The sequence below is a fragment of the Emys orbicularis genome, chromosome 3 (assembly GCF_028017835.1).
Source record: "Emys orbicularis isolate rEmyOrb1 chromosome 3, rEmyOrb1.hap1, whole genome shotgun sequence".
Lineage (NCBI taxonomy): Eukaryota > Metazoa > Chordata > Testudines > Emydidae > Emys > Emys orbicularis.
Window position 1 is genome coordinate 191,074,909 of NC_088685.1, and position 288,358 is coordinate 191,363,266.

At 45.5% G+C, this 288,358-nt stretch overlaps 2 protein-coding genes across 3 annotated transcripts; one reads left to right on the forward strand and one right to left on the reverse strand.

The window, feature by feature from the left end:
• The first annotated feature begins 1,834 nt into the window (after positions 1–1,834).
• CFAP36 (cilia and flagella associated protein 36) lies at positions 1,835–132,081 on the forward strand. The gene is made up of 10 exons (XM_065400889.1): positions 1,835–1,949; positions 42,390–42,454; positions 48,912–49,013; positions 62,030–62,144; positions 65,412–65,499; positions 76,373–76,424; positions 98,377–98,509; positions 122,827–122,999; positions 123,482–123,634; positions 131,954–132,081. Exons 1-10 carry the CDS (start codon positions 1,835–1,837, stop codon positions 132,041–132,043), a joined length of 1,086 nt encoding a protein of 361 aa, XP_065256961.1. The 3' UTR covers positions 132,044–132,081.
• Positions 132,082–135,692: 3,611 nt separating this feature from the next.
• Positions 135,693–225,960, reverse strand: PPP4R3B (protein phosphatase 4 regulatory subunit 3B). Of its 2 annotated transcripts, XM_065402234.1 has the most exons (16): positions 225,819–225,960; positions 224,447–224,502; positions 215,710–215,808; positions 198,493–199,116; positions 190,066–190,143; positions 189,034–189,150; positions 187,695–187,811; positions 186,757–186,888; positions 185,375–185,477; positions 177,594–177,635; positions 169,225–169,383; positions 168,060–168,229; positions 160,118–160,257; positions 159,009–159,193; positions 137,126–137,328; positions 135,693–135,878 (listed from the first exon to the last, which is right to left on the reverse strand). In XM_065402234.1, the coding sequence occupies exons 1-16, from the start codon at positions 225,958–225,960 to the stop codon at positions 135,783–135,785; spliced, it is 2,463 nt and encodes an 820-aa protein (XP_065258306.1). In that variant the 3' UTR covers positions 135,693–135,782. The 2 variants fall into 2 exon arrangements, with proteins under 2 accessions (XP_065258306.1, XP_065258307.1); XM_065402235.1 differs by lacking the exon at positions 169,225–169,383.
• Between the last annotated feature and the right edge of the window lie 62,398 nt (positions 225,961–288,358).

Below are 288,358 nucleotides of genomic sequence, written 5' to 3' on the forward strand. Positions count from 1 at the left end.
TTGGTCTGTTTTGAAACACGGCCGACAAATAAGATAAAAAGTATGAAGGCACAGAACTCTGTGTGTGTGTGTTTTGGTAAACCCAACCCACATCCCCTGAACCAAAGGGACGTGCACTTCTCGACAGTCTGTACCTGGCCAGTGCGGAAAATGGCCGACTGAAGGGTAACGTATTTTCGGACAAATGCAGGATAAGGTTTTGGAGTAAAGAAGTCTGGTTGCTCAAGCTAATTTAATCTCAGGTTGTGTTAACACTATGGTATTAAAAATGGTAGTATCAAAATAATTTAATTTCAAATTGTATCAATACTGCAGTATTAAAAGTAGTAGTATAAGCTTAGTATTAAGTTGTTTAAAAATAGTAATAAATTGTTAATCAATATATAATATCTTTACTTGTACTTACTAAAAACAAAAACAGTACATGTAAAAAGTAATAATAACTTTGCATGTGCTTGTGCCTGTCATCAGTATAAACTGCCATTTATATTCAATACTAATGCATAATATTATATTCCCTTAAAACAATAAGTAACTAATGCATAATATTACCTGTTCTTGTGCTTGTCTTCAGTATAACTTGCCATTTATATTAATCCTTATTCAATGCTGGTCTTCAATTTTTCTTTTCCTATTCTGTCTGTGCTGCATTTATAGCCGTAAATTATCAAAAACCTTTCTTGAGGAATAATCAGTCATTTTAATTTTTCTTATACGGGCACTACTCAATCTCATTACATCTGTGTTGGGTGGTGGGAAGTAGTGATCACCCGGGGCCCAATTAGGATCCTGACCCGTGCTTCCTTCCTCCTTTATCTCCACAATGATCTCCATCTCTGCTTTTGTAATTTCTCCCAAATGCATAAAAATGGGTATATCCAAAATCCAGGAAGTTATATTGGTTAAACTAATAAGCAATATAAGAAAACTCTTTAAAAAAAATCACTCTCATGGGTAAGCTGGGGACAGCTGACTTCTGCTACAGCATTTTTGAAATCAAGATGCAAACAGGTCTCAGAGCTCTGGGAGGAGGTAAACAGGGCATCAGAGTATTTGGAGCCCAGGCCTGTTTCTATAATTCTGGGAATGTTTGCACTAGCCTCTACCTAGCACGTAGAGACATCTCTCCCCACAGAAATGCCGACCGCTGCGGCTCACCTCTTCCTTGTGTACAGTGCACGGGTGCATGCCGTACTATACCAGCGTGCTGCGGGTTGCCTGGGGTAATTACCATGCTGCAGCTCCCTCGGCCAGGCGCTCAGGGATCGTTCAAGCCAGCCGCAGAAGAGCCTGGGAGGACAGGGGGAAACACCTCCCCCGGGCCCGGGAAGCGACGGCCGCTGCAGAGCTCCAGGGGCAGAACCTTCGGATAAAGCAGGGCGGCCTACCCTCGCATGGCTGTTCTTGCAATCCAGGAGCAGCACCAGGACCAGGGTGGCCCACGGGTTCAACGCTCCTCCGCTCCTCGGGCCCTGCGCTCCCGCGCGCCCCCAGCGCCAGCGCGTAGCCTCGCAACCGGAGACCGGCCTGGCTGCTTCCCGTGCGCTCCCGGCCCTGAGGCGCGGCCCCGCCGAACGTTCTGTCCGCTCAGTCCCTCTCTCCCACCTGGACCGTGCCACAGTGACGCTGCTGACGCGCGCTTCACACCCGTTTAACACAAGGAAGAAAGCGCGCGACGGGGTCGAATGCTCCGCGGAGCGCGCGCTCCCTGTGTGACGACCGCTGCGATAGTGACCTAACGAAGCCCCAACCGCCGCCGCAACTCTACCCGGGCCTTCCTGTGTTCCTCCGGAGCTTGTGCGCGGGCAGTCGGCCGCGGCCCGGACCCGCCCCGATGGCGGCGGAGGGGGAGGCGGACGTGGAGTGGGTGGTAGACAGCATCGCCGGCTTCCTGCGCGGGCCCGCCTGGTCCATCCCCATCCTGGAGTTCCTGGAGCAGAAGTGCGCGGGTGAGAGGCCGGGGGCGGGGACCCTGCCGGGGCTGGAGCGGCAGAGCCTCCCCCCCCCCAAAAGCGCTGTGGCAGGGGCTCCCTGGGGAGAAGGGCGTTGCTAGGCCCGTTGAGAGACATTCGGGCCCCGGCTCATCGTGCGCGCTGCCCCCTTTCTCTTTATTGACAGAGAAGCTAGAGCAGTCTCGGGGCCCTGAGATGAGGGTACCGTTGTGCCCCTCCCCTGGCTCCTTCTCACCCCAGAGAGCGAGGGCAGGTGCATCTACCGCCTCCTGCTCCAGGCCTGGACTCTCCTTCTGTATTCAGCGCCGTCCAACCTTTCTCGGCCTGCAGCAGTGCCAACTCCCCCAAGCGCTGTCACCATGGCTACTCGGGGCGTGGCCTCTCTGCCGAGGCTGGCTACAAGGCCGCCGGCCAGTGGCCGCTGGGGACGCGAAGGCTAGTGCCCTGGGATCTGGCCTGCAAATGTCCCGGACTCGTTCCCTGGGGGCGACATCTGCTTGCTTGTCAGGCATCATCCTTCTCCCAGGGGCTTCTCAGAAAGCACTAAACTGGTTCTTAGGTCTGCTTCCAGGTAGAAACACTTCACTGAAGTGTGCTCTGCTAGTCTTACTTCCTAGTGACTCAGTGCTGTGCTTCCAATAGGGGATAGTATCAAATAAAGATGGAAATTTTAAGTGTTCCATGGAAACATACTTAGCAAAGTTCTTCATTGTAAACTTAGAACTGTCTTGACATTTATGAAAGGTCAATGGAGTTGCTTTAATAATTGATAATTAGCAGGACTTTTAATTATTGCATGTTAGAGTCAAGAGTTCATGAAAGTAGTTTGGCAGGAGTTAAGATTTTCAGGACTGCTACAGACACTAAAAAAAGTTTTTACTACTCTTTGCAGGTTTTACATTACTAACAAATCCATTAAAACATTTTATATCTATTGTTTTGCTCTTGGAAAATTTAATTTCCAGTAATTGACAGATAATTTACTGATTCAGTACAAGGAATGAACTGGTCATTTACTGTCATTTACCATCTAGTAAATGACTTCTAGAAATGCTAATTATTATTATTCAAATTTTTCTTTAATCTAAAGTTTATATAAATAAGTGATTGTGTGGTATAAAGATTTTAGTGGTATGGTATTGCTTTGAGGGTGAACACTTCTCACAAAGCAGTCACTTCTCTGTCAGTCCTCATCCTTAAAGAAAATCTGCACAACAGTTTCAGAAGATGAGCCTGGGAGCTTAAATTCATTCCTTTGCTAGACACTAAGGCTATGTCTACACTAGAGACCTTACAACGGCACAGCTGTACCGATGCAGCTGCACCAATGTTAGATCTCTCGTGTAGCTGCTCTATGCCAAAGGGAGAGAACTGTCCTGCCGCCGTAATTAAACCACCCCCAATGAGAGGCGGTAGCTGTGCGTACTACTACTTATGCCAGTGAAATTTACATTGCTCGGGGTGTTGTTGTTTTTTTTCCTCACACCACTGAGTGACATAAGTTTTGCCGACATAAGTGGTAGTGTAGACATGGCTTAAAAATCAAGAACTGAACAGAGATACTGGATTTGTGGCTTATTACAACAATCTGTAATCCGCTAACTCCCTCTTTTTGTCCTATGACTGCAGAGGTGTTAATGGGCCACTCTGCCTTGAATGTATGTGCTAACTACGTATGCTGAACAATCTGTTCCACCTTGCATGTTGTTGTGACGCAGGGAGTACCTTTCCCATACCTGAAGAAGAGCTCTGTGTGGCGTGAAAGCTTGTAACTCCCCCCTGAATTTCTCCATCACTCCCCCAGTGGTCAACTAGTTACATGAAGTGTTGCCAATTTAGTCGGTGGTTGGAAATTTGAATTGAAATTGAAACATTAAAACACACTTTAAAAGCATATACAGTATATGATAAAATACTTGTACCTGAAAAAGCATAATAGGTTTGAAAATATGAACAAAGACTAGATTCCTCACACAGCTGTTGTTTTTTATGACAATGTCAGTGCATGCTTTTTGGCGATGTTGGCCAACCTAATAATTTCAAATTGTGATTTGTAAGCAAGGTCTGAATGAGCTCTCCCCTGATAGCCAACCTAATAATTTCAAATTGTGATTTGTAAGCAAGGTCTGAATGAGCTCTCCCCTGATAGCTAGTGATGAGCCAAGGGGTGGAGAGGAAAGGCTTCAGGACTAGACTGTACTTAAGAATGGCCATACTGGTGTGACAGGTTTGGTCACAGAGACCCCCTTGGGACTGTCACCTGACGTGCTGAGATTACCTCTGAGCCCGTTTTCCCTGCCAGCTTGGGACTACAGAATCCTGCCTTGTTGAGCCAGACATGCTAGCCTGCTGCAACACAGACCCAGGTCTGGTCCACGCCCCCAAAGCGGCAGACTTTAACCAAAAACTGCTCAGCAGGTCACCTATCTCCAGCACCCAGACCCCCAGTTCCCAATGGAATCCAAACCCCAAATAAATCCATTTTACTCTGTATAAAGCTTATATACGGTAAACTCATAAATTGTCCATCCTCTATAACACTGATAGAGAGATATGCACAGCTGTTCCCCCCCCCCCCCAGGTATCACTTTCTCTGGGTTTACTAATAAACAAAAGTGATTTTATTAAGTATAAAAAGTAGGATTTAAGTGGTTTCAAGTAATAACAGACAGAACAAAGTTAGTTACCAAGCAAAAACACGCAAGTCTAAGCCTAATACATTAAGAAACTGATTACAGGTAAAATCTCACCCTCAGATGTTCCAATAAGCTTCTTTCACAGACTAGACTCCTTCCTAGTCTGGGCCCAATCCTTTCCCCTGGTACAGTCCTTGTTAGTTCTAGCAGACATCTTAGGTGGAAAACAGGGATGTTCGCATGACTGGCAGCCCCTTTGTTCTGTTGCACCCCCTTTAAAAGTTTTGTCACAAGGTGGGACTCTTTTGTCTCTTTGGGTCCCTACCCCTCCTAAATGGAAAAGTACCAGATTTAAGATGGATTCCAGTATTAGGTGACATGGTCACATGTCACTGTAAGACCTCATTTTTCATTACCCACGGATTGGCCCGCATGCAGCCAGGACAATTTGCAAGTAAACAGACCATTTAAAACCAACTGTCCTAGTCAATGGGAGCCATCAAGCTTCTAAACCACCATTAATGGCCCACACTTTCATAGATTCATAGACTCTAGGACTGGAAGGGACCTCGAGAGGTCATCGAGTCCAGTCCCCTGCCCTCATGGCAGGACCAAATACTGTCTAGACCATCCCTGATAGACATTTATCTAACCTACTCTTAAATATCTCCAGAGATGGAGATTCCACAACCTCCCTAGGCAATTTATTCCAGTGTATAACCACTCTGACAGTTAGGAACTTTTTCCTAATGTCCAACCTAAACCTCCCTTGCTGCAGTTTAAGCTCATTACTTCTTGTTCTATCCTTAGAGGCTAAGATGAACAAGTTTTCTCCCACCTCCTTATGACACCCTTTTAGATACCTGAAGACTGCTATCATGTCCCCTCTCAGTCTTCTCTTTTCCAAACTAAACAAACCCAATTCTTTCAGCCTTCCTTCATAGGTCATGTTCTCTAGACCTTTAATCATTCTTGTTGCTCTTCTCTGGACCCTCTCCAATTTCTCCACATCTTTCTTGAAATGCGATGCCCAGAACTGGACACAATACTCCAGTTGAGGCCTAACCAGCGCAGAGTAGAGCGGAAGAATGACTTCTCATGTCTTGTTCACAACACACCTGTTAATGCATCCCAGAATCATGTTTGCTTTTTTTGCAACAGCATCACACTGTTGACTCATATTTAGCTTGTGGTCCACTATAACCCCTAGATCCCTTTCTGCCATACTCCTTCCTAGACAGTCTCTTCCCATTCTGTATGTATGAAACTGATTGTTCCTTCCTAAGTGAAGGACTTTGCATTTGTCTTTATTAAACTTCATCCTGTTTACCTCAGACCATAGTTACAATAGGACCACAGATTTATACTTCCTATTTCTACCTTCAGATACAAGAATGATACATACATACAAATAGGAGGAATATATTCAGTAGATTATAAGCTTTGTAATGATACCTTACAAGAGACCTTTTGCATAAAGCATATTCCAGTTACATTATATTCACACTCATAAGCATATTTCTATAAAACATTATGGAGTGCAGCGTCACAACTGGGTCAGACTAAAGGTCCATCTAGCCCAGTATCCTGTCTTCCGACAGTGGCCAATGCCAGGTGCTCCAGAGGGAATGAACAAAACAGGCAGTCATCAAGTGATCCATCCCCTGTCTCACATTCCCAGCTTCTGGCAAACAGAGGGTAGGGACACCATCCCTGCCCATCCTGGCTAATAGCCATTGATGGACCTATCCTCCATGAATTTATCTAGGTCTTTTTTGAACCCTATTATATTCTTGGCCTTCACAACATCCTCTGGCAAGGAGTTCCACGGGTTGACTGTGCATTGTGTGAAGAAATATTTCCTTTTGTTTGTTTTAAACCCACTGCCTATTAATTTCATTTGGTGACCCTTAGTTCTTATGAGTTATGAGAAGGGGTAAATAACACTTCCTTATTTACTTTCTCCACACCAGTCATGATGTTATAGACCTCTATCATACCCCCCCCCTTAGTCGTCTCTTTTCCAAGCTGAAAGTCTCAGTCTTATTAATCTCTCCTCATACGGAAGACATTCCATATCCCTAGTCATTTTTGTTGCCCTTTTCTGTACTGTTTCCAATTCCAATATATCATTTTTGAGATGGGGCGACCAAATCTGCATGCAGTTTTCAAGATGTCGGCATACCATGGATTTATATAGAAGCAGTATGATATTTTCTGTCTTGTTATCTATCCCTTTCTTAATGATTCCCAACATTTTGTTTGCTTTTTTGACTGCCGCTGCACATTGAGTGGATGTTTTCACAGAACTATCCACAATGTCACCAAGATTTCTTTCTTGAGTAGTAACAGCTAATTTAGACCCCATCATTTTATACGTATAGTTGGGATTATGTTTCCCAATGTGCATTTGTGTATTTACATGAACACACCTACTGTGCCTAGGTATCCATCAGACAGAGTTGTGTGTTGCTCAAGTGATCAATTTTGGCTGATGTTGAGTTACAAATCACTTTAGTATTGAATGCAGTAGTAATGAAATGTTGTTATCCTTATTGTATGACTGTACTGAGCCTGTCTTGATTGAGGGGGGTCACCCTCAGTGCTTAATTTGTGCCAGGGCTGAGCCCCGACACATCTAGGCTTGGCACTTGATAGCCCTGGGACCTCTGGGCTTGCCAGTTATGAAAGTAGAAAAATGTGCCTGAGCCCCGGCAAATAAGTGCTTGAGCCCCGGCATCTCTTTCATTGCAAATTAAGCATGGGTCAACCTCAACTGAACTGCAGTCGCTAAGGAGCGGGTTTGGATGCCAGATCCCAGTGGAGAGAAAGATGGAGCATGGGGGACATGTGTTTTGCTTGGTGATGTGGGCTCTGCCTAAGAGTCACAGGCACTATTTGATCTGCCCCCATCTCTGTTTAAAGATAGAGCTGATTAGGCTCTGTAGTGAGTCGGTGTGGCTCCCCACCTGTCCTGAAGAGGGAGCACCGGCGCCAACACCCAAGTGGGCGGAGCCCCCGCCGCCTGTCCCCGCCCCCCGGAAGTCACGGGGCGGGACCGGAAGTATAAAGGCCGGCAGCCAGAGCTCAGTCAGGCGCCGGCCACCGCAGGGAGCAGACGTGCGGTCGGGAGCTCCCCGCCAGGATACCTCGGAGGCACGAGGTGGATGCCCTAGCTGGCCAGAGCTGCCCAGAGCTCATTACGAGGAGGAGCCGCCGGAGCCCGTCCGCTCCCGTCGCTGGGAGACGCCCGTGGAACTCCCCCACAGCAACCCCGAAGGGGAGGCCCCGCCAGAACCCTTGCAGCCCTGCTGTTATCCGGAGGAGCCGCCCGAGGGCCAGTGGCCGGATTTCCCTACAGAGCTACCGGATCTGCCACCAAGCCCCGGCCGAGAGGAGGCTCCACTGATGGACTGGACCGCACTCGGTGCCACAGACGAGGTAGGTCCCGAGGGGGATAATGGAAGCAGCCCGGGGGTAGCCGACCCCAGTCAGGCTACAGAGGCCTGTGAGCCCATGGCAGTGTGTTTCGGTCAGGATACCCCACTGACCGGCAGCGACACTAATCGCTGCTAGGGCCCCGGGCTGGGACACAGTGGAGTGGGTGGGCCTGTGTCCCCCCCTGCCACCCCTACCCACGGGTGGCAGGCTTCCCCCTCACCCAACGCTCAGGTAGGAACCTGAGCCCCTTACCTGCCGGAGCTAATTGCTTGTTTGTGCTCCGCCCTGAACCAGGGCCGGAGCTACCACACCGCTTGCCTGCTCAGCCCCTGCTCCAGAGGGCCTGAGCTAAATTGACTGTTTGTGCCCCGCCCTGACCCAGGGCCAGAGCTAATAGACTACTTGTGTGCTCAGCCCCTGCCTCCAAGGGCCTGAGCTTATAGACTGTGTGTGCTCCGCCCCTGCTGCAAAGGGCCTGAGCTTATTGACTGCTTGTGCTCAGCCCCTGCTCCAGAGGGCCTGAGCTAAATTGACTATTTGTGCTCCGCCCTGCCTCCAAGGGCCAGAGCTTATAGACTGTGTGTGCTCAGCCCCTGCTACAAAGGGCCTGAGCTTATTAACTCTTTGTGCTCAGCCCCTGCTACAGGAGGGCCTGAGCTAATTAACTGGCTGTGTTCAGCCCCTGCATCAGAGGGCCTGAGCTAAATGACTGTTTGCCAGCCCAGCCCTGCGCCAGAGGGCCTGGGTTCTTTGACTGTGGTTTACTCAGCCCCCTGGACCAGAGGGCCTGAGATCTGAGCTAACTGACTGTTTAAATTGTGCAGTAGGGAGTCGGTGTGGCTCCCCTCCTGTCCTGAAGGGTCAAGCCCCGGCGCAAACCCTTTTACAGGCTCCTTAGAGTCTTTTGTTTTTTTAAGTGACGACTAGAGCTGAAATCACTGATGATCAGGTCTAAGTGCTTAGACCTGCTGCAGGACAGTGTTTCTGTGGAAGAGGCTGCCCAGCCTGCACTGGCAGTGAGGTTCTCCCACTGAGAGCTGAAATCACTGAGAGCTTGGTTGAACCTCAAGAGACCAACTCAGAGAGGTCACAGTGGCAGGTGGCAGCAGAAGATGATGGCGCAGAGCCATTGATGATGGAGCAGTGGAGCGAATGGTGGCACGACAAATAGCAGTGGCCAGAGCGAGTGGCTGGAGGAACGAGCAAGGTGCCTTCTCCCCAGGGTGGGAGATGCACTCATATGAAAGCATCTCTGAATTTTGGGTCTACACTGACCAAGGACAACAACTATGAGTGGCGTGTGTTGGAGGGAAAGGGGAGGGGCACGTGAAAGGGACATTTGTTTATTGGACTATGTTTTAGTGACTTTGCTCTAGAATGCTAGATTTGTGACTGGGAAAGGTATATAAATATACATTTCCTAGTAGGCCAAGATTTTTAAAATGCATTATTTGCCAAGCTCATTATCTCACATCATCGCTATCTTAAGAGGTTGTTATCTTGGGGAGTTTCTGTACTAAACATTTTTATTATTATATTATAATAAATTTTTTCATAAGAACGACCATATTGGGTCAGACCAATGCTCCACCTAGTCCAATATCCTGTCTTCCAACAGTGGCCAATGCCAGGTGCTTAAAAGGGAATGAACTGAACAGGCAATCATTGAGTGATCCATCCCCTGTTGTCCACTCCCAGCTCCTGGTGAACAGAGGCTAGGACTCTCAGACTGTGGTGTTGGATCCCTGCCCATCCTGGCTAATAGCCATTGATGGACTTATCCTCCATGAACTTATCTAGTTCTTTTTTTGAACCCAGTTATAGTTCTGGCCTTCACACCATCCCCTGGCAAAAAGTTCCATAGGTTGACTGTGCATTCTGTGAAGAATTACTTCCTTTTGTTTGTTTTAAACTTGCTGCCTATTAATTTCTTTGGGTGACCCCTAATTCTTGTGTTAAGTGAAGGGGTAAATGACATTTCCTTATTCACTTTCTCCATACCAGTCAAGATTTTATAGACCGCTATTGTATCCCCTCTTAGTCGTTTCTTTTCCAAGCTGAAAATCCCAGTCTTTTTAATCTCTCCTCATATGGAATCTGTTCCATACCACTAATCATTTTAGTTGCCGTTCTTTGTATCTTTTCAAATTCCAATATATATTTTTTGAGATGGACTGACCAAAACTGCATACAGTTCTGACGTTGTACTATAGCTATATGATTTTATGAAAATATGCTAATGAGTGTGAATATAATGTAACTGGAATATGCAAAATGTCTCTTGTAAGGTATCGTTGCAAAGGTAATGATCTACTGAGTGTGTTCATCCTATTTTGTAAAAATGTACCACTCTTGTATCTGAAACTAGAAATCTGAAATATAACCCTGAGGTCCTATTGTAATTATGCAAAGTGTGGGCCATTAATGGTGGTTTGGAATCTTGATGGCTTCCATTAACCAGGACAATTGACTGTAGATGGCTCTGTTTACTTGTAAGTCTTCCTGTATACCTTTGTGCTGGCAAGTGGGTAATGAAGTCTTACAGTGACATGTGCTCATGTCACCTGAACTGGAATCCATCTTTAACCTTGTGCTTTTCCATTGAGAAGGAGGGGGTGGGAACCCAGAGAGGGACAAAGGATTCCCGCCTTGTGCAAAGATATATAAAGGGGTGGAACAGAACAAAGTGGGCTTCAGTCATGAGAAATCCCCTAGTTACCACCTGAGCTGGAACAAGGACTGTACCAGGGGAAAGGATTGGGCCCAGACTAGGAAGGCATCCAGTCTGTGATAGAAGCTTATTGAAACATCTCTGAGGGTGAGATTTTATCTGTATTCAGGTTTCAGAGTGGTAGCCATGTTAGTCTGTATCAGCAAAAACAATGAGAAGTCCTTGTGGCACCTTAGAGACTAACACATTTATTTGGGCATAAGCTTTTGTGGCCTAGAGCCCACTTCATCAGATGCATGAAGTGAAAAATACAGGAGCAGGTATAAATACATGAAAGGATGGGGGTTGCTTTACCAAGTGTGAGGTCAGGCTAATGAGATAAATCAATTAACAGCAGGATACCAAGGGAGAAAAAATAACTTTTGAAGTGGTAAGAGAGTGGCCCATTACAGACAGTTGACAAGAAGGTGTGAGTAACAGTAGGGAGAAATTAGTAACGGGGAAATTAAGTTTAGGTTTTGTAATGACCCAACCACTCCCAGTCTTTATTCAGGCCTAATCTGATGGTATCCAGTTTGCAAATTAATTCCAGTTCTGCAGTTTCACGTTGGAGTCTGTTTTTGAAGTTTTTGTTGTTGAAGAATTGCCACTTTTAGGTCTGTTATGAGTGACCAGAGAGATTGAAGTGTTCTCCTACTGGTTTTTGAATGTTATGATTCCTGATGTCAGATTCGTGTCCATTTATTCTTTTGCGTAGAGACTGTCCGGTTTTGCCAATGTACATGGCAGAGGGGCATTGCTGGCACATTTCACACTGGTAGAAGTGCAGGTGACTGAGCCCCGGATGGTGTGGGTGATGTGGTTAGGTCCTATGATGGTGTCCCTTGAATAGATATGTGAACAGAGTAGGCACTGGGGTTTGTAGCAGGGTTTGGTTCCTGGGTTGGTATTTTTGTTGTGTGGTGTAGTTGCTGGTGAGTAGTTGTTTCAGGTTGGGGGGCTGTCTGAAGATGAGGACTGGCCTGAATCTCAAGGTCTGTGAGAATCAGGGATCGTCCTTCAGGATAGGTTGTAGATCCTTGATGATGCGCTGGAGAGGTTTTAGTTGGAGGCTGTAGGTGACGGCTAGTGGCGTTCTGTTACTTTTTTTGTTGGGCCTGTCTTGTAGTAGGTGACTTCTCTGTACCCTTCTGGCTCTGTCTGTTTCTTCACTTCACCAGGTGGGTATTGCAGTTTTAAGAACGCTTGATAGAGATTCTGTAGGTATTTGTCTCTGTCTGAGGGATCGGAGCAAATGCGGTTGTATCTTAGAGCTTGGCTGTAGACAATGGATCGTGTGATGTGGTTTGGATGAAAGCTGGAGGCATGTAGGTAAGTATAGCAGTCAGTAGGTTTCCGGTATAGGGTGGTGTTTATGTGACCATTGCTTATTAGCACTGTATTGTCTAGGAAGTGGACCTTTTGTGTGGACTGGTCCAGGCTGAGGTTGATGGCAGGGTGGAAATCATTGATATCTTGGTGGAATTCCTCAAGGGCCTCCTTCCCATTGGTCCAGATGATGAAGATGTCATCAATGTAGTGCAAGTAGAGTAGGAGTGTAAGGGGACGAGAGCTGAGGAAGCGTTGTTCTAAGCCAGCCATAAAAATGTTGGCATACTGAGGGGCCATGCGGGTACGCATAGCAGTCCCGCTGACTTGAAGGTATAAATTGTCCCCAAATCTGAAATAGTTGTGGGTGAGGACAAAGTCACAAAGTTCAGCCACCAGGTTTGCCGTGATGGTATCGGGGATGCTATTCCTGATGGCTTGTAATCCATCTTTGTGTGCTTCTACATCCATAGTGGCTAGGATGGTGTTTTCTGGAAGATCACCAAAGGATTGTAGTTTCCTCAGGAAGTCAGTGGTGTCTCAAAGATAGCTGGGAATGCTGGTAGCTATCTTTGAGACACCACTGACTTCCTGAGGAAACTACATAGCCAGATAATCCTGCTGTCAGGGTGCCAATGCCTGAGATGATGGGGCATCCAGGATTCCCAGGTTTATGGATTTTGGGTAGCAGGTAGAATGTCCCTGGTCGGGGCTCTAGGGATGTGTCAGTATAGATTTGTTCCTGTGCTGCTTTAGGGAGTTTCTTGAGCAGATGATGTAGTTTCTTTTGGTAATCCTCAGTGGGGTCAGAGGGTAATGGCCTGTAGAATGTGGTGTCAGAGAGTTGTCTAGCAGCCTCTTATTCATATTCCGATCTATTCATGATGACTACAACACCTCCTTTGTCAGCCTTTTTTATTATGATGTCAGTTGTTTCTGAGGCTGTGGATGGTGTTGTGTTCTGCACGGCTGAGGTTATGGGGCAAGTGATGCTGCTTTTCCACAATTTCAGCTCGTGCACATCGACGGAAGCACTCAATATAGAAGTCCAGTCTGTTGTTTCGACCTTCAGGAGGAGTCCACGCTGAATCCTTTTGTAGTATTGGTAGGAAGCTTCCTGTGTGTTAGTGTGCTGTTCAGTGGTGTGTTGGAAATATTCCTTGAGTTGGAGACGTCGAAAGTAGGATTCTAGGTCACCGCAGAACTGTATCATGTTTATAGGGGCGGTGGGGCAGAAGGAGAGACCCCGAGATAGGACAGATTCTTCTGGCGGGCTAAGAGTATAGCTGGATAGATTAACAATAGTGTTAGGTGAGTTAAGGGAACCGCTGTTGTGGCCCCTTGTGGCATGTAGGAGTTTAGATAGTTTAGTGTCCTGTAGAGATGCAAAGTGTGTGTTCTGAATGGCTTGTCAACTGTCTGTAATGGGCCACTCTCTTACCACTTCAAAAGTTATTTTTCCTCCCTTGGTATCCTGCTGTTAATTGATTTATCTCGTTAGACTGACCTCACACTTGGTAAAGCGACCCCTGTCCTTTCATGTATTTATACCTGCTCCTGTATTTTTCACTTCATGCATCTAATGAGGTGGGCTTTAGCCCACGAAAGCTTATGCCCAAATCAATTTGTTAGTCTCTAGGGTGCCACAAGGACTCCTTGTTTTTTTTATCTGTATTCAGTTTTCTTACTGTATTAGGCTTAGACTTGCATGTTTTATTTTATTTTGCTTGGTAATTCACTTTGTTCTGTTTGTTATTACTTGGAACCACTTAAATTCTATTTTTTGTATTTAATAAAATCACTTTTTACTTATTAATTAACCCAGAGTGTGTATTAATACCTGGGCAGGGGGGAGGTAAGCAGCTGTGTATACCTCTCTATCAGTGTTATAGAGGGTGAGAAATTTATGAGTTTATCGATTTATTTGGGGTTTGGACCCCATTGGGAGCTGGTTTTCAGTTAAGCCTGCAGCTTTTGGGGGACGTGGTTCAGACCTGGGTCTGTGTTTGTAGCAGGCTAGTGTGTCTGGCTCAAATGAGGCAAGGCACTGAAGTCCCAAGCTGGCAGGGAAAGCAGGTGCAGAGTAGTCTCAGCTCATCAGGTGGCAGTCCCAAAGTGGATTGCTGTGATCCAACCCGTCACAGTGGTATAGTCGAGCAGGATCTGTGCACAGCTGATTGCTTTGAGATACTGATAGTGATTTTAAGTGAGTTTGGGTGTGGTGGCTGAAGAACAGACAAAGTGGTTACTGGTTTGTTATTTTCTGTTTGCTTATTTCGGGTAAGGGAAATAGGGACAGAAAAGTAAGCAAAATAAGTAGGAGTGAAGATCAGAGGAAGCTAGAACTGCACAAGTTGCAAACTGCCCAGAAAGGCTGAACACTGGGCGCTGTGAAAGTCTGTTAGCTAAGAAGCCCCTGAGCTGAGTGCATCTCAGTTTCAGTGAACTGCAGAGGGGTGTGGTCCAACCTCTGTGTCTGTGCTAAAGCTGACGGGAATGTCTAGCTCAGCAAGACAGGAGTGGAGGGGCGCCTGTTCTGGCAGGAGAGGGTTCTCTGTGGTATCTCAGCTCATCAAGTGATGATCTCAAGGGAAGACAAATGGAAATTGATGTGCAATTTGCCTGGGAAAAGGCTGCCCTGGAAAAAGAAAAGGCTGCCTACCAGCAAACCCTGGACTTAAAAGACAAAGCAAATTGAGACCCAGAAGCATGAACTGGCTGTAATGGAGTGGAAGAAATGCACAGAGACATGTATCCTGGAGCTGGAAGTTGGGGTCCTGGTGACTGCTGCGGTGGGAACAGACCCCAAGGACTCTGTAGTTGGAAGCAAGCCCAACCTGAGTGAAAGGGGGATGGGGGAATTTGCTGGCCAGTGAAGGGTCTGTCATAGCTGGTAGCTGTGAGCTCATAGCTGGTAGCTGTGAGCCCACAGCTGGATCAGGGTCTCCTTTCTTTTTGGGGGACACAGGAGTGTCTGCCCCAGAGGGGAGCCCAAAAAGGAATTTTAGTTATACTGCTTCTGCCATGAACAGTGTTCAAGTCTCTGACAGTAAGTTCAGGAGGAGGGTGTGACGTTGCACTCTATATGATTTTATGAAAATATGCTAATGAGTGTGAATATAATGTAACTGGAATATGCTTCATGCAAAATGTCTCTTGTAAGGTATCATTGCAAATGTTATGATCTACTGAGTGTGTTCATCCTATTTGTATAAATGTATCATTCTTGTATCCGAAACTAGAAATATGAAATATAACTCTGAGGTCCTATTGTAATTATGCAAAGTGTGGGCCATTAATGGTGGTTTGGAATCTTGATGGCTCCCAGGACAATTGACTGTAGATGGCTCTGTTTACTTGTAAGTCTTCCTGTATACCTTTGTGCTGGCAAGTGGGTAATGAAGTTTTACAGTGACGTGCTTATGTCACCTGAACTGGAATCCATCTTTAACCTTGTGCTTTTCCATTGAGAAGGAGGGGGTGGGAACCCAGAGAGGGACAAAGGATTCCTGCCTTGTGCAAAAGATATATAAAGGGGTGGAACAGAACAAAGTGGGCTTCAGTCATGAGAAATCCCCTAGTTACCACCTGAGCTGGAACAAGGACTGTACCAGGGGAAAGGATTGGGCCCAGACTAGGAAGGCATCCAGTCTGTGATAGAAGCTTATTGAAACATCTCTGAGGGTGAGATTTTATCTGTATTCAGTTTTCTTACTGTATTAGGCTTAGACGTGCGTGTTTTATTTTATTTTGCTTGGTAATTCACCTTGTTCTGTCTGTTATTACTTGGAACCACTTAAATCCTACTTTTTGTATTTAATAAAATCACTTTTTACTTATTAATTAGCCCAGAGCATGTATTAATATCTGGGGGTGCAAATAGCTGTGCATACCTCTCTATCAGTGTTATAGAGGGCGAACAATTTATGAGTTTACCCTGTTTAAGCTTTATACAGGGTAAAATGGATTTATTTGGGGTTTGGACCCCATTGGAAGTTGGGCATCTGAGTGCTGGAGACAGGAGCACTTCTTAAGCTGTTTTCAGTTAAGCCTGCAGCTTTTGGGGGATGTGGTTCAGATCTGGGTCTGTGTTTTTAGTGAGCCGGCGAGTCTGGCACAACCAGGCAGGGCACTGAAGTCCCAAGCTGCCAGGGGAAACGGGCTCAGAGGTAGTCTCAGCACATCTTGGGAACTGCCACCTGGGGGTTTCTGTGATCCAGCCCGTCACAACAGTATTCAAGATGTGGGAGTATGATGGATTTATGTAGTAAAAGTGGAGGAGCTGGTTTGCCAGACCAATCAGCAACGCCAATACTGACAACCTACGTGAAAAGTCTGGAAAACATCATGCCTCTGGATTTAATGGTCATGGAGAATGGTTTATAAGGCTGTCTATTTAAGCAAGAGATACCACATTATACAAACTGGAGGCCAATGTTAAGTGCATTGTCGCTTGTTAATCCTTAAATTGAACACTGGTTCCGAGCAAGACCAGCAAATGGTCACTATCTTTCTGCAAGAAACTTAACTGATTGGTTAGAAGTACGTGGTGCAACAGTGAAAGACAGCATTTGAAAAATTGAAGAACTCGTTCACCACATCCAAAATATGTGCATACATGGCTGATGAATGCACCAATGCAAATGGGCGTCAAGTATTAAGTCACTGTGTATGTTATCTTGATGTCAGTGGTAGGCCAATAGATGCACTTCTAGATGTTTAGGTTACAGGAGACACATTGGCTGCATCTGTGACAACCCACATCTTAGAAGAGTTAAATGCTTGTAAATTGAACCCCAAACAGATGGCTGCTTGTGTATTTGATGGAGCTGCAGACTTCTCCGGAAGACATAGTGGAGTGCAAATTTGCTCAGAGAAAAGTGTAACCTTAATCTCTCCTATGATGATGTTCGTCCATAGTTATCGATGAAGACCTCAACAACTCATTCTTTCGATGACCGGGCTCTGTGCGTCCGAAGATGACTGATCAGTCCAATTCGGGCGTGGAACGTCCTATCACACGTCGGGCAGACATGTAATGGCACTGTCGATGATGTACGAGCAGCTCTGGACTTGCGCAGCTCACGCTTTTTTTCAGCCTCAGCAATACGCCTCGCCTCAGAGGTATTACTGCCTGTGTGAATGAGGCTGCGCCATGCTGGACGGTTCAGTGCGAAGGTTTCCCATGTGGCGGTGTTGATCTCGAAGGACTTCAAAGAGGTCTTCAGCGTGTCCTTGAACCGCTTCTTTTGTCCTCCATGGGAGCGCTTTCCCTGAGTGAGTTCTCCGTAGAAGAGCTGTTTAGGAATGCGTTCGTCTGACATTCTCACGACATGTCCGGCCCACCTGGTCTGGGCTCTCATCAGCAATGTGTGAACTGACGGCAGACTGGCTCTAGTAAGGACATTAGTATCGGGCACTTTGTCCTGCCATCTGATTTTTAGAAGCTTTCACAGACAGGAAATGTGGAAGTGATTGAGCCTTTGTGCATGACTCCTATATACAGTCCACGTCTCGCAGGCGTACAGCAGAGTTGGAAGCACCACTGCTCGGTAGACCTTCAGCTTCGTTGGTAGGCTGATCCCTCGACGTTCCCAAATGTTGGAGCACAATTGGCCAAATGCAGAGCTGGCTTTAGCAATTCTGCAGTTTACTTCATCATCGATTGACACTGCTCGGGAAAGGGTACTGCCCAGGTACGTGAAGTGGTCCACTGTCTGAAGTCTCTGTCCATTTACAGTGATGGACCGTTCTGAGTACGGAGCGTGGGGAGCTGGCTGGTGCATGACCTCAGTCTTCTTGATGTTAATAGTGAGACGGAAGTTGTTGCATGCAGTTGAAAACTTGTCCATACTGGCTTGTATGGACAGTGTTGCGGAATCACTCCCAGTCTTTCTCAGCGTCATCCTCAATACGAAGATCAGCAAGCTCATTCTCTAGGTCTTCCGCTAGATTTTCAGTGATGCGGCTGTTCTTCAGCTTCGACACGTTGATCCTTTTGAGAGCCTTACAGCCTTGTGGTCGTCTCTTTGGCATGATACAGAGCTTCATTTTGGATACTTTGAGCCTATGATCCGTCCAACAGTCAGCGCCACACATAGCTTTTGTAACCCTGACATCTTGTCTATCCCTTCTCCTGATGATGACATAATCGATCAAATGCCAGTGCTTGGAACGGGGATGCATCCACGAAGTCCTGTTACGGGTAGGAAGGCGGAAGACCGTATTGCTAATCAGGAGGTCATGTGCTGCACAGGTTTTCAGCAGTAGCAGGCCATTGCTGTTACACTTTCCCACTCCATTTTTCCCGATGACTCCTTCCCAGGCTGTGGCATCGCATCCGACTCTTGCGTTAAAATCGCCAAGCAGAATCAGCTTGTCTGTGCGGTGCACTGACGATAGCAGAGTATCTAGTTCTTCGTAGAATTTATCCTTCACATCCTCTGGGTTGGTCATTGTAGGAGCATATGCGCTGATCAAAGTAGCTTGTTTTCCTTTTTGAAGCGGAAGCTGCATTGTCATGAGCCGGTCATTCATACCCTTGGGGGAACTGGCAAGTTTCCGAACAAGATGATTCTTGATGGCGAAGCCAACTCCAGATTCGCGATGCTCATCACTGCTGCGGCCACTCCAGAAGAATGTATAGCCACCGCCTGACTCGGACAGCTGTCCTTCATTAGCCATGCGAGTTTCGCTAAGGGCTGCAATGTCAATGTTGTAGCGTGCGAGCTCTCTAGCGACAAGTGCTGTTCTTTTCTCTGGTCTGTCTGCCGTGATGTCCAGTAACGTGCGCACATTCCATGTGCCAATAGTGATCGGTGTCACTCTAAATTTTGTTTTTGTTTTACCGCTTTTGTGGGATCCCCGCCAGCCATGGTATGCTGGCCAGGGTAAGGTGAAGCAGGCAATGTTTAGGGCACCTTTTCTAGCCCCCTCCTCATTCTACGGAGGTGAGCAGTGCAATCCTGAGTAGGGCTGCTCAGTCACTCAAGAAGATGCCGAGCTCCACTGCTGCTTCGGTCAGTGAGGAACGACCATTATGCCCTATGTGCAGGTCCACGGCTACAGCTCCCAGTGTATCCACACCTGCTGCTTTGTCACTCGCCCATCGCCACAGGACTTGATATGATGTAATGTGATATGATATGATGTTGACTTGCGCGTGAATTGGATTAAAGTGAGGGAGAGTTGCACAACGTCAGCCTCACTCTCTCTTCCCAGTTCCTATCTGTATCCAGTGGCAGGACAGAAGTCGAGACGGCTGGAGATAGGGCAGGGCGCAGTGGATGATCAGGACGCCTACGTGTCTTGTCATGCTCTTAAGCGTTCCACAACGCTTGCTGTCACCGCCTTCCTGACCGTTGAACCAGGTTGCCTCAGTCAGCCGGATCCAGCCTTCGCATGCGATGGGTAGACAGGCCCTAACTCACCGAGAGTCTCATACTCATCGGCTACCCTCACCTGGTTTAGCCCGCCAGTCGAGACAGTCTCCGGGGTGTGGCCGCTGTCGCATGCTGACAGCTACTTGGAGCCACAGGTGAGAGCTGGGTGTCAAGTGGGGACCAAAGTGGATGAGCTACTCCAAAGAGTACGACTGCTCCCCCATCAGAGGTACTACCCCTTCCTGACAGCCCCATACAGCCCCTCTCCTATACTACAGAGGCCACCTACTCCAACTAGCACTAGTCCAAGCTGCAGAATCTTCAAAAGACATTTAAAAAGCCATATATTTACTTTGTTATACTCTTTTTTTCAGCAAATGTTCAAAAGAAGTGAACATCTTGGAAAAAATAGAAGATATACTGGGACTGAAGTTGAAACTAGTCCAACCTGGGAAAACCCAGTGGCTTTCTCATGAGCGACCTTGGCTGTTGTCTTAAAGTTACTGCAACTGTTGTTATTGGCTTTGGAAAGTATCTACTGAGATGGGACCGATCTAAGTAGTGAGACTGGTGGACTACTTTTGCTACTAAGTTCAGAGAAGACTATAGCCATTCTCTCTCTTGTAAGTCTACTTGGGTCATTAAACAGTGTCATCCAGGCATCTGCTACAATACTAGTAGATCTCTGTCCAGTAATAGAAGCTACACTTGGATCAATCAGAGAGCTATCCATTGAAAACATTCTAGAAGAAGCAAAGAGTTCAGTCCTGAAGTTGACTAATGAAGGCACTTATATTGAATCCTTAAGTGAAGAGGACAAGTGTTTAAGCCAGCTGAAAAAGTAAACAGACTTGATTCTTAAAAATCTCCAACAGTGACTTCTGGATTCTACTCAACCTCTACCCAGCTTTACGGATGCCTGTCTTATAAAATATCGACAGTTGAGTGGAGTGAGGCACTACCAGCAGTGGGGCTGCTGTGTGATCAGGACAGAGTAGAGAATTTGAACACAGAGAAATATCATACGACGAATGTATGAAGATTTGACATCGACCTTTTATCATCACTAGTGGTTCGACCCAATATTTGTGCTATGTTTCCCGGAATGAAAGAATTAGGAATTCATCTCTTGCTACTCCCAGTCACAACATCTGCAGTTGAGCATTCTTTTTCCTCATTGAATATAATTTTGTGTTCTGAAAGAAGTTGCCTTCTGCCTGATCATGAGTATATCATTAAGGACTGGAAGTACCGGACGCACAAGAAGCCACCAAAGATTAATGCACTGCATTTGAGAAGTTCATTAACAGTGTTGTGTGAAATTACAAGAAGAAACCAAGAAGAATGTAGATGTAGCACTTCATAGTAGGCTTCGGTAGCCAGCTTTAATTTCTGTGATGATTTTAAAACATGAGTTAAATTTAATAAAATGGTTGTGAAACAATTTTCAGTTTTTACTATGGTGCCATACAGCCCACATTCACCCTTATTGGTCCTTCTCCTCCTGTATATTCGAACACTTCCCCCCCCCCCATTTCAATTCCTGGGGAAAACACTGCTGGTCTCTCTCTCACCAAGAGAAGTTGTTCCAATAAAAGATATTATCTCACCCACCTTCAATTTAGAGCCCAGCATTGGATACCTAAATCCATGTTTAGGCACATATATAAAAGTCATTAGATTTTTCAGATGTGCTCAACCACCTGGGGGAAAAAAAATTCACTTTTATTTGTGAGTAAATATAGATTTGGGTGCCTAACTTAAGATACCTAAGTTTGAAAATTTTAGCCAATGTCCAACTATACAAGGGTCCAAGGGAGGGAAATTTATCATTGCTAACAAACTGACTTAAGATAATTCTTCTATATTTAAGCATCATGGGTGATGTCTGATGTTCTGGTTCTGTCAATAAGGCACAGAAATCTGTGAAACTTTTGAATAACAGACCTTCATGTCATATGTCTGAGACATTACAAACAGGATTGAAGCACTGACTGCTTCTGTATATTTTGTCACTGTGATCTGCACTCTGACCTAGTGCTGACAATTCTACATCTTGTTGTGATGTTGCACTCTATATGATTTTATGAAAATATGTTAATGAGTTTAAATATAATGTAACTGGAATATGCTTCATGCAAAAGGTCTCTTGTAAGGTTTCATTATAAAGCTTATAATCTACTGAGTGTGATCATCCTATTTGTATAAATGTAGCACTCTTGTATCTGAAACTAGAAATCTGAAATATAACCCTGAGGGCCTATTGTAATTATGCAAAGTGTGGGCCATTAATGGTGGTTTGGAATCTTGATGACTCCCATTAACCAGGTCAATTGTCTGGAGATGGCTCTGTTTTACTTGTAAGTCTCCCTGTATACCTTTGTGCTGGCAAGTGGGTAATGAAATCTTACAGTGACAAGTGCTCATGTCACCTGAACTGGAATCCATCTTTAACCTTGTGCTTTTCCATTGAGAAGGAGGGGGTGGGAACCCAGAGAGGGACAAAGGATTCCCGCCTTGTGCAAAAGATATGTAAAGGGGTGGAACAGAACAAAGTGGGCTGCAGTCATGAGAAATTCTCTAGTTACCGTCTGAGCTGGAACAAGGACTGTACCAGGGGAAAGGATTGGGCCCAGACTAGGAAGGCATCCAGTCTGTGATAGAAGCTTATTGAAACATCTCTGAGGGTGAGCTTTTATGTGTATTCAGTTTACTTACTGTGTTAGGCTTAGACTTGTGTGTTTTATTTTATTTTGCTTGGTAATTCACCTTGTTCTGTCTGTTATTACTTGGAACCACTTTTTGTATTTAATAAAATCACTTTTTACTTATTAATTAACCCAGAATGTGTATTAATGCCTGGGGGGGCAAACAGCTATGCAGATCTCTCTATCAGTGTGATAGAGGGTGAACAATTTATGGGTTTACCCTGTATAAGCTTTATACAGGGTAAAAGGGATTTATTTGGGGTTTAGACCCCATTGGAAGTTGGGCATCTGAGTGTTAAAGACAGGAACACTTCTGTAAGCTGCTTTCAGGTTAAGCCTGCAGCTTTGGGGCACATGGTTCAGACCCTGGGTCTGTGTTGGAGCAGACTGGCATGTCTGGCTCAGCAAGACAAGGTGCTGGAGTCCCAAGCTGGCAGGGAAGGCAGGAGCAGAAGTAGTCTTGGCACATCACTTGCCAAGGGGGTTTCTGTGACCCAACCCATCACTTGTTATACAAGATCTTGCACAGCTCAGGTCCTTGGAGGTTCTAGCTGCAGCTCCCTCTTGTCTCTTGTAATATCTGATATATTAGCATCTGACAGTGATATGCACTTATTTTTAATTGTGTGTGGTAGACAGAGACTTTAAGCCATTCACTTGTCCAAAGAGGCTATGGTTTGCCTTGGGATCCAGGCCAGTGTAAATTGGGAAGAGAGGGAGGGAGGAGATAACATTTTTCTAGCTGTTTGAGGCTGATTATTAGTTTGGAAAGTCGGTTGTAGTTACAGCAGAGGTTAATTAGTGGACAGAGTAAAGTGATGGTGGGGTAGTCACAGATCCATTAGAAGTATAATTTGTCACTTATGTATAGCTCTGTGTTGTGTGCATCTATATGTATTACAGGCTTGTCTGAGATTTCTAAAGCTTTCAGAAGTACTTCTAGGCAACTTCCCTTTGTTTATAGCTGTACAGTACTAATGAAATGTCAGGTTCATCTGATTTTTTTAATTCTGTAATTTAGTGACGCAACCATAGTTTTGATGAAACCTGCCTTTTTAACTCCAGGATTTTTCTGAACACATCTTAGCTTGTGAGACGTATGATAGACTCCAAAGGGGTGGAGGTGGGGAGTTTTATAAGAAGCCTTAATATTAGTTTAATTATTAACAGCTCTTAGTAGTTTCTATAACTTCACAATTCAGTATTTAAATCTTCCATTGTTGTTTAGCAGCCTTCCTTCTCTTCTAAAAACAGGAGCAGGGAGCAAGTCTTTCATTAACTCTTGAGGGGTTTACTGGCTTCAAGTACAAGCAAGTGATGTCCCAAGCTATATCCCTAAGCCCCATTACCCAGTGTTGCTGAACAATATGGATCCTGTTTTATTTAAGGAAGTGTGTGTGAACTATTGTAAACTGCAACTATTATAAATAAGTGTAAGACTCATGGTACTCCCTCTGTTGCTGGGCACATATTTCCATCTTACTGTCCAGGGTGCAACAGAGTAATGGCACCTTGACTGAGGTTATAGCTTCCAAGAGGTACTTTCTTCTGAGGTTCTATTCAGTTTTCTTGAAATGCTTACTTACTACTATGATTTTTTTCTGAATTATCAAAATAAAAGGAAAATAATCCATCTGATCTGAGAGTCCCTAGTGAAGAGTTCCATCTTCTAGCAGGGATAAAGCAATTTGTCTCCCAGGTTCTCCAGGTCCCCAAGTTAATCTTTGTCTGGGAAGTCTCCTGGCTCTGTTTCTTCCTGGTATTGGGAGGAGCATAAACAGTTGTCTGCACCAGAAAAAATGGCAAGACACCATCTCTGGCATGAATAAAGTAGTCCTCATTTCAGGATCTTCAGGCCATCTATTCAGGGAAAAGCCTGAGAGCTGCCTGGCTCTGGTAGTTTCCCCAGAAACAGGATACTTCCCTCTGAGAAGCTCAGACCCACCCCACCCCACACAGTTATTCCCTTTCCTGGTTAAATACCTGCCCTCATGAGCCAAGATGGAAACCTTCTTTCTGTAATTGGTAGGCTGCCTAAGTTCTATAGGGTGGAACAAGCCCCCTTCCTGGCTCCCTTTGCAGGTAGTTATCCCCATCCCAACTTGATCTAGTGTGGAATATGTGCACCCCATCACAGGGTTGTTGACCTTATTTCCATGGAGTGTTGATATTCCTTCACTGTTCAGTGCATCTATAGCCTCTAAGGGACATTTGACTACATTGATTTCTAGCTTCAGCTCCTTCTCTTGGCTCATGGAGACTGTATTTATTTTTGTCTCTTGCTTTCTCTTTTAGATTAAATTTGAAATGACATTCAAAGGTGAAGAGTGCTTTAGGGTTGCATTGGGGCATCTCTTGTCCTAAAGGCATTTCCCCAAGCTGGAGTCTAGAGAGAGTGGAGTGCTTCACATCTTCTGAGGCCTCAAAATGAGACTCTTTTAAGTACAAACTGTTCTCCGCCTTGATTGCTTCAAAAGCATCTTCCGTGAAGTGGAATGCCTGATCCAACATCTGAAGTGCAGTCTTGTATCTCTAACTGGTAGGAAGACTTTGATGCAGGAAAGCACTGAGGTTCAACTTTTCTGTGTAGAACAGTCTTCTAAATCTGAAGTATTCTTGTTAACATAGAGTAGCCTTTTCACGCAGAACACATTTAAACCATGGAAATTAAGGCGAGTGGTGTCTCCTAAAAACTCCAAATAAGACTTGTAAATCCAAACCGTATGTCCGCCTGGATTGCTTCAGAGACCTTGAAGTGGATTCCTGCTCTAACATCTGAAGTATGGTTTTGCATCTTTGCCTGTTAAATGAGGCTTTTACTTGAGATTTAAGACATTGGCACAATACTGTCTTCAAATATGAAATCTACATGTTGACATGGAACCACCTTTGAAGTGTAGGACACATTGTGATCATAGAGTTTAAGGTAGGAGATACTGACACAAAACTGCATCATCAGTCTGAAGCACCAATGAGCTCCAGTCTCTTCGTTAAAGCATCAGTACACTTCATCACCTTGGCGCAAATAGCTTTAATTCTTCAGGGCTTGAGACTGGTGAACTGCACCACAAAACTGAAGCTCTGTGTTTGGGTCACTGTGCAACCAGGCCTCTACTCAGTCAAAGCTGATAAGGTTGAGTATACTAGAATCATAGAAGATTAGGGTTGGAAGAGACCTCAGGAGGTCATCTAGTCCAACCTCCTGCTCAAAGCAGGACCAACTCCAACTTAATCATCCCAGCCAGGGCTTTGTCAAGCCAGGCCTTAAAAACCTCTAAGGATGGAGATTCCACCACCTCCCTAGGTCAACCATTCCAGTGCTTCACCACCCTCCTGGTGAAATAGTGTTTCCTAATATCTAATCTAGACCTTCCCCACTGCAACTTGAGACCATTGCTTCTAGTTCTGTCATCTGCCACTACTGAGAACAGCCGAGCTCCATCCTCTTTGGAACCCCACTTCAGGTAGTTGAAGGCTGCTATCACTCTTCTCTTCTACAGACTAAATAAGCCCAATTCCCTCAGCCTCTCCTCGTAAGTCATGTGCCTCAGCCCCCTAATCATTTTCGTTGCCCTCCGCTGGACTCTCTCCAATTTGTCCACATCCCTTCTGTAGTAGGGGGACCAAAACTGGATGCAATACTCCAGATGTGGCCTCACCAGTGCTGAATAGAGGGGAATAATCACTTCCCTCGATCTACTGGCAATGCTCCTACTAATGCAGCCCAATATGCCGTTAGCCTTCTTGGCAACAAGGGCACACTGCTGACTCATATCCAGCTTTTCATCCACTGTAATCCCCAGGTCCTTTTCTGCAGAACTGCTGCTTAGCCCAGGGATCGGCAACCTTTGGCACGCGGCTCACCAGGGTAAGCACCCTGGTGGGCCGGGCTGGTTTGTTTACCTGCTGCGTCCGCAGGTTCATCCGACTGCGGCTCCCACTGGCCGCGGTTCGCCGTTCCAGGCCAATGGGGGCAGCGGGAAGCGGCGGCCAGCACATCCCTCGGCCTGCGCTGCTTCCCGTAGCCCCCATTGGTCTGGGACGGCGAACCGCGGCCAGTGGGAGCCGCGATCGTCCGAACCTGCGGACGCGGCAGGTAAACAAACCGGCCCGGCCCGCCAGGGTGCTTACCCTGGCGAGCTGCGTGGCAAAGGTTGTCAATCCCTGGCTTAGCCAGTCAGTCCCCAGCCTGTAGCGGTGCATGGGATTCTTCCTTCCTAAGTGCAGGACTCTGCACTTATCCTTGTTGAACCTCATCAGATTTCTTTTGGCCCAATCCTCCAATGTACTGACCCGATGTACTGACCCATTATCTTTGATACCTAATCACTGGTGCTATTAACACTGATTACTTGAAGTTTGATGGTTAGGCATTGAATTGTTACTCTGTTTCTTCAATGCGGAGCAAATTCACAGAGCAGCCCCCTTGATGCATAGAATCCTTGAAGTAAGGTCGTGACTCGTATCCTGTTTTTTTCGGTGTAGATACAGAGTTATCTCATGGAACTAAGCCATAAATTCTTTACAGCTCAAAGTAAGTCTCTTTGATGGATGGCTGCTTCAAGTAGCAATTAGTAGTTGAGGCAGTGTATTATTCCCATGTGGGTTTGATAAGTTGTACTATGCAAACAAGGACTATTTCTGTTTGGAAGAATTTGAACCTAATAGTTTTACCCTTCTATTATCTTTGGCATTCCCCAAGGTACAATCTGGACTGTTCAACAACTGTATCCCCTTACTACTCTAGCCTGGGATGCCTTTTACACTGCTTTGCTGTCAGAACATCCACTCCTGGCCTGTTCACACAGCCTTCAACATTTAAAATCACTCCCAGCTATGTTACATGAACGTTCTGGCCAGCCACTCATGAATTACATATAGGGTGACACCTGCAAATTCCTAGTCCCAGCCTTGTCCCTTAGAAATGTGTGTCTTGTATTGCTCAGTAGCACCCTTTTGAGCCATACAGGCTCATAGAAAGTCCATCATTTCATCAAAGGAAAATTATAATGCCCCAGCCTTGTTATCCCAAATGGAGTTTCACACACACTTTAATCCAAACACAAGGGTTAAGATAAAAGAATAAAATAAGTTTATTAACTACAGAAAGATAGTTTTTAAGTGATTACAAGATGATGCATAAAAGTCAGGATTGGTTACAAAAGAGTAAAACGTGAGCTAGGGGCTAACTTAACAAACTAACAGAATTCAAAAGCAAAGGTTTTCCGCACCATATGCTGCAGGGCCGGTGCAACCACTAGGCAAACTAGGCGGCCACCTAGGGCGCCTAGTGGTTGAGGGCGCCTAACAGCGCACTCAGGCAAGGAGGTGGAGTGGTGGTGAGCTGGTGTGGGGAGGGCCGCCCGCAGTAACGGGGGGGGGGGCGCACAGGGGAACCGCTCCCTGCCCCAGATCACCTCCACTCTGCCTCCTCCGCTGAGCACACAGCCCCCGCTCTAATTCTCCTCCAGTCGGCGCCTCAAGCTTGGGAGGGGAGGAGAATTAGAGCGGCGCCGGCGTGCTCAGCGGAGGAGGCGGAGCGGAGGTGAACTGGGGTGGGCTCCCTGGGTGGGGTTAGCTGCCGCAGAGGGGGCAGCGGGCAGGGTTAGCTGCCGTGGAGGGGGGCTCTTCGGGTGGGGGGGTGGAGGGCTGGGTTAGCTGCCGCGGCGGGCGGGGCTCCTCGGGTGGGGGGGCATGGTTAGCTGCTGCAGGGGGGTTGGGGTTAGCTGGGTTGGGGGTGGCGCAAGGTGGAAGTTTCGCCTAGGGCGCGAAACTTCCTTGCACCGGCCCTGATATGCTGCAGTAAATTTTACAGACTGGGTCTCCCTTCAGCCTAGGACCCCTCCCCCTTAGTTCAGTGTCCTTCAGGTATTCATTGATGTCATGAGCAGAGAGATGGGAGGAGGAGTGAAGTCAAGTATTTTCCTCCCCTCTTCATAATTCAATTTATTGTGCTAGAAACATCCTTGCTGAGTCATGGACATACAGTCTGTTGTGGACATGAAGTTTGTACTGTCTCTGTGATGAAATGTAAATTTCTTGTTTACACTGTCTTGTTGCTGGAGAATGGCTGCTTAAGCAGGTGAGAGCCAGCTGAGGTGTCCGCATGTCTTTGTCTCTGAAAAACTGGTTTGGGCCTGCTTTTCTTCACTTTGGGAATGTTATAACAATGTTATACAGTAGAATCTTGTAACTTTACATACAATATTGCCACACATATTTTACCGGGACATTATTATTTAGCAGATTGACTTTTCCAATGAAATCTTGTATGGTATACTTTGTACAAAATTTGTCAGAGTCTTGTAAAAGTGGTGAACATAATAGTATAGACCGTCACATTGTTCCATAGTGTTTCATATTCAGATTAATGCTCCATCAGATAGGGGATGTCATTTTGTCAGATAAGATCCAGAGCCTTTTAGATAAGGTTCAAAAGCATGGGTGCGAATGTGTGGTGACAACACAGATACAGCTTCATGATGCAAGAGAAGTGAATCATTGTTAAGTTTGATGAAAAGGATACCTCATTCAGTGTTATCAATGCAGAGTCTTCACAATAAATTTTCATCTTAGATTTGGAGGTATTGATGGATGAAACTTCAAAACATGCATTATGTGAGAAGGGTTTTTCTACAGTGCAACTTGTTAAATTCAAGACTGGCTCAAACTGAGCTTCATCAAAACACATCTACACCTACTCTCAAACATGACATTCATGTAAAGCCTCTCCTGGTTACCACAAATCCAAGGCACTAGGTTTCTGTCTGGATTAATATGTATTCCCCTATACTTGTCCTCCAACTGTGTCTCGGGTTGCTTGAAATACTGTATTTATGGATGAGTCTAGTCTTCATTTAAAGCAATGGGTATTACAAATCATGGGACCAGGACATCCCATACTTCTAATGAATCTGCACTTAATGTACTGCCTAGTACACAAGAATGTGTGGTGAATTTTACACCTAAAGGATCATGGCTTGTAAGCTCCACCTGCATGGGGTAACTGCATGTGTCAGGTCTAAAGGGTCCATGTGCAAATTTGCTCTGGTCTCCTGTGTTTGAATCCCTGCACTTTCATATCATCACTGTATAATACATTGGAAGATTTGTGCTCCACACACACCTGGGGGGTGGGGGGGGATAGCTTAGTGGTTTGAGCATTGGCCTGCTAAACCCAGGGTTGTGAGTTCAGTCCTTGAGGGGGCCACTTAGGGATCTGGGGCAAAAATTAGTACTTGGTCCTGCTAGTGAAGGCAGGGGGCTGGACTCGATGACCTTTCAAGGTCCCTTCCAGTTCTAGGAGATAGGATATCTCCATTTATTTATTTATTTATTTATTTATTTGCTGGGTAGTCATTCTGCATTGAAGGATAGTGCACCCTTTGGAACACTTGTTGCATAAAGGAGCAATGGACCTGCCTATGTAGCTCCTTTAGCAGAAGTGCTTTCTTATAGTCCCTTTGATACTCAGTTCTTTGCATTGGCAGTGTTTGAATAGTCAGGGTTTCTCTACCATGACCTGTTGTAGGAATGGAGTGAGGTGTGTATTCTTAAAAGCTGATATACACAGCTGATTTTGTTTTTAGTGTTGTACACCTCAGTATTAAAAGGTGAAATCACACCCAACTCTGAAGTCACAGTACTTCGATCTCAGTATCCTGTTTCACTAAACCCCCTTTTCAAAACAGGTGCTGGTTCATCATAGTCTACAAAGTTTAAGCCTTCCTGTGTATTTTCTTGTAATGGTAAATCATTAATATGGCTTTCCGTGTCTTAGTTACACCAGTATAGAGGCCCACCTATGTTGCTTTCTCCCAAAACTGTGTGTGGAAGGAAGCCTCCTAGGATTTTAAATGAGGAACACAGAATAGGTTTGTCTTGTATCAATACATATTTACTATACTCTTTGCCATTTGCCTATTTTTACGTGCAAATTATGAAGTACTGTAATTTCATTAGGTTTTGGGATGTTGGCTTCAGTCTTCTTGAGGTGAATGGTCACATTTGCTCCACAAGATTTATTTTCTTCTGCCTGAACATCATCCTTAAGATAAAGTTGATTACATGTTTCTGCTTCTGCACTTGGTTCAGGACAATGTCTCCTCGTGTCTGGGGGGGAAAAAGAAGTCTACACGTAGTTTTAAAAAAAAGACGTAAGTTAGAAATGTTGTAAGTTATTTTATGTTTTAAGATCTGGACTTAAAATTCACTGGGCAAGTATGGGTTTTAAACTACTTTTTAGAAGTTTCTACAATTTCCATTCTCACTGAATTGGAGCATCTTCCTCAGGGAATATAGGCCATAGCTAAAAGCCAGGCCTATTACTTCTTAGCTCCTTGGCCAACAATTGTTGGATAAGAAGACGGCAACAATTTAAAAAAAAATCCCTTGGTGCTACTGAGGGGTGTTCATAAGAGGTGTAGATCTAGACTTGCTGACTTGGGCCTCAGCTATGTTCCCACTGAGTTCAGTCAGTGAAAATCAAGAGAGGAGAAGGAAGAGGCTTCTAAATCTGCTTCCTACACTGTTTGCAGCAGTGGAAGAGGAGAAGATAGCTTGCTAAACATGGCCTTAGCTCTACCCTCTTCAGCTCTTCAACCAATGAGTCCAGCTACTCAGATGTGGATGAACCCAAGAGCTCTACTCTTCTCTCATTGCTCCTGTAACTGCGTGGGACAGGAACAGTACAAAATAAACATCTCTCCAGGAGGGAATTGGGAAACAGACACCAAGAGGAAAGGGGGGCAGTAAGGGAGTAGGTAGCAGAGTGGATGCAGAAGATATTGGAGGAAGATATTGGAGTGCCCCAAGGGTCAGTCCTGGGACCGGTTTTGTTCAATATCTTCATTAATGATCTGGAGGATGGCGTGGACTGCACCCTCAGCAAGTGTCCAGATGACACTAAACTGGGAGGAGTGGTAGATACGCTGGAGGGTAGGGATAGGATACAGAGGGACCTAGACAAATTAGAGGATTGGGCCAAAAGAAACCTGATAAGGTTCAACAAGGACAAGTGCAGAGTCCTGCACTTAGGATGGAAGAATCCCATGCACTGCTACAGACTAAGGACTGAACGGCTAGGCAGCAGTTCTGCAGAAAAGGACCTAGGTGTTACAGTGGATGAGACGCTTGATATGAGTCAACAGTGTGCCCTTGTTGCCAAGAAGGCTAATGACATTTTGGGCTGTATAAGTAGGAGCATTGCCAGCAGATCGAGGGACATGATCATTCCCCTCTATTCGGTATTAGTGAGGCCTCATCTGGAGTACTGTGTCCAGTTTTGGGCCCAACACTACAAGAAGGATGTGGAAAAATTGGAAAGAGGCCAGCGGAGGGCAACAAAAATGATTAGGGGGCTGGAGCACATGACTTATGAGGAGAGGCTGAGGGAACTGGAATTGTTTAGTCCGCAGAAGAGAAGAATGAGGGGGGATTTGATAGCTGTTTTCAACTACATGAAAGGGGGTTCCAAAGAGGATGGATCTAGACTATTCTCAGTGGTAGCAGATGACAGAACAAGGAGTAATGGTCTCAAGTTGCAGTGGGGGAGATTTAGGTTGGATATTAGGAAAAACTTTTTCACTAGGAGGGTGGTGAAGCACTGGAATGAGTTACCTAGGGAGGTGGTGGAATCTCCTTCCTTAGAGGTTTTTAAGGACAGGCTTGACGAAGCCGTGGCTGGGATGATTTAGTTGGGGATTGGTCCTGCTTTGAGCAGGGGGTTGGACTAGATGACCTCCTGAGGTCCCTTCCAACCCTGATATTCTATGATTCTATGATAAGCTAGGTACCTCAAAAATTCTTAGAATGGGGTGGAGTAATATGGTGGAGAGTGTAGACGCTGATTTTGTTAGAATGGGGTTTATATTAGTTTCTTTTGGTTGTCAAACCCCCATCATTCAGATGGAATGGTTACTTAACTTACAATAACTGTGATTCTTTGAGTTGGTTTGTGCATGTGAATCCCACTCATGGCACCCCTGCACAAGAGGTTGGATTTTTTTCTATAGCAGTGTGCTCTGGGGTTCATGCATAAGTTCCTCATATTCTCAAGCTCCACCTACTGAGAGCACTAGCAGTGGAGCGACCCCAACCGCAAACCAGCTCCTTCACTGCCCAGAGCCTCAGTAAGACGCCAAGTGCGGGAGTGGAGGGGGGGTTGTTGGCTCCACATGCACAGACCATCTTGAAGAATCACATTTACTGAAAAATAAATAACCGTTTCTTCTTCGAGTTCCTGTGCATGTGGATCCCAATAACAATGACTAACAAGCAGTTTGACTCCTTAGAAGTGTGAGTAAGGAATTTATTAGAACAAAGGTTGTAGGACTGCCTTTCCAACTTGAGCATCCACTCTGGATGAAGCCTGTAAAGAGTAGTGCTTAGACAGCGTATGAACCAAAGACCATGTAGCTGCTCTACGTATTTGTATCAGAGGGACTTGCTGAAATATGCTGCTGAAGAGGCCAGTTCTCTGGTAGAACAAGCTGAAATGTTCAAAGGAGGGTTCCGTTTATTAATCTCATAGGCTGTTCTAAAACAGATGACAATCCAATTAGACAGTCTGAGATTAGATTGATTGATTGATTGATTACAGAGTGGCAGAGATAAGGCAAATCTGAGTTTTCCTAAAAAGTCTTGTTCTGTTTATGTAATATAAAAGGGCTCTTTTAACATGCAAGGTATGAAGTTTTGACTCTGACGGAGAACAATGGGGTCTAGGGACAAAAACTAGGAAGTGAATATACTGTTTAATATGAAAATCCAAAACCACTTTTGGGTTGAATTTAGGATGTGACCTTAATGTGACTCTATCAGCATGAAAATACTGTGTATGGAGGGTTAGACATGAGAGCTTGGATCTCCCTAGCTCCATGGGCAGAAGTAATAGCCATTAAAAATACAGCCTTTGCTGGTAAGTGGTGAATAGAACAGGCTGATAATGGCTCAAAGAGTGGCTCCATCAAAGCTGAAAGCACTAAATTCAAACCCATGGAGTAGGAATTGTTTTAACTGAAGGAAACATGAGATGACTGATAGGAAAAACCTGAAGAATCTGATACCAGTTGTTAGGGGGCTTATTCCTTCACCCTCTCACTTCCCTGGTCCTTCTCGCATGAACAGAGAGCAACAATACCCGAAGTCCAAAGGCGCAAACAATTCGATGTTTATTGGGGTGAACTTTCAGCAAGCATGATTCCAGTTTCCTTCCTTAGTGTCCCCCTTCCCAGCTCTGACACCACAGAGCCTTGCCTATGTCCCTGTTCCTGTTCCCATTCCCTGTTCCCATTCCCCCCCCTTAACAAAACATGATCCCAATTCCCCCAACCCCAGTCCCTGTTCCCATTCCCCCCCACTTCCTGATTGACTGCAGACTATATAGTAAAACTTGAGTTCTGCTTAGCTATACCTTAACCAATCATTTTACTGAAATTTAACTAACCAATCCTAACATACTGTAACATGGTTATTTAACCAATTATAGTCCACCACCTTAATTGGTTTACACCTAACAAAATTAATTATACAGCAGACAAAAACAATTACAGAACCAGACAGAGACCATGCAAATAAACATACAAAACAATACAGAAGCGAGGATTTCACATCCCAGCTATTGATAAGTAAGTTCTTGCCAGACAGGATGCTATCACACTAAGTTTCCTTTTACATCTTCTAGGCTCTTCCCTTTCTCTGGAGGTAATAAAAATATCAGGACAGAATTGTATTCCTAACAGCCCAATAGCACCTTATTTTAATGTGACTAGTTTGGAATGTAAGAATGTGACCGTTCACTTCTTAGCTTATGGCTGCCTCTGCTGCTTAGCCAAAGGCCTTACTTAGCCTAAGAACAGAGCCTCAAACTGTCACAGTACGAGAAGGCCCTTACACAAACAGACAGTGATTTTAATTCTTTCTTTTATACCTCTATAACTAGCTAAGTAATAAAAATACATGTAAATTCTTAAAGTATAGGCCTTTACAGACAGGCCTGAATATCTATATCCTAACACCAGTGAGCGATAAGCTGAAATTGCTGCCAAATGAACCATACTAGAACTTAAACATAAAACCCAGGTGCTTTAAAAATAAAAGATAATCTTATAAAATAAGTAGAAAAGTAGAGGAAGTAGGAATACATCCTTTTGTTTTTGTCCAAATAGAAAATTTCTTCCATTTTGCCATGTATCTTTTCCTAGTGGAGGGTTTTCTACTCTGTAACAACACTGATTGTACTTCTAGAGCACATTCCTTGTCCATTGGCGTTAGCCAAACATCTTCCATGTCATCAAATACAGAGATGCTGCATCCGGATGAAGCACTACACCTGAGTTTTGAGAAATAATGTCTTTTTGGAGAAGAAGGTTATAAATTGGTTCCTTGAAAGGTTGAGGAGATCTGAAAACCAGAACTGACAAGGTAATGCCAGAGCTATGAGGATGACAGGAGCTCTGTCTTGCCTTACTTGTCTTAATACTTTTGAGATTAGTGGAAATGAGAGAGAGACATACTTTAGACATGATGTCCAAGGTATTAGAAAGACATCTCCCAGAGAACCTCGACTCATCCCTCCTCAAGTGCAATTTACTGACTCCGTACAACTTAACCTAGTACTTAAGCTCTTCTCTCCTTCCCTGGGCCAAAAAGAAATAAAATTCCGAAAACCTAAACTATCTACCTTAATCTAAAACTAAATAAAGGAGGAGGAGGAACATTGAGAAGTTCACTCTTTGACAGGGTGGTCAGAAGGAACTGGTTGGTATTTGGGGTCTCTCTGCCTCTTATGCTTTTGGGAAAGGGTGCTTCAGAGCATGAGAAATGCATGCACAAACCCCCTCCTCCCAGAGGATACTGTTAGAGAAAAAAATTCTGAACTCCTCTGAAGGGGTACCAGTACATCATGAGTGGGATCGACATGCACATGAGCTTGAAGTACTGTACTAGTATTGGTATCTGAAAATACTCAAAACCTCCTCTGGAATTTTTTTCAATCCTTTCATTGGAAGAACGTTAGATGGGTGTTCAGAAGCATGGGCAAAAGTGAAACTGAAACAACGTTAATCCTCCTGTTCTGAAAGGGTTGCTTAGTCAGAGTGACTAAACTGTTTGACTAGATTCTCGTCATTGCATCGCTGGGGGTTGTTAAGGGATGATGTGAGTAATCTCTCCTATAGGGACAGCCATCTCACATAATATTTTATAAGGGTGCAGTGTGACATTGGCTTAGGGCCATCACAACTGGAGACATGATTATTTCTTAAGCTACTATAAATTTGGATGAAATTAATACTAATTCTAAGCACTTCTGTAGCACCATTCATCTGTGTATGTCAAAGCACATTACATAAATCATTAATAAAACTTCACATCCCATCAGTGATGTAGGGTAAATAGAATTCCCATTTTTCAAAGGGGGAAATGGAGACACAAATGAGAAGTGACTTGCCCAACATGTAACAGTGAATCATTGGCAGATATGGGAGAGAAACTGAATTCCTGACTTGTATGCCCATATTTTAACCACTAGATACCCTTCCTCTAAACTTTAGAGGAAGGCCAGACTTAGACTTTAAGGCCAGAAGGGACTATCCTGATCCTCTAGTCTGACCTGCACATTGCAGGCCACAGATCCTCACCCACCTACTCCTGTAATAGACCCATAACCTCTGGCTGAGTTACTGAAGTGCTCAAATCATTATTTAAAAACTTAAAGTTACACAGAATCCACCACTTACAGTAATTTAAACCTGCAAGTGACCTGCGCCCCATGGTGCAGATGAAGCCCCCCCCCCCGGGTCTCTGCCAATCTGACCCAGGGGAAAATTTCTTCCAGACCCCAAATATGGCCATCAGTTAGACCCTGAGCATATGGGCAAGACCCACCAGCCAGACACCTGGGAAAGAATTTGCTGTAATAATTCAGAGCCCTCCCTATCTACTACCCCATCACCAGCTGTTGGAGATATTTGCTGCTACCAGTTGCAGACTGACTACATGCCATTGTAGGCAGTCTCCTAGTACCATTCCCTCCATAAACTTATCAAGCTCAGTCTTGAAACAAGTTAGTTATTTTGCCCCCACTGCTCCCCATGGAAGGCTGTTCCAGAACTTCACTCCTCTGATGGTTAGAAACCGTCATCTAATTTCAAGCCTAAACTTGTTGATGGCTAGTTTATATCCATTTGTTTTTTGTGTCCACATTGGTGCTTAACTTAAATAATTCCTCTCCCTTCCTGGCATTTATCTCTCTGATGTATTTATAGAGAGCAATCATATCTCCCCTCAGACTTCTTTTGGTTAGGCTAAACAAGCCAAGCTCTTTGAGTCTTCACTCATAAGGTAGGTTTTCTATTCCTTGAATCATCCTAGTAGCCCTTCTCTGCACCTGTTCCTGTTTGAATTAAGCTTTCATAAATATGAGAGACCAGAATTGCACATAGTATTCCAGATGAGGTCTCACCAGTGTCTTGTGTAATGATACTAACACTTCCCTCTCTCTACTGTAAATACTTTGCCTGATGCATCCTAGGACTGATTTGGCCTTTTCCACAGCTGCATCTCATTGGCAACTCACAGTCTTCCTGTGATCAACCAGTACACCTTTCTCCTCCTCTGTCACTTCCAGCTGATAAGTCCCCAGCTTGTATCAGAAATTCTTGTTGTTAGTCCCTACGTGCATGACCTTACACTTTCCACTATTAAATTTCATCCCATTTCTAATATTCCTGTTTTCAAGATCATCTAGAGCTTCTTGTATGATATTCCAGTCCTTCTGTGTATTGGCAATACCTCCTAACTTTGTATCATCTGCAAATTTAATTAACACACTCCCACTTTTTGTGCCAAGGTCATTAATAAAAATGTTAAATAAAATTGGTCCCAAGACCAATCCCTAAGGAACTCCACCAGTAACGTCCCTCCAACCTGATAGTTCACCTTTCAGTATGACCTGTTGTAGTCTCCTCTTTAACTAGTTCCTTATACACCTTTTAATTCTCATATTAATCCCCATCTGCTCCAATTTAACAAATAATTTCCCATGTGGAACTGCAATCAGATGCCTTACTGAAATTCAGATAGATAAGATCTACTGCATATCCTTTGTCTAAAAAATCACTTATCTTCTCAAAGAAGGAGGTCAGGTTGGTCTGGCACAATCTACCTTTTGTAAAACCATTTTGTATTTTATCTCAATTACTGTTAACCTCTGTCCTTAACTACTTTCAAAATTTGTTCCAAGACCTTGCATACAATGGAGGTCAAACTAATAGGCCTGTAGTTTTCCAGTTCAATTTTGTTTCCCCTTTCTTAAAAATAGGAACTATATTAGCAATTCTTCAGTCATAGGGTACAACCCCCGAGTTTACAGATTCAGTAAAAATCCTTGCTCTTGGGCTTGCAATTTCATGTGTCAGTTCCTTTAATATTCTAGGATGGAGATTATCTGAGCCCCCGATTTAGTCCCATTAAGATGTTTGAGTTTGACTTCGACCTCGGAAGTGGTAATTTCTACTTCCATATCCTCGTTGCCATTAGCCACCCTGTCAGTACTTATGAAAAAGTGAAGCAAAGTATTTGTTTAGGTATTAGACCAGGGGTCGGCAATCTTCAGCATGCGGCCCATCAGGGTAATCCACTGGCAGGCCACGAGACATTTTGTTTACTTTGACCGTCCGCAGGCATGGCCCCCTGCAGCTCCCAGTTGCTGTGGTTCACCGTTCCCAGCCAATGGGAGCTGCGGGAAGCGGTATGGCCTGCGGGCCACTGGGAGCTGCAGGGGGCTGTGCCTGCGGACAGTCAACGTAAACAAAATGTCTCGTGGCCCGCCAGCGGATTACCCTGATAGGCTGCGTGCTGAAGGTTGCCTACCCCTGTGTTAGACCATGCTTAGATTATCTTTAGTCTCCACCCCATCCTCAGTACTTAGTGGTCCCACTTCTTTTTCCCTTGTTTTCTTTTTATTTATATGACTTTAGAACCTTTTACTATTGGTTGTACTTTCCTTTGCAAAGTCCAACTCTGCTTGACTTTTGGCAGTTCTCACTTTATCCCTATACTTTCTGACCTCCAAGAAGTAATTTTCCTTGCTGATCCATCCCATTTTCCATTCCTTGTAGTCCTTCTGCTTTCTCTTAATCACCTGTTTGAGATGCTTGCTCATCTAGCTTGTCTGCAACTCTTCCCTACAATTTCCCCCTCCCGCCCCCGTGCTTGGGATGCAGGCTTCAGTTTGTGCAACTTTGAGTTAAAAGTAATTCCAAGCCTCTTCCACGTTCAGATCCTTGAGTTCTTCAGTCCAGACCACTTCCCTAACAAGTACCCCCAATTTTTTTAAGTTTTCCCTTTTGAAATCAATGACCCTAATTGCAGATCTTTTTTTGCTTATCCTTCTATTTAGATTAAACTGAATTAGCTCATGATCACTGGAACCAAGGCTGTCCACTACAACCAGTTCTTCTATGAGGTCCTCACGACTCATCAATACCAAATCTAAAATGGCATCACCTCTTGTTGGTTCAGTGACTGTTTGGTGAAGAAATCTGTCAGCTATAACATGCTAAAAGATTCTTGAGTGACCCTAATATCCTTGGGGATATACACGTTGGCTTACAAAAGAAAATACTCCTGAGGGGAATTCTGCACCAAAAAAAATAAAAATTATGCACACAATATTTTAAAATTCTGTAAATTTTATTTGTCAATAAATAAATGTGTCTCTGGCAGGGCAGTGGGGAGCACAGGCCACTGGCTGCATTGAGGTGGGAGATCACCCTGAAGGCCCCACCTCCTCCAGTACAGAGACTCGACACAGTGCCAGGGCTGGCCTGCCCCAGAAACACCCCGGGCCCTGCCCCTCTGCGCCAGGTGTGGGTGGGCAGGCTGGCTCAGCAGAATCCAGTGTGTAGGGGCTTAGTGTGGGAGTATCCAGGTGTGGGGTGAGAGGTTTCTGTGTGGGGCAATCTGGGTGCGGGCGGCTCAGTGGGAGATCTGGATGCATAGATCGTTGCATAGATCATTGAGGGGTTCCGGGTGCAGGGGCAATGGGACTTTGCAGGGGATCCAGGTGAAGGTGGTTGGGATTCATGGGTCTGGGTGTGGGGAGATGGGGCTCGGCAAGGGGGTCTGGGTGCGGAAGGGTCCAGGTACTAGGGGAGTGGGGCTTGATGGGGTGGGGGTTCAGGTGCAGCTGGTTGGGGATCAGTGAGATGGGGGTCTGGGTGTGTGGGGCTCATCAGAGGGGTCCAGGTGTAGGGGGGGTAGAGCTTTTCAGGGTGAGAGTTCGATGGGCCTGCTTAACAGGACAGACCCAGTTGCTGCCGAAGCGATGCCACAGGCCGGGCTCCCGCTTCCCCCAGCTATTCCCCTATCCCCTTTTTTTCTCCATCTCCCTTCCCTCACTCCCACATTCCCCCTTCCCCTGCCCTATTCCACCCTCCTTCCTTCCCTATTCCACCCTCCTTCCTTCCCCCCTTCCCTCATTTCCCCCACCCCCACTTACCCAGCCCCACAGTAGGCACTCATTGTTGCACAGAATAGAAAACAGGAAGGCTTACAGCACACAGAAGGGGAAAACGACTGGCACTAGGACCCAGAAGGCAGTGTTCAGCTGCAGAATCAGTGGAGCCGAGACACACACCGCCTCCTTCAGTTGGGCAGCTCTGCACTTGGAGAATGAGGGGGGCAGTGGCATGTAACCCTCTGTACCCCCCATTTCTTGCCTCTGCTTGGAGGGGGACAATCCCCCACCAAAAACTGCACCCATGGTCGCCCCCTACGTGGCTTCCCTTTGCTTCCCTGATGTTTTCTGCAGGGAAACACAGAAAATTGGGGGGGGGGCATTTTCTGTGTGTGCGCAGTCCCGCAGAATTCCCCCAGGAGTAATACAGCCCTCAACCACAGTTCAAGCCAAAATCGTTGCAGTATATGCTCCAATACCCATTGCAGAGATCATATGAGCTACAGAGAAAGAAATCTAAATTCTCTACGCAAAAACAATCAGGGCCACAATCACCCTCGTCTCAGCTTCAAAGTGCCAGTTTGATGGGTTGGGCGAGGTGCCAATCGAACACTCTCCTTACAAGCTCATGCTGGGAAACCCCATTCCTTCTTTTGGAGACTGCCTTTCCCTGTTCCGCAGCACCTGGGAACAGATAACCTCCAACAATTGGGTGCTGGAAATTGTCCAGAGTGGATATGCCATCCACTTCTCCCTTCCTCCTCCAAAACACCTCCTCATCCCTCTTCAGGGACCCTTCCCATGAGAATCTACTATGCTAAGAGGTGGATCATCTCCTCAGCATAGGAGCCATAGAGCCGGTACCCACACATCTTGGGGGCAAAGGCTTTACTCACGTTACTTCCTTATACCAAAGAAAAAGGGAAGTTGGAGACCCATACTGGACCTTAAAGTGCTCAACAGATATGTAAAAGCACAAAAATTCAAGATGGTTACACTGTCAACGATTATCTTAGTCCCCGTTGGAAAAAGGGGACAGGTTCTCGGCCCTCGTCCTTCAAGATGTGTATTTTCAAATCTCTATCATACCAAGACACAGGCGTTACCTCAGGTTCATGCTAGGCCAGGAACACTACCAGTACAGAGTACTTCCTTTTGGCCTTGTATTGGCCCTGAGGGTGTTCTCCAAAGTCCTTCTATGCTCTCAGGGGATCATGGATTTTTCCCTACCTGGACAATTGCCTTCTCAGGGCGTGGTCTTTTGCAGAGGCCCAACAAGTCGCTCAGACCATGCAAGACTTATTTCTAAAACTGGGCCTACAAATCAACAAACAAGTCATCCTTAACACCAGTTCAAAAAGTAGAGTTTATAGGAGCTGACCTCAACTCAGTTCAGGCAAAGGCGCTCCTACCACATCACAGATTTCTCAGTCTCTCCTTGTTGGTAGAGACAATACAATCCAGCTCTCAAATCTTGGCCAGGCACTGCCTTCAGCTTCTGGGGCACTTGGCTGTGGGCACAACAGTCATTGCTCGTGCCAGACTACACATGAGATGTCTTCAAGCATGGGTGGGCTCGGTATACATACCAAAGAGAGACAATATAAACAAGCTCCTGTCTATGCCCAGCGTAGCAAACAGTCCTTGAACTGGTGGAAGGACCCAGCGAATGTCTGCATGGGGATTCCATTTGCCTAATCTCCCCCATCCCTTCATCTGGCCACTGACACATCCCTCATAGGAAGGGGAGCGCTCAATGGTTGCACTGTTCACGGCAAATGGTCTCTGTCAGAGATGCATCTCAACACCAACTTACTTGAGCTCAGAGCGGTTTGAAATGTGTGTGCTCAGTTCCTCCCGCTGATCATGAACACGCACATGAAAGTCATTATGGACAACATGGCCAGTATGTACAACATAAACTGGCAAGGAGCTCCCAGGTCTCATTCCTTATGTACAGAAAGCTAGGGAATTGGTGCATCTCACACAATGTCCTAATATCAGTGGCGTACCTACCGGGAATATACAACACGACAGCCGACAGCCTCAGCTGCAAGTTCCTGCTTGATCACGAATGGGAAGTAGAGTCAACTATTCTACATGATATATTCAGGCAATGGGGGTAGCCAGAGAGAGACTTGTTTGCTACCTACCAGAGAAAGAAATGTCCGCAGTACAGCTCCAGACCGGGGATGAGACGACACTCCAGGGAAGACGTTCTCCTCCTCCCTTGGAACAAGGGCCTTCTTTACACCTTTCCTCCATTCCCTCTATTACTAAAGGTGCTGTTGGAGACAAAAAAGGAAAAAGCAAATATTCTGATTGCTCCCACATGTCCCAGACAGATATGGTACTCTTACCTGTCCCAGCTGGCGTTGTGTCCACCGGTGATTCTACCATCACTCCCTACCTTCTGTCACAGAATAAGAGTCTCACCCTTCACCCCAATTTATGGATCCTACATCTCAAAGTGTGGCTCCTTCTTGTTTCCAGCACATAGAGACATCCTGCTTGGAGGAAATACAGGAGGTACTATTGCACAGTAGAAAGGGTTCTCCTCATCACACCTACCTGCAGAAATGGAAGAGATTCCAGATATGTGACTTGAGGTTAAATATATATTACCTTTTGTAATAGGTAGATCTTACTTTTTAATTAAGGCTGCATTTAATTGAAGGTCACTAACTTTAATATTTCAATACTTGAAATACTCTTTGTACTATTGACATGTACATTTTTAAGAAAAGTCAAGTTTTTTTTTTAATTTCAGTTTTTGATGATGAAGAAGAAAGCAAGTTGTCCTATACAGAGATTCATCAGGAGTACAAAGCTCTGGTGAGTATTATTCAACAATGACTAGGGTGTAGGAATCTGGAGCATAGGTATGGGCATATTGGATCAGTAGTAGTTCATTTAGTCCAGTCTCTTGTCTCTGACAGTGGCCAGTACCAGATGTGTTAGGGGAATATGTGAGAACCTCATGGTTATTCCATTTTTGTCCACTAACTCATAGGTGACATTTCTTCCTAAACCTAAGCCTTAGTAGTTGACTTATACCCTGAAGTGTGAAGGTTCATATACCGTCTAAAAACAGTTTTATTCTACTTAATGTAACTGTGTATGTCTTCACTATTTCTATAAATAAAGAATTCTTTTATGAATCCTGCTAAATTTTTGGCCTTAGTGATCTCTTGTGACAGCGAGTTCTACAAGTTAATTATGCATTATGAAGTATGTATTTCCTTTATCAATTTTAAATTTGTTGCCTTTCAACTTAATTAAATATTTCCTTGTTCTTGTATTATGGGAGGATAAGTAGGAGGAGCTGATTTACCCTTTTAAAACTTTATTATTTTGTTTACCTCTCATGAATCATCTTATTTGTGTAGACTAAAAAATACCAAACTTTTCAATCTTTTTGTTTTTGGAAGTCTTTCCATAACTCATTATTTTCAGTGCCTGTCTCTGAATTCCTTATTTTTTGAGCTAGGGTGACTAGAACTGAACACAGCATTTCAGGTGAGGGTGATTTATATAATTTCCAACCCTCTGGTTTCACTTTGGTTATGGTAGAGTCCATCTCATCCATATAGGCTCTCTCCAAAAAAGTTTCTCAGTGCCTAATAGATGTAATACTCTACTCTGTAAACCATGCATTGGGATTCTGAAATTCCTCCTGTTTAGCTGGACATAAACCGTTTTCATAATACTCTAAATTGACTTTGTGGGATCTATTTGTGACACCTACTTTTTGTCAATGGCATAAAATGTAACATAACCAGAGGTTCCTTCCCCACACGCACTGGAAATGTAAGAACATGAGAATGGCCATACTGGGTCAGACCAAAGGTCCATCCAGCCCAGTATCCTGTCTACCGACAGTGGCCAATACCAGGTGCCCCAGAGGGAGTGAACCTAACAGGTAATGATCAAGTGAACTCTCTCCTGCCATCCATCTCCACCCTTTGACAAACAGAGGCTAGGGACACCATTCCTTACCCATCCTGGCTAATAGCCATTAATGGACTTAACCTCCATGAATTTATCTAGTTCTCTTTTAAACCCTGTTATAGTCCTAGCCTTCACAACCTCCTCAGGCAAGGAGTTCCACAGGTTGAATGTGCGCTGTGTTAAGAAGAACTTCCCTTTATTTGTTTTAAACCTGCTGCCCATTAATTTCATTTGGTGGCCCCTAGTTCTTGTATTATGGGAACAAGTAAATAACTTTTCCTTATTCACTTTCTCCACACCACTCATGATTTTATATACCTCTATCATTTCCCCCCTTAGTCTCCTCTTTTCCAAGCTGAAAAGTCCTACCCTCTTTAATCGCTCCTCATATGGGAACCGTTCCAAACCCCTAATCATTTTAGTTGCCCTTTTCTGAACTTTTTCTAATGCCAGTATATCTTTTTTGAGATGAGGAGACCACATCTGTACACAATATTCAAGATGTGGGCATACCATGGATTTATATAAGGGCAATAAGATATTCTCCGTCTTATTCTCTATCCCCTTTTGAATGATTCCTAACATCATGTTTGCTTTTTTGACTGCTGCTGCACACTGCGTGGACGTCTTCAGAGAACTATCCATGATGACTCCAAGATCTCTTTCCTGATTAGTTGTAGTTAAATTAGCCCCCATCATATTGTATGTATAGTTGGGGTTATTTTTTCCAATGTGCATTACTTTACATTTATCCACATTAAATTTTCATTTTGTTGCCTAATCACTTAGTTTTGTGAGATCTTTTTGAAGTTCTTCACAGTCTGCTTTGGTCTTAACTATCTTGAGCAGTTTAGTATCTAGATGTACCTAGATGTTTAAAGAGATCTAGCACTTTCAATCATAGTAAGAAAGACACAAAATGCCTCTCCCAAGCATCACATATAGCTATTGAAGTTGTGATTGCATCTAAGGAATTGGACATTTAAATAAGTAAGGAAATAGTGTTTTCTTTACTCAGTTGTGCACTTGCAAGACTGTTACTGCTGGCAGTTATAGTGGTGCAAAAGTCTATTTATCAGACAAAGGAAATTTACATCAGAATGTGTGCAAGTTTTAGTTGTTTGTAATTTTGTTTTACTGGCTCTCTGTTCTCCAATCTTAGTAAAGTGATGATTCTTCCCTGATAACTAACCACATGCAAAATTTGAATTTTTAAAGTTATTTTAATTTTTGAATATTTAAAAAATATCAGAACACTCTCTTAAAGCAGAAAATAAGTATTTCTCCAAAATACTCATCTCTGCATATTCCCATATTGCCCATACCCTTTCACACAGTCATGGCATAAACTTGTCATACTTTATGGCCTGGGAGTGGATTCCATTCTTCCCACCTCAGCAGAAATTTCATGCTCAAATCCCATTGTCTTGAAACAGGGACCAGGATTTGGCAAGGTCCTAGCAGTTGGCCTATATTTTACTGCCTTCTTGGACCCTGTTCAGGTTACTATTCTTCAAGTACACAGTGTGGTAGTGTCATGTTGATGTCCATTTTTAAGATCCATTAAATTTTATACAAGATCTTTTTCTTGAATTTGGCCATTGTAGGGCATGCTCCAAACACACATACATAGAAATCATGGGGTAAACTGTGTATTCAAATGGTATCAATTCAGATTGGATTCCTTAAGTCCCAGACTTTGAAGTTTCTCCAGAATCCAAACAAAGCATAATGAATAAACGTAAAATATATTAGTTTTAGGCATTCATTTAAATTATCGTCTTGTAATTTGTGTGGACATTTATTTTCTTCCAATTCAGAAAAAAAAAATTGTCCATACACAGACTCTGAATGTCCTGTCCGTTGTTTAAAATTAGAAAACCCTAATGCAATACAGTCAGTCCACCCCTTTTAACAATCAACAACACGATCAAATACTAATATCCCCATACACTGGTCTGTACCTTAATCCCTCTATATTTCTTCAGAGGTGAGCTAAAACAAACGGGCCCTACAACATGCCTTGAAAGTTCATAAACCTGTGCTATTTTGTACAAAGTGTAGGGGGCTTTCTTGAGTCATGAGCCCTTATGCAAAACACCAAGTTAAATCCCTGTCTTATTATATGCGGGTGAGAGGCTAGCATCAGTGCCTCCACTAACTGCAAATGAGGCAGTGTCAAAAGTAGGTTGATACCAGGCCATTTAGGTCTAAGTACCAAAACCTTAAAATCTAATCTGATATTTCATTTATACTTCTCAATATCCATGTTCTGTATCACATTTTAGATTAAAATATTGTTCTTATCAAGAAACTTTGATACACAACTGTATCTTTTTTAGTGTTACCACATTTTCTTCAATTACACTGACCTAGTCTCTAGCTAAAATACTACTTGCATTCATAGACTTGAGAGTTTGGTATCCACTATTTAGTCAAGCTGACAATCAGAGTCCTGGCTGGAATCTGTGATGTATGCCTTCTATTTTGTTCAACAGCTCTGGTAAAGTTTTCTAATTAACTCACTAATATGAGCATTGAAAACCACTGTGGATTTCTGGAGGATACTACATACCAGCAAGTTTCTGAGATTTTCACTATAACTAATTTTCTTAATAATATTGCAGTGACTTTCAAATGAATCAAGATACTGTAAAAAAATAAAAATCACAATAGCAAAATAATGTATTGACAATTAGTATGGTTTGACAGGTGAGTTTAAAAGTTTGGTGACTTATATGTCTATGTGTTGGGGTAAAAATTACACTGCTCTATAGCCAAAATGCTTCTGAAATAAATGTAGTCAAACTTTACTAATTCTGGGTCACTGAGAATGAAAATGATGCTTAAAATTGTTGATTGGCTCTAGTTTTCAAGATATGCTATTGGGTCAGTATATACGACCCTTGACTTGGGAATGGCGGAGGATAAGTGAGTTATAAAGGGAAGGGATCTCAATTTAAACCAGAAATGACTAAAATACATCTTTGACTGGATCTATGAATAAATCTATGACTGGGTTTGGACAGTACTTGCTTTTTAGGCAAAACAATGAATGATGCAATCTGAAGCTGGTATTGCGTCATACATGATATGAATTGCATCATGTTATTCCTAGAAGTCATGGATGATGCAATCATAACAAAGCTTACATCACTCTGCTGAACAAATTGCCCTAGATCAGCTCTAGAAATCATACAGTGTCGTGCTCTCTTATTTGTCAGTGTTTGATTTTGCAAAGGGACACATTTCTGTTTAGCCAAAGTGAGCAGAGATGCCTCGAACTTGTGTGAACAGTGCAGATAACTTCTGCTATGTTTGTGGTGAAGTGACTTTTGCATCACAAAAGCGCAGTATAACCACTATGGTTAAGAAAGCCTATCGCCTTTATTTTGGCTGCAAAATTGGAGATCAGGACAAGAGGTGGGCCCCACACATATGCTGCAACACTTGTGCAACAAATCTTCGCCAGTGGTTGAACAGGAAAAGGAAATCTATGCCTTTTGCAGTGCCAATGATTTGGAGAGAGCCAACAGATCGTACCAGCAATTGTTACTTCTGCATGGTGCCTCCAGTTGGGAAAGGTGTGTCAAAGAAGAAAAAGTGGACTGTGCATTATCCAACATTCCATCAGCTATACGCCCAGTACCCCACGGAGAAGGACTGCCGGTTCCTGATGCACCAGAATTATTCTCACTTGAGTCAGACGAGGAAGAGGATGAAACTTCTGGTCCTGAACCATCAATGTCACAGGACCCACATTTTCTCCCATCCTCCTCCTCTGAACCACACCTCATAACACAAGGTGAACTGAATGACCTTGTCAGGGATTTGGAACTACCCAAGAGTAAGGCAGAGCTGTTGGGCTCCAGACTACAGCAGTGGAATCTCCTGGCAGGTGATGTTAGGGTTTCCATGTTCCGTGACCGTCAAAAGGATCTTGTCCCATTCTTCTTCATGGAAGGTGATCTTGTAGCCTGCAACAACATCGATGGTGTGATGGCAGCCCTCAACATCGTTCACGATCCAGATGAGTGGAGACTGTTCATTGATTCATCGAAGACGAGTCTTAAAGCTGTTTTACTGCATAATGGCAATGTTTTGCCATCAATTCCAGTTGGTCATGCAGTCCATATGAAGGAAACCTATGACAACATGAAACAACTTTTGAGGTGCATAAACTATGACCAACATCAGTGGCAGCTTTGTGGCGATTTGAAGGTTGTTGCTCTCTTGCTTGGTCTGCAGACTGGATACACAAAGTACTGCTGTTTTCTCTGCGAATGGGATAGTCGTGCAAGAGATTCCCACTACATCAAGAAAGATTGGCCACTCCAACAGTCATTGGAGCCTGGGAGGAAAAGTGTTCAGCATCCACCACTTGTTGAATCAAGGAAGATTTTGTTACCACCCTTACACATCAAGCTGGGTCTGATGAAGAACTTTGTCAAGCCCATTGACAAAACACAAGCAGCTTTCAAGTACCTCCGTGGAAAATTTCCAAGGTTAAGTGAAGCTAAGATAAAGGAAGGTGTCTTTGTTGGTCCTCAGATTCGTGAACTTCTTCGAGATGATGCATTTGACCATGCACTGCGTGGCAAGGAAAAGACGGCATGGAAAGCCTTCCAGTTAGTGGCAATAAATTTTCTCTGAAACAACAAGGCAGACAACTACAGTTTGTTGGTGGAAAACCTCCTCAAGGCATACAAAAGCCTTGGTTGCAACATGTCACTAAAGATACATTTTTTGCACTCTCATCTAGATTTTTTTTCCACCGAACTGCGGAGCAGTGAGCGACGAGCACGGCGAGCGATTTCACCAGGACATTGCAATAATGGAGAAACGCTATCAGGGCAAATGGAGCCCATCAATGCTTGCAGACTATTGCTGGACAGTGACAAGAGATGCTCCATTTAATGAATACAAGAGACAAGCCAAGAAGCGCCGAGTAGACACTGAATAGGACTAAACTATGTACATAATAGTTTTTTGCCTTTTGTTTCATAATACATTTTATTTATATAACCCTTTTGCTGATTTTTAAAGTGTTACCTAAACAGGACAGGTGAAATATTATCATGTAAAGCAACCATAAACACATGAAAAGACCTAGGTTTACAATTTATGATTAAAACTCTACTATCTACACAATATACATAGACATAAAATGTAAAAACTTAAATATCTTAGAAACAGTAGCCAATCAGTTGTTTTAATTGTCATATTTGAATTCAGCACATCAAAATACATAATAAATAGCACATTTTATCTCTGAAGCAGACGACTTCTCAAAAATTGTAGACCAGTGTTATTAGAAGGTAAGACTCATAATTTTTTGTAGGTTGAAAAACTGCTAGAAGGTTATCTTAAGGAAATTGGAATTAATGAAGAGACATTTCAAGAAGCGTGTTCATCTCCTCTTGCGAAGTCACATACGTCACAGGTATATTTTTCTTTGTTATGCTGTTATAGTCCACAGTAATGGCTGGATTTTAATTGATAATCTGTTAATTTTCTATTTCCACTAATATAGCATTACAGGTCCTTTTTTGCAGAAAATTTTTCATTTTCTAAAATTCTATAATAAATTAGACTCATAGACTCATAGACTTTAAGGTCAGAAGGGACCAATATGGTCATCTAGTCTGACCTCCCGCATGATGCAGGCCACAAAAGCTGACCCACCCACAACAGAATCTTCCAGCCTGTGACCCCTGCCCTATGCTGCGGAGGAAGGCGAAAAACCTCCAGGGCCTCTGCCAATCTACCCTGGAGGAAAATTCCTTCCCGACCCCAAATATGGCGATCAGCAGTACCCCGAGCATACAGGCAAGATTCTACAGCCGGACCCTCATTTTACCCGCGATTGCACGTTAATGCCTAATTGACTGTAATCACGTTATCCCTTCAAACCATTCCCTCCATAAACTTATCAAGCCTAATCTTGAAGCCAGAAAGGTCTTTCGCCCCCACCGTTTCCCTCGGAAGGCTGTTCCAAAATTTCACCCCTCTGACGGTTAGAAACCTTCTTCTAATTTCAAGCCTAAACTTCCCCACGGCCAGTTTATATCCATTCATTCTCGTGTCCACATTACTACTGAGCTGAAATAATTCCTCTCCCTCCTTGGTATTAATCCCTTTGATATATTTAAAGATAGCAATCATATCCCCCCTCAGCCTTCTTTTGGTTAGGCTAAACAAACCGAGCTCCTCGAGTCTCCTTTCATAGGAAAGGTTTTCCATTCCTCGGATCATCCTAGTGGCCCTTCTCTGTACCCGTTCCAGTTTGAGTTCATCCTTTTTAAACATAGGAGACCAGAACTGCACACAGTATTCCATATGAGGTCTCACCAGCGCCTTGTATAACGGAAGGAGCACCTCCCTGTCCCTACTAGAAATACCTCGCCTAACGCATCCCAAAATCGCATTAGCTTTTTTCACAGCCACGTCACATTGCCGACTCATAGTCATCCTGCGATCAACCAGGACTCCGAGGTCCTTCTCCTCCTCCGTCACTTCCAACCTATGCGTCCCTAACTTATAACTAAAATTCTTATTAGTCATCCCTAAATGCATCACCTTACACTTCTCACTATTAAATCTCATCCTATTATTTTTACTCCAATTTACAAGGTCATCCAAGTCTCTCTGCAGAATATCCCGATCCTTCTCCGAATTGGCAATACCTCCCAACTTTGTGTCATCCGCAAACTTTATCAGCCCACTCCTACATTCGGTTCCGAGGTCAGTAACGAATAGATTAAATAAAATCGGACCCAAAACCGAACCTTGAGGAACCCCACTGGTAACCTCCGTCCAACCCGACAGTTCACCTTTCAGTACTACCCGCTGCAGTCTCCCCTTTAACCAGTTTTTTATCCACCTCTGGAATTTCATATTGATCCCCATCTTTTCCAATTTAACCAATAATTCCTCGTGCGGCACAGTATCAAACGCTTTACTAAAATCGAGGTAAATTAGATCCACCGCATTTCCTTTATCTAGAAGGTCTGTTACTTTCTCAAAGAAGGAGATCAAGTTGGTTTGGCACGATCTGCCTTTCGTAAACCCATGTTGTAATTTGTCCCAATTGCCATTCACCTCAAGGTCCTTAACTACTTTTTCCTTCAAAATTTTTTCCAAGACCTTGCATACTACAGAAGTTAAACTAACAGGTCTGTAGTTACCCGGGTCACTTTTTTTCCCCTTCTTAAAAATAGGAACCACATTAGCTATTTTCCAGTCCATCGGTACCACCCCCGAGTTTACAGATTTATTAAAAATTATCGCCAAGGGACTTGCAATTTCTCGCGCCAGCTCCTTCAATATTCTAGGATGGAGATCATCCGGTCCGCCCGATTTAGTCCCATTTAGCTGGTCAAGTTTGGCTTCCACCTCTGATACTGTAATGTCAATCGCCCCTCCTTTATTCCCCTGTGTCCCGCTCCCTCTATTCCTAAGCCCTTCATTAGCCTTATTAAACACCGACGCAAAATATTCATTTAGATATTGTGCCATGCCTAGATTATCCTTAATCTCCACTCCATTTACATGCTTCAGCGGTCCCACTTCCTCTTTCTTTGTTTTCTTCCTATTTATATGGCTATAAAACCTCTTACTATTGGATTTAATTCCCCTCGCGAGGTCCAACTCTACACGGCTTTTGGCCTTTCTCACCGCATCCCTACATGCTCTGACCTCAATAAGGTAGGTTTCCTTGCCGATCTGCCCCCTCTTCCATTCTTTGTACGCTTTCTGTTTTTTCTTAATCGCCCCTTTGAGACGCCCGCTCATCCAGCTAGGTCTAATTCTCCTGCCCACTAACCGTTTCCCCTTTCTCGGGATCCAGGCCTCGGACAGCTCGTGCAACTTCAGCTTGAAATAATCCCAGGCCTCATCTGCCTTTAGCTCTCTAAGTATGTTAGCCCAATCCATTTCCCTAAGTAGTTGCCTTAATTTATTAAAGTTGGCCTTTTTGAAATCGTAAACCTTAGTCACAGTTTTATTTCTGTTAATCCTTCCATTTAGTTTAAACCGAATCAGCTCATGGTCACTCGAGCCAAGGTTGTCCCCTACTATCATTTCCTCAACTAGGTCCTCACTACTCACCAGCACCAAATCTAAAATGGCATCCCCCCTCGTCGGTTCAGCTACTACTTGCTGAAGGAATTCATCTGCTAACACGTCTAGGAACATCTGAGCCCTATTATTGTTACTAGCATTTGTTCCCCAATCTATGTCCGGGAAGTTAAAGTCCCCCATGATCACACAGCTCTTATTAGTTTTTACTTCCTTAAAAACATTAAATAGTTCTTTGTCCGCATCCAGGCTAGATCCCGGCGGTCTATAACACACCCCAAGCAGTATCTCAGGGGAGGCTCTAGTAGTTCTTTTACCCAGTGTAATCATTGCCCAGACAGTCTCTGTCTTATCCATTCCATCACTTATTATTTCTTTACATTTTAGTTCATTATTCACATACAGTGCCACACCCCCACCTTTACCTTTTTTCCGGTCATTCCTAAACAGCACATACCCTTCCATACCTGTACTCCAGTCATGACTACCGTTCCACCATGTTTCGGTTATTCCTACGATATCAGGTTTCATTTCTTGGACCAGGAGCTCCAGTTCCTCCATTTTGTTACCTAGGCTTCTCGCATTGGTGTATAAACATCTTACCGTATGCTGTCTATCCTTTCTCCCATTAGTTATGCACTTTGGTACGGACCCCCTAGTGTCCATCCGCCCCCTCCTTCTAATGTCCAATTCCCTACCCCTATCTATATCTGTGCTTATCTCTTTTCCCTCATTTTCAGTGTTGGAATCTGGCGTGGAGATTAACTGGACATCTCCCAACCTTCTCCCCCAAGTTCCTAGTTTAAAGCCCTTTTGATGAGATGAGCCAGCCTCCCTCCCAGAAGTCTATTTCCTTCCCTACTCAGGTGAAGTCCATCCCGCGAGAACAGCTGTCTGTCCCCGAACGCCTCCCAGTGGCCATACATCCCAAAGCCCTCCTTATAGCACCACTCCCTCAGCCAGCTATTTATCCTCACAATTCTGTCTGCCCTTTGCTGTCCTTCTCTAGGAACAGGCAGAATCCCACTGAAGATAATCTGAGCCTCAACTTCCTTAAGCATCTTCCCCAGCCTGGCATAATCTCCCTTGATTCTCTCTAGCGAGAACCTAGCCGTGTCATTCGTTCCTACATGAAGGATGATCAAGGGGTTCTTACCTGCTCCCTTTAGGATCCTTTTCAACCGCAGGTCCACATCCCGTATCTTAGCGCCCGGCAGACAGCACACCCTTCTGTTTTCTGGGTCCGCCCTGGTCACTGGCCTGTCTAACCTCCTCAGTAAAGAGTCCCCAATCACATACACCTGCCTTTGCCTAGGGGCAGCGCAATCTACCAGTCTATCCCCTGTTCCCTGCGGCCGTAACTCCTGTCTGTCTCCATTTACCCTTATAGTCCCCCTATTGCCATCCTGTATCCTCCCGGGGCCGAGTATTGATGCCGTCTCCATCAACTCCTCCCCCCTTTCTATTGGACTAGCCGCCCTTCTTTTCTTCCTTTGCCTCCCACCATCAGTTACCACCTGCTGTGTCCCCTCCTCGTTAGCCAAACACCCAAACCTGTTCCTGAGTTCTATTTCCCCCTCACTAGCTCTCCTTTTCCTTGGCCTGCTTCTCACGGTCACATGTTTCCACTGCTCTTGTTCTCCCCCCGACATTTCCCCCTCACAGACCCTAGCCCCCGCTTCCACCTGCACCCCTGAGCATTCCCCCTCAATTACCCCTTGCCTTTGCTCCATTAGCTGTTCAAACCCCCTTCTAAACTCTACCAGGGTCTCTACCTGCATCTCCAACCCCCGAACCTTTTCCTCTAACAGAGCAAGTAGGCGGCATTTCATACAAACATACCTCTGATCTGTTCCACCTCCTAGTACTATATACATACCGCAGCTGCTACATGCTTTCATCTGCATTGTGTCCCCTGCTGCCTGGCTCATGGCTGCTATGGTCTCTGCCTGCAGTCTCTGAGGGAACAAAGCACACCGACCGCCGCGCCCTCCTGCCTCCCACTTAAACTCCCCTGTTAGCCGACCGCTGCTCGCTGCTAGCTGCTCGCTGCTTGGCTGGGAGGCCTCTTTTATAGGTCCCCTAATCAGCCAAGCTCCGCCCCCTAATCAGGGCTCGGGGCTCAGCACACTGCCCCTACAGGCCTCTACACATACAAGCACCACAAAGACAGACGCAAGTACAGATACCTTCTCCTCCAATGAGACTCACTCCCACTTAAACTCCCCTGTTAGCCGCCCTGTTTGCCGACCGCTGCTCGCTGTCGGCAAACACCCATCAGCTATGAATTGTGGCTAGCAAATTACTTCTGCAGTTTTAATTTAGATCAGTGGTGTCACTTGAAGGCCATATATTTGTATGTGGCATCAAAAACTTCTTATCAAAATTTGTTTCCTGTGTTTTGTATTTTTTTAATTAATTTTTAAGTTGTATTAACTACACAATACAAATGAATTAAAGTTAACTATGAAAGCCATACAACTATGGCTGTATTTTAAAGAAGACTTATTGAGGGCGCAGGAACAAACCATCCCGATGTGCAGAAAGAATAGCAAATATGGCAGGCAACCAGCTTGGCTCATCAGTGAAATCTTCAGGGAGCTTAAACACAAAAAGGAAGCTTACAAGAAATGGAAACTTGGACAGATGACCAGGGAGGAGTATAAAAATATTGCTTGAGCATGCAAGGCTGTAATCAGGAAGGCCAAAACACAACTGGAGGTGCAGCTAGCAAGGGATGTGAAGGGTAACAAGAAGGGTTTCTACAGGTATGTTAGCAACAAGAAAAAGGTCAGGGAAAGTGTGGGACCCATAATGAATGGGGGAGGTAACCTAGTGACAGATGATGTGGAAAAAGCTGAAGTACTCAATGCTTTTTTTTGCCTCGGTTTTCATAGACAGGGTCAGCTCCCACACTGCTGTCCTGGGCAACACAGTATGGGGAGGAGGTGAGCAACCCTCAGTGGTGAAAGAACAGGTTAAGGACAATTTAGAAAAGCTGGACATGCACAAGTCTATGGGTCCAGATCTAATGCATCCTAGGGTGCTGAGGGAATTAGCTGATGTGATTGCAGAGCCATTGGCCATTATCTTTGAAAACTCGTGGCGATTGGGGGAGGTCCCTGACAATTGGAAAAAGGCAAATATAGTGCCCATCTTTAAAAAAGGGAAGAAGGAGAACCCGGGGAACTACAGACCGGCCAGCCTCACCTCAGTCCCTGAAAAAATCATGGAGCAGATCCTCAAGGAAACCATTCTGAAGCACTCAGATGAGAGGAAGGTGATCAGGAACAGTCAACATGGATTCACCAAGGGCAAGTCATGCTTGAACAACCTGATTGCCTCCTATGATGAGATAACTGGCGCTGTGGATATGGGGAAAGCAGTGGATATGATATATCTTGACTTTAGCAAAGCTTTTGATATGGTCTCCCACAGTATTCTTGCCAACAAGTTAAAAAAGTATGGATTGGATGAATAGTCTATAAGGCAGATAGAAAGCTGGCTAGATTTTTGGGCTCAACGGGTAGTGATCAACGGCTTGATGTCTAGTAGTTGGCCTCCGGTATCAAGCAGAGTACCCCAAGGGTTGGTCCTGGGGCCGGTTTTGTTCAACATCTTTTTTAATGATCTGGATGATGGGATGGATTGCACCCTCAGCAAGTTCGCAGATGACACTAAACTGGGGGGAGAGGTAGATATGCTGGAGGGTAGGGATAGGGTCCAGAGTGACCTAGACAAATTGGAGGATTGGGCCAAAAGAAATCTGATGAGGTTCAACAAGGACAAGTGCAGAGTCCTGCACTTAGGATGGAAGAATCCCATGCACCGTTACAGGCTGGGGACTGACTGGCTAAGCAGCAGTTCTGCAGAAAAGGACCTGGGGATTAGAGTAGATGAGAAACTGGATATGAGTCAGCAGTGTGCCCTTGTTGCCAAGAAGGTTAACAGCATATTGGGCTGCATTAGGAGCATTGCCAGCAGATTAAGGGAAGTTATTATACCCCTCTATTCGGCACTGGTGGGCCACATCTGGGGTATTGCGTCCAGTTTTGTGCCCCCCACTATGGAAAGGATGTGAACAAATTGGAGAGAGTCCAGCGGAGGGCAACGAAAATGATCAGGGGGCTACGGCACATGACTTACGAGGAGAGGCTGAGGGAACTGGGCTTGTTTAGTCTATAGAAGAGAAGAGTGAGGGGAGATTTGATAGCAGCCTTCAACTACCTGAAGTGGGGTTCCAAAGAGGATGGAGCTCGGCTTTTCTAAGTGTTGGCAGATGACAGAACAAGGAACAATGGTTTCAAGTTGCAGTGGGGGAGGTCTAGGTTGGATATTAGGAAACACTATTTCACTAGGAGTGTGGTGAAGCACTGGAATGGGTTATGTAGGGAGGTGGTGGAATCTCTCCATCCTTAGAGGTTTTTAAGGCCTGGCTTGACAAAGCTCTGGCTGGGATGATTTAGTTGGTGTTGGTCCTGCTTTGAGCAGGGGGTTGGACTAGATGACCTCCTGAGGTCTTTTCCAACCCTAATCTTCTATGATTCTATACGAATGGTTGGTTGATCTCAACACCTCAAAATGATGAAGAGGTAGACAAATTGGAGGGAGTTCAGACAAGAGCCAAAAAAAATGATCAAAGGGCAATAGTGGGATTGATTTTTTTGAGTAAAGTTTAAAAGAACCCAAAATATCACTTGGTGAAGTAATGACTAAGAGGACTAGAAGGAGAGACAGAGTAAGTTTATAAGTAATTTAAAGGCTGTGAATTCTTAAGAAAGGAGAGAGATTGTTTAGGATGGTGTCAAGTATCAGGGGGTAGCCGTGTTAGTCTGTATATACAAAAACAACAAGGAGTCTGGTGGCACCTTAAAGACTAACAGATTTATTTGGGCATAAGCTTTCGTGGGTAAAAACCTCACTTCTTCGGATGCATAGAGTGAAAGTTACAGATGCAGGCATTATATACTGAAACATGGAGAGCAGGGAGTCACTTCGCAAGTGGAGAACCAGTGTTGACAGGGCCAATTCAATCAGGGTGGATGTAGTCCACTCCCAATAATGGATGAGGAGGTGTCAATTCCAGGAGAAGAAAAGCTGCTTCTGTAATGAGCCAGCCACTCCCAGTCCCTATTCAAGCCCAGATTAATGGTGTTAAATTTGCAAATGAATTTTAGTTCTGCTGTTTCTCTTTGAAGTCTGTTTCTGAAGTTTTTTTGTTCAATGATAGTGACTTTTAAATCTGTAATAGAATGACCAGGGAGATTGAAGTGTTCACTTACTGGCTTATGTATGTTACCATTCCTGATGTCCGATTTGTGTCCATTTATTCTTTTGCGGAGGGACTGTCCGGTTTGGCCAATGTACATGGCAGAGGGGCATTGCTGGCACATGATGGCATATATAACATTAGTGGATGTGCAGGTGAATGAGCCCTTGATGGTGTGGCTGATGTGGTTGGGTCCTCTGATAGTGTCGCCAGAGTAGATATGGGGACAGAGTAGGCAACGAGGTTTGCTACAGGGATTGGTTCCTGGGTTGGTGTTTCTGTGGTGTGGTGTGTAGTTGCTGGTGAGTATTTGCTTCAGGTTGGGGGGTTGTCTGTAAGCGAGGACTGGCCTGCCTCCCAAGGTCTGTGAGAGTGAAGGATCGTTTTCCAGGATAGGTTGTAGATCATGGATAATGCGCTGGAGAGGTTTTAGCTGGGGGCTGTATGTGGTGGCCAGTGGTGTTCTGTTATTGTCCTTGTTGGGCCTGTCCTGTAGTAGGTGATTTCTGGGTACCCGTCTTGCTCTGTCATTCTGTTTCCTCACTTCCCCAGGTGGGTATTGTAGTTTTATGAATGCTTGATAAAGATCTTGTAGGTGTTTGTCTCTGTCTGAGGGGTTGGAGCAAATTCGGTTGTATCTTAGGGCTTGGCTGTAGACAATGGATCGTGTGATGTGTCTTGGATGGAAGCTGGAGGCATGTAGGTACGTATAGCGGTCAGTAGGTTTCCGGTATAGGGTGGTGTTTATGTGACCATCACTTATTTGCACTGTAGTTTCCAGGAAGTGGATCTCTTGTGTGGACTGGTCCAGGCTGAGGTTGATGGTGGGGTGGAAATTGTTGAAGTCCAGGTGGAATTCTTCAAGGGCCTCCTTTCCGTGGGTCCATATGATGATGATGTCATCAATGTAGCGCAAGTAGAGGAGGGGCACGAGGGGACGGGAGCTGAGGAAGCGTTGTTCTAAGTCAGCCATAAAAATGTTGGCATACTGTGGGGCCATGCGGGTACTCATAGCAGTGCCACTGACTTGAAGGTATAAGTTGTCCCCAAATCTGAAGTGGTTGTGGGTGAGGACAAAGTCACAAAGCTCAGCCACCAGGCGTGCTGTGGCCTCATCAGGGATACTGTTCCTGACAGCTTGTAGTCCATCCTCATGTGGAATATTGGTGTAAAGTGCTTCTACATCCATGGTGGCCAGGATGGTGTTTTCAGGAAGAACACCAATGCATTGTAGTTTCCTCAGGAAGTCGGTGGTGTCTCGAAGATAGCTGGGAGTGCTGGTAGCGTAGGGTCTGAGGAGAGAATCTAAATAGCCAGATAATCCTGCTGTAAGAGTGCCAATGCCTGAGATGATGGGGCGTCCAGGGTTTCCGGGTTTATGGATCTTGGGTAGCAGATAGAATACCCCTGGTCGGGGTTCTGGGGGTGTGTCCATGTAGATTTGTTCCCGTATTGTAGCTGGGAATTTCTTGAGCAGATGGTGTAGTTTCTTTTGGTATTCCTCAGTGGGATCAGAGGATAGTGGCCTGTAGAATGTGGTCTTGGAGAGTTGCCTGGCAGCCTCCTGTTCATAATCCGACCTGTTCATTATGACTATGCTGGCACATGATGGCATATATAACAAATACTCACCAGCAACTACACACCACACCACAGAAACACCAACCCAGGAACCAATCCCTGTAGGAAACCTCGTTGCCTACTCTGTCCCCATATCTACTCTGGCGACACCATCAGAGGACCCAACCACATCAGCCACACCATCAAGGGCTCATTCACCTGCACATCCACTAATGTTATATATGCCATCATGTGCCAGCAATGCCCCTCTGCCATGTACATTGGCCAAACCAGACAGTCCCTCCGCAAAAGAATAAATGGACACAAATCGGACATCAGGAATGGTAACATACATAAGCCAGTAAGTGAACACTTCAATCTCCCTGGTCATTCTATTACAGATTTAAAAGTCACTATTATTGAACAAAAAAACTTCAGAAACAGACTTCAAAGAGAAACAGCAGAACTAAAATTCATTTGCAAATTTAACACCATTAATCTGGGCTTGAATAGGGACTGGGCGTGGCTGGCTCATTACAGAAGCAGCTTTTCCTCTCCTGGAATTGACACCTCCTTATCTATTATTGGGAGTGGACTACATCCACCCTGATTGAATTGGCCCTGTCAACACTGGTTCTCCACTTGCGAAGTAACTCCCTGCTCTCCATGTGTCAGTATATAATGCCTGCATCTGTAACTTTCACTCTATGCATCCGAAGAAGTGAGGTTTTTACCCACGAAAGCTTATGCCCAAATAAATGTTAGTCTTTAAGGTGCCACCAGACTCCTTGTTGTTATTGTTTAGGATGGCATGGGATATTGAGACTTAAAACCCTTACTACAAAGGGAAAATAACAAGGACAGTGTGATTCTTATCAATCAGTTTCCTTAAATTTGTTTACAAAATAAGCTGCAAAGAAAGATTGACTTGAGCCACAATTCTTCAAATCACTTAAACTTCAATACAAATATAAAAATATCCAGGTTTTAGAAAAGTTTTGGAATGGATAGCCGGCCAGTTTCTGCCCACATGATTTTTCAGTTGGAGAAACATTAGCAATCACTCTTGTTGGTTTCTAATTATCTTGGACACAGCATAGTCCTTCAGCATTATTTTACAGAGCTGCAAAATCAGATTCTGGGAAAGCTCACCAAATTGTAGCACTTAAGTTGAACTGTAGTGTGGAGGAGCAAATGTTAGACATCTTATTCCTTTTAGCAACCATACCATAATGTGTTGGCTGTCGTTAGAAAGAGGGCAGGGGATATATTCCAGGTATTTTCCCTTAACCACTAGCTTTCTTCTTCTTCTTCTTTTTTTTTTAATTTATGGCCTATCCAGAATCTGGAGTCTAGTCTACATTAGAGAAATTTAAGTGTTAGCTCTGTTGCAAGCACCTTCAGTGCTTGTAGTATACCTTTTAACCACACACAAAAGTTGCTACCGAGTAAGTCACACCAAAACTGCATCATGCATCAAGTCTCTCTCCACCATTACAGTAATGGCGTGGCACTTAGCCAAGTGTAATCTGTCTTTCCAGTGTAATTCTACAATCCTCCTACCTACCTTTCAGTCCAACAGCGCTAATGACTCAAAGTTCTGTCACCAGCCAAGAAGGAATGGGCATATGGGCTGCGTGTGTTGCCTTCATACCACTCTCCTGTGAGCTTGAGGAGGAAAAAAATACTGAAGATAAAATCTTGGCCCCACTAAAGTCACTAGGAGTTTTGCCATTGACTTCAATGGGGCCAGGATTTCACCATGAGAATAGAATCCAATTCACATAAAATGCAGAGCACTATTATATGCCACTAGACCAACCAGCTTTTAATTTTTATTATTCCTTTTGACATCCTTAAATATTTTTGTCCTGTCTAGGAGAGTTGGGTATAACTATTAAAATATTGATAAGTTTGACAGAATTACAGTCTCACTAGGTTCACAAAACATATAATAATGTTCAATTAAAAATAATTAAATATATTAGGCTCTGATATTGCAATGAACTATACATGGGTTACCTTAACATTCATACAGAGTCCCATTGACTTCACTGTGATTCTGTGCTGGTGTAGAGGTCCACCTGCAATGGAATTCATTGAAGGACTGGGGCCTCAATGTTGAATTAAGTCATTTAATATATTTTATACTCCTGGGGGAATTCTGCACTTCTGCACATGCACATAATTAACGAGCCCCACAGATTTCTAATTTTTTGCACAGAAAAAGCTTCTGCCAAAATGTTGCTGCAGTTCCGCCTTTTGCCCACCAGAGGGCATTGTGGCGATAGAACAAAGCTGAAAGCAAACAGCCAGCTAAGGAAGAGAGAGCCTGCCTTCTTCACAGCGCCTGTCGGGCCAGGTCAGGAGACGGGGGTTATGGAGAGACAGACAGCGCGGGGTACTGGGGGGGTCAGACGGGCTCATAAGGGCTAGTGGGGGAGGACAGACTGGGGCAGGGGCTGAATGGGAGTGGAGGCATAGGGCCACCGAGGGGAGGGAGGTGCGGAGACACATGGGGACGCGGGGGGGGGGGCGTGCAGAGCTACATAGAGGCTGGGTGAGGGCACAGAGACACTTGGGGATGCGGGAGAGGGTGCAGAGCTACATAGGGACGGGAGTGGCTGGGTAAGGGCACAGACACACACAGGGACAGAGGCAGATGTGCCTGACTGAATGGGAGAGGCTAGGGGTCAGCCAGGGTCTGCATGGGGGAAGCTCCCTAACAATCCCTCCCCACCCCCCAAATAAAACTGTTTCATACTTTCCCCACCCATGCCAAACAACCCTCCAAGTTCACACCCAGGCTCCTTCCTAGCAATTTACTTCCCACTCCCTCAACAATTCTGTCACCCCTGACTCTCCCAAGCCTTTGCATTGCTTCTGAGGGGTGCAGGAAAAACGGTTCTGTATTGTAGTTTAAATGAATTATTACTTGGAATTCTGTATTAATATGCCTAGTAAGGAATCTATTTGTCAAAAAAACGTTTCCTGAATCTTTTTTTGTTGTCGGTATTGTTACAGACCTACTTGCTGACAGGTATTTTGAAATAAATGACCAAAAATAATTGAAACTGGTGTGATTATATTGTTTTATTTTGAAAAATAAAATATGCAGAATTTTGCAGAATTTTAAAATATTGTGCATAGAATTTTTAATTTTTTCCTGCAGAATTTTTAATTTTTTGGCGCAGAATTCCACCAGCAGTAATTTTACTACATCATACAGTTTATAAACTGCATTTAGAAAACAGAAAATCAGATATGGCAGTGATGGATTTTAAAGAGCATAAGACAAGAAAAGCTCTTTGTTTTCCATGCTCATGAATCCTTGGATAGTTGCCTGTTGTTTCCAGCGTTCTTGGCATTGTGTCGGCAATAGCTGTTTATTTCAGGGCATAAAACAAAAAAGATTCTAAGTAGACACAACATACAAATGTTGTCTTGCTGTAATAATACAGAGCTTTTCATGTTTGGGCTATTTTGAAATGATCAGTTTTTGCTTTCTATAAAGTTTTTAATTAATTTGTAGATTTTTTTCCCCCCCAAAGGCCATTTTGCAACCAGTGTTGGCAGCAGAAGATTTTAGATTATTTAAAGAAATGATGGTACAGAAAAATATTGAAATGCAGTTGCAAGCCATTAGAATCATTCAAGAAAGAAATGGTAAGAAATAGTAAATGAGAAATTTTAGTTTTCAGTGCATCTTTTTAGCTGTTTTGTGGATAACTCTATGGTCTACCCATCCATAAATACTTAAGGGCACATCCTGGCCCAAATGAATTCAATGGCAAAACTTCCATTGATTTCAGTGGGGCTAGGATTTCACCCTGAGTCTACAACTGGTTCTGTCAGCCACAGCTAATTGTATTCCTTTTAAAATGTATCTAAAACTTTATCTGAAAGCCTATTAGATTATTTCTATGAAACTTGGATTCAAATTTCAGTTTAAGGATTGTCTGATTTAAATGGTGGTATTACAAAAGTAACTATAATTTGGCACAATGTAGTTGTGATCAAAAGTGCAGCAGCTCTCAAGTTGCCTGTTCCCCAGCTCAGTGGAGGACAGGGACAGATGGATTTTCATAGCATCTGATCCATTTGACACCTAACCTTACCGTTGCTCCAAATCTCTATGTATAGCTGCACAAGGAGCTGTATTCTACTCTGTGTAGGGAATGCACATTCAAATCTTCTCACCAGCCCCACTCTCTACCCAGAGGAATCGTACCAATTTATTTGTGTCCTAGACCCTCAGTATGGGGGAATATTTACCTCATTCTGTATAGCAGTTTTGAACATAATGGCTGTACAGTAAATTTGATGTGTACTTCCATTACTACTCTCTCATTTTCAGGTGCTGCATCTCAAACTGTAGGAGTTAAATACATGAGAGTTATTATTTAGTCACTCTATTAATATCTATTGACTTGTAACAACTCCATACATATATATGTGCAGTAATTTCAGCATGCTATTGTCTGGAGACTTCGACTCTTGTATTTCACACTGTAAGCTTGAAACTAAATCTAGAGGTTTTGTAATTTTCCTCTGCCTTTTTGGTCTGTACAACAAAAGTGTGTGTGTGTAAGTAAAGTATATAGTTGTTACAAGTAATAGTCTAGTGGACATGACTGGGACATGGGCAATCGGGTCTAATGGTTGGAGCCAAGGGGGTAGCCAAGCTTGGAGGTTAGAGTGGAGTCAAGGATGAGGACCACGGGACGCCAGGGGTGTAGTCAAGAGCAGAGCTAAGGGTCAGAGCCAGGGACTAGAAGCTGAATGCCCAAGCCAATGGGTAGGCTGGACACATGCTCAGTTTGAACACACTGACTGTTTTTGTAAGCTGTTTCCTTTTAAAAAACAGCATAAAGGGGCCATCGTGGAACCCAGAATTGGGGCCACAAAAAAGGAAAAATACCTACAATTTTCTGTTTGAATAACAACAGACTCAAACACATGCACACATATAATATACAAGAAATTCCATTAAAACAACATTAAGGTTGCAAAGTCAAGCACTTAAAAGCTAGGAAATGCCAGAATTAAGGTTGTCTGTGCAACCTTAATTTGGCCCCCTTCTGAGTATGCGTTATAATAGTCTTTACATGATCACATACTATTTTTTCCACTGGACCCTTGTCTCATTCAGTGCACAGGGTGGATGATGCTCACTTAATAGGTAGCTATTAAATATTTATTTTTATTGTCATTCATTGTGTGGTCCCATGCCATATTTACTGCACATCATCCAAACTATGTACTGAATACGGAATTACTAATTTCCTCATGGACTGTTTTATTCCACTCATCAACATAATATCTGAGTACCTTTTAGATGAGGGGAAATTATTTACAGTAACTCCTCACTTAACGTCGTCCCAGTGAACGTTGTTTTGTTGTTACATTGCTGATCAGTTAGAGAACATGCTTGTTTAAAGTTGCGCAATGCTCCCTGGTAACGTTGTTTCACAGCTGCCTGCTTTGTCCACTGCTTGCAGAAAGAGCAGACCGTTGGAGCTAGCTGGTGGGGGCTTGGAACCAGGGTGGACCGGCAGCCCCCATATCAGCTCCCCTAAGTTTCCTGTGCGGCAGCCGCCCAGCAGGCTATCAATTGCCGGGCAGTTCAGCTGTGCCTCCCCCCACTGCCATGTGCTGCTCCTGCCCTCTGCCTTGGAGCTGCTCCCGGGAGCCTCCTGCTTGCTGTGCAGGGGGGGCAGGGGGAAGAAGGGTGCTAATGTCAGGGTGTCCCCCTCCCCCACTCCTGCACCTCATCTCCACAGAGCAGGCGGGGGACATGATAGGGCTCAGGATGGAGGGAGCTTGCTGGCAGCAGCTGCTGTCTCAACTTGCTGATCTACTTAAAAAGACAGTGTACTTAGAGTGGGGTCAGCGTACTTAAAGGGGCAATGCACATCTCTCTCTCACACGGTGTGTGTGTGTGTGTCTCTCTCTCTCTCACACACACACACACACACACACACACACACACACACACACACACACACACGGTGTGTGTCTCTGTCTCTCACTGTCACACAGACACACACGGTACGTGTCTGTCTCTCTCTGCCATGCTGTCTCCTCCTCCTTCCATTCGTGCTGCCTTGTAGAGTGTGAGGCTACATTAACAACAATGCGTTAACCCATGAGGGCTCAGCCGTGTGCTAGTTCATCATTTAGCAGCAAGGCATTCACTGGGAAATATCCCACCCTCTTCCACCCTCTGACTCCACCACCTCACCCAAGCTTCACAATCATCATTGCTGTGTACAGTATTAAATTGTTTGTTTAAAACTTATACTGTGTGTGTGTGTGTGTAGTCTTTTGTCTAGTGAAAAAAAATTCCCTGGAACCTAACCCCCCCAATTTACATTAATTCTTATGGGGAAATTGGATTAATTTAACATCATTTTGCTTAAAGTAGCATTTTTCAGGAACATTACTACAACGTTAAGCGAGGAGTTACTGTACCTGTAATTGTGCTTCTCTCAAGATCTTTCTGATATGATTCCCATTCATCCACCCATCTTCCTCCTTCAGAGTTTGGGGTTTTGTCTTTTTGTGCTGTTTTTTCCTACTGTAATAGTTCTTAGTCTGCGAGATAATTTTTCACTTTGGCTTGTCACTTGGGAGCTTCAGAAATGTGGGAAATGGCACAGAATAATGGAGAGCCTGGCTCATGCTCTACCAGCTACAGCTGCCCTTGGGGACCAGTCCTTTAGAGCTTTGAAAGTTTTGCCAGTCTCATATTGAGAAGTTGAGACCCAAAAGTTTAGAATCTTTTTGGAAACATATCTTCTGGGACACAGAATTACAGTTTAGTAATTTCTCCCTACTATTCTCTCTCTGGTTGAAGAATGCATGCAAAATGGAGTAAGAATCCATTTTCTTTAGAGCAATACATGCATTTTTGCTATGTTTTTTTTATAGGTGTGCTACCTGACTGTTTGACAGATGGTTCTGATGTGTTCACTGAAATTGAACAACAAGAAATGAAAATACTCAGAGAGGTTCTTAGGTAACAAGAAGTGGTCTCCTACTTAATATTTATGGTAGTAGACATAGATGGATATTCTGCTGCATTTTACTTGGGTGTTTTTCTCATTTTCTAGGTGGCATAAATATTCTTCTTCAACATGTGTCAGTGTGGATCCTAGTATAAGTGTACATGTGTGCAAGCTTGGACTCTTTTGTACAACCATGTCCAGCCGGGCCGTGCCTCCTTGTGCTCCCATGAGAAGGCATATAGGGCAAAGTGTCCCCAACCCTCCCTTATTTCCCGCTTAACACCCCTGGCAGTGAGAGACAACCTGGACTGTATCTGACCTGCTTCTGAATTTCAGAACTCTTCTCCAGTGAAGAAACTCTTCTTCTCTTTGTTTTATTAATTTCTTCATTTGATTTTTGTTGTGTGTTTCCATTCCAAAACAGAAAGAAGAAAGCAGTTAGGAAAGACAGAAGAGAGATTTCCCCCTCTAAACACCTGGGTGAGGTGCTTTGCGCCTGCCACTGGCTAAGGTGAAATCAAAACCCACCGGATTTAAGCTTTGCCCTTCCTGCTGTTAGTTTATACTCATCATAGACGAACACAGCAGATGCCTGTTTTGTCTTGGGGAAGCACACATCCCCAACAAGTGTGACTCCTGCTCCTTTTCGTCCTGTACCCTGAAATCTTGAGATGTGAAGTTCAAACTGCACCTCTTGGAGCAATTCATGAAGGTAGCTTTAGATCCAGGAGTGGAAGACATCCTTCATACAGGAACCGAGGAGATTGTCTTTGGTGAGTATCCTGGCTACTGGGCTCCACATCCATAGTTCTAGCAAGGAAGGGAAAATAAAAAGGTGTCCAAACCATCAGCATTGGCACCCCCAAACTGACCACATCTAGCTTGGCACCAAAGGCCTTGGTGTGGACTGTGTCAGCATGGACAGTTTCAGCGCCAACTCCAAGATAGAGAAACCCGGCTTCACCCTCTGAAGTGAAAAGGTTCCTCCATGTCAAATGCAAATGCAGCTTGGAGCAGATAACATATCTGTCCCTCAGAGAGGACTCTAGACCAGGAGAGAAGCCCTCAAAATACACCGTTCCCCTTCTAAGAAGCAAGGGAAGACTCAGCGGCGCCGGGAGAAAGATTGGGGTGAGGCTAGACCCGCGTTGGGCAGCCCACGATCCCCATCGGGACCGAGACCTCTGACTCGGGTAGAGCAGAGTAGTCCGGTGCCGTCCACGCGCGCCTCGCTAGAGGTGAGAATGCCTTCGACGCCGGAGGCAGCTCAGGCTGCGTGCAACATCATGACGCTTCCGGTACCGGGAGCGCCGCTCCAGTCGGGCCCCCGATCCCGTGGGAAGCCTTCGCTCAGTGCCCATCGACCCTTTCCGGATGTCTCCGAGGTCGAGATACTGTCCCGAGTTGAAGGGCTGAGCCGCGGACCTCGGCGTGCCTCCACGCCCCGAGCAGGATCGTCTGCGAGCGAGCTTTCCACCTCCACTCCGGGAGACCGTAGGGGAGGCACTAAGAGACGGCGCCGCTCCTCTTCGAGCCTTCACCGCAGGGACAGGTCTCGTCGTCGGCGGCACCGCCGTTCCCGCTCCGGCACCCGCCGTGGAAGGCGCTACGCCCGGAGCTCGTCACGGGAATCCTAGGCACCGAGGAGTCGTAGTCTTGGGCGCCGGAGGCACTACGGGGACAGCACCCCCGACTCCTACCTGTCCTCCCCCAGGGGCCGGAGACGTCATGTACGGGACCGCTCCAGCCATTCGTACGGCACCGTCCGCTCATCCTGGACTTCGGCTTCGGCACGCAGCCGACCCTTGTCGAACCGCTCGGTGCCGCAGGACCAGCCGGCCCTTCCGGGCCACCTCGCGTCCCAGGGCCAGGCCGTTCCCTGGCAGGGACAGTGGTGCCAGTGAGCACTGTGGCCCCAGGCACCGGCACCGCCGGGACCCCGCTCCGTGGCAGGAGCGTCCCAGGCCCAGCAGACGTCGCCGCCTCAGCACCGCCATGAGGCAGTGGGCACCGACCCTCCGGCACTGACTCGGGCCCCGGGTCAGGACGTCGAGCTTGAGGTACAGCTGGGTGCAGCCGACACTGCGGCACTGACCTTCTTGGCGCCGGACGACTCCGTGGCGCCACCACCTCCGGTCTCTCAGGAGGATTTCACGGCCCACCAGGAGCTACTCAGGAGGATGGCATCAAACCTCCAGCTCCAGATGGAGCCATCGGACACATTGTTTAATGTCCTGACCTCCTCGACGCCGGGGCGTGTGGCCCTCCCGCTCCATCAGGGGGTGGCCAATATTACTACTGGCCTCTGGCAAACCCCGGCATCTCTCTGTCCGATCTCCAAAAGGCCGAATGGAAGTACTTTGTGTCCACAAAGGGGCACGAGTACTTATACTCCCACCCAACTCCGAACTCTCTAGTGGTGGAGTCGGTGAACTACCGAGAGAGGCACGGCCAACCCGCTCCTACCCCTAAGGACAAAGACGCTCGCAGGCTGGATTCCTTTGGGAGAAAAGTTTATTCGTCTGCGAGCTTTCAACTCAGAGTGGCCAACCACCAGGCACTCTTGAGCAGATATGATTTTAACCTGTGGGGGTCCCTTGCCAAGTTTGAGCCCTCCCTCCTCGAGAAGGACAGGAAGGAGTTCCGGGCCCTTGTGGATGAGGGTGCGGCGGCGGCTAAAGCGGCGCTCCAGGCGGCCTCCGATGCGGCGGACACGGCTGCTCGTTCGATGGCCGCGGTGATCTCCATGAGAAGGGCATCCTGGCTTTCGCTCTCTGGCCTATCGGCTGAGTCCCAGTCGATCATGCAGGACCTGCCGTTCGATGGTCGGGCCCTGTTTGCAGATCAAACAGATATGCGTCTGCATGGGATGAAAGACTCCCGTACTACCCTGCAGACGCTGGGCCTGTACATCCCGCCAGCCAAGGACAAGCCCAGGCCTCACACCTCCACTCCACAGGCTCGGGGTAGATACGAGCCCCCGCCTAAGAAGCAGCGGGAGCAGAGGCGTCGGTCACAACACCAATCCCGCTCAGGCCCTCGTCCGGGGCCCTTTAAGGCCAAGAGGCCAGGGAAGCGGCGTTTTTGACAGCTTGCGGGGGGTCACCGGGCCTGTTGCCAGGTTAACCCCGCCCCCTCCCCCCCAGTTAATAAAGTTCAGGTTTGCAAATCGTTTACCTGCCTTCCGTTTGCAATGGTCCCGTATTACTACGGACCGCTGGGTCTTCAACACTGTATCCTTGGGGTACAGGTTGCAGTTTGTTTCGCCCCCTCCCAATTGCCCTCCAGCCAGGGAGTCAGCGGAGGACCCGGAACATGCGCTCCTTCTAGGTCAGGAGGTACAGCGCCTCCTCTCCCTGGGAGCCGTAGAGAGGGTTCCTTGGGAATTCCGGGGCAAGGGATTCTATTCCAGGTATTTCCTCATCCCGAAGGCGAAGGGCAGGCTTCGGCCCATCCTCGATCTGCGGAAGCTCAACCAGTTTTTGGTACGCTGCAAATTCCGCATGGTGTCCCTAGCCTCTGTTATTCCCTCCCTAGACCCGGGGGATTGGTTTGCAGTGCTGGACCTTCAGGATTCCTACTTCCACATCCACATTTTCGAAGGTCACTGGCGCTTTCTCTGTTTCCTGGTGGGTCAGGACCACTACCAGTTTACGGTCCTCCCCTTTGGCCTCTCGACGGCCCCCAGGGTTTTCACCAAATGTATGGCAGTGGTAGCGGCCCACCTCAGGAGGAGAGGGCTGCAGGTCTTTCCCTACCTGGACGATTAGCTGCTCAAGGGCAAGTCCCGGTCCCAGGTGCAGCAGCAAGTATCCCTCTTGCTACGCACCTGCTCCACTCTGGGCCTAGTGGTAAACGAGGAGAAATCCACGTTAGTTCCAGTCCAGCACATAGAATTCATAGGAGCGCTGCTGGACTCCCAGGTGGCCACGGCCTCCCTTCCAAGGGACAGGTTCGAGGCACTCAGAGGTCTCGTCGCCTCGGTCACAGCCTTCCCGGTAACCACGGCTCGGATATGCCTTCAAATCCTCGGCCACATGGCAACATGCACCACAGTGGTGCGACATGCCAGGCTCCGGATGAGGCCCCTCCAACTCTGGTTGGCCTCCCGCTATTCCCAGGCCAGGGACGGCCTGGACAAGGTTGTCACAGTACCGCCGACGGTGGTTGCAGACCTCCAATGGTGGTCCCTCCCGAGCAACATGCTCCGGGGTATCCCCTTCCGAGACCCCTCTCCCTCACTAGATCTAGTGTCGGATGCCTCGGACCTGGGCTGGGGAGCCCACGTGGGGGATGTCAGAACCCAGGGTATGTGGTCACCCGAGGAACTGACCCTGCACATAAATGTCAGGGAACTCAGGGCTGTGTGCCTGGCATGCCTGGCCTTTCGCCAGCACTTGCAAGGGAAGGTGGTCAGAGTCCTCATGGACAACACCACCGCAATGTATTACATCAACAGGCAAGGGGGCACGCACTCCAGGGCCTTATGCCAGGAAGCCCAACTCCTGTGGAAGTTCTGTATAGCACACAACATCCTCCTCTGAGCGTTCCACCTACCCGGCGAGAGCAACATGCTCGCAGATTGCCTGAGCAGGGTGTTCTCACCTCAACACTAGTGGTCCCTGTACAGGGAGGTGGCAGAATGCATTTTCCTTCAGTGGGGCACTCCCCAGGTGGACCTATTCGCCACCGCCCAGAACCGCCTGTGTCCCAGGTTCTGCTCCAGGGTGATAGAAGGCGATGGGGCCATGACGGACGCGTTCCTGCTCGATTGGTCGGGGCCCCTGATGTACGCCTTCCCGCCCTTCCCCCTCATAGGCAGGGTCCTACAGAAGGTGAAGTCAGATGGGGCGAGAATTATCCTGATAGCCCCGGATTGGGCCCGTCAACATTGGTACGGGACCCTACTGCAACTCTTGGCGGCCCCCCCTCGCAGGCTGCCGCTCCGCCCGGACCTCCTCTCCCAGGAGGGAGGTCGTCTCCTCCATCCCAACCTGGCCCCGCTCCACCTGACGGCGTGGCTGCTCCGTGGCTAGATGCGGAGGAGGGGAGGTGTACCGAGGCTGTTAGACGGGTCCTGCTTGAAAGCAGGAAGCCGTCCACACGGAGGACCTACCTGGCTAAGTGGTATCGGTTCTCCTCATGGGCAAGAGAGAGAGGTTCCTCCCCCGCGTCCGCTCTGCTCCAGCTGGTCCTGGACTACCTCCTGTCCCTTAGGACCCAAGGGCTAGCCCCCTCCTCGATCAGGATGCACCTGGCGGCCATTTCGGCCTTCCTCCCTCCGGTGGCGGGACAGTCAGTGTTCTCCCACCACATGACTTCCAGGTTTTTAAAGGGTTTGGACAGAGCGTTCCCTTATGCTAGACCCCCGGTTCCCCCTTGGGACCTGAACCTGGTTCTGTCACGCCTCACGGGACCTCCCTTTGAGCCCTTGGCCACTTGTTCCTGGTCCCACTTATCTGAGAAAGTGGCGTTTTTGGTGGCTATCACCTCAGCCCGCAGGGTTTCGGAGCTTAGGGCGCTGACCTCGGAACCCCCGTACACTGTCTTCCATAAGGGGAAGGTACAGATTCACCCGCACCCGGCCTTCCTGCCGAAGGTGGTCTCGGCGTTTCATATGGACCAGGACATTTTCCTGCCAGTCCTGTGTCCTAAGCCCCATTCCTCCAATGAGGAACGCCGCCTACACATGCTAGATGTGCGTAGGGCGCTGGCCTTTTACTTAGATCGAAGAAGGCCATTTCAGGCATCCCCATAGCTTTTCATTGCTATGGCCGAGCGCATGAGAGGACAACCGGTTTCCACCCAGCGGATTTCCCGCTGGATCACCTTGTGCATACGCATGTGTTATGACCTGGCTGGGGTTCCCCCGCCTCCTATTGTTAAGGCGCATTCGACAAGAGCCCAGGCCTCATCTGCGGCCTATGTGGCTCATGTCCCTATTCAGGACATCTGCAGGGCTGCTACATGGTCCTCTGTACATACTTTTGCATCGCACTATGCGATCGTCTCCCAAGCAAGGGATGACACCAGGTTTGGTAGGGCGGTGCTCCGCCCGGGTAACCTTTAACCTTTATCATTTAGAACTCCTACCCACCTCCAACAGATATTGCTTGGAATCACCTACTGTGGAATACACAGGAGCAATCACTCGAAGAAGAAAGGACAGTTACCTGTTCCGTAATTGGCATTCTTCGAGATGTGTTGCTCCTGTCTATTCCACATCCCACCCTCCTTCCCCTCTGTCGGAGTTGTCTGGCAAGAAGGAACTGAGGGTGGGGGGAGCACGCAGCCCCCTTTATAGCGTGATATGTCGGCGCCACTCCAGGGGTCGCAGCGGTGCTCCCCCACTATGGATGCTGCTAAGGGAAAAACTTCCGGCACCGGTGCACGTGGCGACCACGCACACCTACTGTGGAATAGACAGGAGCAACACATCTCGAAGAATGTCAGTTACGGAACAGGTAACTGTCCTATACAAGGGACATCGAAACAAAGGTGATTCAATTTGTTTGACATCCTCAGTGCCTGCAAGAATTGCTCTCCTGATCAATGAGAGAACCCAAAATACAGCACAGTGTCTGTGGCACACCCTGGCCTTGCTTCCCTTGACTTCAGAGCAAGTGAAAAAACAGTAACAGGGTCCACCCAAAGGCTTTGAGTGATTCTACACACATTCGTTACCAGGATCACTCATTGTCTCCATCATTAAGGAGAAAAGCAGATCAAACAAAGAAACTCCTAAAGACAAAGACCCCAAGAAGCTGGACATTTTCAGCCTAAAGGCCTACTCCTCAGCACATCCCACCAGTTTCACATCATGATCTATCATGTACTGTTCACGAAATACTACTTCCTGATGTGGGAGAGGGTGATCCCCTTCCTATCTTGACTCCCACAAGATGGCAGGGAGGAGCTGAGAGACATAATCAAAGAGGACCAAATGGTAGCTAGAACTGCGCTACCAGGGGCAGTACATGAATCTGATACAGACACTCACTTGATGGCCACAGCAGTCACCATGTATTGGGCCTTCTGGCTTTAGGTGTCCGGGATACCAAGAGAAGTCCAAGCCACAACTGAGGACTTACGCTTTGAGGGTATGGATCTATTTAGTACAAGAACAGATGAAGTGTGACAGACATTCCCTCAGAGATTCCAAGGCAACATTCAGATTCCTCGGCATTTATGCTCTGGGACTGTACCATGAACCTTTCTGCAACCACCCCCGAGGCAGAGAATGCTATTGTTCTGTCACAGTCGCCAGCCCAAGTATTCACCTAGAAAGCAACACTGATACTTGTGGAGTTGCCTGTTGTTTTCCTCCTCCATCTTGCACCAGCCTGCCTTCCAGAGACAGCAGGTTTGATGAAATGGTCGAGAGCGATACCAAGACCACTCCAGAGCTTATACTTGAAAACTGCTTCACTGCTTACTCCAGGCATGGCTGGACATTACAGCTGATAAATGGGTTTTGGACATCATTACTCACAGCTGCACCATTCAGTTGACTTCCTCACTCCCTACCTGCCTCCCTTCCCTATCCCTTTTCAGGAGCCCTTCTCGTGAAAGCCTTTTACAAACAGAAGTGGCTTTGTTGCTAGAGCTCGTTGAAATTCAGAATTTCTGGTTTACAGGAAATTTTGACATTTTGAAATTTGGTTTCAGTCTAAATAGGACTGAAACCAAATTTTGTAAAAATTTCTCATGAACTGGGGGTTTTGAAATTTTTCATTTTGGAAACACGGAAAGATAGTGTTTGCAAAAGGAAGTTTGCTCTCTGATCCACAGCAGCTGCTCAGTGAAATTGACATTTATGCTGGATTGTCATTCATTCATGACCTTGTCACCATCCAGAACATTTGTCACAGATGCGTCTGATACAGGGTAGCCCACTTGAACCACCTGCAAATTCAAGGGACCTTCCCTTGAAAGATAGGAAACTATATATAAACATTTTAGAGTTCATCAAACTGGCATGCATGGTATTCATCCTGATCCTGCAAACCTTTGTGCAGATACTGACAGACAATATGTCCACTATCCACCAAATAAACAAGCAAAGGGGGAGCATGCTCTTCTGCCCTATGCAAAGAAGCGATCATTTTATGAAACTGTCATTCCTGTCAGGAGCAGCAGGAATCCTGGACCACAGGAGCCAGAGGTGCCGAGCCTCAGACTGACATCCAAGTGTCGGTGGATGCCCCAGGGAGGTTGCAGTTGCTGGGAGCAGTGCAGCCTGTGGAAACCAGAGACACTGACACCCAGACCACGGATGACAGGAATCATGATAGAAAGTAGCCAGGGGCGGGGGGGACTAGCCATTGTCTCCACAGCAGTCGGTGTGTTTCGGTCAGACCCCGCCACTGACTCAGTGGTGAACCCACTTGCCACGATCAGGGCTGTGGGTTTGGATGCAGTGGAGTCAGGTGGGCCCGCGTCCCTCTACCCCGTCACCCCACCCTTGGGTGGCAGTTCCCCCATCTGAGGCCAAGACGACTGCATTTGTTGGCCATCCGCCAGAGCTGGGATGATAGACTGTTTGCTGTCTGCTCTGCCAGAGAGCTGATCTTCCTAGACCGATTATTGCTCTGTCCAGACTGCAGGCCAGGAGCCCCACCCAAGTCATATTGACTCAGGTCACTAGGCCACGCAGCCCTGAGGCCAAGGGCAGCCATGTTGACTCCAGCCGCCAGGCCACACAGCCCTGAGGCCAAGGGCAGCCACGTTGACTCCGGCTGCTAGGTCATGCAGCCCTGAGGTTAAGGGCAGTCATATTGACTCTGGCCTTTAGGCCTCACAGCCCTGAGTCTAAGGGCAGCCATATTAACTCTGGCCACTAGGCCATGCAGCTGAGAGGCTAAAGGTAGTGAAATGAGACATGGGGCACGAGTGCCCATTTCCCCATCCCAAAGGGTGACAGGGTATACAGGCCACGTGACACTGCTAGATGGAGCAGTTTGATCATGTTTGTCAAGCATTACGCACTGGGTTTGGCTGCCAGAGCAGATGCAAAGTTCAGGAGAACTGAACTTCCATCTCTATTCAACTGATGCTGCTGACTCTTCTGCCCACCTCCTGAGGAGGATACTGCTTGCCAGTCATCTACAGTGAAATCCACACTGACACATACTCAATGAAAGAACAGTTATTTACCTACAATAACTATGGTTCTTCAAGATGTTTACTCAGTATGGATCCCACGACCTGCCCTCCTTTCCTGTTTTTGAAGTCCTCTGCTATGATGGGCTTTGAGTTGCAAGGGAACTGAGGCAGGGCTGGGACCATGCTGCCCTTTATGCATTCATCCAGGGGCATGAGGGGAGGCACAAGACACACGTGCGGCCCCACTAGACACTGCTGTGCAAAAGATTTCAATTTCGGGTGCATGTGCACCTACAGCAGGATCCACACTCACTACATCTTGAAAAACCACAGTTACTGAAGAGTAAGTAACTGTTCTTTCTTGTTAAAGGCCTAATCATGAGAGGATGTAAATACTAGTTGCTAGTGGGGGGAAAAAACCCACAGATGTTTCTAGAGGCTAAGGGTTGAATCCTTAGCTCTGGCTAATCTACTTTAGTGGTACCAAATGGTGTGCCACTTTAATATTCCTCCCCCTTCCCATCCCATTCCATCCCAGCCTCCTGAGCCACGTGTCTTTAGCTTGCACTAGCTAGTTAGTCATCTTCCATCATCAAGGGATTGCCAGAATATAGGAGCACTCTTGCTATGCCCTCTTCTTCTGGGCACTTGCTTAACAGTTAACTCCCTTAACTCCCAATTGTTAGGACAATTCTGAGCTGCCTTGTTAGAGCGGCATTATGGCTCCTTTGCATCGAGAGAATACCATGCTCCTCTCTGTGTCCATGTTTGGATGGGATACTGATCCCTTAGATGATCTGAGTTCTGTTTTTGCACCATGCTTTCCTCTTTCCCACAACTTATTGTAGCTCCTGTGCAGGGGCTCTTGCAGAGCTCCAGCTCAGTTGAGTTGGCATGGGAGAGCTGGTATGGCTCCTCTAGATCATGCTCCCTCCAAAAAAAAAAAAAAAAAGTGGCAAGCAACTGGATCAACAAAAACCAGCACAACTAGTCTGAGACTGTATTACTATATGATGTTTCTCCTCTGTGTTGAGGAAACTCCCTACCTTCTGTCCTTCAGAGAGTGGTGAAGGGCATCCATGATTGTAAAAGAGAGCAGGTAGTGCCCGTAAGCAGATGGAGGCAAGAGGCAATGTATATTTTTTGAGAGGCCCCTTGTCTTTTGTGTGGATCTCAGGTTATCTGTGACTAAAAGGAGTGGAACCCCCATCTTCTTGCATGGGTAGTATGCTGGGGGAATCTACCACCCAAAGGAGGAATTCCCAGGAAACTCTCCTATGCAGATTAGTTCTGCACAGAGGAGAATGGGGCCTATACTTTATCAGGATGTCTATCTGTCTGTCATAGCTCTATTTCTATTGAGAGTACCCTTTTAATCAGGGTTCGGCAACCTTTGGCACGCGGCCCATCAGGGTAATCCACTGGCGGGCCATGGGACGTTTTGTTTACATTGACCGTCCACAGGCATGGCCCCCCCGCAGCTCCCAGTGGCCGCGGTTCGCCGTTCCCGGCCATTGGGAGCTGCGGGGGGCCGTGCCTGCGGACGGTCAACGTGAACAAAACGTCTCATGATCCGCCAGTGGATTACCCTGATGGGCTGCATGCTGAAGGTTGCCGACCCCTGCTTTTAATTGAAGTCATCAAAGATTTTGGAGGCTTTGGTGGTTTATCACTGTTATCCTTAGATTGTCCCTAGAGTGTTTAAGCAGTGCTAAATCAATATGAATCACTTTTATATGCAGGACTCTTGCATATTTACTCAATTGTTTTATTTTACAGGAAGTCTAAGGAAGAGTATGAAATGGAGCAAGAAAGGAAAAGGTCTAAAGAGGTGAGTGCATTTTTTATATATATAATCAGTTGTGATGATTAAGTAATAAGGTCCTCAATATTTTCTTCAATATTTTTGTCCTTGATAGCAACTTTCAGTCCATGGCAAAGTCTCCTTGTTGCCATTATAAATTAAACTATCTTTCCTTTTGAAGTTTCTATTTCTCTCACTTTTACTTGAGTGCATTTTCATGACATTATTAACATCAGTGATATGCATGATGGTCACGGGGGAAGCAGCCCAATGACATCTCCCTTCAGTGTGTGACAAAGTTCCTCCTCTATCTTGGTGGGTCCTGCGCTTATTGGCGGATTTTCTTGCCTCAGAGATTCACCATGTGGGTTGGGGAACAGCCCAGAGACCTTCCCCTCTGGAAGAACCCACAGTCCAGGTCAATTGGGAGGTTTGGGGGGAATCCGGGCCCGCCCTCTACTCCAGGTTCCAGCCCAGGGCCCTGTGGACTGCAGCTGTCTATAGTGCCTCCTGTAGCAGCTGCATGACAGCTACAACTCCCTGGGCTACTTCCCCATGGCCTCCTCCAAACACCTTCCTTATTCTCACCACAGGACCTTCCTCCTGGTGTCTGATAACGCTTGTGCTCCTCAGTCCTCCAGCAGCACACCCTCTCACTCTCAGCTCCTTGCGCCTCTTGCTCCCAGCTCCTCACACTCGCTCCACAAACTGAAGTGAGCTCCTTTTAAAACCCAGGTGCCCTGATTAGCCTGCCTTAATTGATTCTAGCAGCTTCTTCTTAATTGGCTCCAGGTGTCCTAATTAGCATGCCTGCCTTAACTGGTTCTAGCAGGTTCCTGATTACTCTAGTGCAGCCCCTTCTCTGGTCACTCAGGGAACAGAAAACTACTCATCCAGTGACCAGTGTATTTGCCCTCTACCAGACTCCTGTACCCCACTGGTCTGGGTCTGTCACATATCCCTCCCCCCTGCTGAACGCCAAGGGGTTGGGCAGCTTGGGACGCCAGACAGTGCACACGTGACGAGCCATCGGCGTTGCCATGACGGCTCCCTGCTCTGTGTTGCACACGGAACTGGAAAGGTTGGAGGGATAAGAACCATCTGGTCACCCTTGTGTTCTTCTCCTTGTTCCGCTGCATCCATTGAAGAGGGGCATGGTCAGTCATGAGGACAAATCTGCGCCCGAGCAGGTAGTAGCGCAATGTTTCCATGGCCCATTTTACAGCGAGGCATTCTCTCTCTACCACTGCATATTTTTGTTCCCTTGGAAGGAGTTTCCGACTGAGGTATAGAATTGGGTGTTCCTCCTCCCCGACCATCTGTGATAGAATGGCCCCCAACCCTACTTCTGATGCATCCGTCTGCAGGATAAACTCCTTGGTGAAATCGGGCTATCAGTACGGGGTTACTGCAGAGGACAGTCCGTAGATCTGTGAATGCTTCCTCTGCTGCGTCAGACCATCTCACCAGATCAGGTCCACGGGCTTTCACTAGGTCTGTCAGGGGGCTTGCCCTTGTGGCAAAGTGGGGGATAAATCGTCGGTAATACCCCACCACACCTAGGAATGCCCGGACTTGTTTCTTGCGACTTGGTCGGGGCCAATTTTGGATGGCCTCTAACTTGTTCACTTGGGGTTTTACCAGACCTTTTCCCACAATGTAGCCAAGATATTTGGCCTCTGTAAACCCTACAGTGCACTTGGCAGGGTTTGCTGTAAGGCCAGCTCACCTGAAGGTATCGAGGACTGCCTCCACCGTCTCCAGGTGGGTTTCCCAATCTGGGGTATGAATGACCACATCATCCAAGTAGGCAGCAGCATAACTGTTATGCGGGCGTAATAGCTTGTCCATGAGGTGCTGGAAGGTAGCTGGGGCCCCATGTAGTCCAAAAGGGAGGACAGTATATTGAAAAAGACCCTCTGGTGTAGAGAACGCAGTCTTTTCCTTTGCGTCTTCCGCAAGGGGAATCTGCCAGTACCCCTTTGTCAAGTCTAGGGTAGTCAAGTACCGGGCATTACCCAGACGGTCCACTAACTCATTTTTGTGAGGTATGGGGTACGCGTCGAACTGGGATACTTCGTTTAGTCGCCGGAAGTCATTGCAAAATCTTGTGGTGCCATCAGGTTTGGGCACCAGCACGATTGGACTGGACCACTGACTGTGGGATTCTTCAATGATCCCCAACTCCAGCATTTTTTTTACTTCTGCTTTTATTTCCTCCCTTTTTGCCGCTGGCACCCGATAGGGCCTCATTGTTACTCTGGCCCCAGGGTTCATGACGATGTGGTGATATGTCTCGGTTGTTCGACCCGGTTTTGTCGAGAACACATCTTGGTTCCAGAAGATTATCTCAGACACCTCATTCTTCTGGTCTGGTGTTAAATTGGGAGACACTCTCACCTGTTTGGAAGGCTTGTTTTCCTGGGTTAGGTCTTTTTGGACCATTGTGCATGCCTCTTGTGCATGCCAGGGTTTCAGAAGGTTAACGTGATAAATCTGTTCTTGTTTTCTGCGTCCTGGCTGCCGCACCTTGTAGGTTACTTCCCCCACGGGTTCAACCACCTCATAGGGCCCCTGCCATTGGGCCAGAAGCTTGCTTTCTGCCGTGGGTACCAACACCATAACCCGATCCCCTGGTTGGAACTGTCACACTTTTGCCTGGCGATTGTAATAGGTTCGCTGGGCCTCCTGTGCCTTCTCCAAATGTTCCCGTACAATAGGGGTAACCCGGGCTATCCAGTCTCGCATCTGCATTACATGCTCTATTATATTTCTCCCCTCATTGGGTTCCTCTTCCCAGATCTCTCTGGCGATATCTAGTATGCCACGGGGGTGACTCCCGTATAGTAACTCAAAGGGGAAAAACCCAGTTGAGGCCTGAGGTACCTCCCGGATAGCAAACATAAGGTAGGGTAATAGGGTGTCCCAATCCTTCCCGTCCCGACTTACCACCTTCCTTATCATAGCCTTCAGGGTTCGGTTAAACCTTTCTACCAACCCATCAGTCTGCGGATGGTAGACCGAAGTTCTCAGGGTATGTATATGGAGCAGCGTACAGAGGTCCTTCATTAGCTTCGACATAAATGGGGTTCCTTGGTCGGTTAATATCTCCTTCGGTAGCCCTATTCGGGCAAAGATCCCCACCAGCTCTTTGGCTATAGTTTTAGAGGCCGTGTTCTGCAGGGGGACAGCTTCTGGGTAGCGAGTAGCATATTCCAAAACAACCAGTATGTATTGGTGGCCCCGAGCCGTCTTCTCCAGGGGTCCCACTAGGTCCATGGCTATTTGCTCGAAGGGGACCTCTATGATGGGAAGGGGTACTAAAGGTGCCCTCAAGTGGGGATGGGGACTGTGCAGCTGACACTCCGGGCAGGAGGCACAGTACCTCCGCACTTCTTCATGTACTCCGGGCCAGAAGAACCGTCGTAGGACTCGTGCCAGGGTCTTCTCTACCCCCAAACGCCCCCCAAAAAGATGACTATGAGCAAGACTTAATACAGCGTTCTGGTGTTTTTGAGGTACTAGGATCTGCTGTACCTTCTGCCCCTGTACTGGTGCAACCCGGTATAAGAGATCCTTCTTCATTATGAAGTAGGGTCCTGGTCCCTGGGTTTTCCCTTCTACGGGGACCCCATCTATTTCAGTCACCTCCTTCCTAATGTTGTCATACCTTGGGTCTTCTGCCTGGTCCCGTCCAAAATTTCCTCTCCTGGGGCTAATCTGCCCAAGATCTAGGGGCCCAGTCTCTGTTGCCTCTACTGGTTCAGAAGCATTAGGGTGGGGGTCAGACTCAGGTGCTTCTCTCTCCTGCGTGGCCTCCTTTTCAGCTGCGCGGGTCCACCTACCTACAAGAGCGACCCTCTGGCTTTGGGTCAGTATTCGGGTTCCCAAGGCCTTAGCTGCCCTTCTTTCCCTTTTTGTCTTTCTACCCTGTCTGGGAGTGGAGAACAAATCTGGGGATATTTCAGAGAAGATTGGGGGTTGACAGTCTGCTGTGGATGCCTCACCAATTTTAGGGTCCCCATCTTTCTCCAATCCCCCTACTGGGAGTAAGTTTCCAAACCCTGGGAAGTCCCTCCCTATGAGCACCGGGTATAGGAGTTTAGGGACTACACCTGCTGCTACCTCAGTAGTGTTCCCTTGGATCTCGATTTTTACTGGGATGGTGGGGTAGTAACTAACTGTCCCATGGACACATGTTATCCCCGTACGTTTAGCCTGCAGCAGCTGACTACGCTTCACGAGCTTCCCTGAGATAAGTGTGATAGCACTCCCCGAATCAACCAGTGCCGTGGTCCCTACCCCATTTAGTTTCACTGGTCTGGTATACATATGTGGGGTTAGTGAGACCCCCACAAGATGGATTAGGGAGCATGGATCTGCCCAGTTCCCCAGGTTACACTGCATAGGCTCCTCAGCATTGGGACACTGTGCAGCTATGTGGCGCCACTCCCCGCAGGCGTAACATCTGTATGGAGCCCTAGGCGTTCCCCGGTCTCTTGGTTTGGGCAGTCTAACATCACGATCCTCTTCTCCCTCAGTGCTCCGACTCTTTGTGGCCTCTGATGGGCCTTCAGCCTCTCTTTTTCCACCTGGGCCCTCCTGGTGGCCCAGTCACCCGAACTTTAGGGCTTGGTGCTGCTAGTTTAACCCGGGGTGCCTCTTCCTTAACTGGTCGGGTCAGCTCCCTCGCTGTCCTTCGCCTCTCTACCAGGGCGACAACCTCGTCATAGGTGGAGGGTTCATTCTGGATTACCCAGGCACGAAGGTCTGGTGGTAGTCCCCTCATGTATCGGTCGATGACCAGAACCGCTAGTATCTCTTCCGGACTCCGGGACTCTGTTTGCAACCACTTCCATGTGAGATGGATGAGGTCATACACTTGGGACCGCGGGGTTTTGTCTTCCTGGTACCTCCAACCGTGATACTGCTGGGCCCGCACTGCTGTCGTTACCCCAGATCTGGCCAGGATCTCTGCTTTCAGCTGGGGGTAGTCTGCTGCAGCCTCTTCAGGCAGATCATGGTAGGCCTTCTGGGCCTCCCCACACAGGAATGGGGCAAGGATGCCAGACCACTGATCTCGAGGCCAGGCCTCCCGTAGGGCTGTCCTCTCAAAGGCCAGAAGGTATGCCTCTACATATCCTCCCGTGTCATTTTCTGCAGCCAATGGCTGGCCCGTATGAGCTGCGTCCCATCATGGCCGCAATTCAGCTCTGTGAGGGACTTTACCTGGTTTACCAGTTCCCGCATCATAGACTCATAGACTCATAGACTTTAAGGTCAGAAGGGACCAATATGGTCATCTAGTCTGACCTCCCGCATGATGCAGGCCACAAAAGCTGACTCACCCACAACAGAATCTTCCAGCCTGCGACCCCTGCCCTATGCTGCGGAGGAAGGCGAAAAACCTCCAGGGCCTCTGCCAATCTACCCTGGAGGAAAATTCCTTCCCGACCCCAAATATGGCGATCAGCAGAACCCCGAGCATACAGGCAAGATTCTACAGCCGGACCCTCATTTTACCCGCGATGGCCCGTTAATGCCTGTTTGACTAAAATCACATTATCCCATCAAACCATTCCCTCCATAAACTTATCAAGCCTACTCTTGAAGCCAGAGAGGTCCTTCGCCCCCACCGTTTCCGTCGGAAGGCTGTTCCAAAATTTTACCCCTCTGACGGTTAGAAACCTTCGTCTAATTTCAAGCCTAAACTTCCCCACGGCCAGTTTATATCCATTCGTTCTCGTATCAACATTACTACTAAGCTGAAATAATTCCTCTCCCTCCTTGGTATTAATCCCTTTGATATATTTAAAGAGAGCAATCATATCCCCCCTCCGCCTTCTTTTGGTTATAGCTCGGTCTTGAGCAGCCTGGTCCATCAGCAGGCGATTAGTCTCTTGCTGCAGCCGCACTGCCTCCAGTTGGGCGGCTGCCTGGACACGGGTAGCCTCCTGGTGGGCCGCCGTAGCTTGTATCAGTGCCCGCACTACATCATCCATTGTGGTGAAAAAAAATAAACCCTCTCCTTTTTTTTTTTTTTTTTTTTTTTTAAATCACCCTCTTCTTCCGCCGCGCTGTGCACCCCAAGATCCCACCCCTGACACCAGTGTGACAAAGTTCCTCCTCTATCTTGGTGGGTCCTGCGCTTATTGGCGGATTTTCTTGCCTCAGAGATTCACCATGTGGGTTGGGGAACAGCCCAGAGACCTTCCCCTCTGGAAGAACCCACAGTCCAGGTCAATTGGGAGGTTTGGGGGGAACCCGGGCCCGCCCTCTACTCCGGGTTCCAGCCCAGGGCCCTGTGGACTGCAGCTGTCTATAGTGCCTCCTGTAGCAGCTGCATGACAGCTACAACTCCCTGGGCTACTTCCCCATGGCCTCCTCCAAACACCTTCCTTATTCTCACCACAGGACCTTCCTCCTGGTGTCTGATAACGCTTGTGCTCCTCAGTCCTCCAGCAGCACACTCTCTCACTCTCAGCTCCTTGCGCCTCTTGCTCCCAGCTCCTCACACTCGCTCCACAAACTGAAGTGAGCTCCTTTTAAAACCCAGGTGCCCTGATTAGCCTGCCTTAATTGATTCTAGCAGCTTCTTCTTAATTGGCTTCAGGTGTCCTAATTAGCCTGCCTGCCTTAACTGGTTCTAGCAGGTTCCTGATTACGCTAGTGCAGCCCCTTCTCTGGTCACTCAGGGAACAGAAAACTACTCATCCAGTGACCAGTGTATTTGCCCTCTACCAGACTCCTGTACCCCACTGGTCTGGGTCTGTCACAAGTGTTAAAGAAGAAGTGCAAATGAAGCATGTGTTTCTATCAAATGGCCAACTGAGACATGTGGTGTTTGGAGAAAACGAACAAATAGCTCGCCCTGTCTACCCACCACAGGAAGAGGAGGGGGCACTGGTGATGCCATTTTTTGTACTCAGTTGCAGTTATCCAGTTTGAAAAATGGTTTTGATGTCCGTTATGTAATATTTATATTGTAATTGTGCCCAGAGATTCTAATCAGAATCAAGGCCCCATTGTGCAAGATGCTGTACGAACATAGACAAAAACATAGTCACTGTTCTGAAATGTTTACAATCTAACTGTGTGCCAAAATGTTTATACCTATGGTTCTTCGATACTTTATTTCAGTACAGGTAAGCTTTAGCAGTTGTATCGTATTCATCTTACTGTCTGGTAGGTGTGTGCATAACCAGAGTTGGTGTACTTAGTTTGGCACAAAAAACAGTTACCTACCTTTCGTAACTGTTGTTCTTTGGGATGTGTTGCTCATGTCCATTCCATTCTAGATGTGTGCGCGCCCACGTGCATGGTTGTCGGAATGTTTTGCCTTAGCGGTATCCGTAGGACCAGCTGTGGCATCCTCTGGAGCTCCACACTCATGCGCTGGTATATGAGGCGCCACTGGCCCTATGCCTTCTCAGTTCCTTCTTGCTGGCAACTCCGACAGAGGGGTAGAAGGATGGGTAAAGGAATGGACATGAACAACACCTCTTAAAGAACAACAGTTACGAAAGGTAGGTAACCGTTTTTTCTTCTTTGAGTGCTTGCTCATGTTGATTCCATTCTAGGTGACTCACAAGCAGTATCCCTGGAGGTGGGCTCGGAGTTTATGGTCGTGCGATTGCAACACTGCTCTACTGAAGCCAGCATTGTCCCGGACTTGCTGGGTGATTGCATAATGGGACATGAATGTATGGATGGATGACCAGGTAGCGGCCCTGCAGGTGTCCAGAATCGGCACCTGGGCCAGGAAGGCTGCCGACGAGCTTGCGCTCTGGTTGAATCGGCTGCTACAGTCGCCGGTGGTGGCACTTTCGCCTGTTCATAGCAAAAATGGATGCAGGCGGTGATCCATAATGAAATTCTCTGGGCAGATACAGGAAGACCCTTCATTCTGTCTGCCGCCACAACGAATAGCTGCGTCGATTTACGGAATGGCTTAGTCCTTTTGAGGTAAAAGGCTAGTGCTCTCTTGGTGTCCAGAGAGTGTAATCTCCACTCCTCATATGACTTATGAGGTTTTGGAAAGAAAACCAGGAAGTTTTCCAAGTATATCCTGGTTGGTATGAAACTGCGAAACTACATTGGGCAGGAAATCTGGGTGTGGCCGCAGCTGAACCTTGTCCTTGTAGAACACCGTGTAGGGCAGCTCTGAGGTAAGTGCTCTAATCTCAGAGACCCTATGGGCTGATGTTATTGCCACCAGGAATGAGACCTTCCCAGAGAGCAGAAGAAGGGAACAAGCAGCTCAAAGTGGGGCTCCGTGAGCCTTGACAGCACGAGGTTCAGGTCTCAATGAGGGATGGAGTCATGGACCTGCGGGTAGAGCCGCTTCAGACCTTTTAGAAACCGGACCATCATGTCATGAGCAAAGACTGACTTGCCCTGAAACGGAGGGTGGAAGGCCGAAATGGCTGCCAAGTGGACCTTGATCGACGAAAGAGACAGGCCCTGGAGCTTGAGATGCAGAAGGTAATCTAGGATCAACTTCAGTGAAGACCGTGGTTCAAGGCCCAACACATAAACCGTTTCCATTTGCCAGGTAGGTTGCCCTGGTGGAGGTGCTTCCTGCTGCCCAACAGAACCAGTTGGACATGGGCCAAACATTCCTGTTCCTCTGCATTCAGCCATGCAGCAACCAAGCCGTCAGGTGCAGCACGACTAGATTCAGGTGCAGAAGCCTGCTGTGGTTCTGGGATAGCAGGTAGAGCCAGAGTGGCAGCTGCCAAAAAGGTCCAGTCTCTTGGCATCCTTATTCTTAGGCACGTCCCTTTTGTTGATACAATGAGCGACCCAGGGGGCGGGTGGGTATACAGGTACTCAAACCCCTTTGCAGGGACATAATACTACTTTTCCGCCCATTTGGAAGTGGGTGGAATGGATGAGGGGGTTTGTCATAGCCCTTTAGCAATCTTGAGAATCCCTTGATGGACCGGCAGCGCAACCCATGCTGGGATAACAGCCGATAGCACATCAAAGAGAGCGTCCAACTGCTCTGCCAGCTCCTTGACTTCCAGGTTTAGGATGGAAGCCATCTTTTTGAGGAGAGCCTGGTGCTCCTTAGTCATTGGGAGGGCTAGCATGGGACAGGCTCGCCACCATCTCATCCGGTGACGAAGATGATGAAGGCATCGTGGGGGGGAGGAGGCGGGGCACCTTCCCCTTCTGGGGATGGCAACCTAGGAATCCACACCTGCTCTCTTAACTCTGTGCTGGAGTCTGCACTGTGCTCTGAGCCCGGCACTGGCATGAGGTGGCTTATCTGCAGCAGCCAGGGAGGAGTGGTGAGAGTATGGCACCGATATCATTGGTATGCCCCAAGAGTTTCATTGGACTGGCATTGGCATGCCGCTTCCATGGTGAAGGGCGCAGAATCAGATTGGAAGGCTCCAATGCTGGGCGAAGTGCAGCCTCCATGAGGAGGGCCTTTAGGCAGATATCCCACTCTTTGAGTCCTGGAATTAATGTTTTTACAAATTCTGCACTTCTCGTTTATGTGTGACTCTCCCAAGCACTTCAAGCAGCTGCTGTGGGTGTCACACACATTGGCCTGTTTCATGATGAACACGGTTTGAAGTCTGGGGAACGGGGTATGCCCTGCCCCGGGGCAAAGTCCCTGTCGGGACTCTAACTAAATTATCTGACAACTATATGTAACAAAGAAGACGGTCAACAGTCTGTAAGAACTGCTATCGCACTTGCAAAGCAAGATGAAGGCGCTCCATCCAACTGTCACCGGTGGTAAGAAAGAACTGAGAGGGTGTAGGGCCGGTGGTGCCTCATATACCAGTGCATGAGTGCAGCACTCCAGAGGGCGCCACAGCCGGCTCTACAGATACCGCTAAAGGCAAAAAATTCCGACAACTGTGCCCATGGGTGCGCACGCACCTAGAATGGAATCAACATCAGCAAGCACTTGAACTAGCAGTTTGTGCTCAGGAGGGTCCCCAGAATAACATTGATCTGATTAGAGAGAGTGCATACATCTTTGCAGGACAGAAACTTTATCCCCTGTGACCTGAAAATTTGGTAAAGTTTCCCTGTGTTTGCAAGCACAGTGTTTGTGTTGACATCATTAATCTTTTAATAGCTTTTATGAAAACTTATTTTAAACCTGGCTCGTACAGGAAAACAGCAGCTTTGGGTAGGAGAATTTCAGATATCTTAGTACTCCAAGCAAGATTCATGTAGTTGTGCTTCATTTTATGCTAGTTAAATGCTCTTACTCTAGCTATGAGAAGATGAAATATCAGATGACTTTTTTAGTTTTTGCTAAATTACATATCAGTGGTTTACCACTTTAATCATTCCCATAGCAAACATTGTTGAATTCAGCAATGGCCTGACCACTGAGGGAAGCTATCTAAAGAAAAAAACTAGGAGAGGTACCACTAGAAAAATAAAAACTAAAAATAGCATATATAATATTTCAGGAATATTTAGCCACAAAACACCAATTGAAATTCATAATGAATGTTGGAAAACTGGTACTAACTGGTAACTGCAGGAAGGTTTTTGTAAGATTAAAAGGAATGCCGGCAACAATTCTATAAAAGGACATAGGAGAGTGGATAAATAACACAAAGATCTTATTCCTTTTTTGGGAGGGGGGAGGGGGGGAATCTTTCTTAGCCAGGGAATGTTTTAGTTACCTCTGATGAAGTGAGTTAAATGATTTAATAATGGTCCTAAATATGCTGTATTTGTCCTTTTAATTAAAATCAATTATAGTAGAACCTCAGAGTTATGAACACTTGAGTTACAAACTGACTGGTCAACCAGACACATCATTTGGAACAGGATGTACACAATCAGGCAGCAGCAGAGACAAAAAAAAAAAAAAAGGCAAATACAGTACAGTATTGTGTTAACTGTAAACTACTAAAAAAAATAAAGGGAAAGTTTAAAAAAAAGATTTGACAAGGTAAGGAAATTGTTTCTGGGCTTGTTTCTTTTAAATTAAGATGGTTAAAAGCAGCATTTTTCTTCTGCATATTAAAGTTTCAAAGCACATTAAGTCAATGTTCAGTTGTAAACTTGTGAAAGAACAACCACAACGTTTTGTTCAGAGTTACAAAATATAAAAATATAATTAGGAAGGCCAAAAAAGAATTTGAAGAACAGCTAGCCAAAGACTAAAAAAGTAATAGCAAAATTTTTTTTAAGTACATCAGAAGCAGGAAGCCTGCCAAACAACCAGTGGAGCCACTGGATGATGCTAACGGAGCACTCAAGGATGATAAGGCCATTGTGGAGAAGCTAAATTACTTCTTTGCTTCGGTATTCACAGCTGAGGATGTGAGGGAGATTCCCAAACCCGAGCCATTCTTTTTAGGTGACAAATCTGAGGAACTGTCCCAGATTGAGGTGTCAATAGAGGAGGTTTGGGAACAAATTGATAAACTAAACAGTAATATGTCACCAGGACCAGATGGTATTCACCCAAGAGTTCTGAAGGAACTCAAATGTGAAATTGCAGAACTACTAACTGTAGTCTGTAACCTATCATTTAAATCAGCTTCTGTACCAAATGATTGGAGGATAGCTAAAGTGATGCCAATTTTTAAAAAGGGCTCCAGAGGTGATCTTCAGTACTGGGAAAACTGGTAGAAACTATAGTAAAGAACAAAATTGTCAGAGACATAGATGAACATAGTTTGTTGAGGAAGCTTCAACATGGTTTTTGTAAAGGAAAATCATGCCTCACCAATCTACTAGAATTCTTTGAGGGGATCAGCAAGCATGTGGACAAGGGGGATCCAGTGGATATAGTGTATTTAGATTTTCAGAAAGCCTTTGACAAAGTCCCTCACCAAAGGCTCTTAAGCAAAGTAATCTGTCATGGGATAAGAGGGAAGGTCCTCTCATGGATCAGTAACTGGTTAAAAGGTAGGAAACAGAGGGTAGGAATAAATGGTCAGTTTTCAGAATGGAGAGAGTAAATAGTGGTGTCACCCAGGGTCTGTACTGGGCCCAGTCCTATTCAACATATTCATAAATGATCTGGAAAAAGGGGTAAACAGTGAGGTGGCAAAATTTGCCAATGATACAAAACTACTGAAGATAGTTAAATCCCAGACGGATTGCGAAGAGCTATAAAAGAATCTCTCAAAACTGGGTAACAAAATGGCAGATGAAATTCAGTGTTGATAAATGCAAAGTAATGCACATTGGAAAACATAATATCAACTATACATATAAAATTATGTGGTCTAAATTAGCTGTTACTACTCAAGAAAGAGATCTTGGAGTCATTGTGGATAGTTCTCTGTAAACATCCATTCAATGTGCAGCAGCAGTCAAAAAAGCGAACAGAATGTTTGCAATCGTTAAGAAAGGGATAGCTAATAAGACAGAAAATATCATATAGATATTCTATACCATTCTATATAAATTCCCAGATCCTCAATACTGTGTGCAGCTGTCGTCGCCCCATCTCAAAAAAGATATATTGGAATTGGAAAAGGTTCAGTAAAGGGCAACAAAAATGATTAGGGGTATGGAATGGCTGCCATATAAGGAGAGATTAATAAGACTGGGACTTTTCAGCTTGGAAAGAGACGACTAAGGGGGCTATGATAGAGGTCTATAAAAGCATGACTGGTGTGGAGAAAGTAAATAAGGAAGTGTTATTTACTCCTTCTCAAAATACAAGAGCTAGGGGAATGAAATTAGTATGCAGCAGATTTAAAACAAACAAAAGGAAATATTTCTTCACACAATGCAGTCAACCTGTGGAACTCCTTGTCAGAGGATGTTGTGAAGGCCAAGACTATAACAGGGTTCAAAAAAGAACTAGATAAGTTCATGGAGGATAGGTCCATCAATGGCTATTAGCCAGGGTGGACAGGGATGGTGTCCCTACCCTCTGTTTACCAGACGCTGGGAATGGGCGACAGAGGATGGATCACTTGATGATTACCTGTTCTGTTCATTTCCTCTGGGGCACCTGGCATTGGCCACTGTCGGAAGACAGGATACTGGGCTAGATGGATCTTTGGTGTGACCCAGTATAGCCTTTCTTATGTTATGTTCTTACGAACATTTCAGAGTTACAAACCTACATTCCCAACGTGTTTGTAACTGAGGTTCTACTGTAAAATAAAGTTGTAAAATGGAATTTAAATTGTATAAATTCATTCTGAAAATGTTTCATGTCCATTAAATATCTTATTTTTTAATATTTAAATTTTCAGTGTCAAAAGTGGAATAAGTACACTTCAGGCTGGATGCGTCTTGTTATATATTGGCACACTTTTGGTGCTGGAGGCACTGAAATCTTATCCTCATTACTCACTTTGCACCAAACTTTTTCCTACCTGCACAAATAGTGTCATTGAAATCAATGGGACTGTTATATTAGGAGTAAAATATTACTCAGTGTGAGTAAAGATGGCAGACTTTGGTTTATCTATCTATCTATCCATCTATCTATCTATCTTGTGTGTGTGTGTGTGTTTGTGTGTGTGTGTGTTATGCTGCTATCTCACAAAAGTAGGACTCAATAGAAGGAAACCCTTATTACCAGGCAAAGTGCCACTGACATCATGGGCAAGATTGGGTTCTTATTCCTTACTGTATTCTTCATTCTTAACAGGTTATCCCTGTTGCACAAAGTCTTTATTATGGAAGTCTTAAAAATCTGGTACTCTGACTTGATTTTTCACTGTGTGGAATTTTTTCTGGATACTGCCTCATAAATCTTAGGAAGTTAACATTTAATTTTTAAGCACATAGTCATATGTGGTGGGATTTTCAAAAGGGACTTGGTGACTTAGGAGGACGTCCTATTGACTTTCAATTGGGCATGTGCTTCCAAATCACTGTGGTGCTTTTGAAAATCTCAACCCTTGTGCACTTGTGCTGACCTTGTCCTATGTCTTATTACTGTGTTTTTTGATATCCCTTGTTTTTATACTTTTAATTTTTTGAGGGTGCCGGTCTTTTTAATTCTAAGGCTGAGTAATTCCTGAATCAGCTAATGAATACTGTGACTACACAAATAAGTTTCCCACCTGTCAAACTTTTCACATATTTTCAAATCCTACAAAAGACACACTCTCCTTCAAAGGAGAACTTTCCTTGGAAACATAAGGCTATCTTTTACCTGAAGGAACTGTCTGGCTTTTCCTAAGCTTTTAGACACTTTGCTGACTTTTATATTTACTTTCCTACGTCAGTGGGTTCTTGTTTTTTCAAAGTTATATGCCTGACTTCTTGGAAATTAGAGCCTAGGGGTGAGATTCTGTGCTGCCCCTTTAAGCTGCTAAACTCTATGTTGCCTTTGCACATTTCCTATCCTGGGCTGCTCTGGGCATGACAGTGGCCCCCAGAATAATTTAGATGTTCTTGGGGTCTAAGTTACAGCAGCCTCTGTGGGCTGTCCTAATGGCTGCAGTGCTACTCAGCTTCATCACTGTGCTGTGCTCCAACCACATTCTGGCATGCATTTCCTGCCTCCAGTCTTGCCTCCACTATGACAGGGTTTGTGGGGGGGTCTTTGGAAAGCTGTCTTACAGCTGTCTTCTGCTATTCTTGTGCCAGGGTTTTTTTTCATGGATAGATCCCCAGCGTATTTATAGCCCCTTTATAGTGCTTTAGCCATTTTACCCAGTGTAAAGGGGCCGGAGTGAGACTCTTACCCCATATGTCTGACTCTTCAGAATGGTATATGTTGTTCATAATTAACATCTTCGGCATTGTAGCCTATAGGTCATTCTGAGAGGCTACAAAACAGCCAACTCAGTAGCAGTGATTTATGTTGATTAAAAGAAGGAGAGGCTTTCCATTGCAGAAATTTTATAGGCTAACATTTTTCTGGGGAAAGGACTCTCAAGCTCAGCTTTCTCTGCATGTAGTAGAGGCAGTGAGGAGACAGTGTCAAATATAGAAAAGCACCTAAGTCCTATTTTCAAATGTGAATCATTAAAAGTCAATGATACTTAGGTCACTTTTGAAAATGGGACTTTGATGCCTAAGTCACTTAGGTGCTTTTGAAAATGTTAGCCAAAATATTTATTGGGTCATAGATTAGAGTGATTCAGTGTGTCACTTGGTGGAAATTGAAAGCCCATATGGTGGCTGAATCCTCTCTTTGCTATCTGGACCCCAAAATCTTGGCAACGGATTCCAGCCTCTCAGTATGGGGAGCACATCTGAGACAAAACAATACCTACGGATTTGGTCATACTCAAACAGGCTTCAGAGCACAAGCTTCCTAGAAATTAGAGCAGTCACAACCCTTCAGGACTTTCAGGATCACTTGAGGAATGAGCATATCCTGATTCAGTAAACCAGCAACAGGATACTGTTAGAGGAGAGGAAAGTGATCAGGAACAGTCAGCATGGATTCACCAAGGGCAAGTCATGCCTGACTAACCTAATTGCCTTCTATGATGAGATAACTGGCTCTGTGGATGAGGGGAAAGCAGTGGATGTGTTATTCCGTGACTTTAGCAAAGCTTTTGATACGGTCTCCCACAGTATTCTTGCCAGAAAGTTAAAGAAGTATGGGCTGGATGAATGGACTATAAGGTGGATAGAAAGCTGGCTAGATCATCGGGCTCAACGGGTAGTGATCAATGGCTCCATGTCTAGTTGGCAGCCGGTATCAAGCGGAGTGCCCCAAGGGTTGGTCCTGGGGCCGGTTTTGTTCAATATCTTCATTAATGATCTGGAGGATGGCGTGGATTGCACCCTCAGCAAGTTTGCAGATGACACTCAATTGTGAGGAGTGGTAGATACACTGGAGGGTAGGGATAGGATACAGAGGGTCCTAGACAAATTAGAGGATTGGGCCAAAAGAAATCTGATGAGGTTCAACAAGGACAAGTGTAGAGTCCTGCACTTAGGACGAAAGAATCCCATGTACTGCTACAGACTAGGGACTGAATGGCTAGGCAGCAGTTCTGCAGAAAAGGACCTAGTGGTTACAGTGGACGAGAAGCTGGATATGAGTCAACAGTGTGCCCTTGTTGCCAAGAAGGCTGATGGCATTTTGGGCTGTATAAGTAGGGGCATTGCCAGCAGCTCGAGGGACGTGATCATTCCCCTCTATTCAACATTGGTCAGGTCTCATCTGGAGTACTGTGTCCAGTTTTGGGCCCCACACTACAAGAAGGATGTGGAAAAATTGGAAAGAGTCCAGCGGAGGGCAACCAAAAATGATTAGGGGGCTGGAGCACATGACTTATGAGGAGAGGCTGAGAGAACTGGGATTATTTAGTCTGCAGAAGAGAAGAATGAAGGGGGATTTGATAGCTGCTTTCAACTACCTGAAAGGGGGTTCCAAAGAGGATGGATCTAGACTGTTCTCAGTTGTAGCAGATGACAGAACAAGGAGTAATGGTCTGAAGTTGCAGTGGGGGAGGTTTAGGTTGGATATTAGGAAAAACTTTTTCACTAGGAGGGTGGTAAAGCACTGGAATGCGTTACTTAGGGAGGTGGTGGAATCTCCTTCCTTAGAGGATTTTAAGGTCAGGCTTGACAAAGCCCTGGCTGGGATGATTTTGTTGGGAATTGGTCCTGCTTTGAGCAGGGGGTTGGACTAGATGACCTCCTGAGGTCCCTTCCAACCCTGATATTCTATGATTCTGTGATACCAGAAGCTAAACACCAGAGCACTTCAGATCCTCTCCCAGGCAGAATGTCACTTAGGCCTGGTCTACACTAACCCCCAAATTCGAACTAAGGTACGCAACTTCAGCTACGTGAATAACGTAGCTGAAGTCGACATACCTTAGTTCGAACTTACCGCGGTTCAGACGCGGTCCACACGTGGCAGGCAGGCTCCCCGTCGACTCCGCGGTACTCCTCTCGCCGAGCTGGAGTACCGCAGTCGACGGCGAGCGCTTCCGGGATCGATTTAGCGCGTCCAGACCAGACGCGATAAATCGAACACGGAAGTTCGATTGCCAGCTGTCGAACTACCGCGGTAGTGTAGACCTGGCCTTAGTCTCCATCAGGGCAAACCATATAAAAGGGACACGGGACACAAAAGTGGACTGGCTAAACTGTGAGCTATTAGCCAGTTGAAATGTGACAAAGTTCTTCACCAAGTAAGCAGATCGTAGATATCTGGGAACAAAGGCTTTGGCACAGAGATGGCTGAATTTGCTTTTGTATGCTTTATCTCTTCTAATGCTATGAAGAGTGAGCTCAGTAAACTGGAAAAGGGGAAATGTGGTTATTTTCATCACCCCACACTGGCAAAGGAAACTGATTCACATACCAAGTGGAAGTGTCATAGAAGTCCCCAGTCTGTCTGTTCAGCAGAGAGGATCTTCTATTGCAGGGCTTGCTCCTGCATTCCAACCCAGAGTAACTGAATGTGACAGTTGGCTGTTGAATGGCAAGTCCTGAATGAGATCCCTCCAAAGTATGAGACTTTCCTAGTCTCTTGCAAGCCTTCCACCGTTTTGGCTTCCACAAAAGGGGGACAAAATTCTGTTCCTGTTGTCACTATTAGTAAGATCAACCCCCAGAAACCAGTCATCCAAATTCTGCTGGATTTCTTACAAGACGGCCTTGATTTCGACCTAAGACCTCACACACTATCGCAATTCACATCTCAGTTCTAAGAACAATCTCAAATGCAGGCTCATCCAAGTCTCTGGTAGATCATTCAGTGACGTGAGGGTTCCAATACATCTGTCTAAACCAAGTCATCATCATTATTTGTATAACAATAGCACCTCGCGGCCCTACAGAGATCATGGGTCCATTGTGCTAGGTACAGTACAAACAGTTGAGCCTCCAAAGGACTTAAAATCTAAGTATACAAGACAGACTACATACAAGCAAATCTTGAAAAGTATACAACTTGTTTGTTTTTGTTTACTGTTTCCCCCAAACTATTTCCCAACTCCTGCCCTGTACAGGTGCCCCAAGCATTCTGTTTCCCACTGTTGACCCAAAGTGCTCTACCCTCCAGCTGCACACCCCACAAAAAGTCCCCTTCCCTAGTTAAAATGAGCAAGAACATGCTGCCATCACAATGTATTTTCCACCTCCCCAACCTGGAACCTGTTCGCAGTGCTTGGACATCCCATCCATTCAAACTTATGGTATCTAATTTCCTTTATTGCCTCTTCTTAAAGACGTGCTTTCTGTTCACAGTCACATTGGTGACTAGAGTTACAAATCCTCTACTGTTAGAAGACATATACCATACTGCATGTTTCATAAAGGTGTATTCTTTGTACTCCAGAGTAATTTGTTACAAAATAATTTCTCTTTCCTATATCACAGGAGATCATTCTTCCTAGAGTCCAAAGAAATAGCGTGACACATGCTAGATTTGAAAAGAGCTATTTAAATTTATCTTAGTGCAACTGATCATTTCGGGAAATCATCCTTATTTGTTTTTGCAGCCTAAATGTGTGGCCTAAAAGCATCTAAATCCTTCATATTTTGGTGGATTAAGTGCTACATCATCAACCAGTGTGCAGCTGCAGATAAACTGGACCCAGGAGGAATAGGAATCCACTCAATACATTCCTTTGCTGCTGCCTGGACAGAAAAGACAACAGCCACATCTGAGTAAATCTGAAATTGGACACCTGATTGTCCATCAATACCTTTATAAAACATTACAGGGTTGGTCTTCCATTCCCAGTAGCAGTAGCATTTGTCAGGAAAGTGTTCCACCCAGTGGTCCCAAAAGATTAAAGCTGCTAATTTTAGGAAAGGGAGAACCGCATTCTTATCCCTTCATTCCAGCCATCTGAGACTGGGGTTGAGGTCAGGATCCAGAATGGAAAATTTACCTGAACATTTTTCTTTTGGGGCTCCATTTCTACCTCACTCTGCCCCACTCAGTCTGGAAAAATCATGGAGCAGGTCCTCAAGAAATCAATTATGAAACACTTAGAGGAGAGGAAAGTGATCAGGAACAGTCAGCATGGATTCACCAAGGGGAAGTCGTGCCTGACTAACCTAATTGCCTTCTATGATGAGATAACTGGCTCTGTGGATGAGGGGAAAGCAGTGGATGTGTTATTCCTTGACTTTAGCAAAGCTTTTGATACGGTCTCCCACAGTATTCTTGCCGCCAAGTTAAAGAAGTATGGGCTGGATGAATGGACTTGAATGGTGGATAGAAAGCTGGAATGGAATGAATGGTGGATAGAAAGCTGGCTAGATCGTCGGGCTCAACGGGTAGTGATCAATGGCTCCATGTCTAGTTGGCAGCCAGTTTCAAGCGGAGTGCCCCAAGGGTCGGTCCTGGGGCCGGTTTTGTTTAATATCTTTATTAATGATCTGGAGGATGGTGTGGACTGCACTCTCAGCAAGTTTGCAGATGACACTAAACTGGGAGGCGTGGTAGATACACTGGAGGGTAGGGATCGGATACAGAGGGACCTAGACAAATTAGAGGATTGGGCCAAAAAAAACCTGATAAGGTTCAACAAGGACAAGTGCAGAGTCCTGCACTTAGGACGGAAGAATCCTATGCACTGCTACAGACTAGGGACCGAATGGCTAGGTAGCAGTTCTGCAGAAAAGGACCTAGGGGTCACAGTGGACGAGAAGCTGGATATGAGTCAACAGTGTGCTCTTGTTGCCAAGAAGGCTAACAGCATTTTGGGCTGTATAAGTAGGGGCATTGCCAGCAGATCAAGGAACGTGATTGTTCCCCTTTATTCGACATTGGTGAGGCCTCATCTGGAGTACTGTGTCCAGTTTTGGGCCCCACAGTACAAGAAGGATGTGGAAAAATTGGAAAGAGTCCAGTGGAGGGCAACCAAAATGATTAGGGGTCTGGAGCACATGACTTATGAGGAGAGGCTGAGGGAACTGGGATTGTTTAGTCTGCAGAAGAGAAGAATGAGGGGGGATTTGATAGCTGCTTTCAACTACCTGAAGGGAGGTTCCAAAGAGGATGGAGCTTGGCTGTTCTCAGTGGTGGCAGATGACAGAACAAGGAGCAATGGTCTCAAGTTGCAGTGGGGGAGGTCTAGGTTGGATATTAGGAAACACTATTTCACTAGGAAGGTGGTGAAGCACTGGAATGCGTTACCTAGGAAGGTGGTGGAATCTCCTTCCTTGGAGGTTTTTAAGGCCCGGCTTGACAAAGCCCTGGCTGGGCTGATTTAGTTGGGAATTGGTCCTGCTTTGAGCAGGGGGTTGGACTAGATGACCTCCTGAGGTCCCTTCCAACCCTGATATTCTATGATTCTATGATTCTACTTGAGATATGTTTTTCAGGTATCTGTACAGCAGTCTTTTTCCAGATCCATATATATACAGTATGATTCCAGTTACTTGAACTTACCTTTTTTCAAAAATCTAATTATAGAATCCACAGTGTGTTGCCCATGTAGCTTTATGTTTATCACCTGCCAGTCACTTCTCAATTAGCTAATCAACAACTTTGTATTTGTATAGTGATTCTGAATGATTACTTGCAGATACTGTGACCTACTCCTATTTCAGCAGCAGCTTGGCAGGACAATTTTGAAAAGAAAAAGTGCTCCAAATAGCTTTTCTATTTAACTGAACACTGGTTATCCGAAAGTTTTGGATGTCCTAGGCCATTGGGATAAATGGGCTGTATATAGTTTCATAGTTGAAGAAAGCATTTCTGTTTAGAGTTATCTACTAAAAAGAATTTAGTGTTTCTGTACAGCTTTTCTGGCCTGATGGTGGTACGGATGGGATAAGCCTTGCCGTTCTGTGGACAAATCTGAACTGCCTCTAGCAGATGTGATGTGTAGGGGGGACATATGGGGTGAAATGTCCCCCCAGATTGGCCTGGTGGAGGGAGAAGGGGCTCTGTCCTTCTCCTTCTGTGTCTGCCTCCTGTCATGCTTGGTCCCTGTCCTTGGAACCTGGGCCCAGGCAGGGAGCAGAGAGGGCGGGACCAGCTGCTTCTCCACTGTTGGTTGCTACTCTGCGCAGCGCAGCTGCTGTCTGAGAAAGAATCTGGCAGTGGCGGGCCACGCACCCTGCCCCCTTTCCCTCCCACCCGCCCCCACCCAGGCCCGGCTGCGGGGACAGTGGCTGAGCAAGCCGGAGTCCCCTCTTCTCCCCGGCACATTTCTGGTTCGCTTGGCCCATCTCCAGAAGCTGGCCCAGGTTGCTGCCACCGCCAGGCTCTTTCTCAGGCAGCTGCTGTGCTGCACAGATCAGTGACCTTGAGCCATGTGAGCAGCGTCTCCCTCCCGCTCCCTGCCCAGGCCCAGCTGCCAGGGACAGCAGTCAAACAAGCTGGGGGGTGGCGCAGTGGGAGAAGGACAGAGTCTCCCTCCCCACACAGATAACTCTGGTGGGGCAGAGAGTGAGCGATGGTCCCAGCCTGGGCGCAGGGTGGGGGAGGGGTCGCTGGGCACACGAGACAGTTGGTCACATGCTCCCCCTTTAGATTGTGCCCCCCAGTATGGAGAATTTGCAACAAGGGAGAGCGTGAGAGGCAAGCCCAAATGTGTCAGAATGGAGGAGACATTATTCCCAAAAAGGATATCATTGGGTAACAGTGTTTCCATTCCATTAACTAAAGTTCTGCTATTGTGGTATCTTTTCTACAGACACACACACATGCCCCTCTCTCCTGATTCAGGTTCATATTTCTCTGATATACTGATGGTAGAACAGCAGAAATCTGCCCCCACAGTCACACATGAAGTATGGCATCAAATCTCTTTATGTGGCATGGAGGCAAATACCAACCTACCTGAAATTCTAAATTTCAGTGGTTCTGGGTTAGGAGGCACGTCTTGAATTAAACTCAAGTCTTTTAATTTATGGTAGTGAGTCAGTAGGAGACTTCCTGTTAGTAGTGAGTAAAGCGTTTTCTCTTTTTTACCTCCATAGTATAGCAGATGGGCGTGGCAGCATTAATAACTCATCAAAAAGTTAATAACCATCTCTGACAATCCAACAGTTCATATTTTATTCTTGTTTGATATTTTTAATGCCTAAGGTACATTATTAGAAAATGTAACAAACTCTTTTTTTTAATTCTAAGACACATGATAAATTGAAGTCATCAGACGTTACATACAGCTGTCCCGGATATTCAAGAGAAGCAAAAGTTAAGGAATCCACTGAAGATATTGAGAGAGTTGATGATTTTGAAGAAATTGCAAAATTATCATTAGGTAATGTTACTTGAAAGTATTTTATGTATTACATTATAATTAGCCTGCTCATCTCTACTCATTATAGAGAAATAGGAGTCTTAATTTTTCAGCAAAGAAGTTTGCCTTTCACATACCTGGAAAAAAAAGAAATAAAATGAGAAAGAGAGGTTATAAAACAAATTTATAATTTGTATAATTAATATAATAATTTAATTAACCAGTTACCTCTACTAGGTTTCTTACTGTTCTTTGGATCTGTGCTCTTTGGCTAATGAACAGACTATAAAATTATTATAATTTTATGAGTTGTCTTAGCCAAAATAGCTTTTAAAGTAAATAAGAAATTGCAGAAAGCAAAAGATGATTAGATGTTCACAATGTCAAAAATTGACCTCAACGTGGAATGTTACAATTTTGAAGAGATAATAAATCAGTTGAGTTAATTCAAAGTCATATCACAATCTTGTTACAAAGGCAAACTTTTAACCTAATTCTGTGCTAGTCTTGGTGGGTGACTTTGCTATCAACATGGAACTATGGATCCTTAGACATAGATTCTTATTTTCAATCAAGTTTATGTGCCAATGGAATTATGGAACTGCTCGTGTCTGTTCATCCAAACAATTCTGCAGTAGAATTTAGAAATTTAGATAAGTTACCTAATTGTCAAAGAATGTTAATTCAGTTCAAAATTACCTTGTCTAGGTAATATTCATACCCAAGCTTTGCCACTTACACCACACAAAATTATCACATTAAATCCAAAACATAATATGCAGATTCTAACTTCACTGGAATTTCACCAGTGATGGTGGGCTCTTATACCACTTTAACCAAAGGTTCAAATAGTGGTAAATTCTCTAGTTTACAAGCCAATTCAAAGCTGCTGCTGCTTTTTGTCTAAGAAGTTGTCAGTTGTCTAGACCACATCTGTGAGACTTCTAGGCTGAACACTAGGGGTTTCTCACAGTAACTTTTGCTATAGGGAAGCAAAGTTACCTATTACAAGTAGTAGTAGGCTTAGTTGGGCAAGAACCCCTACAACGTGTTGAGTTACCATCCAATATCCTTGCTGTCAGTGTATTTCAAGGTGTTTGAGCATTTGATCCTCCAACAAATTGCTCCGGATTTGGACGATGTCTTGCAAGTTGAGCAGGCAGGGGTTAGAAAAGGATGCAACATCTGTGATCAAATCCACCACCACGTTTATCGAAAATGGTTTTCTACAAAATCTAAAGACGGAAGCAGTCTTCTTGGATTTGACTGCCGCTTATAATACAGTTTGGCACAGAGGCCTTTTGTTTAAACGCTCTCGAGTTGCCCCGCATTGGTTGAAGTAGTAGAGCTCTTTCTCCAAACAGGCAGTTTAGAGTACACATGGGCAATTGCTGTAGCTTCTGGAAGTGTCAGATCAACAGCCTTTCTCAAGGCTTAGTTCTTTCACTGATACTGTTCAACCTGTACTTCAACAACCTGCCAGCTACACTCTCGTGCAAGTTTATCTATCCAGCTAAAATTGTCATGGTCTTGAATGAAGTTATGAAGCTCATGGCAGACTATTGTAGTCAATGGTGCCTGCAACTGAGCATTTCTAAGACTGTTTCTAGTGTATTCTATCTGCAAAATGCAAGTGCAAGCCATGAGTTAAACGTTTTCCTCAATGGCCAACACCTGCATGTGATGGGGTGCCTGCCCTCACACTAGGCTCTAAGGGGTTAATAGAGCCCTTGGGAGGCTGCGCAGGAGGCAGCCAATCAGAGAGGAAATCAGGGCTGGGCTGCAGAGCAGAGCAGCTTCAGTTACTCCCTGGAGCTTGAGGTAGGAGAACTGGCTGTCTTGCAGGCTGAAAGCAGCAAGCACCCTGGACAGAGCAGTGCTGCAGGCAGAAACCCAGGGAACCAAAGGCAGCTCCTCGCAGGCTGCAGGGATCTGCTGGCTGAGGCCTGGAGGCAAGGGCAAAGAGGGTGCCGGGGCTGTGGGGAACTGGCCCAGGGAGGTCTACTGAGGAGTCAGAGGGGATGCAGCAAGTGGCGGCCATCTACAGTAGTGGGTGGGACCCAGAGTAGTGATCTGGCCCAGGTCCCCCCACCCCTCACTACTGAGGAAGTTGCCAGACATTGGGCTGTAGTTGCCACTGAGGGAAGTGGCAGCACAGCTGACTGCAGATCCCCTGGAACTGGGGACCATGGAGTGTGGCACAGGCGGATGGCTGTGTCATCAAGAGGATGCCGCAGTCCTGGGAGTGACGTGGGTCCTTGGAGCAGAAATGACGGCGGTGAGATGCCACCAGAAGAGGGTGCACTGATTAGCAGAGTTGGTCCCTAGGACATCCAGCAGGGGGTGCTGCAGTAGTCATTCACATCCCGTCACACTGCATCATAATCCAAACCCATTTTACCTTGGTGTGAAATTAACATACCGCAACCACTTGAGGAAGACAGCAGCAAAAGTCAGCACTTGGAACAACCTGCTCAGAAAATTGGCCAGTTGAACCTGGGGTGCGAGCGTCCGGACGCTTAGATCATTAGCCCTTGCCCTCTGCTATTCAACAGGAGAGTACTGAACTCCTGTCTGGTGTCGCTCTTCTAACACGAGGCTGGTTGACGTAGAGCTTAACAAAGCTATTCGTATTGTTATTGGGACTTTACGGGCAACTCGCTTGCCATGGCTACTGATACTTAGCAACATAGTACCGCCCCATAGTTGCCGTGAAAACACCTCTGTCATGCTGCTGGCTAAGATCTGTGAGAGTAGCGACATGCCATTGTACACAGACCTCTTCAATCACCCACCAGCTCACCTGTCTTTTAGATGCCCTTTATGGTCATTTATGCCACCAAAGGACATGATGGTGGAATCTGCTTAGCACAACGAGTGGTCAGCGATGACCGTCATTAATCACTCTCTCATCACTGACCCAACTATCTGTCCACCAGGTTTTGATCTGCCAAGGCACCTGTGGTCATCTCTGAACTGGTTTCGAACAGGACAGGGCAACTGTGTGGCCAATCTCTTTAAATGGGGTTTTTCTAATGACTTGTGGTCAACTTCAGACTGTCACATATCATTGTCGAGTGCCTGCTATTTATTTCAATGGCAGGCTGCTGGCTCTCCACTTGGGTGATGATGATGCCATTAAATGGCTGGGCATATTGCGCATATGCCAATGATGAGTAGGCTTAGTTTAAGTATAATTAGTCTTTCCCACCTCAGTGTTCTTAATTACTTATTGATTTAGCATACCTTCTAGATAACTAAGACTAAACTTGTTAGTGAAACACAAATACGCATCATACATTTTAGTCATTCAGAGGATTTTAACTTAGGTTTGTACTTTCTGAGAAGCATTTAGCTAAACATAACCAAGTCACCACTTGGAAAAACAATACATGTATAAAAGTTATTTTTCTACTTATCAATTGGTCTGGCATGAAGGTGGGTTCTCCAGCTCAGCATCACAGTTGCAGTGACTGGTTTCTCAGGATTGATGGAGTGCATTCAGGTTATTCACTCAAGTTGTTATGTCAGCAGTATTCTTATTCTCTTTCCAGATTTCTCAGCAGTCTTCTTAGACAGGACTCTCAAAGACAGAATTAATAGGGTGCTTGTTAGTGACAAGACTTTAGTTGTTGCCAAGCTGGGGATGCTCTTGCTGGTCAGTCCAGTTCAGTGTCTCTCGTCCAAGTGTTTCTGCTTCATGAAACAATGTGTTGAACAACTCAGGACATTTTATACATTTTTCTGCTGGATGGCATGGTCTTGTTCCTCTTCTTGATATAGCTGATGGGGGCCAATGAGAAAGTGACCCAAGCTTCTGGTGAAGATTTGAAATGTCCAACCAGGATACAAGTTCTGTCCCTAACCATCGTCCATTGAGAAAACAAGGCATCTCCTTTATGACTACTTGCAATTTTGTCTGGGAAACTCCAGTATCTTCATACAAAACATCTGCTCTACCAGTTTGTGAGATATACATGGGATCATATGTTGAACGTCTACTCTCTTAGCGCCAGTCATTGATCTACTTCCACAAGTTACTTTTCTTGGCCCTTTGTGGTGGTGTCCTTTGGCCAACTTTGCACAACTCCATGCTCTTTCATCAGCATTTTTAGCTGTCTGCAGAAGTGTCCATTTTGACCTTAGAACAGAGGCTTTATGTAAAGTCTCTTCACACTGTTCAATGATTCTGTCTTGTTTAGTAGTTAATCATGCAGCAGTATAAAGTTATTTGACTCATTTGCGTGGTCAGTCACCAGTTAGAGATAACATTTAATGAAATAGTACAAAACAGCTGTACACACCTCTGTACCAGTACTTGATTATCCCCTACACTTCACTTATGAGGTTAATACAATTGCTTCATGTATAAAACTCTCTCTATGAAACTGCCAAACACACATTTGACCATACCTCATTATCTTATACACTTCGGTTGGTTCACTTTAAAGATTTATACTTCACATTGGCTTTTCAAGATGCCATTTAAATGTATTAGCTTTTTAAATTCAAAACAAACACCTGGCAATTATACCTTGTTAAAGATTAGTTATATTATTGCTCACATTTCTATTTAAAATAGGCAGCATGGTCTGAACTATTTTTCAGTACTTTCTGGTCAAGTTGCCTAGGCATTGAAACTTCCTTCAAATGACGGGGTCTGTTATAGAATGCATTTAGATCTCTTAAATTATCTGTATAGTTTCTTAAATCTTAATTAACACCTTTTCAGATTTATTTTATCTAATAATAAAATTTTACCTTGTGATACAATATCAAATACTATAGCTTGATCTACTAGATTTCTATAATGTATAGGGATAAAGCATATAAAATAGATGAAAAAAGTTAGTTTATAATTTAGCAAAAGGTTGTAGTTACTCAAGGTTGTAGTTACACTACAGCATCTCTGAGTGAAACACAAAACAGCATCTTCTGTTTAACATGTTTTAAAGGCTTCAGCCTAAATTATGCCAAGATTCTGGCCTCTGGGTGTGTATTTATATAACATGTTTGTTATTAATAAACTCCATATTTTCTATATTTTCACTACAGAATCAGTTTTTATAAAACTGCATTGATTCTGTCTCCCTGGTGTTACCAGATTTGCCTCTTACTTTGGGGTATGCTCATTTATTAGAGTTACTCTTCTGTGTGTGTGTGTGGGGGGGTGTTCTGTAATTCTACCAATGTACTGCTTGTCACGTGTGTTTTCATGTGGAGCTCTACTTCTCCCTTCTGCAAGTCTCCTCCCAATGGAGCTATCCTGCAGGGGACACACTCACACACTCACTCACACTCTCACACACACACACACACACACACACACTCTCTCTCTCTCTCTCTCTCTCTCTCTCTCTCTCTCTCTCTCTCAGAGCAGACCGGGTCAAGCAGCACTTTCAAGCTGCCACCCTTGTATGTCACAGGTTCAGCACGTCCCTATCCCCACTTTCACTTCACAATTATACTCGTAGTAACCCACTTGATGAGCAAACCCCACAGTATTTTGGGGCACTACTTAGCTTAGGTAAAAGCTTAGGTAAAAGAAGCGTTGCTGCAGAGTAAATGGGGAAGCTAAAAACACCAAAGAGTAAAGTTCAGAGAGAGAGAGAGAAAGAAGCAACCAGCTTAACCATAAAAGTTATTTATTGAATAATAATAACTACACAAGGAGAGCCTAAACCAACATAACAGTTACCTTATTAAAGGTTAATACCTGAGGTAGAAAGGAAAACACAGAGAGAGAGAGAGAGAGAGAGAGAGAAGCATCTCACCGCTCCACGAAGCTTGAACTGGTTGGGGTTTCCAGGTGATGGTGGTAGTTCAGGGTCCTGAGTGCTGGAGACAGGCAGAGTCCCCAGCACTATCAGTCTGTAGAAGATGAAATCCCAGTGGAACTGATGCAGAGTTTGGGTCCATGCATCAGAACACTTACTGGAGTGTGAGTAGGGTTTTTTTGTAGGGAAAAGACAATGGTTCAAGGGAGAACACTAGATTTGTTTATGGGTAAACTGATGATGCAAGGGTTTTCTTTAGGCTAGACAATAGGAGCTGTAAAAAGCAACAGAGGGTCCTGTTAGGAGCTGATCACTCTTGGCTATGGGTGGTGTTTCTTGCAGGGAGCTCACAATGCAATTAGGCAACTTTAGTATTTTGGATATCAATCAAGGATTTATTACTAGAATTGGTCTGATAATTGCTGAGCTGGGTGTGTGCAGGCGTAGGTTCATTAACATCTGGAGCAGAGATCCCCCCATGATGCAGTGCTTCCCTGCTTTTCTGGTCCCAGAGTGCAGTGCGGTTCTTGCCTTAGAATCTCCATTCTGTATGCTAATGGAGATGCCTCCCTGTCCCATCTTTGATGCAGATGAGGCATGGGGACTTGCCTTAATCTTGTCTCCCTTGTCAGAAGGGGTCTAGGTGTATCTCTCACCACCCTTCACTGCTCTCTGCAAGTCTTTTCTCTGATCGGGTTTGGTTTTGGGGGTGGGTGTCTTTCATGAGTCAGACAGGCTGGATACTGTGCCCTGGTTCCCCAAGAACACAGAACTGACTGGTATCACTGATGCATGTCTGCATTACACCTTTCATTGTTAATTATACAGCATTTCTATATAGTAGGAAAATATCCCTTTTAAAGAACCAGGCATAACTGTTGATGACTTGTTCAGAGTTCACTCAGGTATAGCTGTGTTTTCTCCAAAGAGAATCATTCTGCGTTTGGTTCAAGATCAGTTGGTTTGCTATCTCTTTCTTTATCTCTTAATTTTACTTTTTGAGCAGGTTTATGATTTTTGGCAGCATAATATATTTACCTCCTTGAGTGCTCCTCTAGGTAGACTTGAAGTGTGCACAAGTTGCACAGTGAAAAATGACTGGATCATTAAAAAAAAAAGGACTATGTTTATTAAAGGTCATGATGTATGTGTTGTTTGATCAAGTCAGTGCTATTTGCTATATAGAATGTTAACAATTGTGATGTGAATCTTTGATGGGGTGTTTGTATTGCAACCAAAGCAAGAGGATGAAGAAACCAGTGACCTTTCACATTGGGGAGGAAAATTACCTGCCATACCCTAAAAAGAGTTTCAGCTGTCAATATTGGAGGAAGGATCTGAGATCTGGGTCTCAGAAAGGAAGCTGGTATTTGGGTTTTGGAACAGGTTTTTGGTTCCAGTGAGGAACATATTCTGTCTACCCCCTGGGCTGAGAAGGTGTAGAGCTGAACAACACGGATCATGATGGAGAAACACACTGGGGAGACTTTGTATACTTTGAACTCTGGGATTGTTGTAGCATTCCCTAGAGAATGAGCACATTTGTTGTGAATTAACCCCTCCAAGAGTCTGAGATATACTCGCTTAGTCCCTGCAACTCTGCTGTCTTGTAGTATTGATTCTGAAATTGGATGAACATTAGTGACTCTGCTAGGGATGCCGTAAGCTCTTTGCTAACAATGATTGGGGTGGACCAAAATACTAATTTATTTTAACTGTACTTACAATACTGCTTTGATAGCTTGAGGTGTAAACATAATATGTATTTTCCAAAGATAGATTTTGTAAGAAATCCCTACTGTTGGGATCCATACTCTTGTATGAGACCTGGTAGGGAATTCTACTAGCTTAAAGTTTCAAGGCCATTTACTCCAAAGACAGTTCCAACAGGGAACAACCTCTACTGCCTTCAACTATCTGTTTCTTTTTCTTAATCATGTTGACTGTAGAGGAACTCCTTGGCTTTTATTGTGCGTCTCTCATCTGTTGCTAGGATATCTTTGTCTTTCCTTTGTCTATTCAGCAACTTTTTCTTGAGCTAAAAGAACAGGAGTACTTGTGGCACCTTAGAGACTAACAAATTTATTAGAGCATACGCTTTCGTGGGCTACAGCCCACTTCTTCGGATGCATATAGAGTGAAACATATATTGAGGAGATATATATACACACATACAGAGAGCATGAACAGGTGGGAGTTGTCTTACCAACTCTGAGAGGCCAATTAAGTAAGAGAAAAAAACTTTTGAAGTGATAATCAAGATAGCTCAGTACAGTTTGATAAGAAGTGTGAGAGTACTTACAAGGGGAGATAGATTCAATGTTTCTAATGGCTCAGCCATTCCCAGTCCTTATTCAATCCTGAGTTGATTGTGTCTAGTTTGCATATCAATTCCAGCTCAGCAGTCTCTCGTTGGAGTCTGTTTTTGAAGTTTTTCTGTTGTAAGATAGCCACCCACAGGTCTGTCATTGAATGGCCAGACAGGTTAAAGTGTTCTCCCACTGGTTTTTGAGTATTATGATTCCTGATGTCAGATTTGTGTCCATTAATTCTTTTGCGTAGAGACTGTCCGGTTTGGCCAATGTACATGGCAGAGGGGCATTGCCGGCACATGATGGCATATATCACATTGGTAGATGTGCAGGTGAACGAGCCCCTGATGGTATGGCTGATGTGATTAGGCCCTATGATGATGTCACTTGAATAGATATGTGGACAGAGTTGGCATCGGGCTTTGTTACAAGGATAGGTTCCTGGGTTGGCCAACCCGGACAGTCTCTATGCAAAAGAATTAATGGACACAAATCTCTGGGTAAGAATCTGGAACCAGAGTTTGGGGAAGTGCTGAGCTAGCTTTGAACACCAGTAGCCTCTTCTGTAGGTGCAGAAAGAATTAATTTTTTTCATTTCAGTTTATTCAACTAGATCGGTTCAATTACTATTTAATTAAAAGTTAAGAAACAATTGGGAGCTGAAAAGGCAGGAAATCTTGTTTTCCTTTTCCAATCTATGAATAAAAAGTTGTAGGTGTGAGAGGGGTGAGATCTACTAGAGCTAAAGTCTACTAGAGCTAAAGTCTGGCACCATGAAGGACATGGTGCCAGAAACAAATGAGTTCAGTTCACTAACTACAGATAATACTGCCTTTGTATAAAAAATAATCATTTTAAATGCAAAACATGTTTTGATAAACTTTCTGATGAACTTTTTTTTTTTTTTTTTTTTTTTTAGGTATCCAGCACTTTTAAGGTAGCTTTATCTCATTAAAAAAATAAAATGCTGTTTTTGTGCATTTTTTCATTCAATCTGAATTTCCATCCAAATACAGCTTGACACAAATAACAAATAAAATTACTTATCTAGTAAATAAGAAATGCATCATCCTTCTTCGAGTGATTGCTCATATCGATTCCAATTCGGTGTGCGTGCGCAGTCATCAGAAAGTTTTTCCCCTAGCAGCTCCCGTTGGGTTGGCTGTGGAGCCCCCTGGAGTGGCGCCTTCATAGTGCTCAATATATGACCCTGCCGACCCGGCGCCTCCTCAGTTCCTTCTTACTGCCAGTGACGGTCATTGGAACTGTGGTGTCTTGCTTTGCAAGCTATCCAAGTTTCCCTAGCATTGGTCGTTTGTTCTTTGTATTTCTTAGTTAGTTCTTAGTTGTTACAGTTAAGTTAGTTAGCTGTTGGGCTGGCAGGTTTACCCTCCACTCCGACTGCATTTCCTTGGGGGGCTTACATGCCCAAGTCCCAGGAGTTCAAGCCCTGAAAGTCCTGCAACAAACCCATGCCAATGGGTGACCCCCACAATGCTTGTTTAAAGTGTCTGGAGGAGGCTCCCCAGGCAGACAAGTGCAGGATTTGTAAAGGGTTTCGCCCCAGAACAAAAAAGGAGTGAGACTTTTGCCTCAAGCAGCTCCTTATGGAGGCAGCACTCAGACCACAACCTCCAGCAGTGCGGCAAGACCCGGTACCAAGCTCATTGGTGCGCAGCGTCCCGGCGACAGTGGTGGAAGCAGCACTGCAGAAAGACTCTGGCAGAGACCCGCGGCACCGCTGCTCCCCAGTGCCGAAACCGGCAGGATTGAGCCGGCACCGCTCCCACTCCCCGGTGCAGAAGCGGCACTGGAAGCAAGAGAGGAGCGGATCTCCGTCCCAGAGACCCACCCCTCTGGAGCCAGCCAATGGGGCGCGTCCCAGAGAGGAGCACCCAGTGCCGAAGTCTGTGGAGATGGCACCGTCGACTTTGGCCCCACAAGTTGGACTCCCCTGCCCAGGTCATCGAGGAGGTGGAATTGCCATCCACCCTGGATGCCTTTGAGGCCGCGAGGGACCTCATCGCCATGACAGCACCGAGGACACCCATCCTTCGCGCCAAGCCTCTGGTACCGCATTGTGTGGCACCGTCTCAAGGCAAACCAGCGATGCTCTGTCCCTTGGCACTGCTGATGGAATCATGGCGCCGCTCGCAGTCCCGGTGCTGGTCGTACTCACGGCACTGCTCCAGGTCACACCAGCACTCCCGCTTGCGACACTGATCCTCACGTTGATCCCTGTCGCGTAGCAGGTCCTGCTCCCGACACCGGTCCAGGTCCCGACACCGGTCCCGATTGCCGGGCTTGGGCCGCTGCAGTAGCTCGGCAGGGAGGAGCCGCCTTCCGGAGGCACCTGAGAGCCAGAGCGTCCTACTTGAATCCATGCTGACTGTTCCTGATCACTTTCCTCTCTAAGTGCTTCATAATTGATTCCTTGAGGACCTGCTCCATGATTTTTCCAGGGACTGAGGTGAGGCTGACTGGTCTGTAGTTCCCCGGATCCTCCTTCTTCCCTTTTTTAAAGATGGGCACTACATTAGCCTTTTTCCAGTCATCCGGGACCTCCCCCGATCGCCATGAGTTTTCAAAGATAATGGCCAATGGCTCCGCAATCACATCCACCAACTCCTTTAGCACCCTCGGATGCAGCGCATCCGGCCCCATGGACTTGTGCTCGTCCAGTTTTTCTAAATAGTCCCGAACCACTTCTTTCTCCACAGAGGACTGGTCACCTTCTCCCCATACTGTGCTGCCCAGTGCAGCAGTCTGGGAGCTGACCTTGTTTGTGAAGACAGAGGCAAAAAAACCATTGAGTACGTTAGCTTTTTCCACATCCTCTGTCACTAGGTTGCTTCCCTCATTCAGTAAGGGGCCCACACTTCCCTTGACTTTCTTCTTGTTGCTAACATACCTGAAGAAACCCTTCTTGTTACTCTTAACATCTCTTGCTAGCTGCAACTCCAAATGTGATTTGGCCTTCCTGATTTCACTCTTGCATGCCTCAGCAATATATTTATACTCCTCCCTGGTCATTTGTCCAATGTTCCACTTCTTGTAAGCTTCTTTTTTGCGTTTAAGATCAGCAAGGATTTTACCGTTAAGCCAAGCTGGTCGCCTGCCATATTTACTATTCTTTCTACACATCGGGATGTTTTTTTCCTGCAACCTCAATAAAGATTCTTTAAAATACAGCCAGCTCTCCTGAACTCCTTTCCCCCTCATGTTATTCTCCCAAGGGATCCTGCCCATCAGTTCCCTGAGGGAGTCAAAGTCTGCTTTTCTGAAGTCCAGGGTCTGTATTCTGCTGCTCTCCTTTCTTCCTTGTGTCAGGATCCTGAACTCGACCATCTCATGGTCACTGCCTCCCAGGTTCCCATCCATTTCTGCTTCCCCTACTAATTCTTCCCGGTTTGTGAGCAGCAGGTCTAGAAGACCTCTGCCCCTAGTTGGTTCCTCCAGAACTTGCACCAGGAAATTGTCCCCTACACTTTCCAAAAACTTCCTGGATTGTCTATGCACTGCTGTATTGCCCTCCCAGCAGATATCAGGGTGATTAAAGTCTCCCATGAGAACCAGAGCCTGTGATCTAGTAACTTCTGCTAGTTGCCGGAAGAAAGCCTCGTCCACTTCATCCCCCTGGTCTGGTGGTCTATAGCAGACTCCCACCACGACATCACCCTTGTTGCTCACACTTCTAAACTTAATCCAGAGACTCTCCGTTTTTTCTGCAGTTTCATATCGGAGCTCTGAGCAGTCATACTCCTCTCCCACATACAATGCAACTCCCCCACCTTTTCTGTCCTGCCTGTCCTTCCTGAACAGTTTATATCCATCCATGACAGTACTCCAGTCATGTGAGTTATCCCACCAAGTCTCTGTTATTCCAATCACATCATAGTTCCTTGACTGTGCCAAGACTTCCAGTTCTCCTTGCTTGTTTCCCAGGCTTCTTGCATTTGTGTATAGGCACTTAAGATAACTCGCCGATCGTCCTGCTTTCTCAGTATGAGACAGGAGTCCTCCCCTCTTGCGGTCTCCTGCTCGTGCTTCCTGCCAGTATCCCATTTCCCCACTTACCTCAGGGCTTTGGTCTCCTTCCCCCGGTGAACCTAGTTTAAAACCCTCCTCACTAGGTTAGCCAGCCTGCTTCCGAAGATGCTCTTCCCTCTCTTCGTTAGGTGGAGCCCGTCTCTGCCTAGCACTCCTCCTTCTTGGAACACCATCCCACGGTCGAAGAATCCAAAGCCTTCTCTCCGACACCACCTGCATAGCCATTTGTTGACTTCCACAATTCGACGGTCTCTACCCAGGCCTTTTCCCTGCACAGGGAAGATGGACGAGAACACCACTTGCGCCTCAAATTCCTTTATCCTTCTTCCCAGAGCCACGTAGTCTGCAGTGATCCGCTCAAGGTCATTCTTGGCAGTATCATTGGTGCCCACGTGGAGAAGCAGGAAGGGATAGCGATCCGAGGGCTTGATGAGTCTCGACAGTCTTTCCGTCACATCGTGAATCCTAGCTCCTGGCAAGCAGCAGACCTCTCGGTTGTCTCGGTCGGGGCGGCAGATAGATGACTCAGTCCCCTTGAGGAGGGAGTCCCCGACCACCACCACCCACCTCCAATGTGTGCGTGCTAAGGATTTATATAGAGGCAATATGATATTTTCTCTTTTCTAATGATTCCCAACATTCTGTTAGCTTTTTTGACTGCCGCTGCACATTGAATGGATGTTTTCAGAGAACTATCCATAATGACTCCAAGATCTCTTTCTTGAGTAGTAACAGCTAATTTAGACCCCATCATTTTATGTATATAGTTGGGATTATGTTTTCCAATATGCATTAATTGCATTTATCAACACTGAATTTCATCTGCCAATTTGTTGCCCAGTCATCAGTTATGTGAGACTCCTTTGTAACTTTCTGCAGTCTGCTTTGGACTTAACTATCTTGAGTAATTTTGTATCATCTGCAAATTTTGCCATCTTACTGTTTACCCCTTTTTCCAGATCATTTATGAATATATTGAATAGTACTGGTTCCAATACAGACCCCTGGTGGCCACTACGATTTACCTCTCTTACCTGAAAACTGACCATTTATTCCTAACCTTAGTTTCCTATCTTTTAACCAGTTACTGATCCATGAGAGGACTTTCCCTCTTATCCCCGTGACAGATTGCTTTGCTTAAGAGCCTTTGGTGAGGGACCTTGACAAAGGCTTTCTGAAAATCTCTGTACACTATATCCACTGGATCCCCCTTGTCCACATGCTTGTTGACCCCCCTCAAAGAATTCTAGTAGATTGGTTAGGCATGATTTTTCTTTACAAAAACCATGTTGACTCTTCCCAAACAAATCATGTTCATCTATCAGTCTGCAATTTCTGTTCTTTACTACAGTTGCAACCAGTTTGCCTAGTACTGAAGTTAGGCTTACTGGCCTGTAATTGCTGGGATCGCCTCTGGAGCCTTTTAAAAAAATTGGCATCACATTAGCTATTCTCCAGTCATCTGGTACAGAAACTGATTTAAATGATAGATTACGTACCACAGTTAGTAGTTCTACAATTTCACATTTGAGTTCCTTCAGAACTCTTGGGTGAATACCATCTGGACCTGGTGACTTCTTACTGTTTTATCAGTTTGTTCCAAAAACCTCCTCTAATGACACCTCAATCCAGGGCCGGTGCAAGGATATTTTGCGCCCTAGGCGAAACTTCCACCTTCCGCCCCCCTCCCCCCCACACACATCGGTTCATTGAGGGGCATTCCCAACGAGCCTTTATAGACCCCAGGGGCCAGCCTGCCCAGGGGCCAGCCGTGCCCAGGGGCTGCTCCCCAGACCAGGTTCCCCACTTCCTGCGCCCTGAACTCCCCTGGAGCGTGCACAGCCCCCCCGTGAGCCCTCCCCACACTACCCCACCCCGGCGGCCCCCGCCCCAAGTCCACTCACTGGCTTTGCCGGGCTTGGGCCGCTGCAGTAGCTCGGCAGGGAGGAGCCGCCTTCCGGAGGCACCTGAGAGCCAGAGCGTCCTACTTGCAACGGCGACGAGCCCCAGCCATGGAGGAGGCGGCGTGGCGCAGGGGGGCAGCAGCCCTGCAAAGGCGGCGGCGCCATTAGCGGGGAGCAGCCACGCCTCCTGCCCAAGCTGCGGCCAGGCCCCCCCCCCCCCCGCACTGCCAGGGTGCAGGGCCCTGAGCCTGCTCCGGGAGGGGCAGCGGCGGCTCAAACGCCCAGGAGCCGCAGAACCCGAGCGCGGTTAGGGGGAATCCAGGGGATGCACCTGCCCGGGCTGCGACCCACCCGGCGCTCCCCCGGGGACGCCTGCAGTGGATGCATGCGAGCGGCGGCCCCTGTGCCCCCCCCCATCTCTCCCCTGCTGTGCTCGGGCTCTGCAGCTCCCGGGAGTGTGAGCCGCCACTGCCACTGCCACTGCCCCTCCCGGAGCAGGCTCAGGGCCCCACGCCCCAGTGGTGGCTCACATGCCCGGGAGCTGCAGAGCCCGAGGGGGGAGCCAGGGGGCGCACGGGGGCCGCCAACCACATGCATCTGCTGCAGCCTGCAAGAGCCCCCGGGGGGGGGCGCTGGGCAGGAGGGGCAGGGGGCACAGCTGCTCCCCGCTAGCGGTCCTGCCGCCTTTGCAGGGCTGCTGCCCCGCTGCGCCCCGCCGGCTCCTCCATGGCTGGGGCTCGCAGCGACGCTCTGGCTCTCTGGTGCCTCCGGAAGGTGGCTCCTCCCTGTCGAGCCAGGGCACTGCTTTTTTAGGGTTACCATATTTCAACAATCAAAAAAGAGGATGGGGGGGGAGAGCCCCACCTGAGCCCTGCCCCCATCCACTCCCTCCCACTTCCCACCCCCCTCAGAACTCCCAAAAAACCCCTGCTCCTTGTCCCCTGACTGCCCCCTCCTGAGACCCCCCCCACCGTAACTGCCCCCCTAGGACCCTTCCTGTTCCCTGGTTGCCCCAACCCTTATCCACACTGCCATCCCCATACAGACCCCCAGGACTCCCATGCCCCAATCAACCACTCCCTGCCCCCTGACAGACCCCCCCCCCGAACTCCCGACCCATCCAACCCTCCCCCTGCTCCCTGTCCCCTGACAGCTCCAATCCCTCTCCACACCCCCGCCCCCTGACAGTCCCCCCCAGAACTCCCAACCCATCCAACCACCCGCTCCCACCACTGCCCCCCAGGACTCCCCTTGCCGATGCCTCTCGAGCCGCTGGCTCCACGTGGAGCCAAACCAAACAGGCTGCCGAGCGCACAGCCCCTCCCCCACAGAGTGCTGGCAACGCGATACTGAGGTAGGGGGAGCAGGGGAGGGACTCTGGCTGCTGGAGGCCAATGGGAGCGGCTAAATCAGGCCCAGGCACCCAATCAGCCGCGCTGCCCTCTGCGTGAGGGGAAGGGAGGGGAGGGAGGAAAAATCCCGGACGCCCCCAACCACTTGGTGCCCTAGGCGACTGCCTGGTTCACCTAGTGGTTGCACAGGCCCTGCTTCACATTTGAGTTCCTTCAGAACTCTTGGGTGAATACCATCTGGTCCTGGTGACTTCTTACTGTTTTATCAATTTGTTCCAAAAACCTCCTCTAATGACACCTCAATCTGTGACAGTTCCTCAGATTTGAAATCTAAAAAGAATGGCTCAGGTTTGGGAATCTCCCTCACATCCTCAGCCATGAAGACCGATGCAAAGAATTCATGTAGTTTCTCTGCAGTGGCCTTGTCTTCCTTGAGTGCTCCTATAGCATCTCGATCGTCCAGTGGCCCCACTGGTTGTATAGCAGACTTCCTGCTTCTGATGTACTTAAAACATTTTTTTGCTATTACTTTTTGAGTCTTTGGCTAGCTGTTCTTCAAATTCTTTTTTGGCCTTCCTAATTGTAATTTTATGCTTCACTTGCCAGGGTTTATACTCCTTTCTATTTTCCTCAATAGGATTTAACTTCCACTTTTTAAAGGATGCCTTTTTGCCTCTCACTGCTTCTTTTACTTTGTTGTTTAGTAATGGTGGCACTTTTTTGGTCTTCTTACTGTGTTTTTAAATTTAGGGTATACATTTAAGCTGAGCCTCAATTATGGTGTCTTTAAAGTTTTCATACAGCTTGCAGGGATTTCACTTTTGGCACTGTACCTTTTAATTTCTGTTTAACTAACTTCCTCATTTTTGTGTAGTTCCCCTTTCAGAAATTAAATGCTACTGTAGTGGGCTGCTGGGGTGTTCTCTCCCTCCCCCCCCCCCCCCCCGCCAGGGATATTAAATTTTATTTTATTATGATCACTGTTACCAAGCGGTTCAGCTATATTCACCTCTTGGACCAGATCTTGTGCTCCACTTAGGACTAAATCAAAAATTGCCTCTCCTCTTGTGCGTTCCAGGACTAGCTGCTCCAAGAAGCAGTCATTTAAGGTGTCAAGAAACTTTATCTCTGCATCCCGTCCTGAGGTAATATGTACCCAGTCAATATGGGGATAGTTGAAATCCCAATTATTATTGAGTTTTTTTAATCTTTATAGCCTCTCTTATCTCCCTGAGCATTGCAGTCACTATCACCATCTTGGTCAACAGTATATTCCTGCTGCTATATTGTTATTATTCAAGCATGGAATTACTATCCATACAAATTGTATGGTACTTCATTTGACTCTACTTTCTTTCACAGATGGTGCCACCCCCCAACCCCCCACCAACATGACCTGTTCTGTCCTTCCAATATATTTTGTACTCTTGTATTATTGTGTCCCATTCATTATCCTCATTCCACCAAGTTTCTGTGATACCTATTATGTCAATATCCTCATTTAATATGAGGCACTCAAGTTCACCCATCTTATTATTTAGATTTCTAGCATTTGTATATAGGCACTTAAAAACTGTCATTTTTTAGCCGTCTGCCATTATGTGATATAATTGAATGGGAATCTTTTTCATTTGACTGTTTCTCATCAGACCCTACTTGTATTTTATCATCTTCCATCCTCTCCTCTTTACTAGGACATAGAGAATCTCCATTAATAAATTTTCCCCTAAGGGATGTCTCTGTCCGAACCACATGTTCTTCCGCACCTATCGGCTTTCCCCCAACCCTTAGTTTAAAAACTGCTCTATAATCTTCTTCATTTTAAGTTCCAGTAATCTGGTTCCATTTTGGTTTAGGTGGAGCCCATCCTTCTTGTATAGGCTCCCCCTTTCCCAAAAGTTTCCCCAGTTCCTAATAAATCGAAACCCCTCCTTCCTACACCATCATCTCATCCACACACTGAGACCCTGCAGTTCTGCCTAACTGGCCCTGTGCGTGGAACTGGAAGCATTTCATATAATGCTACCATGGAGGTCCTGGACTTCTCTCTTACCTAGCAGCCTAAATTTGGCCTGCAGGACCTCTTTCCTATCCTTCCCTATGTCATTGGTACCTACATGTGCCACGACTACCAGCTCTTCCCCAGCTCTACATAAGTCTGTCTAGATGTCTTGAGAGATCTGCAACCTTAGCACCTGCCAGGCAAGTCACCATGCAGTTTTCCCCATCATCGCAAACCCAGCTGTTTCTAATGATCTAATCACCCATTACTATTGCCTGTCTCTTCCTAATAACAGGAGTTCCCTTCTGCAGAGAGGTATCCTCAGTGTGAGAGGATACCATGGCATCATCTGGAAGGAGGGTCCAAACTATGGGATTGTTTCCCTCTGCTCCAATTTGATGTTCTCCTTCCCTGAGACTTTCATCTGCCTCAACAGCACAGAAGCTGTATCCTCCAAGTTAGCAAAAAGAACCACCAAATTTAGCATAAAGGCTGTATTTAGTTGCAAATCACCATGTTTCAATGGGCATCAGCTAATGAGAATAAACCTTTCCTTAGAAAAATAATAAAAAGTACAAATGGAAAACATTTTAAAATCAATTATTTAAATCAAGGTTTCTGGCTTATTTAAATAATAATTAAGATCAGTGATTTAAATTGCTTTGATTTAAATCAGTCTACCCAGCTTGAAATTGACTTACGTTACATATTTCTTGTGCATTTTCTTTACTTTGCAGGCCGCTCCCCCTTTACCACTTTTTTAGATATCTATAGTACAGAAGCAGCACAGCAACTTCAAAAAGTGTTCTAAATGATTTAACTATTGATACAACTGACTGGTGTCTGGTCTGAATTAGATTGGACCGTAGCTATGATGTTTGTGCCACATATTATTACGGACTGATGGGTTCCAGGGTGAGCACCTGAAGGAACTCCTGCCATAATCCTTGTAAAACTATTCTGAAATCAACATAGCATAAAGACTACAAAAGGCAAAAATCTTAAACAAGCCAGAGGCTGGCATCACAGCTGAGGGTTGTGATTACATTGACACTATATGTCTCAACATAGATCTTATGTGGTTAGTGTAAAAACTGTGATTGAACACCTTGAAACTCCAGTTACATTTGATACTCTCATGTTGACAAACTGCTTCAAAACAACAAGGAGTCTGGTGGCACCTTAAAGACTAACAGATTTATTTGGGCATAAGCTTTCGTGCCCAAATAAATCTGATAGTCTTTAAGGTGCCACCAGACTCCTTGTTGTTTTTGTAGATACAGACTAACACGGCTACCCCCTGATACTTGCTTCAAAACATCACTTTCTTTGTGGCCTCAGTACACCACCCTATTCAAGTTTGACACCAGCTCAGGAGACAGGGACTCACCTCTCCCCAAGCACAGGTTTATCTCATGAGGAGCCTATTTCACTCTGAAGACATCCCACTCTGTCCTCAGTGACTGGAAAACCTATGGAGACTCCAGTCACAGTAGAATTGATACTGCCTCAGTCACCTTAGAGCATACTCTATAGATTCTTGTTTTCTTTCCACCACATTATGTTGGCTTATCAGATGCATGCACCCAGAATCAAACTAGTTGAAGTTTAGTTGATGCTAGACTTGTAGGAGCTCTTGGAATTATGAGTTTACAAAGCGTATTGGAATTGAGAGTTGTGACTTGATCAATCCATGACACACTTGGCTCTGGGGCCTACACAGACATATGCTAGCATTGCAACTGGAATCAATTCTTGCTCCAGTGGCACTATTCTCTTTTCAGCATGGGCAGCTGTACAACATTCTGCATCTCCTGTCCAAGAAGAAAGAAAAAGGTGAACATGCAAGACTGCTATCTTGACACAGATACCAAATATCTATCACTTGGCCAAAGGAGGAAGAAAACCAAATGTTCAGCTTTTTCAGCATATATTTATGAAGAATTTTTTTTACCAAACTTTTCATTGCTTTTCCTAAAAAAACCCCCCAGAATCTCAAAATTAGTGCACAAGTGTAAGGTATCAGAGGGGTAGCCGTGTTCGTCTGAATCTGTAAAAAGCAACAGAGGGTCCTGTGGCACCTTTAAGACTAACAGAAGTATTGGGAGCATAAGCTTTCGTGGGTAAGAACCTCACTTCTTCAGATGCAACTAACAGAAGTATTGGGAGCATAAGCTTTCGTGGGTAAGAACCTCACTTCTTCAGATGCAAGAGTCTTGCATCTGAAGAAGTGAGGTTCTTACCCACGAAAGCTTATGCTCCCAATACTTCTGTTAGTCTTAAAGGTGCCACAAGTGTAAGGTAGTAGAAGAAATATTTGGACTTAGTAAAGCATTTGACACTGTCTTACATACATCACTTCAAAATTAATTCACATTGGCTTTGAGTGGAACACTGCCTTGTGTACTGAAAACAGGCTGAAGGGCCATAAACAAAGGCTAATGATAACAATGTATCAAGTAGCAAAAAGTTGAGATAGGATGGTACACAACTAGGATTAATGAGATGAAATTGAAAAGGAGAAGAATGAGGCTGAATATCGGAAAAATCTAAATGACAACAAAATAGCCCTGAAATGGTAGAAACTCTCTCACTTGGAATATTTAGAACAGTAGAAAATACTAGAAAATATTCTGTAAAAGAGCATTCTGCATTTGTGGAGAGATGGACTGTAAGATCTAATAAGTCTTTAATAAGTTCCTTCTACGATTGTATGAAAATGGCTAGGGTTATTCCATTTTATTTGGAAACCGTCCATAACTCTGGTATATCTAAAGTAAGTGGACACTGTTCTTCCTCTAGAAAGGTTGGCGCCTCTTGTTTTGATGGATCCTTATTAACTAGGTGAGAGGGACATCTGGCAACATGAAGCTACCATCCAAGCAATCTGCAAAAGGGCAGAAGTAGTTGGAACACAGGGACACTGCTGACTTTCTGCTGCACTCACCATGAAAACCTGGTAGAGGCTACAATGGCCAGAGAAGAGTGATAGGACATGTGTTTTGGCACCCCTTCTCTTTGATTGTAACATTAAAATGACTGTTTACCAGTCTTCAAAGCTTACACTGTACATTGGGGACTACTAATCATTATTGCCAAGTATTAGTTGATACACAAAATGATTTGTGAGGTGGAAGAAGGCTCCCTTCCAAAAAAATACAAACAAAAAAAACCAAAACAATATTTTTTTAAATCAGTCCATCAGTGAGCTAGTTAGTATGGTCTTTAATGTCCATGTTGCAACAATAAGAGCAGCGGTCACTGGGATAGATGTCCGCTGCCAATATCTAGGAATCAATGGGAACGATAACAGAAGCACAAGGGCCTGCTGTGTGATGGCAAAGTTAAGAAAACTAAAGCCACTCTTGTTCCCTAGCATGTGTCATGGGAGGGGGTCCGGTGGGGAAAAACAGGATGCGATCATTTAATTACAGGCTGTATCATAATGCATATGCATAGTGGTCTGGATTAAGATTGGATGATCAACCTTAATTCTAGCATTTCAAAACATTTGAGTGCTTGACTTTGCACTTTTACTATGCTCTTATTGTAATTTGTGTGTGTAATGTTTTATTTAGGTGGTGATAAAGGAAACGGAGAAACACATACGGGAAGAAAATTATGCTCTTACCTGGGAAATATCACTATTAATTCAGACTGCTTCCTTTTTGGGCCAGTGTAGGCACAGTGTGTATCTACAGAATTCTTGATGGCTGTAGTAGCTGTTTATATATGATGGGATTGCATGTTTTCCCTAAAATGGAGGATTAGCTGATCATGGACATAATTTTAGAAAAAAGCAAGAGAGAGTCCTGTGGCACCTTTAAGACTAACAGATGTATTTGAGCATAAGCTTTCGTGGGTGAATACCCACTTCGTCAGACGCATGTAATGGAAATTTCCAGAGGCAGGTATAAATATGCAGGCAAGAATCAGTCTGGAGATAACGAGGTTAGTTCAATCAGGGAGGGTGAGGTCCTCTGCTAGCAGTTGAGGTGTGAACACCAAGGGAGGAGAAACTGCTTTTGTAGTTGGCTAGCCATTCACAGTCTTTGTTTAATCCTGATCTGATGGTGTCAAATTTGCAAATGAACTGAAGCTCAGCAGTTTCTCTTTGGAGTCTGGTCCTGAAGTTTTTTTGCTGCAAGATGGCTACCTTTACATCTGATATTGTGTGGCCAGGGAGGTTGAAGTGTTCTCCTACAGGTTTTTGTATAATTTTAGAAGGGATTCAGTGGAGACACAAGTGGATCCTTGAGATTCTGAAGTCAACAGAATTCATGAGAAAAACTACCTGGAGCCCCCACCTTGTTCCTTATTACAATTGGAGTACGTAATAGTGTCTTCTAGACACAGCTCATTTTAAAGTCTTCGTGTCCCAAACTAAGGTCTGGAACAATGGATGTATCAGAGAGAATTTGTCAGGTGGCTACTGTCAACAAGTTGAGAACATTGAGCCTGATGTCTTTAGCACTGTTCATTACTCATGGCATGCCTTTTTATGATGCAGCCTCAGTGGATCCCCAAAAGGCTCAACATATGGCTCCATGTCTAGTTAGCAGCTGGTATAAAGTGGAGTGCCCCAAGGGTCGGTCCTGGGGCCGGCTTTGTTCAATATCTTCATTAATGATCTGGAGGATGGCATGGATTGCACCCTCAGCAAGTTTGCAGATAACACTAAACTAAAGCGTAGATACGCTGGAAGGTAGGGATAGGATACAGAGGGACCTAGACAAATTAGAGGATTGGGCCAAAAGAAACCTGATGAGGTTCAACAAGGACAAGTGCAGAGTCCTGCATTTAGGACGGAAGAATCCCATGCACTGCTACAGACTAGGGACCGAATGGCTAGGAAGCAGTTCTGCAGAAAAGGACCTGGGGGTTACAGTGGACGAGAAGCTGGATATGAGTCAACAGTGTGCCCTTGTTGCCAAGAAGGCTAACGGCATATTGGGCTGCATTCGTAGGAGCATTGCCAGCAGATAGAGGGACATGATCATTCCCCTCTATTCGACATTGGTGAGGCCTCATCTGGAGTACTGTGTCCAGTTTTGGGCCCCACACTACAAGAAGGATGTGGAAAAATTGGAAAGAGTCCAGTGGAGGGCAACAAAAATGATTAGGGGGCTGGAGCACATGACTTGTGAGGAGAGGCTGAGGGAACTGGGATTATTTAGTCTGCAGAAGAGAAGAATGAGGGGGGATTTGATAGCTGCTTTCAACTACCTGAAAGGGGGTTCCAAAGACGATGGATCTAGACTGTTCTCAGGGGTGTACCAGATGGCAGAACAAGGTGCAATGGTCTCAAGTTGCAGTGGAGGAGGTTTAGGTTGGATATTAGGAAAAACTTTTTCACTAGGAGGGTGGTGAAGCACTGGAATGGGTTACCTAGGGAGGTGGTGGAATCTTGTTCCTTAGAGGTTTTTAAGGTCAGGCTTGACAAAGCCCTGGCTGGGATGATTTTGTTGGGGATTGGTCCTGCTTTGAGCAGGGGGTTGGACTAGATGGCCTCCTGAGGTCCCTTCCAACCCTGATATTCTATGATTCTATGTGATTTAAAGACAACAGTGATGCTATGGCTTTAGTAGCTGTGTATTCGAAAACGGACTAAACAAGTAATTATGGAAATAACTGCATGTTACCCAGAGTTTTGGAGCATTCATTCCTGCTATCTAGGAGGATCTATGGGATTTAACAGGGGAGACTTTGTGAGGAGGATAGTAAATGTGACTACGTTCACAATTTAGAATATTTTGGCTCTCTCTGTAGCTTCTACTGTGGAAGGTTGGCTGTTTAAAAAAAAAAAATCGGACAGGTCTGGTCAGGACCATAAGACCTTTTGGCTGCAGAATACCTAACTACCTCCATCTTTCCAATACTGAAGTAATTACTGGGGCTTAAGGGTGGACAAGTCCTGTGAGGCAAGCTGTGTCTCCAATGATTTTCTTCTGGTCTGAAGCTTCCTCTGAATCCTCCTTGAAAGCCCACCTCTACAAAATAAATAAATAAAAGAGGCAAAAGACAGTAAAGACTGCAGCCATATCATTTCTGTGTGTTTTGTTCAGTATGGCCACTAACTGAGGATTGAAGGAGCCGACCAGTAGACTGAGGGGAATCAAAGCTGACACTCTTACCTGGTTTGAAATATGCTACCCACACTTCCCCTAAGGCTCATCAAGCCAGCTCTGTGACTGGGAGGCCTGGGTGCTTCCTAAGTCAGAAATCTGGCAGACCTGCCTTCTGTTCTAATGCATGGGCAAGATTAGCCCTGAAGAGCCCTCTCTGGTCAGATTGTTCACAATGAATGATCAGACTCCACACTGAACAAATTGATCTCCCAGTCTTTAGGGTCAGCCTGTGCATATGAAACCTTTTTTTTTTATCCTTTCAAGAATCTTTTTCTCTCCTATCAAAACACAGATTTAAAAAGAGCATACTGCTGTTTCCAGGCTCTTTGAAGCAGGGAAAAACTGCACAGTACAAGTGCGTTTGGAGCTGGCCAGAAAGTGCCTTATCTCTCAGCAGTGTTTGGCTCTGCTGACTGTAATACTAACAACTGAAAGGAGAGCCCAGATGGCATGAACTGGTCTTTTGGAAGTGAAGAATTTGAAATAGTATTCCTTATCATTTGAGTAATTGTTAGTCATTTATAGAATAGCATACAAACCAATGATGTTGCTCCCCATACTTATTTCCTGTTCTTGTGTGTAACAGAAATATAGTGTTTAGCTGATATTAGTGTGAAAAGTATGCTTCATCAAAATACATTTTTGAAGGAAGCTGTTTTTTAATTAAGCCATAAAGAGGAAATCTCATTTCAAAAAAGTTGTTTTAACTGACAACGTTTTTATGCATTGGTGCAATATTATTTTTTAATCTTACATTTGTTAGTTTGTATATATAATGTTTCTAATTTGTTTCTGTGCAAAATTGCTGTCTAGAAGAAACAAACAAATCTACTAAGGAAGATTTAAGGCCCGTGCATCCTCTACTAAGAGTGATAGAACCTCCTCCGCAGCCTTCTGAACCTACCAAAGTGAAAGAAGAAATTAAGAAAAAGAGAACTGGAAATTGTTCAGAGAATGCAACAAGAGAAGCTGGGCCTGAGGGATTTGTAAGTAACAGGTTTATTCCACTTAATTTGAATAAGATATCATACAGCTAAGGTATTTGAATAATTATTATACAACCAATACATATTTTCATGTTGTTATAACATTTTACTGGCTAGAATTCTCTTATGTTAAGTATCAGTATGCAAGTAATTTTTCAGTGTATCCAATGATCTAATTTGCAGAAAGCTACAATTCAGTATAAACTGGACCCTGAGATCCCAACCTTGGAATAGAATTCATTTTCCAGGAGTTTATTGCCATTCTTCTAACAATTTCTTAGTAGCATCTGTGTGTATGATGTAATATGGACAACTGAGTTAAGCACCTTAACTCAAATTCATTAGTTTTGTTAGACCGGTAATTCTAGAGCCAAATATCTAGGTATGAATTAGGTGAACTCCATATCCCTTCATTTATAAATACATAAGTGGTACACTCTGAAATGAGTTTTCTAGTAAATTTGCCTTTTAAACAATTCCAGAATTTATCAGAGCTTGAACCGCACCACCTCAGACAACGAGAAGACTATTTAAAACAGAAGCGAGATACATTGATGGCTATGAAGGAGGAGTCAAGAAATAATCTACCAACACCAAATATAGATCAGAAAGAAGAGGCATTATCTTCTAAAGAGGTGAAGGATTAACACTTTAATCAGCATGACTAATCTTGTTTAGAAAAATCACAGACTACTTCAATGAAGATATGGATATTGCAACTGAATATTAAAACAGGACAAAAGAACAAGGAAAAAGTGGTAGAATTTAATGGCAGAACAAACTCAGTTACAAGTTATTCATTGTGCAGAAATTAATTCTGCAATCTAAAATCAGTATAGCTAAGAAGCAGAAAGCTTAGTGATTGTGAGCATTAAATGCTTTTTCTACAGTGGTAAATCTTCATAATAAACCCATGCTCTGTGTTCTTGCACATATTGTTAAACTGCTTCGTTGCATGACAGTTTGCTCCTATCTGCTAGTGAGATGTGATTTTGCATACTGGTTCCCTGAAATGTTAGCTCCTTTTTTGCTAACACACGCAGAAAAACAACGTTCATGGTCAACACCGCTAGCTTGAATTTTCTGAGAAGTGTTATTTTACAGAAGGGTTAAGTTTGATAACTTCCTTTCTTTTGAGACTTTGTAAAGTGTTTTTCTTGTATTTCAAGTGAGGAAATGCCCTATAGCCTCAGCTACTGGTGGAGGAGGCAGCAGTATTAAGGCAAGGAGGCCTGAAGTTTGGGTGCTACTACCATCTTTTTGCCTTGCACAAAATCTAGGCTTTTGTGCTGAAAGCAATCTTCCTGTGAGAGAGTTAGGACGATGGAAAAGCAAAAGGATCTCTTCATAACTGGCATATTCTTGATGGCTCTAATCTCTCCTGTCAATAGACAGTTGTAGTGGTGACCTGGAAAATTCACTACTGTAGCCTATCATTCTCTTGAAGAGGCAGGAATAGGTGTGCATTGCCCATTTAGCACAATACAAAGTAGACCAAACTGCCTATGAATAGCAACATCACCATCCAAGAGAACGAATGTTTCCTTTGTGATTTTTTTTAAAATTTAAAATACAGACAAGACCAGTTGGTCCCTTATAAAGGGGGAATGAGTACTGTGAGTTTGTAGGGGAACTGAAGAGATTAAGATGCCAGAACACTTGTTTTTGCTGTTTGCTGCTGTGTCCAAGCAGAGAAGGATTGAAACCTTCATTTCTGGATTAGGGATTTTAAATTTACATAAATTAAACCTCAGGCTTCCTTCCTAGGGCATCTGATCCATAAGTATTCAGCAATGAGTTCCATGAGATTTTTAAAAATTACTTAGTTCTGTAAGTAAGAACAGCATCAGATGTACACTACCTCTGATAAAATAAATTATCAGTTATTATTAGCTGGGGTCAGTCCCTGCTGTGTGGTAAAAGTAGCACACTTAGAGTATATCTACACTGCAATTAGACACCCCTTAGCCCAAACCCTGAGAGCCTGAGTCAAGTGGCATGGGCCAACCAGGGCTTTTTATTCGCAGTGTAGGTGCTAATATATTGCATTAGCTTTTGTCTTCTTCTGCAGCAACTGTTAATGGCCATTTTCAGTCAGGAAACTGGCCTAAAAGGACCACATGTCCGTTCTGGTACAGCAATTCCTATATTTCTAAGCCATTTACTTCATCCTGTCATAATCAGATACTAGAAGTTGCCTTGCAAAAAGAGATCTGTGTCCCACTTGAATGCACACAACCTGAGTTATTTAGTGGTGTAAGGATGGTTGAAAGAAGGAAATCACTGCAGTGTGATTCAGCAGAGACTTAAGGATAAGAACATAAGAACATAAGAAAGGCCGTACCAGGTCAGACCAAAGGTCCATCTAGCCCAGTATCCTGTCTTCCAACAGTGGCCAATGCCAGGTGCCCCAGAGGGAGTGAACCTAACAGGCAATGATCAAGTGATCTCTCTCCTGCCATCCATCTCCACCCTCTGACAGACAGAGGCTAGGGACACCATTCCTTACCCGTCCTGGCTAATAGCCATTAATGGACTTAACCACCATGAATTTATCCAGTTCTCTTTTAAACTCTGTTATAGTCCTAGCCTTCACAACCTCCTCAGGTAAGGAGTTCCACAAGTTGACTGTGCGCTGCGTGAAGAAGAACTTCCTTTTATTTGTTTTAAATCTGCTGCCTATTAATTTCATTTGATGACCCCTAGTTCTTGTATTATGGGAATAAGAAAATAACTTTTCCTTATCCACTTTCTCCACATCACTCATGATTTTATATACCTCTATCATATCCTCCCTTAGTCTCCTCTTTTCCAAGCTGAAGAGTCCTAGCCTCTTTAATCTCTCCTCATATGGGACCCGTTCCAAACCCTTAATCATTTTAGTTGCCCTTTTCTGAACCTTTTCTAGTGCCAGTATATCTTTTTTGAGATGAGGAGACCACATCTGTACGCAGTATTCGAGATGAGGGCGTACCATCGATTTATATAAGGGCAATAATATATTCTCAGTCTTATTCTCTATCCCCTTTTTAATGATTCCTAACATCCTGTTTGCTTTTTTGACCGCCTCTGCACACTGCGTGGACATTTTCAGAGAACTATCCACGATGACTCCAAGATCTTTTTCCTGACTTGTTGTAGCTAAATTAGCCCCATCATATTGTATGTATAGTTGGGGTTATTTTTTCCAATGTGCATTACTTTACATTTATCCACATTAAATTTCATTTGCCATTTTGTTGCCCAATCACTTAGTTTTGTGAGATCTTTTTGAAGTTCTTCACAGTCTGCTTTGGACTTAACTATCTTTAGCAGTTTAGTATCATCTGCAAACTTTGCTACCTCACTGTTTACCCCTTTCTCCAGATCATTTATGAATAAGTTGAATAGGATCGGTCCGAGGACTGACCCTTGGGGAACACCACTAGTTACCCCTCTCCATTCTGAGAATTTACCATTAATTCCTACCCTTTGTTCCCTGTCTTTTAACCAGTTCTCAATCCATGAAAGGACCTTCCCTTTTATCCCATGGCAGCTTAATTTACATAAGAGCCTTTGGTGAGGGACCTTGTCAAAGGCTTTCTGGAAATCTAAGTACACTATGTCCACTGGATCCCCCTTGTCCACGTTTGTTGACCCCTTCAAAGAATTCTAATAGATTTCCCTTTACAGAAACCATGTTGACTATTGCTCAACAGTTTATGTTTTTCTATGTGTCGGACAATTTTATTCTTAACTATTGTTTCGACTAATTTGCCCGGTACAGACGTTAGACTTACCGGTCTGATTGCCGGGATCACCTCTAGAGCCCTTTTTAAATATTGGCGTTACATTAGCTAACTTCCAGTCATTGGGTACAGAAGCTGATTTAAAGGACAGGTTACAAACCTTAGTTAACAGTTCCGCAACTTCACATTTGAGTTCTTTCAGAACTCTTGGGTGAATGCCATCTGGTCCCGGTGACTTGTTAATGTTAAGTTTATCAATTAATTCCAAAACCTCCTCTCGTGACACTTCAATCCGTGACAGTTCTTCAGATTTGTCACCTACAAAAGCCAGCTCAGGTTTGGGATTCTCCCTAACATCCTCAGCCGTGAAGACTGAAGCAAAGAACCCATTTAGTTTCTCCGCAATGACTTTATCGTCTTTAAGCACTCCTTTTGTATCTCGATCATCAAGGGGCCCCACTGGTTGTTTAGCAGGCTTCCTGCTTCTGATGTAATAACAAAATGTTTTTTAAGTACCTTTGGAGTTTTTGGCTAGCTGTTCTTCAAACTCCTCTTTGGCTTTTCTTATTACATTCTTGCACTTAATTTGGCAGCGTTTATGCTCCTTTCTATTTGCCTCACTAGGATCTGACTTCCACTTTTTAAAGGAAGTCTTTTTATCTCTCACTGCTTCTTTTACATGGTTGTTAAGCCACAGTGGCTCTTTTTTAGTTCTTTTACTGTGTTTCTTAATTGGGGGTATACATTGAAGTTGGGCCTCTATTATGGTGTCTTTAAAAAGCACCCATGCAGCTTGCAGGGATTTCACTTTAGTCACTGTACCTTTTAACTTCTGTTTAACTAACCCCCTCATTTTTGCATAGTTCCCCTTTTTGAAATTAAATGCCACAGTGTTGGGCTGTTGAGATGTTCTTCCCACCACAGGGATATTGATAAAGTTTAGAAAACTCCTAAAAGTAGGATAGAGAAGTTAATCTGATGAGACCAATGATGCCTGACATCAAAACAGCATGCCTCCCCCCTTACATGTAAGCATTGAAGCTCACAGTTCAATAAACAAGATGGAATTCAGTACTCTCTGTACAGCTGCTTGATTAGACATATTGGTGGGAGTTAAAGAATCCATAACCATGTTTATTCCTAAGCTAGGACCATAGTATTGGTCAGTGTGTGCTGTGTTTCTAAGTTTGTCGACAGAAGACCATTTGAAAGCAATCTGCCCCATTTGTTTCTGTAACTTTTTGGAAACACAACCCCTGAAGAGCAGAAAGCAGGAAAACTTTTTTCCTCTAATTGGAACTGGTGACAGGATCTAGTGAACCTGGTGTGGACCCCATCCTCCAAGACAAGAGCAAGCACTGTAAGTCTGTGTAGTTCTTTGAGAAAACTCAAAGACAATATCCTTGCAGTGTTACAATTGAATCTAATTTAGGATTATACAATACTCCAGGCAATGACTCAGGTGCAGGGAGGTGGAGATGAGCTCAGCGTGGGAAGGTTTCAAGAAGTAAGCTAAGGAATTTATAGGTAGACCCAGAATAAAATGGAAGCATTTCCCCTATATAAGTGATTACTGAACAAGGGGCCTGATGCCTTGCTTTCCCTCCCTCTTGCTAGACATACCCTACCGGAACAAGAAACTGGAATAAAAAAAGGGTATTGGAGCCAGGTGCCAGGATCAGGCCCAAAATATATAGAGGAAATTTGGTCAAAAAGTAAAGTCAGAAAAAACATTTCCAACCTACTTTTCTGTTTAGTATATGGGCATTTGTCATACAAATGGAAGATTTGATCTGCAATGACGTGATAAACACGAAAAAATATTTTGACTGTCTTCCCTGTCAGAGGAGGTCAGGGAAATTCTAATTCTTATCAAAGGGCACTTTTGAAAAAAATGTGTGTGACATTAATGGAAATTACATCTTGATGGGGGAAACTGTAAATATATATGTGTAGCTAAGCTCCAGTATGCAGCCTACAGCTCTGAAAGGTGACCTTCAAAACTGAGTTTGTCATTTTTCCCCAACTTATGAGACTTGTGGTCCATGAAGATCCACTTTTGCTGTATTTATTATTGGCAGTGCTTATTTATTTTTAAATTTAAGCTATTGGCTGACTTCTCATGGGAAAACCTCTCTGAGAGGGACTTAAGCTTCGCTTCATGCTGATATCACTACTATTTACATATGAAGCACATACAAACTACAGTGCCTGCTCTGCTAACTCATTAACTGACTAAAAGTAAAGCTGTTATATTTTCGTACATGGGAGGGAAACATGCCCCCCACCCAGACCCCCACTCCAAGAGCAGTTTAGAGTAATGTGTGGTACTAGGTCACAGAAAATGAATTTATATGGGCTTTTGAGATCAAAGATGTGTTTCCAAAAGACAAACTTCAGGGGAAAATAAGACATAAAAGTTGTTAAACATATTGAGAAGACTTAAACATATACTAACGTGGTCTAGTAGAAACATAAGATTTGCAAGGCCACATAAAGGGAAAATATGGGAAACAATGCAGATCTAAATAAAGCAGAACTGTATGACCTTATACAGCAACTGTGCCAGAGATTGACGAATCAATACTATGGGGCTCGTGCAGAATTGAGCCCAATGAGATATTCTTGGAGTGGTACATAACCAACTTTGGAGAGTGTCTGTGAAAGAAAACAGTACCTCCCCCCACTCACCCACCCTCCACTAGACTTCTTTGCCAAAGATAATACCATAGTCACTAAAAGATTTTGGGACGTTCTCTCCTAGCAAGATTTAAATGCTAGTGTAGTCATAAAAGCATCATGGTGTTCTCTGAATCACTTCCATGTTAAACTTAATGTTAGAAAAATTTTCTAAAAAAGGCAAGTACTGCAAACACCACCTCTAATTGTAAACTCAGGACAGGTTTTGCTACTAGTCTCTTGTATCACACCAGTAATATAGACTCTGCAATAAGAATTTCAATGACAATTGCACTGATTTCTGAGAGTACAATTCACCTAACACTTCTGTAGCAGTATTGGCTCTGTAGTGCTAAGCACAGAGATAACTTGTGTCAGAAAGTAAGCAGACATGGTAAGGTACCATTACTACACAATGACTTGTCAGGATTAAAAGCTGATTTAACTGATAGTAAAGGAAGTCATCATAACAACTTGCTGCAGATCAAAGTAAATAGGGGGTATAAGTCAGCTTTCTTATAAAGACCTTTCTAAATTCTTTTAATTTAAAAAAAATTAATGAGTTTTATTATACTTGGAAGATTGGATTGCCTTGTCTCTCAGCTCTGCCCCTCTAAAGAGTTAAGGAGCAGCGCTGACTGACTTCAAAGGAAATCTAGGCCTCCTCTGGGAGGATTATTACATTACAGTAGGGGGAGGGCAGAGCCATACTTGCTCAGGGAAACAGAATGCTTCTCCCCAAACCGTTAAAATACTTTTATATATTTGATAGAGAATAATGGGTTTGAGGGATCAGGTACCACAGCATGGCAAGGTCAGAATCACTAATATTCAGGGTCCAGCTCGTCTGATGCTAAGCCTCCAATGGTGATCAACACCAAATACTTCAGAAGAAGGAAGAGAGTACGCTGAATGTTTACACTATTAATGATTATTGTGATTTATGGGGAAGAGGGAGTTACTTTCTTCAGAGCTTAATCTGGAATGTTATCAATATCATTGTTTTAAAAGAGTAAATATTGAGTTAAGCACACAGCTCTGTGCCAGAAAGCCCCATTAAATAGCTGCTTGAGCTACTACAAACATTTGTTAGCCTTCAAGTCCCTCCCCACCCCGGACTCCTCCTGTTTGAAGATATCACACAATGCATCATGTTGACATCAACACTGGTTACAGTGAATTAGCATTTAATGCTGTACAATGGGATAGCTTCAGCAAAGCTGGAGTTTCCAAGTTGACTTGAGGGAGGTGCAAAATAGCTTACAAATTATTAAATTATTTCAGTACCATAAGATCCCATATTCTGGTAATGTAAGAAGATATCTGCAGATGTGTACTAAAGACAATTATTATTATTGCTTTGTAATTCACTTTTACATACCACTATGCTATACAAATTATGTTGGTCACAAAACTAACGTGTTAGGATCTGGCTGAGGAACATGGGGTGCATCATGCTCTCCTTTGTGCTTGGACAGTGTGTTGTCCCCAGGTGTAAATTACAGCAAGTATCATAGAAAATTAGAGTTGGAAGAGCCCTCAGGAGGTCATCTAGTCTAACCCCCTGCTCAAAGCAGACCAACCCCAACTAAATCATCCCAGCCAGGGCATTGTCAAGCTAGGCCTTAAAAACCTCTAAGAATGGAGATTCACCACCTCCCTAGGTAACCCATTCCAGTGCTTCACCATTCCATTAGTGAAATAGTTTTTCCTGATATCCAACCTAGACCTCCTCCATTGCAACTTGAGACCATTGCTCCTTGTTCTGTCATCTGTCACCACTGAGAACAGCTGAGCTCCATCCTCTTTAGAACCTCCCTTCAGGTAGTTGAAGGCTACTAGCAACTCCGTCCTCACTCTTCTCTAAACAAGCCCAGTTCCCTCAGCCACTCTTTGTAAGGCATGTGCCCCAGCCCCTTTATTTTCATTGCCCTCTGCTAGACTCTCTCCAACTTCTCCGCATCCTTTCTGTAGTGGGGGCCCCAAAACTGGGCCCAATACCCCAGATGTGGCCTCACCAGTGTCAAATAGAGGGGAATAATCACTTTCCTCAATCTGCTAGCAATGCTCCTACTAATGCAGCCCAATATGCCGTTAGTCTTCTTGGCAACAAGGGCACACTGCTGACTCACATTCAGCTTCTCATCCACTGTAATCCCCAGGTCCTTTTCTGCAGAACTGCTGCTTAGCCAGTCGGTCCTCAGCCTGTAGCAGTGCATGGGATTCTTCTGTCCTAAGTGCACTTGTACTTGTTGAACCTCATCCGATTTCTTTTGGCCCAACCCTCCAATTTGTCTAGGTCTACCGAACCTATACCATTGTTATCAGCCATCCTGAGCTTTAGGAAGCTGCCAAGATTGCAATTTTTGCAAGTAATTTCCCTTTCAATATTATTTAATTCTGAGTTCTAGAGAAAAATCTCTATTCATTGTTTATGGTCTGAATTGACTTATAAAGTTTCAGTAGATTTTTATTATTGGAAGTCAGAATTTTCTATGCAGTCAGAGAGGTTATACTGTAATGTAATAATTTTAATTTTGTTTTTAGGAAATGTCAGAAGAGGAGAAGCAAAGACTACTGCTAAAGAGGAGAATGCTTGCAGCAAAACTTAAAGAGGAAGTTATTAACAAGCGCTAAGTTTTAAGAATCTCATTGTAAAAATACTTGTGGACAAGAATTGAATTTCTTTTAGAATAAATTATTTAACCATAAACTGCTTGCTTTCAAACACAGTATACTGTTGATTTTCCATAAGACATGAGCAACTCATTTATTCATATACATAATATTTAAAACTAAATTGCATCCACAGTAGTAAAAACTTGATTTCACACACTAACGCAGTGGGCCAAGATTTTCTAAAGTGCTGACTTCTCTGGCATCTGCTAGATGTGTAGCACTTTAGAAAATCAGGCTACCTATTTAGGTAGCACCTAATAATTATGATGTATTTTATTACCATAACACCTACGAACCCTAGCCATGAACCACATTGCCCTTGTGCAGTAAGACTTAGGATCCTACCTTTAGGCACCTGTTTTTTTAAAAGCTTTGCCATAGCCACTTATTTAAAATTACACCTTTGTTCTATTTAATATATAAAAAATTCAAACACCTCTACATGTCGATGGATACTTCCTTTTTTCAAAACACCTACTAGAAATGTTCATAGCATGGAAAACACCATCTAAAGAATTCTTACACCAGTTCTCTAACAGAGATAAAAATACAGAACTTGGTTCTTTCCCTTTTATTAGTCTGTCAAAGAAACATTACCCCTTTCAAGTGTCAAATATGATAAAGTCTAAACAGGGAAACACCATCTTGAGAGTTTTGTTTGAGACACAGGAAATGAAGATGAAGCTTCTGAAGTCATGAGAAACAAACTTCATACTAACTGTAGATTCCATTGTTTTTATAAATCTTTTGGGCCAATTTAACAGTAACTAAGCCTGTGTTTTGTGGCAAAGTACAACTTTTAAAAGTAAACATTTGTTGTCTTGGTTAAATAAAATGTGAAAGCACTTATGAGCTAGTCCCATAATTCAAAATTTTGAAAACAATTTTTTGCCATTTTGTTCACTACAATTCACTACTGTCTGGTCATAAATCCTGCTTAGAACATTTATCTCAGCAAAGAGGCTGTAATCTGTAAGGTTTCATCACTAACAATGCTTGATTGGCGCAGTAACTGAGGAAAAAACCACCCAACCAATCAAAATTTCATGTAACTTTTTATTAAAATAGTATTTATAACTGATACATGTTGGCAGATGTAATTTTTTTTTTTTTTTTTTTAAACTGTAGTGGAGGGGCCCCAGGCATTAGAATGTGTCTGTCCCCTAGCAGAATGCAGACAGCATATAATAAATCCTAGATAAAAGAATCTTTGCCTGAGGCAGGTGACCCTGGATGTTAGCCAGTTTGAGTGGGAGCTCCATATGTCACACTCCAAAGGGGGTTTAAAAAGTTTGATAAAAATGTTCAGACCTTAAGATGACATCAAATGTCTCTTCATATAGTTTTATTCTTCTAGAGTAACTATAAAAATTCACAACATTCACATATTTGCTATAGAATAAAGGCTCATGAGCTGGTCTGAATGTATCCTTAAAGCTCTTGGCAGTTCTTCAGAAAGGAAAAGTTACAGGGGAAAAAATGAAAAACCAACACTTTTTAAATCAAAGAACTTTGTTTAGGGTAATTTTTATTAGAAAAAAATTGGATTGCGGTCAGGTGATGTTTTCAGCCTCTGAAGGGGAAAGGCACACTCTGCATCACTTTGGAGCCTTCTTAGTGGTAACTATAACTTTGTAGGAAATTATCATCTTTAAGCATGGAGAGACACGACTTGTCAGGAAAAAAGAAAATTGAGATCTGGAGAGCAAGCATATGATGATGATATTCCAATCACACTTGAACCAGCTTCCCTAGTCACTGCTTTTGAGTTGGAAGCTATCTTACCAAATGGGTAAGAGGAGAGGCCACATTCTTGATTGCCTGGAGCCCATAAGGGGCAACAATAATTCCCTCAGGTCCACCCGCATTAACTGTCATCAATCAGAATGCTTTGTATCTAGCTTACTGGTTGGTAAGAACTCCTGCATTCTGGTTGGTATTTGATCTAGTGGTATATAATATTTTTTTTAAACTGCATGAATAGTTTGTCTTATTAAAGAATACTTTAAAATGGCCACATTCCAAAATTATGAGTTAACTTACCATGTACAACAAACCAAACAAAAGCAATAATTATGGAATTACAGGGTCACATTTTAATTCCTGAATGTTACAGTTCAGCATTTATATCACCACATGTATACAAATGGTGTAAAACAAGTACAGTGGTATTTTAATACAAAATAAACTTCTGTTTTATGGAAAAAACTATACTTCATATCTACACAGACAGTCCATATTTTCCAAACAATAGCTAAAATTAAAATTAACTACAAAATCTCCAAAACAGGTAAACCTGTTTCAGTTTAAACTATTCCAGGAGAAATGGACCCATAACACATATTACAAGAGTGATCTATGTGGTGGTTTGCAGCTGGTTTCATAGTTTAACATCTCTGACACATTAATTGTAGTTTGGTGGGTTTTTTTCCCTCACTTCAGCATGATCTCAGATCATATAGGGGCAACTAACATTAAAATATTTACAGTTCACTTGCTGCTCTTTGAAAATAAAACCTCTTAAACTGTTTACCTCCATCAATTTACCTGTTTTTTTTTTTTTGGTTGCAATTAGTTTACGTACATGGAATGTGCTTTTACTCTTTAAAAAGCAGCTTTCATATTACACCCGGGTTCAGATGCTGCATGTTGATTCTGCCTCAAACATAGACTGGTATATTGTTAGTAATAATTCCATCTTGGTCCAAAATGGCTTCTGGGTGTTAAATGTCACTTTTCAAAACCTTTGTTAGTGTTTCTTATAACCACCTCAATTACACAATTTAAACCTACAAATGCAAAAATGCACCTGCTGCTCAAGGAAGAGAGCTTCACTAATAAAGCAGAAAGTGACTCAATTCAGTATCTTCTATCACCTGAAAAACTGCTAGCTGTACTTAGTGTGTAGTTTAAAGTACTAGTTTATTGATGCTAGCAGTTTCTGGAAATCTTTTTGGAACCTACCAATCCTTGGCATAGATATTGCTGGATATCCAGTTTAAAAAACAATCAAATTAACTGAACTGTCCATTATCCAGCTTGCTTTTTTTCTCTCCTCTTCAAAATGTGAGTTGTGAGTTGAAAAGTTCATGTTTTTTACAACTCAACATGCACTGTTATTCCAGAAGCTCCCCACTCCATTTGTCAGACATTTTATTAAATTTGCATCTAAATGGTCCCAAAATATGAATTTATTTTTATGGAAATAGAATTATTTTCCCTTCATTTTTTAAAAAAAGAGGCAATTGCTAAAAGAACAAAATGGACAGCACCATTACCAAATTAAGATTACTGGGTTTACAACTGAAGCTTTACATTTTTTTTCTAGGTCTGTTACACACTGGAGAAACCCTGCAATATTAAAAATTGTTAACCACACCTTCCTCCCCCCAGTACCCTCCCCAAACCTGAGACTTTCCTTACTGAGAAGCTGTCATCCAGGTTCTGATTACTAATCCTCCCCCCACCCCTCCCAACTGAATGGCAGACTCCTTATTTTACTAGAAAGAGATTAAGTTCCTTGGAAGCCTGATGTTTGCAGAACTAAACCTTTCTCACTGATATACTGAGTTTCTTTTGCTACTCCTTGTATTATCTTATATATTCAAGGGAGAAAGCTTTCTGATTCAGACTCTCTTTAGCTCTTCGATCAGTTGCAGCATTTAAGACCTCACAATATAAATTTATCCCAATGTTTTTATGAACCAAGACGAGGTCTTTTCCTTGGGGATGTCTCCTCTTCTTCCTCTTCCTCTTCATCATCTGGATAATCCACTAGGCCAACTAGACTTCCCTGCTGATTTTAAAGAAAGAAAACCTCACATTTGAAAAAATTCATCTCCCAGAAATGCACAGCTGTAATGAAAATACCAGATCCCCCTTGATCAGCTGTCTAGGACAAAGCTTCAGAAGATTAGTGTATTAGGATGGCATGCAGTAGGTTTACAGACTTCCAACTACAATAAAAAAAAGCTTACAGAGTGTCTGGGCATATGAAACAGAAAATGATAAGATGTCTAACAGTCATTTGTTGAGAAAAGTTGTCACCAATGAAGTACTTGGACCCAGGCTGACCTATAATGTAAATCTTGCAATGTATCAAGGTAAGATTATGTTTTCTGTATAAAATCAAGGAAAATACTAGTATTGAAAACTGTTTTTCCACTGTGAATTTAAACGGTCTCACACTATTTAAAAATCTTTAATCCTATTATCTTTTATGAGTGTCCATTATTTCCTTCTTAGAGATCTGAGGATCCCCATCTCACCCCTCAATCCAATTTATACGTCTCCCTTTTTAAAAGCCATATAAGCACAGTGATCTATCCTCTAGGCTGAGGGTCTGATGAGTTCCCATTTTAAAAATACTCCTCTTCCTCCACCTAAGTGAAACTGGTGAAAAGGACGCTACTATTTGCAGCAAGAGCTTGGGGATAAGATAGTGAGTTGACTAGAAATTAACCACTGGTCTTTCACTGTAATATGAGTCTTCAACTAAGTACCAACCAAGTCCTGTGTGTGTCTGCTTAAAGGCATTAGCATGAATTCCATAACTGTGGTTCCATCGATATAGACAGTTCAGAGGAAACAATCAGAGTATCTTGTTAATGCCACATCTCAGAAAACAGTAAGAAAAATGTTTCCGTTGAGAAAAAGGAAATCTGGTTATCTCAATAACTTAAGACTCCTGCCATGACTAACAGCTTGTTTAATACTTGGGAATTTGAGCCCCTCATGTCAGCTGGAAATGCAAGACTGGTGACTACTTGGTAAAATCTACAAGAGCTTGGAATTGCTAAAAGAAAGTGTTTTTACGCTCCCCAAAAATTAGTAAAATGTGACTGGACTTGAAATATTTTATCCTTAACTAGTCCATCAAAGACAGACTGCCCTCAGCCTTGTTTCTATTGTCACACAATACAGGACTTAACACAGTACATATCAGTATGGTTTCATTAACGTGTTAGAAAGATGAAAACTCATACTCCTACTCTTTCTGGAGTAGGTAACGTCTGCTTTTACAAATGCAAGTTCTCTCACCTTAGCGGTTGTTACCGCTGTAGTCAAGTTTGTGTTCTTTGAAGAGGAACCATTAGAACTTGCTGGTGATGTCTGAGCTGCTACAGATTTATTGTTTGTACTATTTGCTCCATTAGCTGCACTGGCAGAGTGGGAAAAAGTGAATTTGAATCCACCAGCTGAAGTCCTTTTTGGGAGATTCTCTTTGTCTTCACTCTCTTTAGCTGAAGGACAAACATTTTAATATACATCAATTATACAGGTTTTTCACAAATCTACACCCGCTTTGAAAAAGTCACCTTACAATATGTTGCACACCCACACTGCAACCCAGAAAATAGAGGAATTTAAACTGAACAGCTGCTGAAAGGCATCTTCTAAAGAAGGGGGAATGGAATCAATGTCCTAAATATAGGACCAGGCTAAGTAGGTCAAGCAAAGGTAAATCTGGCCAATCAGGAGTGTTTGGTAAGAATATAGAAATGAGTCTAATTCACCCTGCAAACATGAAACTTCAAATCAACAGCATCTTTTGGAGAAAATTAACCAAATTGGCAATTGAAGAAGTTTCTAGTTCCAATCTTGTTCTCAAAAGCATATTAACATTTTATTTACTGACTAGAATAAAAAAATATTTTGGCTTAGAATTTAGAGAACAAAACAAATGGTTGTCATAAGTATTAACATGAAAACACTCCACATAGGAGAGGTTACTTACTGGTACAGTAACCAGAGTTCTTAAAGGTATTTTGTCCCTATGAGTGCTCCACTTTAGGTACATACATGCCTGTGCACTTTCAATTGGAGATTTTTGGTTCATGGGTTCTGCACCAGTGCCCTATATAGCCTTGTGCTCTGATCAAAGGGCATATAGGGGTGGGTGGACTTCCTGTTCCTTCTCCATCACGAAATCTGGCCAGAGGCAAGGATTCTGAAGTAGAGGGGATGGAAGGCAGGTAGAAGAACACCCACAGGAACAAAACATCTTGAAGAACTCCAGTTACTGTACAAGTAAGTAACCACTCCTCCAAGCTGTTGTTCCTATCAGTGCTCCGCTTTAAGGGAATTCTGAAGAGTGCCCAAACTAGATCTAGTACTGATTCAAGAACAGATCCATCAAAGGCTGCATCTGCCCTGGAAGCACGTCCGATAGCACAGTGCTGGGAAAAAGTATGCAAGCACAACCAGGTGGCAGCTTTACAAAGGTCTGCAGCAATGGGTATGTTTTTAGTCAAAGTAACAGAAGTTGCCTGGGCAGTCACCCTCGCTGGGTGTGTGCGCACGCGCACTCAAAAAGCTTCATAACATGCCAAAATGCACCGAGACCCATTTTGATAGTCTTTGGGTGAAAACATGCTCCCATTGTCCTATATGGGAAAGAGACAAAAAGACTAGGAGAGGCTCTGAAGGGCCTAGTTCTTTTGAGGTAGAATGTGAGGGCTCTTCTTAAGCCTATAGTATGAAGACTAGGTCTTCCTTTGAAACGTGAGGTCTGGAGTGGAAGATTTGCAAGTGAACATCCTGGTTGATGTGGAAGTCCGACGACACCTTGGGCAGGAAGCAGGAATGGGCATGTAGAGTCACCATGTCCCAGTAAAAATACTGGGCAGGCTGGATCTGCCACAGGGGCTCCCAATTCCCCTAACCTTTCTAGTCAAAGTGATGACTGCGACAAAGGAGGTTTTGAAGGACAAATGAGGAAGGGTATTTTCTCTAGTTGAGAACTAAGCTCAAGGTCCCAACACGGAGCAGGACCTCTGGTATGAGGAAAAAGTTTGGTTAAACCCTTAATAAACCTTGAAGTAGTAAAAAGCAACAGAGGGTCCTGGGGCACCTTTAAGACTAACAGAAGTATTGGGAGCATAAGCTTTCGTGGGTAAGAACCTCACTTCTTCAGATGCAAGTGAGGTTCTTACCCACGAAAGCTTATGCTCCCAATACTTCTGTTAGTCTTAAAGGTGCCACAGGACCCTCTGTTGCTTTTTACAGATTCAGACTAACACGGCTACCCCTCTGATACTTGAAGTAGTAGGGCATGAGAATACTGAAAACCCCACAACCAGTATATGAAAAGCTAAACTAGCAGCCAGGTGGACTTCGATGGAGCTCAGTGACAAACCCAAGGTTTTTAAACTCAGCAGGTACTCTACTATGAGATGATGCCTGCTGTAGCAGGACTAAAATTGCTTCCACTTTTGCAGGCAAGTCTTTCTTGCAGAGGGTTTCCTACTATTCAACAGCACATTCTGTATTTAAAAAGAACAATCCATTTCTACACCTGAGAGCCATCGAGGACCCAGGGCTTGAGATGTAACATGGAGAGATTGGGACAGTTATTGTCCCCAATTCTTGGGACAGTAGGTCTGCTGTCAGAGGCAAGTGGAGAGAGGGACTGAGGCAAGTTCAGCTGCCCTATTACTAGAGAAATTCTCCAGCCTCCATTTTGTCTGCTTGATCTGTATTCTGAATAAGCAGGAGCTACTCCACTCTAAGATGAAAGCTGCAGATCTTGAGCAGGCGCAGTACTAACACAGGATGAAAACTTCAGTTAATTGGCAGAATGTTCAGGAGTGCCAGGATGGCGCTCTGGCAAAAGGACCAGTAGGTGAATGGGTCAGCAGAATCATAACTCTGAAGTAAACAGCAACAGTATGTGCAGAACAAAAGGGGTGACAGAAAGGTCAAGCTGCCTCAGCCTGAACTGACTTAGGCCAATTTGGGGCTGCCTCTTCTGATAGAGGAAGATGAGGTAATGCGTATTAGAACAGTATAAAAAGACTGTACTGGCAGTCAGTCAGTCAGGAGCCTGCAAGGAAAGCAGTTGGGGGAAGACAGATGAAGAAATTAGAAACCAGCAAGGAGAGCTGCTAAAGAATTATCAGAAACTGTAGGCTTGTCTACACTTACCGGGGGATCGACACAGCGATCGATGCACTGGCAGTCGATTTAGTGGCTCTAGTGAAGACCCGCTAAATCGACCGCAGATCACTCTCCCATCGACTCCTGTACTCCACCGGATCGAGAAGAGTAAGGGGAGTCAACGGGAGAGCGTCTCCCGTCGACATCACGTAGTGTGGCCTCCGCGGTAAGTAGATCTAAGCTATGTGGACTTGAGTTATGCTATTGACATAACTCAAATTGCGTAGCTCAGATCGACTTTTCCCTGTACTGTAGGCAAGGCCTAGTGTAGAGACAGAGAAGAAGACCAGAACAAAACAAAGCTGACTAACCATAGCTGAGCAGCAACCATGATTAAAAAATTCCAAAAGATTTATAAAAAGCAGTAACAGCAATTAAAGGATATCAAAGGATTTATAAAGTAAGTCTGCCAGCTTTTAAATATAATTTTAGTGTAGTGTAGTCTAGCATAGTATTTAATATGTGTATGCTTGAAATATATGTGTGCGTTAAGAAGAACGCATGAAATAGTTAATTGCAATTTACGTAAAATTTAACGTATAATTTAAGAACTGTCAGCGATTTGTTACAAATTGGCCATTTGTAGCAAAGTGCTTTGCTTAGAATCATTTAAATTGTATGCTATTGCAGTTTGAATGCTCTAATTTACAATTAGGGATTTGTGTCTGATTTCAATTTTTAGATTACCGTATATACTTGTTCATAAGCCGAATATTTTTGGTAAAAAAAAAAAATGATGCATCAAAGAGCAGGGGTCGGCTTATAAATGGGTCTACTCCAAAATTTGATTATTTTAAACTCTATGGCAGGGGTTGGCAATCCATGGCACGCGTGCCAAAGGCAGCACACAAGCTGATTTACTGTGGCATGCTGCTGCCAGCCTGGTGTCCCTGCCACTGGCCCCGCTCAGCCCACTGCCGGCCTGAATGGATGGAACCCCGGGCCGGCAGTGGGCTGAGTGGGGCTGGCGGCAGAGACCCTGGCTGGCAGGGGCCGGCAGACAGAACCCCAGACCAGCAGCGGGCTGGGTGGCTCAGCCCGCTGCCAGCCAGGGTCCCAGCCGCCAGTCCGCTCAGCCTGCTGCCAGTCTGGAGTTCCATCCGCCGGCCCCTGTAAATGTAAAATATATTATTGGCACACGAAACCTTAAATTACTGCGAATAAATGAAGACTTGGCACACCACTTCTGAAAGGTTGCCGACTCCTGTTCTATGGAATCATTGAATTGAATATCTAATACATTGTCGTTTTGTTTACCTGGAGCGTCTGCAGGCATGGAGCCCCTCAGCTCTCTGTGGCCACGGTTCGCCGTTCCCAGCCAATGGGAGCTGCGGGAAGTGGCGCCACTTCCCACAGCTCCCATTGGCTGGGAACAGCGAACCGTGGCCACAGAGAGCTGAGGGACTCCATGCCTGCAGACGCTCCAAGTAAACAAAACGTCCCGACCCGCCACTGCTTTACGCTGACGGGCCGGGACTCAAAGTTTTCCAACCCCTGAAATATAGGGTCAGCTTATGAAAAGGGTCATACAGTTTTTGCTCTTTTTACCTATCCATTTTGGGGGGTCGGCTTATAAACGAACGGCCTAACGAACGAGTATATACGGTATATTGCAGTAGGATTCATTACTTTAATAAGAAGACACTTTGTTTTGGAAAATATACCTCCGGTGTCAATCACCTTATCGGAAAGTTATATCTGTGTCCTTGGTGTTTCCTTAACAACCCCGGAAACTCATACTTTCGGAAGAACGGACCAACGGGGTATTAGGGAGGTTATTAGAGGGGTGTCCCAAAATCCATTCTTTGGGGTAACAGCCCCAAGGAATGGAAGAGTACTAGGTCCTTGGTGGTTGCTGATTGTACCTTGGGGAAGGAACGACCGTTGAGAAGCCATTCGTCCAGATGGGAGAACGACTATTCCCTTTCGCTGCAGATGGGTTGCAATGACCGAGAGGACCTTTGTAAAAACTCTTGGCACAGCTGAAAGGCCAAGGGGAAGCACTCAATACTGATAGTGGTCGCTGCCAATGACAAACTGAAGTACACATCGGTGAGCTGGATGCATTGCGATATGAAAATACACATTCTGAACGTCAAGGGCCACAAACCAGTCCCGATATAACATAGTATTATTGTTGCTATGGTTACCATTCTGAACCTCTGTGATAGAATGAATGTGTTCAGAGTCCTGAGGTCCAGGATTGGTCTCCATCCTCCTTTCCTCTTGGGTACCAAGAAGTACCTGGAGTAGAACCCTTTCCTGATGAAAGATGGGGAACTAGTCTGATCACCTCCAGCAGGAGGGATTGTAACTCCTGCGTTAGGAGACCCTTGTGAGAAGGGTCCCTGAAAAGGGAAAGGAAGGGGAGTGGAGGAGGATGGATCTGAAGAGAATGGTGTAGCCTGATGTAACGTAATGACTTCTAGCATCTGTCTAATGCGATGTTCTCCCGAGAAAGTCTTCCCTTTTTCAAGCTATCGCTGGGGGAGGTGCAGGGAGGAGTGTAGCAGGAGGGTGGTACAACATATGACCCAGATGATGGAAGAACTCATGACCTTCAAATGAACAGTCAAAACAGATAGTTACAAGTTGCTTACTGAAAGATGACAGCAGATGATGGGCCCTTCTTGTTGAATCCAGGCCTCTTCTTGGATGGTTGTATGATTCTTTGAAAGGTTTCGTATTGGACTGGGTGAGACGGTTTGGCTGTGACCTGATGAATTTTCTCTTAGTTGCAGGGGCACTAATGTCCAAGGATTAGAGGGTTACTCCAGAGTCCTTCAAATAGTGAAGGGAATCATCCATGGCATTGCTGAAGAGCTTGGGGCCTTCTTGTTGTGAGTAGTTGATCTGGAGCAATGTTGTCTGTCTCTCTCATTTATAGCGTTGACTACCATGAAATGTGGGGTGGCATGGGAGCAGTGGTATTCTGAGCCGTTGGAGGGTACATAGTATTTAATCATAAAAGTGTAGGACTGGAAGGACATCGAGAAGTCCAATCTCCTGCACTCCAGGCAAGACTAAGTATTATCTAGACCATCCCTGACAGGCGTTTATCTAGCCTGCTCTTAAAAACCACCAATGACAGAATCCACAACCTCCCTAGGCAATTTATTCCAGTGCTTAACTACCCTAACAGGAATTTTCTCCTAACGTCCAACCTAAACCCCACTTGCTGCAATTTAATCCCCTTACTTCTTGTCCTATCCTCAGAGGTTAACAAGAACAATTTTTCACTGTCTCTCTCACTAAAACCAACTTTTACATATTTGAAAAGTATTATGTCCCCTCTCAGTCTTCTCGTTTCCAGACTAAACAAAGCCATTTTTTTCAATCCTTCCTCATAGGTCATGTTTTCTAGACCTTTAATCTGGACCTTCTCCAATCTGTCCACATCCTTCCTGAAACGTGGGGCCCAGAAGTCGACACAATACTCCAGTTGAGGCTTTCTCAGCGCAGAGTAGAGCGGAAGAATTACTTCTTGTGTCTTGCTTACAATACTCCTGCTAATGCATCCCTGAATGATGTTTGCTTTTTTTGCAACAGTGCTACACTGTTGGCTCATTTAGCTTGCGATCCATTATAACCCCCAGATCCCTTTCTGCAGTATTTTCCCATTTTGTATGCGTGCAAATAATTGTTCCTTCCTAAGTGGAGTATCATGGAATCATAGAAGACTAGGGTTGGAAGAGACCTCAGGAGGTCATCTAGTCCAACCCCCTGCTCAAAGCAGGACCAACACCAACTAAATCATCCCAGCCAGGGCTTCCTCAAGCCGGGCCTTAAAAACCTCTAAGGATGGAGATTCCACCACCTCCCAAGGTAACCCATTCCAGTGCTTCACCACCCTCTTAGTGAAATAGTGTTTCCTAATATCCAACCTAGACCTCCCCCACTGCAACTTAAGACCATTGCTTCTTGTTCGGTCATCTGCCACCACTGAGAACAGCCGAGCTCCACCCTCTTTGGAACCCCCCTTCAGGTAGTTGAAGGCTGCTAGCAAATCCTCCCCTCACTCTTCTCTTCTGCAGTAAGAGCCCAGTTCCCTCAGCCTCTCCTCATAAGTCATGTACCCCAGTCCCCTGATCATTTTCATTGCCCTCCGTTGGACTCTCTCCAATTTGTTCACATCCTTTCTGTAATGGGGGAGGCCCAAAACTGGACGCAATAGTCCAGATGTGGCCTCACCAGTGTCAAATAGAAGGGAATAATCACTTCCCTTAATCTGCTGGCAATGCTCCTACTAATGCAGCCCAAAATGCTGTTAGCCTTCTTGGCAACAAGGACACACTGCTGACTTATATCCAGCTTCTCATCCACTGTAATACCCAGGTTCTTTTCAGCAGAACTGCTGCTTAGCCAGTTGATCCCCAGCCTGCAGCAGTGCATGGGATTCTTTCTTCCTAAGTGCAGGACTCTGCACTCGTCCTTGTTGAACCTCATCAGATTTCTTTTGGCCCAATCCTCTAATTTGTCTAGGTCCCTCTGGACCCTATCCCTACCCTCCAGCGTATCTACCACTCCTCTCAGTTTAGTGTCATCTGCAAACTTGCTGAGGGTGCAATCCACCCCATCCTCCAGATCATTAATGAAGATATTTTACAAAACCGGCCCCAGGACCGACCCTTGGGGCACTCCGCTTGATACTGGCTGCCACCTCGACATGGAGCCATTGATCACTGCCCATTGAGCCAGATAATGTAGCCAGCTTTCTATCCACCTTATAGTCCATTCATCCAGCCCATACTTTAACTTGCTGGCAAGAATACGGTGGGAGACCATATCAAAAGCTTGGCTAAAGTCAAGGAATAACACATCCACTGCTTTCCTCTCATCCACAGAGCCAGTTATCTCATGATAGAAGGCAATTAGGTTAGTCAGGCATGACTTGCCCTTGGTGAATCCATGCTGACTATTCCTGATCACTTTCCTCTCCTCTAAGTGCTTCAAAATTGATTCCTTGAGGACCTGCTCCATGATTTTTCCAGGGACTGAGGTGAGGCTGACTGGCCTGTAGTTCTCCGGATCATCCTCCTTCCCTTTTTTAAAGATGGGCACTACATTAGCCTTTTCCCAATCATCCAGGACCCCCCCCCCCCCCCCAATTCCCATGAGTTTTCAAAGATAATGGCCAGTGGCTCTGCAATCACATCCACCAACTCCTTTAACACCCTTGGATGCAGTGCATGGACTTGTGCTCGTCCAGCTTTTCTAAGTAGTGCTGAACCACTTCTTTCTCCACAGAGGGCAGGTCACCTCCTCCCCATACTGTGCTGCCCAGTGCAGTAATCTGGGAGCTGAACCTCTCCAATTTATCAACATCCTTTTTGAATTGTAGGAACCAGAACTGGAAACAGTATTCCAGCAGCAGTCATACCAGTGCCAAATATAGAGGTAAAATAATTTCTCTACTTCTACTCGAGATTCCCCTGTTTATGCATCACAGGATCGCATTAGCTTTTTTGGCCACAGCATCACACAGGGAGCTCATGTTCAACTGATTATTCACTACAATACCCAAATCTTTTTCAGAATCACTGGTTCCCAGGACAGAACATTTTTTGTTCCTAGATATATACATTTACAATACATTTAGGTGTATTAAAATGCGTATTGTTTCCTTGTGCCCAGTTTACTAAATGATTCAGATCACTCTGAATTCTGTCCGCTTCATTATTTGCCACTCCTCCAATTTCTGTGTCATCTGCAACTTTATCAGTGATGATTTTATGTTTTCTTCCAGGTCACTGATGCAAATGTTAAATAGCATAGGACCAAGAACTGATCTCTGTGGGCTCCCACTGGAAACAAGTTTGACGATGATTCTCCATTTACCATTACATTTGGACACCTATCAGTTAACCAGCTTTTAATCCATTTAATGTGTGCCAAATCAATTTTATATCGTTTTGGTTTTTTAATCAAAATGTCATGCAGTCTATCATGTCAGCACTATTACCTTTATCAACAAAACTTGTACTCTCATCAAAAAAAGATATCAAGTTAGTCTGACAGGATTTATTTTCCATAACTAGTGTCCATTTGCATTAATTACATTAACTCCCTTTAATTCTTTATTAAATGAGTCCCATGTCAGTTGCTGCATTATCTTGCCCAAGATAGATTTCAGGCCGACAAGCCTGTAATTACCAGGGTCATCCCATTTACACTTTTTAAAACCTAGCACAGCATTAGCTTTCTTCCAGTCTTCTGAAACCTCCCCACTGCTCCAAGATGGATTGAAAATAAACATTAACGGTCCAGAGACCTCCTCAGCCAGCTTTTAAAACTCTTGGATCCAAGTTATCTAGACTTGCTGATTTAAATATGTCGAACTTTAGTAGCTTCTGTTTAACATCCTCCAGAGATACTAATGCAATGGAAAGTGTTATCACCACGACAAGACTATATAATCTGTTTTCCCTCCAAATAAAGAACAGAAATATTTATTAAATACTTCTGCCTTTCCTGCATTATTGTTGATAATTCTACAATTTCCATCTAGTAATGGACCAATACCAGAGGATTCTTTTTGTTCTTAATATATTTTAAAAATTCCTCCTTATTGTCCTTAATTCTACTGGCCTGAGTTCTCCTTGTGTCCCTTGGCTTCCCTTATCAATTTTCTATGATGCCTAACTTCGGACTTATACTCATTACTATCAACTTTCCCTTTCTTCTATTTATCTGTGAGTGTATAGATATATATCTATATATAGCTGCCTTCACTTCTCCTCTAAACCATGTTGATTTTTTAACCAGTATGGCTTTTTTCCTCATTTGTGCTGTTTGGGCATCTAGTAAAGTGTTCTTAAATTATTCCAAATTACTCATTTTCCTGGTTAAATTCTTCCTCCCAGCTGATTTGGCTTAACTATTTTCAGCTTTGTAAAACTAGCTCTATTAAAGCATCAAGTATATACATTACTGGTCAGGACTTTATTTTGCTTGCACTTCATAAATTTGATCAAGTCATGATAAGAAGTTATTCACCTTGTGCAGTAATGATGGTTCTTTGATATGTGTCCCCCTATGGGTGTTCCACTGTAGGTGTGTCTGAATCCCTGCACTGCTGATTGGAGAACTTTGGTAGCCGTGTCCATTGGGCCTGTGCCTGGACTGTCTCTCCTCGTGCTGCATCACGAGGCTAGCCAGCGCTAGCAAGCTAACTGTCCTCAGCGTCTTCTCTATTGCAGTCATAAAAGGAGAACTCCAAAGTAGAGGGGAGGAGGGTGGGTTGTGGAACACCCATAGGGACACATCTCGAAGAACCATCGTTACTGCACAAGATAACTTCTTCGAGTAGTGTCCCTATGGGTGCTCCACTGTAGGTGACTCCCGAGCAGTACCCCTTTTGAAGGGACTTTGGAGTTGGGTCAAGTCCTATAGAGCCAAAGATGGCATCAGAGGCCGAGTGCCCAGTGATCACAATGTTCTGCAAAAGTATGGACTGACGCCCTGTCGCCGCTCTGCAGATCTCTGTGATAGGAACATCCTTGAAAAAAAGCGACGGATGAGGAGACTGACCTTGTGGAAAATGTACAGATTGTGTGTGTGTGTGTGGGGGGGGGTCACATTATGAATTTGGTAGCAATTCAAGACCCACTTAGAGAGTCTTTGGGCTGATATTGCTGAGCCCTTGGAGCTTTCTACCACAGAAAGGAAAAGTCTCAGGGACTTCCTGAAGACTTTCGTCCTATCCAGGTAGAAGGCCAAGGCTCTCCTAACATCTAGGATATGTAGTATAGCCTCCCTCTTGTCTTGGTGAGGCTTGGGGGTAGAAGATTGGAAGGTGAATCGATTGAATCATGTGAAACGGAGAGGTTATGTTAGGGATGAATTTTGGATGTGGCCTGAACGTAACCTTGTCTATAAAGCTGCTCTTTCTCCTATTCTTCTGGCTGAGGTAATAGCTATCAAGAACGCCATTTTAATTGATAAGTATGTTAGTGAACAGCTGGCCATGGGTTCAAAGAGTGGCCTAGTCAGCCCTTTCAGTATCAGGTTTAGGTCCCACACAGGGTATAGAGACAAGGTCGAGGGAAGAGGTTTATTATACCCTTAATGAACCTTTTAGTGGTTGGGTGCAACAGCATCGAGTATCCCAGCTGTAATAGCTACTAGACAGACCTTAAGAGATTTTAGGGATAATCCTGACTTTAAGGGTCAGAGCATATTCAAGATTATATGAAAGGGTTGCTGATATTGGAGAGATTTGTTGGGACGTGCACCAAATCTGAGACCTGGACCATTTCTGCAGGTAAGTATGTAGTGTGGAGGACTTTCTACTGTGTAATATAACCTCTTGTATTTTCCTTTGAGCATGAACTTTCTAGATCAGGGGTCTCAAACTCCCGGCCTGCGGGCCATCTGCAGCCCAAGAACCTCTCCACTGCGGCCTGCGGAGGAGAGATGCAGGCAGATACCCTGCAGACAATGTCCACTGTAGGTGCTGCCTCCCATAGCTCCCATTGGCTGGGGGAGAGGAACAGAGATATCATCATTAGTTGCCGGGCAGAGTCAGCCATGGAGGCAGCATCACTTTTTTTCCCACAATGAATATAAACAAGTCAAAATACCAAACACAACTATCTGATGCACACCTTGCTGCAATCCTAAAGGTTTCAACTGCACAGTCACGGAGGCCAAACATCAACAAACTGACAGAACTGAAACGTTGCCAGGTGTCTGGCAACCACTAAACTCTCTGGCAGGCGAAGAATTGTATAAAGTTGTATAACAGCTTTATTATTTCTAAGAAATAAAAAATACAATATAAACGTTTTCTTTTCTGAACACCATCTTCAGTGACATTATTGGCCCACTGGGAGGATTTGAGGACTGGCACTTGCTCTAAGGCAAATTGAGTTTGAGACCCTGTTCTAGATGCTGAAACTAAGCAGGAGCCATGCTTTGAGGTGGAGAATCCCCAAGTTGGGATGTAGGGTACACCATTGGGCCTGTGAGAGAAGATGCAGAAAGGTTGGGAGACAGACTGTTGGCACGTTGCGAGCTGTGTCAGGTAAGGATATCACTGCTCTACAGCAAAAATGCTTCTGAAATGTAGTCAAACTTTACTAATTCTGGGTCACTGAGAACGAAAATGATGCTTAAAATTGTTGATTGGCTCTAGTTTTCAAGATATGCTATTGGGTCAGTATATACGACCCTTGACTTGGGAATGGCGGAGGATTTAAACCAGAAATGACTAAAATACATCTTTGACTGGATCTATGAATAAATCTATGACTGGGTTTGGACAGTACTTGCTTTTTAGGCAAAACAATGAATGATGCAATCTGCAGCTGGTATTGCGTCATACATGTTATGAATTGCAACATGTTATTCCTAGAAGTCATGGATGATGCAATCATAACGAAGCTTACATCACTCTGCTGAACAAATTGCCCTATATCAGCTCTAGAAATCATACAGTGTCGTGCTCTCTTATTTGTCAGTGTTTGATTTTGCAAAGGGACACATTTCTGTTTAGCCAAAGTGAGCAGAGATGCCTCGTACTTGTGTGAACAGTGCAGATAACTTCTGCTATGTTTGTGGTGAAGTGACTTTTGCATCACAGAAGCGCAGTATAACCACTATGGTTAAGAAAGCCTAGCACCTTTATTTTGGCTGCAAAATTGGAGATCAGGACAAGAGGTGGGCCCCACACATATGCTGCAACACTTGTGCAACAAATCTTGGCCAGTGGTTGAACAGGAAAAGGAAATCTATGCCTTTTGCAGTGCCAACGATTTGGAGAGAGCCAACAGATCGTACCAGCAATTGTTACTTCTGCATGGTGCCTCCAGTTGGAAAAGGTGTGTCAAAGAAGAAAAAGTGGACTGTGCATTATCCAAACATTCCATCAGCTATACGCCCAGTACCCCACGGAGAAGGACTGCCGGTTCCTGATGCATGAGAATCATTCTCACTTGAGTCAGACGAGGAAGAGGAAGAGGATGAAACTTCTGGTCCTGAACCATCAATGTCACAGAACACACATTTTCTCCCATCCTCCTCCTCTGAACCACACCTCATAACACAAGGTGAACTGAATGACCTTGTCAGGGATTTGGAACTACCCAAGAGTAAGGCAGAGCTGTTGGGCTCCAGACTACAGCAGTGGAATCTCCTGGCAGGTGATGTTAGGGTTTCCATGTTCCGTGACCGTCAAAAGGATCTTGTCCCATTCTTCTTCATGGAAGGTGATCTTGTAGCCTGCAACAACATCGATGGTGTGATGGCAGCCCTCAACATCGTTCACGATCCAGATGAGTGGAGACTGTTCATTGATTCATCGAAGACGAGTCTTATGCAGTAAAACAGCTTTAATGGCAACGTTTTGCCATCAATTCCAGTTGGTCGTGCAGTCCATATGAAGGAAACCTATGACAACATGAAACAACTTTGGAGGTGCATAAACTATGACCAACATCAGTGGCAGCTTTGTGGCGATTTGAAGGTTGTTGCTCTCTTGCTTGGTCTGCAGACTGGATACACAAAGTACTGCTGTTTTCTCTGTGAATGGGATAGTCGTGCAAGAGATTCCCACTACATCAAGAAAGATTGGCCACTCCGACAGTCATTGGAGCCTGGGAGGAAAAGTGTTCAGCATCCACCACTTGTTGAATCAAGGAAGATTTTGTTACCACCCTTACACATCAAGCTGGGTCTGATGAAGAACTTTGTCAAGCCCATTGACAAAACACAAGCAGCTTTCAAGTACCTCTGTGGAAAATTTCCAAGGTTAAGTGAAGCTAAGATAAAGGAAGGTGTCTTTGTTGGTCCTCAGATTCGTGAACTTCTTCGAGATGATGCATTTGACCATGCACTGCGTGGCAAGGAAAAGACGGCATGGAAAGCCTTCCAGTTAGTGGCAATAAATTTTCTCTGAAACAACAAGGCAGACAACTACAGTTTGTTGGTGGAAAACCTCCTCAAGGCATACAAAAGCCTTGGTTGCAACATGTCACTAAAGATACATTTTTTGCACTCTCATCTAGATTTTTTTCCACCAAACTGCGGAGCAGTGAGCGACGAGCACGGCGAGCGATTTCACCAGGACATTGCAACAATGGAGAAACGCTATCAGGGCAAATGGAGCCCATCAATGCTTGCAGACTATTGCTGGACAGTGACAAGAGATGCTCCATTTAATGAATACAAGAGACAAGCCAAGAAGCGCTGAGTAGATACTGAATAGGACTAAACTATGTACATAATAGTTTTTTGCCTTTTGTTTCATAATACATTTTATTTATATAACCCTTTTGCTGATTTTTAAAGTGTTACCTAAACAGGACAGGTGAAATATTATCATGTAAAGCAACCATAAACACATGAAAAGACCTAGGTTTACAATTTATGATTAAAACTCTACTGTGTAGATACACAATATACATAGACATAAAATGTAAAAACTTAAATATCTTAGAAACAGTAGCCAATCAGTTGTTTTAATTGTCATATTTGAATTCAGCACATCAAAATACATAATAAATAGCACATTTTATCTCTGAAGCAGACGACTTCTCAAAAATTGTAGACCAGTGTAGCAGGTCTGTCTCAGCCAAGTAGGAGCAATCAGGATGATAGGAGCTCTGTCCCTTTTTATTTTTAAACAGGACCCTCAGCAGAAGAGGAAAACAGAAAAAAGGCATAAAGGTCCTTGCCCCAAGCAAGAAGAGGAGCATCGTCCAGAGAGTGCTGTCCCATTCCCACCCTGGAGCAGTAGCATGGACATTTCTTGAACAAGTTGTGGCGTACTGATGGGTGCATCTCCCACTCCTGTTTGTGCAGGAATCTACGACTGAGGTTGTCTACTATAGAGAGTTTTGCACGTCCGAAAGGTTAGCCGCAGACGAAGTGATGTGAGAAATGCACCAGTTCCATAGTCTCATTGCCTCCGTGCATAGGGAGGGTGACACGCTTCCCCATCCCCCGCTGATGGTTGATGTAGTACATACAGGCTATGTTGTCTGTTAGGATCTTTGTATTTGATCCTGCAATCAGCAGGAGGAAATAGGCGTAGGCATTCATGACCACTCTCAGTTGTGTGTAGAGACATCTCCATAGGTGACCATTTGCCTTGAATCGTGAGGCAATTTAAATGTGCACTCCACCCTATGAGTTATGCGTTGGTGGGAAGGAGCAATGATAGTGATGTGTGAGCAGGGGATCCCTTTGCACAGATTGGTCAGCTCCTTCCACCAGTTTAAGGAGTTTTTAATTCTGGTGGGTAGTGACAGAGGTTTGTCCAGCCTGTCCCTGTTTGGTCTGTAAACCGAACTAAACTATAGTTGGAGGCATCACATACGGAGTCTGGCATGTGGTATCTCTCCCATGTCTGCTGCCATATGTCCTAGGAGTTAGAGGCAGAGTCTGGCTGGTATCCATGGACTGTACTGAATGGTGCCTGTGAGTGAAACCAGGGATAGGAACTTGTGTTGAGGTAGGAGGGCTTTGGCCCGTAGGATGTCTAAGTTAGCCTCTACAGATTCTAGGTGTTGAACTGGAGTGAGGGTTGACTTCTGGGTGTTGATCTGTAAACTCAGTTCTGTGAACAAGTGCATCATAGTGTCAACAGCTTTGTGGGCCTCCTGGAGATATCGGGCTCTGAGGAGACAGTCTCCAGGTATGGGCAAATCATTATCACTTGCAAGCGTGAGTAGCTACCTCAGAGAACTTTGGAAAAAGCTCTCGGGGCTGATGACAGACCGAAGAGGAAGACACTGTATTGATAATGGCCATGTTCAAGAGTGAACCTGAGAAATCGTCTGTGAGCCGGTAGGATCGAGATGTGAAAATAGGTATCCTGGAGGATGAGGGCCAAAAACCAGTCTCCCTGTTTCAATGTTGGCATGATCGTCAGTAAGGTGACCATCTTGAACTTCTGAGTCTTGACAAACTTGTTGCCAGCTCTGAGGTCCAGTAAGGGTCTCCAACCTCCCTTTCTTTTGGGTATTATGAAGTAACAAGAGTAGAATCCCTTGCCTCGCAGATGCTGAGGTACTGATTCTATGGCTCCTAACTGGAGGAGGAGATCTATCCCGTTGTAGTAAATTCTCGTGAAAAGGGTTCCTGAAGAGGGACGGGGAAGGAAGGTGAAATGGATGGAGTAACCGGATTGGACGATCTGTAAAAGCTATTATCTGACATTATGCGTTCTCAGGAACTGCGGAACACTTTCAATCGGTGGCCAAATGGGTATACAACCAGGGTCGACTGCGTCAGTTGTGGAGAGTGGTCTCACGGCGCCTCAACCTGCCCATCAAAAGTGATGTTTAGATGCAGGGGGTTGGGACAAGTTTTGTGGACCAGACTGTTTGCACTTTGGGAATTTCCCTTTTTGTCTCTGCGGTTCGTAATGGTGCTGAGGTCAATATTGAGCCGCATATGGTCTGTGTTGAGACTGGGAACTAAAACACCTCTTTTGCCCCAGAGTATAGATTCCGAGTGACTTTAGGGTAGTCCTGGAATCCTTCAGGGAGGCATCCATCTTTTCGGTGAAGACTTTTGTGCCCTAAGGAAGAACTTCCACTGTGGACTGCACCTCTTTCACGAATCCCAACAAATAGAGCCATGATGTCAGTCGCATCACCATCATTGTGGAGGTGGACCTAACTGCTGTTATCACCGGTGTCGAGGGATGATTGTAACGAAGTTTTTGATACTAACTGTCCCTCTTTAAAGGATTCCCGACACAGCTCTGGCAGTTTTTCAATTAAAAAAAATTCAACCTGGCAGTTGACAATACAGAATTCCTCGGCCCCCTTGTAATAGGTCTTCCTGCCAAAGAGATCCAGGTATTTCCAGTCTCTGTCGTCTGATGTAGCCCTACACTAGTGTTGCCTGCCACAGGAACGGACAGGGTCTACCATGATGGAATTAGGTGGCGAGTCGGGAAAAAGGAAATTATGTTCCTTTGCTGGGACATAATATTTTTTATCTGCCCGCTGGAAAGCTGGAGCCACCAAAGCCGGGGTTTGCCAAACTGTTTTGGCCAGGTCTAAAACGGCCTCATTAATTGGAAGGGCAACCTTTGATAAAGAGGAAGAGTGGAAGATATTGAGCAGTTGATGCTGGGTGTCTCTGATCTCTTCCAACTGTTTGTGAAGGGTGTCCATCACCCTCCTTGCCAGCTCCTGGAAATGATGGACGTCATCTGCCAGAAATGATGGAGGAGGCACAACTTTGTCCGGGGAGGAGGAAGATTTGGCCTTAGGTCCTCCTCTGTTCTGGCTTCCTCAATCTCCTGAGGTGGTTCAGAGGCCTGGATGCTGTAACTGACTGTTACTGTACTTAGTTCCCAACAGTCCAATGTTACATATGATCACGCTGGGCTGAAGGGCGATAGGCATTCCAAAAACAAAAAGGGGCGATATATCAGTCTCAACTCCAGATCTATCACCCTCGGGCGTACCTTCAAAAGGCCTGCCTAGCCCCGCTGCGATATCTAAGAGAGCCTGATTGGGAGACTGAGGTGGGAAGAAAGGGTTGGCATCAATTATAGCCCTTCCTTTTTCTTTTGTAGGGCTCTTGCCTGGGAGGCACCACAAACTTGGGAGGCTGCTGGGGCCTAAAGTGCTTCCTGGAAGCTGGAGGCCTGTAAAAGGCCCAAGGAACAAAAGGTGGCCAAGTCCTTGAAGCTTCGAGTCTGTCTGTTCCGAGAACAGGGAGGTGGCCTGAAAGGGGAGGTACTGGATGGACTGCTGCACTTCGTGAGGGAGGCCAGATGACTGGAGCCACGAACAGCGCCTCATGGTGACTGCTGACACCATAGTCTTGGTTGCTGAGTCAGCTGCATCCAGAGCCGCCTGGAGGGAGGTCCTGGCCACAGTCTTGCCCTCCTCTAGGATGGCCATGGACCCCTGCATTTACTCCTGTGGCAGGGAGTCCTTAAATTTGGACAATGATTCCCACAGATTAAAATCTTACATCCTGAGCAGGGCCTGCTAGTTGGAGATACATAACTGGAGACTTCCCATCTAATAAACCTTACATCCAAACAGGTCCAGTCTCTTGGGCTCTATTTACGAGGGTAGCACTCAACTGCCCCGTCTGACCTGCTCATTCACCACCACCACCAAGGACCCCAGTGGGGTGGGGGGTGCGAGTAATGCTTTGTTAACAGGCAAGACCACTCTGGAAGGAGCAGCTGCAGCCAGGATGTCTATTAGGCTGTGTGCTGACTCCTTAAGCTACTCAACTTCTGGGCCCAAGTTCACAGCTACCCTTTTCAGGAACTCCTGGTGGGCCCTGAAGTCATCCTCTGGGGGGGCGGGTTATAAGGGAATGCGACAGCCTCATCTGGGGATGACAAAGAGGATGCCTGTGCCGGAGGAGGGGCTCCCTCTCCTCCACCATGTCCACTGGGGCCATTTCCTGGACATCGGCACCAGGGTCAGTACTGGAGTCCGGGTCCAGAGCCAGGCGGGAAGAGAGAATAGTTTGCCTTTCTGACATCACAAAGTATGAGTGTACAGGGAGAACCCCCCAAGGAGTCCAGTACTGCCACTGCATCAGCCAGTGGCCTGGTGGCCAGGCACCGGCAGAAGGGCCAGTACCGAAGTCTGGTTTTTAGGCCTGGTACCCACTTGCTCCTCCAGGCAGTGCCGGGAAACTGGGTACCGGCAGCGGGCTGGTGACCGCTGCATTGGGACCATGGAGGGCTTGTCCCTGGATGGTGCTGCGCTGGAGCTTGCCGCATCCTGCCCCTTTCTGTCCCCAGTCGCCTTGGCTCATGAGAGGCCTTGAGGGATCAGTGGGATTGGGAGGTACAGCAGGTCCTTTGCCACCTGGAAAGCCTCTGGGTGGAAAGGAGCCAGCAGATGCCTGACCCCCTGGCTGCTCCTGGGAGTCGGTGGTGGGTCCCGTATTGGACTCAGCGCCCTAGGCGGAGTTATTGGCACCATCAGAAACTCTGGAAAGAGCAAGTGGCCCGACCTGGGTCTCACTATGCTAGTCATACCCTGCTTGTCTCTCCTTTGCACTGGAGAATACCATCTCTCAGTGCATTGTTTCTTATGCCTCTTCCTCTGCACCAGGGATGGAGAGCGGTGCTGGGAAGAGCCCCATGCCGGGGAGCACTCCACATGGATGTCAGGGTGCTTGGCATTGATTCAGGACGGCTTGGCTCTGAGGGCCACCTCCACAAGAATGGCCTTCAGTCGAATGTCTCTATCCTTTCTCGTGCAAGGTTTGAAGTCTCTACAGATCTCGCACTTTAACATGAGACTCCCCTAGACATTTTAGACAGCTAGTGTGAAAGTCACTAACTGGCATCGGTTTGCTGCACAAGGCACACAGCTTGAAGCCTGGGTACTGGGGCATGCCCAGCTCCTGGGGCGAAAAGTCTCACAACAAGAGGGACAGCTACTAACACTACTATATATACACACTAACTCTAACTAAGAACTATATACATGGACTACGATAACTATACAAAATATGAACAGAGAAAGTCCAAACCACTGGGAAAGGAGCCTTGCTTAGCAAGAAGGGTCGTTCCAGCAACTGTCATGGACAGTAAAAAGGAACAGAGGACACGGGGCCTGCAGCACCATTTATACCAGTACATATGTGCACAACTCCAGAGGGCAATAGAACCAGCCCAACGGATACCACTGAGGAAAAAATCTCCAGCAACTGTGCATGTAGCGCGCACACATACCCCCACCCACACACCTAGCATGGAATGGACATGAGCAAGCACTGGAAGAAGAACTGCAAACAGAAAAACAATAGCCTTAACTGACTGCTAATGGCTCCATCTCTAGCCAGGGGCAGTTGAGAAGGAACTGAGGACAGTTAGCTCATGTATGCGGGCTAGCCTCGTGGCGCAGCACGAGGAGAGATCGCCCAGGCACAGGCCCAATGGACACTGCTACTGAAGTTCTCCCATTAGCAGCACAGGGACACAGACACACCTACAGTGAAGCACCCATAGCAACATCATTCAAAGAAGAACTTGTACCTAAGCTCTCAATTTTTAGTTCTGTGATCAGTATCTGTTTATCTGGTAGGACAAGACCTAGAAGAATTCCTCCGTGTTGGCTGCAAACACTTGAGTTAGGAATTTTTCATGCATGTTTAGAAATTCCAAAGATGTTTTAGTACTGACAGCATGAGACCTCCAGCATGTGTCACTAAAACTGAAATTCCACATGATCACGCAGCTTCCTCCCCCACCGCCCCACACACATTATAGACAGATGTGTAAGGAGGTGGTCATTCTGTTCCCTAGTGTGATTTGGAGGTCTATAACAGTCTCCAACTAATTTTGTGCTTTAAAGACATTGATCCAGAAGCATTCAAGATCATTTTCTTCCAAGTTATTAGTGACAAACAGGTAATGCCATTTTTTACTTAAAAGTACCACTCCTCCTTCCCTTTTATCCACTTAATCCTTCCAAATTAGCGTCTAACTATTGAGTCTAACATTCCCATAGCGTGAATCATCGCACCAGGTTTCAGTAATACCAATTAGTTCTAATTTATGCTCATAAATGAGCAATTCCAATTACTCTTGTTTGTAACTGAGGCTCCTAACACTAGCCTATAGGCAATTGAAGAATTTCTTCTCTTCATGTTTTTGGTTCCTTGATCAATTTTGTTCTCAACATCTTGACTGTGTACTGAGTACTCACATTTTCCCCCTTTTTACCCTCCCCCTTTAGTATTAGTTTAACCCCTCCTGACTACTCTAGTTAGTCTATTCCCTGAGGAAATTGGTCCCCATTCTACTGAGGTGGAGACCATTCAAACTATACAGCCCCCTCGACCCACAGAAAGCAGACCAATGTTCCACAAAATCAACACCCTCAACCTTACACCACTCACCTAGCCAGCGGTTCACTTCCAGAATCTTCTACCTTCTGTCTTCCTTTCAGGAAAGATCTCAGAGAAGGCTGCTTTGACATTCCTTTTCTTCAGCATGCTTCTGAGCGCCCTGAAGTCATCTACCCTCCGCAAGATATCAAATGACACAGAATGGGAGAGGAGGCATAACTGCTCATCTGAGGAGGATCACGACTTGTTCAATGGCACTGCCTCTTCTTCAGCTCTCCTTCTAGAGGGTCCTGGGGTACCAGTGGTTGCCCCTCTTGGAGGGTCCTCTTGAGTAAGGGTATCCTCTAGAGAACTGGTCTCCCTATGGGACCCAAGGAGTCAAGAAAGTCCAGTCTTATGGGACATAAGGGAAGGGGGAGGGACCCCAAGAATGCTCCTGCCAGAGGTGGTGTCGGATCAGTCATTGGTTTCTGGAGTCTCTTTCTAGGTATACATCTTAGGGGAGGGATGTTCAAATGGAAAGGTAGTGGAATCTTGGGCAGAGATCTCAAGCATCTGAGGAGGTGGTATCCCCGGTTTTAAGGAGGAGTGGGGGGTTAATGGTGTCTGTACTGGTGTTTCATTGCTTGCATCTGCAGGTTTGGCAGCAGCAGGGTGCATGTCAGTACTGCCAGGAGATCCCTCTTGGTACCTCTCAGTAGAGGGGATTCAGGTTCTTCAAACATTTGGAAGTCCTCTTGCAACAGAAACCTAGTTAATACTGGTGAAGCAGGGCACTCAGTGGCTGGTTGCAAAACACAAAAACAGGGCGAGCCGCGCAAAAGCATACAGCATATGTGGAAAATCAATAAAACAAAATGAAAAAAAGAATAAAACAAGCAAGCTGGCTAAAACTTTGAGGCTAATGTACACAGAAAGGCTCAGTCTCTAACCACAGGCAGTTGAGAAGGAACTAGAGTTGCGTCTGCCCATCCCCATATGCCCTGGGATTGGACCATGAAGATAAACAGGGTGCAGGTGCAGGCCCTGTTACCAAAAATCTCCAAACAAAAATCGCACTGGTCTGTGCACACCTAAAGTGGAGCACCCATAGGGGACACCTACTCAAAGAATCAAGATGTTTATCTCAAGTCACACGATGTATGGTATATAATAGTTTTGTACTGCAGAACAGAAATTATAAATAAATTACCTTTTTTAGTTTCCATAAACTTTTCATAACTATCTGGAAAGTCATCCTCTTGTTTTGATTTCTCTATTGGAGGTACAACAGCTTCACCTTCTTCCTCTTCATCTTCATTGAACCACATTTCTTCATCCTCCTCTAAGGCTCTTGCATCTCGGCGAAATCTGTTACTACGCAATATGGATGGGACGCTGTAAGAAACAACCACAAATGATTCAAGCCTTGTCGCTGGTTTACAATCAAACAAGGAACCATGAATGGTTGACACAGTGTGGCTAAAGATCAGCACAGAAGCAACCTGAAAAAGTATAACTCACTATGAAGCACAATACTCAAAGACTGTACTAGCTCATTCTGAAAATAATTTCTTGATGCCTTGAAATGAATTTAGTGGGTTGGTGAAGGCAGTCTAGATCAGGTTAGTTAATTAGATTATAAGTGTCCAGATAGAATGTACAAGAATCAAAGTGCCCAAAAGGCGAACTCTGCATGACAATGTCAGTAGTAAAGATTTCATAGAGGATTCTACTCTTGACCCTACCCAAGTTCTAGTAACCGCCGCTCCAAATTAGAGTTTAAGTTTAATGTCAAATATGTCAGGATGGTTTTAGAGCACACTGCAAGATGCATCTGTGTGTTATGAGCTATCCAACAGTGGCTTAGGCTGTACCAATTCAGCTGCGCCGCTGTAAGACCATGTAGCTGCTCTATGCTGTCAGGAGAGAGCTCTGTCATTGACATGGCGCTGTGTACACTGCCACTTATGCCAGCGAAATTTATGTCACTCAGGGGTGTTTTTTCCCCACACCCCTGAGGGACATAAGTTTTGCCAACGTAAGTGGTAGTGTAGACATGGCCTTAATCAAATTTCTCTGATAGAAAACATTCCTTCCACCCTCAGCCACCCACCAATTTACTATTCAAGTTGGTCAGCTCTACAAGTCAGATTATTGTGTAAATTTAACGTGGAAACAAGAGAACGTGAAAAATAAAGTAATTCCACACACATCTAACTACTCTAGGGAATCCTCTAGAAAGAATATCCAGAAATGCTATTAGAATATTTTGTTTTATTACAAAAGTTTGAGTTTCAAGATGTGCGAATAATACAGTACCTGTTCAATTTCTGATTTTGTCTGTCTTTTTCTTGCTCATATTTAGTCTTCAGCCCCTTGAATGTCTGAACATATTCAATAGATTCAAGTGCCTTATAAAAGTTTTCAACTATATGTGCAGTAAGTGACTTGATATCTTCCTGCATAAGCACAAAACAATATTTAAATCTCAAATGTAATAGTAAGATACAGAAGATCAGAGGTTTTCAGTAAAGGCTATTAGCTTTAAAAGTTACTCGACTCGTTTTTCCAAAATGAAAAAAATTATTGCAAATGACAAATGAGAAAGTTACTTCATTTCTCTTCATGGAAAAATTTAAATAAATCAATCTTTGAGATCAACAGAATTGCTTCTAATGTAAATGGAAAATGGATGCTTGAATTTATCTGCTCCTTATTCTCACTTGCTGTCTCTTTTATCTGAGATATCAACGTGAGTTTCTGTGGAGATGAATGTAGTGTTTTATACACGATTATGCCTTCATGTGAAAAATACAAGGCAAGAGCAAATAAACATGTAACATTCATATAAGAATCACAGAGTTTTAACATCCACTTTATATGTAATGTAGTTAATGTGGAACAGTTACCTCTCAGTCAGTCTCTAATGAATCCCACTTTATGGGCCTGATCATTTCTTTCTGTACTAAAATGGGCAAAGGGGGAAGAGTCAAAAAATGCCCATGTTTGAATGAACTGAAAACCCAATGTATTTTCTCTTTTTGTGGGAAAGATAACCGCTACAGGTAGAAGACACTTTTCTCCTCATGCAGAACCCAAAGATTCACCTGACCCCAACCCTATGGCTCTCAAGACATCCACACCAAACAAATGTCATCCCAGGTATTCCTGCCAGTCCCCTCCTTCCTCCCCAAGCAGCCCAAATAGCTTGGTGGTCGTGATGCCATTGGTGCCATTTTCCCATACCTTTCCCTACAAGGGTAGTGGGTAGAAGTAGCAAGCCTAAAATTAACATTGCTCTAAGCAAAACACACACACACACACACACACACACCCCTGTACGTTTTTACAGCTATTACATCGGGGTGGGCAAACTTTCTGGCCCGAGGGCCACATCTGGGTGGGGAAATTGCATGCAGGGCCATAAATGTAGGGCTAGGACAGGGCGGTTGGGATGGGGGTGGGGGTGCAGTGTACAGGAAGGGGCTCAAGGCAAGGGGTTTGGGTGTGGGAGGGGTGTGGCGGAGGCTCAGGGCAGGGCGTTGGGGTGTGGGGTGCAGGAGGGATGTGGGGTGCAGGCTCTGGCCCGGCGTTGCTTACCTGGAGTGGCTTTGGGGTAGCAGTGGCGCTAAGGCAGCTTCCCTGCCTACCCTGGCCCTGCTGCTCCCGGAAGTGGCTGGCACCACATCCCTGCAGCCCCTGGTGAGGTGGTGGTGGTGGTGGGGGGGGGGGGGACGGGTAGAGGGCTCTGCACGCTGCCCTCGCCTGCGGGTACCTCCCCCTAAGCTCTCATTGGCCGCAGTTCCCCATTCCAGGCCAATGGGAGCTGCGGGGGGCGATGCCTGCAGGTGAGGGCAGCGCGCTGAGCTCTCTGCTGCCCCCCTGGGGCTGCAGTGCTGGCTGCTTCCAGGAGCGGCGCGGGGCTGGATCCAAAGCCCTGACGGGCCGGATCCGGCCCGCGGGCTGTGGTTTGCCTACCCCGTATTACATGCTGATTTCAAGAGGAGAATGTTAACCAATTCCCACCCCCCAACTTTTTGGCCAGACATGCTCCCTCAAGTTCTGCAGAATGCTAAACATGCCCATTTTCTGGATAGGGACTGCCAGCCACTCAAGGTGTTAAAGCATGCTATATTTACTGGCCTCTTTCAGTCTGCAAACATGAAAGTGGGTCTCTGAACAACCTCTTGGTCTGACTTTGTGGACCTTCGGGGCACACTGCAAGGACCTTCTCTTTACCCAGCCTTTGGGAGGGAAGCTGAAGTAGGCTGTCTACTTTGTTTTTCAGCATGTAATTTATGTTAAATTAGACTCCTTTGGACCTATATTCACACCCACTTGCTGACACGCAATTTATGCCACATAACTTCTCTGAACTTCATCCAATAACTATGCAGTCGATTAGTCAGAAGGATGTCTTTCTAAAAGACACAGGTTTACATCCTTTGTAACTTGTCTATTTTGGCCTCAGTCTGGAAGTACAATTTATGTGTGGGTGAGAAATAGGGATTAGAGGGGAGTAAAACGGTAGTCAGAATAAATAAGTGTTTAAACTTCCTCTTTCCTTGTTACACAGCAGGTAACAAGTTACTGCCCACGGGTAAGTGGAAGGCCTTTCATTTCTGACTTTTCTGGTCAGAGAACTCCCATATTAGGTATCTAAAATGTTCATTTAATAAAAAAAAGGAAGTTAAACTCAAAAAGTCCCCATGCATACTGGTAACAGTTGACATTTACTCAACAAAAGCTTTTGTGATAGCAACTCTTACACCAGACAGCTCTATTACTCGTGCTATTTTTACTTCATGATGATAGTAGGATCACTATCACTACCACTACACGTATTCAAAGTTGTTCAACCACCTATTAGGAATGGTTTAGGAAAAATAAAACCAAACCTCCTGAGTTGCAAGGAGACTAGAACTCCCTTTTCACTACAACACTGATTCTAGAACAAAAGCACTTTTTCCAGTTTAGATGAATAAGAAATTATAGTTTTAGTCTTAGAAGACATTTTACTGATTTAGATACCATCTTAGATCCAAAGTGATATGCAAGACCTACAAATATAGGATAGTCTTGTGGGAAACAGCTACAGGTAGAAGACAATCTTCTCATCTCCCAAAGATTCACCTGACCCCAACCCTATAGACCTCAAGGCACCCACACCAAACAAGTATCATCCCAGGTACTCCTGCCAGTCTCCTCCTTCCTCCCCAAGCAGCCCAAGTGGCTTGGTGGTTGTGATGCCATTGGTGCCGTTTTCCCATACCTTTCCCTAGGCAGTGGGTAGAAGTAGCAGGCCTAAAAAAAGACGGTTACACGCCTTTGTAACTGTTAGAGATGTGTTGCTCATATCCATTCCAATTAGGTGTGCGTGCGCCGTGTGCACGGCCGCCGGAGAACTTTTACCCTAGAAACACCCGGTGGGTCGGCTGTGGAGCCCCCTGGAGTGGCCCCTTCGTGGCGCTGGATATATACTGCGGTCAACCCAGCACCCCCCTCAGTTCCTTCTTGCCGGTTACTCCGACAGAGGGGAAGGAGGGCAGGTTTGGAATGGATATGAGAAACACATCTCGAAGAACAACAGTTACAAAGAAAAGTAACCGTCTTTTCTTCTTCAAGTGCTTGTTCGTATCGATTCCAATTAGGTGACTCCCAAGCCTTACCTAGGCAACAGGGTCGGAGTGAAGTACCGTGGATTGTAGGATTGCCCTACCAAATGCTGCATCGTCTCTGGCCTGTCTAACGATGGCATAGTGTGAGGCAAACATACGCACTGAAGACCAAGTAGCAGCTCTGCAGATCTCCTGGATTGGCACCTGGGCCACGAAGGCTGCCGAGCCTGAGCCCTTGTGGAGTGAGCAGTGAGATTGGGGGGGGGGGGGGGGGGTGTCGGGTCGGGACCCCAGCCAGATCATAGCAAGCACGAATACATGACGTGATCCAAGAAGAGATCCGCTGGGAGGAGACTGAAAGACCCTTCATCTGGTCTGCTACTGCGACGAAGAGCTGCGTCATTTTCCGGAACGGCTTCATACGTTCAATGTAGAAGGCCAGAGCCCTACGAACATCGACGGAGTGAAGCCGTTGTTCCTAACTATTGGCATGAGGTTTTGGGAAGAAATCCGGAAGGAAGAGGTCCTGGTTGATATGAAAAGTCGATACCACCTTGGGAAGAAAGGCAGGGTGAGGTCGTAGCTGCACCTTATCCTTATGGAAGATCGTGTAAGGTGGTTCTGATGTAAGAGCCTTGAGCTCAGAGACACGCCTCGCCGAAGTGATAGCAACGAGGAAAGCTGTTTTCCAAGAGAGGTACAAAAGGGAACATGTGGCCAAGGGTTCAAACGGGGGTCCCATAAGTCTGGATAGGACCAAGTTGAGGTCCCATGTGGGTACAGGCTGTTGTACCTGCGGATAGAGACGGTCCAGGCCCTTGAGGAACCTACCAACCATGGGGTTGGGGAAGACAGATCGCCATTCACTCCCGGGTAGAAAGCTGAGATGGCCGCCAGGTGAACTCTGATGGATGATATCGCCAGGCCCTGCTGTTTCAGGTTCAGGAGATTGTGCCTCTCATTCTGGACTGACGCTTGGAGGCGAAACGTGTCATGGTGAGAACACCAGCATGAGAATTGCTTCCATTTAACCATATACGTATCCTGAGTGGAAGGTTTCCTGCTGCCCAACAGGACCTGCTGCAGCAAACGAGAACAGAGGAGTTCAGAGTGGCTCAGCCATGCAGCATCCACGTCGTGAGGTGGAGAGACCGCAGGTCGGGGTGACAGAGGCAGCCGCGATCCTGCGTTATCAGGTCCGGAAAGAGAGGCAGCGGAATCGGGGCGTCCACTGAGATCAACAGCGTGGTGTACCAATGCTGCCTGGGCCACGCCGGGGCGACCAGAATCAGTCGTGATCTGTCCCTGCACACCTTGATCAGGACCTTGAGTACAACGGGAAACGGTGGGAAGGTGTAAAACAACCTACTTGTCCACGGGAGTAGGAAGGCATCTGTGAGAGCCCGGGGAGGGGCCCTGGAGGGAGCAAAACGCCGGGCACTTCCGGTTGCTGCGCGAGGCAAAACAGGTCGACCTGGGGAAACCCCCACTTTAGGAAGATGGAGGGGACGACCTTGGGGCGAAGCAACCACTCGTGGGATTGGAAGAACCTGCTGAGGTGGTCCGCCAACGTGTTCTGGACCCCTGGGAGAAACGACGCCACCAGGTGAATGGAATGGGCTATGCAGAACTCCCATAGTCGAATGGCCTCTTGACAGAGGGGGGAGGAATGAGCCCCCCCCTTGCTAGTTGATGTAGAACATGGCCGTGGTGTTGTCTGTGAGGACCGCCACACAACGACTGTGCAACCGCTCCTGAAAGGCTTGTCACGCAAGATGTACCGCCATCAGCTCCCATATGTTGATATGGAGAGAGAGAGAGAGAGATCGGATGGGGTCCATAGACCTTGCATCTGGATGTCCCCAAGGTGGGTACCCCATTCCAGGGCTGACACAACCATGACGAGGGACAAGGAGGGCTGAGGGGTGTGGAAGGGAACTCCTTCACATACCACCCTTGGGTCTAGCCACCATTGGAGGGAGGCGAGGACCCCTTCCGGGACAGTGACCACCAGGTTCAGGCTGTCTGGTAGACAGATGTCTGGTAGAAGTCTGGCATGTTTGGTCACGTATATGCAGGAAGCCATATGACCCAGGAGACTCAGGCACGTTCTTGCCATCGAGGTTGGGAAGCTTTGAAGGCTCTGGATGAGGCCCGTCAGAGCGTGGAAACGAGCGTCCAGCAGGAGGGCTCGGGCATGCACAGAATCTAGGACCTCCCCGATTAATTCTATTCTCTGGGTTGGTTCTACAGTCGACTTCGCCACATTGATGAGAAGACCTAATCGAGAAACCGTGTCCGTGATCACTTGAATGTGGGACTGCACCTGTTCTTTGGTGCGACGTTGGATGAGCCAGTCGTTGAGATACGGTTATACCTGTATCCGTCTCTGATGAAGGGAGGCTGCCATGACTGCCATACATTTGGTGAACACCCGGGGGGGCCGGGGAAAGGCCGAACGGAAGGACCGTGAACTGGTAGTGTTCGCGGTTGACCACAAAGTGGAGGAAGCGTCTGTGCGCCGGATGGATTGCTATATGGAAATATGCGTCCTTCATGTCAAGGGCGGCGTACCAGTCTCCAGGATCCAGGGAAGGTATAATGTTGCCCAAGGACACCATGCGGAACTTCAACTTTACCATGAATTTGTTGAGTCTGCGCAGGTCCAGGATAGGCCGAAGCCCGCCCTTTGCCTTGGGGATTAGGAAGTAACGGGAGTAAATCCCATGTCCCTTAGCTCCCTTGGAACCTCCTCAATCGACCCCATGGATAGGAGCGTTTGAACCTCCTGAATGAGGAGTTGCTCGTGAGAAGGGTCCCTGAAGAGGGATGGGGAGCAAGGGTGGGGAGAAAGAAAATTGGAGAGAGTATCCCCTTTCCTCCGCGCAAAGAACCTAACGGTCCGTGGTTATAAGGGACCAAGCACGATGGAAACGGGATAAACGATTCAGGAAAGATGGGGTAGGATCCTGACTGAGGCCCGGTACATCGTCCTCGAGAGTCCCTTCAAAAGTTTTGCTTAGGGCCTGCTGAGGGCTTGGAACACTGGCCTTGGCCGGGTTGGTGGTTGGATGGTTTCTTCCTGGTATTGCGCCCCCGCCTCCTATAGAAGTCCTGCCTCGGCCGAGGAGGAGGATAGGAGCGTTGGGGCTGAGGCTTAAATGGCTTCCGCTGGGTAGCCGGTGTGAGCATCCCCAGCGATCGCATTATGGCCCTTGAGTCCTTGAGGCTCTGAAGCCTTGAGTCAGTTTTGTCTGAAAACAGGCCCTCTCCATCAAAGGGGAGATCCTGTAATGTTTGCTGAAGCTCCGGTGGTAAGCCGGAAGCTTGCAGCCAAGATATATGTCTCGTTGCAATGCCTGAAGAGATGGTCCAAGCGGCAGAGACTGCGGTGTCCAACGAGGCCTGTAATGAGGTCCTCGCCACCGTCTTGCCCTCTTCCACCAGGGCCCCAAACTCCTCTCTGGACTCCGAAGGAACCAGCTCCTTGAACTTTAACATGGAGTTCCAAGAGTTATAGTTGTACCGGCTCAGGAGCGCCTGCTGGTTTGCGATCCGGAGCTGAAGACCGCCTGAGGAGTAAGCTTTGCGCCCAAATAAATCGAGGCGTTTGGCCTCTTTTGATTTGGGTGCTGGGGCTTGCTAATCATGGCGCTCCTTCTCATTCACCAAGGCCACCACCAGTGAACAAGGCTGTGGATGTGTACACAAATAGTCATATCCCTTGGAAGGGACGAAGTACTTCCACTCCACCCCTTTAGCAGTCGGAGGAATGGACGCGGGCGTTTGCCAGATTGTCTTGGCCGTGGTCTGAATGGTCCAGATGAGATTCCCCCAGACACTTTAGGCAAGAGTCATGGGGGTCACCCGTTGGCATGGGCTTGGAGCAGGACGCACAGGGTTTAAAACCCGGAGCCTTGGGCATGAGCCCAAACTACCGGCGGGGAGGAGGGAAAGATCCCTGCCAACCCTGCTAAATAGAACTATTTACACTATAACTATATAAAAACTCTATAACTATACTAACTATAAACGATTAACACTGTTGAGAGAAAAAACGCTAGGGAGAGTGGAGAGCAGCAAAGCCGAGCTCCACAGTTCCAACGACCGTCACAGGTGGTAAGAAGGAACTGAGGGGGCACTGGGTTGGCCGCAGTATATATCCAGCGCCATTAAGGCGCCACTCCAGGGGGCTTCACAGCCGACCCACCGGGTGTTGCTAGGGTAAAAGTTCTCCGACGGCCGCGCACGTGGCGCACACACACACACCTAATTGGAATCTATGAGCAAGCACTCGAAAAAAAATTAACATTGCTCTAATCAACACACACACACACACACACACACACCCCTGTACATTTTACATGCTGATTTCAAGAGGAGAAATGTTAACTAGTTCCTAACCCCCAACTTTTTGGCCAGACATGCTCTCTAAAGTTATAAGAAAAGGATAGTCCAGCAAGATGCAAACACAAGACAAAACAAAGGACTTTTATACTGGAGTATTATAATAGCTAAACTTTTGTTATTGGTACTATCCTTTTTAGTGTGAAATTTTCTAGACTCTGCATTTTGTGTTCAATACATGAGATGTTACATGCCTAAAACTTAGTGTTTTAAACAAAACTTGCTTAAAAACTTACCACTCTGATGAATTCAAACAGTTCAATTACAGCCGAGTTCAGCAGATTGTACCTAGTTCCATTATCCAAAAGAGCATTTATAACTGGCTCAAACAGGTTCCCCTTGGTGATATAACGGTTATAAAATTCATCCTTCAGGCCAATTATCCTCCTCATAAAGCGAAGAGCACCTATAATTTAAAGAAAATTTAGAAATCTTTGATAATCATTGTACAATCCCCATTCTGCTCTTATTGAAATCAACAGAAAACCTAAAGACTGACTTCAGTGGGAGTGAGACCAGCCCAGAAACTGACAACATCTGTTAAAAGGGTTGCAAAGTTCTTTTCAATACTTTTTTGCTTGCAGTTTTTAAAACACCTTTTTGAAAGGTTCAAAATAAGCATCTATTGGTTTGTCTTTTTCCTATAGGGCAAACCTTTCTTCCTTTCACATTTCTTGTTGCGCACAAACCAACAAAACTCTGGTTCCATTATTTTCTTGTTTACATGAAGCAACAATAAGTGTTAGCCCATCTGATATATAGATTTTATTGGTTCATTTGCGCACTCTTTCTGCTGTCTAGCTCTGAGAGGCGAGCACAAAACATGTTAGGTCATTCCTTATGTACCATGGTGCATAAAATAGTAATTTAATTCCCTACCAATAATAGTGGATTTTATGGTTTTATAATGATATCTCAGTTTCGGTGAGACTAGACACCTAAATCATAGTTTATTCTTACTTCCCAATTCCAAAATGATCCATCCCACGGGGTGGAGGGGGAAACAGAATTACCAACCTCTCCTTCCACCGCCACAGTACTTGGGAATATTGGCAGGGAATATCAGGTGTTTTCACCTTCCTTTGGAGCACTAAGCAGGTGGGTTTCCTGCTTTTGCTGGTGGACTAGAAGACCATGGTTCCTGAAGCCTTCTACCTTTGTGTTTCTGTTAATTTGACAGTTGTGTCACATTTTGGACCTAAATTACACGACAAGGTAACTTCAATAAAGAATAGCAACTTTGGTGGCTCACTGGATTTTTTAAAATGTGGATATTTACACACTTACAAATTAATCCAAGGCATTGCATGTAAATTCAACAGATTCGGAGCATGAAGTATTTCAGTGCTAAACGTATACACACAATCTTTAAAACAAAGTAAACGACAATTTACTACTTACACAAGGCCAAAAATGTGTGTTTTGAATTCATCAAGACCAATACTCTTCTTAGCAAATCTTTGTTCATAATATAATTCTTGATGTGATATGTGTGGTGTTCCACACAAAAGGTGAGCAGCTCCAAAATCAAGGCAAGCAGCTGTGCTGTTTGATAATTATCTACAAGAAAAATAAAATGAACTAAATCAGGCACATAAAAACAAACCAAACTTTTCTACTCATCCACAGCTTATGACAAAGTAGTTTCAGCCTATTAACAGTTGAAAGTGAATAGAGATTTATCAACTTGTTAATTTGACTTCTTAAGGAGCTTCCTAAACCAGCATACACACCTAGGTTACGCTTCTTCTCTGTCAGTAGGTGAAGACTGAAAACCTACTTGAGATCTTTGGCAGAGAACAGACTCCATGAAAAGACAGTTACCTTTCCGAAACTGGTGTTCTTCAAGATGTGTTGCTCAGGTCTATTCCACAATAGGTGTGCGTGCTCGCCACGTGCACCAGTGCCGGAAGTTTTTCCCTTAGCAGTAGCTGTAGGGGAGCGCCCCTAGCAACCCCTGGAGTGGCGCCTCCATGGCGCGGTATAAGGGGCGCTGCGTGATCCCCCCAACCTCAGTTCCTTCTTACCAAACAACTCCAACAGAGGGGAAGGAGGGCAGGATGTGGAACAGACATGAGCAACACATCTCGAAGAACACCAGTTACGGAAAGGTAACTGTCTTTTCTTCGATTGATTGTTCATGTGTATTCCAGAATAGGGGATTCCAAGCTATATCTGTTGGAGGTGGGAAGGAGGTCAAACTCTCAGGATGGAGTATGGCCCTGCCGAACCTGGCGTCCTCCCTGGTATGGGAGACAATCGCATAACGCGAGGTGAACATGTGAACTGAAGACCATGTGGCAGCCCTATAAAGGTCCTGAATAGGGACATGGGCCAAAAAGGCAGCTGACAAGGCCTGCGCCCTAGTCGAGTGTGCCTTCACAATTGGCGGCAGAGGGATTCCCGCCAGGTTATAACAGGTATGGCTTCACAAGGTGATCCAGTTGGAGCGCCACTGGATGGAGATTGGCCAACCTTTCATGAACCGCTTAGTCCACTCCAGGTAAAAAGCCAGAGCCCGTCTCACATCCAGTGTGTGGCGGCAGTGCTCCTCACTGGACGCATGGGGCAGAGGACCGACAGAAAAATATCCTGACCCATGTGATAGGTGGAGACCACCGTCGGGTGGAACGAAGGGTGTGGGTGGAGCTGGATCTTGTCTTTATGAAACACCATGTATGGGGGCTCGGAGGTCAGATTGGAGAAGGGGAGCTTTACTGAGGGTGGATCCGGATAAGGACTGGCAGGGCGCCCCGGGCGTCCTGTCAAAACCGCTTTTTCCCTGCCTACTTGCCCGTGGAGGACCCAGGCAGGCCGAGACCGCCTCTGTGGGTGCCTCTTATAGTCCCGCGACTTTTTATAAGCGGTCTCGTATTTTGAATGGGTGGCCTGGGTGGGACTCTGCTGCACTTGAACTTGGGTTTAGTCGGATCTGAAACAGAGACCCAGAGTCTGGAGCGTCGTGCGGGAGTCTTTCAGGCCATGCAGCTTTGTATCCGTTTGTTCAGCAAACAGAGCTTTGCCGTCAAACGGGAGGTCCTGCAGGGAGGTGTGCGCCTGGCTGGACAGCCCAGAAAGCAGGAGCAATGACGCCCTTCTCATGGACACCGCGGAGGCCATGGACTGTGCGGCCGTGTCCCCTGCATCCAAAGCTGCCTGCAGAGTTGCCCTGGCAGCCACTGTACCGTCCTCCACCAGCGCTTTGAACTCCTTCCTGTCACTCTCCTGGAGCAAGTCCTCGAACTTGGGCAGGGAGCCCCACAGATTGAACTCATACCATCCCAGGAGAGCCTGGTGGTTTGCCACCCGTAACTGGAAGCTCAAGGACGAATAAATTTTTCTTCCAAATGAGTCCAGCCTCCTTGAATCTTTATTTTTCGGGGTAGGGGCTGGTTGACCGACTCGACCACCAGGGAGAGTTAGGAGCAGGGTGGGTGTACAAGTATTCATGCCCCTTGGAGGGCACAAAATACTTGTGTTCCCCTCTCTTAGAGATGGGGGCCAATGAGGCCGGGGTTTGCCATAGGGCATTTGAAATTTTCACCACCCCTTCATGGAGAGGCAAGGCCACCCTGCCAGGTGCCGAGGAGGACAATACATTAAACAGGAAGGCTCCTCCATCTCCTCTGCCTGGAGGTGGAGACTTTAGGGCACACCAAGAACTCTTAAAAAGGGTGGCATCAAGTCCTCCTGTGGGACGGAGGGACCGTGATCGCCTCATCAGGGGAGGGTGAGGAGGCCGGTGCGATACTTTGTGTGTCCACCGGCACCGGAGGGTCCACCATTGGTCGGTCTCCGGGCACAGTGCCGGGGATGTACATCCCACCGACTCCTTCCTTGGAGGTCTGGAGAGGGAGGCCGACGGTCCTTCTGAGGCTCCAGCCACCAAACAAGCCCCCAGCCACCGAACAAGCCCCCGCTGGGGGCTGTGTCGGGAGTACCATTGGGCCAGCCACTGGGCCCGGTGCCACTGCACCTGCTGTGGCACTAGTGGAGCCGGCTATTTGGCTTGGCTGGCCTGGCCCATCGATGGACGACTACGAAGGGAGGCTGGGCTGACATATGACCTGCTGGTGTCCCTGGACCGGGAGGAGCGGCAGCACCGGGAGCGATGCCAACCAGAGGGACCGCGATCCCAAAGTGGAGGGCCGGTACCGTCTGTAACAGTTGCTCCGCGATCAGCTCTGGCGGGCAGACCCGCGATGGCGAGATTCTGGCGATCAATGCCCGGGGCTGAGGGGGCGGTGCTGTGGCGGGGTCCTGGAACAGGACGACGAACGTGTCGTGACTGGCTGCGATAGCCCCACCGAGATGAGAACCTTTGGCATCGTCTGCCTCGGTCCCATCGGTGTTCGCTCCTCGAGGCGGAGCAGTGCCGCGAGTCTCGGTCAGACGGAACCCAACCAGACAACCTGGTGGGAGTTGAGGGCATCCCACGTGGACTTTGCCCTGAATAGTCGCCGGGCGGCGAACAGCGTCGGGAACGTTCCCTTGACCGGTACCAAGTCGGGGACAACTGTGGAGATCCCAGTGGCGGCTTGCTTCTGGTACCGACATCGGCGGTCCTCCTGGTACCGGCATGGACATGACATCCCGGGCCGCCTGCAGGGCCTCTGGTGTGGAGGGCATCCGGACATCTGGGGAGGCCTGCTCCAAATGGGCTGGGCTACTCCGCTCGACTTGACTCAGAGGCCTAGAGGCCGGCGGGGATCGAGGACTGCCCAACATGGGTCTAGCCTCTGTCCCGGGTTTACTCCGGTGCCGCTGCAAAGAAGGCCTCTTCCTAGCCTTCTTTGCTTGCCCCATGAACGGGGAGCAGTGCCGACTAGTCAGTGGCCGAAGGGTCGCCGTGCACAGACACTGCAGTGCCCGGTGCCGACTCGGAGCGCCACACCGGAGCCAGGGTCAGCGCTGACTCCGAATAGCCCGGAGCCTAATGTCCCTTTCTCACTTGGTCCGAGGCTTAAACGACTTGCAAATTTTGCAGCAATCGCTGAGATGGGTTTTCCCCAAACAGTGTAAACAGTCTGTGTGCGGATCACTCGCTGGCATAGGTCGCCTACAAGTGTTGCACGACTTAAAACCCCGGGGCACGGGGCATGCCCTGGTCCGGCCACTCTAAACTAAACGAACTAATCAACTAACTAACTAACAAGTACCACACACTGAACGAACAAGCAGTTCTGGGGACGAGCTACAGCAAAGATGGAGCAGAGCAGTTCCGAAGCACCTTCACTGGTGGCAAGAAGGCACTGAGGGTGGGAGGAAGCACGCAGTGCCCCTTATACTCCAGGAGTCACTAGGGGCACTCCTCTACGGATATTGCTAGGGGATAAACTTCCAGTACCGGTACAAATAGCGAGCACGCACACCTATTGTGGAATACACATGAGCAATCACTCGAAGAAGAATAGATATTTAGAGATCTACGTCAACAGGAAATATAAAAACTGAAATTATAAACAGCCTAAACCCAAAATGGAGCTTTTATGAACCTTTATGAATGGGGGCAAGGGGGTATCAGAAGACAGGATACTAGGCTAGATGGACCATTGGCCTGACTCAGTATGACCATTCTTACATTCTAGATCAGAGGTCTCAAACACGCGGCCCACGGGGCTATTTCCTGCAGCCCGCCAAGCGGCCTGCGCACCCCCCCGGCCTACCTCCAGGCCAGGGGTGGGCAAATTACAGCAGCAGGATTGCCCCCCTCGAGCCCCGTGCCGCTCCCTGAAGCGGCTGGCATCACATCCCTGCGGCCGGGGAGGGGTGGGGGGAGCAGAGGGCTCCGTCTGTGTGTTGCTCTGGCTTCCAGGGAGGCACCGCCCCGCAGCTCCCATTGGCCGGGAACAGGGAACCGCAGCCAATGGGAGCTTCGGGGGAGGTACCTGGAGAAGCGGCAAGCAGCATGTGGAGCCCTGCATCCCCCTCCCCCAGGGGCCGCAGGGACATGGTTCCAGCTACTTCCTGGAGCGAAGCCAAGCCAAGCCGGAGCCGGAGCCAACAGCCTGCCCTGGTCCCGGTGTGCGCCACTGCCACCCCGGAGCCTGAAGCCCTCCTGCACCCCAGCTCCCTGCCCTGAGCCCCCTGCCTGCACCTCAACCTCCTGCCCTGAGCCCCCTGCTGCATCCCACACCCCTTCTGCACCGTAATCCCCTGCCCTGAGCCCCCTGCTTGCACCCCAACCCCCTGCCCTGAGCCCCCTGCCTAAACCCCAACCCCCTTCTGCACCCCAACCCTCTGCCCTGAGCCCCCTGCCTGCACCTCAACCCTCTGCCCTGAGCCCCCTGCTGCATCCCAATCCCCTGTCCTGAGCCCCCTGCTGCATCCCACACCCCTTCTGTACCCTGAGCCCCCTGCCTGCACCTCAACTCCCTGCCCTGAGCCCCCACCACACCCCTCATGCATCCTCTGGGGGCAGGGAGGGGGCGGGAGGAGGCGGGGCCTCATGGAAGGGGTGGAGTGGGGGCAGCGAGCGAGCGAGAGATGCGGCCCTCGGGCCAATGAACTAGCCCTCATGGTCATTTGAGTTTGAGACCCCTGTTCTAGATGCACCTCCTGTAGCAGTAGTGTTTTCCTAAAGGTCAATCCAATTAAAAAAATCCAACTCAAGAAAGAATCCAATTCATAAATCTCAGACAAGTATCTTCCTTAATACAAATTTCACCCAACAATCATCTGAACTTCAGCAGCACTTTTTCCTTGACAGAAAAGAATTCTCTGTTCAATACAGTAACTCCTCACTTAACCTCGTCCCGGTTAACGTTGTTTCGTTGCTGATCCATTAGAGAACATGCTCATTTAAAGTTGCGGAATGCTCCCTTATAACATTGTTTGGCAGCCGCCTGCTTTGTCCACTGGCAGGAAGAGCAGCCCGTTGGAGCTAGCTAGTGGGGGCTTGGAACCAGAATGGGTCGGCAGTTCCCTATCAGCTCTCCTAAGTTACCTGTGCCACAGCCGCCCAGCAGGCTATCAATTGCCAGGCAGTTCACTCCCCACTGCCATGTACTGCTCCTGCCCTCCACCTTTGAGCTGCTCCAGGGAGCCTCTTGCTTGCTGTGTGGCGGGACGGGAGGAAGAAGAGGGGTACCGATGTCCCCCTCTCCTGTACCCTATCTCCACAGAGCACGGGGAGACGGACACGACAGGGCTCAGGACGGAAGGAGCTTGCAGGCAGCAGCTGCCATCTCAACTTGCCCCTCTAAATACACTGCCTTTTTAAGTAGATCAGCAATGCGCATCTCACACACACCCCCACCCCCACCCACCCACCACTTTGGAAAGTGGAGGGAGTGGCATGCTCCAGTGGGATAGTGTGGGTTCATCATCATGTTCAGTTTCTGCAGGGAATGTGTGCAGACATTGCCATGCATCTATTGTGCCTCCTCCCTCTCTTCATGCTGCCTTGTAGAGTGTGAGGCTACATTAACAACAATGCGTTAACGCTTGAGGGCTTAGCTGAGTGCTAGTTCAGCAGCAAGGCATTCCCTGGGAAATATTATAGAATATCAGGGTTGGAAGGGACCTCAGGAGGTCATCTAGTCCAACCACAACTAAATCATCCCAGCCAGGGCTTTGTCAAGCCTGACCTTAGAAACCTCTAAGGAAGGAGATTCCACCTCCTCCCTAGGTAACCCATTCCAGTGCTTCACAACCCTCCTAGTGAAAAAGTTTTTCCTAATATCAAATCTAAACCTCCCCCACTGCAACTTGAGACCATTAGTCCTTGTTCTGTCATCTGCTACCACTGAGAACAGTCTAGATCCATCGTCTTTGGAACCCCCTTTCAGGTAGTTGAAAGCAGCTATCAAATCCCCCCTCATTCTTCTCTTCTGCAGACTAAATAATCCCAGTTCCCTCAGCCTCTCCTCATAAATCATGTGCTCCAGCCTGCTCATCATTTTTGTTGCCCTCCGCTGGACTCCTAGGTCCTTTTCTGCAGAACTGCTGCCTAGCAACTAGGTCCCTAGTCTGTAGCAGTGCATGGGATTCTTCCATCCTAAGTGCAGGACTCTGCACTTGTCCTTGATGAACCTCAGATTTCTTTTGGCTCAGTCCCCTAATTTCTCTAGGTCCCTCTGGACCCTATCCCTACCCTCCAGCGTATCTACCACTCCTCCCAGTTTAGTGTCATCTGCAAACTTGCTGAGGGTGCAATCCACCCCATCCTCCAGATCATTAATGAAGATATTGAACAAAACCGGCCCCAGGACCGACCCTTGGGGCACTCCACTGGATACCGGCTGCCACCTAGATATGGAGCCATTGATCACTGCCCATTGAGCCAGATGATGTAGCCAGCTTTCTATCCACCTTAGAGTCCATTCATCCAGCCCATACTACTTTAACTTGCTAGCAAGAATACTGTGGGAGACCATATCAAAAGCTTTGCTAAAGTCAAGGAACAACACATAACTGGCTCTGTGGATGAGGGGAAAGCAGTGTATCTCCTCATAGAAGGCAATTAGGTTAGTCAGGCATGACTTGCCCTTGGTGAATCCATGCTGACTGTTCCTGATCACTTTCCTCTCCTCTAAGTGCTTCAAAATTGATTCCTTGAGGACCTGCTCCATGATTTTTCCAGGGACTGAGATGAGGCTGACTGGGCTGTAGTTCCCCGGATCCTCCTTCTTCCCTTTTTTAAAGATGGGCACTACATTAGCCTTTTTCTGTCATCCAGGACCCCCCGATCACCATGAGTTTTCAAAGATAATGGCCAATGGCTCTGCAATCACATCCGCCAACTCCTTTTGCACCCTCGGATGCAGTGCATCCAGCTCAATTAATAGCCATGCATATCCGACCCTCTTACTCCATGCATAATCCCACCCTCTTACTCGACCACCTCAACCAAGCTTCACAATCATCATTGCTGTATATAGTATTAAATTGTTTAAAAACTTAGTGTGTGAGTGTGTGTGTGTGTGTGTGTGTATTTTTCTTTTCTTCTTCTTCCCTGGAACCGAACCCAACACCATATCTATCTCTCTCAGTTGCCAACTTTCACATGGTAATTAAGCACCCCAACTTTCACAATAAGCCAAAAATCAAGTTAATCCCATTTCAAAACAAGGCCAAAACAAGCTAATCCCTAAGAACCCCCAATACTCTATGTGACTAGATCCCCCCCGGCGTACAGTTTGGGACTGTGGTGGGCCTGCTGTGCACCCCGACTCTCTCTCTCCCCCTTGCTCCTGCTTGCCGAGAGCCGATAAAAAAAAAAAAAAAAAAAAAAAAAGTAGTAACAAGCTACAAGCCAAAAAACTAGCCAACAAGCAACTCACAAGTCAATTAAGCCAAAACCAATCCCAATTTCTGCATTTTTTTCACGGGTTTGGCATGTCTGAGTGAGTGTGTATATATATATATATATATATATATATATAAATATAAAATTTAATTTTTTCCTGGAACCTAACCCCTCCCCCCCACACCCATTTACATTAATTCTTGTGGGGAAACTGGATTCGCTTAACATTGTTTCGCGTAAAGTAGCATTTTTTAGGAACATAATTACAACATTAAGCAAGGAGTTACTGTACAATTCTGTAAGACAGCCTGAAACAAAGTCAAATGAAAATGAAGGTTCTTTGTGTCTGTTGGCTGGGAGGAAGTAGAACCTGTAATCTAATAAAGGAGATTTAAAAAACAAACAAAAAACAGATTCAAGTTTGGAAATATTTTATTTTAGAGCCTTTTCCTAATATATACTGAACCAACCCCATGCTAACAAAATAAATTTCAAAATATAAAAATAGACTACCACTTACCAGGACAAATAGTGTTACTCTTGTTGGACCCAACTACTGCATCTGATATACAAATAAGTGTCAATACAGATTTTCAAAACACTGTAAAGTGCCTATTTAATAATGTAGATAAATCATCAATTCCATTACTAGCTTCAATCAGCTGATGGCACAATTTCATGTGTTAATAAGTTATACAAAAGTATTATAACAATAAAAACTTATATGCCAGGCAAGATTTCTATGTTATTTTTTTCTAATTACAAAACCTTAAAAAAAAAAAAACCCAACAAAAACAACCACACTTAACGGAGTGCTTGTTATACTTAATTGAACATTTAGGAGTAGTGTTAATCTTTAATCTAAATTAATATTTCTACAATAAAAAAACCTTATAATTTAGATTACTACCCGTCTGGACGTACCCTAAGCTTTCTTTTTTTAAAAAAAAACAATTGTGACCGTGAAGATCACTTTCCAGTCACGTTTGAATGGTTGACTTAAGCAGTGCTGTTTTCCTCAGTCTCCAGATAGACTGAAATTGTGACAGAGGCCTTGTCTACACTGCCACTTTCCAGCGCTGCAACTTTCTCGCTCAGGGGTGTGAAAAAATTCCCCCTCCCCGAGCGCTGCAAGTTTCAGCGCTGTAAAGCGCCAGGATAGACAGTACACCAGCACTAGGAGCCGTGCTCCCAGGACTGGTAGCTACTCCCCACTTCATAAGAATATTTATAAAATACACAGAAATAGATAAAGAATTCCCTTTTTAATATTTGCCAACTATCCAGCTAACACATTCTTCATTAGATAGACCAGTCATTTTAAGTGAGATAATGGACAGTCTCAAAATATATTTGAAAAGTAGCTCTTATTTAGTTTCCCCATCTTTTAAAATGGGGATCGTAAGAATTACATACCTCACAGAGATGTTATGAGGATACATTTCTCTTTGTGAAGTACTTCGGAGACAAAAAGTGCTGAGTAGTAGTATTATTATTTCAGCAACATTTTATGTGGCCTGGAGAATTCAAATACTTTTTTTTTTTTAAACCGACAGAAAAAGGAGAAAAGAAGTCTCCAAATTATGTTACTTACAAAGAGAAGATTACTCACCTTGTGCAGTAACTGAGGTTCTTCGAGATGGTTGTCCCTGTGGGTGCTCCACTTTAGGTGTCTTGGTGCCCTGCGCTTCAAGTTGGGAGACTTGTGGTAGCATTGCCCCAGCTGGCCGCTCCGAGCGGCTATCCCCAAGCACAGCCAACTGCCACCCAGTTCCTTCTCTACCCCAGAGGATCGAGCTGAAACTCTGAAGCAGAATGGGGAGGAGGGTAGCTAGTGGAGCACCCACAGGGACAACCATCTTGAAGAACCTCAGTTACTGCACAAGGTGAGCAACCTCTTCTTCAAGGAGTGTCCCTGTGGTTGCTCCACTTTAGGTGACTGAAGAGCAGTGCCTCTCGGTGGAGAAGAGGGGCTTCAAAGTTGATGTATGTATGTATGGTGGAGAGTACCAATAGACTAAAGCGAGCGTCTACAGTTGACTACTGTTCCAGGGCATAATGTTTGGTGAAAGTATGGGGCGATGCCCAGGTAGCTGCTTTACAAATACCCGTGATGGGTACATGTTTGAGAAAGGCTATGAATGTGGACATAGCTCTAGTAGAGTGTGTGCAAAGTCCAGAAGGAGCTTGCAAATTGTAATTTTGGTAACAGTTTGATACAATCAGAGATCTATTTAGAAAGTCTGTTTGGAAATGGTTTGGCCTTTTGATCGTTCTTTTGTGGATACGAATATCCTGGACGATTTTCTGAATGTTTGTGTTCTCTTTCTATAGAACACTAGCACTCTGCGGACGTCTAGTGTGTGAACGGATGCCTCCCTGTAGTTGGCGTGTGGCTTGGGAAAGAATACAGGTAAGTGAATGGGTTCGTTGAAATGGAAGAGGGAGGCAACCTTGGGTATGAATTTAGGGTGTGAGCATAGGATTACTTTGTCCTTGAGGAGTGTGGTATAAGGTGGGTGTGCCATTAGGGCACCCAACTCTCCCATCCTTCGTGCTGATGTGATAGCTACTAAAAAGGCAACCTTCATGGAGAAGTGTAGGAACGAGCAGGTCACTACTGGTTCAAAGGGTTTGCCCAGGAGGGCACCGAGAACAAGGCTGAGGTCCCACAAAGGGGTCGGGTCCCTTATTGTGGGGTAAGTGTTCTCTATACCCTCGAGAAAGCGCTTAGTCAGTGGATGGGTGTCTGGGCCATGCTGGTGCAATCAAGAGGACTCTGGATTGGTCTTCTCTGATCTTGTGTAGGATATGACTCAACAGGAGGATCGGGGGGGGGGGGGGCACAGAAGGCATACAGGAGCAGGGGCCCCCATTTGATGAGGAAGGCGTCTCAGAGAGTTGTGTCCCAGTCCCACTCGGGAGCAGTATTGTGGACATTTGGCATTGTGGGTCGTGGCAAAAAGGTCTATTGAGGGGAATCCCCATTGTCGGAATATAGTTTGCAGAATTTGTGGGTCTAGTTCCCACTCGTGCATCCATGAGAAGTTCCTGCTGAGGTCGTCTGCTGTGGCATTCTGGTTTCCAAGTAGATAGGATGCCGTGATGTGTATATGTTGTTGGAGATACACCATTGCCAGAGGCGGACTGCTTCTGTGCAGAGCAGGTAAGATCGGGCCCCTCTTTGGCGATTTATATAAAACAGTCACCAAATTGTCCACAAGAATCTGGATAGTTTTGTTGTGGATCAGGGGGAGAAAGTGATGGCAGGCATTTAGAACTGCTCGGAGTTCCAATAGATTTATGTGGAGATTTGACTCCTCTAAGGACCATCGGCCCTGGATGATGATGTCGGCCAAGTGTGCCCCCCATCCTACCAGAGAGGCATCCGTGGTGATAGTGACTGATGGGGTTTCCCTTTGGAAGGGAACGCCTGAGCAGACGTTTGTGTTTTGTCCACCAGGTGAGTGAGTCTTTCACTCTGCTGGGCATTGCTGATAGAGTGTCTGTGAAGAATGTATACAGCGAGTAGCCAGGTTTGTAGACATCTCATATGCAGCCTGGCATGTTTCACGACAAACATGTGTCCGAGAAGTTGTAGGCATGTTCTGGCAAACGTTTGTGAGCTGTGTCTGCCTGTTGTGATTAGGTTTGTTAAGGCAAAAACCGTTGTTGGGGTAGCCATGCTGATGCTGTGACACGAGGTGTGCCCCTATAAAGTGCAGTTGTTGGGTTGTGGTCCAGTTGGGCTGGATTTCTGTAGATTGGTTTGTAACCATAGGTTTGTAAATAGGGTTAGAGTGGTGTGAGTGGCGTGAACTGCCTCGTCGTATGTCAGTGTTTTTAGCAGGCAGTCATCTAGATAGGGGGAATATGGTCACACCCTGCTTGCGAAGATGTGCTGCTGCAATGGCCAGTACTTTGGAAAAAGCCCTTGGAGCCGCAGAGAGGCCGAAGGGAAGTACCTTGCATTGGTAGTGTAAGTTGCCCAGAGTGAATCGTAGGAATCTCCTGGGCGCCAGGTGGATAGTGAGGTGAAAGTAAGCGCCTGTAGGACGATGGCCGAGAGCCAATCTCCTTTCTCCAATGCCGGAATTATGGTTGCTAGGGTTACCACCTTGAAGCGCTGTGTTCTCACAAACTTCTTCAGTTTGTGTAAGTCCAGAATGGGCCTTCATCCACCTGTTTTCTTCGGAGTAAGAAAGTAATGTGAGTAGGACCCCCGACCCCTGTGCTGAACCGGTACTGGTTCCATAGCACCTAATCGCAGGAGATGGTGTATTTCCTGCTCATGAGATGGGTCCCTGAAGAGGGACGGGGGTGGATAGGTGGAATGGAATAGCCCTTCTGTATAATTTCCAGAACCCACTTGTCTCTAGTGACGTTTCTCCAGACTGGGTAAAAGGGTGTAAGGCGGTCCCCAAATGGGCTGGAAATTAGAGGTGACACTTTAATTGTAGAACATGGGGCTCTCATGTCCTCAACCAACATTTCAAAACGTTTGCCTAGAAGTGGATGGCTGAGACGTAGACGACTGCTCCTGCATCTCATCTGGCATTGCTTGCTGCGTTGATCATAATGTCGTTGAGGCTGAGTGTTTGGGGCAGGACGGAATTGTTGGTTGTAGAATCTGCTGTTTCTTTTTGTTTGCAGGGATATAGATTCTACGTGTCTTTAGTGTCACATGGGAGTCCTTCAAGGTGTGTGAGGAGAGGTCCGTGCTCTCTGCAAGCAATTTTTGCCCTTCAAAAGGTAAGTCCTCTACTGTCACCTGAACTTCCCTGGGGAAGCCGGAGAAATGGAGCCATGAAGTCCTCTGCAAGACAACGGACATGGCGATGGAGCGGGCCGGCGTGTCAGCAGAATCCAGAGAAGCCTGCAGGGCAGTTCTGGTGATCAGAAAACCTTCTGCAATAAACGGCTTTATATTGTTGTTTTTGTTAGCTGGGATGTGCTCAATAAAAGATGACATCTGAGAAAAAATTGTGTGTGTACACACACACACGGCCAGTAACGCAGAATAGTTTGCTATGCGAAACTGGAGGGTCGCCTGCCAAAGAGGTCTAGGCGTTTCCAATCTTTATCGTAGGGGGTGGTTTTGGTTTGATGTTGCGTCCCCCTTTGATTAACTGCCTCTACCACCAATGAGTTTGGAGTAGGGTGGGTAAGCAAAAACTCCGCTCCTTTACACGGCATGTAGTACTTCTTGTCAGATTGCTTACAACGGGGCGGGCAAACTTTGTGGCCCGAGGGCCACATCTGGGTATTGTGGGCCATGAATGCTCACGTAATTGAGGTTGGGGTGCAGGTGGGGGTGAGGGCTCTGGCTGGGGTTATGGGCTCTGGGATGGGGCCAGAAATGAGAAGTTCAGGGTGCGGGAGGGGACTCCAGGCTGGGGAAGGGGATTGGGATGCAGGGGTGGCTCTAGCTGGGGGTGCAGGCTCTGGGGTGGGGAAGGGGTTTGGGGTGCAGGAGGGTGCTCTTGGCTGGGATCAAGGGGTTCGGAGGACTATCAGGGCTGGGGCATGGGAGGGGCTCAGGGGTGCAGGCTCTAGGTGGCGCTGACCTCAAGCAGCTCCCAGCAGCAGCATGTCCCGCCTCTGGCTCCTACACAGAGGCGTGGCCAGGCGGTTCTGCGCACTGCCCCATCCTTGCAGTTCCCATTGGCCACAGTTTCCAGCCAATGGGAGCTGCGGGGATGGTGCCTGGGACGGGGCAGCATACAGAGCCTCCTGGCTGACCCTACACATAGGAGCCGGAGGGTGGACATGCCGCTACTTCAGGGAGCCATGTGGAGCTGTGGCATGTGTGCACGGAGCAGCCCCTGACCCCGCTCCCCAGCAGGAGCTCGAGGGCCGGATTAAAATCAGCTGGTGGACCGTATGTGGCCCACGAGCCATAGTTTGCCCACCCTTGGCTGACAAGAAAGTGGGGCCGTGGCTGGAGTTTGCCATAAAGCTTTTGCTGAGTCCATGATGGCAGCATTAATGGGTAGTGCTATTTTGGCTGACAGAAAAGCTTGCAATATATCTGTCAGCTTATGTTAGTCTCTGGCAACTCAGCCAGGAGATGTATAATGAATCAGCTACTCTTTTAAACAAATCCTGAAAGGATTTGAAGTCATCTCCTGATGGGGGGGGGGGGGGAGAGGGGGAGGTGGCATTATTGTTTCGTCCAGAGACGAAGTCGGGATGTGGGTAGGTGGGAGGGTGTCACCCTCTGTCCTGTCTGCAGATTCTTCAGCTGGATCAGACGGCGGAGGCGACCGCTGTGTCCTGGACCTAGGTGGATTGGATGGCTGGGTGGTTTGGGCTCTGTATAATGCTCAGGGGTCCCAGTATGCCCACTGAGGTGGGAAGGCCATGGGAGGGGGCACCCAAGTGGGGGTTGCCAACCCACGCCTTGTGACCGAGCAGGTCCAGGTTTAGGAGACGGGTGGTGAGGTGTGCCCACTCCTGTCTCCACTTCATCACTGGAGAGAGGAGGGGACGAGCCAGCGGGTGTAGTGATAAAGCTTGGCTCTGACCTGGACGGGGTGTCATCGGTGCCAAAGAGCGAAGTTCCCAGGGTGGAAGCAATGAGTAGGTCTGCATGGCTGACAAACTGTTGCGGTACCGGGAGTCTCGGTGGCAGCAGTGCAGGCAAGCTCAGGCTGGGAACCAGACTTGTCATATTGTATTGGTGCAGCAGGTGGCGCCATAGTGCTACTTTATGTCTGAGGTCTCTGTTCCCTGGATTCCAAGCTAGGAGAGAGAGAGACCACATAGGGTCTTTTGCTCCTCGGGACGTATCAGTACTGGATAGTCCCAGTGACTCGCAGTCCAGTGCTCTGGGTGCTGTCGGTACCGGGGCAGTTTTTGCGGTCGGGAATCGCTTTTTGTGACTTTGATAGGACCAGGGTCCTGAATAGTAATTTTTTGCATATCTGAGGCAGCTGCAGGTGAGGTTTGGCAAGGTGGTGTCCTGGACTCGGGGTCGGAGGCAGGTCAGTGGGATCTCTCCATCATCATTAAAAGTTTTAATTGGAGGACCCTGGCCTTTCTTGTCCGCACTGTGAGTTTCTTGCGGTGGGGACACTTTTGCCTGGGGGAAACACAATGGACACACTGCAAGTGGCTGTCTGTCACTGGTATTGAGAGTCCGCAGGTCAGACAGCGCTTGAAACCTGGAGAGCCAACCAAGCATGTCTGAGAGGCTAGCTGAAAGAAGAATGGGAATAGTCCAGGTCTAATGCCTCTTCAATGGCTGCCCGCCTGAGGCGGGGAGAAAAACGGGAATTTTTTGTTTTTAAATGTGAAAATGAAAGAAAAATGAATGGAGAGAAACAATTAGGAAAACTAACTTACAAAAGGGCAGAGATTAAAGGAATACGAGAGTAGATAAGGGCACTGCTGTCGTTCCGACTGAAACCAAGGGCGGTAGAGAAGGAACTGGGTGGCGGTTGGCTGCACTCGTGGGGGAGCGGCGCAAGACAGCTGCCACGCATGTACGGCCAACCGGGGCACTGCTACCACAAGTCTCTGACTAGAAGCTCAGGGCGCCAAGACATCTGAAGTGGAACATCCACAGGGACACTCCTTGAAGAACTATGACTTTCAGCATTTCTGTATCACTGGAAATTTCAAAGTAACACTAATCTCTGGAGTGAATACCCTGCAGATACCAAAGAAAACATGATCCCAGGGTTTGGCTAAGTGACAAAGCAATTTGTAAACGCTCTGAAACACTTATGCAGTTGAACACATTTGCTGCTACACATCAACATTTCTAAAAGTTACTAAGAAAAACCTGTCTGCTGCTACCAACAGAAGTTATGATTGCAGTTTTACATCAGTAGCCAACAAATGTACCAAATACTGAAACTTTTAGAAGTGCGTATATTGGGAGTTACCATGAAGATGCAGTTTGAGCAGGAATTATATAGCAATACTTTAGCCTTTATTAAAGATTGACAAGAATAAAGTTAATAAATTATTAATATTTCAGACTTGGCATGTCCTACATTTCCATAGTTCTGCTTATTTTTCTATGACCTAGTAAGCACAGGCCAGGCTCCCAAGGCTGCGGAGCACAAAAGACATATTACCACCACTCATAGCAGTAACTCAAACACTTTTTGAGGAATCCCTGGACTAGTAATATTTTTGTATATCAACTTATGCTTATTCTTATCGGAGAGGCAACAATAGCCTCCAGCAAGCACATTTTGCTCTCACACTACAAATCAGTGACATCATTTGTCTAGATGACCAGTTGGTAAGCATGGCAAGATAAAAAGTCAATCCAACATTTAATCCTACCTTTTTCACATTTGTCTTCTGAAGTATTAGCCAAGAGTGGTGCGGTGAGAACATGCATACAATGGTTGTAGAAGAAATTGAGAAATTCACTTTTCTCTGTTTTCTGAAACAAACATTTATTTATTAAACATTGGTGTGAATTTAGTGACCTTGCTAGTGAGGACTAATAGCACTTAAGTAAAATACAGTACAGGAAAGACATAAGCTACCTCACATAGCCGTGATAGTACCTTTTGATACAGATTTGCAACACATCAGGTGTTCTCTAGAGTAGAATGTACCCATCAAACCCAAAGATGTAGAACAGAGTGTGAGGGACTAGGATGAGAACCACCTTATGTAATTTGTGATTAAAGCAAAAGCATGAGCTCAAATCTCTTCAATGGAGAAAGACAAATGAACTGACACGAATGCATCACATAGTGCCTTTAACCAACAATTTAAAAAGGAAAAAAGTGACAGTAATTTTGCATATATTGCCTGAAGCTTCTGTATATATTAAAAAAAAAAAAAAAAAAGAGGGACCACTATCCTCACCAGTTCTCTACAATTCAAACAACATTTAAGGATTGCTGCATGTACATAAAGTTACTAGATTTTACTTTAAATACTTCTTTTGGTGACTATAATGCCAAACCATCTAACACAGGCACATCATACTTTATATACTACAGTTTAAATTCTTTCTCTAAGAAAGAAAAAAAAAAAAAAAAAAACCAGCTACTCACCATAACATAGCAAAGTCTAATTTGATTCAAACCCCGGAGACCTAAACTTTATAGAACATTTTAATCCAAAGGAAATGTTTGGATTCAATGTAATGAAAATTAAATGGAATTATCAGAACTCTGGGCAAAGTTTTAAAGCAAATTTCAAGGAATCCTGGATTTTTGTTCATTTGTGACAATATAAACAGAATTATACGTACGACCAAGTATTCTATCAGGATAAAGTATATTCTGTAATATGGGAATGGCTCTATCAAGTTGGATTTGCATTACGCTGTAGGAATTAAACATTGTTTTAGCTTCATGCAGACACACTGGACTCTTTTTTCAATGTTTTGATATGATCCACCCAGCCAATAGGAGCTAAGATTAGTCTAATACCCATGTGTTTGGGGAGAAGATTGCCAATTTTAAGAACTTCTTAGACAATGCCATGTTTCTTAGCATTAATTAGAGACAGTAAATACAGATCAGTGCCTTTCATTAGCAATTATTGAAATTTTGTAGTTGACTAAAAACCATCAGGCAAAACAGGACAATGCCAAAATGCTTTTCCTTCCTACTTTCCTCCAACCAAAGACGACAGAAAGAGTAAGACGACTTTTTAAATGTGCATAGACAGTAAAGTTTCATTACCCCTTTGCATTTTCTTACATTAGCTGTGGCCAACATATTCTCTGGATCAATCAGAGTACGTAAGAGCCCCATTAATTGAACAGCCCCACCAAGCTCAGGGTCAGTATCGCAGATCATTTGCTCAATAACTACATTGATGAGGAGGATATCCTGCAACAAAGCAAATCAATTACATATAAGTTTTCAGTAATACAAATACTACTAGATATTTTTAAAAAAATACAAATTGATTTTTATTTGGTCTCTAGCTGCTACCATTGAAAGTTCACATGTGAAAAAATAACTGAAAGCCAATGCAAAATCTGAGTTTCAAATATTAAAACAGTAAAGTGGAATGGAAAAAATAAAATTACTTGACAATGAGCCTAGGTGCAAAAAAAATCGAATGTCTTTAAAAATCATGTGCACTTTTCTCCCTCAAGGTGTCACTCCAAAGCAGCGCCTTAATCATGAATTTCCATACTTTAGCCTGTTTGTATTTCTTTTACATTTAATGTTAAGTCTGAACCCTCCTGAGTTTGTAATGCTTGTTTTTGGGAGAATTATAACATCCCTCTAATGTTTTATATTCTATGTAACTGTATGTACTCTCAATCTTAACTCCATCTTAATGTTGTTTTTGTCTAGTAATATGATACCTAGTACCCTGGATTTCACCTGGCAATTGATGGGAACCCATTCTATAATGAGCAAAATACAGGTTTTATGTGCTCACATCTTCCCACCCCCCACAATCAAAATGCTGTTGGCTGTCTTCTTCCTACATTTCCTGTACTCTTACTAAAAAAAACAACAACAAAACAAACAAAAAACTAACATTTAAGAAAATTTATATTTAGACTGAAAAAATCTCAATTCTGCAAAAAGCACAGAGTACTGTCTTTACAAGTATAATTAGCATACACGCAAGCTTCAGTATGTAAATTATTAGATATTACAGGACTATTCTTACTTACATCATCACTCTGTTGGGCTTCTTGCATTACAAATTCTCGGACCATGGATGGACTAAATTCTACTAGATAAGAAAATATATCTGTAGCAGCTGATCTAACTTGCAAGTCATCCATACCCTAATAAAAGTAAACTCAGTTTATTACACATGAATCATTTGAGGTACAGTAGCATAGGACAATGATAAAACCAACATTTGATTGCGAGGTCATACATTAAGCAAGTCCAACAGTCCCAATATAAAATTGGAAGAAAACTTTCCACACTATCCAGAAAGAGCCTAAAGATTTGTGTGATTTTGATGACCATAATTTTGGCAGCTAGTAGTTAAAGTCCACATAGCAGTACTGAATATCTAGATGCCAATATTCTATATTACCACAGCTGAGTTAATTTAGTACAAAAGGGCCAATATAAAGGTTTACAAACGTATACCAATCACGTACAACTGTTTACACTTACTGTTTACTCATCTACAGCAAGAATACATTTATTCAGGAAACATTTTTCTTTCTTTCTGATAACTGGTCCTGGACCCAAGTCAAAAAAATTCAAATCTAGAAATATTTGTACTGATCTACAAAGGCGCATTACAGCCTTAAAAGATCATGAGATTTTAGGACTTCAATATTGTGTTAGTGTGATGTTCTTGTTTCCACTTAATTTGTGATGTGTTTATAGTAGCTAATGTCTACTGATCTGCTAAAGTGAGAGACTAACACTCTAGAGCACTTGAAAGTTGGAATTCAGAATTTTTACGTGGTACAAAGCATTGTTTTTAGGTAGAGTCACTCACACTCATGCCCATCACCCCCTAAATCACATCAGAATTGAAATGAAGGAAAAGAAATTGGAAAACAATATTTATGCTCTAACATCTCGATCTGTCATGATTAAAAATGTTTCATACCAGTAGAAAGATGGAATTTGCAGCTTTCCAAAGGAATATAAATCATTTGTTTCTAGTCACAAAACTGTCACTAATACCTTATATATTGTGGTACTGGTTCAGGACTGAGCATACCAGAGTTGAGTCAAGAGACCAAGAACTAATGTAATTTTAAATTCTGCATTCATATTATCAAAACCAGGGACATTCACCACTTATCTCTCCACCACGCAAGTTTAAATATATTTTTTTAAATTATGACCAAAGTAGTCACTGATTTTGGGTGCTCCACTTGAGACACCGTGATTTTCAGAAGTGCAAAGCTGCAACTGAAGTCAAAGGGGCTGCAAATGCTCAATATGTCTGAAAAAAAATCAGCCCAGAGTGTCAAAACAGGGCACCAGAATTCAGTGCCCTTTTAAAAATAATTTGGCTGCAGGTGATTCACTTACCATTACTATTTCAAGAGCAGGAAGAATTCCCAACTTTGCCAAAGTTTTGAAAAACGCATCTCTGTTTTGAGGTTGTAATGTCTGAGAAAATGCGCAGAACTCCTTGAAAAAGTTAACCTATAACATTTGAAAGAAATATTAACAAAACATTTGTGTAATTAAATTCATAGTATATCAAAGAAAAATAGTGAACTATATTGGCTAAAAACACTTGAGAAACCTGTTATATTTAGGTAATAATGGTAAAAGGCAGCTAGGAAAAAAATCTGACTTATCCCACTTGAATCTCAAATGTTATGTGACAAAAAGACAGAAGAAAAACCCTCCTGAAAAAATGGAAGTGAACACCTAGTTATCTTACTAAACTGAGTATATGAAGAATTTAAATTGTTGTCTGGCATATCTATTGTTTAAATACAACAATAACTATTTCTTTTTCTCCAATATGTTCTTGTCTCTAATACCATAATTCATTCTAATGAGAGGTAAACAGGTTCAGGGAGAAATGCTGGCTATGCAACATGGTGCAGAGAATCAGGGTGGCAGCTATAAATACAAAAATAAGGGACTCCAGAGGTCATCCCTCCTTCAGTTACAAATAAGTCAAAGATTTTTAAGTACAAATCAGCAGGCAGTCCCAGTAGCCTGTAAATCATTAAATTTAAATTTGTTCACAGTGACTTTTCAGCAATCTCAGGACTTCTGACAATAGGCCTTTGGTGAAGGACCCATTGATACAGCCAAAATTGTGGAACTCAGCAGTACTGCGTAGGATAAACAATATTACAACTACGTAATGGTGAAGAAAATTTCGAAGTGTCTACATTCTAATGTCCTAGCTGATATTGTCAACAGTAAAATAAAGAAAACCACAATTTACTCTTTACTAGAGTTTGAAAACTCAATCAAGAATTTGTTGCTTCATTTTAGGAATACCTTTTTGCAGTCATTAAGAAGTAACTGAAGGGAAGGTTCGCAGTACAAATTTAATACTTAAGTCTCTGAAGTTTCACATGCAAAGAAAGGACTCACCAATTCACGTCTTTTGTCATCATCTGTAGCTTCATCTGTTAATTGTGCAAAAACTTCAGACAGAAACTTCTCGTCTTCCTGCATAACACATTATAGCAATTACTATTACATCATAATAGTAAAAACTAAAAAGGCATTCTACTATACAATGCCAAAGAGAAGAGTTATATATAGGCATAAAATAAAATTCTCCACTTAGCTATGTGCTTGTGCTTTAGAATCTAGCATATTAGTTTTGGTGGTCTTGCTAGCTAAGTTACAGGTCATGTACACTTTGACATTTTCATCATAAATAAGGAAATCCAAGCATGCAGATTTGAAAGTGTGTGTTCCAATGGATTTTATTGTATTAAGCATTATTTGATGTGAAATGCCTTACATTAAACTTATAGTATTTCACAGAAACTAAACTCTATCAGAACTAAATGGGTCAAATTTTGCCCTCAAATACACTTGTAAAATGCCTACTGATTTATCTAAGTGAGAACAAAATTTAGATCTAACGTTTTAGCCTAGTAACAGCATACCTTTATTCAGTACAGTAAAAACATCTCAAGTTCTAATGCCAAGCTTTTTAAATCCTGTTTTGTTGAACAAGAGACTGGCTTAGAAAATAAAAACCATCTCTCAACATGTTACCGCAGAAAATAGAGGATATCAAGCTTGCTTCCTGAAGTGTCAAACTTACATAAATACCATCTCCCTTACTACACACTCTATCCCTCACTTCTCTTTCTAATGCTCTTTTCATGGCTCATGCCTCCCAACCCATCCGCATATACTCAATTATACTGGTATAACTGTGTTCACACAAATAGAGTTTTGCCAGCCATTTGGTCTGCTTTTTCTCCTTTTATATTGAAGAGTTGTTTGTTTGTTTTTTTAAAAAAGCACATAACTAGAAAAACCCTCTAGGATTATGCCATGGCTTAATCCCCAAAGAGTAGAGAAAAGCAGTGCGAACAGTACCATCCCTCAGTTGTTCGGCCATTCCCCACTCCTACACACTGTTCTCTGTATTTTTTGGTATGAGAAACAAGCTCTGAGGAATCATACCACTGTGTCACTTTGGTTTAAAAGTACTACCAAAGGTTTTAAATATACAGTGACAACAGAGCGTTTACAAAAGTTGTAAACCAGCACACCAATTTAAATATAAAAGCACTTTACTATGTACCAACCTGTAAAAAGCAGCATCTTTCCAAGAAACATCTACCCAATATATTCACTTGTATGTAACTGTGCTATTAATTTAATAACTTGCCCTATGTACTGATCTGAAAGTTCGCTTACTGGTAATTACCCGCTTAAGATAAAGATTATTAAAAAAGAACAACCTTTTCTAATGATAGTAATTAAATAGTCTAACCATAGTGTTAAGAAATTTCATTTAAAAATTATTATAAAAACCATTACAAAGTCTGTGAAATTCCATACAGCACAAGGGTACTCTGCCCAAAGTCATCTCTACACTACAGATAATATAGCGGCATAGCTACAACGCCATGGCTATGCTATCATAACCCCATTGAGTGGATGCAGACTACAGCTATGATATGGGTTTTTCCATTATTGTAGGAATGCTAGGTTGACAGAGGCATTCTATTCCAGGGGTTAGGTTGGCATAGCTCCAGTGCTATTTTTTCACACCTCAGAGAGCCGTAGCTATGTCATCCTAAATTTTAAGCGTAAACTGGCCTAATGCCAGCCTGCTTTTTGGAAACCTATAAAGGCACCTGAAAAAAAGTTTAAATGTCTTCCAAATGGAACAGGCACTATGGGCAAAATTCAGAGGCAAAGCGTACGTTAGGCTTTTTCAAAATTAGAAAGGGTTTGCTGGTATAGCTATTCTGGCAAACCTCCTCCTACTGGAGACACAGCTTATACCCATAGGCAGAAGAGGTTTTAACTGGCACAGCTTATATCAGTTCCCCAAATGAAATAAATTATACCAGCAAAAGGACTTTTCTGATGGTATGACAGCCTCTACAGTAGGGCATAGTACAGCTATGACAGTTAGGGGTGTGATTTTTTTCAGACTTCTAACCAAAGCTTTGCTGGCCTAGATGTTTAAGTGTAAACCAGGCCTTAGAACCCCTTAAAGTTATGCAGCATTAAAGTCATCTCCTCTGACGTAACTCGCTAAGGAGCCAGTTACACCTTCTAACACCTTTCTCCAGCTCCTCTGCATGCAAGTTGTATAACTCTTCTGAGTTTGACCTGTGAGCCTAAGGGAGACTTAAAGAGTCTAAACAGGTGTAACACATTGAGAAAACTAATAATTTAAGTTTAAACAAAACAAACCTGTACTGTTACACTTGACCGACTCACTTCTGAATTTGACCTGCTGTATTATGACCCCTTTTTACTAAGGAATATATTAGATCCAAATTGTTCTCCAAGGCCACTGACTTACACAGTACAGCAGTACTAATTACCCACCAATGTTTACAAAATCATTTGATAACCTTCAGTTATATTGAATTAATTCTGAAAATGCACCACAAAAATGAAGACGTAACTAGTGCATGTTATCTGCACTATAATTGAGCAATACCTAGTATCTGGTGGTATTTCTATATTTAGCAAAGTTCTACCCAAAGTGAATAAATACTTCAAAGACAACTTCAATAAACACCCTTTGCAATTTTTAACTTAAGTTTACTAGGTTAACCAGAAGTAGTGAGGAAGGCAGTTGGAGCCGCTTCTATGATTAGCTTTAGAAATTAACTCCTGAATTTTAAATCCTATTCACACTTCATTCAAGTGAATGAGGCTGTCAGAGACTCAGCAGCTGGGTCAACTTATAAAGAAAAAAGTGTTCTCCAGAGCAGTCACAGTAAAAGAAAAAAATCATTTATTAGTCCTCTCCACTATTGGGAAAGGCCTCTCTTGTCTCTTAAAGAGAAAAGTGTCTAACCCCCTGCTCAAAGCAGGACCAACCCCAACTAAACCATCCCAGCCAGGGCTTAAAAACCTCTAAGGATGGAGATTCCACCACCTACATAGGTAACCCATTCCAGTGCTTCACCAACCTCCTAGTGAAATAGTTCCCCCCCCCCCCCCATATTCAACCTAGACCTTCCCACTAGCTACGGGAATAAAGGGGAACAAGAAGACTTTTTATCAATACATTAGAAGCAAGAGGAAGACCAAAGACAGGGTAGGCCCACTGCTTAGTGAAGAGGGAGAAACAGTAACAGGAAACTTGGAAATGGCAGAGATGCTTAATGACTTCTTTGTTTCGGTCTTCACCGAGAAGTCTGAAGGAATGCCTAACATAGTGAATGCTAATGGGAAGGGGGTAGGTTTAGCAGATAAAATAAAAAAAGAACAAGTTAAAAATCACTTAGAAAAGTTAGATGCCTGCAAGTCACCAGGGCCTGATGAAATGCATCCTAGAATACTCAAGGAGCTAATAGAGGAGGTATCTGAGCCTCTAGCTATTATCTTTGGAAAATCATGGGAGACGGGAGAGATTCCAGAAGACTGGAAAAGGGCAAATATAGTGCCCATCTATAAAAAGGGAAATAAAAACAACCCAGGAAACTACAGACCAGTTAGTTTAACTTCTGTGCCAGGGAAGATAATGGAGCAAGTAATTAAGGAAATCATCTGCAAACACTTGGAAGGTGGTAAGGTGATAGGGAACAGCCAGCATGGATTTGTAAAGAACAAATCATGTCAAACCAATCTGATAGCTTTCTTTGATAGGATAACGAGTCTTGTGGATAAGGGAGAAGCTGTGGATGTGGTATACCTAGACTTTAGTAAGGCATTTGATACGGTCTCGCATGATATTCTTATCGACAAACTAGGCAAATACAATTTAGATGGGGCTACTATAAGGTGGGTGCATAACTGGCTGGATAACCATACTCAGAGAGTTGTTATTAATGGTTCCCAATCCTGCTGGAAAGGCATAACGAGTGGGGTTCCGCAGGGGTCTGTTTTGGGACCAGCTCTGTTCAATATCTTCATTAACGACTTAGATATTGGCATAGAAAGTACGCTTATTAAGTTTGCGGATAATACCAAACTGGGAGGGATTGCAACTGCTTTGGAGGACAGGGTCATAATTCAAAATGATCTGGACAAATTGGAGAAATGGTCTGAGTTAAACAGGATGAAGTTTAACAAAGACAAATGCAAAGTGCTCCACTTAGGAAGAAAAAATCAGTTTCACACATACAGAATGGGAAGAGACTGTCTAGGAAGGAGTACGGCAGAAAGGGATCTAGGGGTTATAGTGGACTACAAGCTAAATATGAGTCAACAGTGTGATGCTGTTGCAAAAAAAAGCAAACATGATTCTGGGATGTATTAACAGGTGTGTTGTGAGCAAGACACGAGAAGTCATTCTTCCGCTCTACTCTGCTCTGGTTAGGCCTCAGCTGGAGTATTGTGTCCAGTTCTGGGCACCGCATTTCAAGAAAGATGTGGAGAAATTGGAAAGGGTCCAGAGAAGAGCAACAAGAATGATTACAGGTCTTGAGAACATGACCTATGAAGGAAGGCTGAAAGAATTGGGTTTGTTTAGTTTGGAAAAGAGAAGACTGAGAGGGGACATGATAGCAGTTTTCAGGTATCTAAAAGGGTGTCATAAGGAGGAGGGAGAAAACTTGTTCACCTTAGCCTCTGAGGATAGAACAAGAAGCAATGGGCTTAAACTGCAGCAAGGGAGGTCTAGGTTGGACATTAGGAAAAAGTTCCTAACTGTCAGGGTGGTTAAACACTGGAATAAATTGCCTAGGGAGGTTGTGGAATCTCCATCTCTGGAGATATTTAAGAGTAGGTTAGATAAATGTCTATCAGGGATGGTCTAGACAGTATTTGGTCCTGCCATGCGGGCAGGGGACTGGACTCGATGACCTCTCGAGGTCCCTTCCAGTCCTAGAATCTATGAATCTATAAGTTGAGACCATTGCTTCTTGTTCTGTCATCTGGCACCACTGAGAACAGCCCAGCTCCATCCTCTTTGGAACCCCCCTTCAGGTAGTTGAAGGCTGCTAGCAAATCCCCCCCTCACTCTTCTCTTCTGCAGACTAAAAAAAGGACAGTTCCCTCAACCTCTCCTCATAAGTCATGTGCCGCAGCCCCCTAATCATTTTCATTTCTCCCTGCTGGGCTCTCTCCAATTTGTCCACACCTTTTCTGTAGTGGGGGGCCCCAAAACTGAATGCAATACTCCAGATGTGGCCTCACCAGTGCTGAATAGAGGGGAATAAATACTTCCCTCGATCTGCTGGCAATGCTCCTACTAATGCAGCCCAGTATGCCATTAGCCTTCCTGGCAACAAGGTCACACTGTTGACTCTCATCCAGCTTCTCGTACACTGTAATCCCCAGGTCCTTTTCTGCAGAACTGCCGCTTAGCCAGTCGGTCCCCAGCCTGTAGCAGTGCATGGGATTCTTCTGTCCTAAGTGCAGGGCTCTGCATTTGTCCTTGTTGAACCTCATCAGATTTCTTTTGGCCTAATCCTCCAATTTGTCTAGGTCATTCTGGAGCCTATCCCTACTCTCCCCCATATCTACCTCTCCCCCAAGCTTAGTGTCATCTGTGAACTTGCTGAGGGTGCAATCCATCCCATCCTCCAGATCATTAATAAAGATGTTGAACAAAACCAGCCCCAGGACCGACCGCTGGGGCACGCCGCTTGATACCAGCTGCCATCTAGACATCGAGCTGCTGATCACTACCCATTGAGCCAGACAATCTAGCCAGCTTTCTATCCACCTTATAGTCCATTCATCCAGCCATTACTTCTTTAACTTGTTGGCAAGAATACTGTGGGAGACCGTATCAAAAGCTTTGCTAAGGTCAAGGAATAACACATCCACTGCTTTCCCCTCATCCACAGACCCAGTTATCGCATCATAGAAGGCAATTAGGTTAGTCAGGCATGACTTGCCCTTGGTGAATCCATGCTGACTGTTCCTGATCACCTTCCTCTCCTTCAAGTGCTTCAAAATGGATTCCTTAAGGACCTGCTCCATGATTTTTCCAGGGACTGAGACAAGCATGTCTTTACTACAGGGGGTAATACAACAATTTAGATTTTCCCTCCTGTGTGAAGGGACTACTTTCATTCACATACACCTTTAGCAGCAGCAGCCACCGTCGCCATCCTGATGTGGAATAGGTGGCTTATGGAAAGTAGCTTTTAAAATATAAACATGTCAGTGTGCCCCACTTGCACACATTTCAAAACCTGGATACTTGCGCAACTACAGCTATCATCTAAATTTTATTTAAAGAAAAAAAAATCAAGTAAACTTAAGACTGCAAAATTTTCATTACAGTAGTTGAAAGTAATGGAGAAGTGACAGAACATTATCAAGGCCTCAAACACTCTTCAGGGGCCAGTAAAGAAAGGAGTTAATCAGCACAGGGATCAGAGTTTTCTGTTAAGATGCAATCAGACTTTCACAAATAAGTTGATGAAACCTAAATTGGAAAAACAGCACACTAAAACAGCGTTTGGAGGAAAAAGAAATACAGACCCTTCCCGACTTATGCAAGCGTTCCGTTCCAGAACGTCTTGAGTAACTTGAATTTTGCGTAAGTCGGAAACGTATCTCCAACCATTATAGACACACACACAAAAACACCACTCCTGTTTCTAGCTTACAGAACTTTTTCCGTAAACTCGGATTTGCATACGTCAGGTTTACGTACCTCGGGGAGCGTCTGTAAAACAAACACCAATGACCCCAACGTCCTGAGATGGTGTCTCAGAAAATAAAGAGCTTTCATTTCATTTTTACATGTAGCAAGATCCCATATAAACAAAAATAAATGAGGGAGAAAGGTTTCTCTTTAAGAGAACAGTCTCAAACCCAAATTCTTCTATTAATTTTGTTAGTTGGCAGTTTTGAGTTTCTTTAGGCTACCAAATCAGTTAACTAATGTCAAACTTAACTAAAGTATGAGAAGTTCATACAATCCACAACCTAAAAGCAAGCAATTCCCTTTATATATATTCTTTTCTCTCAGTGTTCTGCTGCACCTTCTGGGAATTTCACTCCTCACACCATCCCTTATGCCTTCCTCCCTCTCTGCTCTCTTTCTGGGATTTTTATTGATCCCTCACTTCCATTAGTATATCTTCTGATTCCCTTCACCTTTCCTGGAGACTACCCATGCCCAGAGATTAACCAGTTTCACCCTTTGAGAAAACCCTCTCTGCACAACGGCCTAGAGCAGGAGCAGAATAAAATCAATTAGGTACCTGTCAGTTTTACTCTGGTGCTAGCGTAATACAGCAACAGAATTTGGGTTGGAAAATGGAGACTACCCACAATTCCATGTGAAGCATAAATGGGCCTTTCACCAAAGCACTGTCTCTGGTACTTCCTGGTGGTGCTCCAAGCTATTCTTCTAGTACTTCTGGCTAGTAAGTGTCTGATAAATGTTTTTAAGCCCAACAACAGTTTTGCTTTTATTATTAAATACCACCATGGGGCACTGATGTCAAGAAGCACTAATCAAATTAAGTTGGTTGTTGTAAAGCAGAGGTTCTCAACCAGAGGTCTTCCAGGAGGTACATCAACTCATCTAGATATTTGCCTAGTTTTACAAAAAATCATAAAAAGCACTAGTGATGTCAGTACAAACTAAAATTTCATACAGTGACTTGTTTATACTGTTCTATATACTATACACTGAAATGTAAGTACAATATTTATATTTCAGTCAATTTATTTTATAATTATATGGTAAAAATGAGAAAATAAGCAATTTTTCAGAATACTATGCTGTGACATTTTTGTCTTTTCATGTCTGATTTTGTAAGCAAGTAGTTTTTAAGTGAGGTGTAACTTGGGGGTACGCAAGACAAATCAGACTCCTGAAAAGGGTACAGTAGTTTACAATAGTAACTCTCAATCTTTCCAGAGCACTTACTTGGTGCCACAAATGAATAGCACTAATGTAGATAACATGCTCAGAAACATTCCTGTGATACCTATTACAAATGGGGGATTAATGATCTGCTGTGAAAATATTTTGTCACATTGAAGTGTTGCTATCCATAAATATAAGAGAAATAAAACTGCATGCTGTCTGATGAAAACAGTTTCAAATGCATTGTAATTCACTCACAGATTGTGGACTACACTATAGATGTGTGAAAGTTATTATGGTACTTCTAGTCTATTCCACTGCAGCATTTTGCTATTTATAATCAGTTTTTGAAGACTATGATACATTACAACCATCTGACATGTATTTTAAACTCAATTTTTATGCTTTTATGTCATATAACTAACATCTGTTTAAAGTGTGGGGAAGCACCAAGGATACTGTGCAAACAGAATGAAAGATATACATGATTAAACAACACTGAATTAAAGATGTACAATTAACCTCAAAATCACAATTGGAAGTCTCAATTTACAATCCCGTCCCACCTTCGATTCACTTACCTGCAACATACTGACAATCTCAACTTTGTTGAAGAAAATAAAGGAAGTGAGGGTAGAAAGAAAATTCTCTTCAAAAACTGACGGTGTTGGCAAGATGATGTCCTGAATGTATTGTACCCTGTAAGTCTGATGAATCTTTTGCCTAAGTTCAGAGTCTGTTATAGGTATAACCTCTTTAAATTTTGCTGTTTTGGTCAAGAACTCCCTGTGCCTTTTTGGCTGAGCCAAAGCAGGGTCGTACTCGAGGCATCCCACAACATCCATAATACACTCATCAGAAAACATTACCTCAAACAGAGTTGCTTTATTGAGGAACAAAATTCCTCTAATAATTTCATACAAATGATGTAAACCTTCAGTGTTCTCTAGATTCTCGCAAACCTGGAAAAGCTGCAATAGTTTTTTAATGTAGCCTTCATTTTCCAAGGCAAGCGCTAACTTTTCTCTACGGATGGGTGAGGAGAGAACAGAGGTAACTAGATCAGCAATCTCTTCAAGTTTGTTGAGTTCACAAGTAGGAAGATCAATCAAATGACTAGTTTCAGGCATTTCTTCAAAGCGTTCTTCTTCGGATTCATCAATAAGGTCCTGCGTGACTTCCACTGATGGATCTTTACCTTGAACCTAAAAATGGAATGTAAACAATTACTGTTTTATCCCAAAATATACATAGACATACAGAAAACATTCAAGTTGGTAATTTATGTAACTCATGTATAATTATATACAGTAGAACTTCAGACTTACAAACACCTTGGGAATGGAGGTTGTTCATAACAAAACAAAAACAAAAACAAAAACCACCACTATGGCTGTTTTTTCAAAAGTTTACAATGGAACATTGACTTAACAGCTTTGAAACTTCACTATGCAGAAGAAAAATGCTGCTTTCCCTTTTTGTTTTAGTAGTTCATGTTTAACAGAGTACTGTGCTATATTTGCTTTAAAAAAAAAAAATTTAAATGTATTTGTTGGTGTCTGTTGCTGCCTGACTGCATACTTCTGGTTCCAAATGAGGAGTGTAGTTGACTGATCAGTTCATAACTGTACGGTTTCTACTGTAGTGCCAACAGCTTGCTAGGCACTTTACAGCCATGTATGAAAATAAGGTCACTGCCTTAAATAATGATCATTTAAAAATTCTATACTTATTTCAAAACAAGGTAACTTTTTAAACCTTACAAAAAGTTTTGTTTCTTTGTAATTCCTCTGAATAGTCATATTATAGAATTAAAATGTCCAAGAAGATAGAGATAGTGAAGTTTTTACAGTATTCATATCATGAATACCATAAAAAGAACAATCCTTTTTGTAAGCTGGGCTAGCAGAAGCACTAGGGAAACCCAATTACTAAAAAACAACTGTTTCCATTCCTATTTTGGACATTGGTCTGAAAGTAACTTGTAAAACTAACAGAAATAAAGTCTAAAAAATACAAGTGCAAGCTCAGACAGCATTTGGATTATATAACTAGGAATACACTTCAAATATTTAAAGTGAATACTATGACTCCTGAGGGAATTCTGCACCACTGCGCAAGGTAGAATTTGCGCAGAACTTCCTTTTCCTCCCACAGAAATGGGCTGCAGAGCTGCTGGACCCCATAGATCCGAGTTCGCAAATAGAAGATGCTGACAGGAAGGAGGGAAAGGGAGCTGGAGGGTTCCCAGCAGCTACAGTACTAAGCATGCCCTGAAGGAAGGAGGTGGAGTGCAGGAAATGCAGGATAAACCCAGGACCCAGAATCAGTCTGTTTCTCCTTCTGGATCCTGGGCTCTGGTGGGCAGGGGATGAGTGTCCGGGCTGGGGGGAGTGGGCACAGCTGGGCAGGGGGTGAGTGTGTCTGGGCTGTGGAGGGGCCTGCGGCTTGGCTCGGGGGTGTGTGTGGCAGGGGTGCAGGTGTCTGGGCTGGGGGGGGAGGGAGCACAGATGGGCTCTGGGGAGGTCTGGGGAGAGTGCAAGTGTCTGGGCTAGGGAGGGAAGGGAGCACAGCTGGGCTCAGGGGGATAAGGGATGTGTGTGCAAGTGTCTGGGCTGGGGGGTCCCTGCAGCTGGGCTCTGGGGGATAGGGGTGTGGGGGTCTACCTCTCCTGCTGGGCTCTGTAGGGGAGGGAGCAGAGAAACAGGAACTAGGTTGTCATAGGGATTTCCTTAACTCTCTACTTCTTGAGGAAATTGTGTCTATTGTTAGAGACATAGTTGCTGATAGGTATTTTGAAATAAATTACAAAGTAACTGAAATTGGCATGATTATATGTTATTTTGACAAAATATGAAGAATTTTGCTGAATTTTATAATACTGTACAAAAAATTGTTAATTTTTTGGCATAGAATTCCCCCAGGAGTAATACTATACATATATTAAGTGAGGTCTATGAAGGGCTTTAATTTGGCTGTGCAAATGCAAAGTCTCCTGCATTTCCTTCTCTCCCCATGCAAAGTCTATTCTCTAGTAGGCCTTCTCCTGCCTACTGGAGTTCTAGGGTCAGAGAGGCAGCTACAGAGACTAGAACCACCCAGCTACTTATCCCATTAGTTTAATAATAAAAAAAAAAAAAAAAAAGAAAGCCTCAGCAGGGGCTGAGCAGAAAAATACTTAGCTAAACAAACTCAGGGTATCCAAGATATACAAACTGAAGTTTTATGGAAGAGCTGTAAATCCTAAAAACTCAGTGTTTAAAATGGAAATATGGAAGGTCAATGACGGCAGCACTACGAGATGCTGTGAAGGAAGACTTCATTTGTTCATTATCCACAGAAAAACTTATATAGGATTGTTTTATACTAAACCTAATTATAATAAACCTAAATAACATAGCACAATTCTTCCTGCAGTGCTTTACAAACTAATCTTTCACTGTAATCTGACTTTGTAGCGCGCACACAAGTTACAAAGCCAGAAAGGGCTATTGTGATCATCTCTAGTCTGACTTCTTGGGTAACACAGACCACAAGACCTCCCTGAATTAGTTAACATTTGAACTAGAGCATCTCTTTTGAAAAAATATCCCATCTTGATTTAAAACATAACTAGGTTACACATTTTATGTTTCTGTAGGCTGAGCTAATTGCACACACCAGGCACTCCTAGTCGCCATCCATTCTCCCTGACAAGATCGCTGTGAGCCACCCTCCTCGCCACTATTTCAGGGACTCACTGCAACCCTCACAGCCCCACTCCTCATTCCAGGGACTCTGTGTATATCCCATTCACCCCTCCCCCATACCATAGCTTCTGCACGCCTCCCCATTGCTCCTCCCAGGTCCCCATTCCCCCACATACCATGGGCTCTGATCCCCCCCTTTCAGGGCCCCTCATTCTTCCCCTCCATAGCTGAAGCTCTGTGTGCCCCACCCTCTCTCTCTCTCTCTCTCTTTCAGGGCATCAATGTTTGGAACTCAATTGGGACATGGGCAAAGATAAAATGAGGGGTATTCTTATGCTGGAATATGTTAATTTATACCATCAATTTATTCTTTGATCTATAGAGAATTACAGAAGAGGCGGACATTGTGGTTGTGCTAACCAGAGGTCAAGGACTCAGTGTGCCCCCTCATTTCCTCCCTTTACTTCCTCCCCCGCCCCCCAGGATTTTCATCAAAATAAATAGGGTGCTTAGAATAATCCCTGAAATTCATCAAATACAGCATTCAAAAGTTACTGCATTACATCAGAGAAATACCATCTAGTTGACTGTAAATAAGATATTTTTAATAAAATTCCAATCACACATCATAACATGGTCTCTTATTAACTTTATCAAATTGATGCAACTGAAAAGGACAATGTAAATATCAATCTCAAAACAGGTTTCTGATGTAAAGTTTGCTTCTCCTCTTGTATTGATTTTACAATGGTGCAATTCCATTACCTTGTTACTCCTGTCTTATAACTGTAAGTGACCAGAATAAGTCCTGCAAAATCTGAATGATCTATGTATGATAAAAACCCACTATCAAGGATTATGAGTAAAATACAAAGAAGTGCTTAATTCACATTTTCAAAAGTAACTTCTGCAATTAGGAGTCTAAGTCTCATTGAAAAAAAAATGGATCTTAGCCTAAGTGTCTACATCATTTTTGAAAAAGCAATTTAGGTCCCTTTAGAAGTTTTACTCTACATTTACATTTGAATAATGCTGTAATAGCGTCAGCCACCTTCCCTACCCCCCCCCCCCCCCCCCCCATGACCAGAGGTGGCTCTGCACTGCCCTGACTCGGTTTCCCTTCTTGCTTCCTCGATAACTCAAAAAGACGCTTCCACAAGCCCAATAACAGCCCTTACTGGGGTCTGGTTTTATTAACAAAGTTCCAAAATGAACACAGAAAGGTCTTAGCCTGGGCACAGCCCTTTCTCCGTGAGATACTCTCTCTTCCTCTGTTTTCTAAACCTTTGGAGAAGACAAGTCCTGGCCTGTCTTCCTTACTTTCTCCCCAGAAGAAAACTAGTTCTCCCAAACCCCTTCAGGGAAAACTTTCTCTGGCTGCAGCTTCACTCACTCTGTAGTTCCCCCTTGGCTGTCCAAAAAGGATGTTATGCTACCACCTCAGAGGCCTGGTTTAGTGACATGACTTGATCCACCTGGAGAGGCAAATCAGCTGTGTCACAGGTAGGCAGAGACTCACCTCCCTTTAGTAGAGCCAGCCACCCAGCAACATTTACAAAAATATGGACTTCCATCATGAAAAATAGACACTTTGTTCAAAATAGTAACAAAGACCTAGTAAACTTAGCATGTTACACAGTTTTGACTTAAGTTACAATGGCATAAATAACTTCTGTTAGTATGGAATTTAAAAATCTGAAAGCTTAGCTGTCTTTTTATATCTAAAGAGCACATACAACAGAAATGTTTTTAAAAAATAAGTTTAATAATTAAGGATTATTATAATATGAGGCTATGCCCCTATGAGCCTGATCCTGAGACAGAAGTTAGACACACAGAATGTAAGTTAATGAGGTAATACACAGAACACACCTCTGGATGAAGATTGGTGGCTAGCTCCTCTGATCTTTGTTATAAAGAACAGTTAAACAAAAGCCAGTTAGTATAGTGAACTGATCCAAAAATTAACACGTTGGCTCATTATTTGTTATTGTTTCATTTACTCTGAGAACTGAAAAGAAATCTGAAGTGGACTGAAAGGTTGCTAATACTTGTAAAGACTATTACATCGCCAAAATATTCTCTTCTGCAGTAACATTTAGGGCCTAATCCTGCAATGTATTGAACTCCCTCAACTAACAGCACACTCCCTCAACCCACAGTCAACAGTCACTGCAAGAATTATTTTCTCCTCTTTCTCCAGAAGTGGTAAACAGCACTGTCAAAATGCTGCATCTCCCACATATTAATGTATTCCTGGGGGAATTCTGCACCAATGAGCAAGTGGGGAATTGATCCTGCTTTGAGCAGGGGGTTGGACTAGATGACCTCCTGAGGTCCCTTCCAACCCTGATATTCTATGTAGTGCAGATTTCATGTCCCCCACAGAATAATAGATTCTGCTGGGGAGGTGCTGCAATTACACCTGTCACCCACCAGGGGCTGCTGTGGTGCCAGAAGAGAAGGCAGCTAGCTCACTGCTGGAGCAGCCAGCTGTGAAGGAGGGTACAGAGGCTGCTTCCTCATAGCACCTTGCCTGTGGGCCCAGGTGAGGAAGCAAGGGACATGGAGGTGTGGAAGAGGACAGAGAAGGGCACAGGGGACTGCTGGGGGGGCAACAGACTGGGATTCAGAAGGGTTAGTGGGGGACAGACTAGGGTGGGGCCACAGGAGCTAGTGGGGTGACAGCATTGAGCCAGGGGCTGAGTGGGGGTGCAGGATTAGATGGAGGAGGGAGAAGGGAGTGCAGGGACACATGGGGATGGGAGCAGACATGCCTGACTGAATGGGGGAGGCTTTCCAACTCCCTAACAATCCCTCCACTCCACACACATAGCCACAAACAAAACCCTGTCCCATTCTTCTGCCACCCATACCCAACAATCCTCCAGGTTCACTCCCAGGCTCTTTCCCAGCAATTACTTCCCACTCCTTCAGCTCCTCTGTTACACCCGACTCCAAGCCTTTGCACTGCTTCCGAGGGGTGCGAGATATATGTTTGTTTATTGTAGTTTGAACTATTACTCAAAGTAAACTATTTGTCAAAAAACATTTCCTGAATCATTTTTGTTGTCTGTACTGACAGACACATTTGCGAACACATTTTGAAATAAATTACCAAAATAATTGGAACTGGTGTGATTATAGTGTGTTGTTTTAACAAATAAAATATGCAGAATTTTAAAATATTGTGCACAGATTTTTTAATCATAGAATATCAGGGTTGGAAGGGACCTCAGGAAGTCATCTAGTCCAAACCCCTGCTCAAAGCAGGACCAATTCCCAACTAAATAATTCCAGCCAGGGCTTTGTCAAGCCTGACCTTAAACCTCTAAGGAAGGGGATTCCATGACCTCCCTAGGTAACGCATTCCAGTGCTTCACCACCCTCCTAGTGAAAAAAGTTTTTCCTAATATTCAACCTAAACCTCCCCCACTGCAACTTGAGACCAATACTCCTTATTCTGTCATCTGCTACCATTGAGAACGGTCTAGATCCATCCTCTTTGGAACCACCTTTCTGGTAGTTGAAAGCAGCTATCGAATCCCTCCGCATTCTTCTCTTGTGCAGACTAAACAATCCCAGTTCCCTCAGCCTCTCCTCATAAGTCTTGTGCTCCAGACCCCTAATCAGTTTTGTTGCCCTCTGCTGGACTCTTTCCAATTTTTCCACATCCTTCTTGTAGTGTGGGGCCCAAAACTGGACACAGTACTCGAGATGAGGCCTCACCAATGTCGAATAGAGGGGAATGATCACGTCCCTCCATCTGCTGTCAATGCCTCTACTTATACAGCCCCAAATGCCATTAGCCTTCTTGGCAACAAGGGCACACTGTTGACTCATATCCAGCGTCTCATCCACTGTAACCCCTAGGTCCTTTTCTGCAGAACTGCTGCCTAGCCATTCGGTCCCTAGTCTGTAGCAGTGCATGGGATTCTTCCATCCTAAGTGCAGGACTCTGCACTTGTCCTTGTTGAACCTCATCAGGTTTCTTTTGGCCCAGTCCTCTAATTTGTCTAGGTCCCTCTGTATCCTGTCCCTACCCTCCAGCGTATCTACCACTCCTCCCAGTTTAGTGTCATCTGCAAACTTGCTGAGAGTGCAGTCCACGCCATCCTCCAGACCATTAATGAAGGTATTGAACAAAACCGGCCCCAGGACCAACCCTTGGGGCACTCCGCTTGATACAGGCTGCCAACTAGACATAGAGCCATTGATCACTAACCGTTGAGCCCGACGATCTAGCCAGCTTTTCTATCCACCTTATAGTCCATTCATCCAGCCCATACTACTTTAACTTGCCGGCAGAAATACTGTGGGAGACCGTATCAAAAGCTTTGCTAAAGTCAAGAAATAACATATACACTGCTTTCCCCTCATCCACAGACCCAGTTATCTCCTCATAGAAGGCAATTAGGTTAGTCAGGCATGACTTGCCCTTGGTGAATCCATGCTGACTGTTCCTGATCACTTTCCTCTCCTCTAAGTGTTTCATAATTGATTCCTTGAGGACCTGCTCCATGATTTTTCCAGGGACTGAGGTGAGGCTGACTGGCCTGTAGTTCCCCAGATCCTCCTCCTTCCCCTTTTTAAAGATGGGCACGACATTAGCCTTTTTCCAGTCATCCAGGTCCCCCCCCCCCCCCCCAATCGCCATGAGTTTTCAAAGATAATGGCCAAAATGGCTCTGCAATCACATCCGCTAACTCCTTTAGCGGCCTCGGATGCAGCACATCCAGCCCCATGGACTTGTGCTCATCCAGCACAATAAATAGTCCCGAACCACTTCTTTCTCCACAGAGGGCTGGTCACCTCCTCCCCATGCTGTGCTGCCCAGTGCAGTAGTCTGGGAGCTGACCTTGTTCGTGAAGACAGAGGGGGGGGGGGAAAAAATAAAAAAATAAAAGCATTGAGTACATTAGCTTTTTCCACATCCTCTGTCAGTAGGTTGCCTCCCTCATTCAGTAAGGGGCCCACACTTTCCTTGACTTTCTTCTTGTTGCTAACATACCTGAAGAAACCCTTCTTATTACTCTTAACATCTCTTGCTAGCTGGAACTCCAAGTGTGATTTGGCCTTCCTGATTTCACTCCTGCATGCATGAGCAATATTTTTTATACTCCTCCCTGGTATAAATTCTTGGTGCAGAATTTCCCCCAGGAGTAATTAATGGTTCCTAAATTTAAGGAAAACTCCAGGGGAAAAAACAAACAACAATTTGGTATATAAAAGATATTTTAAGCCATATCTAATAACAAGGAGAGTAAACCACTGAAGACAACAGTTAAATGCCAAATAGAATAATGGATAAACAAAGATTCCAGCTTGACAATCTGATATGCAAACTAGGAGTGAATGAGTTAGCTTTCCACATTAGAAAGTACTGGAAATCAGAGTTTCAATGATGGAAGGTAAGTTCTATAGTTTTTGCCCATTTATTTTGTTGAACTTTGAAACAGACTTCAAATGTTTCTAATGGGAAAGTTGATTATTTCAGTCTTAATTTCAAACTTTACCTCTTCTAGGAAGTATAATTAAAATGGCAGCTGAAGAGAGACAACAGCCCCAATCACTGAAGAGAGTTACTGGAAAGTGGAAAGCATAGAATTTATATTTTATTTCATATGTGCCGTCCTTATAGATTCTTCCTCCCTCCCCCCCCCCCCACCCGCTTCTGTCAAACCGAAGCTGCCTTCTGGGAATTAGCTGGAACTGAAAAGATGGCTCTAATGGGCCACTGAGCAGCTACAGGCATCAGTGTCAACAGCCAAGACTCAGAATTACTGTATCAGGCAGCTGAATCTTAGGCCTGGTCTACACTATGACTTTAATTCGGATTTAGCAGTGTTAAAACGAATTAACCCTGCACCCGTCCACACAATGAAGCCATTTATTTCGAAATAAAGGGCTCTTAAAATCGATTTCTGTACTCCACCCCGACAAGCGGAGTAGCGCCAAAATCGATATTGTCATTTCGAATTAGGGTTAGTGTGGCCGCAATTCGATGGTATTGGCCTCCGGGAGCTATCCCACAGTGCACCATTGTGACCGCTCTAGACAGCAATCTGAACTCGGATGCTCTGGCCAGGTAGACAGGAAAAGCCCCGCGAACATTTAAATTTCATTTCCTGTTTGCCCAGCGTGGAGAGCACAGGTGACCACAGATAGCTCATCAGCACAGGTAACCATGCAGGCCGATAATCGAAAAAGAGCACCAGCATGGACTGTACGGGAGGTACTGGATCTGATCGCTATATGGGGAGAGGATTCAGTGCTAGCAGAACTTCGTTCGAAAAGACGAAATGCCAAAACTTTTGAAAAAAATCTCCAAGGGCATGATGGAGAGAGGCCACAATAGGGACTCAGATCAGTGCCGCGTGAAAGTCAAGGAGCTCAGACAAGCCTAATCAAAAAAGAAAGGAGGCAAACGGTCGCTCCGGGTCAGAGCCGCGGACATGCCGCTTCTACGCCGAGCTGCATGCAGTTCTAGGGGGGGCTGCCACCACTACCCCACCTCTGACCGTGGATTCCGAGGCGGGGATAATCTCATCAGCTACACCTGAGGATTCTGCGGACGGGGAAGAGGAGGAGGAGGACGAGCTTGCGGAGAGCACCCAGCACTCCGTTCTCCCCAACAGCCAGGATCTTTTTCTCAGCCTGACTGAAGTACCCTCCCAACCCTCCCAAGCCAGTATCCAAGACCACGACCCCATGGAAGGGACCTCAGGTGAGTTTACCTTTTAAAATATAAAACTTGTTTTAAAAGCAAGCGTTTTTTAATGATTACTTTGCCCTGAGGACTTGGGATGCATTCGCGACCTGTACAGCTACTGGAAAAGTCTGTTAACGTGTCTGGGGATGGAGCGGAAATCCTCCAGGGACATCTCCATGAAGCTCTCCTGGAGGTACTCGAAAAGCCTTGCCACAAGGTTTCTGGGCAGTGCAGCCTTATTCCGTCCTCCATGGTAGGACACTTGACCGCGCCATGCTTGCAGCAAGTAATCTGGTATCATAGCATGACAAAGCCTGGCAGCGTATGGTCCCGGTGTTTGCTGGCATTCAAGCAACATCCGTTCTTTATCTCGCTGTGTAATCCTCAGGAGAGTGATATCGCTCATGGTAACCAGGTTGAAATACGGGAATTTAATTAAAGGGAACAGTGGTGGCCGTTCCTACTGGGCTGTTTGCCTGTGGCTGAAAAGAAATCCTTCCCTGCAGTTAGCCAAGCGCGGGGGGGGGGGAATTGGCCCAGAGCTTTTCGCGTTTGGCTAGCAGGGATCTTCCCTGATACCAGCCACGCAGTGGGGGGGAGGGATAAAGCGATCATCCAGATAAATGGATGGGGGGGGGGGGTTAGTTTGTTTTCTGCTGCTGAAGGTTAACAGGAAAACCGCAGCACTCAACGGGCTTTGCTTGGTATGTGGGAAAGGAAGGCGCAGAAGCCGAAAGGCAATGGCTTACCATGGCCGCATGCAAGCCGAATTCTGTTGCCCGGACCTGCGTCTGTGATCTCTAGCAGCAAAGCCACAGGCACTCAATATTAAGAGGCAAAATGCGACCTTGCACAGAAATCACCTGTGCTATGTAATGTGAATAGTGTTGGTCACCGTGAAAGAGTATAAGCATTGTTCTGCAAAATGTATCTTTTTAAAAAATTCTCTCCTTTTTTCCCTCCCTCCAGCAGCTGCAAATTCTTCAAGCCTCCCTCCTCCGTCCCGAAGGCTATCTCAGATAAGGCGTCGGAAAAAGAAGACGCGAGACGAGATGTTCGCAGAAATCATGGAATCCACCCGCAGTGAAAGAGCTCATCTGAATGAGTGGAAGGACACGGTTTCAAAGTATAGGAAAGAAGCCAGTGAACGTGAGGACAGGAGGGACCAACGTGAGCACATGAGGGACGCTCGAGATGAGAGGTGGCGGCAGGAAGATCAGAGGAGGTAGGATGCAAAGCTGGGGCTGCTGCGTGAGCAAACAGACATGCTCCGGCGTCTGGTGGAGCTTCAGGAACGGCAGCAGGATAACAGAGTGCCGCTACAGCCCCTGTATATCCCCCCTCCCCCTGTTCCATAGCCTCCTCACCCAGACGTGTAAAAACGCGGGGGGGGTGGGGGGGGGGGGGGGGGAGAGGCTCCGTACACCCTCCCATTCCACCCCAGTGGACAGCCCAAGCAAAAGGCTGTCATTTTTTTAACCTTTTTTTAGTGGCCTTTTCCTTCCCGCCGATCCTCCTCCCAAACCCCACCCAGGTTCTCTCCCCTCTTTTTAAAATCAATTAATAAAGAATGAATGATTTTTAAACGATAGAGACTTTATTTCCTTTGAAAGCAAGCTGGGGGAAGGGAGAGGGTGGGTTCCTTACAGAGAATGAAGGAGTCAATAAAGGGGGCGGGTTTTCATGAAGGAGAAACAAACAGAAATTTCACACTGTAGCCTGGCCAGTCATGAAACTGGTTTTCAAAGCTTCTCTGATGCACAGCGCTTCCTGGTGTGCTCTTCTAATCGCCCTGGTGTCTGGCTGCGCGTAATCAGCAGCCAGGCGATTTGCCTCAGCCTCCCACCCCAATTTATGTACAGGCGTGACTACCTGCCCTTTCCTGATTATACGCGGCCAGTCCGCATCCACATCCAGTAATTAAATAAACTAATAATTTAAATTGGAATTTCATCCATTAATAAGTATTTATTATATAATTAAAACCATTCTATTGGACAGAAATAAATTAATGTTCAAAACAATATTAAAAATTTGAAAATTTAGAGCATGGAAACCAAAATAGCTAAAATTTAGTTTTGGCAAGATACACGGAATGGAAACTCCGGGATCTTTACCTGTCACTGAATATAGCCATCATACCAATAGTGGAATATAAAACAAGTCTACATATACTCTCCTTAAAATTTTTACTTCTGTCCATTCCCAATAATTGTAACAAATCATTATTACCTTCACTCCACTTGCCACGCGCCCCAAGCACAAAACCAAAGAAGTGAATATTTTTACCTCCCGTTAAGTTTTTAATTTCTTCCTCTAACTCAAGATAATAAGCCACCTTCTCACTGTGGGCTTGTTCCAAACTTCCGGCATTATCCTCCCATCGCACTGTAACATCAACCACCACTGCTGTATCTCCTTTTATAAATATAATATCCGGCTTTCTTAACTCACCCTTACTATTTCTCAAATGGGGCTCTATCATTGCCTTCCACCCTAATTTACCAACCTTATCTACAACTGCAGACACTACTCTATTATGCCTTTTTATCCTAGCATTCTTAGTCTTATAACATTGTCCTGAGATATGGGGAACAGTCTCCCGCACTTTACCGCACCATCTACAAAGAGCATTCACACCTCCTCTTCCTCTTGCTAATGTCTCCCTAGTAGGATAAATATTTGCCCTAAGCTGCAATGCTGCGATATACGCTGACGATTTAACTTTACTAGAGTTTCTAAAAATCGAATTACTAATTAAATCATTTTAAAAATATTTTATCCCTATTCCCTGACATCTCAGTTCTGACCATCTTAAAAATTCCTCTTCCCTCCATTTCTTGGGATGAGATGTTACTGCACTAAATGACAATATTTTATCCACAAGATTTTCTCCTGCATATAGATAAGATAGGTCCATCCAATCATCTCTCGAGACAATATGTCTCCTCCATTTACGAATTAACATATTTGGGATTTGCACACTAAACTTAGTGAGAGCTAAACCACCATCCCTACCTCTAGAATAAAATATCCCATCTGTGGTACACTGAGGTAAATGTAAAATCTCTAACTATTTTTCTAACTAACACATCAAGATTGTCTAAAAGATTAAAAGGGGGTTCTATTAAAAGAAGATTATAAAATAGCTTCGGTAAAATATATGTCTGTAAAATTAATATTTTTTGGGCCGGTTTTAATGGGGCCTTAATTAAATTCTCACTCCAATCTTTCAATTTTTCTTTAAGTACCGGTCCCCCTACACCTATCCAGGGATCTATTCTAGCTCCTAAATATTTTTCAAAATCCCCTGGTTGAACATATTCAATCTCCTCTGACCCTATCTGCCAATTATCCTTAGGATTAACTACATAGGTTTTATGTTTAGTTAAAATATGAAAGCCTTTCGTTTTCTTCACATTAACAGAGAGATTAGTATTTTTACAAAACTCCTCTAAGATACCCAAATTTTTAATCATTCCTTTATATGAGCTACTTAAAATTGCCACATCATCGGCAAAAGCCAATGACGTGACACCATTGCCCTTAACATAAAAACCACTTCCTTCTACTTCTAATCTAGTTAAAAGGGGATCCATAGCAATATTAAAATTGGGGACAACGTGTCACCCTGCTTGACCCCCCTCCTAATTAAAATAGACTCAGTAACTTCATCACCCACCCATACCCTAGTTGTGCAATTATCATAAAGGTCCCTAATAATATCTATAAAATGTTCATCTATACCAAATCTTCTCAACCAGGCTATTATATGTCCGTGTCCCACAGAATCAAAAGCTTTTGCCAGATCTACGAACACTATTGCAATTTCATTCCCATTTCGTTTAGCCCCTTTAATCAAATTATCTAATATAGCAATATTTTCCTCACACCCAGGGGCGGATATAAACCCTTTTTGTCTACTACATATCTTAACTGTTTCCACCAGTCTTTTTGCTAATATTTTGGTATAGATTCTAATCCAAACTGACCCAATTGTCAATGGTCTCCACTTCTTCATTTCCTCCTCATCTTGTGTCTTTGGTATTAAAATCGTTCTATTTTTCTTAAATTCATCTGGTACCTATCTATTTAGAAACCATATATTAAAATTTTTTGTAAGTATTAAGGAGTCTAAATTAAAAATATCCCACAAATTGCTCACTTTTACTTTATCTGGGCCAGGAGCACTATCTTTTCTTATTTCTCTTAAAGCTATTCTAATCTCATCCACAGAGATCGGACTCATTAATATATCATTATCCGCATTCTCTGTGGATGATGGCCACCCTATCATATTACCATGTCCAATTGTTCCCAAAATATTCACATAGTATTCCTCAATTTTTTTCATAGGGATAGCACACTTAGCCTTATCTGGCTCTCCCATTATAATGCAAGTCAATCTTCTTCTATCCTTATCAAATAATTGTTGATAGAATTTATACTTAGCTTTCTTTGTAGCATATCTCCTAATTGCATTAAATTGCTTCCTTCTCCCCTCCTTTCTCATCTTCCCTTTTCCTTTATTCCTCAACTCTATTTGACTTTCATTTCTAGGGTCCTTTCCCTCTACTAATGAATAACATAATTTTTCCAACATTGCCCATCCGAGAGCTTTTGTTAAATCCTCCTTTAATAATCCTTCAATTTCCCCTAAACTATTTATTATTTCTCTTCCCTCCCTACTTTGTTTTCCCCGTTTACATATTTTCTCCACTAAATCCACTTCTGGATGTCCTTTTAGTGGGAAAATCCTCTCTCTTGGGGGCGGAATTTCTAATATATTTACTCTAATGTCCTCTACCTCAGTCACTTCCTCCCTATCTCCTGTTACCACTAACTTCTTCTTTGCTAATTCTCGTCTTTTATCTGATATTTGTTTATTCGTTTTGGTCCTCATCTCGCTCTCAATACATTTATTTATATTCCTTTTCCCAATATATTTCCTTTCCAACTGTATAAGCTGCGCAACCTCATCTTTGGTCCATATACGAGATCTAGTCGATCCCTCTTTGATCTTACTTTTAGCAGCCATATCTTCTTTTCTTTGCTCATTCCTCACAGCAGGGTGTCTAGGTCTACAGTGTTGGCTCAATCCAGATCTAGTATGAAAACCAAGCCCACAGACCGAGCACGTATGGCTCTTCATTGGGGTATCCGCCTTTTTGGGTATGCACTTGGGGTAGTGGCAAGCTATATTATGATATTGAGAAGATTTTCCACATTTACTACGTACAACTCGTATGGCTTTACTTTTATGAACCACATTAATGTGTTTGGCCCATTTACCAAATATTGGTAATATCTGGGGACATATTGGACAATTAAAACTATCAACGGGATACTCTAAATAAAAAACCCCATCCTTCCACGAACTACTTTCTAATATATTTATATTACTACCAGTACTGTTAAGATCCTTATTACGATCCCTATTAAAATCAGTACTTGGTCTAAAACAATTTAATAAACTAGACCCATTAACTAAATGAGCATTAAGATATCCCAATTCGCTAACATATGGATCATCAAATGTACTTAAATACTTAAAATCTGGATTAAAACTTTCCATAGTTAAATCATTAAAAGCGTCCCTTGTAAAAACCATCGGTAAGATAGATAAAATCTCCTCACCATGATCATCACAAACAGTCTCCTCTACCTCCTCTCCATGCTCCACTGGGAGGACTTGATTCTCACTCTCATGCTCATGAGACTTCATTATAGTCCACACCATTTTATCCATTGGTCCAGCGACCCTAATCACACCCCTAATATATTTATATAAAGGTCTCCCCCTTACTTTCACAGAGATTGTGGAGCACACAGCAAGCGGAAATAACAATGGGGATATTGGTTTGGCTGAGGTCTGAGCGAGTCAGTAACGATCGCCAGCGACCTTTTAAACGGCCAAATGCACATTCTACCACCATTCTGCACTTGCTAAGCCTGTAGTTGAACAGCTCCTGACTCCTGTCCAGGCTGCCTGTGTATGGCAGCATGAGCCACGGCATTAAGGGGTAGGCTGGGTCCCCAAGAATAGCTATGGGCATTTCAACATCCCCAACGGTTATTTTCTGGTCCGGGAAGTAAGTCCCTTGCTGAAGCCATTTAAACAGAGTAGTGTTCCTGAAGACGCGAGCGTCATGAACCCTTCCCGGCCAGCCCACGTTGATGTTGGTGAAACGTCCCTTGTGATCCACAAGTGCTTGCAGCACCATTAAAAGTACCCCTTGCGGTTTATGTACTGGGTACCCTGGTGCTCCGGTGCCAAGATAGGGATATGGGTTCCATCTATCGCCCCACCACAGTTAGGGAATCCCATTGCAGCAAAGCCATCCACTATGACCTGCACATTTCCCAGAGTCACTACCTTTCGTAGCAGCACCTCAGTGATTGCTTTGGCTACTTGCATCACAGCAGCCCCCACAGTAGATTTGCCCACTCCAAATTGATTCCCGACTGAGCGGTAGCTGTCTGGCGTTGCAAGCTTCCACAGGGCTATCGCCACTTGCTTCTCAACTGTGAGGGCTGCTCTCATCTTGGTATTCTGGCGTTTCAGGGCAGGGGACAGCAAGTCAAAGTTCCATGAAAGTGCCTTTACGCATGCGAAAGTTTCGCAGCCACTGGGAATCGTCCCACACCTGCAACACTATGCGGTCCCAACAGTCTGTGCTTGTTTCCCCGGGCCCAGAATCGGCGTTCCATGGATAGAACCTGCCCCATTAACAACATGATCTCCAAAGCACCGGGGCCCGCGGTTTGAGAGAATTCTGTGTCTGTGTCCATGTCCATATCACGCTTGTCGCTGCACTGCCGTCGCCTCCTCGCCTCGTTTTTCTGGTCCTGGCTCAGCATAAACTGCACGAGAACGCGCGAGGTGTTTACAATGTTCATGACTGCTGTCTTGAGCTGAGCGGGCTCCATGCTTGCCGTGGTATGGAGTCTGCAGTGTTCACCCAGGAAAAAAGGTGCGAAATGGTTGTCTGCCGTTGCTTTCATGGAGGGAGGGGTGAGGCTGTACCCAGAACCACCTGCGACAATGTTTTTTGCCCCATCAGGCACTGGGATCTCAACCCAGAATTCCAATGAGCGGGGGAGACTGTGGGAACTATGGGATAGCTATGGGATAGCTACCCACAGTGCAACGCTCCGGAAATCGACGCTAGCCCCGGTACATGGACGCACACCGCTGAATTAATGTGCTTAGTGTGGCCGCATACATTCGACTTTATACAATCTGTTTCCAAAATTCGAATTATATAAATTCGGATTAATCCCGTAGTGTAGACATTATACTTAATTTTTAAAACAAAGTATAAAGTATGGCATACAAAACAAGCAGACAGGATACATCAAAATTTGAAAATTAGAATTTTAAAAATTAACTGTACCTGGCAGATTTTTTCCCAAATTTCATCGCAGCCAGCTTTTTCTTGAAAACTCAGCGCTAAATCATAATTCTCTGCTTCTGACCAAACAATCAAGGTGTCCTATTTAAAAATAAATATTTGTGATTTTCAAAAAAAAAATAATTTAGGTGCAATACAAAACAGACTGAATGCCATACAATAAGTAATACATCCAAGGATGCAATTACTACTTCAACTGGTGTAAAAATTGTCAAGACAGAATCACATATCACATCAAGTAGGATGAAATCACCAGTTCTGCTACAAGTATAAAACTCTTTACAGTCTCGGTGATAAATGGGGGGGGGGGGGGGAAGAAAAGGGGGGCAGCTCCCTTTTATGGACACCCAGCCAGCCAGCTACAAAATCCCTGTTAGTAGCTATTCTCTACTTGCTTTACCTGTAAAGGGTTAAAAAAGCCCATAGTAAAAGGAAGGGAGTGAGCACCTGACCAAAGGAGAGCCAATGGGAGGGGGACATGACAAAAAACTTTCCCTTTGTCTGTCTGTGGTTGTTCTCTAACCCTAAGAAGCTTTAAACCAGGTATGAAAAATCATACCCATCTGAAACCCGATATGTAAGTAGATCAGGGAATGTCTAGGTAGACGCGATTAGATTTCTCTCTCTTATTTCTTTATGGCTTGTGGACTCCTCTGTGCTAGCCCCCAAATGCTTTCGTTTTGCTTGTAACCATTAAACTGGACCTCAAGAAATCCATTTTTGGATGATTATTATATTTGCTCTTTTTAAATCCAGCAATAGCCTAAAGTTCCAGATGTATTTTCTTTCTTTTTGTTTTTAATAAAATTTACCTTTAAGAACAGGATTGGGTTTTTTGTGTCCTAAGAGATTTGTGCATATGTTGTTTAATTAGCTGGTAGCAACAACTGATTTCCTTTGTTTTCTTTCTCAGTTCCTCTCCGGGGGGTGGGGGGGTGGGGAGGGCTTGAGGGTACCCCACAGGTAGGAATTCCAAAGTGCGCCTTCCTAGGTCAGAAGGAGTGGGGGGGGAGGGGGGTTGCACTTGGATGGTGGCAGCATCTACCCATCCAAGGTCGGAGAAAAGCTGTAACTATGGGAGTTTAATACCAGCCTGGAGTGGCCAGTATTAATTTTTAGAATCCTTACAGGCCCCCACTTTCTGCACTCAAAGTGCTAGAGTGGGGAATCAGCCTTGACAGTCTCTCATGTCCTAGCACCCAAAACATAATTTGATCAAATCTTATTACTCTTAAACATTCAGAATATTTACATGAAAGAAGACTTAGTAGTCCTCCTCTCAACAGAAATACCCTGGAGGTAGTTGTAAAGATTAATTATACATTATAGTAAACAACTTATTTACAATATGGAAATTAAAAAAAAAAAAAAAAAAAAAACCTTTCCATATTTATAAAAATACACAGAAATATGAGATTACATTCATATTTTCATTTCAGAGAACATTTAACACAATTTGGGAAATAATTCCACACATTCCAAATTTGTAACTTTAAACCAAAGAAACAAGGTGGATAAAAATGATTTTTTTAAAAATCGGATTTAAATACTTTTTAAAAAAAATAAACCTATTTAAAATTAAATTTGCAATTATAGCAACCTTTGTTATGGCTTAAATTAAAATTATTTTAATAGAGTGAGTTTAAAAAAAAAAAAAAAAAAAAGGCAGTATATGTTTACTGATAAAGTTTTAAAGACAATTAAATCACTGAACTAGCAGAAGCCCCTGTCCACTAAAGTGCTAAACCAGCTTTTGACAGCAACAGCCCTTCAAAGCACACAGTGGCAAGAAACAATCAGCTCAATTCATTAACTGCAGATAAGACGTCCTGTGTTAAAACATGTTTTTCATTTAAAAATGATTAATAAATCTTTTTTTAGATGGATCCAGCACATTTAAGGTATTTTAATTTAGCTAATTTTAAACAACTTTAAGGTTCCTTTTTTTGCATTTTAAATGCATTCAAATAGTGCTTGACACAAAGCACAAGTAAAAAATTAATCTAGTAAATTAGAAATGCATTATTCACTGTTTTCTAACAAAAAAATTAAGAATCTGAATCCATGAAATCAACTGTATAACGACTTAAATAAATGTGTACAAATATAGTGTTTCATCCTGGTTTGCAGAAAGAAACACCATATTTAGCACAAAGGTTATATTTAACTTCAACTCAACATGTTTTCATGGTTACCAAGAGAACCAACCTTTCTTTAGGAAAATAACTAAAAAAGTACAAATGCAAAATATGATTAAAACTAATAATTTAAATGATGATTAAAATTGCTTTGATTTAAATCAATCCACCTGTGAAGAGGCAAGCCTTTTAGAACTAGAAGTTTATATATTGTATAATATATGTTTTAACAAGTTAGTCATTAAGTTACTACAAGATGATACTAGACTTGTTATTTTTATTCAGGACTTGTCTATACAAACATCAAATTCATGGCAGTCTGCAGTGTAAATCTACCTCACACTAGCCAGCTGTGCCAAGCCCTAAGTGCTCATGTGGATCCTGCTACTGCACTCTACAAGTTCCCTAGTGTGCTGGCAGGTTAAAGTGCACTAGAAACTTGATAGTATGAGGCAATTCAAGGTAAATTTACACCCCAGCTTGTTGCTAAGTATTCATACAGATAAGCTTCAAAGAGTACCACTTGATTTTTTTCCATCATAATTACTCATCCTTGCCACTGGTGTTAGCAAACAGTGAACTCCAAGGAGCAGAGGGATCCTTTGAATTTACTGGACAGATTCAAGGAAAAATAATCCTTGCAAAGGTTTCTTGTTATGAAGACGACAAAATTTTGAAGAGGGCCACATCCAGCCCTAGCTGGGATCAAGCTCAACTCCACTGACATCCATTTACAAAAATGCTAGCTACTTTATAAGGAGGCAATTCCTAGTTTTGCTGGGGGGTGGGGGGCGTGCGCTGTGGTGATAATAAATAATTTAATGATGTGGAGATATATATTAAGAAATTGCAACTTTGAAGACCAGGAAAAAGAAACAGGCCTTCTAATGGTAGGCAAACAGAGAAACTTATGCAAAGAAATTAAGTAATTTTGCAGTGTAACTACATACTAAAATTTAGGGAACTGACTAGATCAAGAGGTTGGTAATACCATATAAAGTCTCATCTCTGAATTAATAGTGACCAAAACTCAACATGGGGAAAATCCATACTAGGAAGTTGAGGTATCTTATAGCATTTCTCCCTTGTAATTACTTGGGGCAAGCCAACATGGTGTGTCTCTCAGTAAAACAGGTTGATTGTTTGGCCCACAAATAGATGTCCCAGGAGAGACAGAGTACCAGCCACAACTCTTAGACCAGACCAGACCTGGCCTCCATCCCATGGCAGCACGGATCCCCGTGAAGCCATGGCAGCTCCCCCTCCTCTGGTCATCAAGCACTTTCCAAAACCCTATTTGTGAGGTGTTCCAGTATAAAGTGGAGCCATCACCACAAGACACTGCTGAGTGGGTCATCATCGGTACACTATTCTCACAGGGCTAAAGTAGACGTTTGCCTACAGTGTATTTGACATCACTAGACTTTATTGCCTTGAATTAGGGCTTCTCTTTTGGGGAAAGTTTACCAGTTAAACTGGTATAATTCAAACCAATAGTTAAACCAGTATAGTTATAATGGTATAACTCACTGCATGGACACACTTATTCTGAAAGCTTTTTCCGTTTGGTTTAAGCCACTTCCAAAGTGACAGGTTTCAGAGTAGCAGCCGTGTTAGTCTGTATCCGCAAAAATAACAGGAGTACTTGTGGCACCTTAGAGACTAACAAATTTATTAGAGCATAAGCTTTCTGGGTTGTAGCCCACGAAAGCTTATGCTCTAATAAATTTGTTAGTCTCTAAGGTGCCACAAGTACTCCTGTTATTTTTCCAAAGTGACATTAGCTAAACCCAAAAAGCCGCTTTTGCTCCAGAGAGTCCACACATGGAGTTATACTAGTATAATTATATAAGGGCTTATCTACACTGGCAAGTTTCTGCGCAGTAAAGCAGCTTTTTGCACTCAAACTGAAGAAGTGTACACACTGCCAAGCCACTTTGTGTGAAGAAAATCCTCAGCTGCAGCACTGCAAAAAAACACACCTCAATGAGAGTTGTAAAGCTATTTGCGCAGAGGCTCCAGCGCACTACTGCCAATGTAGACACTTGACTGCTTTCTGCACTGTAACTGGCCTCCTGAGCTGTCCCATAATGCCTCAAGTGACTGCTCTGCTCATTGTTTTAAAGTCCGCTGCCCTGGAGACATGCGCCCCTCCCCTTTCAAAGCACTGTTTCTGACAGCCCTTGTGTCCTGTGCCGATCTGCTCCGGGACGCAAAGCAAACCATTAATGTGGAATGCTCCTGCTGTTGAACACAAGAGGCATGTGTAGGTAACCCTCCCATGCCTCAGGACTGGTTGCTTCCTGCCGCTGTCTGAACTTACAAGACAGCATGCTGACTCTCTGTCCCCCAAAACACACTGTCCCCCCAGTTCATACACACACTCTTCCCCCTCCCACACTTCAGTTGAAAAGCAGCTGGCAATGTAGTAGGATGCCCATGGAACAATGGGATTGGGAAACCTGCATCATGTGACACTGTGCCTGCCCCATGAGGTATTGCAAACCCTTCCCAAAGCACCCTGCGGCCAGTTGCACAGTGGGATAGCTACCACAATCGGCAAAGACAGCAGTGCATATGCTCCAGCATCTCAAGGAGCACAGCATGGACAGCGGTTTAGTTCCAGCGTTTTAATAAAAGTGGTATAACTTGTGGTGCAGAAACTTGCCAGTGTAGACATACCCTCAGTTTAAATTTACACCTTTCCTTAGCTTATACCAGTATAATTTTATTGTGTAGACAAGATAGACATTGCCAGTTAACTTTAGGTACTTCACACATTTCTAAAGGCTAGTGTGAACACCCCACACACATCTGACGGAGGCTCTAAGTGTTTTTCTTCATCCTACGGATCACTTGTAGCCTGAATTTTGTAAACTCCCAGGACAAATGATTTAGCAATTAACTCATGGTTAAAAAAAAAAGGGGGGGGGGGCGGCAAAGGGCTGCCTAGTTTTGACATACCCAGTGCATCTCTGGAGAGTCTTCCATGGGAATGAAAAGGAGAAAGGGAAAGAATGCCATAGAGCTAGCACAGCTCCTCCCTGCCTTCTTATCTCAGAAGCACCTGATCTAGCTTTCCTCTGTGCATAGAAGAATAGAAAAATGATCAAGCCCATCACCATTTAACAGGTGTTCATTATGTTGAAGGCCACCTATTTAGTCCCTGACAGACAGATTCCTCATAAAATAAAGAGAGCACACAACTACCATTCTTAGGCCATGTCTACACAGTGAGTGCTACAGTGGCATAGCTATGGTACTGCTGCTATGTAGATTTTTTTTTCTGTTGCTGTATGTAATCCACCTCCCTAAGAGGCAGTCACTAGGTTCACAGAAGAATTCTTCCTAGCTGCGTCTATATCAGAGATTAGGTTGGCTAGCTATGGCTTTCAAAGGTGTGAATTTTTCTCACCCCGAGAGCCAGCTATGTCAACCTAACTTTTAATTAAGGCCATAGCATAGTTGCCAAAGACTGAAGAGGCACAGAAACTTAATTACTTTCTCATCTTAAGAGAGGGCTTGCCTTCAATGCAAACTTAATTCCTCCTGAAGCTTGAGTGTTGCCCCTAATTTGACCCCGATCCACACACCAAAAATCCTTCACTCAAGTATAGTGCTGCCATTAACTTGAGTTGGCGGGTACAACAGGGAGTATAGGTTAAAACCCAAATGAACACAAATTGTCAGTTGCTAACATGACTACTTTGAAGTGTGGATACAGGCTAGCGCCACTCAAATGCAGCTAGTCTTCCAATACTTTCCACAATCCCTCAGCTATCTCCCCTCCATCTCCGTATGCAGCCTGTGTGCTCTTCTTAGGGGGAAAAAAAACAAAAAACACACTGCTGCTTTCTCATGGGAACAAGTCAGTACAAAAATGCCCACCACTGCATCTCATACCCTACATCAGCCTCCTTCGAAAATGAGAGTCCCATGCCCAACCTCTGGCATAAACCAATTTTAATTTAGGGTATGTCTTCACTACCCGTCGGATAGTAATCGATCTATCGGGATCGATTTATCGCGTCTCATCTAGACGCAATAAATCGATCCCCAGACGCGCTCCCGTTGACTCCGGAACTCCACCAGAGCGAGAGGCGGAAGCAGAGTCGACGGGGGAGCCGCAGCCGTCGATCCCGTGCCTGAGTACGAGAGGTAAATCGATCTAAGATACGCAACTTCAGCTATGAGAATAGCGTAGCTGAAGTCGACGTATCTTAGATCGATTCCACACACCCCCCCCGTGTAGACCAGCCCTTAGTGTTGCCAGACTTCCGCCATATGCCCAGAAATAACAGACAAGTTCTCCTACAATACACTGAAAAAGAATTTATAGAGTGACTCAGCATACTGCAGCACTAAGAACCATAGGATGTGCCCCCAGAAGCCTAAGTGCCACACACGAATACTGTACCAGTACAAACACAACAACTCAAGTGTTATTTCACAATGTGATCACTCTCACTAGGGCTAACTTGAGAGGAGTAACTTGAGTGCAGTTTACTCAATTTAACTCTATATGGACGACATACCCCAAATCATGCTTAAACACGCTCCTGCAGCAGTGTAGAGAACTCTACATTGCTGATGCCTATGCTGTTTCAGATTCTGTTGTCAAGCTGCACTTTTCACATGATATAAATTATTTTTTGTAAAGAGAAAATATCCTTAAATATATTAAATGCAATAATTCCTCTAAAATTTTACCTGGAAGCGTTTAAATTTTATTTTAAAATCATGTTTACATGTGTTATTTTCAGCAAAACTAGTATTGCACCTTTTCAACTCAAGTCTACAATGTTTTTTTGCTTACTGTAATTTGAAGATAATTTTTTCTGCAGCATGTGTGTCAATACAAACTTAGGTACATCCACACCACAAATGCAGGTGTAACTATAGTGTGGGTAGGGATATCACTGCTAAATTTAACCTAGCTAGTTCAGGTAATAATTGCAATGAAGACATGGACCCTGGCATGGGGTTGCAACTTGAGTACATACTCAGGGTCCATATCAGGCTTGTGCTGGAGTGGCTAGCCACACTGAAGCCCATGCTGCCACACATTCACTACTATTGTTACCCAAGCTAGCATAGGTATGCCTACCTGTGCTACAATTATACCTTAATTTGCAGTACATACATACCCTTAGAAGAGAGGCAAAAGGTTAAATATTTTATTTGTGTATTTAACAGATTAAGAGTTTGCAAATATTTTTACTGTACAAAAAGCAAACAATTGTGCATCAGTATATTCCAGCAGTTCTCAAACTGTGGGTTGGGGCCCCAAAGTCAGCTGGTGTGTAGACTTGCCCAAGCCTGACCCCTGCCACCTGAAGTCCTATTGATTTTATATGGAAGGTTCTCAGACGCTAGAATGATAGGCAGCAATATGAAATCTTAAAGAGAGAATTCAGAACAAACCAACACCTGTTCAGCAACACAATCTGCATTCGATATATTGCATTCAGTATTAATTCTCTGTGCACTAACTCTATTGAACACAGAGTCCAATCCAAAGCTACCTTGATTTTCAAAACGCAGCACAAAAATGGACTCAACTATCTTAGAAACCATCCCTCTCCCCTGCAATCATGACCTCCCCACGACAGCTATACTCTACTGAAGCAATTAAACCACCATCCAGTAGATAGAAACTTGTGAAGATGGGAGATGAAGAACCTTCACGGGAACTGGCGCCAAGACTATGGACCTCATTGCCAGATCAAATAATGTTGATCAATAATCTTGCTGCATTCAGAACTAAATGCAAACCTGTTTACTAAAGTTCTCTTGCAACAGTACCCCATAGTCTCATATTTTTTTATTAATTACAAAACCTCAACTTGCCGCTTCGTGGCAAGGGTGGAAAAGTATTACTGTTTTTTACTGGCGGGAAGTGCTCAGAAACTATGGTAATGGATACGAGAAAAAGGGGATGAATGGAAAAAGAAAAGACAACATTGTCTTTTCCTATCTGTTATAGAAAAACAAAGCAAGAGAAACATAATACATGACTTTTTTAAAATGGATGACTAGAAGGTCGACAATATGTTAAATACAGTGCTAAACTGTTTTATTCTTTTGATTTACAGAAAGCATGCCCTCAAAAGATGGTTGTGTGCAAGTGTATTTAACCCTGGCTAGTCAGCTTAGTTAGGTTAGGCTACCAGGTGCGCCTGAACAATAATAATAAGAGCCACATTGTACAGGCGAATTCCTTGATATCATTTTCAGAGAAAGAACTAAAGAAATAACCAGTATGTTAATGGGTTAATAGCAGAAATAAAAAGGAATAAATATGGAGTATACATGTAATTGAAGTATTCTTCCTTTCGTGAGTTCAAGATATTCCCCAAAATGCCTAACAATCAACAGCCCTTTTCACCGAACACCTTAAATTATAGTACTAATAGAAGTACAATTTTTCAAAGTTTGCAAACAATTTTTCAACCTGCACAGAAAACAAACATCAGCAGCAAATCTGTACAGTAAACCTTTTGCCCTTTTCTGTAAATCAGCATTAATTTTTGTGCCAAATTCAGTGCGAAATGATAAGGACAAAAAAAGCGGATACTTGCCTGCTGTTTTTGATATGCAGTGTTTGGATTTATCTTTGATTCCAACAATAGAGAACCTGAAAAGGTGATAAGGAGTTATATTTAGGAAGTTTAATAAAACAAAAATCTCCATGGCTCTTACGACTTGCCATGTGCCAATAAATATATTATATTTAATGAATCCAAATCTTCTAGCCAGTCCAAGAGAATATTTTGCATTTTAATGGAAATCCCTACACCTTCTGAATAAGCCAGGTAACAGACAAAGCCAAAATAAAATATTATTTACATTTAAAACACAATTTAATTTACTTTAGAGTCAATGTTCTGTATATTGCTATTTTTCTGCTGTCCTGTGCAGTAATCTGACAATTGCGGAGAACATTTTATAAATCAATGCTAACTAGTACTAAATTATAACAAAACAGTTTATGATAAAAATTGACTTGCCCACACAAGAATGTGCATTTTTTGCTCTCATCTCCTTGAGGTGCCCTTCAGAAATGAAAAATCTAGACTATAAACCCAAAGACTTTATTTTGTGTAAGTAACATATGTATCCTGGCAACAAGTCTGGAGTAATCTATACCAGACCTCAGAAGGTTTATTTAGCACATTAGCACCTGTCAGCTGACAAAGTTGTCACGATGATTTTTTTCTTCTTAAAAAAAAAAAAAATGTTTTTCTAGGTGATCTTAAACACACAATTAAAAAAAAACAAACAAACAAAAAACCACACACCAGCGACAGTTTCACCTTTCCAAAACAGAGAATTTACAAAAAGAAATTCCCTGCACATACAAGAAAAAGGAAAACCACATTCAGAAAAAAAAAGAAAAGAAAAAAAATAATATTGATTAATCTGGGAATGCTTATAAAAGAAATTTTGAACAAGGGGTGTCGCTTAAATAGACTTCATCGTCACTCACTGCTAGGTAAGGGCTGGCAGACAGTCACTGGCGGTAACGTTAAGGAAGCGTTTGGAGTCACTTCAGTGCAGACCACACTCGGCCTCACTGGGTGGAGAAGGAAAGTTTGGAGGAAGAAGCCCCCCTAGAGACGCTGCCTCTCAGGGAACGGGGGAGACTCCCTCTCATAAGCCCGACCCACGGAGGAATGGAGTGTCAGTGCCTGGGGCTTTGCTGGGGCAAAACAAGGCCAGACTAGGAGGCTGTGGTGGGGTCAGTGTTTGCGGGTCGCTGGGCGGGGGGTGTTGTCACATTTTCTCCCCTTCCCCAGTCCCGTTGTCCCAGCAGCCAGGCCCAACCCTGTGAACGTGTGAGCCGGGTAGCAACCGGCCGGGGTAGGAAGGGCACCATGGGGGCCAAGCCGCAGGCCACCTTCCCGGCAGGCAGGGCCTAGGCCTGCCCGCAGCTCCTGGCTCCGCTCTCACCGTCCGACTCGGCCCGCACCAGCAGCGACATCCCCTTGAGCCGCTCCACGTAGGTGGAGGAAACGTGCCCGGTGCCCCTGTCGTCCCATTGCCGGTCCTCATTGAGGGTATAGACCTTCACCCGCCGCCGGGTGTCCGACATGGTGCAGCCCGACCAGGGCCTCCGCGCCGGTTCGCCGCCTCCGCGGGGTCGGGAAGTCGCTCACGGGCAGCGCGGGGTCTTTAACATGCCGCTTTTCATGGCTCCCTGAAGGCGAGAGGGGAAAGTTGAGCCCCCAGCCCGGCCCCCTCACTCCGCGCCGCCGCCTCAGCAACTACTACAGCGCGGCCGCCATCTTGTAACCCGACTCTCTTGCCTTTCTCTTCCTTTCAGCAGCGCGTGCCACGGGCTCCACTCGCAGGGGCTACGGTGGCCGAGAGCCCACGCGCTGGTGCTGAAAGGACGGAGGGGCGGGCTATAAATACCCGCCCTGAGTCCGCCTCCCCCTCTCCCACACACTATAACACCCTCCCACCACTGACCTCAGCCCCTCCCCCCCTTTCAGAGTCCAGGGACAGAATCCACCCCCCTTTCAGAGGTGCTAGAACTAGGCATGCAGTAGCACCCCTGTCTTGGAGTACTTTCCATCACATAGGGTTCACAATTTGGTTCAATGGCTCTCAGCACACATACACACCCCCCATACAAATTGTTCCAGCATCCATGGACACAGTGCAACCACTGACCCTGACAATCACAATCCTGCTGCCCCCAACAGCCACCACTATCCACTGTAGGGCCCCAAGCCCACTGTCCCCATGAACTAAGTCCCCCAAGAACCCCCACCCGCATGGACCCCAACAGAATCTTACACCAGCCCCTGAGACACCCCAATACTTGCTGACCTGCTTCTCTCCACTTTATTGGTGCGGAGGCAGGGGAAAGAGATCAGTAACTCTAGGGGCTTATCGAAGGGGGCTGGAGGATTCGGTGGTTTATTCGTAAGACCCAAACCTCTCTGATGGACTATAACCTTGTCATGGTAGAAAGGGGTGCGTGAGCTAAAGACCCTCAGAGCTACATTGACTGGAGCTTTCACACTCCTGGTAGGGTCCCCTTTGGCGAGCAGGTCTGAGGCGAGGCTCCTGACTAACCCCGGTCCAAACTTAAGACCCCAAACTTGGATCAGATGCATATAGAGGACCTTTTAGTACTCTGCGTCTGTGAAGGTGAATGAGGGCTGCAGCAAGAGGGAGGTCCCTGGTTGTCTTGGATCTCCTTGCCACTGGGTCAGGGTTTTCCTCCTGCCAAGTCTCATGTGGTCACCACCTGCACCCCGGTTTCCCCACATTAAAAGATTTCACACACAGGCCTCTGCTAAAGGGTTCATACCCACATAATCTCTGCGGTGACGGACAAGTGGCAGTGAAGACAAGAGCCGTGATCTCTGAGAGTCTTTAATCATAAATCTGCACATAGGTGGCAGCCATGTGACGGTCGTTTTGTGCTTGGAAGAGACAGAAGTGCATTTTGGCAGCAGAGACTGAGACTGAGCAGGCCTTTTTAGGATCCCCTCTGCACGCCCAAACATAGGCTGTCTCATACTCTTCCGACTGGATGGACGCATCCAGTGGGCTTACTCAACTCCACAGCCAAAACAAGAGATATAAGACAATGAATTTCACCACCTGGAATGTCCACACCCTTATGGACTCTCAGCACAGTGAATGCCCAGAAAGAACTGCCATAATTGCCAGAGAACTGGCAAGACTCAAACTTGACAGTGCAGCTCTTAGTGAGACCCACAGGGCTGATGAGCGCCAATTAAAAGAGGACAGAGGTGGCTAAACCATCTTTTGGAAAGGAGAATCACCTGAAGAGAGACCCATTCATGGGATTGGCTTTGCCATCAAAAATAATATAGCCAGTGAGCTTTTGGAGCTTCCAGGGGGATCAGCGAGTGTCTCATGACTGTTCGGCTCAAGCTCAGCAACAACCAATAAGCCACAGTCATCAGTGTATACGCCCCAACACTTGATGAGGAAAACAACAAGAAACAATTTTATAGTGCCTTTGATGCAGTCCATACCACCACACCTAAGGCAGACAAACTCATCCTGAATGCCAGAATCAGACAGGACTCCCAACTCTGGAATGGCACAATAGGCAAAGAAGGGGTGAGAAATGTAAACCCCAATGGTATTCTCCTGCTCAGAAAGTGTATGGAGCTCATCACAAATACCATCTTTAGGCAGAGTAACAAATTTAAGACCACCTGGAAACATCCTCGGTCCAAACACTGGCACCTCCTTGACTATGTTATAGTCAGAGCTTGAGATTATGCCGATGTCCGCGATTAGTAAGATAGGACAGTTACCTGTTCCGTAACTGGCGTTCTTCGAGATGTGTTGCTCCCGTCTATTCCACAGTAGGTGTGAGTGCTCACCACGTGCACTGGTGCCGGAAGTTTTTCCCTTAGCAGTACCCGTACTGGGGGAGCACCGCAGTGACCCCTAGAGTGGCGCTTGTATATCGCGCTATAAGGGGAGCCACGGGCTTCCCCCACCCTCGATTCCTTCTTGCCAGACAACTCCGACAGAGGGGAAGGAGGGCAGGGTGTGGAATAGACAGGAGCAACACATCACGAAGAATGCCAGTTATGGAACAGGTAACTGTCCTTTCTTCTTCGAGTGATTGCTCCTGTGTATTCCACAGTAGGTGATTCCAAGCAATATCTGTTGGAGGTGGGTAGGAGTTCACGATGGTTTGGGACGAAGTACCGCCCTGCCGAACCTGGCGTCATCCCTAGACTGGGAGACGATCGCGTAATGCGAAGTAAATGTGTGAACTGAGGCCCATGTGGCTGCCCTACAAATGTCCTGTATGGGGACATGGGCGACGTAGACAGCTGATGAGGCCTGAGCCCTCGTGGAGTGTGCCCTGATGATCGGTGGCGGAGGAATCCCTGCCAGATCATAGCACGTGTGTATGCACAAGGTGATCCAGCGGGAAAGCCGCTGGGTGGAGAAAGGCTGCCCCTTTGCCCGCCCGGCCGAGGCAATAAAGAGTTGAGAGGATTTCCGGAACGGCTTATTCAGATAAAAAGCCAACGCCCTACGCACATCGAGCATGTGGAGGCGGCGTTTCTCGTTAGAGGAGTGGGGCTTAGGACAGAGCATGGGGAGAAAGATGTTCTGCTCCATATGGAAGGCGGAGACCACCTTCGGGAGGAACGCCAAGTGTGGGTGGAGCTGGACTTTATCCCTATGGAAAACCGTATAGGGGGGTTCTGAGGTTAAGGCCCTGAGTTCCGAGACATGTCAGGCTGATGTGATCGCCACGAGGAAGGCCACCTTCCACGAGAGGTGCGACCAGGAATACGTGGCCAGGGGTTCGAAGGGGGGCCCCTTGAGACGGGACAAGACCAGGTTGAGGTCCCATTGCAGCATGGGGGGCCTAGCGTATGGGAAGGTCAAGGCCCTTCAGGAAACGGAAGGTCATCAAGTGGGAGAAGACCGAGTGCCCCTGCACCGGCGGGTGAAAGGCCGATATGGCCGCGAGGTGCACCCTAACTGAGGCAGGTGCCAGACCCTGGGCCCTAAGGGAAAAAAGGTAGTCCAGGACAAACTGGAGAGGTGCGGCAGAGGGGGAGACTCCCCGCTCACTTGCTCACCTGGAGAATCTGGACCACTTCGCCATGTACATCCGACGCGTGGACAGCTTCCTGCTTTCCAGGAGGACTTGCCTTACCTGCTCCGAACACCTGTTCTCCTCCTCATTCAGCCACAGTCAGGTGGAGCGCGGCCAGATTGGGATGGAGGAAGCGCCCCCGTCCTGGGAGAGGAGGTCCGGGCGGAGCGGCAGCGCCCTCGGGGGGGCCGCCAAAAGGCATAGGAGGGGCCCGTACCAGTGCTGGCAGGCCCACGCCGGGGCTATGAGAATGAGTCTCGCCTTGTCTGCTTTCACCTTCTGAAGGACCTTGGCGATGAGGGGGAATGGGGGAAAGGGGTAGAGGAGCTGGCCCGACCAGCTCAGGAGGAACGCGTCGGAGATCACACCTTCCCCCACCCCTCCCCTGGAGCAGAACCGGGGGCAATGCCGGTTCTGGCGGGTTGCAAACAGGTCGATCTGGGGAGCTCCCCACTCTTGGAAGAGCCGGTGAGCGACCTCCAAGTGGTGTGACCACTCATACTGGGGGGAGAAGACCCTACTGAGGCGGTCCGCCTGCGTATTGCGGACTCGCGGGAGGTGAGCCGCCCTCAGGGAGATATCATGGGCTATACAGAACTCCCATAGGGTCAGGGCTTGGGCTAGGGAGCGGGTCCCGCCTTGCCTGTTGATATAGTACATGGCAGCGGTGTTGTCCGTGAGGACCCTGACCACCCTGCCACGGAGGTGCACGAGGAAAGCCACACACGCCAATTGTATCGCCCTGAGTTCCTTGACATTTATGTGCAGGGGCAAGTCCGGGGTCGACCACGTTCCCTGGGTTTGCACGTTTCCCATGTGGGCTCCCCAGCTGAAGTCCGAAGCATCGGACATCAGGTCTATGGACGGGTTGGCCTCCCTGAGGGGAACCCCTTGCAGCATATTGCTCGGGCACCATAGAAGGGAACCCAGTACCAGGGACGGAACCGTGAGCACTTTGTCCACACCATCCCGAGCTTGGGAGAATTGGGAGGCCAGCCGTATCTGGAGGGGCCTCATACGGAGTCTGGCATGGCAGACCACAAGTGCACGCCGCCATGTGTCCCAGAATCCGAAGACACGCCCTTGCCGTGGTCACCAGGAAGGCCATGACCAAGGCGATGAGATCCCTTAGGGTCTCGAACCTGTCCAGGGGAGAGAGGCTGTGGCCCTCGAGGAGTCCAGCAGGGCCCCAATGAACTCTATGCGCTGAACAGGCACAAATGTTGATTTGGTCTCATTCACGACAAGGCCTAGATCGGCGCATATTGACAGGAGCAGCTCCACGTGGGATTCCACTTCGAAACAAGACTCTCCCTTGAGGAGCCAATCGTCCAGGTAAGGGAAGATTTGTACCCCTCCCACCTGAGGTAGGCCGCCACCACGGACATACATTTCGTGAAAACTCTGGGAGCCGTGGATAGGCCAAAGGGGAGGACTGCAAACTGGTAGTGGTCCATCCCAACCATGAATCGGAGGAAGCGCCTGTGCCCCTTGAAGATATGGATGTGAAAATACGTGTCCTGAAGGTCCAGGGCCACGTACCAGTCCCCCGGGTCCAGGGAGGGGATAATAGAAGCCAGGGACACCATGCGGAACTTGGAACGGGTTAGGAACCTGTTCAGGTCGCACAGGTCCAGAATGGGCCTGAGACCTCCTTTCGCCTTCGGAATCAGGAAGTATCGGGAGTAGAACCCTTTGCCCTGGAACTCTACCGGTACCCTTTCCACCGCCCCCAGGTGAAGCAGACGGACCATCCGGGGCTATCATGGAGGGGGGGTGATTTGGCGGGGGTGAGGTGAACTGCAACACGTAGCCCTTGGAAATGGTACTGAGGACCCACTGGTCCGAAGTTATGCGGGACCACGCCCTGAGAAAGGCAGACAATAGGTTGCAGAACACAAACTTTATTAATCGGGGGGTCTCCCTGGCAACAGGCCTGGTGCCCCCCTGCAAATAGTCAAAACCGCCTCTTTCCCTGCCTCTTGCCCTTAGAGGGTCCAGGCTGAGGGGCAGAGCGGGACTGCCGCTGAGACCGACGCTTCTGGTTTCTGGGTCTGCAAGGTGGTGCGGGAATCTTTCATCCCATGCAGCCTGACGTCCGTTTGGTCTGCAAAGAGCGGCTTGCCATCGAACGGGAGGTCCTGCATCAAGGATTGGTCCTCCGTCGACAGTCCCAACAACAGGAGCCGTGACACCCTGTGAATGGCGATCGCGAAAGCCATCGAGCGGGCCACCGTGTCAGCAGCATCCGACGCCGCTTGAAGGGCTGCTTTAGCCGCAGCCGCCCCCTCTTCCACCAGAGCCTTGAAGTCCTTCCTGTCCCGGTCCGGGAGGAGGGGCTCAAACTTAGGCAGAGACTCCCACAGGTTAAAGTCGTACCTGCTCAGTAAGGCCTGGTGGTTGGCTACCCGAAGCTGGAAACAAGCCGATGAATAACATTTTCTGCCAAAGGAGTCCAGTCTCCTGGCGTCTTTGTTTTTGGGGGTGGGCGCGGGCTGGCCCTGACGCTCCCTGTGGTTTACCGATTCCACCACAAGCGAGTTGGGTGCCAGGTGGGAATAAAGGTATTCGTGGTCCTTCACCGGCACAAAGTACTTCCTCTCAGCCTTCTTGGAGATTGGGGCCAAGGAGGCGGGAGTTTGCCACAGAGAGTTTGAGATGTTGGCAATACCCTGGTGCAGAGGCAGGGCCACGCAGCCCGGTGCCAAGGGAGACAGGACATTGAAGAGGGAGTCAGATGGACCCTCCATCTCCTCGGCCTGCAGCTGGAGGTTGGATGCCACCCGCTTTAGCAGGTCTTGGTGTGCCCTGAAGTCCTCCTGCGGGACCGATTGCGGAGGCGCCGCTATGGTGTCGTCTGGTGCCAGGGAGAGGGCCCGCACGGAACTGGGTGCCTCGGTTGCTGCCGGGGCGTCGAGCCCCAGATCAGAGTCCGGGCGTGGGTCCGCCGACTTGTGACCCGACGACTTGTCCCGTGGGCGGACGGATGACACCGATGGCGCCTGGGACGCTCCGGTGACCGAACGGGCCCACGTCTGGGTGCCCACTGGCACCACTGTCCTTGCCACGGGGCCCCCTGCCATTGGCCCGGCTGAGTGCCCGAAGGCAGTATGTGTCCCGGCGGAACAGCGCGGGCCGAGGACGGATGCCAAGGCCGAGGTCGCCGAAGAACGCTCGGTACCCCGGGAGCGGTAGGAATGATGCCTGTGACGTCATCTCCCTCGGGACCTGGACCTCGACGTCGAGGACTGGTATCCACACGATGAACTGCTTCGGTACCTGTGACAGTGACGCAAAGCCCGGCGCCCTGACGCCGAGGTGCCCCGGGGGGAGCCTCTGGCGGGACGTCTAGTCGAGCGGGACCTGGAATGGGAACGACGACGTCTGTCCCATCGAGAGCGGCTCCGGTACCCACGCCTCGCAGGTGAGCGTTCCCGGTGCCTACACTCGCTGACAGGTGGCGTGAAGGGTCCCCGCGACTCCCGTCCCGACGGCAGCTCGGACGGTCTGGCCGGTGTCGAGGGTGGCCGGGAGCTGCCCGAAGAGCGGCGACTGCGCGCCGAGCGGTGCAGGGAACGATCTTCAGAGCGGGAACTGTGGCTGGCCGGAGAGGTCTGGTGGGCACCCAAAGGAGGCTTGCCTCGAGACCTGGGGCCTGTACCCGGTTGCGAGCTTGGGACGGGCAGGGACATAGAATCATAGAATATCAGGGTTGGAAGGGACCTCAGGAGGTCATCTAGTCCAACCCCCTGCTCAAAGCAGGACCAATTCCCAACTAAATCATCCCAGCCAGGGCTCTGTCAAGCCTGACCTTAAAAACCTCTAAAGGAAGGAGATTCCACCACCTCCCTAGGTAACCCATTCCAGTGCTTCAACACCCTCCTAGTGAAATAGTTTTTCCTAATATCCAACCTAAACCTCTCCAACTGCAAGTTGAGACCATTACTCCTTGTTCTGTCATCAGGTACCACTGAGAGCAGTCTAGATCCATCCTCTTTGGAACCCCCTTTCAGATAGTTGAAAGCAGCTATCAAATCCCCCCTCATTCTTCTCTTCTGCAGATTAAACAATCCCAGTTCCCTCAGCCTCTCCTCATAAGTCATGTGCTCCAGACCCCTAATCATTTTTGTTGCCCTCCGCTGGACTCTTTCCAATTTTTCCACATCCTTCTTGTAGTGTGGGGCCCAAAACTAGACACAGTACTCCAGATGAGGCCTCACTAATGTCGAATAGAGGGGAATGAACACGTCCCTCCATCTGCTGGCAATGTACAGCCCAAAATGCCGTTAGCCTTCTTGGCAACAAGGGCACACTGTGGACTCATATCCAGCTTCTCGTCCACTGTAACCCCTAGGTCCTTTTCTGCAGAACTGCTTCCTAGCCATTCGGTCCCTAGTCTGTAACAGTGCATGGGATTCTTCCATCCTAAGTACAGGACTCTGCACTTGTCCTTGTTGAACCTCATCAGGTTTCTTTTGGCCCAATCCTCTAATTTGTCTAGGTCCCTCTGTATCCTATCCCTACCCTCCAGCGTATCTACCACTCCTCCCAGTTTAGTGTCATCTGCAAACTTGCTGAGAGTGCAGTCCACGCCATCCTCCAGATCATTAATGAAGATATTGAACAAAACCGGCCCCAGGAACAACCCCTGGAGCACTCCACTTGAAACCGGCTGCCAACTAGACATGGAACTGTTGATCGCTACCCGTTGAGCCTGACGATCTAGCCAGCTTTCTATCCACCTTATAGTCCATTCATCCAGCCCATACTTCTTTAACTTGGTGGCAAGAATACTGTGGGAGACCGTATCAAAAGCTTTGCTAAAGTCAAGGAATAACACATCCACTGCTTTTCCCTCATCCACAGAGTCAGTTATCTCCTCATAGAAGGCAATTAGGTTAGTCAGGCATGACTTGCCCTTGGTGAATCCATGCTGACTGTTCCTGATCACTTTCCTCTCCTCTAAGTGCTTCAGAATTGATTCCTTGAGGACCTGCTCCATGATTTTTGCAGGGACTGAGGTGAGGCTGACTGGCCTGTAGTTCCCCGGATCCTCCTTCTTCCCTATTTTAAAGATGGGCACTACATTAGCCTTTTTCCAGTCATCCGGGACCACCCCGATCGCCATGAGTTTTCAAAGATAATGGCCAATGGCTCTGCAATCACATCCGCCAACTCCTTTAGCACCCTCGGATGCAGCGCATCCGGCCCCATGGACTTGTGCTCGTCCAGTTTTTCTAAATAGTCCCAAACCTCTTCTTTCTCCACAGAGGGCTGGTCACCTTCTCCCCATACTGTGCTGCCCAGTGCAGCAGTCTGGGAGCTGACCTTGTTCGTGAAGACAGAAGCAAAAAAATCATTGAGTACATTAGCTTTTTCCACATCCTCTGTTACTAGGTTGCCTCCCTTATTCAGTAAGGGGCCCACACTTTCCTTGACTTTCTTCTTGTTGCTAACATACCTGAAGAAACCCTTCTTGTTACTCTTAACATCTCTTGCTAGCTGCAACTCCAAGTGTGATTTGGCCTTCCTGATTTCACTCCTGCATGCCTGAGCAATATTTTTATACTCCTCCCTGGTCATTTGTCCGATCTTCCACTTCTTGTAAGCTTCTTTTTTGCATTTAAGGTCAGCAAGGATTTCACCGTTAAGCCAAGCTGGTCGCCTGCCATATTTACTATTCTTTCTACACATCAGGATGTTTTTTTCCTGCAACCTCAATAAGGATTCTTTAAAATACAGCCAGCTCTCCTGGACTCGTTTCCCCTCATCTTATTCTCCCAGGGGATCCTGCCCATCGGTTCCCTGCGGGAGTCAAAGTCTGCTTTTCTGAAGTCCAGGGTCTGTATTCTGCTGCTCTCCTTTCTTCCTTGTGTCAGGATCCTGAACTCGACCATCTCATGGTCACTGCCTCCCAGGTTCCCATCCACTTTTGCTTCCCCTATTAATTCTTCCCGGTTTGTGAGCAGCAGGTCTAGAAGAGCTCTGCCCCTAGTTGGTTCCTCCAGCATTTGCACCAGGAAATTGTCCCCTACACTTTCCAAAAACTTCCTGGATTGTCTGTGACCGCTGTATTGCTCTCTCACCAGATATCAGGGTGATTAAAGTCTCCCATGAGAACCAGGGCCTGCGATCTAGTAACTTCTGCTAGTTGCCGGAAGAAAGCCTCGTCCACCTCATCACCCTGGTCTGGTGGTCTATAGCAGACTCCCACCACGACATCACCCTTGTTGCTCACACTTCTAAACTTAATCCAGAGACTCTCAGGTTTTTCTGCAGTTTCATACTGGAGCTCTGAGCAGTCATACTCCTCTCTTACATACAATGCAACTCCCCTACCTTTTCTGCCCTGCTTGTCTTTCCTGAACAGTTTATATCCATCCATGACAGTACTCCAGTCATGTGAGTTATCCCACCAAGTCTCTGTTATTCCAGTGACATCATAGTTCCTTGACTGTGCCAGGACTTCCAGTTCTCCCTGCTTGTTTCCCAGGCTTCTTGCATTTGTGTATATGCACTTAAGATAACTCGCTGATTGTCCCGCTTTCTCAGTCTGAGACAGGAGTCGTCCCCTCTTGCTCGTGCTTCCTCCCAGTATCCCATTTCCCCACTTACCTCAGGGCTTTGGTCTCCTTCCCCCGGTGAACCTAGTTTAAAGCCCTCCTCACTAGGTTAGCCAGCCTGCTTCCAAAGATGCTCTTCCCTCTCTTCGTTAGGTGGAGCCCATCTCTGCCTAGCACGCCTCCTTCTTGGAATACCATCCCATGGTCGAAGAATCCAAAGCCTTCTCTCCGACACCACCTACGTAGCCATTCATTGACTTCCACAATTCGACGGTCTCTACCCAGGCCTTTTCCCTGCACAGGGAGGATGGATGAGAACACCACTTGCGCCTCAAACTCCTTTATCCTTCTTCCGAGAGCCACGTAGTCTGCAGTGATCTGCTCAAGGTCATTCTTGGCAGTATCATTGGTGCCCACATGGAGAAGCAGGAAGGGGTAGCGATCCGAGGGCTTGATGAGTCTCGGCAGTCTCTCCGTCACATCGTGAATCCTAGCTCCTGGCAAGCAGCAGACCTCTCAGTTTTATCAATCGGGGCAGCAGATAGATGACTCAGTCCCCCTGAGAAGGGAGTCCCCGACCACCACCACCCTCCTCCTTCTCTTGGGAGCGGTGGTCGTGGAACCCCCATCCCTAGGGCTTGGTCTACACTTACCCCCCAAGTTGAAGTAAGGTACGCAAATTCAGCTACGTGAATAACGTAGCTGAATTCGACATACCTTACTTCGAATTTACCGCGGTCCACACGCGGCAGGCAGGCTCCCCCGTCGACTTCGCGGTACTCCTCTCGCCGAGCTGGAGTACCGCAGTCGACGGGGATCACTTCCTGGTTCGATTTATCGCGTCCACACCAGACGCGATAAATCGAACTCGGAACTTCGATCCGCAGCCGTTGAACTACCGGGTAAGTGTAGACTAGCCCTAGGACAAAGCAACAGAGGGTCCTGTGGCACCTTTAAGACTAACAGAAGTATTGGGAGCATAAGCTTTCGTGGGTAAGAACCTCACTTCTTCAGATGCAAGTAATGGAAATCTCCAGAGGCAGGTATAAATCAGTATGGAGATAACGAGGTTAGTTCAATCAGGGAGGGTGAGGTGCTCTGCTAGCAGTAGAGGTGTGAACACCAAGGGAGGAGAAACTGCTTCTGTAGTTGGATAGCCATTCACAGTCTTTGTTTAATCCTGATCTGATGGTGTCAAATTTGCAAATGAACTGGAGCTCAGCAGTTTCTCTTTGGAGTCTGGTCCTGAAGTTTTTTTGCTGTAAGATGGCTACCTTAACATCTGCTATTGTGTGTCCAGGGAGGTTGAAGTGTTCTCCTACAGGTTTTTGTATATTGCCATTCCTGATATCTGACTTGTGTCCATTTATCCTCTTGCCTAGTGACTGTCCAGTTTGGCCAATGTACATAGCAGAGGGGCATTGCTGGCACATGATGGCATATATAACATTGGTGGACGTGCAGGTGAATGAGCCGGTGATGTTGTAGCTGATCTGGTTAGGTCCTGTGATAGTGCTGCTGGTGTAGATATGTGGGCAGAGTTGGCATCGAGGTTCGTTGCATGGGTTGGTTCCTGAGTTAGAGTTGTTATGGTGCGGTGCGTGGTTGCTGGTGAGAATATGCTTAAGGTTGGCGGGTTGTCTGTGGGCGAGGACTGGCCTGCCTCCCAAGGTCTGTGAAAGTGAGGGATCATTGTCCAGGATGGGTTGTAGATCACTGATGATGCGTTGGAGAGGTTTAAGCTGAGGGCTGTAGGTGATGGCCAGTGGAGTTCTGTTGGTTTCTTTTTTGGGCCTGTCTTGTAGCAGGAGGCTTCTGGGTACACGTCTGGCTCTGTTGATTTGTTTCTTTATTTCCTTGTGTGGGTATCGTAGTTTTGAGAATGCTTGGTGAAGATCTTGTAGGTGTTGGTCTCTGTCTGAGGGGTTGGAGCAGAGCACTATCCCTAGGACAGTGCATCTCATGCCTTCCAATCGGTGGAGTCTCCTTCTGCTCCCTTCCCTCAGGTGTATCATCTAGTCCACTCTCCGCATTAGTACCTCTGGAGAGAACATGAAAATGGTTGCTCACCTGTATCTCCATTGCTGGTACATGGACGCTCCTCTTTCTTCTTCTGGAGGTCACATGCTGCCAAATTTCTTCACCATCCCTCAGTCCCCTCTGCGCAACCTGCTCCGATTCCTCAGAACGTTGTGCCTGTAGAAGCATATCCTGATGTCTGTCCAGGAAATCTTCATTTTCTCGTATGCAACGCAGGGTCGATACTTGTTTCTCCAGACCTCGAACCTTCTCTTCCAATATGGAGACCAGCTTGCACTTTGTACAGACAAAGTCGTTTCTGTCCTGTGGAAGAAAGACAAACATGGCACAACCTGTGCAGGTTACAACAACTGAACGCTCACCTTCCATAATTTCTTCCTTCTAAGAGCTTCCTCAGCTGTTGCAGCAACTCACAGAAGCCCGCGAGATGTAAGCCTCAGTGGGCTCTCCCGAGGTGAAGTCCCAGGCAAACTCCCTCTGTTAGCCTCCGCTGTTCGCCGCTCAGCTGGTTCACTGCTGACTGCCTTTTTATACCAGGCAGGCCCACTCAAGGCCCACCTGGAACAAAGCACTCCCAATTCACACTGTTCAAACAAACAATCAAACAATCAAGCACACGGTCAAACTGACAAACCGTCCCCTGCAACAGACACTCAGATACTCACCAACACAGCCCCCCATATGCAGCACTTAGCGTACCTCCTCTCTAACAGATCCCAGGCAAACTCCCTCTGTTAGCCATAATGTCCTTTGCAGCCTGCACTGCCTCCGGCGTCGACGTCATCCGTACTGGTGGGGATGCCTGGGCCGATGGTACCGGGCTGCTCCGCTCCACACGAGTCAGAGGTCTTGAGCCCAGGGCGGGACCGAGGGCTGCCCAGCGCAGGACCAGCCTCCCCCTTATCATGGCGGCGTTGCGAGGCCGAGCCCTTCCCTTGCTTTCTGGAGGGAGAGCGGCGCCGACTGGTCGAAGGGGCCTCGCTATGTACCAAAGACGCGGCGGCCGGCGCCAAGTCCGATCTGCGTACCGGCGTTGGGGCCAGCGCCAACTCCATCAGGAGAGCTCGAAGTCTAAGTCTCTCTCCTTCTTGGTCCTCGGCTTGAACGACCTGCAGATCTTGCAACGGTCGCTAATGTGAGTCTCACCCAGGCAGCGGAGACACTCAGCGTGAGGGTCGCTCCTGGGCATAGAACGGTGACAAGAATCGCACAACTTGAAGCCTGGGGCTTCCACTCTAACAACTGAATAACGATCCAACAGTACCACTAAGGTCGAGAAGAAGGGCTGCAGCAGAGCTGGAGCACAAAGTTCCGACTATCTTCACTGGCAGCAAGAAGGAACTGAGGGTGGGGGGAGCCCGTGGCTCCCCTTATAGCGTGATATACAGGCACCACTCTAGGGGTCGCTGCGGTGCTCCCCCAGTATGGGTACTGCTAAGGGAAAAACTTCCGGCACCGGTGCACGTGTCGAGCACGCACACCTACTGTGGAATACACAGGAGCAATCACTCGAAGAACAATAATGTACCTGCAGCTCACTCGACCACACCGCAAACACACAAAGACTAAGCGAAAGCGGTGCAATATCAAAGCACTTCAGGACCAAGCCAGCTACGAGATGCAATGGCTCAGAGACGGAACCATTCGTCATTCACACTGGTGTCAAGCAGGGCTGTATCATTGTTCCAACACTCTTCTCCATTTACCTTGCTGTGGTCCTGATTCTTATTTATGACCACCTTCCCGATGGAATCGGGACTGAGTATCATATGGATGGCGAACTCCTCAATCTCTGACGTCTCCAAACAAAATCTAAGATCACAAGTATTGCCACCACTGACCTTCAGTATGCAGATGACTGTGACATTCTCGCAAACACAGAAGCCGACCTGCAAAGTACCCTAAATCTTTTTGCAGATGCCTATCACGCCCTGGGTGTCTCTCTCAACATCGGGAAAACCAAGGTACTCTACCAGCCCTCGCCTGCACAAACTATTCTTCATACTCCACAAATCACCATCAGTGGAGAACCCCTGGAAAATGTGGACTATTTTCCATACCTTGGCAGCCACCTCTCCCAAACAGCCAGCATTGACACAGAAATTGAATACAGGATCTGTTGTGCCAGCACATCCTTTGGAAGACTACTCAAATGAGTCTTCAATGATAGGGATCTGCAAACAGGCACCAAGTTCTTGGTTTAGAAGGCAGTTGCCATCTCCACCCTTCTCTATGGGTGAGAGAGACTTGGTAACCTACAGACAACGTCAAGCAGCTGGAGTGGGTCCAACAGCGCTGCCTCAGGAGGATTCTCAGGATCAGCTGGGAAGACTGATGCACTAACATCAGCGTTCTCTCTGCAGCCAACATCAGCAGTATAGAAGCGCAGGTCATGCAACTCTGCTGGGCTGGCCACTGTGTATGTATGTCTGACACTCGCCTCTCGAAGCAAGTACTCTTCTCTCAGTTAAGTCAGTGAAGAAGGGAGGGCAGCGGAAGCACTTCAAAGACATATTGAAAGTACACCTTAAAAAGGAAGGCATCAACTGAACAAACTGGGAGTACTCTGTGCGGAACAGAACACAGTGGCGCCACACCATACACCAAGACACAGCTCACTTTGAGAACAGACATGCTCATAAGACAGAGAAGCTACAAAGGAGGAAAGAAAGGGCACAACAGTCTAGCCAACAACTATGTCTCCTCCAAGATTACACCTGTCACATATGGGGGGAAATCTGTAGGGCACGAATTGGGCTCCTCAGCCACTTAAAAACCCACCAATGAACCCCCTGGGTAGGCAGACATCCTTGCATCAAGGGATAGCTGAAGAAGCGTAAGACCCAAACTCTAGTACTTTTGCTCACTATTTAAAAGGTCACCCACAACAAGGAACTATTTTAGATTGTAAAGAACCTCAGCAGATGCCCAGACTTTGGTACTGCTACTAATTAACATAAATAAATATTCCTTGTAATACAATAAAAGGACTGTTCATTCCACCTTGAAACATATATAAGATGCCTACCAGCAAATCTAATAGAAATAAACCCCAAACCCCATCAATCCTCAGTCCACCTCTTCTGTAACAGCCTACGCCAGTCTATACACAAACTTCAACAAAAATGACTAAAATGGTTTAAATTAATACTTTTTGTTATTTCAGGGTGTCTGTTTGTGGACACTAGGCCATGTCTAATCTATGGCTACAGCACTGCAGTTGTATAGCCACAGCGTACACATATCCTACATTAATGGAATGGGTTTTTCCATTGATGTAGTTAATCCACCTCTCCAAGAGGAGGCAGCGTAGCCATGTGTACATAAGGTGTTAGGTCGACCTAACTACTGGGCTCAGGGTGCAAAATTTTTCAGAACCCTGAGTGACATAGCTAGGTCAATCTAATTTTTAAGTGTAAACCAGGCCTTACTCTGGAATAAACAGACTTACGCAAAATCAAAATAGGATACTTGTTCCAAAATCTGCACTTTTTGTTATTTTGGGGCAAGTGTGTGCACAAATCAAAACCAGTTACATTATTTTGGGACAAATTTGTATGCAGATCAGCCCACAGCTTGTCCGGGAAGTAAACAAATCCAGACTCTTGCTGACCCAAGGGAAGAATGGATTGCAAAGTCACTTGACCCTCATGGAGAACATGCTGCTGGCAGCTTCCTCAAAAAGGCTCTAGCTTGAGTCTCTCCACTGATCTCATCTACAGTAGCATGCCTCTGTCCCCATGCCAATCTCTTCGCTAACTAAGGCCTGGTCTACACTACAAAGTTAGGTTGACATAAGTCTACACTCAAATTTGTCTCTGGCCAATGCCCTGCTAGTAACTGAGGCCTGGTCTACACTACGAGTTTAGGTCGACTTTAGCCGCGTTAAATCGAATTAAGCCTGGACACGTTCACACGACGAAGCTCTTTCTTTCAACTTAAAGGACCTGTCATAACTATAAAGGGAAGGGTAACAGCTCTCCTGTGTACAGTACTAAAATCCCTCCTGGCCAGAGACTCCAAAATCCTTTTACCTGTAAAGGGTTAAGAAGCTCGGGTAACCTGGCTGACACCTGACCCAAAGGGCCAATAAGGGGACAAGATACTTTCAAATCTTGGGGGGGGGAAAGGCTTTTGTGTGTGCTCTTTGTTTTAAGGGGTTGTTCGCTCTTGGGACTGAAAGGGACCAGACATCAATCCAGGTTCTCCCCATCTTTCTAAACAAGTCTCTCATATTTCAAACTTGTAAGTAAAAAAGCCGAGAAGGGTCAATTTCTCCTTGTTTTAAGATCCAAGGGGGTTTGGATCTGTATCCACCAGGAGTTGGTGAAAGGAAGGAGGGGGGAAGGGTCAATTTCTCCTTGTTTAAGATCCAAGGAGTTTGGATCTGTATTCACCAGGGAATTGGTGAGAGGTTTCTAAAAGCTTCCCAGGGTAGGGAATGGTGGCAGCGGACCAGAACTAAGCTGGTAGTTAAGCTTAGAAGTCCTCATGCAGGCCCCTACATTTGTACCCTAAAGTTCAAAGTGGGGATATAGCCTTGACATGGTGGCAGAGCGGTGGGATTCGTTTTAAACCCAAAAGCCAGTAAGATTTTTTTTTTCCTCCTTCTAGCTGCTTGGAAAGCAGAGCTGAAAGTAGATGCATATCTTATCTCTCCTTGCCTGAAGGCAGAGGTGTTAAGTTTTTTTAACAAGGTCCTTTGTTAAGAGAAGTGTTCAAATAAGCAAACAAACTTGACTGGTAAAAGGAATTTACAAGCTGAATTGTTTGTTTTTTTTCTTTTTACATTCACCGGAGTAGCTAGTTAGAAAGTCTCTGTTAACTCAGCAGCAGCCAGAGCTGAGAGCTTCCCAGTTTCAGTCAACTGCAGAGGGGGTGACCCAGCACAAGAAAACAGGAAAATGACTACCAAAGAAGTAGCTAAAAAAATAGAACTGGCCAAACTAGAAGCAGAAGAAAATGAAAGAAAACATCAGAGACTGCTTCAATTAACAAAACTCGAGACACAGCAGAGAGAAAGAGAAGAAAAAGCCAAAGAGGAGGCCCACAAGAGAGAGATGGAGCTGAAAGAAAAAGAGATGGAGCTGAAAGAAAAAGAGATGGAGGAGAGAGAAAAAGAAAGGAAGCATGAACTGGAAGTAGCAAAGGCTAAGCCGGATACAACAGCCCATCCCAACAAACCCTCTCCAGGTACCACTTCCCATCCCAGAAAATTCCCCACCTACAAGGCAGGCGATGATACTGAGGCCTTCTTAGAAAATTTTGAAAGGGCCTGCCTTGGATACAGCATCGCTGCAGACCAGTACATGGTAGAGCTGAGGCCGCAGCTCAGTGGACCCTTAGCAGAGGTGGCGGCTGAAATGCCTAAGGAACACATGAACAGTTATGAACTTTTTAAAAACAAGGCCAGACTCAGAATGGGGCTAACACCCGAGCATGCCCGTTGGCGGTTCAGAGCCCTAAAGTGGAAACCCGATGTGTCATTTACCCGGCATGCCTACCACATTGACAAAAATTGTGATGCCTGGGTGTCAGGAGCAAATGTTAAATCTCTGGAAGATCTGCTTTCCCTAGTAAAAATGGAGCAGTTTTTAGAGGGTGTTCCTGAGGAAATAGAAAGGTACATCCTAGATAGGAAGCCCAAAACTGTAACCGAGGCAGGGGAGATTGGAGCCAAATGGGTGGAGGTGGCAGAAAAGAAAAAAGCTAGTAGCAGTTGGAGCGAATATCAGAAGGGGCAAGCCGAAACAAAACCTTACCACCGGGGACAACCCAAGGCCCCACCCACATCCCAAGGGAAACCCCAGACACCTTCTCACCCCACCACACCAGTCTCCACCAACCAACATCGCCCCGGTGATACCTTAGCAGGGTGATGTTTTAAATGTAATGAACGGGGACATATAAAGGCTCACTGCCCCAAGAACCCCAACCGATTACAGTTCATTACACCCCAATCACACCAAAGATCCCCAGACCCAGATGCCTCTCTCATACCCTCGGAGCGAAGGGAAACCTTGAGAGTGGGCGGAAAGAAGGTTATCGCTTGGAGGGACACTGGGGCACAAGTGTCAACTATCCACCAATCCCTAGTGGACCCCAAACTCATCAACCCGGAGGCTACAGTGACAATTCAACCCTTCGTGTCACAGTCTGTAACCTTGCCTACAGCCAAGTTGCATGTCCAGTACAAGGGCTGGTCAGGAATGTGGACTTTTGCAGTCTATGACAATTATCCCATCCCCATGCTGCTGGGGGAAGACTTGGCCAACCATGTGAAGCTAGCCAAGAGGGTGGGAATAGTCACCCGCAGCCTGGCTAAGCAAGCTTTCACCCCCATCCCTGTTCCTGAGCCGTCCACCAGGGCCCAGTCTGTGTTACCGGAGACCCAAACACAGGTGGTGGAACCGGATCCCCTGCCAACGACTGCAACAGCCGTAGTGGATCCAATCCCAGAGACCCAGCCAAAGCCAGTCCCAGAACCGGAACGGGCAACGCAACCAGCACCAGAACCATTGCCAGCACTGAGTTCAGCGCTTACAAACCCGTCTACAACTCCAATGCCAGAGGGCACCAGCGAGCCTGAACTGGCGGAAGCAGCAAATAACCCTACCCAAGAGGCTCAGCCAGAGCCTGAAATACCACATAGTGCACCAGCGGACAGCGGTTCACAGTCAATGGAAACAGCCCCAGCACCTGCATCGCTTCCAGAGGGACCAAGCCCCAGTCCACAGTCCAAGGAGGAACTGATGTCTCCAGCATCAAGGGAACAGTTCCAGGCCGAGCAGGAAGCAGATGACAGCCTTCAAAAAGCTTGGGCGGCGGCACGGAGCACCCCACCGCCTCTCAGCTCTTCTAACCGATCCCGGTTTGTTGTAGAACAAGGACTTTTATACAAGGAGACTCTTTCTGGTGGGCACCAGGGAGACTGGCATCCTCAAAGACAGTTGGTAGTTCCCACTAAGTATCGGGTAAAGCTCTTGAGCTTAGCCCATGATCATCCCAGTGGCCATTCTGGGGTGAACAGAACCAAAGACCGGTTGGGGAAGTCCTTCCACTGGGAGGGAATGGGCAAGGACGTTGCTAATTATGTCCGGTCTTGTGAGGTGTGCCAACGAGTGGGAAAGCCCCAAGACCAGGTTAAAGCCCCTCTCCAGCCACTACCCATAATTGAGGTTCCAGTTCAGCGAGTAGCTGTGGATATTCTGGGTCCTTTCCCAAAGAAGACACCCAGAGGAAAGCAGTACGTACTGACTTTCATGGATTTTGCTACCCGATGGCCGGAAGCTGTACCCTTAAGCAACACCAGGGCTAAAAGTGTGTGCCAGGCATTAGCAGACATTTTTGCCAGGGTAGGTTGGCCCTCCGACATCCTTACAGATTCGGGAACTAATTTCCTGGCAGGGACCATGAAAAACCTGTGGGAAGCTCATGGGGTGAATCACTTGGTTGCCACCCCTCATCACCATCAAACCAATGGTCTGGTGGAGAGGTTTAATGGAACTTTGGGGGCCATGATACGTAAATTTGTAAATGAACACTCCAATGATTGGGACCTAGTGTTGCAGCAGTTGCTTTTTGCCTACAGGGCTGTACCACATCCCAGTTTAGGGTTTTCACCATTTGAACTTGTGTATGGCCGCGAGGTTAAGGGGCCATTACAGTTGGTGAAGCAGCAATGGGAGGGGTTTACGCCTTCTCCAGGAACTAACATTCTAGACTTTGTAAGCAACCTACAAAGCACCCTCCGACACTCTTTAGCCCTTGCTAAAGAAAACCTAAAGGATGCTCAGGAAGAGCAAAAGGCCTGGTATGATAAACATTCCAGAGAACGGTCCTTCAAAGTAGGAGACCAAGTCATGGTCTTAAAGGCGCTCCAGGCCCATAAAATGGAAGCGTCGTGGGAAGGACCATTCACGGTCCAGGAGCGCCTAGGAGCTGTTAACTATCTCATAGCCTCCCCCACCTCCAACATAAAGCCTAAGGTATACCATGTTAATTCTCTTAAGCCCTTTTATTCCAGAGAATTAAACGTTTGCCAGTTTACAGCCCAGGAAACAGATGACGCGGAGTGGCCTGCAGGTGTCTACTATGAAGGAAAAAGGAATGGTGGCGTGGAAGAGGTGAACCTCTCCACGACCCGGGGACGTCTGCAGCGACAGCAGATCAAGGAGCTGTGCACAAGCTTTGCACCGATTTTCTCAGCCACTCCAGGACGGCCCGAACGGGCATACCACTCCATTGACACAGGTAATGCTCACCCAATTAGAACCCCACCCTACCGGGAGTCACCTCATGCCCAAACTGCTATACAAAGGGAGATCCAGGACATGCTACAGATGGGTATAATCTGCCCCTCTAATAGTGCATGGGCATCTCCAGTGGTTCTAGTTCCCAAACCAGATGGGAAAATACGCTTTTGCGTGGACTACCGTAAGCTAAATGCTGTAACTCGTCCTGACAACTATCCAATGCCACGCACAGATGAGCTACTGGAGAAATTGGGACATGCCCAATTCATCTCTACTTTAGACTTAACCAAGGGGTACTGGCAAGTACCACTAGATGAACCCGCTAAGGAAAGGTCCGCCTTCGTCACCCAGGCAGGGGTGTATGAATTCAATGTACTCCCTTTCGGGTTGCGAAATGCACCCGCCACCTTCCAAAGACTTGTAGATGGTCTCTTAGCGGGATTGGGAGAATCTGCAGTTGCCTACCTCGATGATGTGGCCATTTTTTCTGATTCATGGACAGAACACCTGGAGCACCTGGAAAAAGTCTTCGAGCGCATCCGGCAGGCAGGACTAACTGTTAAGGCTAAAAAGTGTCAAATAGGCCAAAACAGAGTGACGTACCTGGGGCACCAGGTGGGTCAAGGAACTATAAATCCCCTACAGGCCAAAGTGGATGCTATCCAAAAGTGGCCGGTTCCAAGGTCAAAGAAACAGGTCCAATCCTTCTTAGGCTTGGCCGGATATTATAGGCGATTTGTACCACACTACAGCCAAATCGCCGCCCCGCTGACAGACCTAACCAGAAAGAAACAGCCAAATGCAGTTCAGTGGACTGATGAGTGTCAAAAGGCCTTTAACCAGCTTAAGGCAACACTCATGTTTGACCCTGTGCTAAGGGCCCCAGACTTTGACAAACCGTTCCTAGTAACCACAGATGCTTCCGAGCGAGGCGTGGGAGCAGTTTTAATGCAGGAAGGACCGGATCAAGAATTCCATCCTGTCGTGTTTCTCAGCAAGAAACTGTCTGAGAGGGAAAGCCACTGGTCAATCAGCGAAAAGGAATGCTACGCCATTGTGTACGCGCTGGAAAAGCTACGCCCATATGTTTGGGGACGGCGTTTCCAACTACAAACAGACCATGCTGCGCTACAGTGGCTTCATACCGCCAAGGGAAATAACAAAAAACTTCTTCGGTGGAGTTTAGCTCTCCAAGATTTTGATTTTGAAATACAACACATTTCGGGAGCTTCTAACAAAGTGGCTGATGCACTCTCCCGGGAAAGTTTCCCAGAGTTAACTGGTTAACAATTGTTCTTGAAATAAAACATATTGTTAGTTTTTATATAATTAGTAGTATGTCTAAAGGTACATGTGTCTTATTAACTCTGTTTTCTCCTAGAGCTCCAGGAAAAAAAATCACAGCCAGTGTGGAACCGGACTATCTGTGATTTGGGGGGCGTGTCATAACTATAAAGGGAAGGGTAACTGCTCTCCTGTGTACAGTACTAAAATCCCTCCTGGCCAGAGACTCCAAAATCCTTTTACCTGTAAAGGGTTAAGAAGCTCGGGTAACCTGGCTGACACCTGACCCAAAGGGCCAATAAGGGGACAAGATACTTTCAAATCTTGGGGGGGGGAAGGCTTTTGTGTGTGCTCTTTGTTTTAAGGGGTTGTTCGCTCTTGGGACTGAGAGGGACCAGACATCAATCCAGGTTCTCCCCATCTTTCTAAACAAGTCTCTCATATTTCAAACTTGTAAGTAAAAAAGCCAGGCAAGGCGTCTTAGTTTTACTTTGTTTTCTCAACTTGTAAATGTACCTTTTACTAGAGTGTTTATCTTTGTTTGCTGTACTTTGAACCTAAGACAGAGGGGGGTCCTCTGAGCTCTTTAAGTTTGATTACCCTGTAAAGTTATTTTCCATACTGATTTTACAGAGATGATTTTTACCTTTTTCTTTAATTAAAAGCCTTCTTTTTGAGAACCTGATTGATTTCTCCTTGTTTTAAGATCCAAGGGGGTTTGGATCTGTATCCACCAGGAGTTGGTGAAAGGAAGGAGGGGGGAAGGGTCAATTTCTCCTTGTTTTAAGATCCAAGGAGTTTGGATCTGTATTCACCAGGGAATTGGTGAGAGGTGTCTAAAAGCTTCCCAGGGTAGGGAATGGTGGCAGCGGACCAGAACTAAGCTGGTAGTTAAGCTTAGAAGTCCTGATGCAGGCCCCCACACTTGTACCCTAAAGTTCAAAGTGGGGATACAGCCTTGACAGGGCCCTTTAAACCGGTTTCTTTACTCCACCTCCGACGAGGGGATTAGCGATAAAATCGGCCTTAGGGGGTTGGAATTGGGGTAGTGTGGACGGAATTCGACGTTATTGGCCTCCGGGAGCTATCCCACAGTGCTTCATTGTGACCGCTCTGGACAGCACTCTCAACTCAGATGCACTGGCCAGGTAGACAGGAAAAGCCCCGCGAACGTTTGAATTTCATTTCCTGTTTGCTCAGCGTGGAGAGCACAGGTGACCACGCAGAGCTCATCAGCACAGGTAACCATGATGGAGTCCCAGGATCGCAAAAGAGCTCCAGCATGGACAGAAAGTAAGGTACGGGATCTGCTCGCCATATGGGGAGACGAATCAGTGCTAGCTGAACTCCGAAGCAGTAAACGAAATGGCAAAATATTAGAAAAGGTCTCCAAGGCCATGAAGGACAGAGGCCATAACAGGGACGCACAGCAGTGCCGCGTGAAAATTAAGGAGCTAAGGCAAGCCTACCACAAAGCCAGAGAAGCAAACGGAAGGTCCGGGGCAGAGCTGCAAACATGCCGCTTCTACGCGGAGCTGCATGCCATTCTAGGGGGTGCAGCCACCACTACCCCAACCGTGTGCTATGACTCCTTCACTGGAGAAACACACAGGGAAGCGGGTTCGGGGTACGAGGAAGATGAGGATGGAGAAAATGTAGATAGCTCACAGCCGCAAGGAAGCGGAGAAACTGGTTTCCCCAACAGCCAGGATATGTTTATCACCCTGGACCTGGAACCAGTAACCCCCGAACTCACCCAAGGCGTGCTCCCAGACCCTGAGGGCACACAGGGGACCTCTGGTGAGTGTACCTTTGTAAATATTACACATGGTTTAAAAGCAAGCGTGTTTAATGATTAATGATTAATTTGCCCTGGCAATCGCCGCGGCAATCGCCTGGCAATCCAGTACAGCTACTGGAAAAGTCTGTTAACGTGTCTGGGGATGGAGCGGAAATCCTCCAGGGACATCTCCAGAAAACTCTCCTGGATGTACTCCCAAAGCCTTTGCAAAAGGTTTCTGGGGAGGGCTGCCTTATCCCGTCCGCCATGGTAGGACACTTTACCACGCCAGGCTAGTAGCACGTAGTCTGGAATCATTGCATAACAAAGCATGGCAGCGTATGGTCCCGGTGTTTGCTGGCATGCAGACAACATCCATTCCTTATCGCTCTTTGTTATCCTCAGGAGAGTGATATCATTCACGGTCACCTGGTTGAAATGGGGCAATTTTATTAAGGGGACATTCAGAGGTGCCCGTTCCTGCTCTGCTGAACAGAAATATTCCCCGCTGTTAGCCACGCGGTGGGGGGGAGGGGTGAAGTGATCATCCCAGATAATTGGGTGTGTGGGGGAGGGGAGTTAGTTGGGTTTGTGCTGCATGTTAACCCTGAAACCGCAGCCCCTCCTTTTACATTGCAAACCCATTTTAAATGGCCAACCCAACGGGTGCTTGGTATGGGAAATGAGAGCACTACTGTTTGAAACCATTCCCACATGTTAAGAAGGTTAAAAAAGCCAAAAGACTGTGTCTTACCATGGCTGCCTGCAAGCTGAAATCTGTGGCCTGGCACTGCGTGAGTGATCTCTCACACCAAACCGGCAGGCCCTCAATATAAGAGAAAAAATGCGACCTTGTAACGAAAGCACATGTGCTGTGTAATGTGAACAGCAAAATTTAACGTGAAAGAGTGTACCCATTGTTCTCTAAAATGTGTCTTTTTTAACCACCTCTCCCTTCTCCTCCACCAGCTGCAAATGTTTCTCCTTCACAGGAGAAGGAGGAGGCACGCACGTGCTTGGGAGCCCTCTCTCCTGTCCCCTGGCACCCACCTGGAGGAGACGCCAAGGGGACTTCCGGTCAGGAGATCGACATCTGGAGTGGACCTCGCTCACCTGAGCAGCTGCTGGGGCTTCGGTGAGGTTTGACCCTGTGATCCCCCCCCCCCCGCCCCCACTCCTGCCCAATGCTGGGCAAGGGGCAGCTCCATCCCCAGTGAGGCTAGGGTGAGGGGCAGCTAGGGATACCATACGTCCGTTTTTTCCCGGACATGTCCGGCTTTTTGGTAATCAAACTCCCGTCCAAGGGGAATTTCCAAAAAGCTGAACATGTCCGGGAAAAATACTCCCAGCTCCCGGCATCCCTGGCTTACCTTAGAGTGGGCTCCGGTGGCTGCTGTGCTCCCTGATTCCTCGGTGCAGGGTCCGGAGGTATGGGGGCTGCCCGAAGCCGGCAGCGCTCGGGCAGCTCGGCTCTTACAGAGCTGAGGAGTCAGGGAGCAGCACGCAGCAGCTGCTGCTGGAGCCTGGGAGGGGAAGTGCCCGGCCGGGGGTGCAGGGTCCGGAGATCTGAGGGCTGCCCGAAGCCGGTAGCGCTTGGGCAGCTGTTTCACGTGGCTGGGAGGGAGGAGGGGGAATGCAGGCGCTCAGGGGAGGGGGCGGGGGCGGGGCGGGGGCGGGGCCAGGGCCCCATGGAGTGTCCTCTTTTTTTAATTTTTAAATATGGTAACCCTAGGGGCAGCAGGCTGCAGCAGGTGAGAAAGGAAGCCACATGTGATGGCAGTCTCACCCCCCCAGCACCCACCCATCCACCACAGGGGAGATGGGGGAGGGAGGGCTTCCTAGACCTGAGCAGCTGGGGCTTGGGGGCATTTTGTGACACCCTACAATGCCCCCAGCCACCACCCTGCAGTCCCCACTCCTGCCCCACGCTGGGCAAGGGGCAGCCCCATCCCTCATCCCCAGTGAGGCTATGGTGAGGGGCAGCAGCAGGGGAGGCCACCCATGATGGCAACCCCCGTCCCCAGTACCCATCATAGGGGAGGCGAGGGGGCTTTCTGGACCTGAGAGAGGCCCTAGGAGCATGTGCAGTGACCGTGGTGCAGAGTGAGTGTGCTGCGAGGGGGTGGGTGGGAAAGGAGGGGTCCCTCCCCTGGAGCTTGCTGCTGCCAGTGGGGGAGGGGGAGTCCTCTCTTGCCCTAGCCCTGGGGCAGCCTGTCTGCACCCCAAGTTCCTTATCCCCAGCCCTGCCCCATCCCAGAGCCTGTGCCCCCAGCACCCCAACCCTGAGCACCCTCCTGCACTGTGAACCCCTCATCCCCAGCCCCACCCCAGAGCCCTCACCTGAGGTGGAAAACGTGCAACTTAAATTTGGTGGTCAGTTTGGAGTATCGTGTTTAGCACAATACTTGATTATTTTACACCCTTTAAAGTATATAACTAATCATATACAGGTGTTACGAAGTGGGAATGTTCTTAATGTTTTCTCTGAATACTATGTGGGTGCCTCAGTTTCCCCTATGCATTTCTCAAGTATCTAGGTGGTGGGATAAGGGGGGTGCGATTGTTGCAGAGCCCGAGAGGGCCAGTGTGATGCTGTCTGCACAGAGAATTGCAGACATCCTGTCTCCTGGCAACTGATGGCCTGGGCCGCTCTCCTGCAAGGTGCCAACTGAAGGTGTTGGAGAACAAAGAGCTCAGGTGGCCTCCTAATGCCTGGAAAAGAGACAAAGGCCAGAGGAGGGAGTGTCGGTGCCTGTGCGGACTCCTGGGAAGCGCTCAGTGTGGAAGGCGATGCTGGGATGCTTTGGAACTACTCCATACAAAGCCAGTCAGGACTCTGGGGGAGCCTCCTCTCTCGGAGCAGACTGTCTCCAGGGCAAGAAGCTCACACGGCTTCACCTTCCTGGGTCTGACCTCAGAGCATTCAGCATGCCCTTCCACACTGTGCGCTTTCCACAGCGAGTCTGCCCAGGCAGGTCCTGGGGCAACCAGAGGTCCCTGCACCCCAACTCTGCAGTCAGACGTGACTCTCAGCCAGCCAGTAAAACAGAAGGTTTATTAGATGACAGAAACACAGTCTAAAACAGAGCTTGTAGGTACAGAAAACAGGACCCCTCAGTCAGGTCCATCTTGGGGGGGTGGGGAGCCCAGACCCAAGTTCTGGGCCTCTCCCCATTTCCCCAGCCAGCTCCAAACTGACACTCCCTCCTCTGGCCTTTGTGTCTCTTCTGGACAAGAAGGACACCTGATCTCTTTGTCCCCAACACCTTCAGTTGGCACCTTGCAGGGGAAACTGAGGCACCCACACAATATTCAAAGAAAACATTAAGAACATTCCCACTTTGTCACAACAGGTGCAACAAAATATAATACTGTATATTGAAGCAGGCAAGTGCTGCTTCTGACTTTCCACTTTTAATTGACCCTTGTAATCTTGTGGTGCCGACGCGTTGTAGCTTCATTTTATGTCGACTTATAGGGTGGGAGCAGGGGGGCACCACCATTTTGGGCACCACCAAAAATTATACAAACCTGCCGCCTATGGATACCTCAGAAGACCCTGAGACAAAGATCCCTGCCATGAACAGTGAGAAAGAAGGTGGAGGGGAGACACGGTGGGGGACTCCAGCCATGCTGTGAGCAGGGACTTGTTTGAGACTCTGCCACAATCTAACCAGGTCTGGATGAGCCTGATGAAGGCAAAAGGAACGCATGAAAGTGCTTTCATGCACTTTCCTTACAATGTTTACATTTAAAGATGGCGCCTGGCGATTGCCAAGTTAACAAGACAAAAGGTATCAACTTTTCATTGTTTTACTTATACAAGGAGGAGGTAGAGGCACAAGAAACAGAGGTACAGTTGGCATCTGCTTTTCATTCCCCTGTTATGTTAGGCGGGGGTGGCCATACAAAGCACTTTATGTGCATAGGGATGTCCTTTTTAGCCTCCTGAGAGATCTTGATAAAACTTTCATAGAGACTGTCATAAACAGATAGTTAAGGGTTAATGCCTCTTTTACCTGTAAAGGGTTAAGAAGTTCACCTAGCCTAGCTGACACCTGACCAGAGGAACCAATGGGAGGACAAGATGGTTCAAAGGGAAGGAGGGAAGTTCCCTTTGTCTGTTGAGTTTTCACTTTGGACCGGAGTGGGAAAGCTCCAGAATTCAGCCTCTTATTAAGTAGTGAGTATTAGTGAAGGAAATAAATAGGTTTATGTTTATTTCTTTGTAACCTGTCTTGTGCAATTAGAGGAATAGTCAAATTGGGTATTTGGGTATTTTTTGTGTAAGTTTTTGCCCAGGGGAACATCCTCTGTGTTTGGAATCTGTTGTCTGTGAGAGTAGCTGGTATGCTAATCTCTCCCAGGGGGTTTTCTTTTACCTTTCTTTTCTTTAATTAAAAGCCTTTTTTAATAACCTGATTGATTTTTCCTTGTTTTTAGATCCAAGGGGGTTGGATCTGGATCCACCAGGAGTTGGTGGGAGAAAGGAGGGGGGATGGTTAATTTCTCCTTGTTTTAAGATCCAAGGGGTTGGATCTGTGTTCACCAGGGAATTGGTGAATGTCTCTCAAGGCTACCCAGGGAAGGGAATTAGTGCTTGGGAGTGGTGGCAGCCAGACCAGATCTAAGCTGTTAATTGAGCTTAGAGCTTCTCATGCAGGTCCCCCACATCTATACCCTAAAGTTCAGAGTGGGGAAGGAACCTTGACAGAGACACTCTGTAATTCTCTCCTGAAGCTTTCTAGGGATGGCTACTTTTTTTCCTTTGGGTAGGACACTTTGCTATGCCACTTTGAGGAGTTTGGCTAGCACCATTGCAGTAAACAGGCTAGGAGCATACAGGCCTGGGCGGCTTTGGAATGCCAGTAGCAGCTAGGTTTTCTGTGACTTTGTGTACCTCAGGAGTAAGATATCAGCTAAAACCACCATCACCTGTGGAAAATAGTGCCAATATTCAGTGCCATTGCTCTATACTTTTATCCATGGAATAGATATCAAAATGTTATTAGCTTCATACAACAAAATCCTCCCCTACCCCTCATCCCTGGCAGGCTGTACTCATCATGGCTGGGGCTTGAGAGCAATGTTCTGCTGAGGCGCTCAAAAGCTCAAGAGTCAATAAGCATTTCTTATTAAAAGCATTTATAGGAATAAGGGAAGGGAATTTTAAAACTTATCTTTCCATTATGATGTAAATCCAGTGGCACACCTGTTTTTATCTGCATCTTTTGGCCTAGTGGCCTTGAGCAGGGCACCCTCCATGGCTGCAGGATGCATGGCCCTGATGAGGAAGAGAAAGGAGAGGATTAGGGAGGACATATTCTGCGAGATTCTGCAAGGCAGTGCTGAATCATACTGTGATCGACAGTATTGAGAAAAAGAGGACAGGAAAAAAGCCAGGAGTCCCAGCAGGACAAGGAGCAGGAAATTTGGGGTATTCTCAGGCCTCAAACCAAAATGCTGCAGACTGTGGTTGACCTACGGGTCCAAAAATCCCAGACTCTCCAATCATTTGCACTCCTTGGATAACTCCATGGTTGCTGCTCCCTACACCCCACAAAATACCACATGGCATCATGGGGCCCATCATTACCTCTACAATGCTACACCTGGGGACAGCAAGAGTTAAAGGGGGAATGGACTGAAAGACAAAGGAGTGTGTGTGTGTGTGATAAGACAAGAGACCCTTATGCTTTCTGTCTCCCTATCCAGCATCTGTCACCTGGTAGGATCCCTTCTCCTGCAAAGAGGACCACTCCCACCCTAAATAATGAGGAATCAATCAGTAAAGGTAAAATCAAATAAAGTGTATTGAAGGGTTTATAACAAAGAGTGGGACAAATAAGAAGGGGAATAAACAGCAAAATAGCGCAATACAGTGATTACCCCCAAACTCAACCCTACAAAACAGATATAGAAACCTTCTTTACAGATCAAAGCGACGGCAGGTGCTTGGGACCTCGATCCTCTGGCTAATGGCAAGCCTTTGGAGAGGAGCTCCAAGGAGTCCCTTGATGTTCCTTCGGGACCACGGGAAGCAGAACAGATGGTATGCTCAGGAGAACAGCGACGGATGATGACAAAGGTAAGTGTTGTTTCTTCTCCTTCTCTCTCTTCTCTTTACAGGCGAGGAAGCTGTTGGAGGAAAATCCCCAACCCTTCTATCACTAGGATGGATAGATGTCTGCAGGTAAGACCCATGACCGTCCCTGGCTGCCACTCAGATGGACAGCCCTGAGGCCATCTTCGGTGCAGCCTTTTATACACTTGCCCGGGAAACCCCTTAGAAAAAGTGGGAAGCCCCTTCTGGGAAACCCCTTAGGAAAACCAGTTCTGACTGGAAGTTGTTTACAACTCCAGGAAAGATTAAAGAGCGGGAAAATGGACCTATAACTCACTTGGGTACAAAATTCCATTTTGGAACCAACATGGATTCCTGTAGTCACAAAATATATGAAAGTGAACCCAACCTAACACAAGGAAAACCACAGCTTCACACACACACTGACCTGGAGTTGTAAACCCATGACTGGCATATGTGAAGCCACACGGGACTACGTTTGTTTGCTCAGAGGGACAAATGTTGACTTCCTTTATAATTTTAAATTTTCACCCCGTTAAGCTATGTTAAAAGTTTGTATAACATTGCTGTCATAACTATAAAGGGAAGGGTAACAGCTCTCCTGTGTACAGTACTAAAATCCCTCCTGGCCAGAGACTCCAAAATCCTTTTACCTGTAAAGGGTTAAGAAGCTCGGGTAACCTGGCTGACACCTGACCCAAAGGACCAATAAGGGGACAAGATACTTTCAAATCTTGGGGGGGGGGGGGGAAAGGCTTTTGTGTGTGCTCTTTGTTTTAAGGGGTTGTTCGCTCTTGGGACTGAGAGGGACCAGACATCAATCCAGGTTCTCCCCATCTTTCTAAACAAGTCTCTCTTATTTCAAACTTGTAAGTAAAAAAGCCAGGCAAGGCGTCTTAGTTTTACTTTGTTTTCTCAACTTGTAAATGTACCTTTTACTAGAGTGTTTATCTTTGTTTGCTGTACTTTGAACCTAAGACAGAGGGGGGTCCTCTGAGCTCTTTAAGTTTGATTACCCTGTAAAGTTATTTTCCATACTGATTTTACAGAGATGATTTTTACCTTTTTCTTTAATTAAAAGCCTTCTTTTTAAGAACCTGATTGATTTCTCCTTGTTTTAAGATCCAAGGGGGTTTGGATCTGTATTCACCAGGAGTTGGTGAAAGGAAGGAGGGGGGAAGGGTCAATTTCTCCTTGTTTTAAGATCCAAGGGGGTTTGGATCTGTATTCACCAGGAGTTGGTGAAAGGAAGGAGGGGGGAAGGGTCAATTTCTCCTTGTTTAAGATCCAAGGAGTTTGGATCTGTATTCACCAGGGAATTGGTGAGAGGTTTCTAAAAGCTTCCCAGGGTAGGGAATGGTGGCAGCGGACCAGAACTAAGCTGGTCCCCTTCCCAGGGTAGGGAATGGTGGCAGCGGACCAGAACTAAGCTTAGAAGTCCTCATGCAGGCCCCTACATTTGTACCCTAAAGTTCAAAGTGGGGATACAGCCTTGACATGGTGGCACAGCGGTGGAGATCGTTTTAAACCCAAAAGCCAGTAAGATTTTTTTTTTCCTTCTAGCTGCTTAGAAAGCAGAGCTGAAGATAGATGCATATCTTATCTCTCCTTGCCTGAAGGCAGAGGTGTTAAGTTTTTTTAACAAGGGGCTTTGTTAAGAGAAGGGTTCAAAGTGAGCAAACTTTGACTGGTAAAGGCAATTTACAAGCTGAATTGTTTTTTTTTTCTTTTTACATCCTCGTGAATAGCTAGTTAGAAAGTCTCTGTTAACTCAGCAGCAGCCAGAGCTGAGTACATCCCAGTTTCAGTCAACTGCAGAGGGGTGTGACCCAGCACAAGAAAACAGGAAAATGACTACCAAAGAAGAAAAAGCTAAAGAGGAGGCCCACAAGAGAGAGATAGAGCTGAGAGACAGAGAAGAGAAAGCCAAAGAGGGGGCCCACAAGAGAGAGATAGAGCTGAGAGACAGAGAAGAGAAAGCCAAAGAGGAGGCCCACAAGAGAGAGATGGAGCTGAAAGAAAAAGAGATGGAGGACAGAGAAAAAGAAAGGAAGCATGAACTGGAAGTAGCAAAGGCTAAGCCGGATACAACAGCCCATCCCAACAAACCCTCTCCAGGTACCACTTCCCATCCCAGAAAATTCCCCACCTACAAGGCAGGCGATGATACTGAGGCCTTCTTAGAAAATTTTGAAAGGGCCTGCCTTGGATAGAGCATCGCTGCAGACCAGTACATGGTAGAGCTGAGGCCGCAGCTCAGTGGACCCTTAGCAGAGGTGGCGGCTGAAATGCCTAAGGAACACATGAACAGTTATGAACTTTTTAAAAACAAGGCCAGACTCAGAATGGGGCTAACACCCGAGCATGCCCGTCGGCGGTTCAGAGCCCTAAGGTGGAAACCAGATGTGTCATTTACCCGGCATGCTTACCACATTGACAAAAATTGTGATGCCTGGGTATCAGGAGCAAATGTTAAATCTCTGGAAGATCTGCTTTCCCTAGTAAAAATGGAGCAGTTTTTAGAGGGTGTTCCTGAGGAAATAGAAAGGTACATCCTAGATAGGAAGCCCAAAACTGTAACCGAGGCGGGGGAGATTGGAGCCAAATGGGTGGAGGTGGCAGAAAAGGAAAAAGCTAGTAGCAGTTGGAGCGAATATCAGAAGGGGCAAGCCGAAACAAAACCTTATCACCGGGGACAACCCAAGGCCCCACCCACATCCCAAGGGAAACCCCAATCGCCTTCTCACCCCACCACACCAGTCTCCATCAACCAACATCGCCCCGGTGATACCTTAGCAGGGCGATGTTTTAAATGTAATGAACTGGGGCATATAAAGGCTCACTGCCCCAAGAACCCCAACCGATTACAGTTCATTACACCCCAATCACACCAAAGATCCCCAGACCCAGATGCCTCTCTCATACCCTCGGAGCGAAGGGAAACCTTGAGAGTGGGCGGAAAGAAGGTTATCGCTTGGAGGGACACTGGGGCACAAGTGTCAACTATCCACCAATCCCTAGTGGACCCCAAACTCATCAACCCAGAGGCTACAGTGACAATTCAACCCTTTGTGTCACAGTCTGTAACCTTGCCTACAGCCCAGTTGCATGTCCAGTACAAGGGCTGGTCAGGAATGTGGACTTTTGCAGTCTATGACAATTATCCCATTCCCATGCTGCTGGGGGAAGACTTGGCCAACCATGTAAAGCTAGCCAAGAGGGTGGGAATAGTCACCCGCAGCCAGGCTAAGCAAGCTTTCACCCCCATCCCTGTTCCTGAGCCATCCACCAGGGCCCCGTCTGTGTTACCAGAGACCCAAACAAAGGTGGTGGAACCAGATCCCCTGCCAACGACTGCAACAGCTGTAGTGGATCCAATCCCAGAGACCCAGCCAAAGCCAGTCCCAGAACCGGAACTGGCAACGCAACCAGCACCAGAACCATTGCCAGCACTGAGTCCAGCGCTTGCAAGCCCGTCTACAACTCCAATGCCAGAGGGCACCAGCGAGTCTGAACTGGTGGAAGCAGCAAATAACCCTACCCAAGAGGCTCAGCCAGAGCCTGAAATACCACATAGTGCACCAGCGGACAGTGGTTCACAGTCAATGGAAACAGCCCCAGCACCTGCATCGCTTCCAGAGGGACCAAGCCCCAGTCCACAGTCCAAGGAGGAACTGATGTCTCCAGCATCAAGGGAACAGTTCCAGGCCGAGCAGGAAGCAGGTGACAGCCTTCAGAAAGCTTGGGCGGCGGCACGGAGCACCCCACCGCCTCTCAGCTCTTCTAACCGATCCCGGTTTGTTGTAGAACAAGGACTTTTATACAAGGAGACTCTTTCTGGTGGGCACCAGGAAGACTGGCATCCTCAAAGACAGTTGGTAGTTCCCACTAAGTATCGGGTAAAGCTCTTGAGCTTAGCCCATGATCATCCCAGTGGCCATTCTGGGGTGAACAGAACCAAAGACCGGTTGGGGAAGTCCTTCCACTGGGAGGGAATGGGCAAGGACGTTGCTAATTATGTCCGGTCTTGTGAGGTGTGCCAACGAGTGGGAAAGCCCCAAGACCAGGTTAAAGCCCCTCTCCAGCCACTACCCATAATTGAGGTCCCATTTCAGCGAGTAGCTGTGGATATTCTGGGTCCCTTCCCAAAGAAGACACCCAGAGGAAAGCAGTACGTACTGACTTTCATGGATTTTGCTACCCGATGGCCGGAAGCTGTACCCTTAAGCAACACCAGGGCTAAAAGTGTGTGCCAGGCATTAGCAGACATTTTTGCCAGGGTAGGGTGGCCCTCCGACATCCTTACAGATTCGGGAACTAATTTCCTGGCAGGGACCATGAAAAACCTGTGGGAAGCTCATGGGGGTGAATCACTTGGTTGCTACCCCTCATCACCATCAAACCAATGGTCTGGTGGAGAGGTTTAATGGAACTTTGGGAGCCATGATATGTAAATTCGTAAATGAACACTCCAATGATTGGGACCTAGTGTTGCAGCAGTTGCTTTTTGCCTACAGGGCTGTACCACATCCCAGTTTAGGGTTTTCACCATTTGAACTTGTGTATGGCCGCGAGGTTAAGGGGCCATTACAGTTGGTGAAGCAGCAATGGGAGGGGTTTATGCCTTCTCCAGGAACTAACATTCTAGACTTTGTAAGCAACCTACAAAGCACCCTCCGACTCTCTTTAGCCCTTGCTAAAGAAAACCTAAAGGATGCTCAGGAAGAGCAAAAGGCCTGGTATGATAAACATTCCAGAGAACAGTCCTTCAAAGTAGGAGACCAAGTCATGGTCTTAAAGGCGCTCCAGGCCTATAAAATGGAAGCGTCGTGGGAAGGACCATTCACGGTCCAGGAGCGCCTAGGAGCTGTTAACTATCTCATAGCCTCCCCCACCTCCAACATAAAGCCTAAGGTATACCATGTTAATTCTCTTAAGCCCTTTTATTCCAGAGAATTAAACGTTTGCCAGTTTACAGCCCAGGAAACAGATGACGCGGAGTGGCCTGAAGGTATCTACTACGAAGGAAAAAGGAATGGTGGCGTGGAAGAGGTGAACCTCTCCACGACCCTGGGACGTCTGCAGCGACAGCAGATCAAGGAGCTGTGCACAAGCTTTGCACCGATTTTCTCAGCCACTCCAGGACGGACCGAATGGGCATACCACTCCATTGACACAGGTAATGCTCACCCAATTAGAACCCCACCCTACCGGGAGTCACCTCATGCCCAAGCTGCTATACAAAGGGAGATCCAGGACATGCTACAGATGGGTATAATCCGCCCCTCTAGCAGTGCATGGGCATCTCCAGTGGTTCTAGTTCCCAAACCAGATGGGGAAATATGCTTTTGCGTGGACTACCGTAAGCTAAATGCTGTAACTCGTCCTGACAACTATCCAATGCCACGCACAGATGAGCTATTGGAAAAATTGGGACATGCCCAATTCATCTCTACTTTAGACTTAACCAAAGGGTACTGGCAAGTACCACTAGATGAACCCGCTAAGGAAAGGTCCGCCTTCGTCACCCAGGCAGGGGTGTATGAATTCAATGTACTCCCTTTCGGGTTGCGAAATGCACCCGCCACCTTCCAAAGACTTGTAGATGGTCTCTTAGCGGGATTGGGAGAATCTGCAGTTGCCTATCTCGATGATGTGGCCATTTTTTCTGATTCATGGACAGAACACCTGGAGCACCTGGAAAAAGTCTTCGAGCGCATCCGGCAGGCAGGACTAACTGTTAAGGCTAAAAAGTGTCAAATAGGCCAAAACAGAGTGACGTACCTGGGGCACCAGGTGGGTCAAGGAACTATAAATCCCCTATAGGCCAAAGTGGATGCTATCCAAAAGTGGCCGGTTCCAAGGTCAAAGAAACAGGTCCAATCCTTCTTAGGCTTGGCCGGATATTATAGGCGATTTGTACCACACTACAGCCAAATCGCCGCCCCGCTGACAGACCTAACCAGAAAGAAACAGCCAAATGCAGTTCAGTGGACTGATGAGTGTCAAAAGGCCTTTAACCAGCTTAAGGCAACATTCATGTCTGACCCTGTGCTAAGGGCCCCAGACTTTGACAAACCGTTCCTAGTAACCACAGATGCGTCTGAGCGGGGCGTAGGAGCAGTTTTAATGCAGGAAGGACCGGATCAAGAATTCCATCCTGTCGTGTTTCTCAGCAAGAAACTGTCTGAGAGGGAAAGCCACTGGTCAATCAGCGAAAAGGAATGCTACGCCATTGTGTACACGCTGGAAAAGCTACGCCCATATGTTTGGGGACGGCGTTTCCAACTACAAACAGACCATGCTGCGCTACAGTGGCTTAATACCGCCAAGGGAAATAACAAAAAACTTCTTCGGTGGAGTTTAGCTCTCCAAGATTTTGATTTTGAAATACAACACATTTCGGGAGCTTCTAACAAAGTGGCTGATGCACTCTCCCGGGAAAGTTTCCCAGAGTTAACTGGTTAACAATTGTTCTTGGAATGAAACATATTGTTAGTTTTTATATAATCAGTAGTATGTCTAAAGGTACATGTGTCTTATTAACTCTGTTTTCTCCTAGAACTCCAGGAAGAAATCACAGCCAGTGTGGAACCGAACGTCCAACACTATCTGTGATTTGGGGGGCGTGTCATAACTATAAAGGGAAGGGTAACTGCTCTCCTGTGTACAGTACTAAAATCCCTCCTGGCCAGAGACTCCAAAATCCTTTTACCTGTAAAGGGTTAAGAAGCTCGGGTAACCTGGCTGACACCTGACCCAAAGGACCAATAAGGGGACAAGATACTTTCAAATCTTGGGGGAGGGGGGAGAAAGGCTTTTGTGTGTGCTCTTTGTTTTAAGGGGTTGTTGGCTCTTGGGACTGAGAGGGACCAGACATCAATCCAGGTTCTCCCCATCTTTCTAAACAAGTCTCTCTTATTTCAAACTTGTAAGTAAAAAAGTCAGGCAAGGCGTCTTAGTTTTACTTTGTTTTCTCAACTTGTAAATGTACCTTTTACTGGAGTGTTTATCTTTGTTTGCTGTACTTTGAACCTAAGACAGAGGGGGGTCCTCTGAGCTCTAAGTTTGATTACCCTGTAAAGTTATTTTCCATACTGATTTTACAGAGATGATTTTTACCTTTTTCTTTAATTAAAAGCCTTCTTTTTAAGAACCTGATTGATTTCTCCTTGTTTTAAGATCCAAGGGGGTTTGGATCTGTATTCACCAGGAGTTGGTGAAAGGAAGGCGGGGGGAAGGGTCAATTTCTCCTTGTTTTAAGATCCAAGGGGGTTTGGATCTGTATTCACCAGGAGTTGGTGAAAGGAAGGAGGGGGGAAGGGTCAATTTCTCCTTGTTTAAGATCCAAGGAGTTTGGATCTGTATTCACCAGGGAATTGGTGAGAGGTTTCTAAAAGCTTCCCAGGGTAGGGAATGGTGGCAGCGGACCAGAACTAAGCTGGTAGTTAAGCTTAGAAGTCCTCATGCAGGCCCCTACATTTGTACCCTAAAGTTCAAAGTGGGGATACAGCCTTGACAATTGCCTATGCGGTTTTTTGCACATTAATTTTCTGCACTCTCTTCTTTCACCAAAAGTGCTATTTTTGGAGAATCAAATAACACTGCTCTACAGCCAAAATGCTTCTGAAATAAATGTAGTCAAACTTTACTAATTCTGGGTCACAGAGAACTAAAATGATGCTTAAAATTGATGATTGGCTCTAGTTTTCAAGATATGCTATTGGGTCAGTATATACGACCCTTGACTTGGGAATGGCAGAGGATAAGTGAGTTATAAAGGGAAGGGATCTCAGTTTAAACCAGAAATGGCTAAAATACATCTTTGACTGGATCTATGAATAAATCTATGACTGGGTTTGGACAGTACTTGCTTTTTAGGCAAAACAATGAATGATGCAATCTGAAGTTGGTATTGCGTCATACATGATATGAATTGCATCATGTTATTCCTAGAAGTCATGGATGATGCAATCATAACGAAGCTTACATCACTCTGCTGAACAAATTGCCCTATATCAGCTCTAGAAATCATACAGTGTTGTGCTCTCTTATTTGTCAGTGTCTGATTTTCCAAAGGGACACATTTCTGTTTAGCCAAAGTGAGCAGAGATGCCTCGTACTTGTGTGAACACTGCAGATAACTTCTGCTATGTTTGTGGTGAAGTGATTTTTGCATCACAAAAGCGCAGTATAACCACTATGGTTAAGAAAGCCTATCACCTTTATTTTGGCTGCAAAATTGGAGATCAGGACAAGAGGTGGGCCCCACACATATGCTGCAACACTTGTGCAACAAATCTTCGCCAGTGGTTGAACAGGAAAAGGAAATCTATGCCTTTTGCAGTGCCAATGATTTGGAGAGAGCCAACAGATCATACCAGCAATTGTTACTTCTGCATGGTGCCTCCAGTGTCAAAGAAGAAAAAGTGGACTGTGCATTATCCAAACATTCCATCAGCTATACGCCCAGTACGCCACGGAGAAGGACTGCCGGTTCCTGATGCACCAGAATCATTCTCACTTGAGTCAGACGAGGAAGAGGAAGAGGATGAAACTTCTGGTCCTGAACCATCAATGTCACAGGACCCACATTTTCTCCCATCCTCCTCCTCTGAACCACACCTCATAACACAAGGTGAACTGAATGACCTTGTCAGGGATTTGGAACTACGCAAGAGTAAGGCAGAGCTGTTGGGCTCCAGACTACAGCAGTGGAATCTCCTGGCAGGTGATGTTAGGGTTTCCATGTTCCGTGACCGTCAAAAGGATCTTGTCCCATTCTTCTTCATGGAAGGTGATCTTGTAGCCTGCAACAACATCGATGGTGTGATGGCAGCCCTCAACATCGTTCACGATCCAGATGAGTGGAGACTGTTCATTGATTCATCGAAGATGAGTTTTACTGCATAATGGCAATGTTTTGCCATCAATTCCAGTTGGTCATGCAGTCCATATGAAGGAAACCTATGACAACATGAAACAACTTTTGAGGTGCATAAACTATGACCAACATCAGTGGCAGCTCTGTGGCGATTTGAAGGTTGTTGCTCTCTTGCTTGGTCTGCAGACTGGATACACAAAGTACTGCTGTTTTCTCTGCGAATGGGATAGTCGTGCAAGAGATTCCCACTACATCAAGAAAGATTGGCCACTCCGACAGTCATTGGAGCCTGGGAGGAAAAGCGTTCAGCATCCACCACTTGTTGAATCAAGGAAGATTTTGTTACCACCCTTTCACATCAAGCTGGGTCTGATGAAGAACTTTGTCAAGGCCATTGACAAAACACAAGCAGCTTTCAAGTACCTCTGTGGAAAATTTCCAAGGTTAAGTGAAGCTAAGATAAAGGAAGGTGTCTTTGTTGGTCCTCAGATTCGTGAACTTCTTCGAGATGATGCATTTGACCAGGCAAGGAAAAGACGGCATGGAAAGCCTTCCAGTTAGTAGCAATAAATTTTCTCGGAAACAACAAGGCAGACAACTACAGGTTGTTGGTGGAAAACCTCCTCAAGGCATACAAAAGCCTTGGTTGCAACATGTCACTAAAGATACATTTTTTGCACTCTCATCTAGATTTTTTTCCACCAAACTGCGGAGCAGTGAGCGACGAGCACGGCGAGCGATTTCACCAGGACATTGCAACAATGGAGAAACGCTATCAGGGCAAATGGAGCCCATCAATGCTTGCAGACTATTGCTGGACAGTGACAAGAGATGCTCCATTTAATGAATACAAGAGACAAGCCAAGAAGCGCCGAGTAGACACTGAATAGGACTAAACTATGTACATAATACTTTTTTGCCTTTTGTTTCATAATAAATTTTATTTATATAACCCTTTTGCTGATTTTTAAAGTGTTACATAAACAGGACAGGTGAAATATTATCATGTAAAGCAACCATAAACACATGAAAAGACCTAGGTTTACAATTTATGATTAAAACTCTACTATCTACACAATATACATAGACATAAAATGTAAAAACTTAAATATCTTAGCAACAGTAGCCAATCAGTTGTTTTAATTGTCATATTTGAATTCAGCACATCAAAATACATAATAAATAGCACATTTTATCTCTGAAGCAGATGACTTCTCAAAAATTGTAGACCAGTGTAATCTTTATTAGTTCATAACAAATATTACAGAATGCATAGCATTAGTCAAAGCACACCAAGCACCACAGAATTCATAGCTTCAGGGAAACACTCAGTCATTTATAAATGTACAGGAAGCACTACACAGTTCTTAGCAGCACCCAAAACTCCAGGCCCAGAAAATACTCCAGGAAAGAACACTACTGTGACTGACTGTGAAATTGCTCTTTTCAAAGCCTCCTTCAACTGCATAATCTATGTTGGGCTCTTGTAATAACTCTGGAATCTGGCTATTCAAACTCAGACCTCCACTCCATCGCCAACCTCAATCCTGATGGCAGCTTTCCTCCCCTTGCCTCACAGATATTATGCAGGACAATAGGCAGCCTGGGATATTTTCTCACTGAGTTCAGACTACTGAGCATGGGTGGCAAGTGACTTCTGCATTTGGGGAGGCTGGGCATGAGCGCTGGAAGCTCCCTAGAAGGGGGTGGGCACCAGTACCCGAACCATGGCCCCGCCACTCTGCTCCCCGCCCCCGACACCTGCCCCTGCTTGGCCTCCTGCCACCGAGACCCCGCCTACAGTCCACCCCTGCTCCACCCCAGGCCCTGCTCCTGCTTGGCCCCCTGCCCGTGCCTCCCCAACCCCTCCACCCAAGGGGAGATGGGAAAAGGCGGAGCAGGGGCAGGAAAAGGAGTAGTGTAGGTGGGGCCACAGGGGAAGAGGACGAGAGGGAGCAGGGTCTCAGGATGGAGCCCGGGCACACTTTTGGTGGCAGCACTCCAAAGGCAGTGGGCCAGTGCGCCTCCAAAGGGAGGTGAACCACATCCTGTTTGGGGAGGCTTAGCTCCCCTGGCCTTTTATACCCACCGCCCATGCTAGTGAGTAAACACTGCCAGTCAGAGCTGGCCTTATCATGAAGCGAACTGAGGCGGCCGCCTCAGGTGCCAGACTGTGGGGGAGCGTCACTAGGACCCAGAATGTAGAAAATTGTGTCTCCTGCTGGTGCATATGTATTCTCTCTGCTCTAGATGCACAGAGATGGTGGAGTACTGTGCTGGAGGAAGGAGGTCACAAGAGACATAATAGGCAGGCAGGAGAAAAGGTGAGAGGGAATAACAGAAAGCAGCAGGAGCTGCAGGGAGAGGAGGAGGAGCCTCTTACGTACCTCTCTAGCACCCCCAGAAGCTTGGACTGATTAACACCAACTTCTCAGGGAGCTTCTCATTTCCTGCTGCTTCCCTGAACCTTGAGGAGAACAGGTAGTCAACTGAAGTAGTAGGAGCCAGTTAGGCCCTTAAGACTCTGATATCTTCCCTCATTCAGGCCCTGCTACCAGCCTGCTTATTTGTCCCCTTCAATTGAGTGTTGAGAGCCACTATAGCTGGCACAGAACCGCAGTCATGAGTGAAAGAAGAACACACCCCTCTGGGGCAGCATTCAGAAAAAGAAAGAAAGCAAAGGAAGCTTTTAATAAATAAATTAATGGAGATATCCTATCTCCTAGAACTGGACAGGACCCTGAAAGGTCATTGAGTCCAGCCCCCTGCCTTCACTAACAGGACCAAGTACTGATTTTGCCCCAGATCCCTAAGTGGCCCCCTCAAGGATTAAACTCACAACCCTGGGTTTAGCAGTCCAATGCTCAAACCACTGAGCTATCCCTCCCCCCTAAGCAGGAAGGAGCTCTCCTGAGATACATAGACACAAATGTTCACGGTGAGCCTTTCGGCTCCAGTGAGGATGTGAGTGGTGAGGAGATGCCTGATCTTCCAGTTAGTCAGAGTGCAGGTGACCTGCAGCTAATGCAGCATCCATATCTCCATCTCAAATGGATATAACCATGCACATTCCTGGAAAAAAGTGTAGATCAGAGAAGAGTGTGGTGGAGGCGCAAGAAACTGCTGCTGCTGAGTTTAGTTCCTTAAGTCTAGAGGATCCAGGACTGTGGACCCACTTGAGCAGTAGCCTGAGGGACTTCCTTGTACTGCATGGGCCACAGCAAGTGAAAAACTTCATATTCCCCAAAGACAATGAAAATAGAAGTTTCCATCCAACACATTACTGGCGTAAAATCCCCAATGGTGACAAAGTGGAGAGGCCATGGCTTATGTACTCAAAAATCCAGAATGCTGCATACTGTTTTTGTTGCAAACTCTTCCAGTCTAATGTTCCAGCCACATTGGGTTCTACAGGAACAAAGCAGGGATTTGGAGCAATCAAATTTTTGAATTGCTCTGCTCCGGCTCCACTCCAGCGCCGGGCAAAAACTTACTGGACCGCACTCCAGCTCTGGGCTCCGCTCCAAAGCCCTGGAAAAATATGGCTAGAAATCTGGCATGCCATGAGAAGGCAGCAAATCACCAGAGAGCATTCCATAGGTGGAAAGAGCTTGACATGAGACTAAGGTTAAAGGCCACCATAGATGATCAGCATCAAGAGAAGATTGCATCAGTGCCCCTTTACTGGCAAAATGTTCTGAAAAGACTCATTGCCATTGTGAGAATGCTTGCTACCCAAAACCTAGCACTGCATGGCACTTCAGATCAGCTGTATGTGCCAAACAATCAGGAGCGGTGCCAGGGTTTTTGCTGCCCTAGGCGGCAGCGCTCCTCCTCTGAGCATTCGGCGGCGGGGGTCCTTCCGCTCCGCCTCTTCAGGGCACTTCGGCGGCAGGTCCTGGAGCGAGTGAAGGACCTGTCGCTGAATTTCCGCCGAAGACCCGGAGCGGAAGGACCCCCCGCTGCCGAATTTCCACCGAGGGCGGCAAAATGCCGCCCCCCAAATCCTGCCGCCCTAGGGTCGCCTAGTGGAAGCGCCGGTCCTGCAAACAATGGAAACTTCCTTAAAATTGTGGAGCTGATGGCTGAGTTTGATGCTGTACTCCAGGAGCATCTAAGAAGAGTCACCATCCAAGAAATGTACACACACCACTACCTTGGAAAAACAATTCAAAATGAGATCATACAGTTACTGGCAACAAAAGTCAAACAGAAGATTGTGGCAGATCTGGAATCAGCAAGATATTACTCTGTTATTCTGGACTGCACACCTGACATCAGCCATATGGAACAAATTACTTTAATGGTGCATTTTGTAACAACAACAGAACCTAGTGAAAATGTCCCTGCGATGGTGACTGTTAGAGAGCATTTTCTAGAATTTATTGACATTGATGATACTACAGGATCTGGTATGACAAATGTGCTTCTTAAAAAGCTGGAAGATACGGGAATTGCGATAGCTGACATGAAAGGTCAGGGCTACGATAATGGTGCCAACAGCAGAGGAAAGAACAGAGGAGTGCAGATACGGAACTGATCCCTGCGGGACCCCATTCGTTATGCCCTTCCAGCATGACTGTGAAACACTGATGATTACTCTCTGGGAACGGTTTTCAAACCAGTTATGCACCCACCTTATAGTAGCTCCATCTAGGTTGCATTTCCCTGGTTTGTTTATGAGAAGGTCATGTGAGACAGTATCAAAAGTTTTACTAAAGTCAAGATATACCACGTCTACCACTTCTTCCCCACCCCCCACCCCACCAGGCTTGTTACCCTGTCAAATAAAGCTATCAGGTTGGTTTGACACGATTTGTTCTTGACAAATTCATGCTGGTACTTATCACCTTCTAGATGTTTGTAAATTGATTGCTTAGTTATTTGCTCCATTACACTGGTCTACAATTTGCAGTAAAACAGCTTTAAGACTCGTCTTCGATGAATCAATGAACAGTCTCCACTCATCTGGATCGTGAACGATGTTGAGGGCTGCCATCACACCATCGATGTTGTTGCAGGCTACAAGATCACCTTCCATGAAGAAGAATGGGACAAGATCCTTTTGACGGTCATGGAACATGGAAACCCTAACATCACCTGCCAGGAGATTCCACTGCTGTAGTCTGGAGCCCAACAGCTCTGCCTTACTCTTGGGTAGTTCCAAATCCCTGACAAGGTCATTCAGTTCACCTTGTGTTATGAGGTGTGGTTCAGAGGAGGAGGATGGGAGAAAATGTGGGTCCTGTGACATTGATGGTTCAGGACCAGAAGTTTCATCCTCTTCCTCTTCCTCGTCTGACTCAAGTGAGAATGATTCTGGTGCATCAGGAACCGGCAGTCCTTCTCCGTGGCGTACTGGGCGTATAGCTGATGGAATGTTTGGATAATGCACAGTCCACTTTTTCTTCTTTGACACTGGAGGCACCATGCAGAAGTAACAATTGCTGGTATGATCTGTTGGCTCTCTCCAAATCATTGGCACTGCAAAAGGCATAGATTTCCTTTTCCTGTTCAACCACTGGCGAAGATTTGTTGCACAAGTGTTGCAGCATATGTGTGGGGCCCACCTCTTGTCCTGATCTCCAATTTTGCAGCCAAAATAAAGGTGATAGGCTTTCTTAACCATAGTGGTTATACTGCGCTTTTGTGATGCAAAAATCACTTCACCACAAACATAGCAGTCTGCAGTGTTCACACAAGTACGAGGCATCTCTGCTCACTTTGGCTAAACAGAAATGTGTCCCTTTGGAAAATCAGACACTGACAAATAAGAGAGCACAACACTGTATGATTTCTAGAGCTGATATAGGGCAATTTGTTCAGCAGAGTGATGTAAGCTTCGTTATGATTGCATCATCCATGACTTCTAGGAATAACATGATGCAATTCATATCATGTATGACGCAATACCAGCTTCAGATTGCATCATTCATTGTTTTGCCTAAAAAGCAAGTACTGTCCAAACCCAGTCATAGATTTATTCATAGATCCAGTCAAAGATGTATTTTAGCCATTTCTGGTTTAAACTGAGATCCCTTCCCTTTATAACTCACTTATCCTCTGCCATTCCCAAGTCAAGGGTCGTATATACTGACCCAATAGCATATCTTGAAAACTAGAGCCAATCATCAATTTTAAGCATCATTTTAGTTCTCTGTGACCCAGAATTAGTAAAGTTTGACTACATTTATTTCAGAAGCATTTTGGCTGTAGAGCAGTGTTATTTGATTCTCCAAAAATAGCACTTTTGGTGAAAGAAGAGAGTGCAGAAAATTAATGTGCAAAAAACCGCATAGGCAATTGTCAAGGCTGTATCCCCACTTTGAACTTTAGGGTACAAATGTAGGGGCCTGCATGAGGACTTCTAAGCTTAACTACCAGCTTAGTTCTGGTCCGCTGCCACCATTCCCTACCCTGGGAAGCTTTTAGAAACCTCTCACCAATTCCCTGGTGAATACAGATCCAAACTCCTTGGATCTTAAACAAGGAGAAATTGACCCTTCCCCCCTCCTTCCTTTCACCAACTCCTGGTGAATACAGATCCAAACCCCCTTGGATCTTAAAACAAGGAGAAATTGACCCTTCCCCCCTCCTTCCTTTCACCAACTCCTGGTGAATACAGATCCAAACCCCCTTGGATCTTAAAACAAGGAGAAATCAATCAGGTTCTTAAAAAGAGTTAAACCCTCGACCTTTTTTTGTCCCATGAAGTTCTCATTCATTGAACTCGGTGGTCAGTGATGCAGCATCAGGTTCTAGTGAGGCTGCAGAATTTTTTTAATGTAATTCAAAGCATCTATGTATTTTTCTCTGAATCAACTCATCAGTGGCAAATTTTGAAGCAACATCTGGGAACATCCTCTCTGACACTGAAACCCCTGAGTGCCACACGTTGGGAAAGTCGAGTGGAGGCGATAAAGCCTATCAAACACCAAATTGGGAAGACAGATGATGCCATAGTTGCCATTATGGAGGATAATGCTATGACAGGAACTGTTCGTGGGAGAACAGTGGCAGAGGGAAATGGAATCACCAGAAACATACATAACTTCAAATTTCTGTGTGGCTTAGTGTTGTGGCATGACATACTGTTTGAAATAAATGTTATAAGCAAGAGACTCCAAGGTGTTGACCGTGATATATTGGGAACAATGGAACAACTGGACAAAGCAAAGTCATACCTACAGGCTTACCGGTCAGATGAGGGATTTCAAAACGTTCTGAAGAGTGCACAGAAGTTGGAGGAGGAACTTCACACTGAAGCTATTTTCCCACCCATTCAAGAATACAAGAGTCACCAAAGAAGACGACATTTTGATTACGAGACACGGGATAATCCCATAAGAGACCCCAAACAACAATTCAAAGTTGAATTATTTAACCAGGTGCTAGATTGTGCAATACAGTCAGTTGAAAAATGTTTCATGCAGCTCAAGGAACATAGTAGTATATTTGGGATGTTATATGATATTCCAAAACTCCTCACTATACCTGAAGATGACCTACACCAGCAATGCAGGGCACTAGAGACAGTGTTGACACATGATGACATGCGCGATATTGATGTGAGTGATTTAGGTGATGAACTGAAAGCCCTTTAAAGATACATTTCAGCAGGATCAACTCCAAAGGTTGTTCTGGAATATATGTGCACAAATAAGATGACCACCCTCTTTCCAAATGCTTTTGTTGCTCTGTGCATACTTCTAACACTTTCTGTAACAGTTGCCAGTGGAGAACGCAGCTTCTCCAAGCTGAAGTTAATAAAAACACATCTACGCTCCACAATGACACAGGAGAGGCTGGTCGGCTTTGCAACCATCTCAATATAGCATGAGCTGGCCCCGACTGTGGACCTTCAGGAAGCAGTTCAAATCTTTGCAACCAAGGCGGCACAGAAAGCACCACTTTGATTATTCAAACAGATAAAAATGCCAGTGTTTACTATGTAGACAAGAAAAGTTAACTTTCAAACGCCTGACAGCAAATGTAAGTGTTACTTAAAATTTTTTAACAAGGCATTTTAAGTTGTTAGTTCTCCTTTATTGGGGTAGGTAGCAGAGCAGTACCATGAGAGGAGTAGAACAAGAAAAAGGCAGAATTGAGACCTTTCAAAGTTTTGGCCCAAGCGAGGGGGCATGGAGACGTCATTTGAGCTCCCCACCTCAGGTGCCAAAATGTTGTGGGCCGGCCCTGCTGCCAGTGTCCCTTCAAACTACAAGCACATTCAACTGTCATTCTGCACCTGCTGAGCCAGTAGCTGAATCTTTCTTTGGTGCTGTCAAGGTGGCCAGTGTACAGCTTCAAAAGCCAGGGGAGCAAGGGGTAAGCTGGGTCCACCAGAATCACTATTAGCATTTCCACATCACCAATGGTAATCCACCGGTTGGGAAAGAATGCTCCTACTTGTAGCTTTCTGAACAGTCTGGTGTTCTTAAAGATGAGAGCATCATACACCTTCTCTGACCAGCCACATTGATATCAACAAAGTGTCTTGAGTGATCTACCAGTGCTTGCATAACCATAGAAAACTAGACCTTTCCTGTTGATGTATTCTATACCATGGGGGGCTGGTGCCAAATAGGGATATGTATGGCATATATTTCCCCATCACACTTCAGGAGCCCCATTATGGCAAACACATCCACTATTTCTTGTACACTGCATAGAGTCACAGTTCTGCATAGGAGACGACAGTTAATGGCCCTACACACTTGCATGACAATGGCCCTCCTCTGTGGATTTTCCAACTCCAAAATGATCTCTCACTGACTGGTAGCAATCTGGGGTTACAAGCTTCCAGAACACGATTGCAACTTGCTTCTCTTCTGTCAGTGCAGCTCACATTCTGCTGTCCATGCATTAGAGGGTTGGGGCGAGCTTACCACACAGATTTCGGAGTGTGGCCTTTTGCATCCAGAAGTTCTGCAGCCTACTGCTCATCATCCCAAACCTGCACTACCATGCAACCCCACCACTCAGTGCTCATTTATCAAGCCCAGAAGTGGTGCTCCACTGTCTGCAGTTACTCCGTGAATGCCAAAAACCTTGAATACGTCCCTCAGCAAACTGTCCTTGAATAAATCCTTATGTCCTCCGTTGTTGAGGTACTTCCTGACAGTCTGCAAATACAGGAAAATCATGCATCCTGTATTTGCAGTATTCATAAGAATAGTGCATAGCTCTGCAGGCTCCATGCTTTCAGTGGCATTGGAACAATTTTTATAATGGGGGTGCTGAAAGCCACTGAACAAAACTGTAAACTCTGTACATGATGGAAACCACTTCAAGCCAGGGGGTGCTGCTGCACCCCCAGCACCGCATCATGTTTTTGTCAGAGATGGCAACCGAAAAGGACCATGCGGGTTTGTGGGATTTTTTTTTTTTAAAAAGGCATGAAAATTATGGGGTCTGGATGCCATAATGAGATGGAAAAAGTTGCATCCTGGGACTTTGACCCCTAGCTCCCAGAGATCACTGGGCGAGTTATTACTATCCTACAAAACACTGCAAAAATATCCCAAAAGGCATTGTGCTGGACGGTGCTGTGTGGCACACTTGGGATACTTACTTTATGTCGATACAAGCATTCTTGGTGAGTATGCACAGAGTCAACACAAACAGCCAAGTATGCACACGCCCAAGCAATATACAAACTTCAGCAGCTGTATACAGAAGTAACTTGCATCAGCCAAAGTTTGTAGTGCAGACCTGACCTAGATCTCAAACTTTTTATAGCTTTATAGTTTAACACCAGAATCTTGAATTGCACCTGGAAACCTAATGGTTGCTAGTACAGATCCCAGACCAATAGTGTAATGTGTTCCCCAGGTGGAATTTTGTTTGATAAGCATGCCACACCCTTTTATGCTAGCACCAGTGTCACAGTGACTTGAGGGATGCCCTCATAGACCACATAACAGTCTAATCTTAAAATGACAAAAGCATGGGTAAGTGTGGCAAGGTCTGCACAGGAGAGAAAAGAGCAAAGGTCACACTTCTTGCAATGTACAGATGGAAACAAGCACTCTGTTGGTGACATGTACTGAAACAGACATTGTGGCGCAGCCCAAAGTCAACCACACAAGTGATGCACCTGTATTAAAAATGGCAGTCATTCCAATTATTACCATCATTATTAAATTCCAATTCTTCCAACTGCTTCCCCAAACCACCACCATTATTTCAGTTTGGTCTGGACTGAGCTGCAGCCAGACAGCCCTTATCCACTCCCTAAGTTCATATGTACATGGGGTTATTCATTCCAAATCAGCCCTGTAGCAAGTTTTGTGCCTTTTTAATATAAAAAGGCTTAAAAGGCTGGTTTACTTCTTTGTTTATATTAGAAATTCAAGTTTTGTCTACTTGGCTTTCCTGGAAGTTTATGGATGACTGGAGAGCTAGTAGAGTGCCATCACCAGTAGTGAAACTTGACCAAATAAAGCGGTGAATGGAGTTTTAGTGATGTTTTGTTTTAACAGCTGTTTAACTCAAATGCCTAACAAATGATTCGGAAGAGTGATCTGAGTTCAAGATTAAAGCTCCCAACCCTTCAATTAAAAACTCTGTTCCCATTTTAATTCTCAGGTCCTCTGAGTAAGTCTGCAACAAAAATAGGAAAGATAAGGCTTGGTATTATTGCTATTTTCCCCAAAAAAACCTTTTTATTCCTACTGTTTCTAAGGCCTGGGGCTGGTCTATGCTACACAGTTAGGTTGGTTTAACTACATTGCTTAGTGCTGTGAAAAATTTCACACCATGTGCCATGTAATTAAGACCTCCTAAGCTCCAGTGTAGACACTGCTAAGTCAATGGAAGAATTCATTCGTCTACCTAGCTACTGTCTCTTGGAAAGATGAATTTCCTTAGCAACTAAAGAACCTCTTCTATCATTGTAGTAAGTGTCTGCACTACAGAGGTGCAGCTGCAGGGCTACCACTGTGCCACTGAAGTGCTTCTAGTGTAGACATACTGGCTTACATTTGAAAGTTTTATCAGTATAACTACTTAAGGTAGGGGCGTAATACTAGTTTAAAGGTGTAGTTATTCACCTTCCTGTATGGGAATAGCTATACCCATATAAAGCTCTTTTGAGGAGGAACTTTTTGTTCTGTTTGTACAACACCTAGCACAATGGGGGTCTGGTCCACAACTGGGGCTCCTAGGTGCTACAATAATATAAATAAATAATACATAATGATAAAATACCTTTATACTGATATAACTGCATCCACACTAGGTGAACTATATCACTAACTATACTGATATAGCCAACGTTGTACAACTTTCTAGTATAGACAAGCTCTAAAGTAACAAAAAGAATGGTTTTGAAATAAATGTTCAGACCTTTTTTATATATCATACAGCAGCAAAAAAGGGCAGTACTTTTTCTTTTGCATGTCATTCCTCCAACCTACCTCTCCTTTTGCTCATTTAGTGTTATTGTATAATTTAATTGTGCTGTCATGTACAACAGCTTCCTTTACTAAAACAAGTTTAAAATACAACTTTTTAGTTACATTTTCCTTACAGTGAGTATAGCCTCTGGATTTTTTTTAAATAGATATATTACTTAAATACAATGTTGTTCTCTTAAGTAGTGACAGGTCTATTCAGTCTATATAAAAATTGTTTTAATCACTGAAAAGTCTCAAATTGCCTGAAATATTCTGAAGTTACCAGAAACTAGAGTTAATTTTAAAAATAGTTCTATTTCACATTTCCTCCCTGTAATACCTTCCCAAAAAAACCTACATAGCTATGGCTATACAAGTTTTAAATGTAGACCAAGCCTGAAAAAAGCCACTCTATACTGAAGTGTCTACGTGGGGTTTATACTGGCATAAGTATATTGGCTTTAATTCACACCTTAGTTTATAAAAAAAATCCATGTAGACAACACCTTAGTAGCAGCTCTGTAGTAAATATCTACAAATCTTAACTAGATGTTCAGGCAATATTATCCTTTCTGCTCTGACATACCTTCTTTATGTCTACAGCAACTATATTTAGCTCCCACCCACCCCCATGCTCTAATTACTCTAAGGCTATGTCTACACTATGGACCTTACAGCGGCACAGCTGTACCACCAGCTGTAGAGCTCTCCCGCTGGCATAATTAAACCATGCCCAATGAGCGGCGGTAGCTATGTCAGCGGGAGATGCTCTCCCGCCGACATAGCGCTGTACACACCACACTTTTGTTGGTGAAACTTTTGTCGATCCGGGGTGTGTTTTTTTCACACCCCTGACCGACAAAATTTTTACCAACAAAAGTGCTGGTGTAGACATAGCCTAACATGCTATAACTAATTGTTGAGATGGTGGTTTCTGTCTAGCCACTGGCAATTTCTTGATGGGCAAAAAAATGTGTGGTTTTCAATCATTTTAACTCAATGAAGTTAGTTTAACACAATTTAAATGCCCTTTTTGTGCCCGTTAAGATGACGGCTAACACATGTGAAGACACAAGATGGCCAGTTACCACTTCTTCAAATGTGTTAACCTGCATCTTAACGCACATAAAAAAGACTTTTCAAATGTATTAAGCTAACCAGATTGAGATAACATGAATCAAAACCACACTTTTGCCTTTCAAAACAGGGCCTCTGCAAGGCCTTCTTGTATTTTCAAAGGAAGGACCATGATGCAGCAGACATTACGTTTTTAAATTTATTCTGCCTTCTCCTGCAAAAGAGTACAAACGTAATGCTCAGTTTTCGAGAATATGTTTGTAGTCAGCTGTAAAGAATGTGAGAACATGTTTGATGGTATAAGCATAATCTAAAACAAATAATTTTTAACCTTTGAATAAAGACTACATTACCTTAGATAGTGCATAGAAGGAGAGGCTTGTAGCATACCAGGTCTGACCAGCCCTGCTACAGTTTAAATATAGTAATTATTTGTACTAGTGTGCTATGATGAAGAGTTCAGCATATGTACCAAAACATATAGGGGCATAAAAGTGGCAGACTGAATAGCTGAGGTGGGCAATGGGGAGATTCACAGGGACAAAGAGGGTGGAAATGGAGAGAGGAATTATGCCCCCTCACCTTAGATTGTGGAGAGAATCCAGGGCTGACACAGCAATCCTGAGGCTGTACTAGGCCCTATGGCCCCAAAACAATCCCCTCCAAGGGGAAATTCCACACTGGTGCGTGTTCCCTCTGTGTGCTGCCCCAGTTCTGTGCAGATAGCTGACACATCAAACCCCGAGAGAATCCCCAAAGACCACAGACTCTAGTAAGGTACGAAGGAACCCGAGCCAGGTTTATTGTCAAATGAAGTACAGTAATAGTTTCCCGTAGACTCTACAAGACATACGACGAATTTGTGTCACCTGGCAATGGACCGGCTCAGTCAGTGGCGGGACTTTCCACTGCCCTCTAGGCCAGACAAAGATGTGCACTCCGGGACCTACTTTTATACAGTTACAGGACAGATTACTCATCCCTACTGACGTATTGAGGTACAGCCCCTTGACTCATTAGGGTGCTGTCTCCCCCTTCGATCATGTTGTTTCACTCAAACAGATCTATCCATCATGCTGTCCTTTTGACCCTGTCTTTAAGATGCACCTGCCTGTTCCTTGTTATCTCTGTGGAGTGTCCTCGTATCGGGATGTCCAGGTGCCATTTGGCACAAGTTCCTCTTATTAGCACTTATATGTGGAAGCACCTGCTTCTAGCAGCCCTCTTCTTACCAACTTCTGTGAGTGGGACCTGCCTCTGGCTCACAGCCCAGCTTTTGCTTAGCAATGCCTGGAAGTACTTTGGTTCAGGCTTCAGGCCTCAGACTGGGCCTTTGATACAAGAGTTTATGCTTCAGGGCCTCATCTTACTACACCCTCCACCCTGATGGCAGCTTTCCCCCCCTCTGCCTCACAGAAATTATGCAGGACACAAAAGGCAGTTATAATCATTGGGATATTTTTCTCACTGAGATTCAATCTAGTGAGTAAACTCTGCCAGCGTCCCTTCAACCTACCAAAAGCACATTCAGCTGTCATTCTGCATTCAAGATCACAACAGGCACTTCCAAATCACCAATGATAAGCCGCTGGTCAGGAAATAATGTCTCTGCTTGCAGCTTCCTGAACAGTCCTGTGTTCTTAAAGATGAGAGCATCATGCACCTTCTCTGACCAGTCACATTGATATCAGTGAAGTATCCACCGTGATCCATCACTGGTTGCAGAACCATAGAAAAGTAGCCCTTTCTGTTGATGTACTCTGTGGCAAGGTGGGCTGGTGCCATCTATTGCCTACAGCACTTCGGGAACCACACTGCTACAAATACATCCACTATTTCCTGCACCTTGCCAAAAGTCCCAGCCCTGTGCAGCACGAGACAATTAATGGCCCTACACATTTGCATGACAAGGGCCCCCACTGTGGATTTTCCAACTGCAAAATAATTTCCCATTGACCAGTAGCAATCTGGCATTGCAAGCTTCCTATACCTATCTATCTCATAGAACTGGAAGGGACCCTGAAAGGTCATCGAGTCCAGCCCCCTGCCTTCACTAGCAGGACCAAGTACTGATTTTGCCCCAGATCCCTAGGCCCGCCCCGGATTGAACTCACAACCCTGGGTTTAGCAGGCGAATGCTCAAACCACTGAGCTATCCCTCCCCCCCTTCCAGAGTGTAATTACCACTCACTTCTCCACTGTCAATGCAGCTCTCATGCTGGTGCTCATGTGCTGGAGGGCTGGGGTGAGCTTGATACACAAATTCAGGAATGTGACCTTTTCACATCCAAAAGTTCTGCAGCCACTGCTCATTGTCCCAACCCCACACTGTGCTCCAACCAGTCAGTGCTTGTTTCTCAGCCCCAGAAACATTCCACCTGCAACTGCTACAAGCAACCTGGAATTTTTTCCCCCTGTTATGTCCCCAAGCAAACTGTCCTCAAAGATCTCCACAATGAGATGTCTTTCTCTCTGTGATCCTTTGTATTGAAGAACTTCCTGAAGGTCTGCATATTCAGGAGAATCATGTGTCTTGTATTTGCAACATTAATGAGAACAGTAATAACTCTATGGGCTCCATGCTTCTGTCAGATGGCAGAGAACAAAAAGTGTCAGAAGGGACTGTGGGATTTTAAATAGCAATGCAAAAGTTACGAGATGCGGAAGGTATCATGGGCTGGAGAAAGTTGCATGCTGGTAACTTGGCCTCCAGCTCCCAGAAATCCCTGGGAAAATCATTACTATCTCATAAAACATGTCCCAAAATGGATTGCAGCAGATGGTCCACCACACTTTATATTGACACAAGCACTCCTGGTGAGCAGACACATTTGCCAGTGCAAGCAGCCAAGTATTCACCTGTCCCAGTGATATATAAACTTCAGTGGCTGAACGACAATGTAACTTGAGTTGACCAAAGTTTATAGTGTAGACATGGCTGCAGACTCTATTGACCAGGTTTTGTTTGTCAAAAAAGTTCAGTTTTCCCTAGAGTTAAAGTAGCCGTGTCATCTGAACAGAAAGCTCTTCATGTCCTGGTGCTCTTGCAGGATGTATATGAAAAGAGCAGGTTAGCAATACTGTACAAACACCGCGGAGGTTGTACTTTTGTTTGGGTTTTTTTGGGTAGCCAGCAATATACTGGAGGGAAGCTTACAAAAGCTCTTTATAAACATTTTACACCAAAATGAAGGGACGGTTGAGGCAAATCCCCTCTATGGACACTTCTAGGCTTTCTATACCAAATATTACATTCCTCCAAGGCAAAAAAAGGATACATAAAGTGTCAGCTATTTACAAAGTATTCTCAGAACAGATGCCGCTTACAAGGTCTTCACTCTCTCCTCCCTTCATCTTCCCATTTCAAATGGCAAACTGAACACTTCCATATAATCAATACATGCTACACCTAAGTGTAAACATGCCCTTCTCTGGGCCTTTTCTATGCCTGTGTCTTGAAATGAGATGAGAAATAGAAAACAGCATTCTTAAAGAGACCATACAATCAATGTATATAATTTCTCAATATAGACAACATTTCGTAAGGAAAAAAATAATCCACTTGAGATCTGTAAGCATGATAACTCAATTGCAAAGGCAATTTTTATTTTGTAACACAAATTATATAACTGAACATTTAAATCTACGGGGGGAAATGTTTCCATACCAGATACCTTGTATCCTCTTCAATCCAGAGCAAATTTTTGGCCAAATGGAAAATTTGCTACCTGACATCCTCTCTTTGACTGGGGAAGAGGCCAGTCTGAGACAATGGGCTGGACATTGATATTCCTGCAGATATCTGAGACTATTCAGAATTGTCTTATACCCCTCTGCCACCTGAGTCAGACAAGTACTCACAAAGCAGTATGGAAACACTACATTTCTTAAGAGACTATATAACAGGGGTTGACAACCTTTGACATGCGTCCGCAGGTTCAGTCGATCGCGGCTCCCACTGGCCGCGGTTTGCCGTCACAGGCCAATGGGGGCAGCGGGAAGCGGCGGCCAGCATATCCCTCGGCTCGCGCTGCTTCCCGCCGCCCCCATTGGCCTGGAGCGGCGAACAGTGCTATATAACTTTAACAGTGATGTTTTTAACTGTTTTAACTATATACAGTATCTGGAACCTCGAAGTGCCATCATGAAGGACTTCTCATATGAGGCAGAATGGGGGAGACAGTCTCAGAAATGAACTCAGGTAACATGTTTTCCATTTTAGACTCTTTCCTCTCCCCGAGCCTGATTCCTTTGGCACATAGTGAACAGTAAAAAAAATTAAAGAAGCAATAAGCAGGACAGACATAAGGTCTCATCCTCCCTTTCCTAAAATTAGAAGCATTGATCTATTTTGGGAACACTACTTTAGAGTGCCTTCCTGCCAAAGGATGTTTCTGCAGAGAAGCAAAGGTCAAGCTAGTGGTGCTTTATATGTGTGTTGATGGATGAGCAGGTGGCAGTTTACTTAGACTTCCTCTGTGATTGCTGCCACCCTTTCTGCCCAGGAGATTCCCCAATGGCAAAAGTGTTGAGGGGCCTCTGATCCCTCCTGGAATAGGTTTCTCTGCAAGGGAAAATGTTACAATGACACTTAGCAATGGAGGATTTGGGTGTTTTCAGGTTCAGACATGAAAGAAGGAAAACTGTTTTCCTGAAGTGATCCTATTAACCTATATTTTAACAGCTCTTCTCACATCCAGAATGTGCCTCAGATTCTCTTTTGGGTGTTGAGCCTTTGAGCAAATTCATGGGAGAATTATTTCCTGTGAAGTATGAAAATGAGAGTTAACTTTTGTTATAAATGGCTGTAGTGTACAAAAAAAAATCTTACCCCGTCAAACGTGCAATAAAAAGCTGGCAACTTTTGAGAGCAGAGCTTTTGGGGAGACTTCTTGCCAGTGTATTGCAACAAGGAAGTATGTAAATAAAGAGAAATAGATGTCACTGTTTGGAACAGATGAGTTGTGACAGCTTGCAGCACTAAGTGCTGACCACACATAGAGAAGACCGGATTAAATTGTTGGTCCGGATAGATATACCGCCCTTAGGAGCCTCAACACCATGGGTGATCAACCAGAGACTCAGATGATCCTGAGTTCATACATTTGGCTGTATTAAAATGCATATTGTTCAAATGAGCCCACTTTACTAAGTGATCCAGATCGCTCTATCATACTGACTTATTTGCAATTATTTACCAGCATGGATTTTATTTTTTTCAGGATCATTGACCAAGATATTGAATAGCATTAGGTCAAAAATAGATCACTGGAACACACCATTAGAAACACCTCCTATTGGATGATGATTCCCCATTTATGACTATCATCATTGAGTTTTATCAGTTAGCCAAGTCATAATACACTTAAAATAAAGGTTTTGCCTACTGAGAAGATGAGTGAAGACTTCTTTGACAGATCCATTAGGGGAGTGGGGAAAGGCATACAGAAGTTGATTCAGCCATTTTTGAGCCAGAGCATTTCTTCAGTAATTTTTAGTCTGTTTCCGTGGGGAAGAAAAGGTTCACCTTTGTTTTGCAGCTCGATGTGAATGGTTCCACCTGAAGCTGACTTAATTCCTTGGATAACAGCTGGAATATTTTCTGGTTCTGGGTTTTGTATCTGCTCATGGCTTAGCCAGTCTGTTTGCGTTTGGTATCCCTTGTATATCAATTGTGCCAATATGACCTCTTGCTCAGGTGGTGATCTGCACCTCTTCAATATTTAGAATTAAATTAAGCAGGGCACACAAAGTACATTCATGGACCCTGGTCTGCAGAGCCAACCTGACTGCTCTTGACTCTGGAAAGTCGATGCTGTGAGCCCACTCTGACCTCGAACATATGCCCTGCATACTTTGGGTGCCATAGCTGATCTCTCAATTGTGAGAGGATGACATCTGCAATCATGACTACGGGAGTTTGGATTGTGATGGGAAAATCCTATCATCATGGACTACCACAGGGAGTCTGAACCTGTTCCGCTGTTGGCAGAAAGCACTCTGAATTTTCTTTGCATCTCTTGCTGGGAATGGCTCCTGGCCTGTCAGAGCAATCTCTGAAGGGATGTGGAGGAGCTTGAAAAGTTAGAGAATATCTATGCTTCACTGTCCTCCAAATCCCCTTGCCTGAACCATCCATTTGGAACCATCCATGTGATAACTAGAATATTCTGCCTCCAGGCCTACTTCTGGAGCTCTTTCCTGTTTTCTAGTGTTTTTTTCTCTGCCTTTTCAAGAAGCAGAGGATGGTCATCCCCAGAGGACTGTTTTTTTTTCTTGTCTTGTTCACTTTTGGATTTTAGCCTGCAGTTAAGGTGGAGATGGGTCTCATGCTCTCTTTCACAGATAGAACTGGAGAGTGTGATAGGGTTCACTCACCACTACAGCGCCTCCTGCTGGCTGTCCCGGGGATTAGCTCTACTAGCCAGTGCGCCTTCTTCTGGTGATATCTTGCTGCCATCACTTGTGCTCCAAACCAGTGTCATTCCAAGGACCACAGAGTCCTCTTCAGGACAAAGCCCTCCAGCTATGCCACAGTCTGTACTTCCCTTGCCAGGGGGACTGCAGTCTGCTGTCCAGCCACTTCCCTCAGTGGCAACTGCAGCCCATTGCCTGGTCACTTCCTCAGTGGCTTGGGATCCGGGCCTGTCCATTACTCTGGGTCCTGGCCCAGGGACCCTATAGATGGCCACCACTTTCTGCATCCCCTCCGACTCCTCAATTCATTTCCCTGGGCCACTTCCCTGTGGCACCCCAGCACCCTCTTTGCCCTTGCATTAGGCCCCCAGCCTGCAAATCCCTGCAGCCAATTAGGAGCCATGTTTAGCTTCCCCCCCTACCACCCAGTGCTGCTAGCAGCACTGCTCTGTGCACTCCTGTTAGGAGCCTGATCTTCCCTCCTCAAGCTCTAGGCAGCTACTGAAGCTGCTCTGCCCTGCAGCTCTTCTTATATGGGCCTGCCTGGCCCTGATTGGCTGCTCCTCACAGCCCCTCTCTAATTGGCTGACTCCTGCGCAGCCTCCCTAGGGATCTATTAACCCCTTGTGGGCAGATGCTCCATCACAGAGAGAAACATCCCTAAGAGTCCAGATATTCCTATTGGGAAGTACAGTCAGAAAGGAAATCTGATTCCTTGCTCAATCACTATTACGTGCTGAAGAACCTGGGATGGGACATGGTAGCTTTTCCCTTTTGAGGACTTGACCAAGGGAATTTGGACCTTCATTGGTCAGTCATCACCTGTTTACAATCCAACCAAAATTTAAATTGTTTAATCTTCAGTATTTCACATAATTATGCTACCCCTTTATTCAGGCAAGAACAGTGGTTTCCCATGCTTCTGAGGATTAGGTTCAAGTTTTCAGTACTAGTTTTGATTTTTATATTGCATTTAATTTATTTTTAACATTTCAGCTTGCACACCATCTTCTGAATCTGTGTGTGCGCCTAGTGCAGCATCTAGATTTGAAGTCTTTGCACACCTAGCTGGTTGAACTCTTAAATTACATTTTTTTTGCACTTATATATGCATCCATGCATCTGAAAGCACTTTATAAATGCTAACTAATTCTCAGGCACAACACTCTTGAGAGATAGGTAATGTTAATTTTACAAGCGAATAAACTGAACCACAGAAAGTTGAGTGACTTCCCCAAGGTCACAGCAAATGGTTGACAGAGGAAAAGAATCCAGGAGTCCTGGCTCCTAAGCCTCTGCTATAAAGAGAGACCACAATGCTGTCCACTAGCATAAAAAGCAATAATTCACAAAAAAGAAATTTCTCCTTTCACGATTTTAACATTAGGAAGTTGAGACCCACACCTAAGAACCTCTGTTACAGTAACAAAATATATACATAGCCACATACTGGAATCTGTAAGATACCAAGAGTTGTCTGCAACACATACAAAACTCTCCTTTCCTGTGACACCTACAAAAAAAAACGGACAACTGTTAGGCTGCTGGTATACTGAGACCACTGCCTATTATTCTGACCAATACTGTCTCACTGTTTCTTTGTACTCCCTTCCATACCCATCCACTGCCTCGTTTTATACTTAGACTGTAAGCTCTTTGAGGCAGGGACCATCTTTTCTATTGTGTGTGCTGCACGTAGCACAATGGGTTTATGGTCTATGACTAGTAGTAGAGTCCTAGGTGCTACAATAATACAAATAAATGCTTTCAGACATACAGGATCAGATGCCTAAAACATTAGGCACTTTCCGTATCTATGTTATTTCTCTGAAGTAGGGTTATGGTCACAAAAGTGACTATGTTAAAAAAAAATCTCACCATATCCATTCTCAAAAGATCAGGTTCATACTGATATTTAGTTTTATACCTGCTTGCTTTAACATAAATATGTTTTTTCTCTTATTAGCCCAGAAGAGCCAATTCAGCTATGGAAGGACTTGGGTTCTTTTTAGCTTATGGATCATCAATTGTTAACTATGCTCCAAATGCAAATTCCTTATTGGGGGTGGTGTTCAAGCCAGAAAGAAAAGACAGTTACCTTTTCCGTAACTGGTGTTCTTCGAGATGCGTCTATTCCACAATAGGTGTGCGTGCTTGCCATGTGCACCGGTGCCGGAAGTTGTTCCCCTAGCAGTACCCGTAGGGGAGCGCCCTAGTGACCCCATGAGTGGCGCCTCCATGGCACGGTAAAAAGGGTGCTGCGCACTCCCCCACCCTCAGTTCCTTCTTGCCAGACAACTCCGACAGAGGGGAAGGAGGATGGGATTCATCAAGCCCTCGGATCGCTACCCCTTCCTGCTTCTCCACGTGGGCACCAATGATACTGCCAAGAATGACCTTGAGCGGATCACTGCAGACTACGTGGCTCTGGGAAGAAGGATAAAGGAGTTTGAGGCGCAAGTGGTGTTCTCGTCCATCCTCCCTGTGCAGGGAAAAGGCCTGGGTAGAGACCGTCGAATTGTGGAAGTCAACGAATGGCTGCGCAGGTGGTGTCTGAGAGAAGGCTTTGGATTCTTCGACCATGGGATGGTGTTCCAAGAAGGAGGAGTGCTAGGCAGAGACGGGCTCCACCTAACGAAGAGAGGGAAGAGCATCTTCGCAAGCAGGCTGGCTAACCTAGTGAGGAGGGCTTTAAACTAGGTTCACCGGGGGAAGGAGACCAAAGCCCTGAGGTAAGTGGGGAAATGGGATACCGGGAGGAAGAACGAGCAGGAGAGCACAAGAGTGGAGGACTCCTGTCTCATACTGAGAAAGCGGGACAAGCAGCGAGTTATCTTAAGTGCCTATACACAAATGCAAGAAGCCTGGGAAACAAGCAGGGAGAACTGGAAGTCCTGGCACAGTCAAGGAACTATGATGTCATTGGAATAACAGAGACTTGGTGGGATAACTCACATGACTGGAGTACTGTCATGGATGGATATAAACTGTTCAGGAAGGACAAGCAAGGCAGAAAAAGTGGGGGAGTTGCATTGTATGTAAGAGAGGAGTATGACTGCTCAGAGCTCCGGTATGAAACTGCAGAAAAACCTGAGAGTCTCTGGATTAAGTTTAGAAGTGTAAGCAACAAGGGTGATGTCGTGGTGGGAGTCTGCTATAGACCACCAGACGAGGGGGTTGAGGTGGATGAGGCTTTCTTCCGGCAACTACCAGAAGTTACTAGATCGCAGGCCCTGGTTCTCATGGGAGACTTAAATCACCCTGATATCTGCTGGGAGAGCAATACAGCGGTGCACAGACAATCCAGGAAGTGTAGGGGACAATTACCTGGTGCAGGTGCTGGAGGAACCAATTAGGGGCAGAGCTCTTCTAGACCTGCTGCTCACAAACCGGGAAGAATTAGTAGGGGAAGCAAAAGTGGATGGGAACCTGGGAGGCAGTGACCATGAGATGGTCAAGTTCAGGATCCTGACAAAAGGAAGAAAGGAGAGCAGCAGAATACGGACGCTGGACTTCAGAAAAGCAGACTTTGACTCCCACAGGGAACTGATGGGCAGGATCCCCTGGGAGAATAACAGGAGGGGCAAAGGAGTCCAGGAGAGCTGGCTGTATTTTAAAGAATCCTTATTGAGGTTGCAGGAAAAAACCATCCCGATGTGTAGAAAGAATAGTAAATATGGCAGGCGACCAGCTTGGCTTAACAGTGTAATCCTTGCTGATCTTAAACGCAAAAAAGAAGCTTACAAGAAGTGGAAGATTGGACAAATGACCAGGGAGGAGTATAAAAATATTGCTCAGGCATCTGGAGTAGTGTGTCCAGTTTTGGGCCCCACACTACAAGAAGGATGTGGAAAAATTGGAAAGAGTCCCGCAGAGGGCAACAAAAATGATTAGGGGGCTGGAGCACATGACTTATGAGGAGAGGCTGAGGGAACTGGATTGTTTAGTCTGCAGAAGAGAAGAATGAGGGGGGATTTGATAGCTGCTTTCAACTACCTGAAAGGGGGTTCCAAAGAGGATGGATCTAGACTGTTCTCAGTGGTACCTTATGACAGAACAAGGAGTAATGGTCTCAAGTTGCAGTGGGAGAGGTTTAGGTTGGATATTAGGAAAAAATTTTTCACTAGGAAGGTGGTGAAGCACTGGAATGGGTTACCTAGGGAGGTGGTGGACTCTCCCTTAGAGGTTTTTAAGGTCAGGCTTGACAAAGCCCTGGCTGGGATGATTTAGTTGGGATTTGGTCCTGCTTTGAGCAGGGGGTTGGACTAGATGACCTCCTGAGGTCCCTTCCAACCCTGATATTCTATGATTCTATGATGTGGAATAGACATGAGCAACAAATCTTGAAGAATACCAGTTACGGAAAAGGTAACTGTCTTTTCTTCTTCGAGTGATTGCTCATGTGTATTCCACAATAGGTGATTCCAAGCTATATCTGTTGGAAGTGGGTAGGAGTTCACAAATTCTTGAGACAGAGCACAGCCCCGCCGAACCCGGCATCATCCCTGGTCTGGGAGACGATCGCATAATGCGAGGCGAATATGTGAACTGAAGACCATGTGGCAGCCCTGCAAATGTCCTGAATGGGGACATGGGCTAAAAAGGCAGCCGATGAGGCTTGCACCCTAGTCGAGTGTGCCCTTACAATTGATGGCGGAAGAATTCCCACCAGGTCATAACAGGTACGGATGCACGAGGTGATCCAGTTGGAGAGCGGCTGAGTGGAGATCAGCTGACCCTTCATGCGCTCGGCCAAGGCAATGAACAGTTGCGAGGACTTTCTGAACGGCTTAGTCCGCTCCAGGTAAAAAGCCAGAGCCCGTCTCACATCCAGCGGGTGGCGGCGGTACTCCTCACTGGACGCATGCAGAAAAAATGTCCTGACCCATGTGATAGGCGGAGACCACCTTCGGGAGGAACACCGTGTACGGGGACTCTGAGGTCAGGGCCCTGAGTTCTGAGACCTGCCTAGCTGACGTGATCGCAACCAGGAAGGCCACCTTCCACAAAAGGTGTGACCAGGAGCACGTGGCTAGCAGCTCAAACAGGGGCCCCGTGAGACGGGACAATGCCAGGTTTAGGTCCC

Excerpts from the sequence above, each read along its gene's own strand:
- PPP4R3B (XM_065402234.1), bottom strand. The coding sequence starts at position 225,960 with ATGTCGGACACCCGGCGGCGGGTGAAGGTCTATACCCTCAATGAGGAC. Across the intron at positions 199,117-215,709 it reads TTTGGGAAAAAATCTGCCAG|GTTCAAGGTAAAGATCCATC; the intron begins GTACAGTTAATT and ends TTCCATTTTTAG. Across the intron at positions 168,230-169,224 it reads ACACACATTTTTGGCCTTGT|GTGCTCTTCGCTTTATGAGG; the intron begins GTAAGTAGTAAA and ends TTTAAATTATAG.
- CFAP36 (XM_065400889.1), top strand. The coding sequence starts at position 1,835 with ATGGCGGCGGAGGGGGAGGCGGACGTGGAGTGGGTGGTAGACAGCATC. Across the intron at positions 42,455-48,911 it reads ATCAGGAGTACAAAGCTCTG|GTTGAAAAACTGCTAGAAGG; the intron begins GTGAGTATTATT and ends AATTTTTTGTAG. Across the intron at positions 62,145-65,411 it reads AATCATTCAAGAAAGAAATG|GTGTGCTACCTGACTGTTTG; the intron begins GTAAGAAATAGT and ends TTTTTTTTATAG.